The sequence below is a fragment of the Bombus bifarius genome, unplaced genomic scaffold, assembly GCF_011952205.1.
Source record: "Bombus bifarius isolate JDL3187 unplaced genomic scaffold, Bbif_JDL3187 scf7180000008161, whole genome shotgun sequence".
Lineage (NCBI taxonomy): Eukaryota > Metazoa > Arthropoda > Insecta > Hymenoptera > Apidae > Bombus > Bombus bifarius.
Window position 1 is genome coordinate 519,049 of NW_022884483.1, and position 288,358 is coordinate 807,406.

General features: G+C 36.9%; 4 protein-coding genes across 8 annotated transcripts in view; 2 read left to right on the forward strand and 2 right to left on the reverse strand.

Annotated features, from left to right (window-relative positions):
* Positions 1–761: 761 nt before the first annotated feature.
* On the forward strand, positions 762–226,075 carry LOC117208713 (prolyl 4-hydroxylase subunit alpha-1). Of its 3 annotated transcripts, XM_033450001.1 has the most exons (13): positions 762–1,051; positions 41,475–41,533; positions 96,500–96,541; positions 130,037–130,105; positions 169,081–169,300; positions 212,678–213,000; positions 219,419–219,586; positions 221,221–221,393; positions 221,809–222,075; positions 222,236–222,460; positions 222,556–222,621; positions 222,759–222,924; positions 223,660–223,754. In XM_033450001.1, the coding sequence occupies exons 5-13, from the start codon at positions 169,110–169,112 to the stop codon at positions 223,752–223,754; spliced, it is 1,674 nt and encodes a 557-aa protein (XP_033305892.1). In that variant the 5' UTR covers positions 762–1,051; positions 41,475–41,533; positions 96,500–96,541; positions 130,037–130,105; positions 169,081–169,109. The 3 variants fall into 3 exon arrangements, with proteins under 3 accessions (XP_033305892.1, XP_033305893.1, XP_033305890.1); XM_033450002.1 differs by lacking the exon at positions 41,475–41,533; XM_033449999.1 differs by lacking the exons at positions 762–1,051; positions 41,475–41,533; positions 96,500–96,541; positions 130,037–130,105 and having other exon boundaries at positions 169,110–169,300; positions 223,660–226,075.
* LOC117208712 (probable helicase with zinc finger domain) lies at positions 192,433–196,999 on the reverse strand. The gene is made up of 5 exons (XM_033449998.1): positions 196,590–196,999; positions 195,641–196,326; positions 194,777–195,448; positions 194,177–194,704; positions 192,433–193,677 (listed from the first exon to the last, which is right to left on the reverse strand). Exons 1-5 carry the CDS (start codon positions 196,810–196,812, stop codon positions 193,045–193,047), a joined length of 2,742 nt encoding a protein of 913 aa, XP_033305889.1. The 5' UTR covers positions 196,813–196,999; the 3' UTR covers positions 192,433–193,044.
* Positions 226,076–236,459: 10,384 nt separating the features above from the next.
* Positions 236,460–248,468, reverse strand: LOC117208721 (J domain-containing protein). 2 transcript variants are annotated; one of them, XM_033450012.1, is made up of 5 exons: positions 248,226–248,468; positions 246,560–247,185; positions 243,103–243,204; positions 242,508–242,624; positions 236,460–241,479 (listed from the first exon to the last, which is right to left on the reverse strand). In XM_033450012.1, the coding sequence occupies exons 2-5, from the start codon at positions 246,641–246,643 to the stop codon at positions 241,300–241,302; spliced, it is 483 nt and encodes a 160-aa protein (XP_033305903.1). In that variant the 5' UTR covers positions 246,644–247,185; positions 248,226–248,468; the 3' UTR covers positions 236,460–241,299. The 2 variants fall into 2 exon arrangements, with proteins under 2 accessions (XP_033305903.1, XP_033305901.1); XM_033450010.1 differs by having other exon boundaries at positions 236,460–241,524; positions 248,226–248,465.
* Positions 248,469–266,642: 18,174 nt separating this feature from the next.
* The window catches only part of LOC117208727 (phosphoinositide 3-kinase adapter protein 1), a 33,907-nt gene continuing 12,191 nt past the window's right edge, over positions 266,643–288,358 (forward strand). For both annotated transcript variants that reach the window (XM_033450022.1, XM_033450023.1), the window contains exons 1-4: positions 266,643–266,687; positions 269,777–270,233; positions 270,669–270,869; positions 270,989–271,266. In XM_033450022.1, coding sequence (XP_033305913.1) covers positions 266,678–266,687; positions 269,777–270,233; positions 270,669–270,869; positions 270,989–271,266 — 946 coding nt within the window. In that variant the 5' untranslated portion in view covers positions 266,643–266,677. The remainder of the gene's footprint in view (positions 266,688–269,776; positions 270,234–270,668; positions 270,870–270,988; positions 271,267–288,358) is intronic.

A 288,358-nucleotide genomic window follows, 5' to 3' on the forward strand; every position in this document is an offset into this window, starting at 1 on the left:
CTGTTTACGAGAGAAAGAACATCGGAGCGAGAAAAATGGAATGACCACCGGCCGGGGGGAGAAGGATAAAGAAGCGACAGGAACGCGCGATAGAGAAAGACACAATGACGAACGCCTGGTGTGATGTTACAAAACTCGAAGAAATAAAGGAAGCGACGAAACCAGGTGAAGGCTCGAGCACGAAATACAGATTCAAAGAGAATTCGTACGAACCGTCTAGAACTTCGATTGTTTGATTTGATTTTTCGAAGCGTGAATTCATGGTGGAATGATCTCGAAGGTAGACGCTTGGACTTGTAAGTAGATGTATCTTTCTTCGTGAATACTGTGTATGTTTTGAATCAAGTGGATTTTCCGTTATCGTCCCTTTTCTGTTTGAATATTTTCTGTGGAACGAATCTTTCGCTCAGAGCTAAGGAAATACGGAGAATAGGTTAAGGTTAAGGCAACGTATATGCAATCTTATTTCCAAGATATCTCACTTTGAAATATTCCTATCCGATGTAGCCTAAAGTAAGAAATTCTACGTTTGTGAATGATCATGGGACCAAATAATTGTTCGATATTCAGTTAAGATCCAATTCTTGTGTTTGATAAAATTCAAGCGACTCGGAGACAAGTTGAATGCTGCTCGCACGTGCAGAAACGGGAACCCTAGAAAGAGAAAGAGCTATGGAAGTTTGAGTGCGAGCGAGCGAGACGGAAAGTGGGGAGTGGTGGGGATGTGCGCGTCGTGTGGCAGGGGACGCGTGGCAACACGCTCGCCGCAGCATCCGCGTGAAGTCAGTCGGCTGTCGGATCTCGTGCCGTGCAGGTCGTCTAGAAGGTTTTTGTGGTTCGTGTTCGGTCGCAAAAGAGCACGCTACGAACCGCGTGGTTATCAATCGAAGTTTCTCATGTGCTTTGTTCAGTGTTACTCAATGTTGCCACTCGTCACCGTTGCCTGAACGTTTCATCGAAGGTTTCAAGAAACGAAGAACGGTGAATTGGAATACTTGGATAAGCTGTGCAACGTGACAGACAGGAGTATCGTCGGATAAGAAGACTACCGGTGAGTCAGCATCTCAATTTTATATGCTGTCATTAAAGTGTATAACAAATTTCGATATGAAATACGATATCGGCTGAGTCTTTTCGCGTCGGATAATCAAATTCTCGGTTCATTTTACCTCTCGTCGTAGTGTCGTTTGTGCGAAATCGAATGCAAGGACATTTTGATCGTGCTCTTCAAGGGAAGCGTAAAGTGCAGTAGGAAGGATAGGTTAACCGTGCCTAGTTTCGACTTTCGAGTCGGTTGACGGACGAGCGAGTCACGAACGAGGGCATGAAGTCACGAGTTCTTCTCTGCCGGCTGAAAAAGGACCGAACGAGCGTAAAGCTGCGATCAAACGTAACATGTGTGTCACAGGCGTATATATACTACACTGAAACTTCGAGACAGGGAGACAGTAGACGATATGCAACTAAGTAGGTGGAGATCTGACGAGAGTAGGATATGCACTGCCAACCATAAGTATTAGAACACTTAATCGTTATATTTATTGAAAAATCCTAACAGACTTCGCTTTATTCAATATTTTACGGTATAAGACACATATGTTTCCGGTGAATTAACAGGTTTGTAATAAAATATAAAACAAATAGAAAGCATTCAATTTACATTAACATCGTAAAGTGTCTAAATATTACGGCAGCAGTATGTTGAAAAAATCGCAATATTTGTTTTCTCTATTAAGTACGAGCGAGATACAGACCTGTGCCACATTTGTTTACGTACTCCATATCAAACACCGCCCCCTTAAAGTCGATTCTAAGAACCAGTAACGATAACGTGTCAGTTATTTAAGAGGTTCAGCGTCGCGTTGTTTTCGCCTGACATTCCACTCAAACCACATGTACTCCGATGATGCACTCGTTTCACGTGCTCTGAAAGCATCCGTGCCTCACTAATATGGAGATATTAAGAGTAGTAAAACCGTGTTCTTTGCACCTGGTATCTTGTTAAAATCCACATTGCAGACGTTTACCCCTGTGACACGCGCGCGTTTTGAGTTCAAAGAAATATTCGATGCTTCGTCGAATCCATGGCGAAGTATGACTTAATAAACGCGACAGTGACAGCCGGCATTGCAATTGCGTTGTGTCACTGGTCGCGTCATACCAGATACGTCCCACGTATTTCAACGTTCGTCGTCACTGGCTCCCTCGTTGCACAGTGATATAACGCGCAGCGTTCAACAGGGACCGAAACACGCCGTTGCACTTTGTCTCCTCTGTGTGCATGCTTGCGCCGTGTTTTTATGCAGTTCCGGTGACGCGTCTTAAAATATGGAGTTACAGCGCGTTACGGTAGGGCTGGATGATGTATTTTTGGAGTCGCCGGCTCGTTCGTCGTACGAAAACCTTCGTGTAAACACGTTTTTACTTGGAATTTTTCGGAACGTATTTATCGTACGTAACCGTGCTTCGTGAACACGCATAAATTCCTGGAGACCCCACGTCGTTTTACACAAAACAGCCGACAGTTTAGATGTGCGTATTCTTGTTAGTATTTTAAGGGAATTAGGTCCAAATTTTGGTACTTGGACTTTTTAGTGTTTCAATTGTTCGATTACTAGAATCGTTCAAGTTTTTAAATGGTAGATAATTAATAATAACTTAAACTGCGTGTGTTTTTGGTTAGCATTGTAGTGGAGAAAATCGAGTCGCAACATTTAAGCTTTGACTTTTTAGTATTTCAACTTTTCGGTTATAAAATTATTCGATTTTTATTCGAACCATTTCCAATTATTTTTATTCTCCGATTTTTTATTTGCTATTCGTGTATTCCAGTTTCCAGTTGCTCGACTTTATCGTTGTTCGAGTTTATCCATTTATCAACGTTTCGATGCTTTCAATTACTTCGATTCGACGATCGCGCGATACGCCGAATTTTCTAATCTTTCGATCTCTTACTTCCTTTACCAATCAATTCCTCCGGTTCTCAGCCCCCTTCTTCGATTCTGTTCTTATTCAGCTCATCGAAGAACCTCCGAACTTCCCATCCACTTTTTCGAGTCCTCCAACGCCCCTCGAAACTTGTGAAATAGTTGGCGCGCGAAATTTATATCCATCCAGCTCGGTCGGTAATTAGATTCTTATATCACGAGAAGTTTTTGACCAGACGTCATCCTATTAAGTTCGTCGAAACGTTTCTCGTTTCTCGTGTCGTTGACACTCACGAATGATTGAAGAATCTACTACTTTTCCCTCCTTTTCCTTTCCTTCCTCTCTTTCTTCCTTTCTTCTCTTTTCTTTCCTTCCTTTTTCCCAGTCTCCAACTTTGACTGTACATGCATTGTTCTCTTTATTTTCACCTTCCTTATTTTTATAAGAACGATAACGTCTCGTGTTAGGTTTTTTTTCAAAATAGTTCCTAGTCACGGGACTTTCATGTTTCGTTATCCGGCATTTTTTTGCCCCAGTTCGCTTTGATGTTGCATTACGATTGTTCCCTCGAGAAGTTAGAAACTCGCTACGCCAGAGAAAAGTGCGATTTCCGCGTGACGATTGTGAATGTTAGTCGCTTGAGTCGTTCACGTTTACGACACTTCTTAGCCCTGTTCACCCTCTTGAATGTTCTGAGCACGAACTTATTCTCTGTCGGTCATGTGTGATTTAGTTCATTATCATTAGAGCCCGGACATTTATGGACATTTATATTTTCACGAATATAACTCAAAAAGTCAAAACAAGATTGCCATCCTGTGTATTCTTGGCCAGATTTGCCATAAATGTATAGAAATATGCAGTCTAACTATCATTAAGAACGTATTTTGCATACTATGCACAATGGTTTTTTCTTCCTACGATATTTTTTTTTCTCTGAAAATTCTAAACATTTTTGTGATCATTAACATCGAAACTACCCATGACGCAGTACTGAGAATGGTTCAAATTATAGCATTTGTTAAACCGATATTAACGAAATAATTTGTTTGAACATTAGATTCTATATGAAGCGTTAATTTTGATGCTTTCGCGGAACGAACTGATAATAAAAGAACGTTATTTTTGTAAATAAAAGAAGCGGAAGAGTTGGTAAATGTAACACGTGTAGCTCGGTATACATGTATATAGGAAAATCAAAGGTCTGCAGGTGGAGTTGTTTGGAGGAAACTGATACTTTGGGAAAAGTTGCGTTTTGGGGTAACGCGTTTAGCTAGTTTACGCGAGTCTACAGCGTAACTTGCACTGAAATCAAAGTTTTGCAACTGCAGAACCTGCGCAGCGATGAAAGATAATTCTAAAAGTCCTGGTAAAATGCAGTTGAACTGTACTTCAAAGGATAGTGATAGAATATCGGATTTCTTTATCGTGAGATTGATTCGATGACCTCGATTCGAAGCTTCTTTGTGAAATTTTTAGATCCTCCTATCTTTGTCTCTTCCTTTGGTTCTCGAATTTCACTTTGTAACTTCCAAGCGTCGTTGTCTCGAGACGTTACATTCTCAGATATTGTACTCAGTTCTGCCGATCTTTTTCTAAACGTTCCGAACTCTATTCTTCGAGATCTCTGTTCTTCGTTGTATAAAATTTGGATTTCTTCGTTTCTTCGATAACAAATTTTCAATTGCCGTCATGATCGACCCGAATCTAAGATTGTATATTTCAGATCTACCATCTCATCCACGCGATATCCACCAAACTTCGTATCGATCGGCCACTGATAACGTATGGTGACACAGCCATGTTTTCCACCATTCTTCGATTCTTTAAATTCTTTTCGAAACGAAAATCAAACGATAAGCATTGGGAGCACTTTGAAAAAAGCTTGGAGAAAAGGCGAGTTGAACGTTCGAGCAATCTCGTCCGAGTTAGAATCTTTGAAACGATAAAGATAAATCGCGTCAGGGGGCAAAGGGGACACGGTGGCTATTGGACGATCCGTTTCCAGGGCATCTCACGATGCTTGCATACGGTTACGTCACTGCTCGGAGAAATGTCGACCCACGCGGGTCTGCTATCGCTGTCGCTTCGCCACGTTCATTGTATTTAAAGCTGTGCGTCGGCTTTTACGGGGTCGAATTGCGCCATCGGACAGCGTCGTTGCTTCTCCAATTTATGACTCGTAAATTTCGTTAGATAGCGCTCGAAATCTTCGCACACAGCGAAGAGTCGCACACAGTCAATAGGTGGTACTGACAAAATCCGCAATCGCTTAGTTGCCAACCCAATACTTCGCCGATTACCTTTTACTTCCTCTTTGAGGAGACTGTAATGTTGACGATTCTGTTAATGTCGTAGCTGGAAAGCGCGGAATTTTATGCAAATTCGTACCTTTAATGGAACGAAACTTAAACATAAACCTGTTTTATACGCTAAGTACCGTAACAATCACTATAGTTTGGATATTTGATATATTTCTGTATATTAGGTGAAGTAAAAAGTTCTGAGCGCTTTTTCGCTTTATTTCGACGATGAAATTAACATAGTCAAGATTATTCGATTTAGATTAAATATGCGCCGTTTTGTTCGATTACTTTTGTCCATTTTGAAGGCAATTTCATAATTCCGCGGTTGAAGAAGTCCTCGTCCCTATTGGTAAAAAACTTGACCAGCTCATTTTCACAAGCCTCTCTTGAGGCCAGTTTTGTACCATCAAGAAAATTTTGCAAAAACTTAAAAAGGTGATAATCGCTTGGTGCCAGGTCTGGACTGTACGGCGGATGCGATAGAACCTCCCAGCCAAGCTCTCGGAGCTTCTGACGCGTCGTTAAAGATGTGTGCGGCCTGGCGTTGTCTTGATGGAACACAACACCTTTCCTATTGGCCAATTCTGGCCGCTTCTGGTCGATCGCCTGCTTCAGTCTGGTCAGTTGTTGACAATAGAGGTCCGAATTAAGTGTTTGCCCCGATGGGAGCAGCTCATAATGGATGATTCCCTTCCAATCCCACCAAACACACAATAAAACCTTCTTGGCCGTTAATCCACGCTTGGCGATCGTTTGGGCCGGCCCACCGCGATTGGACCACGATCTTTTTCGGCTGTTGTTCTCGTATGTGACCCATTTTTCATCGCCAGTCACCATCCGCTTCAAAAATGGGTCGATTTCGTTACGTCTCAACAAAGAATCGCAGGCATCAATTCGGTCCAAAAGGTTCTTTTGCGTCAATTCATGTGGCACCCATACGTCGAGCTTCTTCTTGAGACCAGCCTTATGCAAATGGTTCCAAACGGTTTTCTGGCTAATCTTCAGTTCCTGGGCAATGGAATAAGTGCTCACATGCCGGTCCGACTCGACGATTTCCATGATTTTATCCACATTTTCGACGATTGGCCTACCAGAGCGTGCCTCATCTTCGACGTCCATATTACCAGAACGGAATCGTTGGAACCACCGCTTTGCTGTTGCATTCGATACTGTACTGGGTCCATAAACAGCACAAATTTTTTTGGCCGCCTGCTCCGCCTTTTCACCTTGGTCGTAGTGGTACTGAAGAATGTATCGAATTTTCTCTTTTTTTATCTCCATTTTCGAACGCTGTAACACACAACTGGCTTCACCGAACACAAAACTGACAAAGAACCTTTTTGATGCGTAATATCACCTTGAAATCGGTGTATACTATGACTCGATGCGATGTGCACATCGTGAGATATGGCTCACTAAAGACATCTAGCGAAAAACGCTCAGAACTTTTTACTTAACCTAATATCATTCGCATTCTGTGTATTTCTTCACCGTTAAGGGGTGACTGTAACGTTTTAGCTGCAATAAATTGAAATATATTAGATTGTACGAAAAGTTTCTTTCGTTTTATAAGGAAATAATAGACGCTTAATGTATTTTGTTTTATATTAGTTTATTGCATTATGCACGAACATAATTGTTTTATCGACCAGTGGCGGGGAGACGTGATCGCGAGGAAGCGCGTCAACGGGAGTCGTAAATTCCCGTTACGACTAGAATAATCGATGCCACGAACAGATCGATCCCCTATTTCGATTAGGATAATAGAGGTGGTTTTAATGAGTAGCACTGGAGTAACTGTTCAAAGATGTTATATATTTCCAACAACTTGTAGACACGAAGATTACGCTCGTTGCGTATATATATGTTAATTAATATATGTTGACTGAGTTAAAATAGTGAACCTAGTGCAGAATTGTCGACTGATCTGTAGTCGTAGATTCAGTCTAGATATGTTGACTGATCTGTAGTCGTAGATCGAGTCTAGAGACAATGACTGATCTATAGGCGGAGGTGGAGTCTAGAGATGTGGTGACTGTTCTGTAGTCCATGAACCAGTGAAGTTCAGTAACGATTTTGTCGCTAAAACTCTTGTTTGGTGAAGAATCGCCCCATCACTGATCGCTTGCGGGTGGAATCTCGGGAAACATGGGAAAACTCACGTTTCCCCAATTTTTATCTTGTCGGTAATTCAAGAAGCCTCGTTTTATGGCCGTTCCTTAGGATTATTGCGACCCGCTTAATTATATGTGCACAGCTCATGGACGCCTCGACCGCAGGGAGTCACCGGACGTAACAATAATAATAAAAATATAATGAAATGGATCATACCTAATTCAATGGAATAATATAAAACAGAAATTGCTGTTCATCTATTATCATCTTATGAAGCAAAAGAAACTTTTCGGACAACCTAATACTACGTCATAATATATATATATTAGTTTAAAAAATGTGCGCGTTGTTGAAATTCTTTTTGTGCGTAGAATTTGTCTTATTTGAATCATTGTAAAAAATGTAATAGCGACGAGAAATGTATGGAAGAAACATTATGGGTGCTGGAATATTTCTTCGCTTTCCTGGAGAAGGATAAACGTGGACAACGGTTGCGTTTGTTACGAAATGTCCAATGTGAATCGTTGTTGGTACTTTTGGTTGTATCGATGTTTCAAATTTGAATTAGATTTGCGAACTTCTGTTTCGTCTCGGTTTTTTCGAGAAATTTCCCTAAGGATTTGGGGAATAAGGTGGCATGAATTCAGAGATAGGATCGGTCTATCTATCATCCTTGCTTTTATCTTTGCCCCTATAACTTCGTCTTTCGCGACTATTGCTCCTTGGAGGGTATGTCCGTAGGAAGTGTAGTTGTCTGCTTTAGATTATTCCTAGCGTACGCGTTATGGGGATGCCTGCTATGGAGATAAACAAATGTGGCTTGACTTATGGCGACAATATCTGAAAAAGTATAATACACAAATCTTCTCGGTTTATCTGCAAAACGATATATTTTTCAGAACTTGTATGATGGTGAAAATTTGTCAGGATAGAAAGATCTATCTCAAGATTAAACAGATTTGCATCCAGTGTTGAATTTATAATTTTCAACTTCGTAGCTTCGGTAGCTCTAATTGCTTGGTGAGGTATTTCGATGAAAAACCGACGTTAACAATTTTACACAAAAACAGAGAGAATTGGGAAGTAGAACATCAAGCGTTTAAATACAAAATATCTTATGTAAAGCTTGAAAATCAAACGAGCAAAGGATAGCGATATAATGCGCTTGACATTTATAGTCGCCAATTTTATACAGCATACGTTAATCATTAAAAATAAATTTTTTCGCCTCATAATATCTTACTACAGCTCTAACAAGAAAATAAGATCATCCTAGGTTTTTCCATTTGATATTTTCCAGTTAAATTATATTTTATCAAAAGTAGCTGAGATCATAAACTGCTAACTGCACACACACTGCCTACATCGAAATCATGTCAAATAGATTTAAGCAACCTCCAGAGTACGCCACGCGTTCAATTATATCCCCGACCAATAGTCAACACAACGCCAAATCGTCGCCATATAACAATTACCCAACTCTCACCCTATTCACCCAGCTAAAGGCCAATTACCACAACTTCAATCCTCGCTGTATGCGCCATAAGAGCGGCCTGCTACTTTTCCCGGGGAACGAAGATGTCGCTTAGCGTACGACAAACGAAACTTTGGCTCCTATCGTACGATAAAAAGAGAAACAGGATAACTTCCATCCTCCGTAAGTATTCCGGCTTTTCGCGAGCGGCTGCCACGTTTCTCATAATCGTAAACACAGCCACGTTGGAAAGCGAACTTCTCCCGTAGCATCAGTCCTGATAACGCGTTTAAGCTCGGCTTAATCCGGATTGTTATTTCTTTCGCCGGTTATTGCGGAAGTGAGCCACACCAGAAGTTACTCTGTTCTACGCCTCGACGTAACTGGCAAATGCAGCCTGTAACGTTGGCTTCTGGTTTACCGTGCAGGTTTACGAAGACTCCGGTTGAAAATTGTAAAGGGTGCGTTTTTATTGCTCGCGTTACTTTGCTACGCCCGAGGGCAGAGTTTAACGACTTCGTTTAGGGAGCATTGGACGGTATGTAAGGGTTGATAAGTTGTTGATCTTTGTATTAAAGGAAATGGCTGGTTGTTTTTGGAACGAAACAAGCGATGGAAAGAGCTATAGTTGGTTTTAAGTACATTTTAGGATGGTATATAGATTAGAGGGTTGATTCTAGAAACGCTTATTTCTTAAACAGATGCGATAGAGTTTTATTCTTTGAAAGTTGAATATCGTTTCGTATGAGAATTGCGATATATCCTTTTTAATTCTTAACGCTCCAAGTGTGCCTCTTAAGCACCACCGATATGCGGCGCTCTACTCCAAGTGTACCGCATATTACTCAATTATAATTAATATAAATATTGTAATCAAAATTATATTACTTCTGAGATGAATAAAGATTGTTTTGAATGACTTTGATATTATTATCATTATGTCATTGTAGCATTTAAAATCTGACACTTAAAAACTTGTAAGTCGAAGTATGATGAGAATAAGAATTGCCGGTTGATATTCACAATTAAAAGTCAGAGCGTTAAGGGTTAATCAATTTTCATAAGAATCATTCGTCTTAAGACGAGTATCCACGATATTTTTCTTCCTCTTAACTACATCTGCCTTGAAACATTTATACGAATATTAAGATGCTGGCCCTCGATGAATCACTCTGTACAATATCCAAATTATTTACTTTTTCACTCCGTAGGTAGGTAACGTAACTTTTGAAACTGTGGCCACTAATTTCTGTAGTATCCTATATAAATCTTAAAACACTTTTGTTGAATCACCCTGTACAATATTCAAATTAACAATTCAAATCGATATATCTAACGTTTACTGTACCAACACTCACTTTTGTACCGTTCTGTACTTACGTATATTTCATTGTACAAATACCTCTTGTAGCCACTGTACACTATACATTTCAACTGCAAGCAGAATAGACTTCTCTATTTCGATCATTCATTTTTTGGCCACTCTGTATCCATATACATACATTCCACTATCACCATCTATCTTTCCGGAAAAATACTCCACGAGATTGCTACCATCGTTTCATCTACAATACTACCACGCATACTACAGTTTCATACAACATACCGACAGTTGGCAGAATTCCGGATTATCAGGGAGATGTTTAACCTTGAACGATATGCTAGCGCCGGAATTACGCGAACCACCATCTCCAGATAATGGAGAAGATCGCAACGTCGACGCATCTTCTCCATTGTGGTCCACGCAATTCGAAGAAGCAAGTCTTCGCGTTACGGCGATTCTCGCGCTTTTAGATAAGGCGAAGCGCTCTTGCGGATCTGAGAAACGTTTGTGCGCTGTTCTATAATATAACCTCTGGCGAAATTCTTACCACTTCCCATTCAGAAATAATAGGATACTCGTGCAAAATCTCGCAGATTTCACGTTTTGTTTCCGGCTATCTCGGATATTAGAAGCGTTTGAAAGTTGCAAATCGCGCGTTAAAGAATTCATGATACGAACGTCTGAACAACTATTTTACGTTTCGAGATTTTTGAATATTTTCGCCAGTTTGATCGTTCAGTTCGTTAAAATTTGTCGGAATTTTGTCTTTTCAACTACGTTGGATCTTAAGGGCCATTGAGAATTCGAAATCGCGTGTCAGAGGGAATGAAATACAGAAATGTAGAAATTTCTCGATATTTTCAGATTTTCAATTTACTTATGAATTTTGTCAATTTATTTAAAATTCTGTTGAATTTATTGCGCGTGCTACTTCGATATTCACGATTCCAGAGATCGATTCGTTCGAGTAAACACACGATTCTCGCGTCGTTTACGAGCAGCGTGAGAATTTAATTTCGCCATGTATTGTTTAAAAAAACAGAGCCGTAAGTTATTTTTACAGCATAACTGGCCAATTATATATGTTCTTCGGCTGCGTGGTTCTAAAAACGACGTTCATTAATTCAATGAAATCGTAACATGAATTGCGATGGAAATTGTTGCCAGTTACGTGAATAGGACACGAAACTGTAACGAACCTTGCGAACGCAATTGAGGCGAATGATATATCAGAACATTAATTCACCACGTTTGATCAACGATATTTCTCCTCTTTACTCTTCAGAATGTATTATTCTTTCGCTGTAACCTTCTCAAGTCGATTTCTTAAGCGTTTAATAATTAGAACTTCTGTTAAAGCAAAAATGATGCGTGTATGTACGAACAGGCTGAACTGTTTCAATCTACGAATGCAAATTAATCGTACACTATGCGTTGTATAAGAAAAGTAATTTAGATAAGAAGCGAATGTAAGTTAAGCAGTTTCTTATAGATGGGTGCGTAATGGTCATACGAAGGTAACATACGTCTTCCTAAATAGAATTGTATATTTTTAAATGTAAAATGTAATTACCATACAGCTCTACGATGCAGCTCGTTATTCTCTACAAAACTGTATTAACCTATTTATATCGAAAAACCATTAGTTTGGCAGATATTTTAACTTCAATCTGTCGAGCTTAGCGTATGAAGCGCAAGAAAAGGCGCGAAGCGGTATTCCTCTCTTTACATTGTCTTCGTTTTGACAAATTAATGTTAAAATCCAAACTAATTTCCGATAGAAATAAGTTAATACTTTTTTTTGTAGAAAATGCCCAGTTGTATCGATTAATGTTACAAAATATATAGAGTGTCACTTAAGAAACTCAAAGTCACTTTGACATTTCTGGAAATGTAAGATATAAAAGAGCATAATTGTATCCATCTCTTGCACGAGTGTCTTGAAATGTAACGTAATTCGTTTAAAATCTTTTTCGATAAAAGAAAAGATCGATAGCGAATTATTTTAGATGGTACTTCTTGTTGGTCCATCCTGTATAAGAATATCACATTCTTCGGCATCAGAAGTTACAAAATAATAAAGCCGAGACAGTCAATTTGCGAGGGCATCGCCAATTAAACGGTCGTCGAATTATCGAGGCAAAGCGGCGTCCTAACGCGTAACAGGCCAACACCGAATTAATTAACAACGTCGTGAAAATTCATTTGCGTGGAATTGCCCGATCGTAACGAGGCAGCCTTCATCCCGCTCTAATGATACTCGCGATCGAACTTTCAAACCCCTTTCGCCCCCTTCGTTTTCTCTTTCATCGGGCGTCGTTAAGGGTCGCGTTGGTTCCGTTGAAACGAATTTCAAGACCGCGACAGAGAGAACGTTCCACGTGCCCACTAGACTCGATTCGTAACGCCATCATGGACGATTGTTTGCCAGCACGGCGAAACCCCTTCTTTCGAGAGATCGTCTGAAAATTACCATCGACCGAGACACCGGTCGTTCAACACGGTTCAGACCGTTTTCTTTTATGTTAAAGCCCGACGATACGGGCGGAAACGAGCCACTGAACTCTGCCACTTTGCTTCCCTTATCCCGTTCAAGAACTTGCTTACCCCCGTCATTTTATTCCTCTCGCTTCCTATGCTACTTTACGCACTTCTAATTTACCTCCGTTACATTTACATTCTTATTGCACTGCTGTTACATTTTCCCTAGTTTAATTTTAATTTCTTGCTCGCTACATTTTGATTATTCTCATGTTAAGTACCTGGTTAATCGATCTTCTTTATTCGACTGGATGCTTCTCTGTATATTACTCAAAATAATTAGAGCGTCGTTTTATGTTTCATTTTAATCCTTACAGCTATTTCTTGCACCTGTACATTCTTTTATAAAGCCAATTCGTACTTGTACATTATTCAGCATGTTAATTATTTGCACGTATGTGTAATGTGTTCATATTTTCATGAGCATAGCTGGAGAAATTTCTTTCACTCCCTAAGTATTGTAATTTTTGGCACTTTTACCCATATTTTATCGATACTGACATTCATACATATTATGTACATTCTCCGTGCATTTCTTCCAAACATTTAAATTGTCTGTAAATGCATAAATATTTAGGTTCGTACACGATACGTCAATCTATAAAGCCTGTGGGGCTACTTTGCTTCTGTTTGCGTAGTCAATGCGATTAAACCATTCAATAACTGTCATAACCCACATAACGATATGGCCACATGATAATAACCCACAGGGTAGTATCTATCTCGTAATTGTTAAAAACAATGCATATTAAACTGTATCTGGCATTTTGTACATTCCTTCCCTTTCCTCTTCATGACTTAACATCATCCATTTTTCCTTTTCTATATCTTTTCGTTTCCTCTCTTTCTGTTTCACAACCTTAACTGTCTTCCCTTCCACCCTCTTCTACCCTCTCGCACTATCTTTTTCTTTTTTCCTATTTTTCCGCGGTACAATTACAATCAGTCCATTTCCCCTCTTCATCTCGCGCCGCTACGTTTCTCTGCTTTCTATCTTCCTCTCTTCCATTGCATATCACTTTTCTCCACCCTCGAGTCCCCTTTTTCACCTTGTTCGGATGCAGCCTGAACACTCGAGAGTCTGCCAAGTCCTCGTTCGTCCAACAGGCAATCGTCGAGGCCACGTTCTCGCCCGCGTGTCGTCCTTGATTCCCCTCATTGCTCCTTGCTTCCCTTTAACCAAGGTGCCCGTGAATTTTGTCGAGCCTCGAGTGCGAAATAAAGGCACTCTCGTTAAAACGAACCTCCTTGTCGGAATTCAAATAGACCGTCCTTCGTTCCGGTGCCTCCTAGTTTCGTTTCTTCGGTTTCATTTAGCGCTTGTTCTCCACCTTTTCGAGCCGTAGCCTGCTGCTTCTCCTTTGAGCTGCTCTCTGTATTAGAATGTCTGTATCAGAATAAGAGAGTTTAATTTCCGTTTTCGTGTCGTCTTTCAGTCGGACGCTACTGGGATTTTTGGCTCCTCTCTAATAAAAGTGAAAACGCTTTGTAACGTTGATCTATCTTGTTACTGTCTTCTCGTTAGTAAAAAATGTTCATCGTTATTTTATTCTGTTGCGAGGTAAAGGGTAATTAGCGTGAGAAGATCACGCTTAAAGTGATTTATAGGGAAGACATTGGGTTGCCAGTTTCTTGCGCGCCAAGCTATAAGTAAAAGCGCGCCGAGAGGAGACCGTTTTCGCCTCGATTTATCAACGTTCACACACCAGTTTCACCGCGAACATTAACCGAAATCAAGATCGCAGTCGACCTTGAAAGATCAAGTACGATAAGCCACGTTGAAATTTAGATGTACTTCTAAGAACATTCTTTCACGTTTAAATATCATAAAACCATTCGTAGTAGTTACTATTGGTTATGTTTTAGATGAAAAAGCACACAGATCAAAAAGGTGAAATTTCTATTAATTTCTTATTATTTGTAATATGTAAATTATAATTATCACGAAATGACGAATTGCGAGAAGAACTAATTTTTGGTCATTCTCTTTGAGTTGAGAAAGAAGTTTAAGACTATTAACTGACTAATTAATTATTAGACTAATTAAGTATTTTCTTCGTTTTAAATATTTCCAGCTGGTTCCTCTTATTGCGAAGAATCATCCTTGGAGCTCTTTGTTCTTTCGCCATTGTGAGCATTGACCGTGCAATTACACGTGTTTCTAACGAACGTCGAGAGACGATCGAGATTACTTAATTTCCAAAATTGCTTGGCTGCTTCGCACGAACAAACACAATGCAACGAATGAAAATGAAAACCTTTTAGTACGTCGGCGAGAGACGTTCGTTCTACTGAAACTACCCTTCTTATTAGTAACCCTACAAAAAATATTTTCTCAGGCTATACTATACTTATCATGGCATTTTATATTAATTGATTTTTACTAATTAACTAATTGCAAGTTTATTAAATTTTATTTCGCTTAATAGTATTTTAAACTCTATATATAGACAAGAAAAGCGCTTCATTAGAAAATGAGAATATTTGCCTCTAGCAGCACCTTTTGTACAGCCACTGTATGTATTTTCTCATGAAATTAACACGTTTCGATTTCATTACACATACGTAGCAATTAAGGACTAAACAAAAAACCAGAGAATTTTCGTTTTATTTAAGCAACGAAATTTGGTCGTTTTCAGGAATAAAATACTCGTAATTTTTTCCGGCGAACGATTAATTTACCTTCAAATTTAAGTCGCTTTTTACTGGAATTTCCTCTGCTACACCTATTATTTGCGAACAATACCGGACGGACGTCGTTTGCTCAGATTGGTCCAGCCAGCAAACAATATTTCCTCGGCGTCGTTGGGACGAGTTCGCAAAAACGATGTAGAGCCAGATGTCGTAACTGGATCTCGGGGCTTGCTACTCGAAAACGCTTAAATTTCAACTGTAACCCTTGTATTTCGTTCGAGCTGGATTTCGATATATATCTAGCCGATAAAATGAGAAAACGCGATGTCTGGGAGAATTTAACCCGACGATTCCTAATGTGTTCTATGAAATATTACGAATCCGGGTTCTCGTATTTTTCTCAGAAACTAAATGAGAAGGTAAACTGGGTCGAGTAATAAATCCATTTTTCGACGGTGTATGCTTACCCTGGAATATTACAAAAATCTTACTTATTCTGACTTACGGTAAACGAACATAGAGGGAGATTGCTGGATTGTCGAATAAATCTTAAAAGTAAATTTCTTCTAAAAGACGAAGGATGTATGTGTAATCTTCAAAATTTCAGATTAATTTCAATGAAGGGAATTGCAGGGATAAAATCTCCTTTTCTCAGGTGTATGAAAAATGAAAGAAAGCTTGTTGAATTTCCGGAGAGATGTTATTTTTTAATTTGTGATATTTGAGAATATTAAGATATATTCAATGAAACCAGTACTATCTATCTTTCGTATTATTCGGTAGATTATCGATCGATTTAATGGGAAAAAGAAATTTTGCAGAGATAAAGTGCATGTGTAATTTAATAAACTCCTAGAAGATAATTGTGCAAACTGATAAAATGAATAAGATTTTATGTCATAGTTATATGATATTAGATAAAAAGATGAAACTCAAGATATAGATATACTTATAATTCTGCTAGAAATTTTGATCAAGTAGATCTAATTATCTATGTTTTATATTTTGTATTTTTTGGAATTTTTTATGGCGACTCGGTAAAATAAAAAATGTAACACGATTGGCGATGACAGAATCGTGGCACTTTCACGGCATTTGCCGACCATTCTTTCTAAACGATCACTGTGGACACCCTTTTGAGGCTCTCTTGGACACGATATAATACTATACTCAGCTACCACAATGCAGTGATCGCACTTAAAGCCACTCCTGGGGCCGAGTACGCGAGTGCACACAGTTCAGCGCATAGTTCACGTGATCTTGAAACTTGTACTTTTTCATGTTTCGATTATGCCTTTATCTTTCGCAGAATTATTTTCCACGTTACACGTCGTGTTAAATAAATTTGAATTGAAAGCAGAGATTTTTCTGCAAAGCTCGAATTATTAATGTGTATAAATAATGAAGTAAATTACTGAGTAAACAGCGAAGCAGAGGAAGACGACTTTGATCGATACTTGGTGTTTGGAGCATTTCGTACTTCCGCAACTGGTACAGCATTCTATTTCCATAATTTATTCCGCAGAGTCTATTTCTCCCTTGTAGAAATTCCGTAAAATATTTTTAACGCGGCAGAACTTCGATGTATTTTTGTTTCGATATCGTTTTCAGCTTTTTGTGCATAAGCTATTACAAAGCAGATTTTCCTTTAGGATATTATTAAATATTAGATTGAATAATATTAAATATTGAAATTTTCAAAATTCTCATAATATACATTGGTCTGCAAAGGTTTCCCCTTAATCCCTTCATATTCAAAGTAAATTAATTAAATATATTTATAAGATAAATGTATTTATGTATATCGCTGAAATTGCTGAAATTTTTGTGCATTATTTTCTCTTCTATAAAATCATTAGGAAAAATTTGTTCTTAGTATCTATTACGAATGAAGGTAATTTTTAGTATACGAATAAGTTTCTCACAGCCTAAAAAATTCAGTCCTAGCAGGGTATTTTTAAACATCTATTGCACAGTTTTTTCAATAAATACATCTATAACGGTGGCATATTTTTATTTACTTATGTGCAAAATTGAAAGATGTATATAATATACAAATATATTATACAAAATAATAATAATCTCTAATATGTAGAAGGAATTTCCATCTAACTTTTATTTTTTTAAATGTGCATATAAAAATACAAATTTGTATTAAAACTCGCACAATCTGATAATTAGTATCTAATAATCTTCTTTCTTTTATAAAACCTGCTTCTGTACTTAGAAGAATTAATCAAAACTGCTCTAACTCTATTTCTCGAATAAAAAGGTATAAAATCTGTGGCGTGTATAGTCGAGTAAAATTCTGCTAATTAATTCTCGGTCGATAAGTTTTCGACAGTCCACTAGTTAGTTTGTAGAAAACCTCGAATATCAGGGTGCATTAAAATATTTCCAATTTTTCGTCAGAAGTAACAGCGGTTCGTTAAATATTTCTCAAATTTAACGAAATTTTTTATGTGAAAATATCCCCGTGCTGAAGGCGTATCATAGACATACACAGACCTTTTTATACGTATTTCCAGAATTCAGGTATATATATTGAAATTACGCATTATATATATATATATATAATTGAATGCGTAATTTCAATCAATGATTGTTAATTACACGTTGACGTGTGATATTTACTTCGGGAAACCATTAATTTGCGGTTTCCTTATTAATATTCATGGATTTTCAGAGTGTTAAAGTATTTATCCGTGATGACTGGATAATACACAGCGTCATATTATTTGGAATAGTCGGACGTCATCGAGAATGTATGTAATTTCGACTTAATAGCAGATAAATTGTATCTATGAATACGAAACGTGTAAACGTACAAATGTTTTATTATTTATTTTATACGTGGATATATATTTCAGAAGTTTTGTTTTTAATAACTGTATCTAATCTAATGTAATATCGTGTGCGTTAAATTTTTGTTAAAAATTACCTTCCTTCAATGGTAAACAGTATCCTTTATTATATTTTTATTCAAAATTGTTTCATTTTTATTCCTAGATAATTTATTTTAGATACTTTTTCTAACGACTCTGCAATATTCAATCTAACATATTTTCACGTTTTAACTTAAATGAATTTAATTTCAATTTTTTATTTTTATGTATTAGAATTGTTGTATTCTTAAAAGATTGCCTTCGTTAAAAGTGGATATGAAAAATATTTCCATATAGTATATTTATTCAGAATTCTTCTATTTTTGTCGAATTTCGTGCGACATATTTTATTTAAACAATTTTATCTCTCGAGTACGAAATAGCGTTTCGTGTTCCATGCCGTGTAACCCATCTTGTACATGCAGGATACTAAACGACATTTCCTCGCAAAATGTCCGAGTACCATACCCTGACATCTTGTAAATTACTGTCCACGGATGAGCACCTTCTGTATGTACAATTAGTATAAAGTTATAATACTTATTCGAGTATCACGTAGTTTCTTCTTAACGAAGTAACAACTTCATTGTTATCCAGCGAGCCGTACAGCAGATTATAGATCGCCGTTTTATACCGAAATTCAGGTAAAATGGGTAGCCAAAATATTACACAACGCGAGTCCACTATTTAAATTATAATTCCAAAATAAAATCACCTTTTTATAATTTCATCATTCTCGTGCACACTACCTATTACGATCATAATTATTTGAATCGTATGAATAACAACTGGTCACTTTGTAGATAGTTTTATAATTTAAGACGTACGAAACGAAGTTCATGATTGCCATGATGCTTAAATTGTGCTTAAATTGTTCTAGGAAGGATATGACAAGTCAGGCCGTATAGATCATTTTTCACAATATCTATTCCACCGCACATCTTGTGAAAGTCTTGCTTCTGACTAGTAGAATGAATTATCCATTTGAGTAGTCGATGAGCCACGTAAATAAACTAGAGTCGCTACAATCGAAGATACAGAGAACAATAGTCAACGCCGCATGGTATGTTAGAAACGAGGATATACGCAAAGACTTAAAACCAACGTTCAAAGAAGAAATCAGGTACGCAGAAAAATACAAGGAAAGAACGGCAATACATTCAAACCAGCTGACTGCTGAAGCGAGCAAAACTCTCATAGAAAGAAGACTAAAAAGAAAACATTCCACTGACCTCGCTAAAGAAATAAAATATTTAAACTCGAAGATGGTATCCCGCTGGGGGTAGCCATCCGCATGTTATTAAGCAATTAAGTTAGAAAAATTTTACCAAATGACCAGCTGGACAAATTGTAAAGTACAAATTAAATAAAAAAAAAAAAAAAATGTGAGTAATCGAAGAACGTAACGCACATAATACGTCGTTTTTGTCACTTGCCTCGCAATTTCTTTAAGAACAATCTCCCGAATCTCCATGCATTTCGCCCGCCCCATCTTTCACGACTCTATGATAAACTCCGGGGAGATAAAGAAAAATTCCAAACTGTCGCTTAAACTTGCCGGATTTCGGTTTGTTTCGCGGAAAAGTCAATTATCGGTTGGCAGACGGAAGCGTGCAGCCATCTAGACGAACGGACTCTCGATTCGATTTCGGTTTTTCATCTTGCCCCTGTTCGCTTTCTGTTCCGCATTTAAAGCAGGAAATTAAGCGCCTCCCCCTCTCATTCTCTTTCTCTCATCGTCTCTTTCGGTTGAAGCCACCTTCTGCTCGCGAAGTTACGCGCCGGTTCGACGAATAGACTGTTGCTCGAAAACGTAATTCAACGGGGCTTTGTGCCGTAAAATGCCCGCCGTCGACGGCTCTCCGACGGTTAATATGGCGGCTGCATTGTTTCACGAAACACGCTATCGGGCTAGTAATACGCTCTCGTTTCGTGCTTTCGCCTGGGTTTTGACTTCTAGCTCTCCCTCTCTCTGTTTTCGAGAGAGAAAGATAGAAAGAGAGAGAGAGAGATATATATCTTTCGTTCCGCTGCGTGTTCCTGATGAATGCAAACGGAACTTCTAGCATGCTCATAAACGTGAAACACGTGGTTTTAGTTTGATCACGATGGTTTTCAGTTACGACATTGTGGTTAGAGTGTTTATCGTGCTGGGAAGGATTGCCGGCTTTAAGTGAATGGGGATTTCAGTGGTAGCGTTCAACGAACCTCCTATTCGAAGGTGTTTGTTTAACCTTAATCTCTATCATCCTTTAACCGAAGGTGTTTCTACAATTGTGAAGTTCAATGTTTATAAAGAGAAATTAATGTTAGATGTGTACATTGATTCTAATGTTTTCTTCAACTACGAATATGATGTACGTTCATTGAAATTCCTGCCCGAAATATGTTTAAATACGTATAGCATAGAAGCAGGACGAAGATGATTAAAGAGTTTAAAATATGTTCCTACGAAAAATTCCAAAAATTCTTCTAGTAATTTGACGTGACCTAAACGTTGTTCATTAAACGTGCCAATCTTTCCTATCCTGAAAGTGATTAAAACGTGTAAAATATATTCCTAGAAAAGATCAGATAAAAATTCTTCTTGTAATTTCACGTGAACTGGACGTTGTTCATCGAACGTTCCAATATTTTCTGTCCTAAGCACAGTTCGTTCCTCAATATTATATCATAACTTATTCTATCATTATATTGTCACTTAATCAATATAAAAATAAATACCAGAAAAGATACCATCCGTAGTTGTCCAATATAATCAATAAATTTCAATCGTCTCAATTATTTCATTCTTTTTTATTTAATTTAATAATAATAATAATTTCTATTTAATACTTACCTTTATCATAGTATCTCGATCTCAGTCTCTCAGTTTCGCAAAAATGCAGTCGGAATGTCATAAACCATCCTGTAGATCAGGAAATCACAGGATCAAACGTAGTTTCCGGATCCGCCCTCTGTAATGAACACAAAGGGACTACCCGTTCCATCGTCCATCGTTCTATCTCCCATTCGTTGCTCCGGCCACTCTGGATGCATAATCAGACTGGGAAATGCGTGTCAGAACACGGAACGCTCATTAAGTTTTCTCATTAAAATTTGGCCTAGAGCTGCGAGGCCAATATCTGATGATAGACTAGTCTGGAAGGAAGCGGCTTCCGCGAACAGAAAAGGGATTTTCGGAGGCTTGATTAAGAATCCCATTCCCCGTCTGTCCGAAATTAAACCTTACCGACCGTATGAATCGGAATTATAGATAACGTTCGTATAATCAAAATACTGCCGGTTAAGGAAACGTTTTATCGCTCAAACACGAGAAATCCTTGTTTGTTCCTGCGAATGCAAGCGGATAATTAATTCTTCTGGGAAATTTACGCTTTTAAGAATTAAAATTTTACCAGCAATTTACACAGTAAATTTTCTCTCGGATCATATTTCTGAAAAATTTCGTACGAAATAATTACGTTTGAAATAATACAAGCTTCTAATCGTCGTATTTTCAAGAATTAATTCGATATAGGGAAAAATTGCTAGTACTTTCTTTTTACATTTTACATCTTTTCTTATACTATATTTGTAAAGTTTGATGCAAAATATGGTCAAACTCAGACTTGTTTAAGCCTATAGTCTGAGATTCGAGCGAGCTATCAGACGTATAGGTTTTAAAATAAAATCTCTGTAGATTCTAGATAGTCAGAGGAAAATAGCGATTATTATGCATTCTCTGGTCTGATAAGAATTTTTAGCAAAGCATAATCTGTTAATGGCAAAGATCCATGGATCATTTGTTATCGCAATTATCAGTAAATAATAATTTCAATTCTAATATTACGCAAATTACATCGGACACTGTTTCTATCAGAAATTAAATAAATTATTAGGGACGTGTATCCAAAATTTTCATTGTCTTAACAAATTGTGGAACATTTTGAGAACATTTGAGATTACACAGCTACATTACAAGGAGTTGAAGCTACATTACAAGAAGTGGTGTACAGCAGGATTCGAAGCAGGGTGGTTGCGAATACAATTGCACAGGGTAGGTATGAATTCCTCCGGGTGTTTCGCTGGCGTCAAATTTACATCAAAGAGCAACCAGGCCAATTTAAACAACGGCCAGCGCACAATGGAATTGAAAATTCACGAGCGTGCGAAACGCAGCTGCAAGCTCGGTTGCTCGTCGGGAATATCGACTGTGCAAGTTTGTCGATATTTCAAGAAGCTGTGATTTTGAAAGAGACCCTGCAAATAATTATTTCGCAAATAAATAATTGTCACAATAGTTTTGCCAAGATTTAAGATATGTGATCTTTCTCATTAAAGAACCCATTAATCACAAATTATACGATTCTGCCAGAAATGTTCCGTAAAACTTCAGGAATGCATAGCAACATCCACTCTTCGTTAATTATTTAGAAACGGTATTTTTAATATTTCGAAAGGATCATATCATTGAAATGCGAGAATTCTGATTTCTTTTCCGCTAAAGAACGCGTAAATCGGAAATTATATTATTATACAAAATATACTTCCTAAAATCCAAGGAACGTACAGCAATCGCCATTCCTTTCCGATTATCCAGAGAAAGAATTATTTTAGTATCTCATGAAATCTGAGGATTTTAATTCCTCTGCCATTAAAAACCGCGTTAATCACATATTATATGATTAAAGGTATTAAAACCGGTCGTAAAAATTGGAACGCGTTATCTGTATCCTCCAAACCGAAACCTCCGAACAAGGATCTACGGTACCCGCGTTAATCGCCTGATCTACGACTCGAAGGGTGGAATCACGAGGGTTGTTCCCCCATTCCACGTTAATTGTTCTCAATTCCGAAAAGAAGAACGAACGCCAGGAATAAGTAGAAACTAGTACAGTGAAAGTAACACATCTACAGGAGGACATGGATAAAGCGAACTGGAGAAGGGATTACGAACAACGGTAAAACAGAAATTGTCAACGAATTCGTCCGGAATATCAGCGGAAACGTTGGTTGCTAGGACGCGAAGCAGCAGTTCGGAACTAAAACTACATCCTTCCAGCAGCTAGTGCAACTTTCGCTAAGAAATCTCGAGATTTCGTTGGTATCATCTCTCCTTCTCTTTCTACGGCGAGACGTATCTGCTTCCTCGCAACTTAATGTTTAAAAGGTTGACTGGCTGCTAGGGGATGGTGCTAGTCGAGCGACCTTATAAGTCCGGAAGTTTGATTTCAAATATTAAGACCTTAATATCACTCGCGTACATTCGATGGCTGCTCCAGGCTTACTTGATTAAGATTATCGAAGCTGAAATCCATTAGCCCGATCAGGGCGAAAGTGAATATTACCGTGTTCCTCTAGAAGCACTAGGTTGCGTTTGGGAAAATTCTACGGAAAATCTTCTGTTTTTCGTTTGATGTTTGACAGCTGCGAGAGGCAGAAGTATAGAAGTTTCAGCTAGATCCTTCCGATGATGAACATTATCCTGTTAGAGAGGAGATTAGTTGGAGCAGTAGTTCTGTGGTATTTGAATTAGTTAATTCTAAATTATATTATCTATTATAAATTATTAGACGACATATTTATAGTTCTTCGAGCTTCGATCTTGTCTCTACTAGTACATTTTGTTCAAAAATTCGAAGAACCACAAATATTGGGTATATGGAAACCATATATATTCGAATTGAATTTTGAACTGAATTGGTTTTAACGCGTCAATTAAAATATTTTAATATAACGTAGGTAAATGGAAGAACGATCTGTAAAAAATTCAAAAACACAAGCCTTTAAAAATAAGCGATAGGTTCACGAAGTGCAATATTTCGTTGGAAAGCGACCTAATCTTGAACGAAGGAAACATCATAGCTATTTGCAATTTAAGAACCTTTTTCCCAAAGTCCGGTACATGTGCTTCAGACCCGTATTTGACACTTCCACTCAATTATTTCTGCTTCTGCAAAATTAAACACACCACGAAACATGGCTGAGCCACTGTTACCAATTACCTGGTCCTTTATCCTAGTTCCTTATCCAGGACGCAATATCTAAATGGTTGAAGCCCGAGTCTCGGTGTACACTGGGGTTCGATTAAAATCAAGCTAACCGTAATCCATTAGCGTGATCATTGAACATTCCGCAATTCGTCTGAGAAGCACAAAGACAGAGACTGGATGTACGCGTGGATGTATAGGTTGGGATACACGTAGCACGTGTCTTCCCCTCAAAATTCCACGAGTTTTCCTCGTACGTTCGCCTAGAAGAGTCCTCGAAATTGTACGAGAGCAAAGGGGAGGCGTTCCACTCGCAACTCGTCGAGGAATTCGATCCTCGAAATCGCAACACACGCTTTTCATCCCATGCGCGAGCCGACATTCGTTCAAACGCTCTTCTTCCTCCCTTTTCCGAGATAAGAGGCAGAGAGACATTCTGGTTTCTGGAATCGAGAGATCGATCGTTAAAGAATGGGTTCTTTTGTTTACGCGTGTTCTTTTTTCGAGGGAAATCGATGGGCCTTAGGCTTCCTTTTATCTCTCGTTATTTTTCTCATATCTTCATGTCGTAAAGTAAATTACTGGTTTCGTGTCTTTGGATTTTGGGGAGGGGGATTGTTTTGTATGGAAAATTTTGTTTAAATGTTTAAAAGTGAGATATGACATTTTATTTGGTGTTCGTTTCACTTGGAAATCTTGGGTTGCTTCTCGTGAAGATTTTTCTCGAACGTTGAAAGATTTGGTCTTTTTGTACGTTTGGATGTGGAAGAGTTAGGTAAGAAGTTATGTTCGAATGTTAAAAAATTGTGAATAAAGTAATCTTTGGAATTTTTCGAAGTCTCTTCGATTATCTTCTCTGACGAATTTTTTTTAAACGTTAAATGTTAATTGTCTTTGGAATCTTTTTTAAAGTCCTTTAAATTGTCACCCAATAACTCGCATAAAGAATTTCTGTTTGAATACCAAAATGTTGGATGTAAAGTTGTAATCAGCTCTTGTATCTCCGCAGTGGGAAAATTAAATTGACCGAAAATTATATAGTTAAAAAATGTTTTCTCCCGGTTTACATGGATTTCTAAATATTCTCTCCTTGCTTGGTTTCTCTCATATGGTAAGCTTTCATGTTTTCGCCTGTTTTCTACCTCTGGCTCTTTGCAGATTTCTGTAGCTTTAGAAAAGGCTCCATAAGGGAGCGTAATAACGTGACTATAAAAGACAATGTCTCGCGTTATTCGCAAAAGTTCCCTGTAGGAAAAGAACAGCTGCTATTACACGTTAATAGAGCGACTATGCCTTGAGAATTACGCACGTATAAAATTGTAGAAAATGTAGATGTCTTTAAAAAAAATACGTTAAGTACAACGACTGAGTAATAAATAATAAAATATCAACAGAGAAAGTATTATCTAAAAATATGGGAAATGAATAGTAACGCAAAAAGAAGTAGTCAAACCGCATGTAGAAGTACAGTTCTTAAATAGGTCTTCTCTCGCTAGTAGTAAAGTAGAAGACTACGAGTACCGAGGAACCAGTAGCGAGAATGGCTTAGATACTCAGACTTCCACCACTATGGTCTACGTTCTCAATTTTCTGAATTCCACGTGCAACTAATAGACCAAATTAGTTTAACACATTGATACTAAAAATGGATAAAATGAGAACTGTAAATAAGTAATTCGATTCGAAAGTAAATCGATTCCCAAAAGAGTCAATACAATATAGAAATGTAAAATTTAAGGAGTTGGAAGAAATAAAAATAGAAAACGAAATGAGAAAGGGAAGGAGAGATCTAAGCTGGAAGCAAATATTATAACAATTGAGTTTGATATTAATCGTCAAAAGGCTGAAATTGAATGAAAAATTTGTTCTATATAATTATAGTTAAAAACAAAGAAGTGTATGCCAATGAATGGAAAAGGAAAGGTCACAAGAAACATTAAAAAACATGCAATATGAAAGAGTTACTCCGGAACAATCGCCGCTGTTCCCCCTCCAAAATCGAAAAGAGAACAAACCTGGCCGAAAAAGAGAAACATCTAGCGCATAGATGAAAAAACAGAAGCAGAAGAAACGCATCAACCGTTCACAACTGCAGGCTCAACAAATCGATTTCCATTCAGACGACAATAACCCACATTCTGCTTTCCACTCACGCCCCAACACTCGAAACGCATCGCGAAAAACACACACCGGGTATACGATCTCTGCCTGTTGTTTCCCACGTTACGTAACGTCGCCGTCGCTGTATCGAGCGACGTATGCAATATTCAAACGCGAGTGTATAGCCATCCCCGCGCGTGTAACACGCCTCGGAAACCACCATATCCATTCTATCTTTACGAGGTCAGGCGAAATTCTCAAAATCTCTGTTATACGTATACTATCACTCGCAAGTATCTAGACATTTCCGTAGATTTATAATGGCTACTAAATATCTAGTAATTTATGTACATGTAACAATGTGCCAAGCATCGTCACTGGGACAAGCTATAACTCTAAGACGGTAGAAGACAATTAAATCGAGTAATAAGTTTATTCGCCTTTTTGTTAAAAGAACCACATGAACGCGTTATTTCCTAAAATTTATCTAACGAAGGGATAATTTATTTATCTCGTTTTTCCATAATTATATGCGTATCATTTATAAAAAAGAAAATTCAAATATATTTGTCTTTATATCTAATACAAGTATACGTTTCACAGAGATCACGGAAGTATTTAAACAGTCGATTATCTGTCGTATCGAAATCATATAACAAAATTGAACAACATACGTATGTGTATAATTCAGATTCGTTTGAAACTTTGCTGATATCGTAATTTGGATATTTGCCAATATCATAATCGGATCTCATCACAGCACCTCGGCACTTTGAAATTTCAAAATGTTTTGTGTAACACGCGTAATACAATATATGCGTAGAGGAGAAAGTTTACAAGTGTTCCGAGTACCTTCGTGAACTGCTGTGTCTCGGGCGTAATTCGCGGTGTTAAACGATGTTGAAAGAGAGGACGAACGCCGTGGATCCATAACGAATCTCCCGCAATAACCGCGTTTTAACAAGTTACAGAGGCACGTTATTTCATCGATCTCTGGGTAGTAGCGGTGCATCGAAATCTCGCGCATAGACGACGACCGCCGCGAGCTTGCGTGCGCGTAATCGTTTATGGTTTGTCGATAGCCGAGCGAAATAAAACCCTCGCGAGTCTCTTTCTCGTCGTGGAAAGTCGTTGCCCGGAAATTTCCTCGTTATCCGATTTTTCCTCCAACAAAATCGGGTTGTGCGCGTCAACGTGGGTCCAAAGCGTAGACGTGTGCAATCGCGTTCGAGTTCCGTGCGCCTTCATCTAATTATCGAGTTACGCGCGTGTTTCCCGGATTCGATGGGGTTCGCTGTAATTATAGTCGTTTTCCGGCCGATTAGAATCATTAAGTTATGGGGCTGATTCGAGTCTCGCATGACAATGTATAGTTTACAGCGTGTAGTGTTGATCGAAAATTAGTTTCACATTTCATTTGCACGAATGTCTTTGCATATTTTTATGAAAGGGTGGCGTATATGGAATTTATTTAAAAACACTCTTTAATTTCATCTTTATCGTATCTTTGATCTTATCTTTGACAGTTATGTACAACTGTACATCTACTAATTAGTATAACAGATACTGATGGGGAAATAGATAATGTGTCAGTTATAAATAATTATTTGATAATTGATTCTGCGTGAACAGGTGAGTTTAGTGACTTTAAGCGGACTAATTATCCGCCAGTTCTACGGTGGAGCCTTACGGAGATTGAAATACCTGTTGCCAAATGTCTTCGTCTTAATATGATATATGTAAGTTAATAAAGTAGATCTTTACAATGGAAATTCTCGACTTTTAAGTGTTAACAATTGTGTATTGATATTAGCAGACGTTTTAGGATTACATCACGTTATTTTAATTATTCTCTTTGGTGTCTTGTCTTCTTAATGTACATCACGAAATTGAATTTATAGCTGAAGCTAAAAGCATCGGGCACAAAGCCACGTCCTCAAAAGAGAATATTATATTGTATGTTTCCTCTATTTTATGAGAGATAAAGACACAATGAACTATTTTTACCACTCGCTTTCAATTTTAATTGCCCTTCCTTGTATTTAATCCATGTATAATGTAATAGATATTTTCGAGTAGAAACAGTATAGGAGAATATAAGCTATTTATATTCCATGTAAATTCTAACGATAATTGAAAGGTACAAAGGACCGAGAAAAGAAGAAAATGAAGGAAATCAAAAGATACCTAGTTAACGTACATGACTGTGGCGTATACAGAACATCCATTGATTCTGGCGAATTTAAGCCACGTTTTATAAATTGATCTACGAATCTTACGAAAAATATATTACGCAAACGTTTGCATTTTTAATCGTCTTTTATCGCAAAATAAAGTATATTTATCTCCATCAATGTATGAAGAAAAATTTAATTTAAGAGATAAAAATGCTCGAGTAAAGTTGAAGAAATCGAAATACCTGGATAAAGATTTGGAAAGTCAACAGAAAGGATGGAAAATGCCTCGCAGAGAAATTCGAACGGGTACAGAGAGGAATAGAGCCTTTGGAATTAATATTAGGTGAAGTAAAAAGTTCTGAGCGCTTTTTCGCTTTATTTCGACGATGAAATTAACATAGTCAAGATTATTCGATTTAGATTAAATATGCGCCGTTTTGTTCGATTACTTTTGTCCATTTTGAAGGCAATTTCATAATTCCGCGGTTGAAGAAGTCCTCGTCCCTATTGGTAAAAAACTTGACCAGCTCATTTTCACAAGCCTCTCTTGAGGCCAGTTTTGTACCATCAAGAAAATTTTGCAAAAACTTAAAAAGGTGATAATCGCTTGGTGCCAGGTCTGGACTGTACGGCGGATGCGATAGAACCTCCCAGCCAAGCTCTCGGAGCTTCTGACGCGTCGTTAAAGATGTGTGCGGCCTGGCGTTGTCTTGATGGAACACAACACCTTTCCTATTGGCCAATTCTGGCCGCTTCTGGTCGATCGCCTGCTTCAGTCTGGTCAGTTGTTGACAATAGAGGTCCGAATTAAGTGTTTGCCCCGATGGGAGCAGCTCATAATGGATGATTCCCTTCCAATCCCACCAAACACACAATAAAACCTTCTTGGCCGTTAATCCACGCTTGGCGATCGTTTGGGCCGGCCCACCGCGATTGGACCACGATCTTTTTCGGCTGTTGTTCTCGTATGTGACCCATTTTTCATCGCCAGTCACCATCCGCTTCAAAAATGGGTCGATTTCGTTACGTCTCAACAAAGAATCGCAGGCATCAATTCGGTCCAAAAGGTTCTTTTGCGTCAATTCATGTGGCACCCATACGTCGAGCTTCTTCTTGAGACCAGCCTTATGCAAATGGTTCCAAACGGTTTTCTGGCTAATCTTCAGTTCCTGGGCAATGGAATAAGTGCTCACATGCCGGTCCGACTCGACGATTTCCATGATTTTATCCACATTTTCGACGATTGGCCTACCAGAGCGTGCCTCATCTTCGACGTCCATATTACCAGAACGGAATCGTTGGAACCACCGCTTTGCTGTTGCATTCGATACTGTACTGGGTCCATAAACAGCACAAATTTTTTTGGCCGCCTGCTCCGCCTTTTCACCTTGGTCGTAGTGGTACTGAAGAATGTATCGAATTTTCTCTTTTTTTATCTCCATTTTCGAACGCTGTAACACACAACTGGCTTCACCGAACACAAAACTGACAAAGAACCTTTTTGATGCGTAATATCACCTTGAAATCGGTGTATACTATGACTCGATGCGATGTGCACATCGTGAGATATGGCTCACTAAAGACATCTAGCGAAAAACGCTCAGAACTTTTTACTTAACCTAATATTTATCAGTGATCATACAACACTCATTTTCAATACCAAAATGGATTTTCAATGTTTCTCGTTTTTCTTGTTGTTGCTATACTAGCGGCCTCGTGCTCCAGAACGTTCGCGGCCATTTGTCACGCCATCCGGGTTCTCCATCTGGGATAGTGTCGAACCCGACGCATTGCGGCCGTTTCGATACCACGTTGCAATATTTCGACACGTAACAAGCAACCCGTGAGGCGCATGATTTTTGCTTTAGGGAATTTACTCTGTGCTATCCTCTGGCCTCGAATGGGCAACTTCTGCAGCAACATATCCGTTGGTTCATCTTCTTTCTGTTTCTTTCTCTCGTTCTTCTAGTATCATGGGAGAGAATTTCTATTTTCTGAGATCAAGAGCATTTTTCTTTCACTTCGATGGCTTCCTGCTGGATATATTTACTTTACAAGGGTTCGTTGGAACTCGAGGAAGACTCGTTTAATTTGAATTTACTTGGTTGAGGTTCATTTCACTGCTTTCTATAATTAAAGCATTATTCTGTCCGGTGGATAGAGGAAATTTTAAATTATTTTCAGTCGCAAGATTTGCTCGTCAAGAGTTATGATAGACGAATAATTTAAGGTGGAGAATCTAATTATCGGTTTACGTTATGGGTACAGTTTTCCATAGTGCAAGCGGAAGTTTTGATTTATTTTAGGTGGCAGATATTGAAAGTTACGATAGGAATCTGGGGTTAGAAAGTGTAGAATATAGAAGAGAATCTATTGCGTTGGTTTTTGTTGTGGGTACAACTTTTTTTATTTACGAGTATTTATTTTAAATCATGATTATGAAATATTATTGAAGATAATATTATAACAATGCACTATATGCTGCGGATTTTTATGAATATAATTAAAGGAATTACATACGTGTGTAAAGAAATTAGGAGCTTGTTTTATTTATTAAATATTGTAAAGCGTATTTGTTTTTACAATTTTCATATTTTAACATTTTTTTATTCTTCGTTTCTCATTTTACTTATTTTCGAATATTACATATATGTTTTTTAAATACTTTTTATTTTTAATCTTTCCATAAATACGCAAATATTGGTAATTCGCAGTTAGTAAATTTGATTCCGTAAGAATGTTTAGTATTGTTCTGTATTTTACCTGAAGCGATAAAGTACAGGAAACGAAATGAAGTTGACCAAATAATCCTATTTAACGTTAATCTAGATACGGTTAAGGTTCAGTTGCAGAAGGGTTTTGAAAATTTCATTCGTTGGTCCGATAATTTATTTAGAGTATTGTAAACGTCCAATTTAATATCGATATTCCATGTGTTTGCTTAATTGGTATTATTTTATTCAGGTAATTTAATTATTGATACTTTGGCAGCGAATCTCTTAACGAGATGGCCCAAATTGGGCTGCATTAAATAATCAATATTAAAATCGACGTTTACGAAACTGAATTAAATCGAATAATCCATTTACGTATTTTGCAAATATCATCGATAATATATTAGAATTCGTCACGAATATTATCGAATTTCCCATAGAATGGAATGTTAAAAATATACAATGTTATAATTTATTCAAATCAAATATTTAATATCACATCGTACTTTTATGGTAAAAGTTTAATCGAATACATTTATTAACATATCAAACAGAAACCGAATTGAAATTGTGAAGAGATAATATTTAATTTCATAGATCATTTAATGTTGTTTTCCATGGAATTTAAATGACAATATGTATAACTATAAAACTTGGACGTCACAAAATTGAATTATCTTCACACTGTTTTGAAGATTAGATATTATTAAATGTTAATAATTTACGAGTTACTTGTAAATATTATTACATATTTCTAAAAATTAATTACAACCAATGTGAGAAGTACTAATTAATTTTCCATTCTCTGCTTTACCTTTAACATAAAATTCATTGGTACCAACTTTCCAATTATTTCAACTATTTTCTAATTAAATTCCATCGCATGTAGAATTAATTTCACGATGCAGACAAATAATTCCAAAACATATAAAGCTACTACCCTCTTTTTTATCTCGTGCTGCACATTTTATTATTACCACAACTAAAATAAATAAGAATATACCTGTCGCGCAACGTTGCTGGGACGCGAAACGTTGAAAGTAGCGCGTCGATAAAGACGAAACACGAAATGCCATTGGAAGGCGCGCCATAAATTCGTATTACCGCAAATGGTGGCCGAAAAGAAGCTTTCCTCCTGATACCAGCTTTTAATTCACCGTGTCGCGTCGTTTCGTTTCGTTTCCTGCCCGGAGCAAGAAATTCGATCGCGTTTCCGTAGCTCTGGAAGTGACTGGCCACCAACGGAATTCCTTGCTCCGGTTGGAACCTCTCGTTTCCGAGTCGTGAAAATTTCGATTCACTGGTCATACGATGGTAGAACGAGGAACTTCAAACATTTCACTCGTTCATGAATGTAGGATTCGGATTAATTTGATCCGGTAGAAGCTGCTGGCGGCATCATACAGAATATTTTCAGAAGAAGGCTTTTTTCATATTTTTCCAGATTTTCAAACGTAATAGCGGATTTAAGTATAGAAGAATTATATAATGTACGTGACCGTTTTACGAAGCAAAAATTCGTTCTATTGCATCTATCGATCGGAAATGCATTTATTTTGTCACCAATTATCTCAGCATACAACCATGACTACATGTAAAAGAAATTTTTAAGTAGCGAAAAAGGGAATGCTAGAATATGTTCAATTGGTCTCCGAATGAAATTCATTAAAACGTACTACGCCGTTCTGTGTCAAACTTTTATCGTTTAATATACATGGTGCATCTATGAAAAGTTGGAAAGCTCTAGAATATAGAAAATGCACGTAATATACAAGACTGTAAGAAATATCGAAAGCGAAGTACTTGTTACAATGTTTTATGGAATAGAATAGATATAAACCTCTGCGTAGTCTCGTTGTTTCGCTAATGTTCGTAAAAGTTGTATAAAAATCTTCAGTCTACTCTAATCGCAATTTTATTCCCACATAAACTTTACATCCCCTTCCTTCCAACCTTTGTCAGGTATAGCGCGATAAAAATTCCTATAAAATAATCAAAATCGAATTACCAGTTACAACCTTTGTAGCTGCATATTCTTGGCCCGGTCTATCTGGAGGGTTCACCTGGTTCCACAAGACACAGTCCAGACCTCGTGGTCGCGAGCCAGTGGAAGAGGTGAAGCAGGCCGGGTAAAAAAGCGCGTGGATAGGTCGGGGGGATGAAAAACGCGTTTGCGTAGGGGTTGGTTGGCGCGCGTTCTCTCATCGCATATTCAACGCGATGGCACGTAGGTACACGTGTGTACCTGACGCTGCAAATGTAGAAAAAGGGGCGCTCCTCTGGCTGATGTACGAGCTGGAAAATAGGGTGGTGGCTATATATATAGAGCTGGAGCGCACCACCGGAAGTGTGATTAAATGCCTACACGTGGTATGTATAAAGCGCTCGATTCCCGATGCTTGCCTTGCCCCCTGCAACCGTTTTTTAAACCAACTGTTTGTTCGTTATCGTTCCCAGTTTTTATTATTGACCTCGTTCCGCCGCGTTAAATTATGCAATTTTAATTGGAGACCTGCCAACCGGAGGTTTCCATGCTGGTCGAACAAACCATTTCGATGAAATTTTAGCACCATTGTAATTCTTGAAATTGCATTTCACTTGTTTCTTAGTATTAATTGGACGTTTCGTACTTTAAGTTTAAGGGGTTCTTCCCTTGTATTGTACGGGGTTAGTTAAGTGGCGAATGATCGTAAACGTTGCGTGATTGAAGCGCGTTCGAGTGCTCGGAATATTTTCCCCCTGGCTCCTTGATGTAGTTTCTTTAGGAAACTAGAAATACGCGGGATTCTGGACACGAGTAACGAGCAACTGATTATTCGAATTTTCTTTTATTGGATTGTGCTTAGGTTGGGCCTAGGTATTAGATTATGCAATTTTAATTGGGGACCTGCTAACCGGGGGCTGGTCGAACAAACAATTTCGATGAAATTTTGGCACCATTGTAATTCTTGAAATTGCATTTCACTTGTTTCTTAGTATTAATTGGACGCTTAGTACTTTAAGTTTAAGGGGTTCTTCCCTTATATTGTACGGGGTTAGTTAAGTGGCGAATGATCGTAAACGTTGCGTGATTGAAGCGCGTTCGAGTGCTCGGAATATTTTCCCCCTGGCTCCTTGATGTAGTTTCTTTAGGAAACTAGAAATACGCGGGATTCTGGACACGAGTAACGAGCAACTGATTATTCGAATTTTCTTTTATTGGATTGTGCTTAGGTTGGGCCTAGGTATTAGATTATGCAATTTTAATTGGGGACCTGCTAACCGGGGGCTGGTCGAACAAACAATTTCGATGAAATTTTGGCACCATTGTAATTCTTGAAATTGCATTTCACTTGTTTCTTAGTATTAATTGGACGCTTAGTACTTTAAGTTTAAGGGGTTCTTCCCTTATATTGTACGGGGTTAGTTAAGTGGCGAATGATCGTAAACGTTGCGTGATTGAAGCGCGTTCGAGTGCTCGGAATATTTTCCCCCTGGCTCCTTGATGTAGTTTCTTTAGGAAACTAGAAATACGCGGGATTTTGGACAAGAGTAACGAGCAACGGATTATTCGAATTTTCTTTTATTAGATTTTGCTTAGGTATTAGATTGTAGGTAATATCTTTTCCATAGAGTAGCACATATATTTCTTTTTAATAGAATTTTTATCGCTATTGGTATTGGAAGAAATTGTTTAGGTATTTTCAGATACAAGAAATGATTCGTATTTTCCTGGAACGAGTAACAGAATGGTGGTACAACTCGTCGTATGCAAAGATTTACAACAACACAGACTTACGCACCTTTGGCGACAACCCTGCCACCAGACGCATTGCTCTTTTATATCGTTCGATAAATACTCGCAACGTACGCACGGCCAGTAAACTCGCCAGCGCAAGAAACACCAGGGTTGTAACCGGAATCGTGGTTGATATACGAGTTGGGTAAAAGTCGCCGCGAGGTTCGAGAGGGTTTGTCCGCGACACTGCATATGCAAACATCGGGTTAAACGGGATGGCGTGCGCTGCCAGAGGGGGCAGAATGTCGAGGGATGTCGACAAATTAAAAGTGATTCATTTTATTTTGCCAGAACTCGACATTAATCTTGCCGCGTACAGGTTGAAAGAAGTTGCCAACACACGGTAAGCAGATTTCCCTCCTGGCAGCTTTTATCGTTCGAATGGTATTAACTTAAAACCATGAAAAATTTCTATTTTCACTGGAATTTCGGCTGCAATTTTTGTTCGCCGCGCGCGTCACACAGTTATTATTTGTTCAATTAAATTTCCTTGCGTTCTCTTGCATTTGCGTGTTATTTTCCTCCGAATTTTGTACGCCAATCGATCTGCACGCATTACTTTTGGAAGCATTTCGGGTTTGTTGCGACAGATAAAGAAGTCGTGTTCATATTGTCGTATTCGCGCGATACTTGTTTCATAGGGGTATGAAATTGATTTATGAAAAAATAGCTATGTGTACGTGTATGTATGTATATTATGATTGATCAGATTGTATGGTTCGATAAAAAAGTTTCCAAGTTTTGTGGTTGAAGATTCTCAACGGTGGAACCTACAAACCCGTCAAAATGACGGACTTGGGATTTTATTTCTTGCAGATATTCTCTCCAGAAGTAATATTGAATTATCTTCAAATACAATTTACATTTAAATTTATGTTTAGTTTATGTATATAATTAAGTTCTTTAAAGAAATAATATTAATAATTTATACAAATTTCTGGCTTTCTATCGTAGGGTATTTTTAAAACGAATTAATGCTTCGTGCATTGAAACAGGTTTCATTTTGCAGTCCCGTACAATCGAATTAAGTCACCGTATCGATTAATCGACAAATTACAGCCATCGCGAATATTTCAGAAAATACTCGGTGGCTGAAACCGTCGTTAAATAATTCGGCTGACATATTTTTCGATTATAACATTGTTCTTTTCAAAATGAAGCAAATCGATCGGTCGGGCATTAAAAATCCGACTGATTCGACAAAAGCGTCCTTCAAAATTCTCCAACGCGCCAATTCTCCCGTTAAAAATGCACCGAACCGTTGTGTCAGTCGAGACAATGAACGAAGCTGAACGATCGGTCGGAGACAAAAACGAGGGGGCGTTTTCAATTAATTAAGCCCGTTCGTTTGAAAAATCCATCGTCAAGGGGGCGGAGCGGTGTCAAACGAGCGCGTTATGGGATCGTTTATTCGCGTTCGACAAAAAGAGAAAAAAATAGAAAAAAGATTTTTTTTAATTAGAAAGAGGAAAAAGAGTGACAGAACGGCGAAGCGAACAAAATCGAAATAAAGTTGGCTAATTTGTCGTCCGTCCGGCTCACGCACCACCCGTTAAGCGTCGCTTTTCTCGCGCGCCCGTGCGCGATGCATCGCCAGCGTCCGCCATCTCCGTTTCGGCTCGTATATCAGCCAAGACAGCGGGTGAATTTAACACAACGGTAAATAGAACGATAAACAAAAATAAGAACGACATAGCGGCTACGTCGGCCGCTTAATTTTACTGCCTCCAATTTATTCTGACGACTTTTATTCCCCTCTTCTCCTCACCCTTCTCTTCCATCTACTATTTCGCTTCTTTTTTTTTTCCATGCTGGATTTTAACGCCTCGCCCGAAACGCGTGTCGCGATTTTCACGCTCCACACTAGCGATTTATTCGTTTTTATTATTCCGTTATTTATATTTTTTTCTCTTCCTCCCGATTTCCTAAATCGTTGTTTATCACTTTTGTGGATTACGGTCTATATGGCAGAATTTTTTAGATTTTTTAGATTTTTCGTGAGCGCAGGATATTAGTTATTGTATTGCAAAATAATTGCGAACAAAAGGATTCTTCTTTCTTTTATGGCCAGTTGAATTTTATGAGCCGAAACTACGTGCTTGAAGGTGCTTTAACAAATTTTTGCAGAATTCCAAATGTACGAAAATTTAACCAGTGTGACGGGTGGTGGTCCAATGAAGCAACTGCCAATCCAGGATTAAGATTACTATGTGTTTTTACAGGCTTATACGGTTTTAGAGTATTTTAGATGGTTCTGAATCTTTGAGAATTGATGGAATTATTTTTCCATTGTTGCAGTGCAATTGATGTCCTACACGATATTGCACGACAGTATTATTCGCGATATAATAGATGCTACGATGTTGTAAACTGTGTAATATTACAGTAGCGTCGTTATATGATGTTAAATTGCTGTATATGAAATGTTTCCAAAATCGTTTCTAAAGTTTCAATTTGACGAATAACGCGCAATAAATTTCGTCGTATGGGTAATTGTTGTTAGTTACGTTCAAAAGGAAGAGTAATAAGGTTTATTAATACAAATATCAGAAGCTTAATTATCTATTACAAATAATCAGAATATCCTCGTGATTTTTTATACATATGTGTAAGTATGAAATCTCTCTCTCTCTGTTTAATCATAAAGTAACATTAAAATCAGAAAATCAGCAAAAACATATTAATCGAGGTTCCCAGCTGATTATAATTTTATATATTATATATGAATATCTGATCTTTGGTCAATAAATCAACATATATATTTAATGATCAACGATCAAACATTATTTCTCTTGTTATAAATAAATACTTTCATCATATATATATAGAGGAAAAGTTAAATAGAATAAAGTAAAATCAAATAACGAGGGTTAAATAAAAATTACAGACATTTACTCCAAAAATATCGTCCAGAATTACATGTTCCATTTCCATCAAACGATACGAAAAACATTTTATCTCCCAAACCCTTGCAACCTTCTCGATTCTCCAGGCTCCTCAAGTCACAGGAGATTCCATCTTCGATAGAAACAGGCGGACAGAAACAGCGTTCAAAATACAAGCGAGATGAAAGTGTACCGAATCGCGAAGCAAACAATCGCGTTCGGTCAAGGTAAATAAACCGAACTCCCCAGAGGATTTCCTCTCGTCTCTCCCACCCACCCTCTTTGTCAAAAAAACAGTCAAAGAAAGGGAGCGAAGAAGAATGTGAAATATCAAAGGGAAGCAGGAAACAGAAGAGGAAACAGCTCGAAGTAATTCAAGAATACGTTGCGACCAAAATCCTCCCTCGAAACTTTACGATCTTCTTCTCTCTTTTTTCTTTGCCGCGAACAAAACCACCGACTGGCATTCCTTGCACGTTGTTTCGCTAATTGTAACTCCGTCGCCGCCCTTTGTTTCCACCATATTTTCACAGAGAATGAGAATTTTTGCTCGGCCTCTACTTCTTCTTTTCCAGCCTCTTCTCCGTCAACCCTTTTCTCGTCCCTATTCCTTTGCTTTCCCTGTTTCTTGCTTTGTCTTCACGGAGGCGCGCGCGAAATTGGGGACATTTTCCGCGCCACCGTGAACACTCGCGAAATTAAAGTGGCCACACGCCTCCTTCCTTTCTCTTTTCCTTTCTTCCTTCCTGATGCTTTTCCTCTCTTTAGGAAACGTGGCCTCCGCGATAGCAACGTCCCCGCGTGACGGAAATTTATGACGGAAGATGCTCGGCGAAAATACGCGCGTACGACGTTCAGCGAGGTTTTCTTTTCTTTATTCTTGTCGGCCGTGCACCGAGCACCGCAGAGAAATAATTTTGGAATGCTAGGAGGTGTAGCGAGACCGTTCTTGACGATGTTGCACGTTGGAATTTATGTTAGGCTCGCGTCCTGCTTCCTTCTTTTTCTTGTTATTGCGTTTTACAATTTAACCAGAGGAACTTGTTCCAGCTTTGTTCGTGTCTCACAGCCTGAAAGCTTCGCGTAATATGTTGTAATAAAATACAGGTGGTGGTACGATATGATGATGGAATGATCTGCTGTTACGTAAGCGAAGAATACCAGGAAGGCCTCCGTGGAATGATCTTGAACCTTGTTCCTTCGATTCGCATTATACATTATAATACACTGGTGTACCGAATGCATCAAGTTTGGTATTACATTTTCTCTGAGCATGAGCTTGCTCTCTTACACGATATTCTGAGGTACTATGATGTACATCGAGGTATAATGCAATTAAAATGTAACGCTTAAAACCAATTCTAATATATTATACTATTTTCCAAAACTATTAGGTGGATTTAATATAATTCAAATTTTGCGCGGTCTTTAACAATTTCTTAACAGATTCATTTAGTACTGGACAACTTCTCTGTTTATAATACTTTAGGAAACCTAATTTATGTTATTCATTTCTTTCTTATACTCTTTAAAGTAAAGTTTAGATTGAGAATTGTTTATTTTTACCTGCCTGGTCATTTCCAAAAATTAACCACGAGAAAATCATCTTTAAATATCGTCCATGAAATGACAGGTGAAAACATTGTCTACCAAACAAATTTCAATATTATCGCAAATACTAATAACGCAAATGGCCTGAAACCTTCGCGCACCACCGTATTTGATTACGCGAAAGCAAACGGAGAATATCATTGAGTTATCGTCGTTCCGTTAACAACAAACTCCCATTGTACAGGGATCGTTGGTGAAATTTATATATGGCTCTCCTGACATTTGCGGAGCCGCAAGTTAGCCTCAAAAGGGACCAGATGCACTGGCGTTTCCAAGAGGAACTTGTTCCTCTTTTTCGCGCTTCTGGAAATTAATAAAATTAGTTTCTCGAATAAACGACACTCTCGAACAACCTGAGTGGATAACGAGTTTCTCGTGTCGGATTCGGACACTATATAAATATATATGGAGTACATATTCAATGGAAATATTCATATGATTTTTAATGGAAATACAATTACTAAATAATAATTCAGTTCAATTAATAAATATATAACTTTTCGGGACCAGCGAATAAAACGTGACGAAGAAAACTGGAAGGAAAAAGGAGCGAGTCGCACAGGGAAGGAAGATATTCACGATGGTGAATTCGTAATTGTATTTCCATCGAATTTACCGACGATGAAGTAATTAAATGCCATTTCTTGCCAGCGGAAATGCGGTTAACACAGCTGACTCGCGAGAAGAGATATCAAGTTTCGGAATGATATGACGTTATTTCGAGGCTAATGTAGGTCGTGAAAAAGTTGCGGAAGTCCTCGACAGATTATTATGTTCTCTTATGGTATGCAGTTGATATAGATGAGCTTTTGTACGAGTTGTATTTATGTGAGGTTTTGATCGATCGAACTGATATTTAGCGCTTCGTTGATTAGTAATATTTGTTAGGAGAATAAGTTTTCTTTGAAATAGATAGGTTTGGGAAATTTCATCGAGGTTCGACTGTAGAGAATTTGCGATACAAAATAAAGCACAGTGCGATGAGAATTCATTTGGAAAATATTCCCTTTCCTTCGGTATTTTCGTTCTTTCGTTTCTTATTTTCGATTCCAATGTTTCTACGTATAAGATATACACGTTAAGACTAAAATTGAAATTAGTATGCATTATTAAATGGATTTTATTTATCCCTTTCGAATTCATACTTTTGGACGATTATAGGAGAAATTTCAATTGAAAACACATTTTCCTAATGTTTTTATTTTTTATTTCATTGAAATGCAAGGGCTATTTTACCTTAAAATAAATATATTTATTAATTATAACTACATACTAGCTGCTCTTACTCTTATTAATTCCGATAACAACAGCAAGCAATGTTTGTATAGCTGAAATTGAACAACATTTTCGATCGAAATTCTGTTAAATTATATATCAATTTAGACAAAACACACGGCCCTGTGTAACTTCAGAATACGCGTTCGTATAACCGAAAGCACACCCTAACAACGTAATTCGGATAATGGAGGCTCACTTATGAGTTCATAGTGACTGACGCTAAACAAAATGTGGTTCGTATAAACGAGCCGAGAATAAGCGAAGTTCCGCTGTACTTATTCAATTTTATGAATTAAATTTTCTTAAAAGTGGCGCATGTGTGTGGAATAATGGTTGAATAATGGCATAAAGCGCGAAAGAAGCCATGAACCTAGAAAAGCGGCATCGAACTAATTCCTATCAGCGTAGCACGGCGTAGCCAAAGCAATTTCCTGAAACTTCCCTCTGGAGAAATGCCTCTAGAGCTTCTTAAGTTTCCCAAGAGGAAATACCTAGTAATTTTCACGTTGCCGGTAAATTTCGTTTCCCGTTTCTCGTTATCGTCTCGTTTAAGCTTTTCGTTTCGCGCGCCGTTCAATATCCTATAGCATCAATGATAACCGTCTTTCGTAGGTACAATGGAACGCGTATCTTACTGTTCCACGTTAGCATCCTTTTAGTCGAGAAAAAAGAAAAAAAAAAGAGGAGACATATAATATGATCAGAATTTGACAGGGCACTAATTGACCTTGCGATAATTCTTTCTGTTACAGGTTCCCGACCTGCTCTGATATTATACCCAAGTTTCATTACCAATCGTTGAACAGTACAGGTATGCTGTTTCGAAAATTATAATTAGTATTCTAGATAATGAAACGTGAAATAATGATAATAATTAAATGTATATAGAATTGGTGAATATTTGGCGAAATATTTGAAAAGGATATTATTCTTATTTCGTACAAAATATGCACGTGCTGCTCTGCGTCTCTTCTTGTTCCTGATACGAGAAATATCTTTCAAATTAGTCGTCTTAAGACACAAATATTTTAATCCTTTACACTCCTATGTCGAGTCGACATCAGTTTTTATCTCAGGAGCTCCTTTGTCGAGTCCCACTCGACATTCCTTCAGTCCCACCTTTTTTGTGAAACGTGCGAAAGAAAACCAGGATTGCATCCTGGAAATTGTTTCAAGATATATCATACACTTAAAAATTACAAAATACAACAATAGTGTGAATAAAATTGGTATTTATGTGAATTTATTTAAACTGTCTTATTTTTTAGTTAAAGTAAAGTTCAAATAAAACACTTAAAAATGTTGGGAGTTGCTGTTAACGAAATTGAAATAAAATTCGGAGTGCAAAGGGTTAATACCTTTTAAAGAGTGTACCTTACGAAGAAAGGTACGTGTACAACGTGTGAGAAAATATCTAATTTCGTTTTAGAAAACCGTTAGTCTTCGAAACTTGAAAAAAAAGACCATCGGGGTAGAAAATTATAAATCATAATGTTGGCCATTACTTTGTCATAATTTTTTACTACCGATAAAAGTAACTTTGCATACAAGAAATTTCTAAGAAATTACCAAGAAGTCACTAGTAACATGGAAAAATCCCTACATGCGAGAAATCACGGAAAAGCAAAAAATTCTTTACCACAGTAAATCACTCGCTGCGTAGAAAATCCGTCGCGATAAAAAATTACAAAGAACAACCAACACCGCGGAAAGTCTCGATTTCTGTAAAGCACAATACATTTTATTGGATTTTTCAACGAAAGTCCTTTGATCGTTCACGCACACTGCACATTTATTACTGTAGATATGGAAAATATTAATTCCACGTATAAAACAGCAACGAATCGTCGTGTCGGGACGAAACGATTCTTCGAACACACGATCGAATCTCATTTCTCGCGGCGACCGGGTAAAGAGGATTTATCGAATTTCACGTTTCACGAGAAATTTATTCGGAGCCAACGACCACGGTCGCGAGCTGCTGGAGTTACGGTGGTTGGCTGTCGACGATTATTAAGTACAGCAAAAAGCTTTGTGCTCCCTTTTCCTTCGCAAATCGTAGGAATACCAATGACACAGCCTCGTGGCTACGGGATTCTAAACGAAGAAAATCACCGTGGCACGCACAAAAAGCGTTGTTACGTTTGATTGTTTGTAGTGGAAAAAATGGGTGGTACTTTATCTTTATGGCATTACCCATCATTAAAGAATACGTGATGTCATGAATATTATCTATCGAGTCGATTTTACATGTTAAAACGGCGAAGAAAGTTCCTGTAGAAAAATATCGTTTGAGATTTATTTTCTAAATTATAAACAGTTTCATTTGATGCTGGAAATAATATCGATCAACTGAATTGAAATCAATGAATCTTTCTTTCTATTTTACTCATATTTCTCAGTTTAATATGACAGTCGAAGTCCCATGTGACGCATGTCACAAAAATTACAACACATAATAACACGAGACAATTCTTAATAAACGTTGAATAAGTTGTAGCCATTTTTATCGATTAATAATTTTTACCTATGTTTATAGATCACGATAGAATCGACTGTGACTAAGGTTACAAATTTTCCAAACCGTACAATACTCGTACTTTCGAAATATCCCGCGAAACAAAGGCTGAAACCGGCTGATGTCTGATAAAAGAGCTCGCCGGGTATGCAGGATAAAAGGATGGCTAGGGAAACTAGATCGATATTTCGAGACTCGATATTTCGACCGTCTGCCTCCGCGTGAAAAACTTTTCATATTGAGGCGAATGGATCCGTGATCGGTAACGTTTCTTTCCAAACAGCAGACAAAGTTATCTGCGGAATGTGATGAATGTCTGAAATGTCATTTTTGCTAGTTTCTTTTCTGAAATGTGCCGGGTTGAATTGGTTCAATTCTTGAACCGGGCTTCAGATGAAACGTTTTTCTTACGTTCGATTTTCCTTACGATTGCAATCAGTAGATTTTTCAATGGTCCAATGTAAAAGGCCGTGTTTTTACGTATCGCCGAGAGTTTTGACGCATCGTTTTACGCTCCATTATAGTTCGTTCGATCAGCTGTTTATCTTTTTTACCCAGAAGAACGTGACGATACGTTTTAACAGCTTCTAGTTGTGAAACGTGATGCTATATCGATACTAATTTTGACCTCCTATAGTTTTTAACTTCCCATAGCGTGACGTATTTTATTCGGTCATCGATAAATTGCGAATTTTTATGCAAATTTATATTTTTTAGGATGCATTTTAAAAAGTAGTATTTAGATGGATATTCGTTTTACTGGTTAAAAATGATAAAGAGTATTTCATTTTAACGCTACATCGATACCTTTTTAATCTTCTATAATGTGACGTATTTTAATCGGTGATCGTTAGATCGCGAATTTTTATGCAAAACTATACTTTTCAGAATACAATTTAAAATATAGGATTTGGTTGGTATATTCATTTTATTGATTAAATATGATAACGAATACGTCATTTTGGATACTTTATGCGCGCACATAATATATCATATACATTCTATGCATTTTTACATTTTTACATTTTTCACAAGTCCATAAAAATTCGCGGTCTGATTGTCAAATTCTATGCAAATCCAGCGAGTGTTCCATGCAATATCGTTTCCGATGGTCGGGCAACCTGCAGACTATATGTCAAATTTTATAAGCCAAAACAGAATAAATCCGTATTTATCGTCTATCGCGAGATTAAAGCAACTTGTCAGAGTCGACGAAAGCCACGCCGATGTAATTTAGAAGGAGCACCATAACCGGCGGAAATAAACAGAAGACGAAGTTGTTGAAAGAACAGATCAGCGTGGTGAACCACCTCTTTCGACCTAACGTTTTCAAAGACCCGGAAACTGAGCGGGTTAACCAGTGAAATTCGAGGATGATAAAGATAAGGAGGAAAGAGAGGAAAGCAAGATGCTTCGACTAGTTGTAATTTGTTTCTTTGCGTCCCATAGCGCGGCAATTTGGCTTCGAATTAACGGAAATCCTCGGATCGAGAATGAAAGAAGGAACGCGCGGTTGGATGTCATAAAGGTAGGAGAGAAGAAAAAGAGCAGAGATGTGGAAAAAGTTGCCTTTGAAAGGAATAGATAGCTACTAGAAGACTTTTACTGGCTTTAATCCTTTGTCATTTTATATCGAATCGAATTCGATATCAATTTCGTTCTCTTTGTCGTTTGGAGTTGACGCGACCAGCTCGTTATTTCATTTTACGATTGCAATTTTCCAAATTGATTAATCCTTTGAGAATTGATCGTATTAATGTGTTATTAGTGCGTGTATACGTGTAGTTTCTTGCTTAAATTTGTCGATATTGTTCCCTGAGAATCGAGAGGTTTTCTAATATACGTGGCGAATACAACTTTCACGCATGTCAACTATTTTATTAAATATTAAAGTTCTATAAGTTTTATAAAGAAATAATAGACGCACAATGTTTTTTATCTTATATTAGTTTATTGAATTATGCATGAATATAATAATAGAAATAGAACGAAATGGATGATACCTAAGTCAATAAAATAATATAAAACAGAAATTGTTGTTCATCTATTATCACCTTACGAAATGAAAGAAATTTTTCGGACAACCTAATAGTTGGTCATGTGGTATAACACATAAAAATTGGAGATGAACTGTATATTGTAAAGAGCATATTTGCATGTTCTTAACATACGATCGCTCGGTATTTAAGGACGTATATCGTAACGTTTCTTACAATAATAACAAAATATTTCTTCCGTATTAATTTGTTGCTAATCCGTGACTAATCGAATCTGTCGTATGATTTTATATAATATATTACATGTTACATATATTATATACGAAATTTGCATACAGTGATTTAGTTAGATTAGAAGAATCGGACATTAGGACACGATCGATTTTAAAAGCTAGTTAAGTCTAAAAAGTAAAGCGCACACTAATTAATCCTTTGTAACGTGTAACTTCAAAGTTACATACTGATATATCCTCCGGGATAGCACAGAATTGTACACGGAGCATATTACCCGGACGTCGAACACGGCCGTATGATATTTTAACATGACGATCGATATTTCGCTGTTTTATACTTCGCTGAATAATGCACTATCACAGAAGCGCAGTATTTCTTAACTGTCGTGCAACTCCTACCAATCAAGTACAACACTGCCATTTAACGTGTTAACTCAGTGGCTCTTTAGCCAGGGAACTTCTGACACGAAATGAAAAATGAATAAGGGGAATGAATCGTCGGTAGCAGATGGGATTTGCCGGGACGTAATGGGACGGATACATTGCAGTATGTGCGGTAGAATTAATAAAAGATTAATCGATAAAAAATTAAAATAGGACACACGTGATCGTTCGTATAAATCTTTCTCTTGTAGACTTTTTTTCCTATTTAACATTTATACGATTTCAACGAACTGTTTAAAACGTATGGGTAATTGCGACATTTAAAGAATAAAACACATGTAATGGAGCCTTTTAATATCGAACCTTTCTCCTTATTCAACCAATTTATATTTAAGAAAGAACGAGACTTTTGTAATGGATAGCAAATTTGAAAATCTCCTTTCCACCCAATATTCTATACATATAAAACAGAAAAAGGTCGAATTTTAAAAATCAACAGGCTATCGTGTTTGCTTAGGATGAAAACTGAACTCTCTGGACTTGGATTACGTAAGATTTCACGAGGATCGAGTGTAACTATGGAATGTATATTGAAATATGCGTGCAACAGCAATTCGAAGAGTCAGAAATCGTGAAATACGAAGGAGTGAGAGGTATGGAATAACTTGGAATTGGGAGACAAAAGCGGAATATGAAACGAGGACGGACGATATAGACGCGGAAAGGTGAAATCTATCGAGTTCCGGAGTTATTTCGTTATTTCCGTTGGTGGAGCTTTCGAAGTGGACCGGCAGGAAGTTTATGGGATTACTTTTTGAATGGCGCCATCGGGCACCGTGGAGTGGGGCGGTGAAAACGAGATTCACGTGACGACTGGATATGCGAGATTATTTCATTTCATCCTATAACAGACCATTCTGCCGTTTAAATCTATCGATGCTGCTTAAGGTCCATCTTGCTTTACGCTCTTATTCTGTTTTTCTTCCAGCTCGCGGAACATCGAAATTTAAAATCCCTTTTCCAACTGTATCGCGAATTAACTGTTTCTAATTTACTAAACTTTCTAACTTAAGTGTTACAAATCAATAGACGATCAAAAAATTCTAAAAAGTCTGGGATGTTGTATATACATAGGTCAATAAAATTCTTATTTCCGAATATTTTTAATATTTATATTCGACATTTGTTTTAATATCTTTCAAAAATATGTAATTTCCCAATTCACATATGTCTCATTCATATGTATATGTTTCATATATATAAGAAAAAATACAGATTACGGCGGGGTTTCTGTTTAGAGAGCAGGAAATATTCGATTCTCGTAAATCCTAACTCCGCGCGTTATTATTATACTTCGTCAACTCAGTTTTGTCAGTTTACAAACCGCTGGAGATGGAATAGTTAAGAATTAGGGCGACAATGTGTGGACTATGGGTGTTCATGCGTTTAATTGGAAAGCGCGAAACTGCATAGAATTCACATGATAAAGGAAAATTATAAAATATTCAAAACGAAGAGTACGGGAGAAGGACAGGATAGCTGACATTTCTCGTCTTTTTACGGGAGAGCAATTGTATAGTTTTGTAGCGGCATATACGTCTTAGGACGTTTCGATACGAAAATACCTCACATAGTTGTTTTGCCACAGAGGATTAACACTGTACGACGCACCAAATGTAATAAACAAACTCTGGACAAAGCAATTTCGCCACGTGCAACCTACAACCGACGACAAGTTCAAACCTTTCGGTACCCCCCTCGAACAGAGTTATAAATAGTCTACAGAGTCTATAAATAGTCTACAGAGTCTATAAATAGACGACCAAAAGTCCTCCAAAAGTCAGTTAGTCGAGCCAATAAGTATAACAAATCAGTCTAGCGAATCAACATAATAATTAGTATCAGTACCGCAGTATCTTCTAACGAATATCATCAAGCGAGTAACGCTTGCGATTAATTTGGTATTCTACATTTTAAAATATCTGTAAACATAGTTAATTAAATTAACTCGCCTCGTTATTAATTTAACCAACAACACGTCTCACCTTCCACCACAGTTTGATATGTTGTTGCGTATTCGATATACGTGATACCAGAATTACTTGTGCATTTAATTTCGGAGTCGAACACGTATGGTTCGATCTTCTTCGTAATTTTCAAAATATTGATTTTTCAACAAATTTTAAATGTCACTTGTCTTAACACGTTGACTGCCACGACACCCGCATTCGGGTGACGCTTATTTGACTACTTGCGAAAAATCGTCGTAGGTATTTGAAAAGATATTCCAGAGGAAATAATAAAACTATTGAATTGTTATAAAAGTAATACGAAAATGATTTATTAAAAAAATTATTTACTCGCATTACTAAAATATCGATGGGAGTACTTAGCAGAGATTTCAGTGAAAACACGCGTGGCAGTCAACGTGTTAACCCTTTGCACTCCTATGTCGAGTCGACATCAATTCTTATCTCAGGAGCTTCTTTGTCGAGTCCGATCTTTTTTGTGAAACGTGGGAAAGAAAACCAGGATTGCATCCTGGAAATTGTTTCAAGATATATCATACACTTAAAAATTACAAAATACAACAATAGTGTGAATAAAACTGATATTTAAATGAAATTTTTTCTTCTTTTATTCAATTAAATTGTCTTATTTTTTAGTTAAAGTAAAGTTCAAATAACACACTTAAAAGCGTTGGGAGTTGCTGCTAACGAAATTGAAATAAAATTCGAAGTGCAAAGAGTTAATGATTGTACCTTTGATTTTTACGAGATAACGTCAACTTACAAGCCATCCTTAAACTTACATCTGTGAACTTAACAGGTTGTTCTCATTTCTCCTTCGTTATAGAAAAAGAAAACAATCAGTCAATAAATTAGTAAAACTGAAGCAACAAATAAATAGACGATCAAAAAATTCTAAAAAGTCTGGGATGTTGTATATATATTGGTCAAATAAATTCTCATTTCCGAATATTTGTAATAATTATATTCGACTTTTTTTTTAATAGCCCGTAATCAAACAAAAGTCGTGCAGTTATCAGTTTCCTTGATAATTCATTTGTATTCTAACGATTGAAAAGGGTCCGGCTAAAGGTAGATGAGAATTCGGCGAATAGAGTCGGTTTCGTGCAAGTTCGTTAGAATATTTTCACGATGGTTAACTGCATCTCCGCGGTATCGTTCGGACTCTATTCGACGTCCATTCTTATGTTAATTTATCGCCCGCCAACTAATACGCGGCATAATGGAACATGGATTTATTGCCCGCAATTTATCACGATGAAAAGGGAGATATTATTGGAGGAATTGCGGGGGTTAGCGTTGCGGAAGAACGGGATCGGGAATTTCAATGGAAATACCGAATTCGCGGGTTTACATAAAAATAGGGGACCAGTTCTTGGGCAATTATGGGAGGATAATAGCGATGAAAAGAAATTTTCTAGAGAAAATCGTTGAATGAGAATACAAATTGAGGAGAATTTCGCGAAATCGAGATAACGAAGAAAAATGGTGAAGGAGGAAGTTGAAGGAGAAAAAGAGAGAAATAAGGTTTAATAAAATTAGAAGAAATAAAGTTAGGCAAGTTAAATAAAGTTTGGAAAAAAATTGCGTAAAATCATGACGGCCAGGTTTAAGAACTTTTCAGAAGTAGAAGAAGTTGAAGAAACACAAGACGAGAGAAAGCGGGGGGCGACTCGATAAGGCTGCGAACATTTTGCGAAATCGAGAGTAGTAGTTTCAGGAAGCTTAGAAAACTCGGGAGAATTTCAGAAAAAAGAGGATCATGAATCTGGTCAGAACCAGAAACCAAGCTAAGTCAGGAGAAACAGTTAAAAAAAGAAAGAAGTAAAGAACAGATCGATAAAGCTAAGAAATATTTATTGTTAGCAAATTTAAAAGCGTGTGGTTCCGAGCTTCTTGTGGGTGGCAAACGAGATCGAAAGGTGGGCTAGGAAAATTCGAAGATTCTGAGAACCTGAGGGAAGACAGTTTTGTCTTGTCATAGAATGTGCAGAAATACAATTGACAAATAGAAAATGATAAAATCTTTAGAAATACAAAATAGGAAATGTTAGGGAACTTAAAAAATAAAATGTAAAACTATGATATCGTAAAAGGAATTGCTTCAAGGAAAAAGAAATAACTATAGAGAAAATGAAAAGAGCTTGAAGAACTTGGTACTATAATTTACAGAATGTAATTAAATCTAATCCAAAACTCGGAAATCGGAAACTATCATTTAAAACTATGCAATTATTTAGAATAATTTTATTAGAAATTATACAAAACTATTCAACAACTTGTGATTATAATTTACAAAAATAAAAAACGATAAATAAAGTCAGAATTATAAAATAAAAATGTTGAAGTATACGATAGATATACTTAACGTAGGAGGAAAATTGGACAGCAATTAGTATCTGGAACAAAGATTACTTTGAAATATTGAACGGACGATGATCAAGGAGGAGGAAAATTGGACAGCAGTTAGTATCTGGAACAAAGATTACTTTGAAATATTGAACGGACGATGATCAAGGCTGATTACTCGAGAGGTTGGTCACTTGTTAAGTAATCGCTGCGCGTGGAAGCAGTTTTCACCGGTTTAAAATTTGCAGGAAGGACCTCCTGGTGTTCTGGCTAATCGGTCGCGTTAAGATCTATTTACAAAATCACGGATATTTATAGTTGCGCCGATTCTGATGCAAATGAAGAAACCGTCCAGGCCCGTGACTCGTCTTCTGATAAAGTCATTTGTCCCGTTTACCGTCTGTGTTCTACTTGAAATTATCTTGCACGCTCTTCCTGCGCCCGATAAGCCCACGTACAGAGAAAGAAAGATTGCTGTCTGACATTTCATTGGAATCTTCTTCGCGGAATCTTGGCAGAGAAATGGAACCTACGCATAATATTAGCGTTTATTTCTTTCTCGTGTCATGATGAACTTTGTAAAAAGTATTTGTGAATGTTTTGAACTATTTCGTATAACTTGTACAAATTAGTCGTATAATCTTAGTTTTAATCTGTTTTTCTATCATTTGTAAACTTTGTAAACATCTTTGCACGTGGAGATTGGTGTCTTTAAATCGAGATACATATTATCAATTTTTATATATATTTCATTTACTATTTGTAATTTAATATTTCTCTTCGTTCATTAAATGTGTTATGCACGCAGAGAAAATCACAATTGAATATTGGAAATAATTAAATGAACAAACAAAAAGTTTTTTTTTATTTATTTAAATTTTACAATTTGTCCAGTAGGACATTTGGTAAAATATTATAGCTTAGTGGTATAATAATATAACATGTGGGTGGCTACCCCCAGCGGAGTACCATCTTCGTATTTGTTAGGTTATATCCTTTGTGACAAACAAAAAGTGGCTTTAAAGAAGGCAGATCTTCTCGTTGCTATACTTATTTACATATTTGTAAACGAAAAGCTATGTATATTCTATTTAATTATCGTGAAAGTTTAAGGCCTAAAATTTCAATTTAATAAACGGCTCGATAAAGATTTAAAATCGTTACCGAGGATAATTAACGTATTTATTCCCGATATCTGTTCGCGTAAATATCGTCCCCCTGTTTTTCGGATTGTCGTCGAAATCCTCGCCATTTATCAGCGTGCCGTTTTTTCGGTCGAGTAACGCGCGACGCTGGATAATTGTGCGGAATCGCGTAATCCGTTTAAGGGGCGCAATTTTGTCGCGTCGAATTCGAGCTTCTGATTGCGTTTACTCGTTCGGATACATCGCCGTGTCTGTTTATCGAACGATAGCGATGGCTCGCGTGTGCAAAATTACCACGATTCGTAACGCATCTGGACCCTGGTAACGACTACGAATAATTTTTCATCTCTTCTATCTCTAGCCAACGGGATATCTCTGTTCGCGAACTGAAACAGAAGTTGGATGCAAGAAGAATCTTAGTACCAAAAGTAGGTTTCGAAAAAATTGTTTCTACTTGATTTAATTGAAATTAGGTACTTTTATATGTAGCAATGTCTTTCTCTTCTTTTTCCTTTTTTTTTATTAATATTTAAGACTCAACTAGAGGTCTTCCTTTTAGAGGATTTCCTCTTTTTTAACTTATCCACAAATGTTCGGAAATTTATTATTTCTCTTTTGTAGTTTCGTTGGTTTAATGACAATTCTGGACTGAGTTGACGAATAGAATTAATTTAAATTATTCCTACTCTTCTCAGGCCTTTTTGGTGTAACAGAGACAATTATAAAAAACGAATTGAAAAAAATCGTTTACTAGTATCGTTTTTTAATATCTACATTGTATGAGTATGTAATATTTGAGAAGAATATATATGTATCGGATTGGATAATGCAGTTTGTTCGATTTTTATTGGTGTATAGAGGAGTGTTGTAAAAATTGTTTAACCCCTTAACCTACAACTACGGGCATAGCCCGTGGTACGATGATCGGGCCAAATATAATATATAATATAATATATAATAGCTTGTTTACGTTTTCGGCCCAAAATTCTCGAACGTAAATCGTAGGGTAAGGGGTTAAAGACTGTAGTATCTAGGTACATGTATTTTTATCGAAAAATATAAAAGAGAAATAGGATTTTAGACCAAATAATAGTTTTAGACTAAAAACTGTTGGTGTGCTTTTTTGAGGAAAATCGTAAATGAACTTTTTGATCAATTTAATAATGTAAATAAAATCTAGTTTATATATGAAGATGCAAATAAAATTTTGTCAACTAATCGTCGACTAAAAAAATTTCTCGTAACTTCGTCAATTTTACAGACATGTGGATGAAATTTGTATAGAACGATGAAGAATCTATCTATATATTTTATGTAGAAGAAAAGTCAAATAACTCATACATCCAGCAGCATGATTATTAATAGCTATGATACGTGTAAAAATAAAAATAAAAAGATAACGAATCGGTAAACAAAAGTGGAAAAAACGTGTTGGCGTCGGTCCAACGTTTTTCGCGCGTTTATCTCCAATATTTGTATTCCTGTTTATGGTACTTCGCGATGAAAACTGCTCCCCAACTCTATGGTACCAGTACACACATACACTTTCGTTCATTCGCACTCTCACCCTCGATAATTTCAACTCAATTTTCGCTAGCTCTCTCATTTCTACTTTTTCTCTCACTTTCGTCCGTGTGTTTGCTTATGAAAATTTCCTTCACACGCAATATTTTTTTATGAGCACGAGTGAGAAAGTTTTTCTCAGTTTTCTTTCTCCTTTCATTCGTCAGTATCTTTTTTCAGTTTTCTTCTTTTTAACGCAGACTTTCCAGACTTCTTCATCCTTTCCCTTTCTTTTTCTTTTTTTTCATTCTTTTTTTTTTTGTTATTCGTAGTAGTCAGAGATTTTCTGTCGTGTACTTCCTTTTTTCACCTCGACTATTTTCCTACTAGGCACATTTTTCTCTCCTCTGTTTGCTGCGCGGTTAGCTTGAATCCGCTTCAATTTTCCTTTTCCGTTAAAGTTACCTTTTTTCCGTACGTCTTTTCTGTCATTTTAGCTTTTGTTATTACATTTTATCAAATTTTATATGGAAACCTTTTATCATCCAATACAGTGCATAATCGTTAAAGAATGTCGGAAAAGTCAATTTTCTTGGTTGTTACGCATTTTATTGGCGAACAATGTTTAACTTTGAATGAACGTTAACCCTGGTTTCTCAACTCCCACGTTTTCGACGTATGTCAATTTCTGCCTTCGGCATTTAACGTTTCACTTAAAATTAATTATATGTTCAGAAATTTTTCTTCAATTTATCTTTCACTCTTCTCATACTACTTGACGTTATATCGTATTTCCTCTTTCATTTCTATCTGCGACATAATTATCATTAATATTTTACATGAATTCTATATTTCACGATATTATTTTTTAATTTCCTTTTCAAATTTTCCTTGCACTGTCTCTCCACCTCATCCATTCTAATGGTACGTATATCACATTCGCTCTTGCATTTTTAATTCCAATGTATCATTAATATTTTACATTAATCCTATATCGCGCAATATTAATTTCTATGCAACTACATAAGTAAAAGTTTACAAACTCAACTCGTCACAACTTTCAAACGTTTAAGGGTTACAGCACACGAATTCAACATTTTACAATTTTCCAACGTTTATCAGTTTACTCTCCGTTTCTCATCCTGTTTTCTCATGTTATTCAACATTTATTCTTTCACTCTTCGTACAATACGATGATTATTTCTACCCTTCTGCATTAATATTTATTCACCGTGTAATTTTTCTTTTTCGTAATGTTGCTTCTCAGTATTATTTTCCTCTACATTTTTCCATCGCTCCTATACTTGAACTTTTATTCCATTTATTTCAACGCGAAGGTGTATTCATTTTTCCCGCACGTTCTCTCGCCTTTTCCGGTATCATTTCTCACTTCCCCATTACCTCACATTCAAACTCGCGTTTCTCTTCTTTTTCTCTTTAATCAGTCGCGTTAACTTCTCTCCCTTTCCCTCTCCCTTCTCAGTGTTCACTGCCGCTGTCGCTGCAAATTACGTGGACGGTATAATATAAAATGCTCGGCTTATCCTTCCGGAAGTTCGAGCCTCTCTTTGTACTTTCATATGATACAATTTTCTCGTTGTCCTCTCTGTCTTCTTCTAGTTTCCTACCTTTTTGTACTTTCTATCTTTTTGTTGTTTTCACTCTCAGTTGCACGGCGATCCAATTATCGGATGAAACGTAGGAGCAAGAACGCGTCGCAGGGACTGAAAAGCATGACGACAATAATGTTATCAGTGCTAACTGAGATCGCTTCTGTTTCGATTACGATCGTTAATATCGGTTTATCGAGTTCTACGTAGGAGACAAATGTGATTTTTGTTTTCGATGTCCGTGCTGCTTGGTGTACAAAAAAAGTACATATTTTGATTCCATGTGATTAAAAAGAGAACTGACTTTCAGATCGAAGGATATTTTAAACATACATAGTTGATAAACTTAACTGTACATGTTCACATTTTGCAAGTTTTATGAAAGAATCGGTAGTATAATTAGTAGTAGTAAGTAATTTAATTTACATGTTTAATCTAAACCGAACTTAATAAATAAGCTAATAAAAGACAACCTTATTGATTTCTGGCAACTCGAACGAAATTTCGTCCTTGAATCTCTCTTTTCCAAATTTTTATTTTTATTAAGAAAAATTCGTAATACATTTGACTTAACAATCCATTGTATAATGTAAATTAATAATCATCCGGAATTTTTAATGATCTTAAAAAGAGAAAAGATATAACTTGTTATCACTGTCTTCGATTTAGTATTCATTATTTGTTGTTCAAAAAATATGTTTGCCTAATGGGAAGCTAAAAATGCGCCTTTAAATCACCAAATAGTAGCTTATTCAATTTTTCCTGTGATTTTTTTACTCTTTTCTCTGTTTTTACGTGGCATCGTGCTAGTTTACCTAAACGGCAAATGTGACGTGGGTGTGACGCGTGAGTGCGAGGTCGTTCGCACGAATGAATCGCGGAATTTCTTCTCAGCTGCTAGTTTTATTGCCGTTCAAAAGGGAACGCGTGATGTAAGGATGAATAACGAGTTATTTTTGAATCAAGAGATCTTTTCGAATTACGGTCAGTGTTAGGTTTAACGTTCGCGTGAAAAATCCTTATTCTTTACGATTTGAGTACTGGATAAAGCATTGTAACATATTTTTATAGCGGAATATCTTTTAATTTTTAAACCAGTGTTCGAAAAAGAAGCAGAAACATAGGCGTTAAAGACGTTAAATAATATATCTTGCTCTCAAGAAAAACACGTCGGTCTGTCTGTTAAAAAATGCAATAGACATTCGTGTGAGCGAGCTCGTAACATTCGTAATATCTTTCTTGATATGTATTTCGCTGAGCTGCCCATCAGAATTCAATTCTCATGCTTTTCTATATCAAACGTGTTTTTTTTCACATCGACTTCCCGTCATTCATATTACATCCATTTAGCGTACAGTGAATTGAACTATTCTTATCTACTGTTTCGTGCAGGAACATCATAATAAAATAATTTATATTGAAGTTTTCTATATTTTTGCATACTATGTGTTTTCTCTGCATAATTTAATTTCTCCATAAATGCATAAATATCCATCATACAATTTATTAACACTCCACTGAACTCACTAAAGAAATAAAATAGTCAAACTCCAGCTGGACAGATTGTAAAGTACAAATTAAATAATAAAAATATATATATATTTATTTTATTAATTATATAATTAATTATTTATTTATTATATATATATAATTTATTATTGAATCATCGTTACCAATACATCTACCAAAGACAAATTTCTCTGTTGAAATATTAGAAACTCCATAATTATTTTTAATGTTATACTTAAGCCTCTATTATATCGAATCGATAACGTTGGAAACGACATAAAGATGATAAAAAATATCTAGATTCTCCGTGTTGTAGGACACAAGACTGCACTGCATAAATACATACTAAGTCTATACTGACTACTCTATTCTGCGCGTAGTCTGTGGTTCTATTTTCAAAAGATTATGGCAGTTACATCACTGTTATCGCGTCCCTCCTGAAGAGATCCTTTTCTGCTCCTTTTCTCAAACTTTCTTCAAATTCCAGATTCCTGGAGACATTTTCAGCCGCCGCCTGTTCCTTCTGTTTCTTTATTCTCGAGAACGTTCGTCGCGTAGCTCTCGAACAGCACACGTGGCATGCAGACTCGTGCGAACGCCAACGCATCCTGTTTCCTTGCACATTTTCCTTTCCAAGTATTTCCTCTACGTTTGTCCATTTCTATTCTCTTTCTAATCCCTATTTAAATTCAACAGTTTCCCAACCAAACTCCTGGGGGTTTTTTATGACTCCTATATCTTGGGATTTCTCTGAATATATTTCATCTGCTGTAAGTAAATTTTAACAAATTTCATTTTATTTAGTACATTCTTTTCGTATTTAAAACGTTCCTTTCTCGGGTAAAGATTCGGTCAAGTGTATAGTTAATTGATACAATTTACGGACGCGAGTCTGTGTTTATACTTTTCCTAATGATTAAGTAAATTTTGTTGTTTCAGGTACGTAGAGAATTATGAATTTTAGAAACCATAAGTTACTTGAATATTCGATATGTATAGTTTCCTCAATTACACTAATATTCGGTAGCAAATGTTGGTGTATGGAAAAATGAAAATCCATGGCTGCAAGATGCAATGGATTCGCGCTGGATCGGAGAAGGGTGTTGCGCGATGGAAATTTTACATCTTGACGAATAGTCTTCGAGAAACTCACTCACATTATCATGTATGTCCTACTGGACAAATCGTAAAATTTAAATAAACAAATAAAAAAAAAACATCATGTTACAACGTATCTTTCCACGTGTTCATCAAGACAGATTGTATAACCACGTTACAATTGACTTTTTCTGCAGTATTATTTAATCATGGTTAAATTAAATTGGGAAAGCAAGAGAAACAAATAAAGAAATCCGGAGCTCCATTCCTGAGCACAGATCGTTTCTCTATTAATTCACAATCTTAATTAAGTAACTTTAACCTGCAGCAACAAATTACGAAAAAAAAAAAGAATTAAATAGCACGCAAGAAATAGGAATATCTTCTGCACCATTAAATACACCTTAAACCGTATCACAATTCAGTTCTTCTGCAGTATTATTAAATCAACGTTAAATTAAATTGAAAAAACAGGAGGAAGAAATAAAGGAAGGCAGAACTTCATTCGCCGAAATTCCACAGAACAATCGAACGGACACGTGTCGTGGATAAAATTCAAACGACGTTTTCTTTTATCCTACCAGCGGCATCTGTCCCCCTTTTTCATCCGTTCTTTGTCGAGTTTTTCCTACCCTTTTTCTACTCGGAAAGCGCCGCTTTCCAACGACCAGTCATAATTCAAGCGGCGCAATTTCCTCGCGTACAAGCCAACCCTCTCGATCGCCAACTTTTTGACGCGCGACTGTTCCCAGCGATTCTTTTTAATTGAAGCGGCCTTCCGGCGTGGGGGACGGAGGTGGATTCAAGCAGAGTTGAACGCGGAAGCACCGGAATAACCGCAACTTCGTGGACGCGTCTACTTCCTCTTCCTCTTTTTCTATTTTGCCCTCTGTGCGCTCGTTATCGTGGCCGTTGATTCATCGGAAGCCGTTTCGAGATCGCTCTAAGGGCTGTTTGATTGCTGCGGAGTTGCCTACGTGTTGTTGATTGTTGGATGAGCCAAGGGGTGGTTTTAGATCGTTGCTTCTTTTGGAACATCCCTTGCGAGGATTTTTACGAGGAGAGGTTCATTGTTTTCGGATCGATTAGGCTTGTGAAACGTTGAAGATAGCGATTGTTAACGAGATCGTGGATCTTGTGATAGGCAAACGAAGATCCTTGGATCAGCGACGAGGACGGTTTTTCGGTGTTTTTACTTCGGGAAAGCTTGTAAGTAGGATTTATAGGTGAATAGCTGTAGCGTGTAAAATCATGAAAACAGCGATTGTTTATGAATTATCGATCTTTGTAACAGGGGGATAAAGATATTATTCGGATGAGCAATGGGGGTGGATTTCGGGTGTTGTTTTTCTGGAGGCTGTTTTGCGAGGATTTATGGGCGTGTAGGACAGCTATTTTGCATTGATTAGGGCGTGAAATGTTAAAAACCGTGATTCTTAATGAATTATAAATCTTGTAATAGGGAAAGCAGGATCTTTGAATATACGACGAGAGTGCTGGGTTTTTCACGTTTTTTCTTTTTTCTGCAAGACTTTCTCCAAAGATTTATGGTCAGACAGGTTTTTTTCTTTTACTTAGTTGTTTACATTCACAATTTGTCCAATTTGAACATTTGGTAGAATTTTTTGGCTGTTTGATTATCATCGGACAGGTGACTGCTTTGGAATGGTTACGTAGTGAAATGTTGATTAAAATAATGATTGTCAATGAATAAATAGATTTCCGAATAATAGCGAAATAAAGATCGTGAAAATAGAGGAAACAAGGTAGCCTACATTTTTTAAGAATACAAAAATATTCAGTAATTATAACATATCAAATAATTTGCAATATTTACTTACTCCTTATCATTTCTATAGTCGTTTCGCTATTACATACAAAAGAAAAGTAACGAGAAATCTCTGTACGACTCTATATTATCATTCAGAAGCGTAACCAGCGGCTCATGGACGAAACGAAGCGTATTTGTTAACGATATCGACATCACCGACACAATACGGCATTGTTCGAAATAGCGTAATAACTCGGGCCGGCATAATGACGTAATCGCAGCGCGATACAGTTCGCGGCCACGTCACTCGCATTATTCGCGATTAATTTACACGGCCGCGTATTACCACGGTTACGATAGTTTATACGCTCGTAGGGGCGAGAATATCGCGGAACCGTGATGTCCGCGATTCTCCTGTTCTCTGCCATCACATGACATATCATATGTGGACACAGTGGTGTACATTCATGGTATCAAGGCGTGTGCTCGGTTCCGGAAAATTCTATCCCGGTGATAACGTTTTACCATATCTTTCTTTTTTTTTTTTTTTTTCGAAATGACACACGGCTTTGAATGGCAGAGATTTATTATTATTTCGATACTCTTTTTGCGTTTTATTCTGTCTGTGGTTATTTTGAAGATTTAATCCTTGTAGGATTATGAATTCACACGTGAGGATGGAACCAGCCATATATTTTATTTGTTATTTTATTTATACGTTTAGGATTACGAATATACATGCGAGGTTTTGAAATGTTGTGTTACGCTATGTGGACGGACCAGAACCGTATATTTTATTTGCTTATTAGCAATTTAGAAAATATTTCAATGATTTAAGCAGCGTGAAATACTTTGACTGCCACGCCGAAATCACATGTTTTGCTCAGGACGCCACGGGAGTATTTTTATTATTCAAAGCATATAATGGCAAAATAATAATAAATCGATGATGTAAGACAACATTCTTCCTGAATGGACCGTTTATCTTATTGGTGGTCACGTGGCACCTTGGTAATAGTTGATAGCGACATATTATAACAAGGCTTCGTTTATTTCAACAAACCACTCGCATTTATTATTTCGTCTAAGCAAAACGTGCAGAATATATTATTGAAACGTGTAGAAGATATTAGTAAACAGTATTTGCTCATTCTATACATAATAGTAAGGTATGTGCACACTTCTAATTTCAATTATATGATTATAAAGCAGCATTTACGATTATTTTCTAAGGTGTGTTTATAATAATATTCGTAGATTACCTCTCAAAGATGTGGATGCAAACACAGTGCACAGTTAGGTGCAAGATTTGTTCTCATTTTTTTTTTATTGATGTTCTAATAAAAATGTTTAATTGTTTAATGGGGCACTTTTTATTTCAAAGTATCTTTTATTTATCGGTTATATTGAAAATGCCCTAACTGTCAATTTTCATACAATTTTTACAATTGTAAGAAGTTGAAACGCTCCGGTCACCAATGACCCACCGTGGCGTCACAAGAGAAACCGTGGCAATCAAAGTGTTAATATTCCCTCTTGGATTGTAATATCATTGTTTAAGAAACGCGTTAAAAATTCGTTACGTATATAACAAATTTTGAAAAGTGCGAATCTTGCTGAAAGACTTATCTGTCAGAGAATTAACGTTTAAAGACGTCGGCCTCGTAGGGACTGCTGAATCTCATTTTGATATGTTGATTTTACGATACTGTGTATGGATGTTGGAAGAAGTTGGGCGAAGGTAACTCTGAAAGCAAAGAGAAGAGCGGAGAAAAGTTGGAAAGAGTAAAGTACGGAGACGAAGGAACTTTTGCAACGTCATTAATCATTCGAAGGCTACGGCTGTCGTAAACCACCGATGTCCTCGTGGTTATTATAGCTTCGGAGATACTTGCATTTAATGAAACCAGATTATCCTCGACATCTAATAAAAAAGTGCATCTTTGAATCAGTCAACTTAGACATAGTACATCGTTGCTTGAGACATCGTCTTCAATTGAATCGACCGACATCGCAAATTTTAGATTAGATTAATTTAATAGTTTAAATTATACGAATAAATAATTACCAATTAAAATTGTTACATTTGAAGAAAAGAGGGTACAGTTTGCGCAATTGCAAATAACATATTGTATTATCAATATTTAAATCAAGTTGGAAGACTCTACCGTGTACGTATAATTATTAGAAAAATAACTATAAATTTATTAATCAAGCCTTCTGTTCTGTTTAAATTTACGTAGCCCAATGTGTATTCAAATTAACATAACATTTTTGTATGAAACTGAGATGAAATCTTTTAATTGCTTCTGTATTTTCATTTATAATTTGCGACATAGTAAGCCAGTTACGAAGTTTTTCTTTGAAAATGTACATCGTACATAGACCACGGACGTCTATGCAAATTCGTATTTTCATTAGAATGATTAAAAAACTGGAACCTAAAGAGAGATGTATTTCACCTGCTGAATATTACGATGTACGTTTCACTTTGAACATGTTATACATTTCTTCGTATTACGTGCATTCTGTAGATTTTCGCGTTTATAATTTTTCCATAAATGCACGAAAATCTATAGTCTAATCTCACAGATATTACAAACTGGTTAAAGGTATAGTCACGATGATTTACGGAATTGAAATAAACCTTTACGAGCATAATCAGACGAAACGCTTACAGGAAATATCACGCGGAAAGTAGATAAAATAGAGGAACGAAAAAATAGAAAAATCAATATGAAAGTCATTTCGACAGGTTTAATAAGACTGAGAGGCGCGATGGTGGCCATCTGGGGTGTGGAATTTCGTTCGATCATGGATTATTAATTAAATTCTTAGGATCGTTATTCTCCTGGACGTTTGTGTCCAGTCCAATTACCAGATCTGCAGTTGGATCGATGCGGGCACCACATATCCATGGGATTCTCTGGGCAATCGTGGAAATCGCGGAGAAAATTACGAATAATTCATCAGGTCTATCCGGTTCTCCAAAATACCATCGTGAACTTCTCGTTCCTTTGTCATTCTGATAATAATTTCCGACTTTTCTTTTAACCCTTCTTCAATTTACTTTTATGTATTTTACTATCGTAAGTACAAATCATTTTTATTTGGATTTCTTTTTTTCATAATCGGCATTATTGGCGTGGCCATTAATTTACCTTTCTATCTTTTGAAGACCGCAATTTGTAATTTATTCCCTTTTAAGCTTCTTAAAATTCTTCTTTACTGGATTACTTCTACGGCATATCCTATTTTAACACTAACCTTACGGTCAAACGACCGATTGCGATATTTAATTTAAAATTGTACATTCGTTCTTATTTCTTTCGTTCATCTAACTTTTTTATGTAAATCCCTATTTTATCTGATTAATCAATTTCTCAATTTTTTGTATATTAACGAAAATATAAGAATTTACAGAAAGTTGGATGAACGAAAGAAATAACAATGTACAATTTTTAGATTAAATTTTGTAACCGATCATTTCGCGGGGTCTGGTAAGGGTAGGTAGTGTTATTTAGAACTTTTTCTAGAAATTTCATTTAGAAATTATTATATTTAGAACATTTATCGATTTAAAAAAATTTAACGTGCTACTTTTCTTCCTCCTCCTCTTATACAACCAATCGTCAATTTTCTTTTTCGATGATTTTTCTCTCTTCCTTTTTGTCAATTATTTCACCTACGTATCGTTGCTACATATCGAAACGGTGGCGATCGTGGAGACGGTGGTAACGGTGATCCTTAACGGCCAATGGAAAGGTGATAATGGTTGAAATCGAGGAATAATAATGACAGACAGTAAAGAAGCAACGGCGAGTTGGAGCATCTCTTGATACAGGAGACACTTCGGAGTTTCTCGGCAAAGTTTAATTAGAAACTCTTTTAATCCTTCAAACTTCGATTCTGTCGGTTTTACGAAGTTTACGAAGAATATAGCTTATTTCTCTTATGAAATTCCAAAGAGAATTCTCTTATGAAATTTGAGAGAACAGAACGATAAATAGGAAAAGTACTCGTCCTTGGTAGATGCCACGAAAATTTGAAACGTTTTCCGAGTAACTTGCAAGTTGAGGGCGGTCGTCGGTCGGAAATGTGACAACAGACAAAATAATCATGAGGAGGGAAGCCGGTGGCGGAAACCCGAAAACGGGTGGAAACGAGGAAATCGGAATAACAGAGACACGGGACGACGAAAGGGTAAATAGCGGGAAATGTGGTGAAGTGGGAATAACAGGGATGTATAAATAACAGATATCGCAAAATGTAGTCAAAGAAACGTGCCGACCAAAAAAATAACACGGCGCGAGAAAATATGGACGTAAATTAAGCACGAAATTAGGAAATCGTGTAAAACGTTAACATTAAGCGACGAAATACTTTATAAATCGTTCAGGAGCAAAACGTACGATATATTTGTTTTCACGATTTTCTATATATTTCTAATGATTTTCGTATCGCTAGAAAGATTAATTATTATCAAATACTATTTTATATTATCGAAAATAATTCTAGGATGATATACGACAATTCTCCTGTTTAAGCGAAGCTTAAAGAGTTGGATACAAGAATAAGACAAATCAAAGATACGTTAGATTTAAACATTAGATTCAACTAGAATCAAACATACGATAAACACTTATTATTCAAGTTATAGTACCACGCCAGAATAATTTACTTTTAATTCTCAATGAGAATTGATTGTAAAATTCTTCCAAATAAAAAAAAAAAGAAAAAAGAAAAGAAGATACGTAGCGATAAAACAGTACCAGAACTGTATAAGAAATTAAGTACATACTTCAAAAAGTATAAGAGTCCCAAATTGTAAGAATTCTGGAATTTAGAATAAAATATAGACGTATGAATGTATTAGGTCGTCCGACAAGTTCCTTTCGTTTTATAAGGAAATAATGGATGCACAACATTGTTCGTTTTATATTATTTAATCGAATTATATATGATGCATTTTGTTCCATTACTACAAAATGAATTGTACGTCATTGAATAAAATAATTGTTCTACTATTGTAAAATGGATCATACATAATTCAATGAAATAATATAAAATAAAAAGAGTTGTGTGTATTAGGTTGTTGCAAAAGTTCTTTTCGTTTTATAAGAAAATAATGGATGCACAACATTTTCCGTTTTATATTAATTTATCGAATTACGTATGATCCATTTTGTTCTATCAAAATAAAGATCACAACGTTCGATAGATTAGGTTTCATGTTTGTATAAAGATGCGTTGTTGTAAAAGACGTGTCAGTAAAAGAAAGACACTTTTCGGACAACCTAATATTATTTCCTTATAAAATGAAAGGAACTTTTAATTTATATAAAAGTTCCAAAAATTTATCATTTAACGCTCAACGTGTTAGGAAAAGAAGTTGATGAAAAAGTTCTAGCGTTTCTGAAAAATATTGATGTATAGAAAGAGAGAAAAGAAAAACAAGGTTTGCCCTAGACATTAATCTTATTACAAGAAGAATAAATAATACTAACAAATTGAAATCATAAATTTGTACAATTTAAGCTGCCGCTAATAATCTTGCAGTTGATGCGACTCTAAATAACAATATCAACGACAATAGCAATAATGTACAAATTTTAACAAAGCTCAATAAACAAATAGTACGATAACTGTAGAACAATGTGATAATTTCGACAAGGCAGAAGATTCTCGTAATCCACGATATCCGGATAATTCCACAGTAATGTGCCAATTTTGACGAAGCGGTAAGTTTTTATAATCCATAATAACTGTAAATCCACGACAGTTTCACAATAGTCTGTCAATTACGACAAAGAAGGACATTTGAAAAAATCGAAACGAAAATAGACGTACGTATCATGCGTGTATTAAATCGTAAAATTCAATTTATCATTCGATGTAATTTCTCCCTTAATCCGACGTGCAACGTTAAAAAACCAGATTAGCGACCTTTTTTCCTCGTACCGTGAAAGGGTTGAGCCGAAGAAAAGGGGTAGCAGGTTTGCAGAAATGTTTAATCCGTGGCAAGGGTTGCCAGATGGGGTTGGCGACCCATCCCGAAGGGAGGGTTAATCGATTTATCCTGGGGTCGATGAAGCATGGAAGAAGATACAGTAAAGGGTGGGCGGATTAAATCTAATTTCGAAGGTGGCTTGACATAGAAAAAAAGAAGAGAAAGGTTGGGAACCGCTGGTTTCGAGGGTACTAATGTAGTTAACAAGTTCTTGATACTTCTTGCGCTGAGAAACACGTTGGTAAATGTTTGAACAGCGTGTTAGAAACCCATTAAATTGATTCGGGATATCTTAAGTGTTATTTAAAAAGGAGAATTTTTACCACTTAACTTTGCTTTTAGATTAGATATAAAGAATATTACACGAGACGAGATAAAAATCTGGGTCAGGCTGTAGATCTATTTCTAATCGCAAGGAAAGTTAGAAGAATGATCGTAGAGAAAATTTTTGCAACACTGAAAACACGCAATGTTAATGATAAGATCCAAACGAACATTGAAGATTTGAGATTCGAGCATCTAGAAATTCAAAAGTTCAAAATAGAAATTAAATTTGAAAATTAAATTCCACAATTTACAGGTCCAAACATTAAAGAATTCAGGATTGAAGGTTCCAAAATTCTACGATACAAACACCTAAAATTCCAACGTTGAAAATATTCTAACTTGGCAACTCAAACGTCCGAAATTCAAGATCTACATGTTCAAAAGTTACTTTCTCAGTGATATATTAATCGACACTGTTCACACTCGAGACTACCCTTCTGCCTTCTTAAACGTGTCATAAATCTACTAATGAAAAAAAAAGAAAAGAAAAAGAAAGAGGTTGAAAATGACAACGTGAGTTCGTGCTCGCCATCCATATGCAGATGCGTTAGTTATAAGAAATAGTAACTAGAGGATGATCCTAGTTACAATCGATAGATTTAATCGATAGGCTTAAGGTGCCTTTTTGTTTTTATCCCTAGTTTTTTGTAAAGGTTTTTTTTTAGCTCAGAACGGTGTGATAGATTTATTTAGAATAAAATAATAACTATTCCGATCTTACCTCTGAGTATAGAAATAACAACAAAAGATCCGTACGTCATTGTAGCTACCTGCTGTATAACCGTAATTGAAAAAATAAAAGACCAACCGTCAACAACGTAACGTACAAAGGAAAACCTTGAAACAGCAGGTTTGCATAGAAAAAAGGGCGACAAGTCGTTAGGAACGAACACGAACAAGAGGAATAACAAGGCGACGTGTAAAAGGATAACGATTACGAAACAGAAAGAAGCGATTCATCCTGACTAGCGGCCACGAGAGAACACGTGCTTCGTTTTCCTCTTTTTTTTTGTCGCTTTTTTTTTCTCCTTTTGTCATTTCGATAGGATGTTTTTCTCTCGTTAGTAATCGAACAACGACGTCGATCAAATTCGAATTAAATCGTGCAAGTGGCCGGGCTGGGGATGGAAAACGTAATCAGCCGTGTCGAAACGCGAAAGATTCGGCGAATCGATCCCGTTGCGTGACACTGTGTCCATCCTGGTTGACGAAATTCGTATCTACGCCGTTCTCGTTGCTCGGCTGCGAACGAGTCCGCTGATCAGTGGTCGAGATCGATAGGAAACGAGAGAAAAATTGTCGGTAAATATTTTCCTGTATTTTTCTCGTTTCTTTTTTGCTCGTGTTATCCCGCTTTGTTTGGAATGGTTTCCTGTAGCGGTAATATTGTTTTGCTGGTTTTGATGGAAAGACTGTTTGTAATAGTGGATTTTTCACCGACGTTTTGAAACGTGATATGTTTTTGTAACATTTAGACAATAAATGTTTGATGTGAAACGATTTTGCGTCGATTTATTAGATGTGAGATATTTTTTCCAAACACGGATGATCCGAATTTTTCTTTTCTGTTTTTTCTTTTTTCTTTTACAAGTAGCGTACGAAAGCTTGTTGCTAAGGTATTTTTCAACGAACACGAATATTTAAACATTATTTTAACGAAAAGCGTTTGTAAAACTGAAGAAGAATAGATTTGTACGAAATTAACTTTATTTTCCTACAGCTGATAATTTTCGAAAAAATCCCAATCGTCAAACAAATCAAACAATCACCTGAGAAATAACCAAACCACAAATCCCTTCGTTCAATTTACCTCAAAAACCAAATATCGGGAATCCTCTCACCTAGTTCGACCGCTAACCTCAAAACCGTTCACCAATCGACTGTAACTTAATCCGTGAACGCATGAAACCCGATGAAAACCTCCTGAACAATCATCGAAACGCAGAAAAACGGAACGAATGCCGTAAAAGTAGAGTAAAATAATACAAGAGTGAACTACCAACGAACGTCTAATTTAGAGAGGGAGCAATCAATCGCTTCTCAGAGATAACGAAACCACGGTTTTATCACAATACAATTTAGTTCTTTTCAGCAGTAATTTACTAACTAATGATATTAATAAATTGACAAATTAGAGATCGTAGTTTGTGGACTTTTCTTTTATAATTCTGACTTTTATCCAACTGACTGGTAACCGGTAAAATTCGTTTGTGAAATTTAATTAATCTTATTATTAAATTTATGATTGCTGTAGATTTGTAAGAAAAGCTCCACTAATAATTTCACAAATTTGTATTATGTAGAATAATCAAGTAACTAACTGGTAACTGTTAAAATTCATTCATAAACTTTCGTTTCTTTTATTAGTAAATTTAGTGTTTCTTTTCTTTCTTTTCTAGTCTAATTTTGCAAGAGGATGCAGGAATTCTCTCTCTCTCTCTCTCTCTCTCGTTCGATCATTATCCTCAAAACCATTTATCAATCGACTGTAACTTAATTTATAAATGCACGTAAACGTGACGGACAATCATCGAAATACAAGACAAGGGAACAAATCAGTGGGTTGTAGTTAAAATAAAATAAAACAAAAGCGAGCCATGAATGAAGGTAACGTGAAAAAAAAAGGAAAAAGTGGTCTGATTTAGAGACGAAGCAATCAGTCGGTCCATTCAGAATGGCGCGGCACTGGCTCACGTGTGACGAACGAAATGAACCAACGACTCCTCCGCGTTACTTGCAGACAGAGAGAGAGAGAGAGAGAGAGAGAGAGAGAGAGTGAAGAGAATCGATGCCAGCGGTCACAGCCGCATCAGGCGTTGCGCAATTTGATCATCTCTCATTAAACTTCGAAGGACCAGCGTCGCGTCGACACGGGGCATCCGTGCGGAAGATAGTCCGAGGATGACCAATCTGTTGAAACTTTCCAAGTCTGGCTCCCTACATGGACCCTGTGCTACGTACGCGTACACACATATATCTGTTAGCACGCACGAACAAATGCGTACGTAGAACGTAGACTGAAAAAAAAAAAAATGAATTATACGAATAAAGGGGTTAGGTCTGTATATTAATTTTGTCGTTAAAGTTTCATGTTGAGTGAAATTAGAAATTTTTGTCAATAGGCCAGGTATATTGGTTGCGTATTAAAATGGAAAATATATCGATTGATCGTTGTATTGAAATATTAGATGAAAACGGGATAAATTGTAATTGGATAAGTTTGATACCTGAAGCGTTAAATAGAATTGCAATAATGGTAATTGGATAGATTTGGTGTACAAAGCGTTGTGTTTAAAGTATCTCTTTCATCGACATAGGGTGGAGGAAAAGCGGAGGCAGATTCTGTCTGGTATTAGGTTGTCCGAAAAATTTCTTTTGTTTCATAAGGTGATAATAGATAGACAACAATTTCTGTTTTATATTATTTTATTGAATTAGGTATGATCGATTTCGTTATATTTCTATTATTATGTTCATGCATAAGTCAATAAACTAATATAAAACAAAAAACATTGTGCGTCTATTATTTGCTTATAAAACGAAAGAAACTTTTCGAACAACCTAATATATGGAAAACATGAGACATAGAACATAGAAAATAACATAATATCTACTTATAAAAGAGAACGTATATCTAAACCAAAGAATATTTATTCATAGTGTAAGTTAGAATGAAATTAGCGCTATTTACGTATATAACGTGCCCCAGATCTGGACCAACAAACTTTCCTAACATGTTTGAGAGGTCATCTTATGGAAAAAATGTTATACACGCTATGGGTCGATTCGTGTTCGTTTTCCAGATATGAAAGGGAAAATAGCATAAATTATAAACCATGAATAATCAGCTGCATTCAAGCTACTTAATTTTTAACGATAATCATTTATTTCTCATTGGATCGGCGAGGTCAGTGTTTCCCTCCTATCAATGAAACCTACATCACAGAAACCTACAACTTGTCCAATCGATCCATGACGTATATAACATCTTTCGTTGAAAATCACCTCGCAAACGTGTTGGCAAAATTTCATATCAGGAGAACACCCTGTATATTTGTCGAATATATCTCTGAACGACCCTATATAGATATATTTATACACAGAAGGCGGAATGTAACAAACAGAAAATCTGCTGCGTGGCCCGCAAGCCAGTTTCATTTGTAACATATCCTGGCCGTTTGGGGAACGAGGTCGTTCCTCTGACGAGCTGCGTGATTTCGAGTCGAGTTTCGCTCTTTTCGATGGTCACGGATGTGTGTGTCCGTCGGTTGGTAATATCATGACTGACTGAGCTTGCCAAGTTGCACGTTATGTATCTTTTTCCTCCTTTCTTTTTTCTCTCTCTTTTTATGTTTCGTATTTTTTCCCTCTTTTTTTTTTTTTTTTTTAGGGAGTAATTTGAAGTTTTTGGGGCCTTTGCTTTTGATGGTTCACGGATATAGAGATTCGCAGGACACGTGACTCTTGTCAGTGGTTTGGATTTTGCGGGGATTCCTATATTTTACTGGCGAGTTTCTGTGGATGCTGGAAACGGAGTTGAAAGTTGCAATGACTACGGTTGTTAGGAACCGAGAGTTTCAAAGTATAATTACCTCTCAGGAATTGAACAACTTCATTTTTTATCTTAATTATATTACCTCGTTACACGATTAATATCCAGCATTTCAAAGAGTAAGTAACGCGCCTGTATAAATTTGTTTCTTGGCAGAGGATGGCGCAAAGATGGTTGTAAATTTCAAAGTAATAAGAAAAAGACGATTTTAATAAGAAAAGACGAAGGCCATTGCTCTTCTCTTCTTTTGGACCTATGCGTTGACGAATGTAATCTCTGTAATTTCTGATAAAATTCACGTTTAGATGAAGCAATGGAAATTAAGCAGAGTCTTTCTTCTCATCTAGTGAATATTACAACGGGTTATTGTACAATATAATATCGTATGATATTAGATATTACAATGAATTCTTCGCGTAATATGTGCATTTTGTACGTTTTCAAATTTCCATAAATGCATAAATATCCAAAGTCTACCTACTGTGTTTATCCTTTCCATTGGAAACTCGTAACTTACCGAGTTTTATGTCGATACGGTTTTGTATTAATCCCGAACGCAAGAAATCTATTTTTCTACGTTATTTGTTAGCTTCGTTAAATCCAAGTTAAAATACATATATTTCCTGGCGCGAGCAGCAGCGTCGAACGATTCGAGCAATTTATCGAAGGCGACAAATTAAACTCGTGTGTCGTCTGTCCGTTTCACTGTTGTTGTTCTGTCATTTTTTCAACATTACGTCCGCCCCGTTAACGAATGAAACTGAAGTTATCGACGTTTACGCGTTAATCGTCTAATCTATATGCAAGCGTCACACGTGTCCGTAAAACGTCCAAGCGTAGACAATAATAGCTAGAAAATAAATATAACCTGGTTCCTGGTGATTTATCAACGTATTTTCCCGGTGAAACAGCTTTCCCTCCCTCCCTTTGCCTGCTTATGCATGAGATTAATGAAACGCGTAAATTTTTCAAAAATATTCCGTATCACAAAATCTTTTTTCACGGTTAAACGTACAAATTTATTTCATCTCTGTTAAACCGTGGACCCGGGCCCGTTTAAATTAGCGCAGCCTGGTTATTAATAACTCTTTTGGTTTATTCAGAAGAAATATTCTTTTATATTCATAAACGGAGAAATTTATTTCGTTTTTGTTAAATACAAGATGAAAATCTGTAGGCTCAAACAAGCACTAGGGATATTCTTTTACTATTTTCTTCTGCAGTTCCTCGGAGATTCGCAGTAATTTAGATGAAATTACTTATTTCCTAAGCAATTCGCATTAATCCCAAAATACTATTCTCTTTGGACCCTTATTGCGAAAATGATATTTTTTCACGGCGTTTTATCTGTCCAAAGTAATATTTTCCACGGCATAAATAAAATATAAATGGAAGTTTATATTAAAATAAGTTTATCAACGTTTGTCCTTTGCTCCCTCAATCGCAAAATATGTATTATAGTATTCTCATTAATATACGTAAAATAGTACTTCTTAATAGTATCTCATTTCGATCTCTTTAACACAATATTTCACGTTATAAAAACTGATACCAGTGGCGTTCATTGCATTATAAAATTAAGATTTAAATTACATAAATACCCTGATTGAATAATTTCACTCGTCACAAACTATCGCAGTTACCTGTGATGCAACGAGAATTAATACAAGTCTAACAAAATCTCTTGTTCCTTGTTAAAATTTCTAATATTTGTAATAGTCCAATAATAATAACATTTTCATCGTGGGATAATATCATAGAAATTAATGTTAATTTTGAACATTTTCCTTTCACTGTCCTGATATTACTCTTCGAATAAATCTACCAAGTCTTTCCCTCTCCATTTCATTCTCTCTATTTAGTAATCCCTGTTCCGTTCTGTTCGATCGTTTGCAATGCAAAATCAGTTACATATATAAATGAAATTCGGTGTAAACGAAAGACAGAGAATTACACGACCGAAAGAAAAATTATCTGACGGTGCGTTTCGAGTTTAATTACGTTTCGATCCCCGCGGAAGCTTGTTGCCACGTGCAACATTTTTTGAAAACTGATTTCGCTTGTTTCCATGGGAGACAAAGAGTGATAGAGAGAGAAACCATCAACAGTGTACGGACGTTGGTGTTCGATTTTAATTAGAGAATTCCGCGGTACGAGTCGAACCAGGCAAAATAAAACTATAAGCTGTACCTATAGTCGAAACGCGGACGCGAAATTCCATGGAAATTAAGGGGGGAGGACCGAGCCATCGACCGTTCAATCTTGTTAAGTTAGAAATGTTTTCTCCTGTAAACGCACAAGGTTTTTAATTTTTCAAACAGTGAACTCGAATTGTGAATGTTCGAAAGATTTCCAAACGTATCAGTGTAGAATATTTCAGATCTTGCAATCATTTTGAGCCACTTCGATTTCAAAATATATCCAAAAAAGTAGAACGTTTTAAATTCGTGATTCGTCCTGGATTCGAAATATTCTACATTGCAGAATCATCACAAATTCATAATAGTCCATATCGACGCGTACTCGGGATATTTCAAATTCCACGTTCTCTATGCAGAACGAATCTTAAATAATTCTACTTGACATTCTACGAATAGAATATTTCAGTTGTGAGAGCATCTTTGCGAATATTCGCTTTCTTTCTTTCTTTCAAGTATAATCCTCGTACAAAGAAATGAACAATAAATAACTATTTTAATATACAATGGGGAATCGTAGATATTTCATTCATGTGCTCGCATTTGTCCTGGTTAATTAATAACGCGTTATCGGCGGCCTGGAAATGCTTCCAGCGAGATATTAATATCAGAAAAACAACAGAGGAAAGGACAAAGGGCCATAAAGAATGTTTAGAAATCGGGAGTAATAAATAAAGAAGAAAGCTTATCAAAAAGTTGCAATTAATGGGCGAACGAACGATGGCAATAAATATGACGTAGGAAAAGTTGCTGGTGGACGAAAAATGTCTTGTAGCAGCAAAACGGCTATCGATTCCGCATAAATTACCAGGAACCAAAGCAGCCGACCGCCAGTTTTCCGTGGATTGTGCGTGAACAAACATAGATAAACGGCCCGATGATTTTCTGCGAGGAAAATCGGCTGGTTATTTATTACAGTACCGCAGCGTGTTACCGTTCGCGGTTATAATTCCGCTGAAAACGCTGAATTATTCGGTTGCGACCGATAACGAACCCGGATACTTGATCGTACTCAAAACAGAGCGAAATTTGGAAAAGTAATAACGGGGGCTTGGAATGTTGTCCTTTCCTTGAAACTCCATTAACTTTAAACAGGGCTCGTTAAATTTCAATTAGATCATGTTAATTCGTACTATTTATTATTTCATGATTAAAGATTATAAATAATATTTATCGCGTAAAATGTGAAATTCAATTTAAATTAAACGTGAAATATTAAATTTAAATTATATATTTTAATTTATGTGACCCAAGTGAAATCTAATCCAATAACGATACCTATCAATGATTAATGATTGTATAAAATATAGAATGTGCGATAAAATTCAGTACCTCAATTGGTAATTATAATGAATTATAAAATTAGTATGGTAAATTATTGTATAATTTATAAATAATGTAATAAAGTAGTTCAAAGCATCGTGATTTTTTGATCCAACGACACTACATCAAGATTATATCGATCTTTTTACTTAATATTAATCCTACATGTATAGAAGAGTGAAAGATCCCCGAAAAAAAGTAACGATCCATGTTTGGAATACGAACTAGCGATCCAGTCGCTTTCAGCACCACAGTCGACGCCATCTCCTTTCATCTCATTCCATTCTTCCATGTAAGTTCATTGTTGTTCTCTCTCTCTCTCTCCCTCTCCCTCTCTCTCTGTCTCTCTCTGTCTTTCCGCTCTTACACTTGAACAAAAGGATTACAGGATTTAAAGCTTTCTTGAGTTAACCGGTTAGTTACAGAAGCTTTCAGAGTTAGGGATGGTCGAAAGGGTTTTTGAACGTGTTCGAAACATTTCCTAAGGATTATAAATCGCTTGACTAGAACTTGCTCCAGTGTAATTTACATAACCTATTCCTACTTCACGAGCCACCTGACCGGCCATAAACCAAATTATCCCGTCCATTCTTAACGCAAGCTAACATTCCACCTGAATCCACCATTACCGCCCCCTCCACACCATCTTACATCATTTCCATATCCACTCCACCTTCGACCCTATTAATCCGCCATTAAATACCCAACAAGCACATTTCAGGGTCCAATCCGACGAACATACTCTCAAACATAGACGCCTCGTCATTTCCCTACTCAATCCTCGTTCGCAAACATCCTTCCGGATATACATACATATGTACATACATATATGAATATGTGCTGTATAACCAGCTATTACGAGTTCTGCTGTGAAACAAGTATCGACAACTTGAGAAAATAAAATGCACAGTCAAGTAGATACATCGAAATGTTCATATTGTAAGATCCTCATAATTGACTGATACGTGATCATCAAACAAATAGACCGTTTCTGTATTGGATTGGCAACTAAATGATTGTGGATTTTGTCATTAGGTGGTATTGACAAAATCCCCAATCACTTAGTTGCCAACCCAATAATACGTATTATGACCATTTTAATTCATTACTGTCTATCCATTTCTCCTGTTATTGTATCGATTCTAAGGATTAAATTAGTTATCTATTACAGATATTCCTGGAGTAATTTCCGAAGAAACTATGGTCTAGATATTTAGAAGAAACGTAAATGAGCATGGAAAATGAACTTTGGCTAGTCACATAGATTTATGGTGAAATTTATCTATCATCGTTTTAGCCATCTACAAGACATAAGCTTCTCCATCGGGAAAGATTTAAGTCAACATTCATTCTTATCATCTACCAAATTACCCTCGAATCATTAACACAGTAATGTAGCTTAAAATTCCTCATTCAACGATTAAAATCATCGCGATCGAAAATTTACAAATGTGTCTTGATTAATTCTGATACACCTGTCGAATCTTTACGTGCCAATCTCATTGTCAGTTTCAGCAGACTGAAAGACATAAAAATAGTTTAAGAAATTCTTGAGAAGCTTTGGGAGATCGATACAAAAATTTATTCATATTTCCTGTAAATTTAAGGAATCTTTTAGTAATAGGAAAACGTGATTGACCAGGAGAAATAGCCAATACGCGAATTAAAGAAATTATGAAACTTTAGAGATATGTAGCTACATATCGCGCAATTTTGCCTTCGTTGTCCAAATTCACTCTAATGGCGGTGAAATTGAAAAGCCGGCTATTTTCCGGTTTTACGTGCTAACTCGCGAATGATAAAAGATATCTATAAAAATTCTTAGACAGAAGTTACTTCTTTCGATCAAGGACTATCATTTGGTAAAAAATTAACCAACGTTATAGCGGCTTCTAACGCAAAATCGCAAAATGGCTGAGAATTATCGGTGACCAATTTCACCCCCCTCCCCTCCACATTTGCAGTGAAATTTGCGCAGCAAAGTAAATTGCATAATTCTTCCCTATACGACCCTAAAAAGTTTCATAATTTCTTGAATTTCCCAGTTGAAGATCTTCCCTCGTGAGTTAAAAAAATGATTCGAAGAACGCAGCAAGATCTCATCGTGAGAAGATTCGATGTTTCCCTGGGTCTTCGCTAAACAACCGAAGGATAAATTCGTCCCGCAGGAAACACCATCGGGATAAAGGGTGGGGGCAGGAGATCTCGGGTATCGAGATCGGCTTTGAGAATAGATTTACGGTGCGAGAGAGATAGTTCGCGCAAACTCGAGGCGCGGAGTTCTCGAGGTTCGTCCGTGTGACGAAGAGCGGTCTCGGGCTCGATTCTGAGGATTACCTCGGGTCTGGCTAGCCCTTTCGAGCATCGGTAACGGGTTAGGATTACAGAGGAGCTCGGGGTTAAGCCTCGTCCATACGTTTGATTTTTCCGTCTCTTGTTTCCTTCTCGAAAAATCTTCTCGCAGTAGGAGTTTATTTGGAAACCGTTCGATTATCTGATTTCGGTGCAACCTCCTTCTCTGCGTGTTTGAACATCAGATTACTTGATAAAGGTGATAAAAAGAGGTAAAGAGTCGGTGATAATAAATTTGCCCTCCTAAAATGAAGTTCCCAGTTCGTAGATTCCGTACTATTTCTTGGAAAGAAGTTAAACTGGCGGAAAATTGTCGCCGAAGATGTAAATTATTCGTTTTGATCGATTGTTCTCGATGTTTTAACAGTACGCCACGACCGTGGATAAAAATAAGCGAACAGACAGCGGAAGTAGCTATCAATGAAGTTGAATTTTTAAACTAGCAATATCGTCGTACATCTAAGTTCTATCTGTTATGTCCTTACACTATAGAATATCCATTACGTGGTAAATAATTGAAATTGATATTTTTATCATCGCGCAAACAAGTCGTGTTCCCTCTACCTGTCCGCTTATTCCTGTCCACGACGGTATACGCTACTAGTTTTTTCCAACTCCTACCTTGTGCCAACACGAAGCGTAGAACGTCGGTAGGGAAGGAAAGGGAGAAAACAAAAAGAAAATAAAAAAGATAAAAAAAGCCAGGGGGACAGGTCGTTTCGGGCGATCGAAACGGTGGCTGCAGGGACATTTGTCAAGTTGCTGGCGGGCAAGGATGCCCTCACGGTCGCAGGGCCACCATCGGTACACGTAGTTCGCGCGTGCTCGTACACAGGCGCTTTTCAACAGGGTTTCTCTTCCCCGTTTGAAATATGGCAGTCGCTGGACAAAGCGACCCTCTCCCAAGGGAGCCGCTGATAACCCTCGAAAGTGAATGTAGTCTGGCGCGGGGGCTACGCGCAAAACACCGTTTCTAGAAACCCGTGGGGTACCAGTCGACCAAGGAACCACCGTGATACATATATCCTCGTGGCTTCTATACGTTCCTATACTTTATGCACGTAATACATTCGAAGGAACGTGTCGCGATTTCTCACCGGCTACCACCTGGACCTCGCTCGCTATCTTTTGCGCTCGTTTCGTCCCACGGGAGAATACCTTTGTCGATGCCGGATCGACGACACGCGGATACACAACGTTAAGTGATAACGGCTATCAGTGCCAGCGGTGATAGCGAAGCGAGAGCGCGATGATCTTTGCGTTACTCTCGCGATAAGATTTTAAATCTTCGTAAATCCACTGCTTTTAGTTTGGAAAATGTCAACTGATCGAAATATTTTATATCAGAGTGGACGCGTTATTAGCTATGAGAGTTTGTTGGAATATAATTGGATATAACGACGTGAAATTTTAGGCTAGTGGAGTATTGTAAAGTCGACTCACGATCGGTACGAATGAAAATATATCTTGTTGAACTTCGTGTTGTTATTAGATTTACTGGGGAACGATGCAGTTACTAGTAAAGATTATATGGTAACAAAAAATTACCGGGAAATGAATAATTCGCGAGGCATGAATAATTCTTGGTACAAAGCGAGGTTCAAAACGCCAGTGACTTTTGTGTAGGAAAATTTACATACGTATTATTGAAATATCAAGAATTATGAAAGGAAATAAATTTGTTCCTTTTCAGAAAGAATACAGGTGTCTTTGTTGGAGGAATGTAGATCGATGAAATGAGTAAATCCTTGCAGTAAGCTACGTGTCTCTGACAAAAAGAAAGTCTTTGATATTGGAATCCTGGATGAATCCGCTGTATCAAGGATCGTTTTATTTCATCCCAAGAGACAGATATTCGTAATTTTATTCGTCGACCCTTATTATACGTTCAAGCTCTTCTATTCACGTTCTTTTCACATTTAATTTAAAGAATACCTTTCATATGATTTTATTAAGCATTATCGAGCACTTACACGCGCCGAATAATTACATAAATCAAATAATCCTAAGTTGAATAATTCTAGTTTCTACATTTTATTCACAATTGCAAATAATACCAATCGAACTCACATTTGCAAGTTAATATATTCTATTCAAATCCAGCTGGATATTTTTCTATTCAAAAATTATTCTCCACGATCCTTCCTTACGATCTTTTCATTCATCACTTAGACAATCGCGTTTTTAAAAACCGCTCTTTGCTATAAATGATTCCACTGAGCATCGTCAAACGCTCAAAATTTAGGAAAAACGTTAAACAAATTTAACATTTAAATTTAATTACGTAACACTCGAATCAAACGTGAAATTCCCAATTCCAAGTAACATCAATCGATTTCCAACTAATATGTTCAGCTTTCCCATTCTCCCCACAAATCCCTCTTTGTCCCTACGCATATCACTGATGTCCTTCTTTCTTCGAATCTGTGATTCAAAGAATTACACTTTTCAAATTATTCTTGACTAATAGATAATAGATCCCACTAAGCACTGTTACACATGCATTAGGTTGTCCGGAAAGTGTCCTTCTTTCGCAAACGTGTTTTTTACAACAGTGCACCTTCGTACAAACGTGAAACCAAGTCTGTGAAATGTCGCGGTGTTTATCTCAACAGAACATCGTACGTAATTGGACAAAATAATATAAAACAAAAAACGTTGTGCGTCTATTATTTCCTCATAAAACGAAAGAAACTTTTCGAACAACCTAACACGCAAAGAACTTCGATAAAATTGAGATAACCGTAAAGTCAAATTCGCAAATCCACGTAACTAACGCCGATCGATTTCCAATTAACATTTCGATGTCTGCTATTCTTCTCGCAAATCATCTCGCTGAACACCTAGCGGCCATTTCAATTTCAAGAAGCTAAAGGAAGATAAAGGGGCTGCAGAGTTAAAAAATAAATAGACGAAAAAAAAGAAGCGGAGGGGAAACGTGGAAAAGTTCGGTCAGATTTTCGTCGTCGGTTCGGTTAGCGAGAGTTAATCCGAGATTACTGCGACTAATTGTCCATAAGCCGATATCGGAGTTTACCGGTTTTCCAGCGCGTTGAAACAGCGCGAAAGACGCCGGAAATGAGGAGGTTGGAAAAAAGGGGAGACTGGAAAGAGTTTGCGAACTCTACGAGGGACGATTGAATCGTCGAAGGTCTCTCGTCTAATGATTCGCGTCCGATTTCTGGAAAATAATTTTCTCGCGTCTGAAGAGCTCGTTGTCGCTCCCCCAGGAAGGTTCCTACTCTCCTGTCGAGGGTAGCCACCAGTATTCAAGCCTTCTTCCTGTGCGATCTCTCTCTCTCTCTCTCTTTCTCTCTCTCTGTCTCTCTTTCTCTATCTATCTCTTTCGATCCGTGAAGCAATCGATAGCTTCGCCGTGAAATTGAGCCTCGTCGAAAAATGAGCAGACCGTCTCGTTCTCTTCCTCCCTTTTTCATTTCGTTTCCTGGTTCGGTTTCGTTGCTTAAAAATTAACCGAGCAGATGCCCGGGGATTGGAATAATTCTTGAGAGACGGATGTTGGGAATTCTGTAGGGTGCCAGCGATATTTGCTGATGTGATGCCGATCGTTAGTATACGTCTCGGTAGGTTTCCTTTACGAGGCAAGAAAAAATTGGATTTTGGATCTCGTAATTAATTTTTGTCATATATGATTAATTAAATTTGTAGATGGAAGATTTTACAACTATAGAGGAGAATATACGTTGTGAAATATTTGCAGGCTTAACTCTTTGCAGTGTGAATAATATTTGATATCGGATGTAGCCAGTGATTCATATTAAACCATATTCGACGTAGGTACTTATGATATAAATAATAATTTCACAGGATTTTCACATTTTCGTAAACAATTATATTTTCATATATTTGTATCGATGATATCGATATATTTCTGCAAAATTAATTTTCAACAAAGTAATATGTGGACTTTTCTTTGAGATTGCAGAGGGAGATGAAGACGTCAAGGACTCGGTTTTCTATCGTTCTAGGTGCTAGAAAAATCGAAAGAAATTTTCAAATAGTTATTTATCAATACTCCATTATACAATATAATCAAGTAGTTAATATTCTATTCTAATATTTGGAACTTTTTCCGTTAAATATAAGAAACTCCGTTGGTCTCATTATTATTTTATTGGTTGGATTGTGTGGAAATATTTCCAATCGATTCTTTTAATCAAAATTTCAATGCTAGATTCTGGATAATAGTTTTACAATGCTCCGTTTCTCATTCAACATTTTCTTCTCTAACTCGCATTATAGTTCGTATAATTTTTCTTCACTCCGAGCGCAAGAATCGCTCGAATGCACGCAAAAGGGAGAGTCGAGTGGTTTTCTTCGCCACTTACGAGCCAGGAAAAAGTGGTCTCTCGATAGATCTGTGACTCTTTTATCTGACTAGTCGAATTTTTCTAAATCCTAGAACCCGCAAGCGAACGTATCCTCGTTTTCGAAGCCTGTGAACGCCGATTGTCGATAGCGGAAATTTCTATCTAAATGGCGAGACTTAGAAGACAGATTAGATTGAGACAGACTAATTCTAGCGTGGATTGAAAGAGTTCCAAACATATTAAAACGGTTCTATAATAAAATAATTAAAGTTTCGAATTATTTAACAACCAAGATTCCTGTTATTCTCTGAAATAATCACAGAAAAATTAAAAGCAATCGAAAGCGTAAAGGCAGAAACAGTCAAACTAGAAGAAACAACGAAAATGACAACGAAGCAGTACGTAAAAAAAGAAGAGGTAAAGAAAATCAAAAGAGACGACAGCAAACATCAGCAACATACTTAACCAGAGGAACACATGGTACAGAATTTCTTACGGCGCGTTAAAAATTAACAACGGATAGTCTGGAGACCGTTGGAAAGGAGATAGCCAACAGCTGCAGGGACGCCCGTCGATGTCACCGACGATTTTCCAGCAATCCAGCCAGTAAACTCCTCGAGTTTTCACCACTCGTCTCTCACTCCCTTCTCATCCTCTCGTCTCTGTTTACCCTACAGTCGCCAATTCGCTCTCGAACGTCGTAAATCTTGCAACGAATCGCCTTTTCTCGTTTTTCATTCTCACTCTGTCCCTTTGTGCTTTTTCCACGTTCTTTCACATTCGTACCGTCTTCACGAAAAATAAAGAGAAAACTGGTGAAAAAAAGGAGCAGGAGAGGGAATAAAATTAGTGAAAATGCCTGGACAGTCCATAGATGATATCGAGTGCGTGATTCTTAGGATAAATGTTCCAATGGCTGTTCAGTTTTACAGCATCATCCACGGTGAAATTTCTTTTTCAAAAAGACCAAATAAAAAATTGAAATTGAAATTCTCCGGAGAACCTGATCTCTGCTAATAATTTTGTTCATCGACTGTTCTGTTAAATAAATGTTCTGCCGAAGATTCGATCCATTCTGTGCCTTGTTTAATCTGATTATTATCTATGGTGTTTCTGGTCGTTTGGGAATGCGACGAAGTTTGGTTTAATCGGTTGGTTAGAGAGAGTAAAGAGTTGATTCAGCGCAGTAAGAGTGCAACAGGTCCGTGTAGTGGAACTTGCGTAAGCGGCGAGCCAATTGTTTTATGACTTTTATTCTACGACCTTACTTCCGAAGAAACATCAGCAAAATCATTCTTTCGATAGTGAGAGGGCTAATTGGCTGTTGATTAAATCGTAGCTTAATCTATTGCTTCTTAACTTATGACATTTTACTGTACTCGTAATTATTATTTTATCTTTTCACTATGTTGAATGCCTTCTTAGTAGACGATATTTTTATGTTAGAGATACAGTTCATCAAATAGACACCCGACATTTTCCCAAGGGTAAATTACCGGGGAAATGCTGTGGGATGGTTGGAGGGTTAAAAAAAAAGAAGAAAAAGAAAAAGGTTACTCTATGGGATGTAAAAGAATGTGGTACAAAGAAAAAGCGTGATTTTACGTTTGTGAAGTAGAATACAATAATTGTGTTACACGCGATGACACTTAAAATGTAAAATCTCTAGTAAATGTGACAACTTGCTCGAATCTCCTTTATGCCACAATATGAGCAAGTAAATGCTCAATTACTCGCTGAAAAATATTCCCCCAAAAATAAACCACTTATTTTACAAAAAATCTGTCTAAAGAAATAAATTGAAATTAATATAAAACAAATATTAAATCCAAATGAAAGTAAATAAAAATGAATATAATCGAAATGTAAATTTGGATGTAAACTGTTTATAAATCAAATTTAATATAAAACAAAATTTAAATCAAACATTTCTATCACCAAGGTCCGCAATCAGAGTCCAGGATTCCGAAAAGCAACATCCAAGGGAATTTGAAAATTACCCTAACAGCGATGGCAATGGCCGATCTATGCAGCGTCCGGAATATACTTTTTGCCGACAAGGCTGACGTGACTGGAAACTGGAGGAACGATTACTTTATGCCGTCGACAAGCGCCGTGGCGATACGTTCAGAAAGCAGATTACGATAACCCGAGTGCCGAGATATCTCTCTCTCTCTCTCTCTCTCCCCCCCCCTTTCCCCTCTTTCTCTCGGTATTTCGTGAAACGTCGTTCGCAACGAGGATGACGCGATACAACGACCAACATCAAGAGAAGGACACCGATATAGAATGGGCAAAGCATCCGGAGACGAGAGTGACCCGAAAAGACAGCAGTTGAATTCGCAAGCGAGGCGTATTCGAGTCTGAAACCGGCCGAGAATCGAAATCGGTCGAGTAGCCTCGCTGTTGGCTGTTACTTGAGCATTTTTGATAAGTCGCTGAATCAGCGATCCATCACTCAGCTTCGAGAATATTAATTCGATCATGACACCTTGTTATTGAGAATTTGTTCAATTCTCCGTAGATTTCTGCCAGTTCTCTTAGATTTGATTGTTCTAGGACTCTAAAATTGAACTTTGGAACATTCATCCGTAAGATAAAGAATTTTTAATTAGAATGTGGAGCCTTGTTATTGGAAGCGTTGAAATTGATGCTTGAAAGATTCATTTCTAAGATAGCGAATGTTAATTTGATCATGAACCTTCAGTTTGGAGGGTTTGTTGAACATCGTCAGGATTTTTCATAATTTTTATAGGCACTCACAGAATTTTTCTGGTTACAGTTGGCTATCGTCAACTGTTATTATTATTACTGATATTCATTGACAATATAAACAATATTTTATATTTTATTAAGCAAAAAGCCGTGTGATAGTATATGAAACAAAGACTACGATAAAACATATTGTATTGCGTTATTTTTATTAACATTTGTATTAATATTGCACTACAATATCTTTAATCGTATTCTTTTCATACCGATCTTATGCCAAATAAAGTATATAAAATTTATAGTCAAGATTTTTTATATTGTCAATGAATATGTACTGATTATAAGTAATGATAACAATAGTTAATAATAGCTGAATGTAACCATAAAGAATTTTTGCCCTTGATAATGGTTATCGGTAACCAAAATAAAATTCGGGTTATCGATAGTGGCTACTGGCAACCAAAAAAGATTCGGGCCATATATATTATAACTAAAATTGAATTTCCGTCATCGATAATGGTTACTGATAACCAAAAGGAATTATAATCGGGATCATAACAATTAAAAGTTAATATTTTGTAATTATTTTATTTTTTGAGAAATTTCTTCTGGATTTACTAATGACTGAGTTCTACATAAATAGAAGTAAATTTTTATTCAATAATCTGTTCGCAATTAAATATCTAAAACAAAATATTACTTTGGATCTCCGGTTATATTCAAATTTCATTGAATTGAATTGGGTTTTTGTTAACTTGTAATCTATGTGTCTCTTCTGAAAGACAATACAAATTAATTGCTGTTTATTATCGTAGTAAAAAGTAACTAGTAACAGATTAAAATCAACTATTTGACGTTTGAGTTACAGGAATGAAATATTAAATCACATTTGGTATCCTAAAATTTGTATCTTGTCACGGATTTTGAGTTTTGTGTAAATAGCTTATGCAGTTGAATTTATTTCTGATCCGCTTGGAAAATATCAGTTGAATGAACGAATCAAGCAATCATGTACAAATAAAATTTCCCTTGCTCGTTCATTTCGCTAAGTTCCGTGTACTCTGATGGTTAGCTACTCGTTATGTCCTTGCCTCTGAAGATTTCCTTCGTAACTACTGCTTCAAGCACTGACGTTTAATCCTTGCACGTACATATCCTCGCACAATACATAAATCAACCGAATTTTCCTTGAATTCCCTCGACCACCCCAACGTTTCTTTAAAGTGTGTCGCATTTGCTCTTACTCTTGTCCTGAAATTTCCAGTATTTCCCAGTGTTATTAGGTACTAATATTCCGATATACTGTCGGAATGAGCAATAGATGGATTAGGTTGATAGAATATGATTAGGTAGAATATGCAAATGCTGGTAACGAGGCGTATTCTCTTGGGTATAAAAATTATACGATTCGAAGAAAGCAGAGTGTGACGTAGACGTTGTTATATGATTACATCTAATTTCTAACATAATTTATGTAACAAAATACCAATTTTTCCCAAATATATGATTTATTAAAGAACATAAGAATGATGGAAATATTTACGAAATAATATGGACCACCACGTTACACGTTATTTCTTCAATTTTGTACAATAAATATTATCTGATCGAACGATATTTTCTATCATATTTTTCCCCAATAATTCGTCACGCTTCAATCATCTCCTGATTGTATAAATGATTGTATAAATTTTGTTGTGTTATTTTTTACTCTATTGTATATTTTTTGGTGTGTTATATAGATTTATAATATATTGCATATTGTATTGTATTTATTATTAATATTGTATAGATTTGAGTTCAAAGATTTTTGGGAGTTGTGTAGGCGATTGAAAGAAGAAGGCACGTGTCTAGAAACTAAATGGAATCGCGTCGCGGCATTTTCTCCGAGCGTGATTCGATTCGTAGGTGGATTATACGTAAAGTAACACTTGATATGTGGAGCAATGAAACAGTTAGAAACTGCGTCGCAGCAATTCAGTTCGAGGAAGAAGCCTCCGGATGACGTTTCCACACGATAAATTAATTCAATCGTCCATCCTACGCGTCACTCTCTTGCTGCAACTTCCGCTTCGCCTTCTTCACATGGCTCCCTTTCTATATGTATTTTCATCCTTTATCTTCGTGGAATTTATCTCTTTCGGTTCCGGATTCTTCTTCCAGTGTCTCTATCGTATCTTGCATTCTTTGTATTTTTGTGTATTGTCACAATTACGTAATGTTAAAAGCTTGAAATCAGATTCTTGCGCTTTGTCTTATAACGTAGCAATGATTTTCAATCTTTTTCATCGCTCAGTACACATACACTGCACGAGGAAACGTAACTCAAGATTAATCCGCAAAATTTGTACTGCAAATATACAATATCGTTGCGTTATAGTATTTCTCATCAATCAAGTTTTTTTTCAATAAAAAAGCATTTACATTTCAAGTTATTAAACTGTATGCTACGAATATCGAATATTACTGTAACGATATTCTCAATCTGTCAAGTGCGACTCGTGATAATGACATGTCGATAATTTGTATCTTTATCGTTTGCAAGAGATTCGATCTTTAAATAAACAACACTCTGTATTATTAATAATACGATATCGATAATACGTACAAACCTCCATACATCGTTCATATGCGCAGTTATTTGTCTAATTACAAATATGTATTAATTAATTGAAGCAGGAAACGAACTCTCGCAATCGACTCAGCACACGCAAAATTAAGAGTAGAATTAGAAATTCAGATTCAAACCCTTTTTCTCTTCAATTAACGAGAATACAGAAAATGAACATTTTGCGAGAAACTCGACGAACGAACGGCCAAATTAGAAATTATAATTTCTCTCTCTCTCTCTCTCTCTCTCTCTCTTTCTTCCATAAAGTCAGGTCGATCCTCTGACCAAACTTACCGATCGGACAAATACCTGAACCTCCAGAGAAGACCGAAAGAAGCGTTTATCCCTGGGTCGGGGAGGAAGCAGGAAACGGAAACATCGTACAAAGAAATTCTCCAAACTAGAAATAGGAAGCCCCGGCCCGGAAACGCCTTAAGAGAAGCGCGGGCCAAGTAACCAGAATAGCGTACCAACAAAGTTGCCCGAATAAATCTAAACTTGCCGCAGAACCTGCCTCCCTAGAATCTTTCCAACAAAAGACTTTTTCATGAAATGCAGATCGTCGCCGTCGTTCCGCTTATTCCCGGCAAATTTCGAGCGGACCGGGCTGATTCATCGAGTCGTTTGGATCCGGCAAAGTGCCCGGATAATACCCGTTATGTTATTTCTTTGTGACGGTACATCCATAAGTTGGCAATTTCTAGAGACGCGAGAAGAAGAAAAAGCAAAGTCGCGTGAAGGGAAGTCCATTAACATTATGCTTGTGCTATTACTTGTCGTTATTCGGTTCCACGTATGCTACAGTTAATTTTACAATTCAGATTTAGATTTTCGGCGGGCTTCTTGCAATTTCCCATTTGGTTCAATTTTTTGAATAGGATTTTGTACAGCTTCAAAGACTGCGAGTGCCAACAAATGATTGTTTAATTTATTACGAGAGTTAATCGAACGTAAACCGGACTTGGTTCATTAAACTTTACATTTCAATAAAATGTTTCCAAAAAAAAAAAAAAAAAGGAACGATTGTGTTATTCTTCTTTGTTATTTTCCATTTTTCTCTATATACTTTCGTCAGCGGATTGCGTAATTTTTTTATCCCAGTTTCATAGAAAGTACAGGGTTGGGTCAGAAGTCAATTGCACGCTATTTGCTCTGCTTCCTCGTTGCTGTTGAAACGTTGTCCTCTTTAAGTGATCGTGATTTCGCGAAACTTTAATTTCTGCCGGATGATGGAAACCACATTTCGTAATCTGTGTAAAATTTCTGTGGCTTTTGTGTCTCCAATGGTTACAAACTTAGTAATCAAGCGTTGTGCAATGGAAGATGGTAAAAGTTTCTTTAAATTCTTATAAAATTCTTTCTACAGTTGCGTGTGTCCCTTGAAGTAGTTCAACCTTGTCCTTTTTTATATAATCGTAAATAAGGTAGATATTTAGATAATCTCATTTGACTGAGACATCTTGCATAGTTTAGGGTTATAGGTTCCTTGAGAAAGGAAGAATAAAAAGTGAATATAGAAGAAAGTTGCGTCGAAAAAAGTCGATTAAGAGCGGAGTACTGGAAGGAGGAGGATGGGATTGAATATTTCGGGACGCAGTATTTCGATGGCAGAACATTCGGCAGCCGATATTCTGGTGTTGTCCAATGCGGATTCATTGGTATTCCGGACTCTTAGGAAACTTTGCGATAATTCGATGTCTCGACGGCTGCTGCGAGCAGCAACAGCAGCGTGGACTCCGTCATCATCGTCGGACCAAAGCGATCTACGTGACTTTTTCACTCGTCCTATCTCCCTCGTTCTTCAGAGGATCATTTAGCATTTCTGTCTCTCCCGCTCTCTGGATAGCTGCACCATCTTCGGGTCTTTTGATCCTTCTTTTCTCCGTTCTACGATCAGGTCTGGTTTGTGTACCCATTTTGAGTTTCTTCTTTCTCGTTTTACTTCAGTCTATTACTTTTTATATTTTCATTTTATTTTACTTTATTTTATTCTGTTTTGTCTCACTTTTTTTTTTATTTTGCTTTGCTTTGCGGTTGGTCTGATTTTAGCGGGATTCTTTAAGATTCTGTAGATTTCAAATATTTAAAGGATTCTCCGATCTCTAAATTCATTTACAGTTTCATATTATTTCCTCACATTTTTCTGCCATCGTCTAAATTCATGTAATTTCACGCTAGCGACAATCAGCTACAACTTGTAACAAAGTATAACAGATACCGAAGACTACGAACGTGTCAAAGTAATAAGTGTGAGAAACGAGATAAAAAGACATATATGTACAATATTGTAAACGAATAATTACAATGTAACAGTTAATTATAGTAATAATAATTGGAACGGGCGTTAGGAGGATGGAAAAAGTTCATTTTCACCGAGTAATGAATTAATACATTCCCTGATTAAATTAAGCTTTCCATTATGAAATAATCATCGTGATGGTTACGAAATTAAAAAGAGGGACGAGAGACGTACACGCTGTTCTAGAATTTTTCGTTCAAACTTTGTTACACGATATTTGAAATCGCGAATCTCAGATGATTATACAATTAGTATAATGAAATTCATTATTATCTATTATTATACTACTCTTTATGATAAGCGAACTTATTTCAATAACTCATATTATTTTTTTTTTTTCAAAAGTTCAACAATTATCAAAAAATAGATTACATGGCGTTAATTATCGAGGGCCTCGTATGTTCGATATCGCATAATACGTATTTGTATTGTTTCCCACGTAAAATTATTATACCCTAGAAAATTAATTTTTCACGTGTCTCGTTTATCCAATTAAAAAATGCTCTTCTATTCAAATAAGTCGTAAACACGGTAGATTACTTAGTTCTCATAAAACGAGATCATAATTTCAAACTCTTTGAAAAATACTGCTTTTACTGTTTCTCCTTGCCCAGCCATTTTAACTCCCTTCTTATTTACCCTGTTTCCATCATCCTTATATTCCTTTGCTTTTAACTCCGCTGTATTCCCTTCTGCGTTAAATCACCAGCCAGTCCCAACCGCTTTTATCGTTCCATATTTCAGTAACTGTTCCTCCATCCCTGCTCCGCGGATTCATCACGCCGCCAGAAGCGATCGCAATTTGTCAGCGCGATATCGTCGATGCGTACTCCTTACTGCGTCCTACATTCCATATTTCTCCATCTCGATATACCCCTTCCAATGCAACCTAATTCCATCGTTCGTGCAACGTGTCAACTTCATCGTTGCATCGCTTTTACTTACGACGTCGTAGATCGTAATCGATCAATTACATCGAATCGATCGTATCGGTGTACGGTGACGCGCACCGATCTATAAACGAAATTTAATAGCCCAATGATATAAAAAAATAATGGCTTACCCGGTTTATAGATTCTTTACGACTGATTTCCGATGAATTTATGTAATTTCAAGGGTGGTTTAGAAGCCTTCAAGATTCAGAGAAGAAGATTCAGCGAAATTAGACAAGAAGTTTACAACATTCTCAGGAGTAAAATATTTTTAGGAAGTACTTCCGTCGTTGCACGGAGACTCATAATGATCCATAAACGAAATTTTGTAGCGCAGTAATATGAAAAATAAAGACCTGCTAGTTTATAGATCTTTTACGTTTATTTTATGGATGCATTTAAGAGTAGTTTCACGGGCGATATATCTTTAAAATCGTTAAAAATGTTTCGGAATTTAATTATTCTTTTTACGTTCTCGAAGTTAATTATTCCTAACGAAAAGAAATATTATTGCTGTTCTTATTATTGAAATTTGTTGCTAAAATAATGTAGACACGGATAAGTATAGATCGAAATGATGAATTTGCTATTCCATGGTCTGGTTTCAACATTCCAAAATTTATCAGTAGTTCTTAGTAGTTAGCTAGTAGTTATCGGTAATTCTTAAATATTTCAGCTATTTAAAGTCCTCAGCCAATAAATCTTGACCCTCAATCGCATTTTACATCGCCTTCCTCCTATCTTTCCTCTCTTTATCTTTCTTGAAAACATTCTAGTAGTCTCCAAAGCGTTGATACACCACTAGAACCCTTCCAAATGGAATTTTCAAGCGGAATTCGCCTGGTTCTTGACAAATTCTTTTTCGCGACACGAGTCGAAGCACAGTGTTGAAATTATCGGGTGTAAATTGAATCGCGCGTAATTTAATCTCCACCGTTTCCGGCCCCGGCGTCGTCGTTGACGTTCGAGCGCCTTTGGCGAAGCCAACACAGTAAAACGTTGAAAATACTAAATACGTTAAATCCACGTGATACGTGATTTTGTGATGCTCGGAACTCTCGCGAATTATATTCTGAGGACTCTCGATGTCTGGACTTTAAGAACTTTGAACTTTGTAAAATATTAGACCTATTAGGAATTTTGTACAATTCTCATGAACTATTAGAATTTAGAACCGTGTAATAACTCTATTATATTATTTTTATTATATCTAGTGTTAGCGGATAGATGCCTTCAAGAACTGTATGGTAGCATCAACGATTTTGTTTGCTTGCTTCATGAATATGAATATGAAGAAGAAGCAAAATTTTTCAACAAAAGCGTGATAATTTCTCTCGTTTCGTTAATCCACGTTCCAGTAATCGGCTTTGATCGAGAATGTTCCGACAAATTCTTCTTATATTTCGTTATCATCGCGATAGCGAAGGTCGCGACGGTGATTTTACAGTTGAAATTCATCTTCTCAGGAGTTTTCGTTGCCAAATGATCGTTGTTAATGGCAACTGCGATCTTTGCTCCGGTTTTATCGAGGTCAGTGATAGCGGCGAAATATAATTAGCCGAGTTGTTTCGCGGGTCGTGGAACTTTGGTTGTAACGAAATTAGACCAGAGGAATCGCCGGAGATTCAGATGCTGTTGGTAACTCGTTGGTTAAGTGGAAACCGTAGTACAACGTGATTCCCTCTCATGGTATGTTAGAATCTGGTGGAAAACGCGATGTTCCGTCGTGAAAACTGGACGATGTTATACGTCCATATGTAGATTTATGTAGAGTAGCTGTTCTAAGTGGAAATGTTGGCATATCTTACAAGTAGACAGAGAACATTAGTGTTGATTCATATTTTTCAAAATATTAATATCTTGAATAGAAGTATGTTAGTAACACTGATAACTGGAATAAAAGTATGTCTTATCTTGTAAACGTTGGACGCTTTGTATTTTTCTATTGATATTTGATATATTTCTACGTTTTCTTCATAGTTGTAGAATTTCACATATTCGTTTATAAATGAACTGCGAAGAATTTATTTATTTATTGACGACAGAAATCATAGTAAAAACCGGACGAGAGAGAATCATACGTGTATGAGATATAATGTATAGAATAAGACAGTGAGAGTGGACAAACAGGAAAAAGACAAATATTTAATGCCAGGTGCGAGCTTGCAAGCATAGAACGTGGAAAGTGTCGATAAAATTGTGTAATGTAGAAAAATATTGTAATATTAATATTTTGCACGAAAATGTATTATTTTTACTTTTAACATTAGAACGTATATCGAGACGAATTTAACACTGTGCAACGTTAAATCAGTCTATTCTATGAATGGTCGATTTATGAAGTAAGAATAAATCATAAAAATCATAAAAAGCAAGGCAGTTTGTTCGATACATGAATCATACCAGATTTTCATCTAAACGAATAATTCTCTTTTCGTTTTCAAATAATAATTTACATATTACCTATATTACCAATTAACAAAAGTATATCCTACATGTTTTATTTCTGTTAAAAAAAAACTCTTAAAACACCAATCTCATATTACACACGAATTTAGAAATTATCAACTACCTTTTAATTAATTGTTGCTTACCAAAACCACTACTGTCGCATATTTTCCACATTCACCGTTGAAAATGAACTAAAAATAGAATTATCCTGTCTATCACAGCCAACTACTCGAGTAATGGAATAACCGATTTAACCATTGCTTTGCCATAAAATATACTGTGTGTTTCGAATATTACAGCACGATTCTCTTGTACAGGAAAAATCTGGCAATTCAGTTTTTTACGAGAAAGTAAATATCCGCTAACGCAGAACAAAATCGTATAAAACCGTAAATGGAACAAAGTGGTTCTCTTTTCTACCGAACCAGTAGGATGTTTGGTAAACATTAACCGACAAAATTATACCTGTTGACAGTAAAATACTCGGCGCTTTTACCAACGTGGTCCGCGTCATTTATCTCGATAATAACTAAACGGAATAACGAGGTTACGAGAACGTTGCTGTAACTTTGATTGTAAAAGTGTATCGTGTAAATTTATTGGGTGTCGTTTGATTCGTAACGCGATATCGTTACTACGTGTAATAAAGGCGATAGAACAATGAGGTCGTGTACAAAGTACCACAACGAAGCAATTTAATAACGCGATGGTTGTACCATGGTTGCATTTCGTTCGCCGCGAAACGTTCGTAAGTGAAATTTCACGAGCTCGTTCGCCGTTGTAAGAGTTGGAAAAACGAAGAGCAAAGACTTGTTAACTGAATAGCGTTCTACGGTTGCATTTTATTTTCCACGAAACTTTTGTAAGCCGAACCATCTTCGAATTTCCTCAACTTGATCACAATCGCGCAAGTTTGCAAAAGAAACAAAAATTCGTCGACGATACTTTGTAGGAAAAAAATTCCATCGAGTGGCGAACGCTCAGTTTTCACCAAGTTCGTTAATTAAGAACACCGATTCGTTTATACGGAATCGAGTTTCATGACACAGGGAACGAAAGAAAAATAGAGAGAGAATGATAGGAGAAGAGGGAATTCTGCGAATGAAGCGGTTCATTTATTCTCAGTCGAGTTGCACGAATTTCCCATCGAACGAATCAAAGCTCTGCAGTAATTGTATATAATACAATTATCGACGAAATCTCGAGCTTTGATAAAGTCGAACGCCAATGATTTTTTCCATTCACTCCCCTCTCGATAATCGGATCATTCGCGACAAGAGGATTCATTTGTTTTTACACTGTGTACGATCGGTCGATTTTCCAGCTCGATCTTGTCCCATTTCACCGTGCGAATTTTTCGGGGCTGTAATTCGATTGCTGGCGATACTTCCAAAACAGAATGACACGAGCGAGCGTTTTTCAATGAAAAATGTCGAATTTTGAATCTAAATTCAATAGCGCGAACCGATCGTCTCGTTTCGTAGCCTGTTACACCGTGTAAACTGATATTTGTAAAACGAAGGAGAATTATTTAATAATGTAGAATCGAATTTCACGTCATGGCCAAGAATTCGATAGCCGCGTATTCCCAACTTGTAATTTAATGTTTCGACATGAATTTGTCGGTCAACCGTCGAACGCGGCCAGCCTTTAATATTAAAAGTTGGTAAATATTCCTCGAACTGTCGGCAAACGGGTTTAATATCGAATTTTTTGAATATTACAACTCGAACAGGTTTCATGCGACGAATCAATCAATAGCGTTAAGCATTAAAACCTTTACACGTATCTCACTGGAAATATAAATCTAAGAATACTTCTGCTCGAATAAAGACTATATATTTAATTTCTTCAGCAACATTAACACATGAGTCTGTTTTAAAAGATAAAAATCACCGTGATTTCATTTATCTGTCTAATTCCTTAATTAATCTAACTCCTTAATTAATTGAAAACTAAACGAAGTCGAATTACAAGTTTTTCTTTAAAAATAGCCAAGTGTCCGCATACTTTCTTGCACATTCTTCGTCGATTTTTCAACACACCCCATAATCGATGTTTCCCTCCCTCGACGCTTTGACATTTCACGAGAAGATTCCTGAAACTTTGTTATTTCGAAAGTTTTAACGCTCGCCATTCTTCCTTCCACGACGACTATTCTTTTCTTTCTCCTCTTTTTCCTTCATTCGCTTTTTTTTCCTCGTTCGTAGACAGTGTCACTAGCCCGACGATAATACGTACAGCGGCATTCTTTGTCGAACAGGGAGGATCGTATGTTTGCCGACTTTTCCAGGTCGAATCGCGAATATCCAGTGGAACTTCCGGCAGCGTAGAAACTCATTTTCCGCATCGACGGCCGGCAAAATTGTCGCGATTTGCTTGCTGGAAAACGGCCCGTAAAAATCTATGGCCGGTGCTATTTTCCCTCTACGTTTGGTCGCCCCTTCGTGTGCCGATTCGAGAAATGTTTTAGAACCGAGTGGTCGATCGTACTTCTTGCCGGATACCATTTTTAATCGTGAATTATGAACAAGACAACGGCCGATCTGTCTCGTTTTACCAAGGAAAGAAAATGCCTAACTATACACTGGATAGATGTTGTTTAAATGTTTCGTAGTGATAAGAAAAATGAAAGAACAAAAGAAGAATAGATGCCTGGTCCAGTAATATCCATAAGCGTAGGTGAAATTTCTAAGGTAATTTGTGATATTAATGAGTGGAAAAAATACTAAATGTTATTTAAGCGTTTTGTAGAAGCGTGAAATATCAGAGAAGAGAATAAATATCGTTTAATTCTTTTTAGCATGGCAATATATATTATTTATTTATTGCTATTATTTATTGCTGTTAATGATTTAGCTTAGAGCACTAAATTATTTGAGCTGTCCAGAGTTGATAGATGAATGTTGCACGTGTCTGTTTGGTAATATTTAGCGATACAATTTATCGATTAATGTTTTCTCTTCCGTGTGTCAAAGCAAATATGTTTGGATTTCGTTTCTACGGTGCACTGCAAAATAATTTTCCAACTGTGGGAAATTCAAATGTACACTTTTACCGTATTTAATCTCTATTTAGAGCTCAATCTTCTCTATCATCTTGATAAATAAATACGAATTTGTGTAAACACTCTCGGTTTAACAATAGAATTTTAGTACGCTTGATCATAAACTTTTGTTTGGTGTCCAAACTATTCCACGCATCTACCTTCTCACCCTTTGTCAAATAAGTGAAACAGTATAGTAAAGAAATTGCTACAACAGAAATCGTAAGAGGGAGCGAGGAACAACGATAACGAGAACAGTGTTCCATGTAACATGGACAAGAAGGTAAAAAATACAGAATTTTAGAAATAGGTTTTGGGAGATAGCGTGCGTTGCTTGGAATGGTCACAATGCTCCAGGTGCATAATAACAGTGCCGTACGATAATCAATCGATGCAAATTTCTGAATTGCACGGCGCATGGACGAAATGAATATCGGAGACCACCCGGCTTTGCATATCGATTCGATCCGACTGGGAACTCATCAAACGAAGATCGGTCGAGGAGAAGATGAAAAACCTCGGAGAACAATTGATAAAAGAGAAGGAAGATGGGGGTTGGAGGTGGGTTGAAGCTAACGCGGGATGGCCGAAGAAATGGGGAAGAACGGGATAATAAATTGGCCGTGTGAAATGTGCCGGTTCAGCGTTTTATAAGTTTCCAATGGGGAATAGAGAAGCCCTTCGGGCCACCCTTCGCGAGAAGGATCGTCCTTGATACGCGCTCCGCTCCTTCAACAGAGGTAATTTTCAAGTAATGCCTCTTCTTTGACTTTGCCGACATGTGTCGCTCATCTGCTACCTTCCAACTGGGCGATATTTCAAAAGGGTCATGTGATATTAGCTTGTTAACTTTTTTTGAAGATTTTCTGGTAAATTGTATAGTCTCGTTGCATCGGTGGCTTGTCTACATCGGCTCACGAAAGTATTTGAACTTTTATGCTTTTATGTATACGTGCATCGTGCGTGTCATATAAAACATTTTGAAATTTCCTAGCGTAATGAGTCACCGTAATGGAGAAATATAACAAGACACGGCTGTTATGATTATATTGGTAAAATTTGAAACCTCAAGTCTGGAAATGTATACACAGATTACAAGATATTTGTCACACGTATGTATCTTAGTAAAGAATTAGCGTATAGCACGAGTTGCTATTTTAATTATATAATAAATGTTAAATATGGTCCTAAAAATATTAAGGTCTATTAACCTAATAAATAATTGAACTGTTTATGTAGGTATTTCCCTGATCTCTGCGGGATAGACAGGGTGTCCCAGCTTTTCCCGCAAAACTTTGCCAGCATATTCTATACAAAGATAAGAGAAAGATATTACATAAACGTGGGCTCTGAAATGTTTCATTGAAAAGTTATAACAAAAATACGAAATGACTGGTTTCTTGCTCGACACCATATAGCAATAAATTGTCGAATCACAATATGATTCCATTTCAAAATATTAAATACGTAGGATTGGTATCTACGGAGAATAGAGAGCTTTTCCATAATTCTGGCAAATACGTCACAAATCTTTTACATTAACACCTGACGCGTATTAATTTATATTTGATAAATTAATACTTCCGCGGTTCCCCGCGAGTAAAAATCCATTGACGTGATATCTGATGATCTTGGAGGCCAAGGAATTGCTGACCTATTCATCGTTCAGGGTAATGATAATCTAACTATTGCCAGACTGATTGACCAGATCAGCGAACTCATAAAGTAATCATTAGGGTTTGTGTAAACATATCAAACAGATATTGGCAATGTGTTCTAATGCAGTGCCAACGAGACACCAGTTCATAATTCTTTAATGTCGCATTTGCTTATGTAAAATTTTTTTTTCTTAATTTTACTTACAGAATATGCTGGTAAGGATTTGCGAGAAGAAGCTGGGACATCCTGTTGCATATTTGTATTAAATGTCTCGAAATTTCTCTGCATGCTTTCAAATTAAACTTAGAACGTAGTATTACGCGACAAACAACATTGTTGAAGCTGAACAGAAAGCATAACATCGTTCAACTTGAACAATTAGAATCAATGAAATTCCGAAGTTACCAACGAACAGAGAACAAAACGTTAGCATCTATATACTAGGTTGCGCCCGATTCCCGCGAGAATGAAACAAAAGTGAACTTGTCTGTTCGGATTTAAGTGGACACTGCCTCGAACGTTCCGCTGGCACAGACCATCCGCTTTGATCCGATTTGTTTTGTCGTTAACTGTGCGTTTGTTGCAGGACAGAGCATTGAAATTCTATTAGTTGGAAATACTTTCAGTTGGGTCTTTTAAATCGAATGATCGAACGTTTCATCGTTCTCTCTTTACTCGGACCATTCATCGCGATAATGCTAACAATTCCACTTTCGTATTTCCAAAATTCGCGTGGTTATATCACGTTTTGATCGCTTTATCCGATGTTAAATGGCATTCATCCGATAAACACCGATGATAAACTCTTCTTCTTTTTCTCTTTTCAGATTTATCGCCAGCGTTCGTTCGATTCTCGCCGTTTAATTTCGGTGAGTATTTAAATCAAGCCCGAAAATAACAGAAATATTAGTTTCATCTCGAAATCATACAGATTTATGCAAAGCTGTGTATGACTCGATGACATTGTCCAGATTAGTTGAATAATGTGAATTCAGGTGGATTCAAATAAGGTATAAAAGAGAGCACAAAATTTTAATTATAGCATGCAACACATTTATTTACACGCGCATAAATTAATCAGAAACAGATTCAAATTAATTGGAAATTGTTCGTGCGCAAGGACCACCTGTGTCGAAGCTCGTGTGTATCATAATCGATCAGTAGAATGAATAAACTTTCCTATCGTTAGCGAGAAACAAAAGTATCAAACTAAAAAAAATATAACGAGCTAGTCTTTGTTAATATTATCAATAAATTCGTATTACTAACAAAACTCTTATTATTGAAACTATTATGTTGTATTCGTACACTTTCTCCTGAAAATATTATCAGTATCATTCACGTTCTTGGAAACTTGTTCGTTCGCGAACTCTATCTTATTTGAATCATTCTAACCGATTTAACGTGGGTCACCGATGACCACGGTGCCAGTCAGCGTGTTAAAATGATTCGAATTCAAACAGCTGAAAGACAGATAATTGGAACGATCGGGACGAGGGTTTATCCGCGTCAATAACAAGTAAAGAGCACGACTTCTGGCGTGACAGAAATCGATTGGGTGTAACTCGCGGTTCTTGTTCCGCGGACCAGAAATTCCCCGGAAATGATTGTTCCTCGTGTATGTTCCGCCAGTCAGCCACGAGATTTATCGCGCATTTTCGTGCCTCGATCCCGAAATCTACCAACGAACCGGTCGCAAGCTTCTGGCGTGAGACCTCTCGTCGATGCAGTTCCGTGCGTCGCCGCTGCGATTCGATAGACTCGAACGATAAAGTCTAAAGCTCGCTTCGAATAATTCATACGCGGTTTCGAACCGCGAGAACTTCCTTTACCACCGATGTATAAGAAACTCTTTCGTTTTCGTGGCACGAACTTTGCTCGTTTCGTCTATTTCTTTTTTCTTTTCTCTTTTCTGCCTTGCTATTTCCCTCAGTTCCTTCCAAAATACCGCTACTGCACTTTGCACCCGTAAACGGTGCATCGCTTATTTTAAAAATGCGTCAATTTATTTAACAATTAACCATGCTGCGTTCTTTCGGTTATTTTCGATCCAGTTAAGTTTCTTTAAAGCTAAGCAATATCTTCGCGCTGTTTGGATAAAATACGAGAGGAGTGTCATTGGTGTGGATGATTCGTCATTTCAATTGGAAATTGAGACGAAGCGGACAAAAACGTTGTGAGCTTGTTTTTAGAAACGTTTGTCTTCTGGAACGGTAAAGAATAGATTCAGCGGTATTTTTCACGCGACTTAGCAATCCGCAGGATTTCTAAACTTTGCCCAATATCCTTCCTTTTAGTGTCTCGCGTGATTTATCGCCGATACAAGCATCGATGAAAATGGATATTCCGGAGCCAATAAAATCAACTCTGATCCAAAGTAACACTAGATAATGCCACTTTTTTAAAGTCTATGTTCGTGAACTCTGGTATTATTCATTCTCGTGTCAAGCATGATATACGAGGTATTTTTATTATTAAATTCATCCTGAGACCACCTTATCACGATAAACCAAGGAACAAGGAAGACAAGCAAGAAGAAGAAGAAGAAGAAGAAAAAGCAAGAGTGTAAAAGCGGAGAAAAAACTCGCGAAAAGTGTGCTTAAACGTATCAGATTAAGAGTCTAACTGTAAAAAAGTTTCCTAAGAACGTAGCTGGTGGCACGTAAAGGAAATAAAACTGGCGCTCTGTTTCTGAAGTGGCCGATGAATTCTTGGCTTCTGTCGAAGGGTGCAGGTTACGACACATTTCTGTCTCGGCGTTTTATTATTTATTAGCGAGAGAGAAGCGAAGACGAGGGTCAAATCTCGTCGAAAATATCCAACGGGGTTGAAGAGCACTGCAGTAAACGCAAAGGGTGCGCGCTCCCTCCTTTTCCTTTCCTCCTTTCTTTCTTTATTCTTCGCTCTTCTTTCTCGTTTTCGCTCCTCCCTAACCAACGCTACATTATCTTTCCTTCGTCCCTCTACCGCCCTTTATCCAACCTCGCATTGTGCGTGTCCCATTGTGTCGAGTCCGCAAGGGTGGGATCCCTCCTTTCTTCGTCCTTTCTCCCTTCTTCCGGCTCTTTTCTCTTTTTCTCATTCTATTTTTTCATGACTCTTCGTTTTTCCGTCTTTCATTTTGCACGTTTTTTCTTTTAGCTTGTTACGATCACATTTTTTCTCTTCTTTCGTTTTCTTCCGAGATCGCCCTTTGTGCAACAGCTTTCTGGTTGTCTTAGCTTGTCTTTGTACCCAGTTTCCGTTTATTTATCTTTCTACGCGAGGTTTTTCCAATTTTCTGCTCTTTTTTCTGGCAGGTTTTTCTTCACTCGTCTTCAGTCCATGAAGTTTTTCGCAGTTTTATCCGATTGCAAAGCGTTCCTTTTCCCGGTTTTCTCGCGTCAACCGTATTTCGTTAATTAGTCGTGTTTTTATAGAATTTCATTTTACTTCTCGCGGCTAACTCTGTTCACGCTTTATCTCTTTACGTTTGTGTTTCTTTTTTCCCTACGTTCTTACATTCTTTCCTATGTTCTTTCCTTACGTTCAAGATTTCGTTGTCGTCTTTTCTATTTCTTCTCGCATCTCCCTCCACTCATATTTTACATTACAACGTATCCAGCCTACACCAATGTTTGCTCTTTTCTTTCTTTCTCTCTCCGGTGTTTTGCTTGTTCCCATCCATTTTTCACTCCGCAGGATCTCTTCTTTGGAGCTTTTCTTCTTCTTTCTTTCGTCTTTGTCTTTTTATTTCTCGTTATTCCATAGTTTGTTCATTGTTCAGCAGCATTTATCTTTCCCTGTTTTCCTTTTTGCTCTACGTCTTTCACACTTTCGATGTTCGGTATTTCGCTATCTCTTACTGCATTCTTTTTTTCGCGTGATATATTCAGTCCTCTTCGTTCGTCATATATTTTTCGTCATTTCCTATTTTACGATCTTTCGCAATCCTTCGGTATCCCTTTCTATGTGCCAAGAAACTGCTATTATCGTCTATCTCCTCTAACATTGCTCGTTAATTTCTGAAAACCACTCTCTACTATATCTTCTCCTATCAAAATACAAAACCATCGCAAACCCTTTAAATCCCCTAGAACCAGCAAGAACCGCGATTTCGATTTGTATTCTCTAGCAGCAATTTCAAATTACCCGAAAACCGAGTTCCAGTCTATCTTCTCTTACAGCCTCCATTAAACAGAAAAATAGCAGTAGCTGTACAAAGTACAAAACCGTGCGAAACTTCTTCAAATCCATCAAGAATCGCGATTTTGATTTGCACCTACTCGCAGTAAGCTCGAATTATTTAAAAATTCAATCCAATCCATCTTCCCCTAATGTTCGTCATCAACTTCTGAAAACCACCCTCTATCGTATCCTCTCCTGTCAATACGTAAAATCAAGCCAAACCCTTAAAAACCCCCAAGAACCGCGACTTCGATTTTCCCCGGGCCCTGCTGCATGTTGATTTCCAAGCACGATGGTCCGCGGTGCATAAAGTATGACGCAATCACACGCGCGCCATGCTAATAATAATAAAAAGGGGTGGCTTGGCTAGCAACAGCCCAGACACAATGCAACTTGCTGCGGGAACGGCATCGGAGAAACAAAAGATTCAATTTTACAGACGCGCTGCGTGTTCTCGCGCAAGAGGGTGGCTCCGCTTGCTAACGAGCCACCCCCTTGGCACTGCGTGAACGCGAAACACGGCCACCCCATTTTCAGTGCACAGTGGCACCCCATCGTCCTCGTTTTTCGGCGGTAACGCGCGTTTCCCCTCTTCTGTGCGCGCTGGGTCGAAGACGGAACTTGGGGGATGTTCCTGGGGTTAGACGGGGATTCAAGGGATGAACCGGCTGAAAGAAGGGGACTGTTAGGTCTGGCTGGCGTCGGGCGAGCAGAGGAGGGCTGCTGTGAGAGGTTTGGGAAGAGGATGCGAAGAAGACATAAAAGATTAAGTGAGGAAACAGACGGTTAAGCTGTAAGAGCGAGGGGCGAGAATGGATGGAAATTTTTTAGTTGAAAAATGCAAGGAATTATACGCGTCAGGAGGAACAAGACGTAGCGAAAACTGATGCATTGACTGAGGACGTTTACTTATTTATGGGAAATTTGTAGGTGAATAAAAAGTGCACGAAATCCATGTGAGATGAATTCGTTCCAACATTTTACATTCGTTCCAACGAATACAAGCGGAATATCGTCGCGAAAGGAATGAAAATAAATCAATCGACGAGATAATTTCCGAATCGAGCTGATTTCCAAACTTCTTTTAAGTTTCATCTGCGTTCTGGACCAATAGTTGCTGCGATTTTTCGTCTTCAAATTTCTAAAGACTATCAGAACATGGTTTTTAAATCGCTGGTATATTTTTTCCGAGATTAAGCGGTATAACAGCGTGGAATATGTTGTTTACGCGGCGTCATCGTAAAGCATCGTATGTTTTAATTAATAGAGGAAATTGAGAAATTATAAGGAGTACCATTAGTGGTGGTACCTTCATATGACTAGAAAAATTCCATACTAGGAAAATGAAACGTAGAACCGTACAAAAAATACATCATCGGAGAACGTGGATATGTAAAAGTACTTTCTGTAGCCACTGTAGATTCTTCCTGGCGCCGTCAGATATTCCCCTCGGCCGTGTTTCCTGTCGAAATAATATCGTCCCCACGTTTCCCTGTTTCTGCTAAATAAATTTCGCTGTTGACATGCGTTCCTCCGTGGCTGACGTTCTCGATACAAAAGTCCCTTTGTCCGTACGACCCTTTTTGCCCACGTAACACGCAAGGGATGAAGCGCGAGGATAGTTTCCAGTAATTAAAATTTGAGACCAGACAACCGTTTGACCATCGCGAGCTCGACGAAATAAAACAGCAGGGAGATTATGCCGGGACGTTTACGTTAAACGCATTTATGAGGCGACGAAGAAATTCACTGAATGCCCGGCTGAATCCTCTGATGAAAAGGTAGAAAGAAATTTTACTTCGTGGACAAAATAGACTGTTAAAAAGTAAGGACAGGACGTACAGTACTCGCCGAGAGGAATAAAGAGTGTCTAATGAAAATAAATTCTAAAAAATTAATATATACATATATATACGTCTTATCTTTGATTGGTAATTTAATGCATTATTTGGTGAATAATCGATAATAAAACATATTTCTGTCTATGGGTGTTTTCTCGGTCATTTAAATTTACGAATGTTTTCTTTGCTGGCTTAAGGAGATAACGAAAATACTTGTCAGACACTTTTATCGTATTCGATATATTAGGTTGTCCGAAAAGTGTCTTTCTTTTACAGACACGTGTTCTACAACGATGCATCTTCATACAAACATGAAACCTAATCTTTCAAACGTTTTGGTCTTTATCTTGATAGAACAAAATGGATCATACGTAATTCGATAAAATAATATAAAACAAATATGTTGTGTATCCATTATTTCCTTATAAAACGAAAGAAACTTTTCGGACGACCTAATACGTACACATAAAGCGAGAAAGAATAGATTCTAACGTTAATTCTGCATCGAATAAAGTATTGAATATTATTCATAATTTATTATCGTATTGAATTTCGTCAAGAAACAGAAATAGATTAATATAAACGATCGATTTCTTACTAACTTAGAAAAGAATTTTGTTGTTCAACATTAATTTTTCAACTTTTTATCAAAAATCTGGTTGACCAAACGTTCAGAGTGCGGAATAATCGATTTTTTCGTAATCGTACATCGATCGTTAAAGCTGTTGTTTTGGGACGAACAGGCAAGTCATAGCCGGATCGTCTATCTCGTCGGATAAATGGAATTGGGTAGTTCGGCCAACTTCGTTCCAGTCGATGGCAACTTCGATGGCGACCTGTTCTTAGTGAAAACTCTCAAAAACGGAAGTTAAATTGCTCCCTGAGGGAATCTACACGGTCATCTCACTCTGGAACCAATGACTATAAACAGTCCGTTAAAGAATTTCGATCTTTCGCCGTCTCAGGTTCCGTTTCGTCGAATGGAACGGGTTGTTTCGATTATGGCTGGCATGGTCGCAGTCGTTATACGTTGATAATGGCACTTTGATCTCTTCTATCGCTTGCTCAGGATGTACCTCGTTCGCTTTCTTCGTTTCGCAATGATATCCTCGCAAGGACGAAAGGGTAGAGACACAGAATCGTTTCAATTTCGGACGAAAGCTAGAATTCTGTAGGTTTCCATAATCTTTGACGTTCATTGTATTCTTCATAGCTTCGACTGCTTTTCTACGTACCTTTTACCATTATCGAAGCAGTTGTCATATAACGGAGCACCGGTTTTTGTGTCCCGGTGTGAGTATAACTTCCGAAAACCCAGACAATGTGACACAATTTCGTGGAGCCACGACCGTGAAATTCGCGAGAAATGAATGGAAAACGACGAAGTTGCGAATCGTCTGTTGCTACGAACTTCTTTCCCGCCGCTTCGTTGGTCGTCATGCGCATCCTCACGGCCGTCATTCAAGTTTCTAACCCATCTTCTTGCCATTGAATCGCTTATGGCACGTTTTTCATACATCTCGCAAAATCGACGATCAATGTCAGCCGGTTCCACATTTCTCCCATTCAAGAAACGGACAACAGAGCGCATTTCGCAGACTGTCTTGAATGCGTTAAGAACGAACAAGTACTCCCAAAGACGATCAGCTTGTTTCGAATTGACATTTGTCAGTGAATAAAGGAAATTGGTATGCTTGCGTACAATAAAGCTTGCGCAGCGTCGTAGTAGTAATATTTCTTGAAGTAACTTAATTTATGGACACGTCTAGTACTGACCCTGTGCAAACGAATTTTTCATATTGTTGGCACATTATCTGTAGCAGAAGGTTCCAAGAGCTTAACACTTTGGCTGTCACGCCGAAATCACATGTTTCGCTCAGGACATCACGGGAGTATTTTTATTATTCGAAGCATATAATGGCAAAATAATAATAAATTGATGATGTAAGACAAAATTCTTCCTGAATGGGCCGTTTATCTTATTGGTGGTCACGAGTGACCACCGTGGCGCCTTGGTAACAGTTGATAACGACATATTATAACAAGGCTTCGTTTATTTCAACAAACCACTCGCATTTATTATTTCGTCTAAGCAAAACGTGCAGAATATATTGTTGAAACGTGTAGAAGATATCAGTAAACAGTATTTGCTCATTCTATACATAATAGTAAGGTATGTGCACACTTCTAACTTCAATTTTATGATTATAAAGCAGCATTTACGATTATTTTCTAAGGTGTGTTTATAATAATATTCGTAGATTACCCCTCAAAGATGTGGATGCAAACACAGTGCACAGTTAGGTGCAAGATTTGTTCTCATTCTTTTTATTGATGTTCTAATAAAAATGTTTAACTGTTCAATGGGGCACTTTTTATTTCAAAGTGTCTTCTATTTATCGGTTATATTGAAAATGCCCTAACTGTCAATTTTCATACAATTTTTACAATTGTAAGAAGTTGAAGGGCTCCGGTCACCAATGACCAACGTGGCAGTCAAAGTGTTAAACTAGAAGAGGTGTAGGTAACATGTAGGTAGAAGGTCTATTTAATTTTCTATTATCATCGCTTGGATATTTCTTGACGATTAAACAGGAACGCCAGAGGAATCTGGGCGTTTCCAATGGAAGTTGTAGAATTATGGGCCTACGATGGAACATGGAGGAAAATATGTGGGTTATTTGCGGCACGATGGCTCGCCTATTAGGAAAAGTTTATCAGAGAGGTGTTGGGAATTCTGATTGCTTCGGAAATTTGGTGCTGGTGGTCCGAGGAACAATTTCGGTGCCGATAAAAGGCACGGTGACGATCGGGGTATTTCATTGAAATTGCTTGCTGGAACACATTGTCGCATTGTCTACCATTTTTAATTAACAATATTTCGTTCTTCATCTATGAACCAGACGATATTTCATTTTTGAATTTAGTCGAAAAGGATCTGTTGTAATTTTTATTCAGATTCAAATTTTTCTATTTAATAGGAATATTAGCAATTTTACTTCGGAGGTAAAAAAACAACGGAGCTTAAAATATTTTGAGACATCCTAACATCTTCACGGCGAGTACGAGCAACTTTGGCTGTCAGAGATTATAACACTGCACGAGTTGTACAGAAATTATTGGAAAATAAAACAGGTAATCGTGGAACGCAGAGAAAAAATAGAGGACGAAAATGTATGGAAAATGTAAATTTATAGGGACACGCAACAGAATTTTGCAGAAAGAATAAGAAACTTTTATAGAAAAAATCGCGTGTCCGCTAATAACGAAACATATAAATAATTCCGTGAAAAATGGCCAACTAAATTATTTTTCATATAAAATCTACGGATGACATTAATCGGCCAGCTCGTTACGCAATTAACGTTAGAACACGTGCGAGTGCTAGCATTTGTGAAAAACAAGAGAAAATGTATGTAATTGGCTCAAGGAAAGCAAAGAAATCTAATGTTCTCATCGCGTACCTATGAACATCTTCACCTATGATTTCAGGAAACATAGTCAATTCAAGGATTTAAAAAACGTATCGATACGTTATATTTTCTCATTCATAAATCTAATTTTCATTGACTATCTAGTGAAACAACAAGTAAGAGTGAGAGTTTAATATACAGATCAATTTTGCTGTTTCAATCTTTTTCCATTTAAATTCGTTCAAAAAAAAAAAAAACAAAACTAAGGCCGTCTATCTCGGAATTACCCTAATCCAAAACGTGCCGACGTAAAGACGTTAGAAAAACGGAAAAAATAAAAATGCCAGATAGGTCGTTTTATCTAAGTAGAACAGAATAGACGAGTTGGAACGCTGGAATTGGCTGCGAATAAGTTCGCCGAGAACCGAGCAAACAGCTATTCTACCTTTCGCGTGGGGCTAAGAATCCAAAGGTTCCTGGGGATGGTGGAAAAAGGGTGATCTGATTTCCACCTGAACGGATCCGCGTGATCGCGTGCTCACGATTCCGTTACGTTTATGGAAAGGATAAAAGAAACAGAATGGTTTTGTATTCGATCGAGCTTTCCAAGCTTTATGTAGAGACGGTAAATCCATCGTGCTCTCTCCGATTCGCTGATCCCACGCTTGTTCTATGAGATAGTGCGCTAGACTGTATTGGCATTCAGGAGGTGGGATGGATGGATATATTTGTTGCGGGGCAAGTGCGAGTTGTTTGGTTGATTCTTGGGGCTGAGACGATGGAGAGATTCGCATTCAATGGTTCTGTCGGCTGGATTTTACGTATGGAGGTGTAAAGTGCTTGCTGTCGGAGATAATATTCTATGAGAACTACGTATACGTTAGAAAATATTATTATATCGATATAAATTCTTCTAAGAAGATATTCTTTTCAGACGATATAAACGATATTTACACGTACAGTCAGTCAGGAGAATCTACGTACATCTATTGAATTTTGAGAAACTGATTTACCGAAGGAACTAATAAACCACTTTGTCACGAAATTGTGTACATTTAACTGGTATTAACATATTTTTCAAAGGAATTTTTAGAAGGAAAATCGAGGTTTATGACTTACAAAAGTCTTGGACAAAGTTACATGAACTACAAGACCTTGCTCAACGTTAAGGGAATAGCAAAATATTATTACAATATATTAATAGTATATAATATCGAGCTCACTATTTTTATGATTTCACGCAAATATAATTGATGTTTGTAATACTGTGTTTTATATCTTTCTACTTCATTTTTCTAATTTTACCAGCTTCGTGTTTTACCAATATGTGCCTTAGTACACGCAGAAAATGTACAGATATAATATTTTATATTCAAGGGACGTACGTAGGTGTGTAGAGGTATTTACTATGTTTTATATTTAAGGAGTAGACTTTTGTAATTGTATAGGTACCGTGACTGAATAAAATACAATTTTCGGTACACATTGCTCGTGTCAAACTAACGAAGAAATAACGGAGGCAAACAAGACCGTAACGTTCCTTGGACGACAATATCGTCTCTCTTTCTTTTCATCTCCTCCTTTCTTCCTCTGCTTGTCCCGCTTCATCAGCGCGATAAAGAGCCTACCAAGCGATTCAGCGTTTTACTCGCTGCAACGTAAGAAAACACCGCACGAGGGCAGACAGTGGAGGAGAGCATCATCGATATCTCGAAGCGGGTAGCTTTATCCGATTGCCTGGTATCGCATCGGTGGAGAATTAAGCTTCGTAAGAGGTTCTTGTTCCCGGGACCAATTCGGCGAACGTAGGCAATATTTGTGGAAATGATTCAACCGATATTAGGCACCAATAGAAAAGTATGTCTGCCCATTCTTTGCTTTTGCCTTTTCCTCGTGTCCTCTCAATCCGTATTAATTTCTACGAACGTAGGCGATAAACCGGGAAGAATGACGTTCGACGATTCGAAGGAAACTCGAGAACCGAGGAAATAGTACGCTTTTGTGAGGAAACGATTGGAAAGAAATCTCCCGGGGGACGAAGAATTTGTTCCTAACTGGTCGGTTACGATCGTGTCTTTCGTCAATGGGTGAACATTGAAAGGTATCACAGAATAGACTATTGTTACTAGATGTGTTTCTATGTATTTCTCGCTTTGAATAATACGAATACTATTAGTATTCATATTGCTTGTTAGTGTGGTAGCTTGGTAGTATTAGGAACAATAGTAATCGTATGACTATTATATCGATCTCTATTATACGTTATCGCGTGAATCGTTCTGAAGCTATGTTGATCAACTTGACAAATTAACATTCGTAAAACCGTGACGATTATTATCAGAATCTTATTATCATCAGAAATTTATCAAATTTATCATGTATCGAGTATACGATTTTATAGCAAACCGTCATAAAGTGATCATATCACCGTCGCACGTATAAATTTATCTCTTAGTCAGGCAACCAACTCTGCCTAACTATCATCAAATTACAAACACCACAAACTGTACACATTCGTGTACTCCAAACTTCGAGCACTTTAAACCAAGCAGAAAACCTACTATACTGGTTTTACTATCGCGAAACTTGAACATTTTCCAGACGCGAGCCGTAAACTCGTAGTATTTCCGACTTAACACGAGCAAGCAAAGAACCAACGAAAGAAGAAAGGAAGAGAAAGAAAGCAAAAGTTCGCCGAAGCTCGTATCCGCGCATAAATCATGCGAATGTGTCCTACGCGGCGAATAATTCACGCGGTTGACGCCGATCTTGGCCAAATCGGCGGTAATGCAAAGTGACACGCGGCGAAGATCACGCGAGGATTGTGTATTAGCGAGAAAGAAGCCTGTGAAACATGAAGATGCACTATCGGCCATGAATACTACGATACATATTGAACATATGATAAGTTACATTTATTAGGAAAGTCCAACGAATTTTATTTTATTAATTTTGTTACATATTATCACACCACAGAATCGATCTGAATCTTTATTCCTTGCATATTCTTACACATTGAAATTTATGCAAAAGTTTCAGGTATTGAGATTTAATGTTACACTTTTAATTAACATGTATTTTAACAAGCAGAACCGAATTATATTAAGAAAATTAACGAATTGTATTAAATAAAATTTCTAACGCTAGAAAACGAAAGCAATAAAAAATATTAAATTTGTATTAAATATTATGAAACGTGCAAATACTTTGACCGACAGCGTACGTAAGAACACTGGTTCGCGAAAGTATTTGAATGTTTACCATAGAAAACTCTTCTGACCATATTTTACGTGTTGTATATAGAACTTTGTGACATCTCCTTAGCATCTCAATGAGGCACGACTTTCTATTTAGCAACAACTGAGTATAAAGCGTAAATAGCCTTCTTAAGCTGTAATTTTGCACAATAAATGTCAAATATGATCTCACTGAATATCGAAGTGTATTGATACAATCGATAATTGACTATTTACATACTTTTGAGATTTCATTTTGCGAAATATATACTTGTACCGAATATCTTATAACATCTGTTTCAAGCTCTACCAATATAATCACAATAATCACAATAACAGAGTGTCATTACAGTACTAGCGAAATTTCAAAATGTTTCGAACAATGCACGTAACGCATTGATAAAAAGTGTTTACAAATGTTCAAATACTTTGATGAGCAAATGTACACACGATATAATACACACACACACATACACATGTTATTCTATTACCGCAAAATGGATCATATATAATTCGATAAAATAATATTAAACAAAAAATGTTGTGCATCTGTTATTTCCTAATAAAACAAAAGGAACTTTTGAGACAACCTAATATACAGATATATCTCCAGGAAAGTGTCTCCGTAGTGGAACGTTGTTTTCCGATTTTCCTCGAGGTTTCACGCTTATCCGAATCCGCTTTCAACGGCCGCGACGCTTTCTACAGGAAGAAAAGCCAGCCCGGAGCCATTCCCTGTTTTCCGCTCGAACGTCGCCGGCCAACGAGGACCAGCGGCAGTTTCCCCGTCGGGAGAACAGCCCGCATGTCCTCGCCTCTGCTTTTCCCTGTTTGCTCTTGCACGTTCCCTGATACGTCACCGTCCTTTTCCGTTCGCCTGCCGACAGAAGATTTTCCATCTTTCTTTCTCTCTCTCTCTTTCTTTGTCTTTCCGTATTTCGTGTGTCTATCTGGCTGTGCCTCTGCGATTCTCTGTCTCCGTTTAGCAGCACAAAGAGGAGGCCTGGAGAAGAGCGACCGGGAACGGGACTGTAGCAGGAGGAAAGGGAATAACTGTTGGGCGACAGCCGCCTGGCAACGTGTTCTCTGAATAGATTAGAACGTGGTAGGAAGTTTGAAAGTTTACGTTTGCTCGTGAACGGGATAAAAGTGGAAGGCTCGGGCTTTTTGACGTTTCAGGTCTTTCGATTCGGTCCATTTTTGGTTTACATTCTCGTTTCGGATGTGTTAGCGTTTCAGTTCTTTTGATTCGGTCGATCTCTAGTTTTAATTCTCATCTGGCAGATCGTTTTCTCAGTGTTTTTAAAATTCGCCCCGGAATCTTGAGACATTTACTCTTAATGAAACTTTGCTATTCGATATGAATTTCGTGAATTTCTAAATGCACCTATGTTTGAACAGAATCGCTGATATAATCGAATGTTCTCGATGTCTTTGTTACATAAAACTCTATACATCGGAAAGCAGAGAAAGATGACGTTACGAACGCTACTTTCAGAATTCCACTCTTTATTCGCGTCATGTTCCTGCAATAAATGAACTTACAGAAATAGATCATGCAATAAAATTAACAAAATAATTAAAAAATAAAGTATTCCTATATAAATTTATATCTCGGTTTCCTAAAAATCTCTTCGTTCACATCCAGAAGAAAACAGAATTTTCGTAAACATCCTCCATCTATTCATAATACAATCACGTGCTACTGTTAACCAATTTTCAATACGAAATCGACTTGATCCTTTTGCAAAATGTTTCGCCCCTTAACGTTTTATCTGTACATTTAATCTCCTAACTCCTTTTCGTGCTTATTCCAAGTCTCGTTCGCATGGTATGTACATCACGAAAGACTCTAATCGTTTCAATTTCCATTTCCGTGGATCTGAACGATGGTGGCAGCGAAGAAACTCGAAGCACGTTTACGGGGCGAGCTAGCTACCCCATAGAAGCAAAGGGAAATTTTTTTCCCGGTCAGGCGGATGGTTAGGTGCAATTTCGACGGCCGACTTCCGCAACTCTCGTTCTCCTCGTACACACGTTTCGTTGGCAGCGTCGTTACTGCCGCGATATTTCTCCAGTCCGAATTCAAAGGAGCAGTCTCGTTCTGCCTCGATTACGAATAGGAATTTGTCGTAGCCGTGGTAACGAGCAGCAAACGGAAGGGATGAATAAACATGGCGAGAGGTAACAGAAGACGCACGGGACCGGGAGGAAATAAAGATTAAACCGGCGGGGTCACAGTGAAGAAAAACAAAAGAAAAGAACACCGCGATTCACGATTTGCACCGTGAAACACTTCAGGGAACAAGAGAAGAGAAGTATTGTATAAGTTGATGGATATTGAATTGGAGCTATGTGCAGAAATTTCAGTCGTGTAAGTGGAATATGTTGCACAGTGGCTTGCAACACTGTTGATAATACGGATATATTAGGAGTATTATGTGAAACTATTTGTTGTATCATTAGCACTGTAACGGGCCACGATTATCATATTATATCATATAGAATAGAGAAATTTAAAAAATGTATATGAACAATGTTTGTCATAAGCGTATTCGAAGAAAATTAATACAGTATGACCAGTTGTTTGAAAGTAAATATTGTCTCAGTAAATGTTGCGATTTGCTTGCTAATGATATAACAAATGATCGAGTATTGAAATACGTTCATAGGCTTTCTAAACTATATTTCTGATACTTCTATATACATTTCCAAGTTTGTTTCAAATTTTACCGATATAATCGTGATGATCTGGTCTTGTCGCAGTGCTAATAGAATTTCCAAATGTTTCGTACGACACATGCACTATATTCCTAAGAGTTTCCCAATGTCGAAAATTCAAATACCTTTGTGAATCATTCTTTGTATCAAAGCACCTTCGTAATTAATAGATTTCTTTATCAGAATTCGCTTTCTCTACTCTCAATTTTATTAGAAAAGTGACAAATACTGACAATTTTTAGTGGTTCTAATTAATTCGATGGCCATTATAGAAAAGGGAAAGGAAAGGAAAAGAGTGGAGAAACGTATTCGTTTCCGGTGTAATCGTAAAGGCTGACTCGTAGCACCGGACTAATGGAATATCCTTGTAGAACGTACGGGCCAGAAGCCGCTGGCAAAGTCACCGGAGGGATACCGTGAATTCGAGAATGCTAATACGCGAGAAAAACCCGATCAACTCCGATGTTTCGCGTTAATCCGGAATTTATGTGACGTCCTCTTCGCCCGATAAACTCGCGCTGAACGTGGATTACTTGAAAAATGAAGTAGAGGGAATTAGGAAGTAAAGCGAAGGAGTTCTACTTCTCGTTTTGGAAGACTTTAAGAGAGAAAGTTTTAAATGGTGTTCCACAATGTGCGAAATTTTACGTCTTTACAATGTTTGAGCGATATATAACATATGAAATGTTTCGTAGTTGATGATAAAACGGTAAAACAATCAAAAGTAAAAATATCGAAAACCGATAAATCTTCCAACGAGACTTCAGTCTGAATTAGTCACAAATATCAATTATTCCTGTCAAACAGAAATTCAAATATTTCCATCCAAAGACTCGCGCATTTTCTTAAATGCTTTGCAAAAGCTAAAAGTACTCTTTATTCGTAAAATCTGAACACATAGTTATCAATTATTCTTCTGAAATGGGTAGGAAAATATATAAACAGGATTTCCCTCTAGAAACTTACATGCTTTCCCTTAAATCCATTACAAAACCCCTCAAAATATGCGGTGTCTTCGCGGAAGCTAGAAATATCGAGGAAACCCGAAAATCCCGGGACGACTGTGAATATCTCTGTCGAATTTCCAGCGAATTCCTCGGCGTCTCATAACGGTAAGACGCGGTGAACCGGCTGTTATGGCGACGTACAGCTTCTATTCTCGTGTTCTCCGCGAGGAAGACGCACGGCAGGCAGTTCGAGAAATCCGGCAGACGCGTTTTTCGCCAACCGTTTATGCGCGATTGCTTTCGCATAAATTCGTCGAGACTAGGGAAGAAAGGCACGTGTGTATGTACGTATAAAGCCTAGAGAAGAGAAGAGAAAAGAAAGGGAGAGGAAAGAGATGGAACGAGAATAGAGGGTGGACTTTTTCCCTCGTGGCGCGCGCGCCACTTGCGGCTTTTCCCTTCGCCCCCTTTCCGAGCCAGTGGTTTCCGATATTCGAGGAGTTGCCAGCGGCGATAAGGGGAATCGTATTGTTTCGTTCGCGAAAGGAATCGACGGGTCCCTGTTTATTCGACTCGCTGCCGAAGCAACCGACTGCATCCTGTAAACGCATTATCGTCTCGTCGAGTGTAACGCCACCGTGCTCCCGTAATTGAAAGGTTTTAATGCACGTAGGAATGTTACCGTAGGGGATGCTGCGCTCGAGGTGAAAGGGTGACGGAAATATTACCGATGCCGATGGTTTCGATTAAATTTATAACGCGAAGAATGCGCTTTATTGTGTATTCGTTCGCTTTACGTGTCTCATGATGTCGATTTGTAAATTGTAGTGTAAATTGTAATGTGAAAAAGGAAATTTTTACAATTTTTATAACTTTTAGGATCCTTCCACTGTAGATTAACAAGCGAAGGTGTGTGTTTGTCTGCGTGTGTATGTGTGGCAGTAACATTAAGAAACAATCATTTCGAGTGGATTTTGGACATACTATAACTAGTTTTCTGATAGTTTTTGTACGGTACTTGATATTGCACTGTTAGATTCTATGCTAGAAAATACATAATGATCCTCGTAACAATTACTAATCTTAAGAATTTATTTTTCTTGGTGTGCTCGTACGGTGCTCAGGTGCCACATAGGTTGATAATACAAAAAGATTCGAAATCTTGTGTATATATTTTCGGATACACGTTAGAAATCGATGGTTTCACTGTTGAGTAATTCAAAACAGACAAAACACCCTGTATACACGTTATTTCAGACTTCGCATTGTATTCTGTAAGAACCTCTGTCTCTTCAAACTCTTTTTCTCTATCAGAGAAAAGGAGGAAAGTAAAAAAGAGAAAGAAGAAGAGAACGTAGAGTAACAGGTTCGACTGTTTGCACGGATAATCAGATTACGATGGCCATGTGCTCATCGCGTTCCACCATGAAGACAACGGTTGGCCTTTAGGAATCATCACGGTCGTAATAGGATTGGACTAATTAAAAATCGATATTTACGCTGCGCCTTTTCGTATCACGCGGCTAGAACGACACCCTCGTTTATGGTCCATCGGTCTGTCAAAGTAACGATCCTAATAAACTCTTGCTCGTCGATGTTATCCCTCAGTTGTACCACCATCCAGGAATTTGTTGCTGCGCCACGCTGTAAATTGCAGTTAATTGCCACTATCATTTACCGACGTGAAATACGTTCAACAACCAGAAGAGTTTTTATTTTTTCATGTCGACGAATTTTTTTACTACGTACAATGCTTCGAGTAAATACCTCGTACCTCCTATAAAGGCACAATTGATTATTTAAATATGTTTGTGGTTTGTGTAAAATACGTGTTTGTACTAAGTATCTGATAATTCTTGTATATTTTCTTTCCTTCAAGCTTTACCAATATGATCTAAATAGTCGATTCTCATAACAGCATTAATGAAATTTTAATATATCTTATATAACACACTCAATATATAACTAAAAGTTTCCCACGGTCAGTTATCTAAATATAATACTTTCGTGAGCCAGTGTACACCAAATGTGCCACCTATGTGCCTTGCCTCCTATCTCTTCCACCGAATAGTATCAGAAGATCCCATTGTGAATTCACCAAGTACGCATTCTCGAACAAAATTGAAACCTATCGAACTTCGAATCTTTCCACGACGATTCCACTTCTGCCTCGTGTGAACCAAGCCTAAAGCGTAATTTCCACATGTCATCGGCCTCTCTGACCAGTCCTCCGTTCTAGCACAGTCGCGTAGAAGAGAGAGAAGAAAATTAGAAAAAAAAAAGGAGAAGAAGAAAAAAATAATCGAACGGAAACTCTGTCCTTTGCCCCTGTGAGAGGCTCGACTGTTCACAACGCTTCGTGATCCTCGACGGGGTCAAAGGTTATCCGGCGGGTTCGTATGCATCCCGCAGCGCGTGCAACGCCGGGGAACGTGACCTTCGATACCTTTCGAAAGATGATTGCATCCGACGAGGATCGTTGAATACACCGGGCGACGAAAGTATCGAGCCGATACGATGACAGAGAGGGGAGGAGAAAAAAAAATGGAGAAGAGAGGAGAGACTTGTCGTGGGATGACGACGGGGCCACAACGTTGATTGCTTCATCGCGGTTCACGGATCAAACGGATCGGGAATTGAAACGCAGCTTGGCGTTACTTAGATTAGCTTTGTGGCCGCGGAGAAACACAGCGACGCTCGGATAGCCGATGTGATTGGACTCGTTCGCCCGAATTTCGATGAAAATGAGATCTTCGGATTTATTGCGCTTTACTGGATTTTTCGATAATTATCGGGTCTCCAGTAAACGCGGTCGTATTGTTCTAGTTTGTTCGTATCCCTGCAGATATTTTACAAGTGACACTGAGATCTTGTTACTCAAGCAGCCGTGCACGCGTGGTTATCCAAAGCTAAACTAGAACGGAGGAAACATTCTTGAAAATAGAGGAGCAAGGAGAAACGGGAGATTGAAAATGTCTAGAGACATCTGAGTGAAGTGCAGTCTGATAAAGGAAAAATTTTTCAAGTGGAATGCGGCTGAATGTGGTGCGGCGACGTTGACATAACTGCAACGGTGTCAGGTTTTATTCCATTTGGGGTGTCTTGCTAAATGAGAGAGTAGTACAAGTGTCTTTTTCTCGAACACGTACTTTCACATTGCAGTGACTATTGTAATGAACAGAGGTATGCAAATCGTCAACATAGCTTTTTTTTTTAAGATCAACGATACCCATCGTTTGTCGTATTCCATTTCCCCCGTGCTCTTCATTCATACGATAATAAAATTCGGGACATCGTTAATTTCACTGTTCATTTCTTCAGAAATGTTCTGTCTCGTTCATCCTTCATTTATCCATAGTCTACGAATGTTTATGAAAATTTAAATGTGTTTTCTGTGTCTATAAAAAATTTCAACGAACAAAGATAATCGCATAATGGATACATAAAATATCCAAGGTGACACGGACATATCAAAATCTAATATAAAAATCCCCAGTCTAGTCATCAAAGAGCTAAAATTATCAGTGACAACTACATGCTCGGTCAAATTAGGAAAAAACTAAAAAATATTGCTTACAACTACTTGCAACTATCGCTCTTTAAAATCGCCAGCCATCCTTCCTAACTCTTTGCTTCTTCAACACTCTCTGTATGTTTTTCCCCGTTTTACTGTGATACGAGGGTATAAAAGATTCCGATTCGATGTAACACTCCGTAGACACCATAACGTTATACCCTTGGAAGTTTTATTTCCGAAACGTTCTGTATCCTCCGGCATCGTGTTCTATACGTAGTATCTCAAGGCAATCCCGTATCTCCGGTCGTACTCTCTGACACTCCGCAGCACGTTTCTCTGCACTCCGTTACTCTTTGCCAGCCTCCCCGAAACTCCATGTGCTTGTCTGATACTCCGCAGCAGGCTACACTCGTGCAAACTTTCCCATTCTCTCTCTTTCTAACCGTATCGCTTTACACCCTCTTCCCTCATCCCCTTATCACTCGTCTGCAACACTTCGATTTCAACCATTCGCGCAACGTCTCTGTTCATCGATCGCAGCATTCCACGCGCTATTCCGATTCAGAGAACAGAAGGTCGAAAGTTTAGTTTTTATTCTGAGGGATGATGTAAATTTTGGTAGATTTTGATAGAAAAATTTTGATCGATAGCTGCTATCTTAGGTTCAAAGATCCAAAGAATTGGACTTTTCTTCCCTCCAAGGAAGACTTTTATGCGATAAATAGAAATTTTCGTCGAGATAAGATATAGAGGAACAGTCGTCAAAGAGTACGTGATACAATTTTTTCCTATGCAATTGCTATTATATATGTTGAGAATTGTGGATCTTAGTCGCCGAAATAAATGTGTGGGAACACTAACATTACATGTAGAAATGATATTAAAATAGTTTCAGATTTATTTAATATGTGATTTACAAGATATTCGTAGATACACATTACACGCGTCTCAGTAGTCTTTACCACCATACGTACGGAACAGTTGCATTCTTCTGTTTTACGAGACGCTGCGCACGCACATACTCCCACACACACTCATACTCATATATGTGTGTCACTACTACGCAGCTAATCCAGTGTAGCACACAAAATTACACATATCTCAATAATATATTACCCATTTTCAATAAAAACTTGATATTAGTTAGAAGATGCGAAAACGAGATTTACCGTATATATAAGTATCCGATAGAAGAATAGAGAAGATTGGAAGAATATCCAAAAAGCAAAATTTCTTAAAAGCCATTCGATCGAGAGATTTATCTACCATTCTATAAGTGTAATCAATGTACTTGCAGCAAAATAGATTCTAATTGATTAAAAGAATATCCAATATCAAAATTCCCCGCAATCTACTAAACAGAAAAGTTAAAATGTCCCGAAAGACACTATATTCTTCATCTTATTATCACGACGGTTAATCAAGTGCTAATAAAGATTTGTCATGGAGCAGTAAAAAGTTCAAAAACCAGAAGCAAACTCGATTCGGACACATTGATGTCATCGGCAAATTATCTAAATTACGTAACAAGTTCACCGATACTTTTAATATCTTTGGCCATTCAGTGTCTCGTTTTAACTGTAACGTCTATTTAACACTCTATGACGTTCTTAACTGCTAAAATAATATTACTTATGCAAGTCGTGTCCCACATAGAATTTCATCATTTACGTATATAAAATTAGTCGACCCATTTACAATAAATAAATAATGAATTCATTGTCAATAAAAATTTCGATAAAAAATAAACGTATCCTAAGAAGATCTGAGAAGCAAAAATTCGTAAATACTACTTGATGGAAGAGTTTTAAACAGCCGACTAGGAAATTAGGGTTGGTGCACGAGGTCGTGGAGCCAAGTGCGATTAACCGGCTTCACGCTTCTCCGCACTGCGGTTCAGGTTGTCTGAGAGTGACAAAGAGAGAAAGGATCCCTTTACGCCGTCTTCTTTCGTCTTCTCCACGCCTCCAGCTGCAGGGGTTGGAAGGTTATCTGAGAGAACGTGGTACATACAACACGTACGCCGACCCCTGAAATTGTCCCCAGGGACGCGTGACCTTCGACTTCCGGCGGAAATTAAGGAAAACTCCGTTGCAGTTTCTAAATGCCGCCTAATTGTCCGACATAAATTTCGCACGCGGTGCTCGCCACTGTTCGAACCAAAGGTAATGGCTCAAACTTGTTTCATGGTTGCTCGTTAAGGGAAATTAGAGTTCGAATATTTCTGCTCTCTTTTATTTTCTCGATTGTTAACAAGCTGAGCCGAATTTTTTAATATTCTTCCTCGATCGAAATATATAATAATTAATTTTAATGGAAATATAATAAGTATATTACAGCGAAAGATTTGATTTTTGCGAAATATATTCCATGTTTGAGTTGGTCTGATTAAAAATAAAACTGTTGAGAATCTCGACGTTGATTTTTTAAATTCTGCACTTGAGGCAACGTCGTTATTATACGATTTTATATTCTGTAATTATCATATAATTTTAAAATAACGAGATAACGGGTTGGAGAAAAATCGAGTGAAATTACATCCTTCGCGAAGTTTAATCGCAGAAGGTGGATGAATAATTGCAATTAGAACTTCATTACGTGACCGTTTAAAATTGAAGGAATCTTCGAAACGGGCTAGTCGTTAACAAAATATCCTAACCACGATGTACGAGATATTTCAAAGTTTCCCGCGCTTATCATTTATTAGGAGATCTCGTAATTTCGGTCGTTTCGTGAAACGTTTCTTTATGCTTGTCAGTAGGAAACGGCAAAAGTTTGTTACCAAGTTTTTAATGAAGGTATTACTATTAATATTACACGCTAATCAAATTAAATTTGTATTCATCTTTCTCGTTTTACGTTTCTCGTTCAACCGACTAACCGAGAACGATGAAAAACAATTAGCTCGGAAATTTTACAATCGACCTATAGTTAAACCATCATTAAGAGAATAAAATCTCGATATCACGCTGAAATAATAATCGGCGTATCTCGTGAGATTACAATCGACATGATTAAGATCGCGAACAGGGATGCACAAGGTTTTATTTAACATGGTGAAGCAATTTCTCACGAGGCACAGTCGCAACGGAATAATAATTCGCAAAAATGAGCGACGTTTCTCGTTGACTCTGTGTTGATAGCCAGCTTCGAATTTCAATCTCTCTGTCAGTTTTTCTCGTTTTAGCCGCTCTCTCGTCGTCTCGCACGGTACATTCGTAATAACTTTCGCGAAATTACGTTTGACTCGAGATTTCGTCGTTTCCCGGAGCTTGTTCTCATCGCGAGCAAAGATTTGCCTCGTGGTAATTCCGACCTATCCTTTAAGTGGCTGGCATTAAGAAACGGAGACTCACTCGCTCTGAGAGATGGCTGCTATTTTAGGAATGGAGATTGAGGCATGAACGGACGGAGCAGAATTTTAGAAGCGAAAAGACCGTTTAGTTTCATAAATTTGGATCCTAGGATTTTACTTGGGTTGAAAATTTTATGTTTCCGCCCTAGGTTCTGTTTCAAACTCTTAGCCGTAAGACCCAGTCTGAATTCCAATTTAAGATAATAAAAGTTCCTATTTAGAAACAACGTTCGCGACATTACCGTTTTTCTCTGCCTTTCGATTCGCGTTAATTAACGTGGCTTGTGGATACAATTTAATTGAAAGTGAAGTTCGAGTTACGAAATTGTGTTGCTGGCGCGAACACGAGTTCCAAAATTGAGTTCTATTCTTGAAGGTAAATTGGAATTATAAGATTGAGTTCCAAAAACAACTTCGATTTCAAAATTAGATCCGAATTGAAAATATGAATTACAGTTCGAAAACTGTACTCCGAGAACAACTTTAACTTCCACGAATCGATTGATCGTGTGGAAAACAAATTCAATGAATCAAAAAAAAAAAAAAAAGGAAAGAGAAAAAAGAGAGAGAGAGAGAAAAAGGGAAAGAGAGAGAAATAATGGAAAATGCATTCGAATGATTTTCGATGTGAGAGAAGATGAAACGTGCTTTCGAAAATGCGATTGCGATCGACGAGCTGAAACGATCCAGGCGCGATTGGAACAACGTATCGTTTTTTATACCGCTGCTGAATGGTTAATGTGGCTAAATTGGGTCTGTTGCACCCGCGAAACGACTTTTATTGCTGTGCGTTAGCATATGGTCGGCAGCATTTCGATGTAACGGTGAAATGCAAATTACTTGATTTTTCTATGCAACGTATTCGATCGGTGAACGATAGATGACTGCTATCCGATCGATAAAGCACCAAATAGCATGCGTTAAATGGGGAAAGGAAAATCCGTGCCAATGGTAGGAATGATACGATTTTAGTCGACTCACAATCAATGTAAAAAATTTAGAACAAAAGCGGTGTCGATACTATGTAACAAGATACGAAATACATCGAAGGATTTACAGAATTTTTATTAAATCAGAAACAATTTACCGAGAGAAATTTTAAAAACAAACAAAAATAGGTTTAAAAATAAATAAATATAGTCCGGTGGCAAGACACGTGCTACTGTTAAAAATATGTAAGCACTTGTTTATTGTTTTATAAAATGTCGTTCAGTTATTGCTGTTATACCAATACCATGAATAGACGATTCACGTTATGGAAATTCACAGTTTAATGAAAAATTATCAGATAATTCTGGAGATATAAAAATAACAATAGCTAAGAAGAAGAAAAAGACGTTCAATCCATTTCTCAACGAAGAAGTGAAAATTTATCGTGCAATATAATCGACCAAAGTACATTATCAAGATGTGACACTGAATGATATTCTCGGTGCATTGTATTCTGTTGAAAAGAAAAGACAACGATTTATATGCAATGATGCTTTTACATATAATATATAATACGTAATATCACAACATAGCATAATATTCGTACATCACACAGATGACATTTAGTATATTATACTTGATATGTGCTAATTATATTTACCAATTTCATTCAACAATTCTACAGATTATTACACTCGATGGATAGTGATGCCACGCATCGAAATCCCTGTGTGACTGCGGAGTGACGGATTACCGTGTTTAATATCCTCCCTGATCCTGTTCAACGGAATTCCTATTAAACTTTGAACCTATCAATAACAGTGTTCGGCAGATCTATGTAGGTACTTACAAATAGCGATATACGAAAATACTGTACTATAGATTAACATGATAAGTTACACGTATGTAGTTTAAGATCACTGAATCGGAAATACACTCGTATTACGGCAGGTTCGAGTAACGATAAATATATTTTGAAATATTACGATCATTTGCCACGGTACTTAACGCTTCCTGTGTCTTTCTCTATGTATCGTATCTGAGTGTTTACACGCTTACAAACTTACTAGATACAAGTATTTTTAGTGACAGCTAAAATTGTATTTTTCGTTTATATATTTCAAATGTATTTATCGAATCACTTTGGATACGAAGTAAAATCGATCGATGTTAAGCGGAACGATTTAGATGAAATTACGGGAACGACGCGGAGTAAATAGCGCGAAGAGAAAATGATAGATGAGTAGAATGAACGTATGGCGAGAAACTATACAGAAGAGATCAAATGACACGGCTTAATAAATAGACAAACAAACAAACAGGAATCGCAATGAACGAACCGACTAATTCCTATTGGCGTATAGCGATCCGTGTTACGCAAACATAGAAAATTCGACCAACCTTTTGATCGTACTCTCCTCTTTCTCTCTCTCTCTCTCTCTCTCTTTCTCGTCATTCATGCAATTGATCGGAATCGTTTGTAAGTTTACAAGTCAATAGAACCGAGCATTACACGTGGGTTCGCATTGAAACGTATATAATAAGCAGAATTGGCGGCGGTTTGAGTGCGATGATCGTTAACGTCGAATTGCGATCATCGTTATATCGGAACCCTGTGCACACTCGCTGCATAAATATCACGATCTGTGTGTCGTTGATTCGATAAAACTGCCACTACGGCAGAAGCCTCGGTTAATGGGCATAATAACCTATGGATCCATAGTTCAATAAAACCACAGCTGTGTGAAAGCGCCATGGGTAATGCACACGGTTAATCTGTAGGCCCCATAGTTCAGCAGGATCGCTGTGTTACATGGACTCAACGCGTTGCAAGTCCGGCAATATACATATATGTATAGCTCCGCTGTGTAATAGACACGCTGACGTTCGCATTTGCAGAAGAAACACTGTCACGTTCCCACGTATTTAATACATGGACCGCAGACCTGACCTGTTGGTCGACTGGTCAGCGTAGTTTGTTTCTGTGTACACAGTTTGCACCTACGTCATATGTACATAGTTGTGACTTGTATGTTTTAGTTCCTCAAAGTATACAGTTTGAACGAGAAATAACGAGATCGCCGACGTATTCGTTCAAATGGTAATCATATTTGGAAAATCGTTCATTTTGTCCAAGATGAGTTTCCTTGATGCGAGTGTACCGCTGAGAATTGTTAATCGACGAATTAGTAGATTTTTGCAGATATACAGTGGCTGCAAAACGCATTTGTACTCCGCTGTATTTATCGTGTATGTAGCAGCTATATTCTAATGAATTACGTGCAAGCGTATTAAATTTTCGTGTCATTTAATAAGAGTCTCGCATGGGTTAAAAGTTTTGCTGTGATTTCGCACGATTGATTTTCTTCATTCACGCTGAAACACGAACTCTAAGTTACTATATTCCCCTAGTACGAAGAAATCGTGTGGATCTTTGTTACGGTGTCGGATAAAGGAAAGTTGAGAAAGTAATACGAACAGAAGACAACATAATTCTAGAAAATGGGATTACAATTGACGAGGACAGTGAATGGAGCAGATGCTTGTTACCAACATGGTGAGGAAATAGCGAGACGAATTTTTTAGCAACTGCGTGTACCGAAAAATATCTCTATTAAAAATTTACATAAATAAAATGATACCGAAAATGACTTTGAAAATGACTGAAAATACGAACAACGTAACTTCGCTACAACACGTGTTAGCTCTTTGCACCCCTATAATAATTCTTACGGTACGATTAACTTGATCTCGACAGAAAAAGCTTTTCAGAAATATCTCGACGATTTCTCTTTGTTTTCGTCCAATCGAAGTTTCTCTTTGATTTCGTCCACTTGATTTCCTCCAATCTTCGCTGAATCGCAAACTTCTGAATTACTAAATTCCTCAGGTATAAAGGCGTCGCGTTGATCCGACAAAGAAACGAGCTCGTGGGTCAGGTGTCGCGATTCTTATCATTTAAGTCCGGGCGGTAATTCCTCATAATTAGAAGGTCGACGTGCACGGGTGGTTGTAGAAAATCAGGAAGGAAGCAAAGGAACCGACACGGCGGTGAGATAAGGCGTGGGACGACGAACGAGCGGAGGCAACTGCAATTTCGCGGTACACGTGCTCTCTACTCCATCGTGTTGGATCGATACACACCGGGTGAACTGAAGATACTGATCTCCACAGCTCGAGAAACTTTTTCTCCTCGTACGGGTTGATTCCTGACTAGCTTTTAGGCGATTACGGACCCGTGAACGATATTACGAGGTGACTATGCTTTACATTTTTCCATTTCATCTCGGAATTTTCTTCTGCTCCTTCCTAAATCTTTTGTTTTCTTACTCCGTTCTTTGTGTCTCTCGAATTCTCCTTATTAGAATCGAATGAAGCTAGATATTATTGATCTCTTTTAAATATCGTGGATATTCTGTAGTATAGATATTCTATACTTTGTGTCCTAAATATTTTAAGTATCCTGCTACCTGAATATTCCAGATGTCCTTGGTATTCTACGTTCTACATATTTTAAATTGTAGGTTAAGTGTATCCTAGATGTGCGTGTTTCGAGTATTTTATATCCAAAAATTCCTCTAAGAATTTTCGATGAAATTTCATGTCGTGGATACCCTAGATAATCCGAATTATCCTGGATACTTTAGAAATATTTTATCCATCACCGTATTCCAAGTATTTCTCAAATAAAACTGTATATTTTAAACGAGTGTACTCAAGATGAGTCTAATTGCAGTGAATACTTTATAAGCGTTACATCTACATTCTTCTGTATTTATAGATAAAAGTTTATATTTGTCGTAAATATTCAACAAATATTTTACCCACATTCTTCTTCAATTTTTTCTATACGCTTCGAATAAAATCTACAAATACCAAATACTACGAGTAATCTGAATTTTGAATATCAAGAATAATTTATATTTTCTTCCATGGCGTTTCTTCCACCTTGAAAACATTAGACTCTCAGTCTTGACTAATCTCAGAACATTTCAGCACCGTTTTCGAGCCTCTGAAGCTGTTTCGAAACACTTAAAATACTCATTTTCATTCGCTCATTTCGAATATAATCCAGCTTAACGCGAGACGTGTCCGCGTCGGACCAGAAATTTCGAGAGAACAGAGGCCGAGGGCACCTCGATAAAACGAAAGAACCAGCGCGCTGGTTAAAACGCGAATTTTCTAATGAAACAACGTCGCCTTTGCGCGCCTTACGAGGCCGCACAGACTTAGCTAAGACAATACATACTCCACCGCAGGAAAAATTCATAGACATTTTCAGACGAACGCTCGTCCTTACTGCGTTTTAAACGCTGCTAGCTTACCTCAAGAGGCTGACTTTATCGTAAGCCAGGAAACTTCTCTTCTCTTCTCTTCTCCTTTTCCATTTTTCCTTTCTACCTTTTTTCCCTAGCTTTCTGTTTCTCTCGTTCTTCGCTCTGAATCGTGGCACGCGTGTCTGCTCGCCATAATATCGCGCGAAGAGATTCGTTAGACTGTTTTCGAGTGTCTTTATGATTGTACTTTTTATAGTTTTGCGGCTTGGATTAGGTGTTCCGTTCTCTGGTTGGAAGTTTCCGGCTCTACTCCCCCGCTGAGTTCTTCCGGCGCACGTTTTATCGATGATCGTTTGCGGGGTTGTTAATTGCGCAATATATCTGCACGATGTTTTCCAAGGGGTGGTTCTTGGAATAAGGCACTTTAGTCTAACCATCGTTTATGATTATTCTCTCTTATTCTGTCATATTTCGAGCATACTTCAACACACATACACGCATATACAGGGTGGTTGGTAACTGGTGGTACAAGCGGAAAGGGGGTGATTCTACGTGAAAAAAGAAGTCGAAAATATAGAATAAAAAAATTTTTTTTTTATTTTTCCATCGAGACAACGATCTACAGTGAGATCCGTTATAACGAACGAAAATTCAAAGTCGATTTTCTCGAAAACAAACCCTCAAACGAAATCTTTTTATTCTATATTTTCGACTTCTTTTTTCGCGTAGAATCACCCCCTTTCCGCTTGTACCACCAGTCACCAACCACCCTGTATATATGTATATATAATAACGTAAATTCGTAGGATAAATCAGACGATCGATTCTGGAAAATCGAGTTTATTTTGGGAATAATTCAATTAAGTACAATAACAGTTAATAACAAATATACTACAAATTTTACCTGGAAAATCAAGAGTCGATTTTCTAAATCGTAAATTACCGTTCTTCTCTCGTGATCTATTCAGCAAATGACTGCTGGTAAAACAAAAGAAAAGTAAAAGCGTCGGTTGGCGGGTAGTTTGAATTCTATAGAATTTACATAAATATACGAGTTCAGAGCAAGTATTGCACAAAATTAAAGGATCACTAAGTTCTGATGGAAAAATCGTCTATTTACGAACTATCGTGTAGCTTGGTGAGGAAAAATCGCGAAGAAACGGCGGTCTACCTGAATTCATTATAGAAGGTGAAGCCTATCTCGCATCCTTAAACTGGCTTTTACAATATTGATCGAAGTATAACACTAACACTAACTCTTTATACTGGGCGAAATTTCTCCTTTGATGCCAGCAGCAAAGTATCTCGATAAAAAATGCACCGGTACTTTTTCACGTATAGAAAATATTTGACAACGACAATATTTCTCATTTGAGAAATGAAAAAAAAAAAAAAATACAAGTTATAGCGCGCATACAAAACGCGGCACGTTTTGTGTAATTGACAAAAATATGAATTATTCTGTCGGATGCATTTTTTATGACAGGCTCGTATGGACGCGTCGTTGTTAATTTTTCTGATTGTAGCAAGGTAAATAAAATATTTGGAAACGAGATACGCAAATATAGTAATTACTTTACGCAGAGTAGGCGGAGGGGGAGCTGCAAAAATTGCGACTGTATGTTGATAAAGGAATTTATCGTTCGTCGCGCAAAACTGATATGTTTTTTTTTGAGGATAAATGCGTTACTCTATCGAGTCCAGCATCGTCTATTATTTCTCCGGACGAATAATTAAAGCGCGTTTTTCAGTTACCAATGGTAATTAACGAAAACTTCAAACCGTGACAAAAACAGCGGAAAATAATGACGCGGTGTGCGTGCTCGTGTGCCCATAACCCCGGTGAGCCATGAAAAATACCTACTATACGAGAAACGCGCATCATCGCGTTTTATTATCCTTCTTGTACGCACGAAGAATTGCGTAATATTACTCTTTTCTGCGATTAGTGCCTCTGGATTTTGTAGATTCGTACTTATGGCAATCTGAAATTGCGTAAGAATGTCGATAATTGTTCTATTAACAAATTTTCCAATTGCGCTATAAATTCATTGGTTGGGAAACATCACAAAATTAATCACATCTATCTAATCGCAAAAGAAGAATCGAACAAGTGTAACACATTTACAACACATTTGCTAATTGAATACCCAAAGTTTCAAAACGAAAGGAAACAGCGCAACATTCCAAGCCGATGCCAAACCTCAAGACGATGCTACGTAAAAAGGAAGAAGTAAAACGGCTCTTACAGTTTTTAAAAGACACAAACTTCTTCCAACTAATCTAACCGCAGAGAAATAATGGTACTCGAGTATATAATCGAGTGTATAAATATACCTAACACAATGCGAATATCGTACATATTTCTAGCCAAACAACACCGTACTAATGTAATATAATATTCTATAAATTCATGGAATACAATTGTAGTCGCTAATAATCCTCGCAAGTGTAGGTACCACTGTAAATAAATAAATTGAAAACGAATATTTTGTTATTGTATCTACTGATGATTAGCGGGAAATTTTGAGGAATTGTACATTATTTGTTAAGGTTGACTGATAGAGGAACGAGTGGATGAATTTGCAATAGAAAAATATATTGAAAACAGTATAGGTATAAGTACAGGTATAGTGTATGCTGATTCAGATCCTCACTTTTACAGTATTACAATACAACAGAGGAAAAGGAGCACGTTCATATATTTATAGCAAAAAACAGTACCAAAAAGTTAACCTTGGTGTGTAGCTCTAGCTGAAGGCTACAAGAAACAACAATAGAAATGTACTTATAGCTCTTTTGTTTCTAGATCTTCTAGTCCGAAACAATATTTATATTCAAGGGCACAATAATATGGATCTCTCCTTATTTTGAATTTTTCACTAAATTCTATTCTCTTCGTAACAGCGGTTTCCAGGTCAGGGATATACAAAAGGAAAGGTGTAGAGTTTTTCTTGAAGTAATTACTTTAACATTATTAACCAGAAATATTTAGGTAAAAATTTTCGACTACTAAGCAACAAAACATCGAGTATAAAAAAATTAATTTCATTCGCTAAATATGTGTTCGATCTATCTCGACTGTTAGAATCAAACGAATCGAACTATGTATTTGAACTGTAATTTTTAACATTCGTGTTAATAATTTCGATTCGTTTTCAAATATTTACCTTCACTCTTCACTGCCGTTTATACTACGAGAAAAAGAAACGGAAGAGATTTAAGAAGAGACGAACGAACGGAGTAACATTATAGAGTCCATATACAAATACGCGATTTGTCGAACGTATTTCACTCACGCGCGTGGAATCACTGCGTTTCCCTGTTCTCGATTCAATATTTCCCTCGCCTTCGTGCCGATTTCTCCTCCATACCTGCTCCAACCTTTTCCCTATCCCCTGTGTTTCTTTCGTACTGTCACCCTTTCCTCAGTTTCTCTCTCTCTCTCTCTCTCTCCCTCTCTTCTTTTACACTGCGTAGAACAGGATGCAGACGAGCTGGCCGAAGAATTCGTCGCACGTCGTGCCGCAGACAGGCTGCGAGGCTTTTCAGAAACGCATTTGCACATGACGAGCAGTCGGCGAGGCAACAGAGAGACGACAAGGGAACCGGCCAGGTGGTTTGATAGAGAAAACGAGACGACACGCGAGAGCAAGAACGAGGGCGAACAGATCAACGGTGTCTGTCATCGAACAGACGTCATGGAGATGGCGAAGAGGGTGGAGAACGTTTTCCTTACGCATCGCCGACAACCGAGCACTTTCAATCTGGGATTTTTTTATTGGAGCCTTCGTTCTTGCATAGAAACGAGGACAAATTTTCATACGATATCCCTCCACGTTTGTTTTCGTGTTTGTTAAATAGTAAAACTGTATTGCGTTTTCTTTTTTTTTTTTTTATTAAAATCTCTTAACAAACAATTTTTCATTTTTCATGATATAAAGAAATTGCAGCAGTAAGGAGACAGCATTCTATGTTTAGATTATAATACTTTTAAATTGGACGAGATATTTACAGAAAGAGAAACAAAGTTACTTAATTTTTCTAATTAATTAAAATTCCTAATCGAAATTCCGTTGTCACAATTACAAATCAGTCTTAAAATTCCAAGAAATAGGTAAAACAGAAATAGGACAAAGATTCGCTTGCTATAATATGTTTACTTTTAATTGAACTGAACTCTAACTCTGCTGAACTGTACCAAATCTGTTTCCCTAAATCTGAAAGCGGAGAACATTGTCCTGTCGTTCTGACTATTGCAGAAAATCTGTCACGAAGCAGATTGAATTATACCTTTTGCCGAAAAGTAATACTTTTGTTAACCTTAATTTTTATGAAATTTAGTTTTCTTTGGCGAAGAAGAAAATTAAGAATGGTTGGGGGAAAAAAGAAGCGAATTCATTAGGAATTATCTCGTCTTCGTTCTCTTTTCATTTAATTAGAGCGGTAAAATGGAGGAGATTTTTGATTCTTTTTGGGAGTTGGGAACGAAGCCCGGGTAAATGAGAAACTACGACCAAAAGGGTAATGAGCACGACGAACGTGATAAAGCGTGGCAAATTCGGCGAACATCGAGTGCACACGCGATCTTAAACGACAAATGCAGGAAATTACGGGCAAGCAATGTGTGAACGCTGGGAAAAATAATGAGAACGCAAATACGATGCGTCGAATCGAACTAAATCATTAGAATTGGGAAAACACGGGCCATTGTAAATATTTAATTGGCAATTTATCTACCGGTGTCTCGTTTGTTATTTAGGTAATTACGTACAGACAGTAAACACAGAAAATAGTAATATAAATGGATAAATGGTTTTCAACAAACAACAATATTTAAAATGAATGTCTTCTAGATTCTATTTATTCTTAATTATGTTACACGAATTCTGAAAAGCTAACATCAAAGGACATCGAGTTTGTAGAGAAATAATGTCGAACTAAACGCAATTACGTTATCGAACGAACACAATTATTCGATATCACAAAGAAACTTATATAGAGTGAGATTTCACTCATGGTAGTCTTTGAAGGTTACATTTAACCTAAACTTCGTAGTGAAAGATGTTAAAAACAGACGATTCTCGTTGCAGACCAAGGAAATTACAAAAATCAGTACGACCGTTAAATAAAAAAAGGGGAAAACTCTCGAAAACAATACAAACTACATACAAGAGAGTCCTTATAGTGGAAGCGAAGCAATGTAACTCGTACAAAAATGAAAGAAATACCTGAGAAACAGAAAAAAAAGAATGCAGAAGGCAACCGTTGGAGGAAAGAAGGGAAATTGAACAGAAAATCAAAGGAAACGTAGCAGGGAAACTTCATAAAGCGAACGAGTTTAAAGGGAACGAAACTCGAAAGGATACATTATATGATTGAAAGGAAAAAAAAATAGATAGAAAACAAAGTAAGAACTGCTGGGAAGCAACATGAACAAAAGTAGTCGGATGAACAACCAAGCGGAAAACAATGATCACTCGAAACGGAAGATAAAGGAGCAAGCCAAAGACGTCCGAGAAGATAATCGAAAAGTGAAGGGCTGAAAGGATGGCGACGCTGTGGATTACGAGACAAAGAAAAATGAAGGATTCGCAAGATAGTTCCTGGGAATAATGGTGGAAAATTTTATGGAATCGCTAGGCGTAATTGCAGGCATGCGCAGCTGAAGAAGCTGTGGAATTATTATGATAAAAGGGAGAAAGATGGAGCGAAAGGAAGGAAAGAGCCGAGAGATTAATGCTGTCACGTGAAAAGCTGTCAGAAATCGCGATGGCGGACGTGAATCGAACTTTCCTTGCTCGCTGTTCTCACAGGAACAGTATTATTCTGTGGAGAACGTAATTTTACTGTGAAAATCCTGCGTTTCTTCGTCGCTCTACCGTCTCGTTCTGTCATGAATTAATATGATTCTATGTGGTTCGCCAGTGTTCTTAAAGATTCTTTTCTTTTCTTTGCAGATCCTCGACGAGTATCAAAGAACATTTGTTCAAACTATCGTGGATTAATCAAGAACAGAAATTAAACAGGTAAGTGTGACGTTCATGTTGTGTTTTATTAGATCTAGGATTTGTTTAAGGATATCCAAAAGGAGAATCGTTATTATCGGTTCTTCTTCATATGGTTTATCTATCGATGAAGTACATTGCTTTGTCGATAACAAGTTGAATAGTGATTTTGCTGTTTTACATAATCTTTTACTTAAAAGTGTTGGTTCTTTTGTTTTAAGGATTTTTAAATACGTAAAATAGATGTTGACGCGGGTTATTGTTAAATATACAAAATTCTCTGGAGCCAAAAATTACACGAAACAAAAGAAGAATCAAAGATTGACGTCATTAGGTGCATGCTTGCAACGATTTCAAATATTTCGTTAAAGAGGGAAAGACTATAACACATTTTCTACGTCGAAATATGTTATTCATTTTTCTCGAATACATCAAAAGCCAATAATGCAACAAGCAAATATTTGAAACCCGAATTTAGTGACGTTATAATATAATATATAACAGTAAACAATTTCCTAAGAAATATTCAACAGGTATATCTTTCTACTAGCTGTATCGAAACGAAAAGGGATCTCAAAAATTGAGAAATAAAGTCATATTTTGAAAATTATATTTTAGAAATTAAAACACCTAGGAACAAATGTTTTTCTTGTTACTGTGACTCTTTTATCGTCCATTAAATCCGTTTTCATTTAAAGATCAAATGGCTATGTCTCGTTATTTGTTCGCGAATGATTCTACGAAAATACAGTAAATCCAATTTAATGAAGAGAGTGGCAAAGAGAGAACCGTGAAATCTCGATTCGGTTATTTGTTTGTTCATAAAAGCGCTCGATCTATCGAATCCATTCCCTCCATCGGCTTATTTGTCCCTTGAATCTGGAAGAACGTTGATTTGTTTGCCTCGCGATACCCAAGAGCTTTGGTCCCACGACGAAAAATAAATTTCTCCCATGGTCCGCCGATAATCAGATTAATTAGCTGAGGAACAATTTTGTCCGTTTGTACGACGAGGCTGATCGCATTGTTCTCGAAATCTTCTCGCTTTGGTACTTAAAATTATTACCATTTTATTTATCTTTAATATATCATCAACGAGATCCTACAATATAAATTAGACGTTTGATATCAGTATTATTAATTATTATCTTAATTAAAGGGAATTATTTACATTGAATTTATAAAATATTTGAGAATTAAATGAATTAAAATTCTTTTAAACGTGGTTGTTTTAAGAAATTCTCTGTCGAATGTGAAAAAGGAAATAATCGAGATTTCCATTTCTTTGTTGAAACGGATTAATAACAGAGATAAAATGAAACGTTCTCGGAGCTTATTATACAGTTAAAATGTCCGATGGATTTAAAGAAAATTTATGGAACGTAAAACCAACCCTTCTATATATACGCATAGCCAGGAATGTATAGAAGTAATTTTTGCATTTCTACCAGAATCAAATTAATTTTTTCCCTTTTATTTTCTCCAATTTTCTTAGCTCGCAAACATTTTCCCAAGCTGTGTATGCAATTTATTCGACGAGTACCGAAAATAAGTGAAGTAAAAATTGAAAATAAACGAAATAAGGACGCAAAACGTAGACTGGAAACGAGGGATGGGCAAGCAATCATCTTTAAAGTCTTGCTACTTCGTTTTAGTTTCTTCGGAGCGGTTAAAACCACGATACGATTCCCAAAGGTCTTTACAGCAAAGTTGCAATCCCTTTTTGGACGCGAATTCGGCATGATGTATCGGCAAGACCTCCACAAGGATGTATTATTCATCGACGCAGCCATCTATCTCGTCATTTTATCTTCTTCCGTTTGATCCTTCCTTCTTATTTTTGCGATCGAACATGTTGGAACTTCGATGGCCCTGCTTTGCATTTATGAGTCCCGTTCCTGCCGGAGTTTCAGCGATTGATGCGATTTTAGCGACCTCACGGAGGAACCAGGGGACGATTTTTCCTTGCAAGTTATTCCGATCGTGTGTCTCGTTATTTTAGCCTCACGGATGATTTGATAAATCGAAGAATGTCAGTAAAATTCATATTTGTTAAAATTACTTGTTATTATAATAATTGGAAAATAATTTGAAGGAAGAAAGAGAGAGAGAGAGGTGGGGAGGGATCAGATTTGGTTGTCGTTTTTTTTTCAAGAGAATTAAGATTGGGGAACTTACTAAACTGCAAATTTTGATTTCCTAATTTTTTTGGATTCCTGCTCGAGATATAGATGACGTTTTAACCATTTCAATTTTCCACCGATATAATAATTTTAATTCTCGAATAGTCATGCCAGGTTATTTGTTATTATAATTCGATATGCGCTCGTATGAACGTACTGGCAGTTTCAATTTTCCCCCACCCTTGGAATTTTTATTTTAAATTTTTTCATGCTTTGCATAAATCTGTTTCGTTTAAAATACAGGATACATACGTATCACGACCTTCCAATTTTTAATTTTTTTAGCACCTAACCCTAACCTACCGCAACCTAATGAAACCTAATTTTTGCCTACCTACTTACAGAAAAACGATTCATTATACAAGATACACGATAATTATACTCTCAAATAACAATAATTACTTCATATTCCATCGAAACTATCCTAATTTTTATCTTGTGCGTGAATTTTTCGTATTGTCCCTCTCACCTCCAAACTGTTCTCTTTTAATCGACTAATATTCTAACCACAAAACGACCATGAATATCCATCGTTCCGTAGAGCACAGATTGCGAATATTTTAATAAGAACTTCGAGGGTTGGAGAACGAAAAGGCCGCGTTATTAGAAAAAGAAATCGAGAAAGAAGAAGGAAAAGAGAGACTATGTGGCGAAAGATTATTTTGGATATTCTGTCGTGGCTTTATAAGCCGCTGCTGTGGGATAAGGGCGAAAGAGGCTGATATTAAAGCTTCCTATTCCGCGGATCTTCCTCGTGCAACATTAACCCTAGGAATACCCTCTCTGTGTAGGAATGTTCTTAGCCTAGCTTATTAAATTTCCCCGAGTTTTATATACTGACGTCCGCTTCATTGCTGTTGTAATATCTCGGGTTTCCTTGATTCTTCCCTCGGAATCCATCCGGCCTTTGTAAATCTCGTGATAGATAATGGTAAAATAATAGATGATATAATTCCGAATTATATTTAATTCTTCAATTCTGCAAGTGTAATATAATAGTTTAGAAAATTGAAAAGTTAACATTCTGTCTTAATTATATTTACATTTGCAAACGATTCCTTTTTTCTTCAAAAAAAAAAAAAAAAAAAAGAAAAAAGAAAGAAGAAAATACATGAACATCGTTTCTTTCGAAGAAGAAGAACCCTCTTCCGCGACCCTCTTGTACGCATCGACAATTTCACCCTAAGGCAGGACCTTAAACTCCTCTTCTCTCTTTTTATCCATAGAAATCCTCCTTACGTTCTCCCCGTTTTCGTCGAAAATTGCCTCGCTCTCGTGACTTCTCACACAGCTTCTCCATCGAAATCGCAACATCCTGCAGCGAACTGTACGAACGAAGCGAACCAAATTAGATCTAAAGAACGAATGAAAAAAGAAACAAAAGGCAAAGGAAAAATTACCGACACACCGTGCGCTATGCAATTTTGATCTTATTATTCGGTAATATCATCAGTCTGTAAGATATGTAAATATAAACAAGAATTCTTCTGAAACTCGATGGAGGATCGATAAAAATCGTTTGTAGATCAAAGCACAATTGCTTGAAAATTAACTCGCTCAATCGTTATACGTTCTTGTTTGTTAATACTTGTCAAATATGTACCATCTTAGTTTCCAATTTAAAAATGTCTTTCTCTCCTCGAAGAGCAATTTTAAAGAAACAGTTCGGACAAGCCCGCAATTTTGATCGTTCGTGATTGGCGATCGCCAATCGATGGTTGACGACCAGATTTCTGATTACATATGTTCCGCGAAAATGTTAAAAGTTGCACATAATCTCTGCTTTCTTTACTTAATCAACAAAATATCTAACGAAACCGAAGGAAGGATAAATCATTTTTACACGACACTCACGAAAAAATGAGGAGATTGTTCCCAGCACCGGTATCATTTACTCAAACGTCACTATGTATGTGGTCAGACAAAGAAATAAATGTTCAAGATATTTTCACTCGCCTCAGATCCCCTGATATCGAGTTTCAGGAAAACTGCACATTATGTGTATCTTTTTATCTTTGTCCCGAATCCACGTTCAAACGCCGCACTCTGGAACGTGAGAACGTGGCCTACAAACGTGCGAACGTTGCCTGGGAACGTACGAACGTGGCAAACGTAGCCTGTGAATTTTGATTTTCGTCCCGAATCGTTGTTCGAATTCCGTACTTCGCGTCGGCTCAAATTCTGCCACACGGGAGAAACAGCAAGCGCATAAAGCCAAACCGAAAAACCAGGAACAGTCGTGGAAAAACCGTAAGTCTCCGAGGAGGTTGCAATGGATTTGATGTAAAGAAAAGAAGGAGAACAAGAGAGAGACAAACAGACAGACCGATAGAGAGAAAATGTTTAAAAATCTCGAAGACGCATGGTTGTTTTCGCGAACGACCAACGTGGACACAAAAGCCATGGTTCTCGCGCAGCTTCCGCTTCCTTCTTTCCACTTATTTTCACCCCTTCATCTCTCGCTTCTTCTACCTTTCGCCTCGCCAAGGGGAAGAAGGAACGCCAGCCTGATAAAAGCGAGCGTCGACACGGGGGAAAACGCGATATGAATTATTATCGAGCGTTTGTGCATGCAGCGGCGAAAGGTTGCCGACTCACCCCTGTTTGTGAAGTATAATTTCGAAGGTTCGCTGACAGGTGGATCGCTGGATTTTTTGCGAGACGCTGGCTGTTTTGCGAGCTCGAGGATCGACTTCGCGAGGAGACTGTTCAACTTTCGAGTATAGTCGATAGGGGGCGAGGGTTGAAAAGTTGATGCTTGAGAGAGAGAGAGAGAGATGGAGGGAGATGTTTGCTCGAGAAGTTTTGGTTTCGATTGTTTTTTGAGGATGTGGCTTTAGGATGAAGTGATTTTTTGTCCTTTGTAGTTTTCCTCCTTCCAAGGGCAGAAACGTTCGTATAATGCTGTTTGTATTTGTCGTATATACAGTGGTAATTGAATAAGATTTTGAATTTGCTTTTGTCCAATTTCGTCAATCGTCGTTTGTCTTACGTGACTCGTAGAGACGGAGAAAGGAGAAGGCCAAAGAGGAAAAAGGGAAAGACGTCTGTGTATAAATTGTAATTACTGATGAAAATAAGATTTCGAATTTGCGCGGGATATTTTCACTCGAAATTCTATCGGAACTCGCACAAGTTACAGAAATGAAGAAGGTAAATGGAAGATAATAAAACACTGGAAGGTCTGTGCATAAATTACGGTTACTACTGATTGAAATTAGATCTTAGATTCTACTCGCTAGACTTGGATTTAAAACCCTATCAAACTTTTTATGATTCATGAAGAAACGTTAGACTAACAGTTATTTCAGCAGTTCTTTCCTATTATTCTGTACACTCGACATTTACATTCAATGTGCGAGGAACTGAATATTAAAGAAATTCACGCGAGCTTTGAAGAGGAAGGCTGGTCATACTTGCAACTGAACGTGTGTGATAACCGACTGTAGCTATAACTGATACGTTTGACAGACCGATGCCTAATTACCTCAATGCTCGCAGTCCAATTACAAACAGACTACCGGTGGATGCCTGATTGCTTCCGGAGTACTTGATGCTTCACTGTTGTCTGACTGCTAACTGGTTGCAAATTTGATCGTTCTAAAGGATTTCAAATGATCATTGATCCACCAACGAATCCTCATAACGTTCTTTCGTTTCCTATGTTTTGGTTGAACGAATAATCTCGTATCCCTAATTTCTGTTTCTATACTACAATGTAAATAATATCCGGGTATCGTTATTTATTTAAATTTTACAATGGCAATGAAGAAAAAATCTGTAAAAGTATCTCAAAATAATTTCCAATATTATCTGTCTCGCTTAATGCTTACAAATACATTTGAAAGAAATATAATTGAAATATAAAAATAATCTTTTTCTGGCCTTAAGATGGATTCAATCCCCGAAGAGATTGTGAAGTTTTCATGCGAGTTTTAGTTCAACCTAGACGTTTATACGAATTCAGACAGTCTGTGACTCAGCTGAAAAGTTCAGACTGAAGATGAGACGTGCGTGGCACTGAACGTGTTAATTCATATCGAACCGTCTGCTACAAATTTAACTTGTCCACGAAAGTTTCGCGAAACGATCGTACGCGCGCTACAATGCCCGCAAATTCGACTTATCCACAGCTCACGCTTCCGGTAAACGACCTATGCGCCCATCCACGCGTATTTGTTCTGCCGAAACAACAAATTTCACTCGTCTCCCGGAAACGCGTGAAAAAAATAAAGCAAAACAAGCGTAACAAAATTGAAACAACAATAAAAAAAGGATACATAGAAAAATAGAGGATTGGAAAACGAACTGCCGTGCAGATTACAACATAGTAGGTCTGTTAAAAAGCAACGAATTGCTGGCACGTGAAAACACAAATACGAACCCTCACGGAGTCGAACAAAATTAACAAAATAAAAAAGGGACAACATGAAACGTTTGGATGTTTTCGCATTCACTCGTGAAAAAAAAGAGATGAAAAGCAAGTGAATGAATAAAGGACACTGGGAAACTAAAAAAAAATTTTTTTAAATAAACAGAGAGAGAGAGAGAGAGAGGATAGATAAACGCTTGAACATTTTCGCGTTAAATCGTGAGAAAAAAAAAGGCTAGTCGAACAGCGAAAAGATAAGGAAACACGAAGTCAAACAAAAGTTAGAGAAATAAAAGGGGAAGGATGAAACACGTTTGTAAAATTTTCGCGCTGATTTAACGCGCTTGTAGCCAGAAAGAAAAAAAGGAAAAGAAAGGAAAGGAAACCGAAGGAAAATAAGAAAAATAAGAAATACGAGGTCAGAAGTTACAATAGACGCGCGTGGCCGAGTGTGAATATCATCCAATAGAAACTGGTCGATTACAAATGGAAAACGACGCGTTACAAATCGCGAAATTAGCATTTCCCCTGGCGCGGTCGTTTCCGATTTTCACGCTGGCGTCCCGAAACGACAATCGGCCGTCGGTTTTGCAATTTCAGCGTGGCTGCAGACTCCGTTTGCGGTAATCCGCAATGGCAGTCCCCGTGATATCGCAATTATGACGCTTCTGAATAAATTAGTCGGCCGTCACGCACGGCTGTACACCGCGTTTAACTCGATACCCGTGGTCCACGTGTCACGCATCCGATACTACGTTAACTCACTTCCGTTTCACGTCCTATGAGAGCTCATCAATTTTTGACACGGTCGAAGAATCGTTCGATGGCTCTGGTGTACGCGGCTCCCTCACAAAGAAGAGTTTTCGTTGTGTGGGTAGAATTGTCCAAGTTTTGATGAAGTATCTGTATGAAATCTGTTGAACTGTCGAGGTCATTTGCCCCATCAGTACTGGCGTAAGATGTGTACTTACACTTTTAAAAGTTTTATTTCTATTTCTTTTCTCCATTTAAAAAAGATATTTTTCTTATTCTTCGAAGCACCATAAATATAAATTTCAAATTATGATTTGAATTAAGTGGAATTTTAATGTTCTATAGGACTCAGCAGACTATAGGAGCTCGTAAATTTTTGACACGGTAAAAGAATCGTTCGAATTTTTGTGCAAAATTTTGCAGCCTAACGTTGAGGATAAGATTATTTCGAATAACGTAACAAGGTGACGAATAAATTCGACTTATTTATTATTCATGAATAACAACTTCGACGAATAATGGATTAGTTTATTCGTTGGCAAATACTTTGGTAAATAATTTGGTAAATAATTTTCTACCAACGCTGGTGTGTAACATTCAAGTCGCAGTATACAGGGTTGAAATATTAAATGCAGACTTTTCTACGGTCTCCTCGTTAATTGAATATGTAACGAATCGAACTGAATAATCCAATTGGTTGTTTTTTCGTGAACAAATTCGATTTATTTATTAATTAGAATATGTAACCTTTTTAACGAAATCGACTACACTTTTGTTTTCTTTTTTTCTTTCAAATGTCACATTAAAAATCTAACTGGAGCGATATAGATCATCCGTAATATCGTACAAGAAAAAACTTTCAACGAGAATTGAAGAGGATATCGATGTTTCCGCACTGGCTTTTAACAAATAAAATAAAATTTTATTTCGTTGTCCACTAAAAAATATGATTACAATTCTTCTCAATTTCTGTTTTTACCATTGGAAAAAATTGTAATCGCTAGTCTTTCCTATAAATAAAACTACATAAATTTAATTATAGAAAGTTAAAAGTGAATAAAGGTCACGATATATGTCATGTAGAAAGTTCTAAATTTCCCGGAGAATTTATAGTCGATAAACCTGACACGGAAATAAATCGAACGTCAAACGTTGAGAAAAAGGACGTCAACTCTAATTCCGTTTCCATTAGTCTAAATCTAAAAGTGCGCCATATTCGAGCTCAATCCCTTCTGTTTCAGGCCCTGTCGATATTTTAAATCCACTATTAACTGACACTTTCAACTATACAGAGCGTCCTATTTTAATACAGCGATGTACAGATAATTTGGATCGGAACAATTTAAAAAGTAGAGCAAGTAAAATTGACTGAAAGAAAATAGTTTTCAAAGGTCATTAGATCCAGGAAAGTGTCACAGATATTGGCAGAGATGTTAATTCACCTTATGCTTATTCAGTACACGAAGAGTTTTAACTCTTTCGAGAAGGGCTTTCTTCGCAATAAACACAATAATGTAATAATGCAAACTATGATACACTTAAGCTGGGAAAGTGTCGATTAATCATATTATTTTGACTGAGATGGATGGATTTTATAATTAGTGTTAAAAGCACATATAAGATCGCTCACCACTTTCTTCAACTACGTACGTATATTTGGTTCTATAAAATGATAAATGTCGGTGGATCAAAAAATTTCTAACGCTCAGTCAAATAATACTGATCAAATTTGTGGCAAAGCATTTTTCCAATAGTATTATCACTGTCTTATAATCGCATAATCTACGTTTTTTTACCTGCGTTATATTAAAATGAGTATATATGTAGGATTTATTTATTTATTTAGAAATTAGAGTTCCCAATGATTTCTATCCTATATGCTAATTTTATTGATCGATAGATCTATTTAGAATGGATTAAACAGGAAACGATGGTTATTTAACGTAAACTAAATACAGTAATGTGCTATAACTAAGACAACTAAATAGTTAATTTACAACTCTCGCCACCAATGCTCTCTTTCGCCATTCTTCTCGACAACGTTGACAACACTGACTTATCAACTCACGACTGCCTGTTAATTCATCTTTCTCCCTTAAGCATCCCTTTCTCCTTTTTCATAGCCCCACCACGTATGTGTTCCGCAACCGCCCACGGCCATGGTCACGTAGATCTTTTTTTCTGCGTAACTATTCGATTGAAGGATCAATGACATATTGATGGGCCGTTCGGTCCATTGAAGTTCCCAGACCCTTTTGGTCTATGGGCACTTAGGCTTTTTCGCAATATTGTTTATGGTTCACCCGATATTTCTTAGGCCATTTGTCCACGATACTACGTATTGGTCGTCCGAAAAGTTTCTTTCGTTTCATAAGGAAATAATGGATGCACAACATTTTCTGTTTTATATTATTTTATCGAATTACGTATGCTCCATTTTGTTCTATCAAAATAAAGATCATAACGTTCGACAGATTAAGTTTCATGTTTGTACAAAGATGTGTTGTTGTAAAAGAAAGACACATTTTGAACAACCTACATATGAACTGATTGTATTAAAACTTTTGAGCTGTCACAGCTTTGAGTCAGAATGATAAAGCGTGAACGAAAAGCGTTTATTTGGAGATTTGAAATAGAGCAGCGTGAAAATAAAGTTCTCGAAACGCATTCCATTCCAAGTGTAGATACGATCCTGTGTATATTATTTGATAAATTGAAGAAACTTCATATCCTATATAACTTATCGATACGTTCACGGTATTACCAGTATATCGAATTATCTATAACGTGTCGGTATTACCGATAACATGATCGATAGCGGTAGCTTTAATTTTATAAACAGAACCAGATTAAAATATCATATAATCAAGGAACGTACACTGAGAAATAATCCGAAGATAAAAATGCATCGTACGTACGTAAAATAAATTTTCACATAGAATGAAACTGTAAACTAAATTTTCAAAAATAACGAAACTGTGAAATAACAAATTTCCAATATCCTGTATCGTTTCTCCTTGAGACAATTCCTTGCTTCGAATTCATGAAAGTAAAAAGAAATACGTAGCACAGTTCCACTTAAAAGAGAAGCGAAATTGCAATTTGCAAGTGCATAGCACACTCTGCACCCTTTTTCCGAACACACGAACAAAGATTCCAGTTGTGCGTGATAGCAGAGGTTCGCGAGCACGCTATTCTGTCGCGACGTAAAGCAAAGAGGAAAGAAACAACATAGAAAGAGCGTGAAGCCTTGGTGAATATCAATTTAAAACCACTTTTCGGCACATCCCTTGAATTGCTTACGTGTATGACGGTTGTTTGTAATCCAGCAGCCGTTCGAGGCCACGTTGTTGCTTTATCATTTCCTTCCTGCGTGCATCGCTGCACCAGCGCCGTTGCTCCCCCTTGTCGTCGTCCAATTTGTCTCTGTGCACTTCTGGTATTATGCGTGATGCATAATACACTGGTACGCAACGAACCTATGCGCGCACGCGCCTAATCCAGTTCGTTGAAGATGCACCGGGGGTGGCACGTGTTTGTCACCGATGTCAGTATAAAGGCCTCTCGTTCAAATCGCTACGGTTTTGGAGTAATCGTGCTGTACGATTTGGCAAATTTGTTTATCTTTAGTTTTGATACTAGTATTATGTAAATAAGTAAAAGCGAAATATATGAAAAAATATTCTGTAACATTTGTTCATGCCATTTACGAAGGAATAATAATTCGCATTTGGCAGGTGTTTCTTTTTATTTTTATTTTTAATACTGAAATCATCTATGACTAAAGTATAAAACTACCAAAGAAGTCAAAATGAAAGATACGATATACGAGGAAGAAGACGAACATTTATACGTAGAATTTATAAAATATTAGTGAAATACTAAAGAATTCATCGTGGTATGACAGTAAAATTTCTCTGAGAAATTATGAATTGGTCATTATAACCATTCTCAGAGTTCTCGATGGAGCAGACAGATCGTGCGAATTAACTGTTGGTAATTCAACGTGGTAGTAGTAATAATACTAAAAACCTGCATTTGATTATGGATCGATCCTGATTCTGCAGAATTAATTAATATTTGCACTTGTTATTAGATATACTTGACCTAATTAAATCTCTATTCCCCAATTTCAGTGTTTGCCAACCTGTTTTGCGCTGCTATTCCCTTTTAACCTACGACCTTCGCCCTATATGCATAAGAAACATTCTTTTTAGAAACGACGACTTTTTAGAAAACGTTGCACGATCTCCAGGCAGAAAACTCGACCTCTGACTCCTCTCTCTTCTTTCTTTCCTCGTTCGTCCTCTCTTTATTTCCTTCTTTCGCCATCGCTTTTCTTCCATTTGCTACTATAACATTATACAACAAAGTTTTTCCTGGTTTTAACTCCAACAAATAACACGATACAAATTTTTCTCTAGTAACAGAGAATCACTTTCCAAGAGAGCAACAGCATCGTACCCAGTCGTTTGTTACTTTTGCCCGGGTAATTGTGCGCCAAAGTGACATCGGCATGGTCTAGATTCCAACACCGACGAACAAAGGGCTGTCACGAAAATATGACGCTCGTGGGGGTGCGTTATTATTCGGAAAATTATTAATGCTGACCTCTTCTCCCTATCTCTATTCCTCTCTATCTCTATTCCTCTCTCTCTCTCTCTCTCTCTCTCTCTCTCTCTCTCTCTCTCTCTCTCTCGCTTACTCTCTCTTCCATTCTGTTTCCCAGCGCTAGCTGGGGTTGTTATTACCGGAACAATTACTTGCTACGCGGCTTGTTTAATGTAATAAGCCGCGATACGCCCTGGAACGTATATACAGTTCGGTAATTGCGAACCGGAGCCGATATCCGAGATATCGAATCTTTCCACAGCTTCCGCCGGAACAACTGACAACAATTTTCCAACGCCAAATGTTGCGAATTTGTTAATTACTTCGCGCGAGAAGCTTCATCTTCCATTAGATTAGTTCCTCGAGAACTTTGATAAAAAGTCGTTTAAAATACAGTGCGTACGCTTCGGAATATTTGACCGATGAAAAGGCTGCGGATATTTATGCAAATTCGTAGTACCGAAGTACTGTCACTGACACAGAAATGCGCACAGTGTGCGTGGTTGCTGTATATACGTTTTCCTAAGTTTTAAATAACAATAATTCCTGTAAGAACCATATATGAGTTATCGTTTCACTGTCAATGGATTTAACAGATTTTTTAGCACGAAACAGTATACGATCGTTTGGATGTTTGATATATATTGCGTAAAACGTTTTGATGTTGTTTCAATAATGAGTAACTTTTAAGAAGTGATTAATCCAATATATCAATAAAATCAACAGAAAATATTCTGCCGATAACGAAAAAATATATTATTGACTACAGATGACACTGGTGTATGCCCTATATATGGGGTACCGAACCCAGGATTCGTCGCGTGATCGCCGCCTATTAGCGGCACTCGAAGCGAAAGGTTTAAATAGCCAAGTAAACAAACGTGACTGGTTTTTCTTTTTTAAACCATTGAAGCATCTCCCTACGTATGTCTTAATCGTACAGATAATGATTTTTATAAATATAATCACACAATTTACACTTACATATCCAGTTACGAAGTCGAAAAGAGGCATAGAGTTAAATCAAAATATACACGTTGAAATTATACTTAACAAGATTACACGTCATATCGCAACGTTCAAAAGGGAAACTTTATGAAACTCCAAGTTTCTATAACCCGACTAGAATATCAATTAAAACTACCACTAGGGTACCTTCTTCTCAACTCTATCCATTAATTCCACCCATTCCATAAATATCCTCGAAATGAATGAAAAGATAGGAAGCTCCGAAAGAAGCTCCAAAACTACCCCTTCCTTATTCGAATTTCATCCGATAAGACCGCGGCGCAGCGTAAACCACGGGCTCGTTAACCAGTCTACGGAGTTATCACAATTTTCTAACACCTGCCTGCCTCCCTACAAATAGGGTTGATTTACAATCGCGAGAATCGATCGCGAAAACACGGGGAATAGCAGACGTAGACAGATAGATAGATAGATAGAGGAAGAGAGAGAACGAAAGCCGCTAGGCGGTTCGAGTTCTCGCGAATAGGATCGTAAATTGCAGCCCGGTCTGGGATTCAAGCGTCGGAATCAGCGGATAAATTCCCGCAGGCCTGGCCCACGTTATTTATTCATTTATTTGCTTATTTATTTACTTGTACCGGCCAGTTATACTGAAGCCGGAATTACGAGCTGCACGCAGTTGTGGATACGCGGCACTGCCAGCAATCTAAAATTCATTTTCGGGATGAATCCGGAATGAACGCCACGCGATACGCCGAAGTTCCATCGTTCTCCGATCCTCGTGGATCCTCCACGGACGGGACCCCGTTGTCTCAAATGCTGCACGCGACTTCCCCTCGAATCGAGGGCCATTTCCCCTTTTATTCTTTCTCTCGTTTCCCTTTATTCGAATATGCACAGTTGCACACGCCACACCAGGGGGAAAAAGTTTCCTGTTTTTCTTGCTTCTTTTCTTCCCCATATCGCAATCTCGAATAACTACCCGAGCCAGACATTGATTTATTTTACCGAATTTGCTGGACTTTTGTATTCCTTCCAGGAATTCGGAACGAAAGACGAAGGGGGTTGTTTGTCGCTGCTACTTTGCATTCTTCATCCACGATCGTGTCATTTTGCCGGCGAATTCGTAAGCAGGATATTGCGGTGGCTTTCGGTATTCATTTCCTTCTTTATTTTTATATTCTCTAGTTTATTTTTCTCTTGTTTGGCATTCTTCTGTGAATTTTCTTTTATTCGGAATTTTAGCGTCACTCTCCTACATTTTTCTCCAATCTTAACGACTACCGTGCAGCTACAAGGAAAGGGAAGCTTTCGTTTCTCGTCGATACGATTTTTATTTTCTCCGTGAACTTTTCTGCAATTTTACGCTTTTGTTCTCTTTTATATATTTCCTCGTCGCTGTCGAAAATTTTATATCTTTCGCTGCTTTTGCTTGCCAAGTTCCAAAGCGAGAGTATTCAAAATTCTACACATTTTCATTTCATTCATTCTCCTCTTTTCGTTTGTTTTCCAATCATAGGGTTATCGTTTCTTAGTTCGACAAAAATCACCAGTCGCAGCCGGGCAAAGTTCATTTGTAGCAAATCCCAAGCGTTTCCTCCGACAGAAAACATTTTCCGCAGCAGGGGATTCGAACTCTGGCCCTTTTCGCGGAAGTCGAGAGTTCTACACTCTCGAACAAGACTCCTCCTACGTTCTCTTCTTTTCGGTTCGGGATATGTTCCTTTTACACAAATTCGTAGGACTACGAAATACCTTTTCATGATCGTACTCCCGGTATGTGTGTATAGCACTACACGACATGAATATCTCCAAACGCGAGGCAAGAACGTGTACAGCTATCATTTTCGTTGGTAAAGGGGAAATTACAAGGGTCGAGTTCTAAGCAAATATCTTCCTGCACCGAGAAATCTTTTTCAATTTTTCACGGTAAGTGGGGGTCCTTTTTAGTATAACTTTCTGAAAGGTATAATATATGTACAGCGTCGTTACTCGGATTTATTTATGAGACATCTTCGCGTAATATGGACTATTTTGCGAGACCTTCTGGCATTCCAGGTTTATAAGGAATATCAGGTATATTTCTGAAGTAAAAGCAAAGTGTAAGATCACAAGAGAAAACGTGACAGGTACATCTCTGTCGATTTTCATATTTTAATGTCGCTTTATGAAACGCACAGGGATATTTTGATATAAAGCAAAGATGAGAAGAAATCGTTAGGTTCAGAAATACGGTTGCAAAATTAGAAAATGTAGAAATTAGTAGTATAACTGCTAAGACAAAGAACAATTGAATATCCTTTAGTATTTTTAATGCGATGACGAGTAATATATTGAAAATTATGAAGAGGATGGAGAAACAGACGTTTGGCGCCAAAATAAAATAAAATTACGCTTTTGGTAATAAGCAGTTTATAGACAGTGTATACCAAAAATAATAGTTGGATTAAAACTGTTATCATATAGAGGATGGAGAACATAGTAAAGCAGCATTTTAATTAATAAAATAATTTCTGAAATATTAAAGTATAATATAAAATAATAGAATAGTGGAATAGAATTCGATGATCGTCATAACGATATTTTTTATTATAAGAACACGTCAAAGTATTATACTTGAAATATTCTATGAACTTTCTATTCTTACGATCAGATCTTTAACAATATAGAAATATCTCTGTACTTCGTACCTCTGACAATTATAAGAAAAGAGAAGAGCAGAAACTTTGTTCCAACTTCGAACGCAAGTTTCTCGACTTCGTTATATCCACGGAAACTACCTTCGAACAAAAACATTGTCTAACTAAATTCTTCCATTGTACTCATTTTCAACCAAACCTCCGCAAACTCGATGAATCTGATTTGAAAAGAATTGAAGGAATAAAAAGCATTATCTAATTATACCGCGCAGTAAAACGTATAAATCCGTGCACAATAGGAGGCTTAATCGCTCGCGAAATTGCGCGATCGTCGAAAAGAACGCAACGTATCAACAAACTGGCACAAACCAGCCGTTTGAACGATGTTCGTGATTTTATTTCCTCTTACTTCGGTGGTAATGCACGACGTGTACGTGCGATTTAATTCGATGTTCGTTTCCTTTCAAAGCAAGAATCCAGCCAGAACAGAAACAAAACAAAACAAAACAAAACAGAAGGAGGAAGAATAGAAAAAAAAAAGAAGTAGAAGAGAAAAAGACAACAGGACGCAACGTCGACGAGCGGAGAACAAAAGGGGGTGGGCGGAACAAAGGAGGTGGAAAGCGAAGCCACAGAGAAACAAACCAGCGGTGCGATTGTTCGTTCGTTGCGTGGGCGGTTGAAGGCACGATTCGCATTGTCGTTCCAAGTTTTCGACGATTGTTTCAGCGAACGAAGGTAGCAGCCGATACACGGGATCGGGAAAACGTCGGCTCCGTTTCAAACCTCCTCTCTGTCTCTCTCTCTTTCTCTCTGTGTTCCAGCCAGTATCCCATTTTTCCCCTCTATCCTCTCTCGCGTAGGCTTTTTCCCTACGTCTCGCGACCCTTCCACCGCGGAACGCGAAATATGGATTGAAAAAAGGAAACGGCGATGCTCCCGGGAGCGGCTTACTGAACGCAAAAATCGCCGCCATCCCCTTTGTCCCGTGATTTTTATTGCAACCGTCGTGCAGACGTCGACTCGAGGTCTAGCCTCCTCTCTTCCTGTCGAGGATTCGACGACTATTGGGAATTTCCTTTGTCGGTTTAGACTGTATGGACTTTTCACGGTGGAATTCCTGAGGATTAGACTTTTGGTTTCTGTTACAATCCTCGCGCAGACATCGATTCCAGGGATAGTTTATGTCTGCGGGGAATTGCAGTGTTATTAGGAGTATTCCTCGTGGTTTCGATTCTTTGCGTTCGATTTACACTCTAAGACTTTTCAATGCTAGAATTCATGCTGGAAATTAGACTTTTTATTTGAACTGCGATATTCGAAACAGATATTATTCGATGGATAATTTCTCTCTAGAAACAATTGGACTATTTTCAGATTTTCAGAGACGTTCCTTTCGTTCTTCTTGTTGGTTTTAAATTACGTGGCTTTTTAATGGTAGAATTCTGATTGAAGGAGGATTAAACTTTAAATTTCTTCGTGTACAAGAACTGAAAGTTTCTTCCTGTACAAGATCCAACATCTATCGGAAATCTTCTTTGTGGCTTTATCTGCTCTTGCTTATTTTATAGCGGCTTTTTAATGTTGGGATTTTTGTCGAGGATTAGACTTCTGATTTTTATTACGATTGCCCCGCAGATATCCGCGGATTCTCCCTCAGGAGTACAACCAGGGTTGTTTTTATGGCTTTTGCTTCTCTTGTTGATTTTAGATCGTACAATTTTTTCATTATACAATTCTTATCGCGTACAAGACTCGTATCATTGTATTGATTTTACTTTGTTAATCCGAATCTATCTGGCAATTATATCTTGTACGAAGAGTTTAAAAATCTCTGGATTCTTTGCTTTACTTGTTCTTAAATATCATTCGATAAAATAAATGAAATATAAATCTTGAAATATTTCACTATATTAAAAAATTTCGGATAGTACCTAACTAGAACAGTCTTCGCCAAAAGTGGGAAATCCAGCTCAAGCGAAACTTCCCAACATCTGCAACTAGTCTAGAGTCTAGAGATTACGAGATCAGAGGAGCGACGTACCAGTTCAAGGATGTCCCGTTAATTGCAAGACAAATTTCTAGGAAACGCAAGAACAAGTGGAAACTTTCCAACCAGTTTAACTCTGTTGCTCTACTTGAACCATTTCCGATCCAATCGTGTTTTCTTTTCATTGAATTCTCTAATTTTCTTCTAATTTCAAGACTGATATAATCAAATCGTTAACACGTGAAAGGAATCTCTTTTAAAAATTTGGTTGTCTCGAAAAGGACAATTTTCAATAGAACACGTTCCGCTAGAATGAAAAGAGTTTGATTCATTTACGTTCACGCGTATAATAATTATTCTATTGCAGAACCGGTGTTCCCTCTGTTTATTTTATTTTCTATTTTACATAGATTCGTTATATTCTTAGTAAATACTGTGCTGCGAAATCAACGCCCTCCTTTTTCCTTTTTCTTCCCTTTTCATCTCGTTTCATTACGCATCTAATAGTATAGCCCTTAATGAACGAGATAAATAAATAAGTAAGTTTCCCTTCGTTATCGATGCTAAACGAACCGAAACCAACGGCTAAACAGGCAAAAACTTTCAGAGGTGATACACACTGATACGTCTAGTATCTAGAACACACACAGCCGCGTACATTAGTGCATAGACAGGAGTACAGGCCGCTATCACTTTGCAAGAAGTTTAAGTTTAATTACTGGCTGATATGCGGCTCCGGTTGGGAACTGTTTACGGGAAACTCGCGAATGACCGCGGACACCGCAGCTTTTGGGAGCCCACGGAATGTATTAAAAGCTCGACGAACTTGACGAAACTTTCGCTACCAGTTAATGATGCCAGTTAAAGGGTGAATCGTGTTACGATGTACCACCACGATGGCACTCGATGGAATTGTTCTTTCGTGGAATTTCACGAAGGGAGCTTTGGAAATGTTGCAAAGGATTTTCCTTTAATTCACGAATAATTTGATAGTTGATATTCCTTGTTCAATAGTTTGAACTTCCTATCCTGTTTGATAGTTCAAATTTCCTGTTTTTAATTATTGGCTTGATTTTTATTAATTCCTTCCATTGCGGATAATTTAGACAAACTTCGAATGTAATTCTCCGAATGTAACATTTGACAAAAGTATTTTCATCCTTGCTGCTCTTTTCTTCTTTCTTTGCGAACGCAGTAAAACTCTATTCGTAACCAAGTTCGATCGTATTAAGTTGTTTAAATTGATTTTATCAAACACCAAGAGTATGTATGTTATTATTTACATGGTATTATTCGAGTCGATTTCTGATACACAAGAACGATGACGCGCTACATTCTTTCAATTTTCGTGAAAAGTCGAATGTTTCTTCTAATACGAAAATAATTAGGCAAAATCAACTGCTATTAAAACACACTGTATTTCAATCCATCGTCTGTCTATTTTTCTCCCTATTTTCAAGCAAATCCAATGCAAACAAAAATTTGTCAAATCCTTGCTACTGCTCAGATTTTCGAAAATTTACGAAAACTCTAGCGAACGACGTTTCTACGGAAAAGATCTCACAATTTCGTTACGAAACAACGCCATTTCCACTCTTATCCTTCCTCCGACTTTATTTCCCATTTTTAATTACTCTCCCTCTTCCAACCACTTCATTTCGTCGCTCTTTCCTCTCTTCGCTTTCACAGTCATCCATTCCACTTCCATTTCCAAGCTTGGTTCCCCCGTTGGTTCCTTCTTTTTTGTCATTTCTCGTTCACCTCCCCACCTCTTTCGCTTACATTTTCCAGACACTGCGTTTCGAGCACATGATTTACTCAGACTGCACGCGCTACCCAAACGGAAAGGGAACCGGAAATAATGATTTAAGCGGGCAACGCGGCTACCGATTCGGCGCGAAAATATTTGCGAATGTTTTTTGCGATCGCAATTCTCTATCCTTTTTTCGCATTTTCGAAAAATATCCTCGTTTATGCGGCCTTTCCAATTCTTTTCCTTTTTTGTCGCCTTTTTTTATCACAATTGTTTTTGATAGCAAAATATTAATTCTTTCTTCGATAAGTTGATTCTTCTCGAGATTTATACACGCGTTTTACCTTGACTGACTCTACGAATTGAAATATTTCGATATAGAATAGTACAGTATAACCTATTGAATTTTTCTAAAATATCATATCGAAAAATATTAATCACTGATTAGCGCGTTTTCCGTATCACTACGTAATTTGTCTGCGTTAGAATTTTTTTAGTCGACAGCGTCTATCGACTAGAAAAGAATTTGCGATCATTCAACGTGTTAATATTCACCGCTGCAATTTTAATCCCTTCATAGCGTAGCATGAGAAAGAAAGAGAGAGAGAGAGAGAGACTCGTGAAAACTGTCAAATATAGGAAAATGCAGGAGTATTTAGAATTCTGTACCAATGACATTTGCGGACGAACCGTAATTTTGACATTTCCGACTCAATCTGCAGAGTAAAAGAACGTCCATTTGTAGAAGTTTGCCAGCGAATATTCAGTCGTTGCAATCATGGTTAAAATATGTGAAAACTCTAGAGTAAATCGTTTAATCCACACATTTGCATACTGGTTTCGTGTCAATTTTACGAACATTTCGAGAATATAAAACGTGACGTGATATTTCATGTTTTAACGCTATGGTGCTAATTCGGAAATACCAAAGGAAAACCTACTGAGAAGGATGATACAATAGTGAATTATCTCTTCCGCAATTGTGAATTACAGCGAAGACAAAACAGGAGAACAGTGGATGCAGTGTTTCGTGTGTGAAATTTGGATACACCGTGAATTTCTTGATTATGATTGTAGAAGTCCCACCTGTAGCTACTGCAAGTAAATTTTAAGGCATAGAATTGATATTTACCAAGTACGGTTGCTCCTAATGCTGTGACTTTTGTGTCTAATTGGAGATCGTAAGAGAACATAATTTTATTATCTATTTGCTTTATAATCTTATATTGTAGTATCGTGGACGAGGGGCCTAGGGGGTGTCATGCGAATTATAAACAAGCGGTTGCTGAACGTGTGCTGCTGAATGGGGCTTAAACAAAAGATATGAGGCTAAGACAAAAGACAAAAGGTTGCTAAGGGACATAAACGAATTAACAGCAGTATGAGTTGAGAAGCCAGAGAGTGCGGATTGCGTTGTCGAGATAGTGTTGTTAGCGTTGTTGAGAGAGAGTTGAATCTGTGTTGACGACTGTTAATTAATTATAATACGTTGTTACGATTAGTTCATGTTAAATAACCATTGTTTTCTGTTTAATCCACTTATTATTATTAATAAACCAATTTTTATTATATTTACGATACTACAATATGGCGAAGGTAAATACCGCTGCTCAAAATTACCTGCACCGTAAAAATATTTGCTTTACGTCATTTTGTACTTCAAAGTTTCAGATATATTTTGTTGCCCACTATTACCGAGAGCTTGAAATAGAAAAGTTTATTAGTTTCCTCATGATACTATGCAGTTTTATTCGTTCCCATTCTCTGCCGTAACTTTTTATTCGCTTTAAAGAAGCTGGTACCACGATGATTATTAAAATTTGTTACGACACGTCCAGGTTATGTATTTTTTGTATCTGATATCACAAAATGAGGAAATCTTACGACGATAGAAAAATAATTATTTTCTACGCTATTTGTTCCGAATCCTCGCTAAAAATTCTACGAAGACACACGCACTTGTAGGAAAGCCGAAAATGATCAGAGATTTATAATTCTGGTGGAAAATAAATAGGAAAGTTCGAGGCATAGAAGATTACAAATTTTGATAGGGGTAGAATTTTTCCGAGTAAATTTTCAGTTGCGCGGGATGATTAAGTAGAAATTTGCAAGAATCTAGAAACGTTCGGTGTTTCTGCTGGAATAAAAACAAGTTGGCCCGGTGAAATTCGCTTCTGCGCGACGGATTACACGAGCTGGCCGCAAAATGAGAAATTCCTGTTTGCCTTTGGCCCCGCTGTCGGTCTCCCTTCACGCAAATTCTATTAACCAACGGAAATATTTAACGTATCTCCGTTTCGAGCGCAGCGGACTGCTCGGAGCAAAAAGTGCGGACGCTCGTAATGTCGCTCTTAACTCCGTCGACGTTTTCAAATGAATCGTTCTACCGTTTTCGGATAAGTAATAAGTCACTGTTTGAAGGAACGTTTAAACAGATTAATAAGACTTGTTTTACCAGCGGACTGTGTCGTCAAATTCTACGCAAACAAGCGTACGTAATATTCTGAAGACAGACGAGCGTGTGAAGAAATTAATCGAAGAATTCTAAGAATTACAATAATTTTGTTTTAAATATTTTATCAAAATAGAAGATTAAAATTTCTAGAATTGTTGAGTTTACAGATCGTTAGGAAGACAGAAGAAAGATATTTCTTGTACTTATTCGTTGAATTATGAAATGAAATAAATAAAAGAAAATGATAAGTAAAGAATTACAAGAAAAGGCATATAATAAGAAAATCGTTTAACGTGATTTCAATATTTTATGCAAATTTGAATTTCTAAAAATTGTTAGAAGTCTCTTCGAGTAATGTTTCCATATATCTTACGATTGAATTAAATAGAATCAAATAAGTTAAGAAGCTTGAAAATACTCGTAAAATGTAATACGATTATTTTATTTAACTGAAAGACTATATAGAAATCTCGAATTTTGTAAAATTTCTGATAACTATACGAGACGAAATCTTTGGAATTTTGAAAAAGCTTGTAAATTTTGCGAACGAAGGGAAAAATGACGGTAGTCAGAAAGGCGAAACAGAGCCGTTCCAAGCGGTCAGATTTACGATTCGCGAAACCGACAGAGTTATTTATTTTACAACCAGCTATTTTTTCCTTTTCTTTTCTCCCTCTGTTTCGTAAAATCCTGTGAATCGTACGTAGAATCTTGGTCGATCGATCGATTCGTTCGGTTTCACCGTCCATAAACCACCGAAGCCAAATTTTCCAATCATGAAAATTGGAATTTCTCCTGGCTTTAATCAGAAACCAGAACTACCCATACTGATTTCATTTCGTCTGTTACTTCGTTGGTAATTTAGTTAATTTAGAAAGAAAGGAAAGTTTCATGCTTGCAAATTATCGACGCAAGGAATCAAAATTATCCGAAAAAAGACGTTCAGATCATAGAAATTAGAATCCTATCTTTTAAACAATTAACTCGTTCCACTTGGAATTCTAATTTTTTGGACATGGCGATTTTTTTATTCCCTTTATCTACGTTCTAATGCGTCATTTTTATTCAAAATAAATTTTATTGCACTTTATTCGAAAAATTCCGCGTGTTTCAAATCGATTTGTCTTTATTAACTTTTAAGTTTAAGATTACAAGTGTTTTCGATCAATCTCCGTTAACAGATTCTTTGGTTTAACTTTATTGATTTTTTAATTTACAAAAGATATTAAGCCATCACTGGTGATAACTTTTAAAGGTGAAAATTCAAAGAAAAAGAAAGAATCAAATTTTGTTAAACTGTAAAAAGGAAATGATAAAAAGTGACTCGAGTTTTCTTTTTTACGAACTGTTCTTCCCTATTTGTATAATATACTTTGTTCGTAGAAGGGATCCACGTTAGAATGAACCTTCGATCTCTGGAAATTGCGACTTGTGAAAAGTCAACGTCCCTCGACGATGAAGTTTTTTATGACGACGCGTAAACCACGGAATATAGAGTAGGGTTTTAGCCAAGCTGTTGAACTCTTCTTCCTCGAGGAAGGGCCACAGCTTGTTTCATTGCGTTCGAACAACTCGAGGCAAGTGGCTCGGCTCGAACTTCTATATTGACTCTATCAATGTCCGATAATTTGTTCGTCGACTTTCATCGTAATTTATACGCAAACGATGGAATGAAAAAAGGGCAAAATGAAATTCTCAGGGCCATGGAAAGAATTGCGAAAAATTTGGTTTTTCTTCCCTCCTTACTTAACACGCTTTTCAATAATGAATAATTCTGACAGATTTGCACAAGATAATCGTAACGAATGTTTCTTAATATTCCATGGCTCGTGAGAATACTTCAATGTTTGACAGAAACTTTTTATGAATGTATTACGCAAGTCATAGAATATATTATACAAGTTATTTCTCAATTTTATTATCACTGTAACGAGACACGACTGACGTAATTATATCGGTGAAAATTTAAACGAATCTAAAAACGTATATGGAAGTTATATACTTACATTTGAAAGGTAATTCGTAATATTCCAGGCGAAGTTTAGTTACAATATTAATACAGTACTAATTCAATACAATATTGCAATAATAATTTAATTTTATCTGATATAAATTTGAGAATGCTTTAGCACTCGTCATCTTCTTGTTATGTATCACGTATTAAGGATTAAATGGTTTCTGAAATAAATAAATGAAATATAAAACAGTCCAAAGTTTATCATTCTCCTACAAAATGTAAAAGTTCAAAACAGGAAATAAACACATGTTATAAATAGACAAATAAATACGTCAATGAAATAGAATTATATAAAACGGTTTAAAGTTTATCCCTTTCGAACAAAATGAGAAAATCGTAAAATTGATTGTCATGAATTTAGAATAATAGTAAGTGACGCGAACAGTTAATTCTGAAAAATTGAGCAAATCTTTGATAATACAGTGATACAGTAGGCTCGAGTTGTAAATAGCTGATACGAACAAAATGGAAAGACCATAAGTTACGTTAACAATGACAAATTGAAAGAATCCCAGCACGTTTGCTTAAGCTGCGAACTGGAAATCCAGTCATATTGCAATACCCCTCGTTCGGATGGCAATTGTAAGGCAAATGATTAATATTCAAAGGTACAGGGAACTGAAATTGTCTTTTGAGGAATTACACGATAAAGTATAGAAGATCGATTCGTGGACACAAAGCCTTTGATCTAAACACTTCGCTATGGCATAGAATCGAATGCTCTTAGGCACGATTACGATTCATATCGTTTGAGGGTGTGTGACGTTTCATTGGTATTATATCTAACTTCGTCAGAGAGCACAGCGATACTGGTATTACAGGATATTACCAATATTCCTTCGAAAGAGCACCATGACATTTAAGAGGCATCCTGCCTCTGGCTGCCCCAAAATTTAATGCGATATCGAAATTGTATGGTTTCTTGCGACATTTTCTACATGAGGAACTGCAAGGTTTCTGGAGTTTCAACATGTAAAAAAAAATTCTAAAACCTTGTAGCATCAGGAATATTTGAAAACTGTTAATAAAGAAAATGGAATGTTTCTTCGGTTCCTTATTACGAAAAGAAGAGCCTGGAGCTCTTAAATGTCAGACATATTTGAACATTGTTGATAAAGAAAATTTGAAAATCTATACATATGACAAACAGTAAAAGAGCTGCGTCTACACATTGAATAAAAAAGAATGAAACTGTCATGCAGAAGCAGCTCGTGCGCTATGGAGTTGAAAAAACTAATATTTCGAATTTTTGTCAATCTATTTGTACTCGCGTCACGTAGAAACTACTGAACTGATTTTGATGAGGTTTTCTCTGTTGTATGGCTTAGTTTCCGGAAAAAATAGCGTATGCTCGTTTTGTAGAAACCGAGAAACAGCCTTGCATCTGAATTGTACGCGCTCTTCCCATGTTTGGCAGAGATCAAGCAACGATGGTTATCGTTTACGTCGTGTTTGTTCCGAGACCGAACGTTTTTATAATCCAATATTTTTCGCTGCAGAGAATAACCGAACTGTTAGTATAAAAGATACGTAGGTTTTTCGTTCATAAAAATTCATCTGCTTAAGGATGGTTCCGTATATATGTAGTTCACGTGAAAATCATTCCGAATCTTTTATTCCAATATTTTAGAGCTGCTCTATCAAACAAATGTTGAGTACGTGTATGAATATTGAAATTGGTTTAGAAATAAGGGAACGCTATTCACAAAGTGGAACGTTTATAAAATGCATAAAAGTTTTCGAAATTAAAAAGCGGAAAATAAGTATCGTACGATGAAAATTAGAGCACGTGGTGTTTAACAAGAGGACATTAACGAAAGGCTAGAGGAGAATCTCCTCCGCTCGTTCATTTTCTTTTTTTCTTCCTCGTCACGAGTTCTACTCGATACTTCGAGCACCCGTATTATTCTCGCTCACCGTCGAAACCTCTCTCGACTAATTAAATCGATTCTACACTTCGTCGCGGATTAAAGAGTCTTTCAAAGAGATTGCATTTCGTACATGACGCTCTATTGCGCAATGTACGCAAAGAGTCCCTTAATTGTTCGAACAGCTAGAAATTATTTCAAGTCAGAAAAGTCCTAAAACGGCTGGAATTTTCAAGAAAAGTTCAAATCAATTTCTATCTTCTTAATTGACGTACCTCAATACGATTTGCTAACTTGGCGGAGTATTTTCGTTGAAACCAGAGTAAATTAGTCGAAAATAATTATCACCGACGAATACAATTGATTTAAATATAAAGTTACGATGTTTAATCTTACAAATATTTTCTAAACTTTGTGTACATTCTTTTATATATTTTTGTCTGTTATTATTGTATTATATATTATTATATTATTTCATGGTTCTATTATTATACATTATTATATTATATTGTATAGCGCCTACAAAAAGCGTAGTATGCACAGAAATGGAAATATTCCAAGAGTATAGAAAAAAAAGAATTCCCAAATAATAAAACAGAGTTGTGGAGCGAGAAAGAAGGAATCAGGATAGGAGAGAGGAAATTAAATCGCGAGCCGAAGAAACATTAGATTCAAATTGACTGTGAGCTAAGCGTCCGTGCACTTAATCTCTTTGTCGCTTTAACAATTCAACGAGACTAGTAGTTTGAAGGAAAAAGCGAGCAAGGAGGAGTAGAGGATGGAGCTTCTTGCATTGAAAGTTCCACGCGAAATTTTAAGCGGAGACGGTAGTTTGTTAAAAGTCCTGCTTCCTTCTGTTCCTTCTTTATTCCTTCTACGTGATGCCTAGTTGTATCCTGTATTTTCTCTCAAACACTATAAAAGTAATTTCTCTTTCCAATTTGAGAACTATTCTTTTTTTAATATATCTATATACGTACATAGCATTATGTACGTATTCACTGAGACATGAAACTATTTGAAAATACGTCGTGTATGTAATACAAAACGTCTTGAAATTTCGTTGCCACTGTAACGATGCATGGTAACCATAATTATATTGGTAAAATTTGAAACGAGTCTGAAAAAATATGCAATATGCATAGAAGCTGCATGAAACAGTAGCTCGCAAGAATAATCGAACATATACGCGATAGAAAATTTGAAACACGATAGATCGACGTGTTATTCGTATGATACTACAGTAGAAATTGAATGAGTTATTGTAACTTTGTATTCGCGTGACAAAGTCAGTTTTCTTTGTGTCTAAACCCCAGTCCATTAATCTTCGCACGCCTCTTCAAACTCATTTTCAAACACTTTCACGTGTCAATCGTTTTCGAAAGCAACGTGGGATTATTTGAGCTTGTCGATCAGCTGAAAAGGCAAGAACTTAATATTCTTAATTCTAGACACATCGTTGACACGATGTTCGAAGAGCTGACGGCGATAATAGAAAAGACACGAACGTCATCGATACGTTGGAATGGATTTGGGATGGTTCGTTGTCAGATCGTGCGAAAAGATGGCTTTGAAGCCGGGCGCGAGCCTCAAAATGGTAATTTCACGGTTTCACGAGCATTTTTCCCGCGGCCAATTTAATTCAGGACGGATGATCCATTCGTCTCTCTTTCTCGCCCCTTGGCTCTCTCTTTTCGCCTGTGGCCTCTGTGTTTTCCTCCGGCTTTCTTCGTCCATCGTTTGCCCGTGTCATCCAATTCCGCTTGTTCGAACTCGTTAACCTCGACTTTCCAAACTTTTTACCGTCGTCACTCCCATTTTCTACCAGCGGCTACCCCATTTTCTTCCTCTTTCCGCTTCCGACCCTTCGCGATCTTCAGCCACCTAACGCCAACTCACTGAAAATAATTACCAAGAGTCCCGATGGAAATGTGCTTCTTCCTCGCCAATTTTCCTTCTTTTCTTTTTCGAAGGAAATTATTGAAATCTACGCTACTTATATCTTTGTATTCTTAGAAACAGAACTCCGTTGTGTGATCTATCGTTTCTCTATTTTATGTATCGATTCGCTGACTTATTTATTGTAGCGATTTTGATAAACTTCTTGATGTCATTCGTCGCCTCTTTTATAAACTCGAAGATTTTGCAATCAGCAATACGAACATTTAAAATCTTTTATCATTATATTATTTATTGTTATATTCAAAAATCTTTACGATGCGTATCATCTTCCGAATTAGTAGGTTGTCCGGAAAGTGTCTTTCTTTCGCAAACGTGTTTTTTACAACAGCGCACCTTCATACAAACGTAAAACCAAATCTGTGAAATGTCACGGTGTTTATCTCAGCAGAAAAAAATGGATCGTATGTAATTAGACAAAATAACATAAAACAAAAAACGTTGTGCGTCCTGATAAAGCGATCCTGTGATTTCCTGATAAAGCGAAAGAAACTTTCCGGACAACCTAATAATTGTCGCGTATTCTCATAGAATGTAACGTACCCGGTCAGCATATCGCAAAGCAAATGAAAATAGTACATCGTCCATTTTACAAATATCGATACATCAGCTTTAAAGCTTAACCGTAGTCAAAATGGCACGGTCACCAAGCAACCTGCAAACTTTGAGCTGATAGGTGATGCAAAGTCGATCGTCTCCTTCGTCGAGGGAAAATTAGAGAAGGTGGAGAGTTTCCGGGCGGTAGTTCGGTCTTTTAACCCGGCGTAACCAGCGTCGGGGCTCTTTCATCCATTTTTCCCATCCCCGACGACACTAATTACGCGTGACCGCAAATTAGCTTCCGGCCGTTTCGTAATCGAGGCGCACCACGCCAGGTTCGAGGTAAATTGAACGTGACCACGTGCATACGCGACGAAAGTTACTGGACTCGTTGAAATCCAGCCTTGATCGACTTTCCTCTCCTTCTGTTTCTCTATTCTCGTCTCTTCCGTCTCTCTAGCTATTCTCTTTTTCTCGACGCAAATACACTGCCTTTGAGCTACGATTTTTGAACGCGTTGCTATTTCCACTGATTTTTTCCTCTTGTTTCCTTTGCTATCCCTTTTTGAGACGCACATATTCGACGAAATAGAAAAATGTCGAATAAAAGACCGTTATATGGTGTTCTTTTACCTTTTTTTCTTCTTTTATTCTTTTTTTTTTTTTTTTTTTTTAGTTGTGCTCGCGCCATGGCATTTGCTGTTTCTCTTTTCCATCGTTCCTGGGGAACGAGGAATGGTCGGAAACAATGCTCGTTCACGGTTCGACGAGTGGTCCCTTTGAGAGGGCCAACGACAATTTGTTGCTGGAAACTTTCTACTCGATATTTCGACCGTCGGAGGACCGGCTACCGTCAATTTTGAATTTTTCGGTTCAATCGTCAAAGGGCTAGTCTTTTCTGATTCTTGTCATGGGAGACGTATGGTGGTTTACGATCTTATCAGAGTTTCGAATTGCCACGTATCTGATCCAAACGTTCTAATACCAAGTAATACTTTAGTCTCTTACATCACGTCTGAGACAATTCAAAATAACAATGAAACAATGTCATGTACCGTCCAGTTGCGATTAAATCTACAACCGAAATAATAACCAAACAGCGATCAATAGTATATCAATTATAACTCCAGCAAATCCTTCGATTTCTTTCATTACCCTCGTCTACAAAATTAGATCCAGAACAACGATAAAAGCGCTCCACCTCGTACCCATTCAAAGTCCAAAATACGCTCACGTCGCAAATCAAATAATCGATAATCGAAAACCAAATAACAGATAAGAATTATTTATATATCAGTATCAACCCCAAGAGATCCATCTAATTCGTCGCCGTCAATTTCAATAAAACTGAAAACCAAAGCCAAAATAACAAGCAAGCGACGATCTACCAAATACCAAGTCAAACTCTCTAACATTCTTTTCTGTCATTCTCGCAGTCAGCCTCGATTACACTGAAAATCAGGTTCAGAATCTTCGCCCAACTAAAGCACAAGCATTGGGAACGCGGAAGAATCACGATGCATTCCGTGTACCAGCGCGTCGAAGGAAGAGGAAGCGGAAGCTGAGAGAAGTGGCCTGCAAAGGCGAAGGTTGGCTGCTCTTTTTCTACCTCGTGGCAAACGTTGTACGCTGTACACTACACACTTTAACGATATAGTGGCTGCTCTGGTGGTGGTGGTCCTTCCGCTTTTTCTTCCAGTCTCTTTCCCGCGGCCAGTCTTCTCTTTTTACCTTAGTTCTCCGTTGCGCCAGTGGTTTCAACCCTCTCTCTCTCTCTCTTTTTTCATTCCTCGAGCGTCTATTCTTCCGGGGTGGCGCTTAATTAACGCCGTCCTTTCAGCAAGATTTCCGGATGCCGCCTTTCAACCCTTATACCAACCTATCCTTCACCATCTGTAGCCCTTTGAATGTCACCAGAAGATCGGAGAATTTCGGAAAACGAATTTAATCTGTAGCTGCAACGGTGGCTATGAAAGTGAATGGACAGTGGAACTCGATTACGGGGATGATAAACAGGCTCACGAAAGTATTCAAATACTTGTAGATATTTTTTATGTGTTATGTACGTTGTACGAAAGATTTCGAAACTCCATTGGCGCTCTTGTGAGACTTGATCGCGATTGTACCGGTTAAATTAGAAAGAAATCCGAAGATATTTAATCCGGGTATTTAGTACGAGTACCTATTTCGCGGAAATCACCAAAGTATTTAAACGGAGAATTTCCATCGTATTAACAAGGGTCAGTGTTCGATGGGACTATCTTTAACATTTATTATATGCCTCAGACGGTTCAGGATGCATTCATGCTGTATACTAATTTTGTATTAAGATATGTGTGCAATAAATATCTTGAAACTTCCATATATATTCTTTTTTTTATCGATTTCGAATTTTACGAGTACGATCCTGCGAAACAATGATATTTCAAGATGTTTCATATAGCACACGCATAGAACATGTAACATGAGATTTTTCTCTAATAAATGTTCAAACACTTTCACAAGACACAATAATCCGTATAATCCTGTAACCAATTTAATAAAATTCTAGCACCTATTAAAGCGAGTGTAACAACTTGGTAGTTTTATCGGTAAAATAATTCCTAATATGGATAAAGTAATACAAGGTTTTCTTCTGGTGAATTGGTCTGTCTCGAAAATTACCGAATGGCCGATATACCAAGAAACTCGGAACAATGGACGAAATAAACGATTCCATTCGCGAATGAGTAGACTGTACGGCTGCAGTTGATAGCCGGTGATCCGCAGAAACTCTGTTTCGATTGGCGGGAGTTTTCAGAAATGGCCGGTTTCGAAACAGGGGAAACTGTTAATTTATGCTCACGAGTTTCTACGAGTGTATTACTGGATCCATTAGTTCCGGCCGTCCCGCGTGAATTTCTATGAATTTCGCCGGGCGAATTTGTGCAAATTGCCGGCCGATACGAGAAATTCAACTTCCCACGGTTAATCGAGCGCCGATCGAGGCAAATTAGACCATGTTAAAATGAACACGGTGGTCTCCACGGACGAAATTCGCGCAGCAGGGAAGAATCAGAGAATTTTCAAAATAGCCGAGCAACTTTTAAGGGACATTTCGTTGAAGAAGACAGTACTGGAATTTGATGAAATTATCAGATATCGTTATATCGTAAATGTGGAAATCGAATCACTAGATCAACAATTTTTGTAATCAGGTTTATCAGTAAATCGATATTGTTTCATTGTTTGAAGGATAGGAAGGTATTGTGGACGGTGAACGACTTGATCTGAGAATACCTTTTCCACCATAATGTGCCAAATTATTAGTGGATTACGGATTTTTATGTATTTTTCAGATATTTGAAGGATGAAAAATATATGAAATGGACACGCGATGCAAAAGTGATGTATTCAAAGTACAAATCTTTTATAATTACGTTCATAAAGCTATGAATTCCCATAAATATCTGCTCTATACGATTATTAATCCCAATTTATAATTATTAAACTCTCGATGTTCGTGCATTCATTTCATTTGAATTTTATTCAAATGCGCCAACATACAAAATGCATGTAATACGCAAAAATATTCAACGTAATATAATATAATCATGATTGTGAATATTCATTTACATTCCATTCTTCTAGTCGTGTGAAAATAAATACGAGTTTGTATAAATATTCGCTGTTTAATTATTATATATCATCGATAGAATTATTTAAATTTATTATTATCTTAATTAGAATACAAATTGCGGCAATGTAATGGAATTTTAATGTGAAAATTAAATTGAAAAAAAAAACGGAAGATTTATTAAAATATCAGCTTAAGAGTTCTCTTTGGCTGTTCACCGAGCGAATTCCAAATGATATAACAAGCGTCCCCCCAAGCTGTCGTTAGTTCAACTTGCAATTAACTTGCTAACAATTATTCAAGTTTTAATTAGAGGAAAAAGACAGGCTATAAAACAGGAACTATGAAATGCTTTGTCGCTATCTATTCATATTAAGTATACCATTGTATATGACGATCAAATAATTATATATAACCATATAAAACGAGAACACTCAAATACAGCTAATGATTCTTGCGAATGTATGCATTCGTCATCACGGCGAATAATTAGAAAATGCGTTCACAGTAACCACAGACAAGCTCGCGTAATTGATACAATACGCTGCTTAAAATTCCTCTGAATTCATAAAAATCCACTTTCATCTACACCAAAATGTACCAGAATGATTCGCAACTAGAAAATCACCAACATTCTCAAAAAATCGGTTTTTTTCCGACCCCCCCCCCCTCCCCCAAAAAAAGGACATCCAAAAGAAAGGACAGATTTTTTATAAATTCCTAGACATTTAATCTACATCAAGTCTACTGATAAAGTTGTTTTATCAGTACGTCAAGTCTACTGATAAAGCAACCTCTTCCATCTACCTCAAAGTACATCACAAAGATTCGCAACTGTGTGCAGACTCGCCAGCCTCCGGCAAAACTCTACCTTTCTTTCGAAACTAACAAGAAGTCGCCGAGATGGCACGACTATAAAAGACAACACAAGTCGAAAGGATCGAGCTTCCGGTAATCAGATTTCGACAACAGTTCGGGAAGAAGATTAGATTCGGTTTTGAGTCGACCGCGACAGAGTCACCGATGGTCACAGGAATAAATGGAAGTGCTGGTCAAAGCGCGGTCTGCCACGCTGAATTACGCTGGAACAATTAGATTTCCGGTCGTTGGCGCGCGTTCGTTCGCGAATCTCGTTTTTCTCTTTTCTGCCGTTCCATCAGCCAAGGCGAAAACGCGTTTCTCGCGAACGAGTCGGCCCTTTGTTCCGCACAATCGTTTTCCTCGTTTTTCCCCGGATAAAAAAAGAAAAAGATCCGAGGGAAGGAGAAAAAGAGAAAAGAGGGGCGAGAAGGGCCATTGAAACCGAAGAAGAGCCGTTTCCAAAAGTTTGTAAAACGTTAAGGGGGTCCCTCGCGCCGCCACTTTCTCCGCCAACCGCCTTTCTTCTTTCGCGTCGCACAATGGAGGGGAGAATCCTGATTTTTCTTTCATTTTATTTTCGTGTCTTTCTTGTTTTTCGTGTCCTACGGGCTTTCTTTTTTACCAATTTTTTCTCCATTTATGTTAAGAACGAAAACTAAGATTTGCAAGCAGACAATTGCGTTCCGATAATTCGATTCGAACGATACAGCTTCCGATTGTTTCTTACTTTTTGAATGTAAAAGATGTTTAAGCTTCCAAATTTGCGAAATGCTGCTTCATTTACAGTGGCTTATTTTGTGATATTTTTAATTTTCCACTTTAATGTACAAATATAATTTCTTTCTATATAAGTAGAAATTACATTTTTAAATATGAAGGACGATTGATTGAAATAGAACGTGTCACACGTAGAAAATTCATTGTCCAATTTTGAACAATGAAACGAGCCAGCCCGTATCAACGGTACTCTACGTAATTCCAAGCACAATAAAGGGTGCTCCATCCACTTTTACAATATTAAATATTAATATCGAAAATCAGCCGTAATTGATACCATTGTTTATCATCGGATTTTATTGTACAATAATATTCTCAACGAAATCACCGACACTACTTTCCAACTAATCATTTTGAAATCATCGACGAAAGGAGAAAAGTACGAGGGAGAACAACCCCTTCCCTTCGAACTTTAAAGATCAGTCGAATATCACAGGTAAAACACTTGAGAATTTCTTCCAACTCCCAACTAAAAGTCGACATACAAAATGTTTCAAAATGAAAGTCCTCGAAAGATCGTTAAAACTCTTTAAAACGTCCAAACAACCTTTCACTGCCCTTTTGCGCTGCTACCAGTTCGCTTAAAACCCTTTGACTGCCGATTTCATTTGAACAAATTATCTATATAGTGGGTATTTACTTTAATACTTATTCAAAAACACTTGACTTATCTTATTTATTCTATTTATCTAATTTAATTATTTAATCGTTGCATAATAAATATGGAGAACAATTACGGAAACGTTTTAGTTCTAAACGACTAAAGAAACAAAATATTATTTAAAGATGATCAATTGAAATTCAGTAAAATTCGATTTTAAATATTCTTGGACATCTTTCGAAATTCAATCTTCTCGTGGAAGCTCGTTAAAGGATGAGATCTGTATTTTCATTTGTTGGAACGATGTTAGTTTTCCCATCTATGTTACTATGATTCTTTGTAAATAATAAGAAATACTCTATCACTTCCATAAAAAAATATCAACTCTCAGTGCATACCTAAATGTATTACATGTAAATGAGTATACCTTAAACGATATAGTAAATATAATAAACGAAAAAATAAATAAATATACATATAGCAATATTTCAATTTTAAAGCCTACAGTAATATTACAGAAACAAAAAAACGCGCACATATTTCTAATAATTACAAAAACATCTGAAACATCTCTCCGAATATTGTACTTTACTCTAACGATATACTTTTTATTTACACAAATACTGTAAGCAGCTAAAGTAAATCTCGCGCGAGGTTTCAGAAAGAAACTTGTCGAAAATGCTTAATATACGAACAACCAAAAAATGGACATACAAGAAGTATGAATATATAAAAAAAAAACAAATGCAATTCCATGAAGGATCGGTAGAGTTGACATTTTTATTTATAATTTGTCTGCCGCTGAGTTTTTGGAAGCCACTCGATTCGCGTGCTCGAGCAACCGCTTTTGAACTTTCGAGTGGCCGTGAACTAGGAACAAAAGGGGTGGCTGACGAACGACCGGGTAAAAAGGGCGGAAAGACGAAGAAGGAAGTTTGTGGAAGCGTGACTGAATAAATCGGCGATCGGGTAGGTGTAAGTCGCTCGGTTCCCTAACTTTAATCCTCAGTCCGGAGAAGTTGGAGTGTCGGGATGAAGCACACGAACGCGCTGGGGGAAACTCGATTAGAGAATTTTTCTTTAATTTGCGATCGGCCTGACGACCCTCTGGACCAGGGAAAAAAGGTGAAACGTCGGTCGATAGCTTAAGAAGCGACCGACAAGTTTTCCAGAATTTACGCTCCGCGAAAGACGAATATTTTCTAAATATCTGCATTATTGTACAGTTCTGTAATTATTTATTACTTCTATGTGTTTTCAAAAAGATATAAAGAGATATACAAATATGACAAAAATCATATTTTGTTAATTTTTGGAATGAAAATTTCGTCCGGAATTAGCTGCCTTTCATAGTGTCCTGAAAGAAAGGAACAATTTTTCAAAGAAGGTGAAGCCACAACGAAAGAAACTGTGTATGTGCGTCTTATTTGCTAAAGTGTGATAGAAACCAAATAATAATTCTATAAAGGAAGTGTCAATACGTTCGAATATTTAAAGGATGGAAGAGTAGAATTAATTAATAAAATCTTCAATTCCCCATCAACTTTATCAAAAACTTTGAAACGCTTCGGATAAAAAATATCGAATATTTATGAAACTACGCGTACTGTCACTTCTAATTAAAATAGCTTCCGGCGTCCCCCGCAAATTTCGGTGGGGGTCGTTTAGCAAGTTAATAAAGCGTCGAATGATTCACAGCGAACGAGTTTGTGGTTAGGGAGGAGCTAACTATAAGTCTCGAGTAAGTCGTTTTTATCTCGGACGTTTTTGTTAAGGAACGCATGGAACGTGGCGAGAAGTTAGGAATCGCCGTCGAAGGAATTCCTGATGCGGTATTCCCAGTGAATTTTAAAGCTTACGGAATACCTTGCATATTAACGCGTTACCTACGAGCAAGAGTGAACCTGAAGAAACACTCGTGACGAACCTCCGCCACGTTGTATTCCTAGCTTCCACATACACTTACAACGTTCGATATTAAACACTATTCACGAGAATGAATAAAATCGCTTTTCTTATGTTTCTTTTTGTAAAAGGGTTCGATAGCTTCGAATATTTGAAGAACGAAAGGAGTAATAAATACAGATAATTCTCACTTTACGAATTCCCATTTGCAGAAGAAGTTCAAAAATTCCACTCGCAAGAGTCTCGAAACGACATTGTACCAAAACTTATCACGTTCTACGATCCTATTAGAATCACCGATGCTTCAGCACAAAGATCTTTCGATATAGCAAATAATTTCCCCATTTTGTAACATTTTTCTTGAAAAGAAAACCTATATTAATTATATTGCCAAAAAAATGACTGAACTATTCGTTTTACAATTATTGAGAAGAAAAAAACGTCCAAACTGTACGCCTACTTTTATCGATATCCAATTTGCCAGACGATCCATCACATAGCGAAAAAACATGCAGAGTCCCCGAAGAAAACAAAACAGACCAATAAACGTCCATCGATTCCGTTAAAACTCTATCTCGGCTAACGCGATTACATTCGTGTTCGGACAAATGCAAGAGGTTTATAGCCGCGCCTAGAGCACAAATGGCAATATCAATTTCAATCATGGCGAATGCTTTATCAAAAGTTGTCGAGTGCGTTTCGCTTGCTCGTCCACGCGCACCTGTTTGTATCGCACGTTTGATTCGAGGCACGTCGACGAACAAGCATCACCATTCAACCAAGACGTTTGCATATTCAGTTCAATTAAACGGCACTCGCTTAATCGGCAAACAGCGGACGAGATGCGCCCGGCCAGAAATGGAAGACTTCTCCTCTCTCCTGGTAAAGTTCCATGGCGAAAGAGAGGATCTGCTGGCAGCCTCGCTCGAACAGCGACGAATAGGCGTGCGGAGGGGGTGGATTCTCGTTCGAAAACTTCGAATGCTAATGCAATCACGAGAGTTTCGTCTAACTTTTTTCGAGACATCGTGGAAACTGGATACTCTACTAACGAACGACTTGGAAACGAGCGGCAGAGGAAACGAAACCAGTTGGAAAGAAATGGAACAGAAGGAAAGTTTGAAACATCACGGGGCAACCGTGATGAATCGCGATTACGCAGTCAAACTCTCCACCGAGTTGATATCACCGTGTGATTTTTAGTTAAATCTCTGGGATTGCAGTTTTGGTTGCCTACGAGTGGACTGGATTTATGTAAATTTATAATTTCACGAATGTAATTTCAAAAATGTTACGAGTATCGTACTTTTAGCGTTTTATATATTTTTACGTACAATGCTTAAGAAATATCGAGTGGCATTACATTATGCTATCGGTCTGTTGCGAGAATCATTTTTATCAATTAATTAACGATTAAATAAGAGGAATTTGACAAGAGTAATTGGGAGCACCAAAATGTTTTTACGTGACAAAAAGACGCGAACCAATTTTCATTGTTAAATATCATTTAGTAATAACCCAATGCCAATTTTCAGCAAATACAATAACAAGATAATACGATGAATAAAACAAAATTGAAAAATATTCTCATCCATCTGCAAAAGGTATATGGCTACAAGTGGCTACAAAAAGTATTTGCACATCACTGTACCTATTTACGTGTAAGTTAATTACCCAAGTATGTTAAATTTCAATTTTAAATACAAGTATATTTACTTTATATATAGTAGTACTTTCATACAACTACAAAAATGAAATGCAGAACCTGATAGTAAAGAAACGCTTCAGTGGCACACGTGCAAATAATTTTTATAGCCGCTAATCTATGACTATCAGAAAACGTTATAGAGACTTAATCAAACTAAAAATTCCTGAATAAATCATTTCAAAGACATAAGATGTGCCGGCTTCGTCAAATGCTAAATATTATACAGACCTGCGTTACCCAAATGAAGCGTTAGACAAACAGCGTGAGAAAGGTGCGCGCGTTAAGCACGCGGAAATACGAAGGTTCGAATCAATCTGCGAAAAAAATTCTTTTTTCTCGGCACGCGTGATTAATTGATAGCCATCTATCTTCATTTGGTGCTCGTTAGTGTCGCTTTTTTTCATCCGAAAAAGTGAGCCGCTCTATCGACAGCGTTAGGAGATGAAAGTGGTGAACGCGGGGTAAGAATTGGAGAGCGGAGACAAAATAGGGCGAAAACGAAAACGGGACGAGAGAGAACGAGAGTCGATCGAGTATCCGCGACGATTAATCGGCCAAACGAATCGCCGATGCTGCTTCGATTACACGCTTCTCCCTTCGCGTCGCCATCCTTCTAGTGTCCCACTCTACTGTGCGTGGTGGAAAAGCTGGCAGGCAGCGCAGGGGCGAGAGTAATCCGCTTCCGATTTGTAGACAAAGATTACCGATTTGTAGATATAGTGGCTCACGGAAGTATTCCAACACTACAAACTTTTTACGTATACGTTATAGACAACATTTGGAACTTTTCGTATTTATGGGAAATCAAATGGTGAAAAAATCCATGAGATGCACATAATATGCAAGAATACAAAAACTATTAGAAACGAAGTACTTGTTATGATATAAGATTTAATGAGTGAAATAAACCTTTACGTAGCTCCCATTTCTATAGTTATGTTAATAAAAATATGTAGTTGGATAGAAATCCGCAATCTAGTGATTATATTCGTAACGTTTCAATTGAATGTGAAAACGTGCATACATTAAAGTTGAAAGATATTTGTTCTTAAGCATACACGTCGAAGATGTCACCAAAAGGTTTCAGGAATCAATCATTTACTATATTTAATAAGTCACAATTAAGACGATTAAGACTTCTGTTCACCATACATATCAATTTTTCACTGAGTATACCGTTTGCAATAAGCGTCTTCTAACTACTAAATATCTTTCCAGGCTGGTTTCAAATTTTACTATCAAAAGCATCATAATCTCGTTACAAAGCTAACGACATATCACAAAATTTCGTATAACGCGCATAACAATTTATAAAAAAAATTCGACGAAAGTAAGCAATATACTTTTCGCAAGTCACTGTATATCCTTTTTATTTTTATTCATTTTATCTCTATGTTTGTCGTTGTTTTATGATTGCAGAATACCAAAAGGGAATAAGAAACGGAAGGATGTCGTCGAATATAATCGCTGTGGTCGTTCTAATTTCGATTACGGGCACGTGGTTGCAAAATGGCTGCGTCGCAGAGCTTTACACCGCGTTAGCGGATATGGAAGAGCTGCTTGAGACGGAGGCGGTACTCATCGACACGCTAAACGGCTACATTAAAGCACAGGAAGAACGTCTGGCCACTCTGAGAAAGTGAGTTTTACAACTGTGATTAGCCCACGGGTTTGGTTATGCTCGAGGATGTTTAACGAGCTCGTTACACGCCGGTTATGCCACACGAAACGACGACGATCGTCTCTTCGCGAAACATACACTTTTAGAACATCGTTAGACGACCATACGAGCAACTATATGGTATATCATGTCGGTGATTAACTTCCTTATTGGTCATGCGCCTCGAGCTTTGAACTCGATACTATTGTACTTCCGCCTACTGTCAATTATTGAGAATATTTTATTTATTTTACTTGAAGATTCTGTCTTGCAATGTAGACTTCGAAAATGACTTCGCGCACTGAAATTCGCGTGGCGTGAAGAAATTGGTATATTTCGAAATTTGAAATTTTATGTTTCTTAGAATTGGTCCACGAGTTTCCAACAATTGTCAATACCGAAAGTTTCATTCAACTTCCTGTATTGTAGGTGTGTTTCAAAAGTTACAAACGAAATTTCCAGAAAGTTTACACAAGAATTATTTAATAAACACGCAATGTTGGCGAAAACTCTAGGAAACGATAGTCCAATATGTTTCTTCTTTTTCTTTCTTTTTCTTTGTTAGCCCATAACGTTTAATTTGTAGACATTTGTAGCTGCGAAATCGCTAACGACTGTCTATACGACATTACTAATCGTGGATAATTCCGTTGCTTGATAAAAGAAAGTCGTTCATTAGCGAGGCAAACACGCGTCACTATAGTAACTGGACTGTAAAATCTTTGATCAGCGTGGTGCGTGATAACTAGACTGGTATAATCGGAAGATTTAATAGCAGGTTATTAAGCAGCATCGAGAGGGACGTTAAATGGTGAATGCGTATCCGTAAATTTTCGTTGAATCCGGGCCGGGCAATTATACAGTGGTAAGCTCGGTACGGGATTCGACCCAAGGATTATCGGTTATTCCCCTCTATTGGACGATACTCTTAGAAATAGCCCGATATAATTTTACGCCCTGCAATCGTCTACCGTGAAAAGAGCTCGTTCCGCTAACCTTCTATATTTTCTACGACTCGTTCGAAGCCTCGTAATCTTGTCTTTGAAAACTTATCCTGTATTCTTGTTGGTACTCTTATCTTCTTGCTCGCTACTTGCCGTATAGTGTATTTAGCCATGGGAAAAGCATTGAAAGCTATCTCCGATTAAAAGTGGAATTTTGCTGGAAGAACAGGGCTTGTTCGTTATTTCGAAATTGAAGGAAACTGAAATTTTCTCATGCTCTTTGTTCCATTCACAGTATTTAGTCGCCGTTTCGTAACAGTCTGTGTAATATAACTTTACTTAAATGGTAAAAAACACAGGCAATTTCAACGATATCTTCTACAACGAGTTCTTCGATTTATATCATCACGTTGTATCAATTACACAATGAAAGAAGTCAAAGCAGAACATAGCGAAAGAAAGAACATCGTCTTAACCCCCGTCGTTACCTAATTACCATCTCATTATCCTTTAATTACCATTTGGAAGGTACTTCGAAATCCTCCTTCTGTAATCACAATGCAATACAAAAGATCGAAATAGAAGGAAATCACGTGGTTTCAACAAGCCCTATCGATCAATTATCATATAATTAGTTATCAAACCCCATTGCCTGATCACCATATTCCATACCTTCCAACGAATCTTCTAATTATATCTTCCTCCGTTAATTACGTGCAACGAAAAGACATTAAAACGAAAGGAAGAAAAAGGACAATAAAAAAAGAGACGACGGAAAAAGGTTTGCTCGAAATTCGAATGGCCGCCGGATACGATAATCGAATGGTGGATACCGTATTCGCGGCACGTCCCGGTCGATTTTTTTCGGGGCTTCGCCCAGACAAAAGCCCGAGCAAGAATATAAAAAAGATTCCCCCTTTCGCGCCTTCTCCACCGAGCCTCCGGCACTCCCAATAATTCCCAAACCCTTCTTCTCTCGTCGCTCGTTTTTATCTTCCCCGGGGTGTGATTTGGCGCGTTGCCCGACTCGATACCGATGCCTTGGCCATTTCGAGGGCAACGGCGAAATAAGAGAACCCGTGGACCCGGACGAAAAACGTTACGAACGTGGCTGCTGGACCGCAGCTTTCTTCCACCCTACCTTTTTCTTTCACCTTCCTCATGCCCTCTCTTACCTTCTTTCTATTTATTCCTTTCACTTTCGTTTGCTTCCTCCTTTCACTTTCTTCGTTCATTTCTCGAGGCAGTCCGGCGGGATTCGTCCTAGAAACGCGCGACGATTTCGTCCGCACGGCTGCAATATTTCCGAGGCTAGAGCTGTCCCTTTCATTTTTAATCCGGCCACCGTGTAATTACTTTTCGGCAAAATGGATGACGTTATTTTCATCCTCTTCTTCCAGCGTGCTGTTTCTTCTCTTCGCGGTCTATCGCCAGGTGGAAGAAGGAGAAGGAGGATATTGGTTGTTTTATAAATTTGAAGCCGTTGGGAACGATTAAACTTCTTTCAAGTTACGTTCAATTCTTCTCTACTGTTTCATCACGCTTCTTTGTGCAAGATAATGTATCTTCCGCAGTTAAAGAAAAGATATTGTGATCGTTGGATTTGATAACTTCGAGAACGCCAGTTCTTGGCTTTTTAGTTTAGCTTTTAGTCTTTTTGTATTTTAACAGCGTTCTATTTGTCATATTTGGATGGATTAGCGGGCAAGAGGATGCTCGGATTTCTAAGTTACGGAAACGTGAGAAATAGTGGAAAGTTTTTGAATTTTTGTTTCGCTTCTATCTTTATTTCATGATATTTTGTTGTATTGCCTCGTATCTTGAAAAATATTTACGCGTAGGGAGCTATAGTAGAAAATATCAAAGGGTTTGCAATTTGAAAACGTTGAAAGCAATCGAAATTTTCGAATTTTTGTTTTGTTCCTGTTTCATTTCTTTGTGTTCTACGATATGTTTTCGATTGGAAAATCGTGAAAGAAGATATGGGCGCTTTTAAAGTTGAAACTGTTGAAATTTGCAATTGTTTGAAACCAACCAAATTGTTTGAAATAACCAAATTATAGAAAAAGAATTTTAAAACGAAGTCAGGATATCTGGCTGCAATTTTATCGAAATATTTCATCCTTAAAGAACATAAAATTGAAAGATGAAGATTTGCCTTTATTTAAAAAGATAGAAAATCAGTTTTCTATCTTTAAATCTAGAGTTGGAATAGTTTTCGTAAAAATGTGAAATATATTCATCGTAAAATTAGATCAAATTTTCTATCTGAAAAATAGTATAACAGACCGTTGACGATAAAATGGTGGAAAAGTTTCGTTTCTAAAAAAGGAAGGAAAATCGCAAACGGTGGCTGGATTCGCGAAGCTTTTACGGTCTCGCAGTCGTATACGCGTGCGTTCGACAGTCATTCAAACTCTCTAATCGCAATCGAGTCACGTGCCAACCATTCGACTAACATTCGCCAAAATTTCCTTCGAATAACGATTGTTGCTGTCAGTTACATCCCACGAAGGCGAGGCCGAGGGAATCGAAATGCCCGCATTAATAACTAGTTATCACAATGGACTTTACGAAACTCCATTCTAATGGAGTGAACGTTCCTCCTAATTATCCTGAAAACGACGAATTATTGATTTCCTGGAGAAATTCATTGTCGTAACGTTTTAGTAGCTCCGGGATGTATTATTCGCGAATTAATTAACCTTGAAATAGAAAAATGATCAGAACAGAAAGATCATTATATTCGTTACGGGTATTATTTTTAATAACAGAGAATAATAGAAATTGCGATACGGGCATTTAAACAATCACATTTCATACTACGATTATTACAATGTAATCCAAACACGAAACACACTACGACCATTTAAATCGTCACATTGAATACCATGATTACTACAATTTAATCCAAACATGAAATATACTACGAGCGTTTAAACAATCTGATTCAATACTATTATTACTGCAATTTAATCCAAACATTGAAATACGCGGAAATTAATCTGAAATCCATTATGAACACGAAAGTTTGCCAGCTGTGTCTGACGTTAAAGGAACAAGCCAAGTTACACGAACCCCTTCTTTCATCACGTACGCTTTAATGTTTACATTTCTCGCGTGGCAGCTTCGCGTAACACGCAAATTTTCTGGACGTTCACGCTGACTCTCCGACAGATTCGGAGAACGCGCGTGCAGCCGCGTGTTTGGAGTGGCTTCAGGCAGATTCCGTGCGAGTGGGATGCCCGCCATGTGACTCCATTGCAACCGATCTTCCCTGCATAACCGCTAAGAACACCACGAAGAACGCGATGCCGCGTCGCTCCTTTCAGTAAACCAACACGAAAATTTACGTTTTGCGTACGTTTCCTAAGTTGAAAGTTCGAATTAACTGAAGTTTCTCGCGCGTCTACTCTAGTTTCGATACATTTCTATTATTATTTAATTACTTGACAATTACTTATTGTTGCTGTAACTATAATATAATATAACTATAAACTAACGAATGAAAAATCTTCGAACGTAGAAAACGGTGGTTTTATTTACGTCGGTAGCTTTGTCACATTTCAGCCACACCGAAAAATTGAAACGCACGAACAACGTATTTCCAAAAAGCAGAACGATCGACCGCGATCCGATTCGGAATCATCCAGGGAATAATTTCGAAAAAAAAAAGAATTGCCCGGAGAACTTGCGCGTTTTTGGCATGGAGCCAACCGAATAAAAAATATTTAGTCAAGCCTCGAGCAACTTTGCAAATACTATGCATATTTGCGAAACCGCGTGTAGCTATCAAACGTATTTCCATTTGACTGATCGAAAATATCTGAAACTCTACATAACATTTATAAGAGGAACAATTCGATAAAAAGCGTGACATTTCGAAAAGCCAGAAAATGGCAAACGGATTTCACATTTGATAGGAATTGCACGATGTTTTGTAAATTCGATCGAACATATTATTGCGGCTTGTAAACGAATCTGCACAGTTTGTAGTGTTTTTTCCCAGGGGACCTGGGAAGCGTTCCGGTAGAAATTTAATCAGGCGTAGATCTATTTACAAGGGAACTTCATTTGCACCCGAATCAATAGCCACACTTCATCCTCGGTTCCATCGAATTTCCTGTTTCTCTTTCATTTCTTTAATTATGTTAATAAAAAATATGGTAACGATTGAATTGAACGTGAACGAATTGGGAATGAATCGAATGATAAAATGCGTGACGTTTCGCAAAGCCAGAAAATGGCAAACGCATTTGATACGAATTGCACGATGTTTTGCAAATTCGATCGAACATGTTTTTACGCATTGTAAAGGAATCTGCAAAGTTTTTAGCGTTTTTCGCAGGAAAAAACCGGGTAAGCTTCTCAGTAAAAATTTAATCAGGCGTACATCTATTTACAACGAAACTTTATTTACAGCCGAATCAAAAATCACATTTCATTCTCGATTCTATCGAATTTTCTGTTTTTATTGTTGTCTGGTTGGCAAAAGTTATGGCAAGTCGTTCGACGTTTATTGGAAAGGAATAAAGAAAGAACTACGCTATTTCTGTTAGTACGTTCGTGAAACCTGCTCGAACTTGTGTAATATCATGTTGAGATGAGCTTTTTGCAATTATTTTCAAAAATGTATGCGTAATAAACGTCGTATAAAAATCATAAAAACATTTTGCAGAAATATTTTATTTTCTGCTAATGCAATATTTACGAAGAAATATCTTAAAAATGTCGTGGATACAACGATATATTTCATCAAACGGTTTTACTTTTCCTCGGAAAATATCCGCAAAAATATACTATTCAAAAATATTTAGAAGGATACATTAGATCCGATTATTTGCTACGCAATTATCATTCTATTCAAGAAATCACTTAAAGGAATATTCTTCGTAAAAAGATTCTACTCTTTTATCAATAAAAATAAAAAGACACTATTCAAAATATGTCGTAAATAAACGAACGAAGCTTAACAAAACAAGTTCCATCATCCTCTAAAAACAAAAAACGACCTATGTAGAACGAAAAACGACGCTTTATAGGAAAAGGTTTCATCATTCTCCAAAAATAGACACCAAAAGCATTGTTCAAAAAATCACGTGAAAAAAGAGGAAGCTTCACGGAAAAAGTTTCGTTTTCTAAGAACAAATACAAAATAGACCAGACAGAATCTTCGCGAAACAAAGCTACAAATTTCTAAACGCAAAAAATGAAACTCTACGGAGGAAAAAGCTCCGTCGTTCTCCAAAAGTAAACATAGGTACACCGTTAAAAAAATAGGCTTAAAAAACGAAGAAACCTCCACAAAAGAAAAACTTGAAAAATAGCCTAAATGGGAAAGCAAAACTTCACGGACAAAGATCTCGTGATGCTGCAAAAAAAAAAGAAAGAAAAATAGAAAAAGGGCTATTCAAAAAATCGTGTAAAAAGAAGGCTTCGTAAGGAGACGTCCACAAAGAATGCTATTTAAATATTGCCTATTTCCGCGTCATCTGCTTGACTCAACGAGATATCCTTTCGACGATCTGTTATCGAGCGTTTAACCTCCTAAAACCTCGGGAAGAATTCCCGAGAAAAGATCCTTTCTCCTTTCCGCGACGATCTTCGAATTTCGTCAAGAATCCTCCGAATCCCTTTATCAAAGGATCTGTTCGGCGAATTCTCGTTGACAGTTCGATCGTAAGAAGATCGATAGACGAAGAAGGAGGCGGATCGTTTGATATCCAGAAGGAAATTTCACAGAACGATCAAAAGATAAGTTGGAGGTATATGGCGGTCGGTATTAGCGTGCAAAGTCGAACGCTTCCGATCGTTTCGCGAAGTCACGCGTGAAACTTTCCGACACGAAATTCCGATCGGAACTCGGACGGTTTGCTGGATATTAAACGGGAACGCGTCGTTGCCCGCAACTTTCCAAGGAATCTGTTCTACGTGGCTCGTACCGGAGTCCGCAACTCGAACGCCTTCCAAGCTTCTCGTTGTTTCCGGTCGACTCTAAACTATTCTTGGCGGATGGTATAAGTATGTTTACGTACGTTCGTATTACATTATGAGTAGACTATAGATTTTTATGCATTTATGGAAAGTTTAAATGTAAAATGATGTACATGGATGGTCGATAGATATAGATAGATAGATGATTGATATATACATAGTATGCATAAAATATCCAAAATATAGTAATTGTTATTAATATTTGGACGCCACTGTATTCGAGAAACTATGGCTCTTAGGTATAACATGTATTTGTTTCTGTTGCGAGATTGTATCTTCTTTTGGACTAATCGCATTTTAGTCAGTGTCAATGCACATTATGCTGTCTATTACGTCCGGGAGAGCATTGGTTTCCCTATGGCTAGTTTACCTGCGACAATCGTATATTTTTAATGTCAATAAATTCTACGAATCTGTGAATTCTTTTTTTTTTCGCGTGCTAGTTTCAAAAGGAACGTACTTGTATTTTTATTATCATACAACGACACTGTACGATCGTATCTTTTCGTCTGTGCGGTAAAGGGTTTTTACCGGTAAATCTTGATGCAATAGAAAAATGAATATTATTAAGAATAAATTTTTCTTTTTATAAATTACCTCACAAAATTGATAAAAGATTCAGCTACTAGATTTTTCCGAAAATTACCGCCGGAGTATCTCCGTATGCAAACTCGAACCTCTTCGGAGCAACGGCGTTCTGACACCCAGAGCGATTGCGTATCGCGATTTTTATTCCATTTCCATCGCTTATATCAAAAACGTTCGAGCGTGACACGATGTAGTGTCCTCCAAAGAGCTTCGGAGGACCTTTCAGAAACAATCTGCACATTTTCATCTCGATATTGGAAAAAAGGGAGAAGAGAGAGAAAAACAATAATGAAACGTAACGCGAGATCTCTTCCATCGAATGTCACGGTGAAAATTCACGGTAAAAGACGACAATTATAAACAATCGAAACCAACGTCCAACTATGTCTACGCAAGTTATCTTAATAATCATAGTACAGTCGACAAGATCACCGTTCAATGTAGAGAAATATGTTGAAAATACAAGATAAAACCTTCCCATGGGACTCTTTGTTTTCAAAAAAATTGTATCCAATATACGTTTACCAAGTCAATTCTTAACAAAACATGTTCAAAGTCTATTTTCTTAAAAAAATTTTTTCTACATTTTTAACTTATTTTCGCACACACATACATTTCAACTAGCCAAATTCACACTCGCTAAACAAATTTTCAATTGAAATTTTATCGAAAACAACGCCATATGAAAAAATCTTACTCTTTATTTTCCACTTATATTTTCACATAGAATCGTTGCCTGACTGATTATACCATGATTACGTCCTATAAACATTTTCTAATACGCGTCAATTCGCTCAAATTGATATTGTTGAAGGCACGCGAACTACGAAACGGGACGATTAATACTCGCTTCGAGCGAGTTTCGTTCGGGTTCGTGTGAAACGAGTCGTTTACCGTTCGGTCAGAGCTCTGAACGTTTTCCCGAAACTCTGTTTCAACGATATCCTTATCAGAAGCGACAATCGAGCTGCCGACATTCCTCCGTTAAAAAGCTGCAATTAAACGCGACACGATTCCCACGGGAGCCTTAAATCGGGCGCTCTCGTCGAAATTTGCCTGGGACGTCTCTGTTCAGTCGAGATTTCCCTGGTACGATGACCTAATTCGCCTATGATTATCGATTATTATGGCTGGAAAGTGGGAGGGAACATTGGAGAGGCGATTGGATCTTTATCTTCGAAACGATGTCAGCAATGGAACGAAACAGTTTTCATCTGAATAATACGACGATCGGGGTAACGATACGAGAATTATTGGAATAGGATTTTTATCGCTTATAGCTCGTAGCGAATTAGTGATCGTTCAGTGATACTTCGCCCAGTTCGAATCTTGTTATTGAACTCTATCATTTTAGACGGAAATAGAGTTTTTATAGTTGGCAGGTATTTTAGATAGAATTTTTTGCGCCATCGTATCTTCTATAGCAGAGCTTCTTTCGTCTGATTTCCATTTATTCAAATGAAATTTCAGTTAACCATTAGCGCGGCAAAGACGAAATATTTTCGTTTCAAATTCGCCAACTCGTGTCCCACACGTTGGTAAGCGGTTGTCGCAGAAATAAAAACAACGTCGACTGAGATTATTTGTCGAGGTACAGTTTCAAATTGCACCTGGTTCCCTGGAGTCATCGATATAGTTGCAATATATTTTTTTATAACGCAAGCAAATCAAGCAATAAATTTCGTTTATTTTAATAATTTCAACCTATATCGTAGAATAAAAAGCGACAGCGAACCTAGTGATATTATTTCGACAAGTATCAAAAGAAAACGACTACTTGCAATAGATAGCGGAGATAACGATAGCGATTGCAATGAAATTGTTTTCCCATTACGGAAGCGGTGTAGAATGATGTCTGACGATGAGGAAGAAAGTGGCAATGAGGATTGTGAAATTAATCTTACATTTAAAGAATGGATATGGAGACATAGAAAATGAAAGCAAAATATGACAATATTCACAGATTTTTGGAATAAAAATAAAAATACAAATAGGATGAAATGTCACAGCTTTACAAATGTTAAATAAAATGCTAACAGAAGACTTTCGGAAAATCGTTATGATTCCAAGATGAAACTTGCAAATTAAAAAAGTTTGAAGATAATTAGAGGGATACGAATATAGATAAGATAAATTCTTCTTTTGCTTTATGAATTTTAACGTCCTAATTGAAAGAATCAAGTGTTTAATAAATTAGTGTTCACGTCTGTGTAAAATTCTTTGCGTAAGTTTCTTGCGAGCCTTCTCGTTTCGAGTGACGCTAGTCAAAGTTGCCAGCGCGAGTGATTAATACCTAATTAGACGAACTTTTAAAATACACATAATAATACCTACAATAAAATTACATATATATACCGAAATTCCAATCGTAAAGTAATTCATATAGAATAAGGAAGAAACGTGCGAATAAACAAATATAAATATGCAGATTATTCTTTCGAATACGTAATGAAAAACCAATACGACTGAAAGTATAAATGACACGTAGCAAATGACAAATACACGTAACAACATATTGAAATTGTAACCAAAATTTAATAGGATTCGAATTATAGCATTACAAATACACAAGACGATATAGTGAACCTTCAATCGAGAATCAATTACGTGTAACAGTATAAAAGAAACGTATACGACACATATTCTTCTGAAAGCGTAAGCAACGGTAAATACGAGTGAAATGGAAAAAGAAATTACAGACAGAGATAATGTCATTTGAAATTCCAATCGAAAGGCAATTTACAACGGTACAAAAGAAGCAAACACGGAATCAGTTATCGTTCCACTAAACAAAGGCCGATCGATCATCGGGATCGTGTAATTACATTAAGGAATTACCGTTTGAATTAAAATAACGTGCAGCATTCATTTAATTCGGCCGATCGACGATGATCGATTCGAAACACGTCGCGAGATCGCGTGCACATTTATACCGAGCCGGCTCGACAAATTTTGCATCGACGAAATTTTCCGGATGTGTCCCGTGGCGGAAGTGGCAGCGGCGGCGGCGACCTGGCTCCCTCGAATTTAATTGAATTGTTACCCGATCGCAAAATTGCGGTCGCTCCGTTTCACTAGATCGCTTACAAACTATCCGACGGGACTTGATTTCATTCAATTTTCGATATGGACCGTTGAATCAACGAATTTTTCAAAAACACTCTCATCGCGTGTCGTCTCTCGCGGTTCCAAGAATTTGCTAAATGCGGGAAAATCGTATGAACAAATTGAATAGTCCGCCGAGAAAATTTGCGATTATTTTACTAGATGTACATGGGTATACTGAATTTTTTAATTATACATTCGTTTTTTATCGTTAATAAAGTCAATAATAATTTTTTTCTGACAGACTATGATTAGAAAATTTTCCTAGATAAGAGAATCTTAAATTGATTTCCTTTGACAAACTTTATACATACATATGGCTATTCTAGTAAAAAGTAGATTTCTTCCTACATTTACTTTTATTCTACCTGCTTTGTGATATTCGTGCAAATTATTATCAAGGTGAGTTTATAAATTATGGAAATTCAAATTTTCTTGAAAACGCGACTCGCTCCTAATTGGATTTTAAGATTATTCCATCTGTAATTGAGCAAAGTGGCGAATTTATACATTTCCAAGACAACGTTCGAGGTCCTGTAAGATAATGAAATAGTGTTTGTACCCCAAGCTGATTTTCTCCGTTCTTCGGCACGATGTTTCAGAAATAATTGTAGAACGAGATGGAATCATCATTACATATACTTATGCATTTTCTTCATATTATTTAATTAAGTATGCAAAGAATATTTAGGTACATATTAGAAAATGTAATCTTCCAATGTTGCATCTATATCTAACAATATAAACTGCAAAAAGATGCAGAAAAATTCACGATCTATTGATAATAAAAGCAATCAAATTCTACAAACGATAAAATAACCTGATCTTCGATCTTCACGAAACGACGCTTTCAAATTCGAACGAAAGCCTGACCTAAGAAAATCAACAATAGAAATATTGGATTGGCAACTAAGTGATTGCGTATTTCGTCATTAGGTGGTTTGACGAAATCCGCAATCACTTAGTTGCCAGCCCAATATAAAACCGTATCGTCTCAAGTCGCTCGATAACTAAAAACATGAGTCACAAAAATGAAGAAAAAATTTGCGCAAACGCCCTGAAATGATCTCATAATCATGAGAAGACAATTGGCGTTGCACATCGGTCGCTAAAAATTTATGGTATATTTCAGGCGCCAAAATCGCAACCGTGAAAGACTAATTGAAACGGTAGTACAATCACGAGTGCGAAAACCGTGGTGGAAAATCGAAATTCTTTCGGCTTGCGATTGTGCCGGTCGTAGGAAACGCCGCGGGACCGATCGCCTGAACGGAAATCGACGCGTCGCCGTTTATGCATTCCGTGAATTTCGCGTGAACTAACCCCCGGAGAGGCCAGCAGCCAGCGCAGCGGGAGCGTTCGAGCGCGTTTAATTGGAAATTTCGAGCGGCGGGAAAAATTTGACGAGGTAGCTCCGTTCGTTTCGCCCCGTAGATCGATCGCGAATTATTCGCCGATACCGAAACGCCAAGTCAATCCCCCGGCAGGTCAGTTGAAAATTTCCCGAAGCTTGCAAGCTATATCGAAGCCGGAAACCCTATACACGCGTTCGATTAAACTCGAACACCGATTCAAATCGCGATAGGGTAACGCGTAACGCACCAACGTGGTCGTCGTTCGATGGAAAAAAGAAAGAATCGAACAAGTTGTTTCTCGTGTACAGCGAATTGAGATCTTGTATTCTGTTCCGGTTTTCTGTTTTCCGAATTTTCTTCTTTTTTTTTTTTATTGCTTTTACTTTTTTTCTTCGTTACGGTTCTCTATTTTTTTTTGTCTTTTTTTTGGTGGAAGTTGGACATGGTTTGTTTTAACGATGCCCGTTTGTTTTCCAACGATCGAAATGGCGCGTGAAATTAGTTTAACCCATTAACGCTTTTTCGACTGCACCGGAGTCAGTTCATCGAGTTCCTCTTCCTTGATTTTTTGTAACCTTTTGTTTCACAGGAGATTTCGATCAATGCGATGTGGATTTTGCATTGTTTCGATGCTTCGATTGTTTGCTTCTTTTTCGGCTTTGGCGAATAGGAGATTGGTTGGCGAAACGAGGAGAGTATAGGAAGAGATTAATTCGCCATCGAATTTTTTACGTTCCGACGTGCTTCCTACGTTTCCCGATTGCTGATGAAAGAATCGCTTGGATTTACGTGAATCCTGATCTTTGAGAGAACATAATTTTCAACAGGATTCGCATAGAATCTTCTTAATAGAAATTTCATTAGTAAATGATATTAATATTTCGCCACATATGCGGTTCCCGTTAAATAAAAGAAATATTGTCAGTGAACGAGAAAATTTTGAAATTATTTGAAAAATCATTTCAACAAAAACAAACTTATAGGAATGAGCCTTAGTAACCTTTAGAGAAATTCGACGTTAATTAAACGATATAGTTGATCACTTTAACTTCTCAAAGACTCAATTGCGAGAGTCAGTCGACGAGTTAACATACCACGTCGATCAATATGCCGTTTTTCGTCTTTCACGCCTAACGAGTCGTTGGCGATCGAACGAGCAAAAAGAGAGCACGGTGAATACGAAAGCAGGTCCTGGAATTTTTTCTCCATTTTCAATTTCTAATGGACGAACAGCTGCAATGAGGTCTTCCAAGCTTTTTGATACTTCTTTGATGCGACTGATCGAACGAATCGACAGCAATTTTCATATTTCCCTAACGATTCGATGGCAATGAAGATGATTTTCTCTTTTACGTGGAATTTAATGCTATAATACTTTGATGTCAACTTTTTAAAGGGGATCCCACTCTTCATTATTCTCTCAAGTATGCATGAAATTTTAATTTAGAACGAACGTTCGCAATGTGATTATAATATTCTTCTACTTGTGTTATTGTACTTTTATTTGTTGTATCCGCTGTCAGAAACACAAGAAATCTTGGCGATAAAGATATAACGCGCGTAAGTACTTCAGAAGAAATATTATAACTCGTGTCCTGTTAATGAAGCCTGAAACAACTAGCTTTTGAAACAGCTCTCAGTTTGAACTTATCAGCTGTGAAAATTATATATTATATTATCCTGCTTTTTTTGTAATAACTAAACCAGACATGAATGCACAACCGCCTATTACAATATTCCAGAGTTAGTTCAATAGTACATACATCTCAAAGAATTAACGAGAATATTAATCAACAAATATATATAAATAGAATAATAACACTAAAACTACCGGTAGTTAATACGAAGCTATTTCTACCAAAACCAGTCAAAATGATTGGTCTTTAAAAAATATTTAATAATAGAATATATTTATATTTATTGATTTATTACTTTCTTACAGAAGGAATTCCATGTTATGTAGTATATTTTTGGTATTATTAATCCATCTGCGACCATGATCTCTAAACGAGGGTTGGCACGTTTATAAAATTGTAGAAACAGTCATTTTGACTGGTGTGGTAGTTCTAGTGTTAAACAACAAATCGGAAACTACCTGAACCCCAGAAGGTATTTCTAAAACTAACATCTCCTGAGCAATTATCTCGTCTTGCCGACTATCACCTTAACTTTAACCCGTAATCGTGTTCTTAGCCCTAAACACGCCAAAAACCAGCCCACAGGCGTCACTTTAAACCGACGCCAGTCTGAAGCAGCCCTAACGTCTCGCCGAATTACCGCCATCCACGGTATCGCGTCTCGCTCGTTAACGTAACTCGTCAACGGGATAATTTTATCGAGTCACAGCGAGGCGTGGGTAGGCAACGACACGCTGACACACGTCGCGAGACAATATCTCCTTGCAAGTGGAATCCAGAGACGCGGTAGTTCGCGACAGAGTTCAACCACGGTCAAACCGGTGTTCACACAGTAACGTGAGCGTGCATTAACATCACGTACAACATATATACACGGTGGTCTATAATTCGTAGTACAAACGGGGTCAATGAGATTCTATGGTTCGAAATAAGACGAAAATCAGAAATAACAAAGTTACATTGGAAGGTTCATTCTCGAGAAAATTCAGATTCGAAATATCGTGTCAAGTTACTTTGGAAGCTTCATTCTCGAGAAAATTCAGATTCGAAATATCGTATCATCTCATAAGTAACGCCTTTGCTCTGTGAGATAAGTTTCAAATAATCGATGATATCGTTACTATCGAAATTTTATAAAATTCGATTAGAAAACTCAAAAGAAAAGGACAAAGAATTATAAAAATACAGGAAATTTTGTCATTGATCAATCCCTAACAAGATATTTTTTTTTACTTTTATCTAGCAATTTTTATTTGTGGGAATATCAATAAGTTAATTTTCTTGAAAATGAGGCTTTAAACGAAAAAATTGTATTCTCCATTTTCGATCTACTTTCGCTATAAAATAACTTGTTATCAATTATCTACTCCTGTCTACTTGGAAATTATACAAATCTACGTATACTTGACAAGTTTTCAAACTCGATTTTTTCAAAAATTTTCTCCAAACCTCCAACGCAATTCTGTTATTTTTTTATCTTCGTCTCCATCGTATCTCCGTCGCTATTTCCTTGCACTATACACTATACGTGAATTACGGAGCACCTTGTATAGATATATACGCGTGTGCGCGCGCGTGTTACACGCGGAAGGGTGTCTGGCGTCTCTCCGCGACAATGCCAGGGATGTATATCAAGCTGCGGCTGTCATCGGCGTATCTAGCTCGGCCAATATCACCGTAGCATTAACCCTGGCAATAGCTAGCTGCCTGATAAAATTATCCTTGCCTCCAACGTGTCTTAATTAACCGGCGATTAATCTCAGTCTTAGAGGTTTCTTCGTGGTGTGGAATTTATCGTAGCTGATACACCGCGGTTGTAAAATCAGCGAGAAACTAAACTTTACACATTTCCAGTGCCAAAGCGTATAATAAAATGCGCAGCGCTGATTATCTGCTTTCTCACTTTTAATTTCAACATTCCAATTTTAAAGAAAATAATTTGTAATATGAATAAAGCTTGAGTCATTGATTCTTAAATGCTACCCAATGGTGAAAAATTTTAGAATCAACCACCGATATTCCATTGATGCAACGTTTCATTTATAATATTTGTTCGGTTCGTTTACTTTATCAAATTCTTTTATTTTTAACATTGTGATTGTCAAGGGAAATTTAATATTTTGAATAACCGCGGGGAACGAACACTTTCTCTTTCCTGTTCCCTAAAATAAGAATTGTAGGAAATTAACACGTGAGTCGAACTGTGAATCGAATGTTGGACGGTCCAAGGCACTAAAGGCTCCTTTGATGTCTAAAAGAGTTCTTCTTTAAGGTCAGACAAGAGAAAGATTTTTCCTTAACCCCTTAAGAGAGAAAAGCGGATCTATCTACTGAAGCAAGTCGATTGTATGGTAGCTCGAGCAAATCCGTCCGCTATCGTTGAATACAAAATGTTTAGGGATTCAATTCAAATATGCGCACTTATGTCCACGTTACACACCTGTTCTCGATATATTGCGCCATACATTCTGCATATAATCCTTATACCGGAAGCCATAATATTTCAGGAAATTTTAGATATAAAATCCGCTGTTTCATCGAAATCGTAACTATTGTTTGAAATAATAGAGATACTCGAGGCAAGCAGAATTATTGGGCCAACAATAGTCAAAAACTACTTTCAAAGACTAAAGTAAATAAGAAGATGTAAGCTATCGAATAATTAAAATACTGTTGGAGAATACCGAAACAAAGAATTTCCGATATATTACGTACCACAATATCGTAAAATATCACTATCCACCGTGACATAACGAACGACATATGAAAATTCTTTCCCCTCGTAAGAAATTGTAAGAATCCAGCAAGAATTCTTAAAATTCAGCGCAAGAGAATTCTTCGAAATTTTAAACCCGCTTTAATTAGAATAAAATCTACCTTAAGAACCATCTAAGCTCCCCGAAGCTCTCTCACCAAATATTTATAACATTCTTCTTCCTTCTTTTTTTTTTTTCTCGCTGCATCACGATGAAAAGTTCACGAAAAGACGTTATCCAATTTTTGCAGGCCTTCTATTGGGGCGCTGGCGCTGGTAAAAATTTCAATTAGCGACGAAATTGCCCTAGGCACCGCTCGCGAACCGGTCCTCGTCTCTGTATCGCGATAAGCACGATGCAATTAGGAAAAAGTTGCTTGGACAAGCCGGGAAGTTGATCTTGTTCGACGCTACACCCCGAGACCAGATTAGGGTGGGACGTTTTCGAAAGAAACACCGACTAATTGGCTTTAGTCGTGGAAGGGTAGATAGGATTTCTTGGTCCCGGAAAATGTTAAGTCATTTACGCGAATTAGCGGACGCTCCCTTCGTATCTTCTTCGTACGACATCTATTAATTGCTGTATGATATAACTTATGATCGAGTTGAAAAAAAAGTAAAAGAGGAAATTACTCTTCGTGGCTATAACGATGTACGTTATAATAAATGTAATAACAAGAAACAATTCTGTCGGAGAAAATACAGAAGAATCAATTGGAAGAATATAAAAGAGATATTGAGAATTAACGGAAGAGAAATTGAAAATTATTACTGCATTTGTAGGAAAAATAAAGTATTATGAAACATTGAATAAAGAAATCAATCAGAGATTCATTAGATGTTTGGTATTGTTTTAGAATTATTAATCGAAAGAATTTAAAAAAGGAACTATCGCTAGCTAATTTCTAGTGAGAAGAACAACGTGATAAAGAACATTGATCGAAGAAACATTGAAGGAGCATTCCATGTCAACAATTTATTATCTAAAGCAATTAGAAGGAGAAATATTTTAAAAATAAAGAGCGGTCGCTACCTTTGTAAGAAGAACAAGGTAATAAACATTAATTAGAGAAACCAAGAGACACATTTCACGCTAATTACTCGACACATTCAGCCTAGGATTACCAAAAAAAAAAAAAAAAAAAAAAAATACCACTTAACACGGTCCCTCCAACCGCGCGTCCTATTTCGCTCGGCGAACAATTCGAATCGAAAACCATCAAACGGCACTTCATCAGAATGCACCCGCCGATCGTTTAAACGGTAGCGACGAAAAAGCTGGAAACAATACTCGTGATCGTTAATGGCGAAAGTTCATCGTCCCGGCCGCTACCCTCTCGAAAATTTGTTAGCCGACTGCAGCGTCGGCCCCGGCTAAATTGTTACGTTATAATCGACTTCCGGCGGCGACGATCCATCGCGTGGTTGGTTAAACGCTCGGAAAACCAACAGCCAACGAGCCACGAAAATTATCGTGCCGATCTTGCGCGACAACATCGGAAATGGGGCCATATATTGACCATGGCAAGACGACCTCGATGCGAATTGCACATGCTGTTAACGCGATACATTTAGAATTTAAAGGAACAAAATAGCCATGGCCGAATCGAATTCGTATTTATACGGCGACCAACCACCCATGAAAATTAAAGATCTTGCTACATGGGAGTGACTGGCAGAAATGTATGGTTATGGTCTTTGGATTTTTACGTCGATCGAAAAATTGTATGTTGCATGGTACCATTGCGACGATAACTATGGCGACCCAGTTTCATGGGTATAAATATGGATGGGAGAGGAGTAGAGTCGCAGATCTGTATACACGGTGTCTTTGGAGAAATTCATACTCAGTATCAGTATATCGTGTTTCCAGTGGCGGTACTCTGTTGTTACCATATATTTTACGTTTTATTTGAATTTTGAAGTATAAAATTGGCAAATGATATTATACATACAAGTATAAAATTTGTAGCAACGATATTTGGTGTTTGAAATTGTTTAGCTGCAATATTTATACTCGTATTAATTAAAAATAATTGTTTGTATTGCAAGAATTTATACGGTGAAAACTTCGTGTTACAGTAGCCTGTTATTTTTACGGAATGACGGCATAAGCAAAGTGTAATAAAAAATGTATAAATAATCAAAAATGTCACAAAATACAAAAAGGAGAGTCTTTAATTATTAATTGCAGCTATCGATATTATTATGCGTTCTTGGAATTAAACAATAGTAAGCAGTTTTATCAACATATAAAGCAAGAAATGTACGGAAAAATTTCATGCAACGAATGTCGTGAAAGAAATAATTAAAAAACGACGATATTTGGCATTTATGTTGTTATCCATTCTTTCAATTAAATAAATATGAAATATTGCCGTTCTTAACAATTTCCTCCATAACGTTCATCACATTAAACTTCTCCATTAATTTCTTGCGTTACATTGATAAAATACCTGTCCACTAAAAAGCGATACAAGAAGTTTATCTTCTTCGTAGAGATCCTGTGTAATACTCGAGGCATGGCGCAATAAGAACGACGACACACCGTTGGAGAACGATATTAATACTACGCTATAATATTTCATCGTTTTACCTCAGAGTTCAACACTGAGTAGTATCGTATTGGCTGAGAACCACGAGACCTATTGGCTCCTTCGAACGACGAGCTGAAACACGCGATAGTACTCGCGTCTTTTGTGCAAAGTGTACATAACGCGTGGATCTACACGATGTTCATGGCACAAGTATTAGCATGCAAGGAGAGATCGCGTAGTAATACGTCTTCGCCGTATTGATCGTCGCATAATTCCGGATATCGCTGGGACGTTGTGATAATATGTGATTATAGGCAAGTTAATGTCGGTGAATCTGTTAATGTAGTGGTACATTGTTTGCTCAATAATGGATTTCACGTTGATTATAGTAACTTGTTTGGCGCATGTCGAGTTCCATGTACTCGGATAATAATATATTGTATAATCTATTAACAGCATTCTGGAATTTTAAATGTTTAAGAAATCATTTATAGAAAAGCAATCTTTATACTCAATATGTCGTTAACCAATTCCACACCAAGAAGTATATCTTTGCATTTGATTTTGTAATTAAATATATTTTCCTTATGATATTTCTCCTATAGGATCCTCAATAGCTTTCATATTAATATCGAAGCGTTCGAGTTATCATAGAAAGAAAAATACTGTTTTAGTGGATCGTTAGTAAGTTGATATTATTGAGGATGTTAATGTAATGGTATGTTTTATAGACAGTCTGGTCTCAAATTAAAAGCTCAAGTGGTGACATCCATTAGTGCAGTGACATTCAGAATGTATAATATACTACAGAGAAAGAACCGAGTCAAAAATATGAATAGATGACGCGATCCTAATTAAGCTTCCAAAGGTTTCTTGTATTTATATCAATTCATATAAACATTAACCTCTGACCTGTTTCTTTATTTATCTGTTAATCTACTTCTTATCAGGGAAATCAAGTGATGCATCAACTGCATAATTAGTATACAACACGCGTATATAAATTAAGATCGATGAAATCCATGAAGGGGACAAAATAAATAAATAACAATTAACTGGACAGTTATAATATAACATAAATAAACAAACAAGATGAATATGTAACACAAATTCAGGAAAAAATAATATGTAATAGGAAGGAATATATTCATCTCATTAAAGAAAAGTTGACTCTAGTGTCACTACGATGCACTTGCTAGCAACCAGGTACTTTTCCAGGTTAAGTATCACTCGTCGTTTTACAAGTGCATGGTGTCCAAAGTTGGACCAACTATCTCTTGCCCAACTACTTGACAAGGATGACGTTCATCCAGTGGTCAATCAATAGATAACAGTGGTCTGTTTTCATATGTAAATAATGATCTATTATCTCCAAATTTTTTCTACAATTATTTTTAACGACTACCTAACCAGCCTGGTCGTTTCTGAAGATACTCATTCTACTCCAATTATCGACTTTCGTAGATAGCATCCGTCTTGGTTGCCGGCTCTTTTCTTAGGAAACTCGAATCTATTCCTACGTCTTCGATTTCTACAGATCTACAGTGATCTATATATAGAGTAGTGCCTGATGTGAAGAGTGTTCTCCTGATCATTTTTTTTTTTTTTCAAAATGACGATCTTACTATTGTGGATGTTCCTAGGAGTACAGTTCCCATTTTTAGATTCTATAGAACTGTTTTCATGGACAGTAACCACTTCGAATTTTATGGTGAGAAAGAATATATCACTCTCACTAGCTTACCTTCAACAGTGTTTCCCTGGAGTATACTTTATTGTGATGGAAAGTTTCCACATTTAAGGAAACAATCTCTTTGCAAGGAGGGGTTCTATGAAAAATCTTATCATAACAAGAGAATCCAGATGTTCTCAGGAGTGAAAAATTCCAAGCATAAGAGAAAGTGCAATGACAAAAGAAGAAAACAAAGGCAGCGTAGCAACGACAAAGCAGTGTATAAACACCAAAACAAAAAACAAAACAACAAACGGAAAAAAAGACAAGTTACATAAAGGATTTAAGAACGGAATTAGTATAATAGAAAAAAACAGTGTAAGAGGGATTAAAAAGGAAGCCACAAAAACAGCACAGAGAAAATAATATTTATACATCAGAAATAAGAGAGTATCATAAAAATGTCAGAAGAAGAACGTTATGTTAAAGTATGAAGTAATATGTTTTTTATAAAGGAATATCAACAGAGTTTCAGAGAATTCAAAACAAGCAATATGATAGAAAGAAGAAAAAAAATAACAGCCAGACAAAGAACAGTTTTCAAGTGTCATGTTTTTAACTACCTCGAGTAGCCCAAGACACTTGGCCAACCCCAAAAAAATGTTTCTGCAATGTAATCAAAAGTAATGAGTAAACTGTAGGCAAAATATGTGTGCGATACACTCCAGCGAATGAAATTAAAAAATTACTATGTACCCAAGGGAAAGAACGAGGAAAGATAAATTCTACGCGCTCGGTCGACTTGTCGTCCCACCGCGACCGAGAGAGTAAGAATATCGCTGGAATTCCGCTGATGCCCCCGGCGATACACCACCTTGTTAGAGGGAAATTGAGTTTAACTACGAGTGCTCATTCGCTTGCTCCCTTCTTGTCTCATTTGTCCCCACCCTCTCTTTTCCTTCGCTCTTTATCGCGCATAAGTCATCGCACGTGTTATATCAGAAACAACTTATTCCGATGCTAACAGAACTTAATAACAATTAAACTGGATTTTTGTGCAAAATGTAGTAGATAGGTCTTTATAACATTTAATAGATAAAACAAATTTTTATTCAAGTCCTATTCTTTCAATTCTGCTCATGAAAATATAAATTTGGACAAAAATCCGTAGTCTAATAACAATAATTAATAATAAACAATATTAATAACAGCGGGTATAGACGATTTATTTTCCAAGCTTTTTCTTTCTCATAGTAATCGATGGGAAGACAAATTGTAATAAAAATGTTTCAAATCGCTCTACACGATAATAAATACACTATTATTAGGGTAGACATGGAAAAACATATTACGCAAGTATCGCTCTAGTTTTTAATTCTATCACGTTTTTGTTGTTTTCTTGTCTTTTATTTGTATTTAATTACGAGAAAGTTCGAAAAATATATATTTCAAAATTAAATCAGTATTTTAATACACTGGGTAAAGAAAAATCGAAAAACATTCGTATGGAGGGATATTTTATAAAATTCCACGATACGAGCCAATTATCACTCCAAAAAAAATAAAACAAAAGTCTGTACAATACCAACAAATAATACTACAAAAATAATTGTATCAAAAAACATCCTCTCAAAAACGAGACATGTAACCAATTAGTAGCAACCGAACAGATTCGACATTTCTATCTATCTCCAGTTGCAATAATTATTGACTGCGATTGAAATTAAAATCCGCGAGTTTAGGTTTTCGCAAACAATACGTCGTTAAAGAAGGATCGGGATAGCAATTACGATAGAAATTGGTTTTAAGAGAATTTATCCTTTTTTCTTTTTTATTTATAGGACTACCTAGCCGATATGGCTATCAGAGTAGTCCTTAATTACGGAAATAAAAGCAAACGAAACGGCTTTGTTTGGTCCCGTATTCATGCGACGCGCGAAACGGAAGCGACGAGCTTTTCAAAAGAATCCACGAACCGCTTTTCGCTCTTTCGCCTCCCTTTTCAGCCATTCGAGGGTCGTCGGTGACCATTTGGCTCTTGCAGCCCGCGAATATGAATCGCCCAGACAAACTAGTGTCACTTGTCTAGAAACTGGTTTGCTTTATACCCAGGCATTCGCACGAATATACACTACCATTCCGTAAGTCAAACACCTGCTGGTTCCGGAGGAAATGTTTATTCAGACAAGCTTTCGGTAAGATCTCGGAAATATAGCATGATATAATTTCCTTTCATAATGAAAATAAAAATTAAGTATTAAATATAGCACACATTTCTATGAAATATCAGTATTTAACGAAAAAGAAAAAAGAATATTTTGTTGATGAAAGTCGTGCTTCTACTTCTATTATTTAATAATACAAGTGATTAATTTTTCATTATTCGACCGGTAGTGATGATTATTACTTCTGATGAGATATATTTACGAAAAGAATTTTTTCGGATATTGAATAGGATCGAATTTAAATAGGATCGCCTTAGTACTACATGAAAAGGGAATTGAAAGGTTCATCCAAAGCTACGTGGAACTAATAAAAAATATATTTCTATAATATATCGGTACTTGTAGTGTCGTAACATAAGTTGCACAGTCTCCACACAGATGCATCTCTGACAAACAGATAAGATGAAATGATAAAGAAACGATACAATCTATAATAGACAGATTTTCAAAGACACATCGTAAAATTAAGAACAGAATCTAATCTATTAGTAACAGTTAGTTAATTTCTTAAATCTATTCACAGAAAGAGAGACACTCTAAGGATTAGTAATCCCAAAAACCGACACAGTGATATAGATATATGTATGTACATTCAAAACATCGTAGCTAATCAATCAATTAACCCTTTTAATCCAACATTGGTACATTGCACCGATCCACAAACTCTCAACATCTCCTCATTCATTGTCACAACGTTATACCATGAATAATAAAACCATCATCGTCTAAAAAAATCACTTATATAAATCAACAATGCACCGCAGAGTCAATTTTTCTCTTCCAATGCAATAAGATTACGGGGGGAGGGAGGAAAAGATAATCTAAAACATTTAAAGTCAAGTCGGTACTTTTAAGAACAACGACGCACAACGACCAGATCGTTCGACTTCAACACAGCATTCCCGCCGACCTTACGCAGAATAAAAGGGATAATGGAACACCGGATACAGCATTGGAACCGGCACGTACTCCACCAGATAAAAACTATTTCTGGGTACAAACTCCCTCGCTAATGGGTTCAGCGGTGTAATCAACGGAAGCTCGGGTACCAGACTCAAAAGATACTTCAGAGTTTCCCTGTCGATACCGCGTAAATCAGCTATCTCCAGGTATCTCTGCCAGAGCTTCCTGCAGGAACCAATGGTGAACAGAGCAACAGGATCGCCCACCACTGCTACCAGACATTTAGCCCGTGTCATAGCAGTGTTCAGAAGTCTGGGATTGGTCAAGAAGCCATAGTCCTTCACGTTCCTCTCCGCGGAGTATCGACAGCAGTGCTTGGTACGCACCGTGCTGATAAACACAGCGATGAACTGCTTCCCCTGAACGTTTAACACCCTCTCCACCGACACGTCCGTCATCCTGCGTTCCCTCAGTTCCGCACGAATCCTCTGCACCTGCTCCGCGTAGTAGACGAGCACACCGATTGACTTCTCACCATAGGCACCCCAACGATCCGTTGGCCAATTGTTACGCAGCTCCTGCACGCGGTTAACGAGCTCGAATACCTCGTTCATGTTCGCGTAGCCTGTCGAGTGGATGTCCTGATAGGAAAGAAAAACAAAGTTACGTTGAGCGAAGAGTTCCATCGGTGTGAATTCTTGGTAGGATCATTGATTTAAAGTGATGAGACCGAGGTTGGAGTGATGGAGAGCAGTGATGGTTCTATGGATGCGTTGTGTCATATCACGCTGACCGAGAGATGTTACAAGCAACAGTGGGTGTCCGGTACAATGGTGAAGATGAAGCAACAGGTATCTGTGGTTGGATCAGGAAATACATGGTTTGTTACGGATTTGATGTGTTATATCTGAACGCTTAAGATACGTGTTGCAATGGAATTTGATGTGTAAACAGAAAACAAATTCTTCCAATGAAGATAATAGTTTGAAGCAACAATAGGTGCAGGTGTTAATTATAGGTACAATGCAAGCGTAAATTATCACATTCATTCCATTATGTAACACTCATTCTTGCAAACAGAAAATGTACTATATTCCAACGATTATTCTATCTTCAAAATTCTCCTGACGGTAAACGTACCTGCACTTCCACGCCTTGAACAGCATAAAAGGTTAAAGGCTTTAACGTGGGGTGCTGTATTATGTCTATGTGGTGTGTTTGGCTAGGAGACTTGACGATTCCGTCGTAAAACATCTCCGAGGTAAATTTAATGATGTCCTCATGAGCACGATAATTCTCATGCAGGTGAATCCTGCATGGATGAGTTTGTGGGTACATTCCATAGATCCTTTCCAATAAACTTATACCCAGACCCCGTTCGCTAGCTAGGTCACTATATATTTCTGGCGCAAGTTGCATCTGATCGCCGGCCAGAACTAAACGAGTTTGTGGGGTAGCTAAGGCTAAAGGTATGAGGACTTCGCACTCTAATGCTTGAGCAGCCTCATCGATCACTATATGCGTGAACATTAGATTTAAGCTGGTTAGAGAGCTAGACGTGGCCAAAGTGGTCACGATCAAACCACAGTCTCTAAGGTCTTCCTCGGTCGGATTGCGGAAGGTACCGTTCGGTTTCATCAAACTGTACTCCTGAACCACTGGATGTACCTGAAATGGGGGAATGAGAGCAGAAGGGGAACTCTTCGATCAAGGAAATTTGTTTCTTCTGAGCAGACGTACCGTGTTCCTGGATCTACCTTTGTAATAGATTCTGACTGGTTTCAATCGTGGATTATTTTCACATTTATACCAAACGTCGAAGAATTCTTTGACATAAAGATCTGCCGCGCTGTTGCTGTGTGTGCAGAGTAGGATTTTATATTCTGAGCTCGTTGTCAGCAAAAATCGTAGTGCCTGAGCAATAGTAAACGTTTTCCCGGTTCCAAATGGTCCTAGTAGCAAGATCGGTGGCATGGAGATATTAATAGAGGCTGTTATTACCGCCAATGCCTTTTCCTGTTCTACGTTCAGCAAGGAAAATCCGAAACTGCTCGCGTTTGTGCCTAACAAATTTAGAAAACTACTTTCTTCCATATTTTTGTGAGCTTTGTTTAGAAATACTAGGCCAATGTCGGGCAAACTATCCACGCTCCTGTGCCACTCGCAGAACGGCAACCGATTCAATAGGAATTGAACTTGCACGTGTACATCCGTATTGGCTGTCAAGTTTAACGCATGCACACACTCTTTCGACAATCTAACGTACACTGTGTGCGTGCACTTATCCTCTATGTACGCTTCGTATATTACATTCGACGATTGTGATAAGCTCTTCAAGAGTACTTTATTGCAACCTCTCAGGAACAGCCTGCCGCTTTTCGTATCTTCTGAGATACTGCGGCTTAGCGGCAGCTGTGGTAAAAAATTCATCATATATTCAATTTTTTGTATGCACACAAAATCGAGAAAGTGCGGGACAACTGTACTAAACAAAATGCGAATTTATATGTACTTGTGAAACTAGGAGTAATTGTAGATTATTGTTTAAAGTAGCAGAAGATTATAGAAAGAGAAAAAAGGTACAATTGTTAGAAGGAACCGCACCTGAGCAAAGAGTTCACCCGGTGGTGCATATTTGGCAATGGTGGATCCATCACCTGCAGAAGTCAAAACGTAGTAACTATGAAGACGCATGTAGGAGGTTTCATTATATCTAGCTATCTGTTCATGTCGAGCTAGCTCCTCCACCGTAATTAACTCATGAAGACGACCTCTATAATTTTCTGGAGTTAAACGATCGTCTGTGAGAGATTCTTGAGTCAAGAAAAAATTGCTTCTATCTGGATATGGATACATCATGGACAGTTTGTCCTCCTTTGGGTCTTTCGTTGATACAAAAGGTGAATCAAACCTGCAAATCTGGCACGTTCCATTATTCCATATCTTTGGATTCTGTGAGAATTGATAATTGGTCGCTTCGTGAATCCTGGTAAAGTCTTCGATTGGTACAGAATCCATACAAATCTTTTGAATTATCACTGGATACTCTCCAAAGTAAAAAATGACATTCTGGCGATACGTGCCATATTTATTGGCAACAAAGCAAATTTTGACTAAATAATGCTCTTCCTTTAGTGCATTTTCGTTTACATTTGAATTGTCCAATTCTGAATTGTACCATTCCTGGCCATTTGTAATTCCAATATTAACAGTATCACGCATAACAGATTTCAATGCAAAATTTCTGCGATTCTGATCCAAGGTTAGTGCTATTCTTTGTAACTGTTTACCTAAATGAACGCAACAAACCCTTTGACAATTACTACACCAGAAAGAAATCCCAATGCTACATCTCATTCCATAAACTATCAACACAATTACTCCAAAATGATGATCCTTTGATAATTACTATTTAATATCATCAATATTATTTTATTACCAATATTATCAATAGTTTATCAATCAAGTTTTCACATTAATACAATCAATTGACCAACGACAACCAATTTTTAAAAAAATATGAATGTAAACACTACTAGAAAACAACACTTACCGTTCGTCACGATCTCAAAGTCCCAACAGAAAATTACATTGTTAATGGTCGAACGGCAACAGAGACTCTTGTTCGAGAAAATTAACACATTGTTCGTATCCTTGCACGTTATTATCGTCTCAGGATTCTCCGATTTCACCCAGTCGTGCTGCACCTTCTCGGCGAAGCCGGAAGGAAAGTGGGTTTTAACCTCTCCGTCCATTCGATACGAGTGATCGACCATGTTCGCGGATAGAAATTCCGCATAATTTCCACTAAATTCGGATACCGGTAACTACATCGTATCGCGATGCACGATTTTTCGCATTTTCGAAGCAACAAATACACTTATTTCACCACGCATTCCCGCTATAATTCTCTCCGTACAACACACAACGCTTTTCACTGATGGACGATGGATTACTTATGCGTATTGCGCATGCGTAAGCTGTGTAATATCGCGGCGCAATCATCGCCATCTGGCGACCGTTAACGCACTCGCAAACTTGAATAAGTGACATTACCGACAACGGAGTGAACGAGTTCAGTAATCTCAATTTTATTCACTACATATTTAAATCTACTGTATTATTAATTTTTGTCGTGTTATTATTAATATTTGCAATAGTTATTATTCAAATCAATTATAGCGAAGAAAATTATGTTGAAGAATGAAATAAAGAACCAAAATAATTCTGATATATATAGAAAGTTGTTAGCTATCACAATTTACATTGCAACGATGCATTTAATTCAATATTTCTGTCTCCAAACTCGCTGTTTCTTATTCTTCCATAGAATACATAAATCAATAGATATCCTATTACACGAAAATTAAAACACAAAAAGAAAACGAACTTTCTTCAATCTCTGCCCTATAACTTTTACCTTTCGCTCGTCTTCCATCGTGCTGACCGCGAGATTAAACTAGAAATCCGTGAGAGTCACGATCCCAGAGGGCAGTCGGGACAAATAAACAACCCGATGAAGAACGGTCAAACTCCAACCGAGGGGAACAGTCAGTCTCTCTCTCCCTTCGCCTCTCCACGCAATCTCGTGGAAATTCCAGAGAAGGTTCTCATGTAAATCGTGCAACGCTATCGAACCACCGGAAGTGGCTAAATGACGATCGCCATTATCCAGCGGCCTGGCGAAGGCTTTCGAGAGATAGGGAGCCAAGGAAGGAAAAGGACGAATATAGAACGAGAGAGAGACAGGAATAGGGATGGTTGAAGAGTCTCCACGAGAGGAGTGAAATGCCAGAACCAGAGGAGTGGGATCGCGGTTAGCCCCAACTGGCTTGAAAGCTTTCGAATCGTCGACCATTTCGTGCGTTGCTCCAGGTATTCCCTTGATACCAAGCTATTCCATTTACCTCGACGCCTGAACCATGGCGTGGAGGTGGATGAAAAAATGTTATTGGAATCTGACAGTCACGGTAGCTGACCAGTTTCCAACGCGAGATAAACTATTTGTCTGTTTTCGAACTTTCCCCGAGGGAAATCTAATGCGATGTTCGATGGCACTGTATCCTCCATAGAGTACTATAGACGTTGCGTATGGGTATGGGTGGCCGTGGACGGCTGCTTTTAATGGTGTCCGAGAGGCTCCTGCAAAACTAGGGTTATTTTTTTCCACCACATGAATATACCGATACGGGATGGTTCTTGTTAGGGGAGATCTGAAGTCGACGTTCCGCTCCAGGAATGTCGAGTAGATCCTTTAAACGTCTATTGTGGGGTAGGTTATTGTCATTAGTTTCCTAGTTCGGTCAGGGGTTTGATAATGTTATGGTGAAGAGTTTTTAGCAAGAGAATGAATATGGTATTTGCGGATATTTAAATTGGAAATATTTTTACCGTTGCTGTTGATTTAATATAGATAATTTATTGTTATTAGACTGTTGATTCAATTTAGGCTTGATAATGTCGCAGTAGAGATTTTTTAGCAAATCAAAAAATGTAATATTTACAGTTTTCGTTTTAATAAAGATAATTTATGACACTATATACAATTATGACATTTTTATTCATTGTAAAGGAGCAGGAATTTTTATGACAAAAAAGACTGAATGTTTCATGGAGATTTGATTTTTTTAACGATAAAAAACACGATAGGTTTGAAGATGATCGATATGACGTAACATTAAAATATTGTGTCGAAACATACATTCATCCCATCTGCCTTGTTTGTGAATAAAGATAAAAACAGAACGAATATATATTTATATTAGAATTCAAAATGATCCTGTTTAGAAAGAACGAATTTATATATGTTTCTTGTAACACAACGTAATGAATGCTTTGAGCAAAGAAGCGCGACAAGTGACACGCCTAAAGAAGTGGACAGCCAAAGAAATTAATACGCGAAGTAAATTGCACGGTAATGAAACCTATTTACGTTTTCGCTAATGAAACTCTCGTTAACTAAGGTGATTGTGAAACGTACCTTTTGAAAGAAAAAAGAGGTTTCGTCCGGCCATAACAGGTCATCCTCGGTCAAAGGAAATTTCCACAGGAATAGAGGAAAGAAACGAGAGGAAAAACAGACAATGAACATTTACCGGGACTTCAGTTCATCAGGAAATATTTTCATTCACCGCGCTTCCGTTAACGAACCTCAAGATTATTAAGCTCAACGCGGCCCTCAAACGCGGCAGGACAAAAGCGCTTAAGCTTGTGTCGCTTTCATCAACTACCCTCCGTTCCAGTAGTCGCAATACGAAAAAGAAGAGAGAGAAGTGTAAACAGAAAACATCTACTGGAGAATACCTCTTCAAGTTCTTTCACTGAATCGAAAAAGAAAGAACCGGAAATAGAATAAACTAAAAAAAAAAAAAAAAAGGAAATCTAAAGAAATAAAAGAAAAGGGTTATCTAGATAGAACAATATAACGAGCCCAGTATTATGCAAGCCAAACTGGGGTAACAAAACCTTCGGTTCGCAGCAGGAACAAAAACTCCTTATCTCGAGAATGTCGCGTATACCTGGTTGCTTTATATCACCCGAATCGCCATGACATTTGTAGTAAGAGCGATAGGAAGATTAAAACAGAAGAAGAAGTAGAGGAACCTGTCCTTTTCTCGACGATGAATTCATTCGCGGTTCGCGATTAAAATGACGAACGCGACGAGATAACGGGAGACCTCGATAAAAAGGAACTAGCAAGCTTCTCGTCGTGGATCTGACATTTTTCACAAGAGCAGAAAAAAAATAGGGGCAGGGGACAAACTCGAAAAGACGAATAAAAAGGAGAAAAGCATTCAGGCGGCAAGAATACAGTGCTGAAAGAGCGGGTTTGTTGTAACAGGGTAGAAAACAAGATAAAGGTTGTCGAGGGTGTGGGAATGCGAAAGAAACGCGCAAGCTGCGGGGACGAGGTTCGATCGCACGCATATATCGCTAATTAAAATCTGTCGCCTAGTCCATGACCGTCCTAGGGTGAAAAGAAATGGAGAAAGGCAAAAAAATTGAGTGGGTTGGATGGTCCAGCGTCATTGGATACGAGGGAATCGTGGATATAACGGGGTGTAGGGGGAGAAAAGGGTGCAAGTAACGGGCGAAAACGTCGAAATCGCGCTAACGAGAGGATTCGTTATATCGGACGTAGGCGGAATATAAAGAACTGTCGTTATCGCGCCTCCGACGTGTCCCTCGAATACGGTGCGAACGAATATGTGCTCGCCAGGACTTGGTCAGTTTTTTAATCGAGTTCCTGCACTCTTTCCCAGCTTATCTCGAGAGATATTATACAAACGCCTGGGTTTCAGTTATTAGAAAACGTTTTTTGCGCTTCCGTCTGCGCTGACGCGTATGAGGAGAAATGCACAATTGTTGATGCGTAGCATTGTTTCGCAAGAAAATTCAATTTTGAAGATCGCGGATGGAAACAGAGAAGCTTGGGTGTAAATAGAATTAAGTATGATAACAGGAAGATGTTGCCGTATGTGACTCTATTGAGGTTGATCGTTTAATTTTTTATTTTTTAATTCAACGCTAATTGTGTATTCTGATACTAACAAGATTAAGAAGTGTTTGGAAAATGGAGTGAATCAGTTTGGCTTTTGGATAGCTGGGATAATTATGTATAGTGTATTAACCGAATGAATATAAAAGAACAATACCAAGTAATCAAAAACTGAGTTCTCGAAGGACGTAGGAAACTTTTATGAGTAGCTGGTACGGTAACTCACAAAAATATTTGGATATTCACAACAGAATACACTTATCTATATATTGTGTGTACTATATAGAGCATTTTGAAATTTCTTTTGCACTGTAATGAGATACGACTTTCACGATTATATTGGTAAAATTTGGGACCAATCTGAGAATGTTATAAAAACATAGATTTATTAAAAATTAATACACAACATATAATAAGCGTTAAAATTGGTCCCAATGAATATATAATATAACCATAATATCTCGACACTAAATATCTTATAGCTTCGATGTACTTTCAGATTTACTTCACACTGAACCATCATAATCATGAATATCGTTACAGCGCTAATTAAATTTACAAATGTTTCGTACAACACGCATAGTACATTTATAACCGTTTCCTACAAATGTTGGAATACCTTCGTGCGAATATATCGTACGAATACATAAATTCATGTGCAGAAATTTAAACGTAACGCGACTTCTGATACCAACTTGTCGTTTCATTTTCATCGAAAAGGATATGACTGAACGCAGATGCAATGCTGACATGTAACGTTCATATACAGTAATCCTAATCGGCACACAGCTGTACGCTGGCACGTTGAATCGAAATCGGTTGGAGAAACGAGAAGGGCGGAAACCTGGCAGATAGCAATCGCGAAAGCTCATTAGGGTCCATCGTGGGGCGAAGCAACGACAGTCGAACGATGCTCAGGAGTTGTCCAGGCCCGATTGGTTTCTCTCTCCTCCTCTCTCCATCTGGCAACGAGTGGACCAATTCCGCGTGCAGAATGTCGACCTGTCACAGCTGTGGATGTCAGGTGAACGGTGTCGCGCGAACGGCCAAAGTCAAGCACACCTGGCTCGTTTATTCCGGTAATTTATACGACACCTCGTCACTTACGCCGACTAACACTGGTCCACCAGTGAAATCGATACATCCTTTCGACCCTATACAACCTGACCCACAGTGTCGACTACGATATACCAGCACCTGTTCTGTTTCGAGGCCGAGGAAAGCTCCAGTGGAAAGCTGGTGGAGAGCAAGAATCTCTATTGGGTTAAATTTACGAAAAGTTTGTCGATAATCTATTTTTATAGAAGAGGCTCTCTCTATTTGTTTGGAAGTTCGTTACAAAATTGAAGAAATGTCTGACGATAATCTATTCTTATGGAATTATGATATAATCGGATTGTTTGTGACCTTATTTAGTTTGATCGCTAGTTTGAAACTAGACTTTGTAGTTTCATTTTGAACGATCTCAAGCTTAGATATGTGTTTTGTTAAAGATCCAATCTTGTATCTCGAATATTTGAAGATTAAGGTTTGTACTTTTGAGATTTGGAAACGAGCGTTTCTGATATTTGGAATTCAGATTGCGTGGAACCGGAGGAAACAGTGCGCTTAGACGTGACGAATTAATCGAATTCCATTGTTACGTCGCCATGTAGAATACAGATGGACAACTCGATTATCTCGAGTTCGACCTATCCTTAGAGCTTGTTCGCGACTCAGAAATTAATTTCGCTATCGATCGATCGTTCGTTTGGAAACCTGTTTAGTGAATTCTCTTTAGTGAAATTAGATTTCAGTGTTATCTACAGAATTTTTCGACGAATATTTAGATAGAATTGAAAATTGCTTCAATTTTAGCTGCGATTGGTGTATCGTTAACTCACGAGAACACGAGATTTCAGATAGTAGTTGAAATTGCATCTAGTCCCCCAAATTAGGGACATGTTGAACAACCCTACATTACATCTTCAACATTCCCTGCGCTGCGAAATGTGCTCGACCTGCAGAAAACTTGGGGACACCCCTCATTGCTATTCCCCAGCTTACATTCCAACGTGTGACCTTCTCTGTTCATTTAGAAAAATAAATTCTCCGAATTTTAGAATGGTATTTAAAGATTAAAATTCCAACCACTTGAGTCTCGCAATATATTGACTACTAAAATCCAAAACTAATTAATTAATTAATCTCATTTTATGCAAATCTTTACGGAAAATTCACATCTCTTTATATATACCTGTAATGCCTAAAGCTGAAATTACCCTATTTTTTAACGAACGCACAAATTTAAAACTACCTTAATTTCTACCAATTTTTACTATTTCAATTCTTTCTTTGGTTCTTTTAATTCTTCTATTATTTCAATTTTTGATAGCAAAAATTACATATATTTAATATTAATATAAATTTCTAAACTATACCATCATAGGAAAAAACCAGAAGCTGCAACTGTTTCAATTGATTTCCATTTTTTATTTCATTCAATTTATCTTATCTTTGTCAAACGTTTAACCACAAATTTCCAAAAAATTTAAGCCGAATATCCCGCCAACGAAACATTTCGTGCTTGCCAACTGTTCAAACTTCCTCAGTCGACCGTTCGAACTGCAAACTGACTTAACTTTTCAACTCGATGAACTAGAAAATGCAAGCTACAAACATTTCATAACTGGAAACAGTGGACGATCTAGCTTGACAAAAGGGTGAAATCAACGTCGAAAGGGGAGAAAGTCGCGGAGATTCCCGCGGACGCAAGATAACGCAGCGCGAAAGACGTTCGCGTCGACGACCATTGTGTCGCGTCGAGGACAATAGCGTCGGGGATGTCCCTATCTTCCGCTTTCGAGTTGATATCGTGATTGGATCGCGGTCCACTTGTAATTGGATACTCCACCAGACACCGACGTTGTCTATAGAACAAAAAGAAATCGCCGACAGTGGAAACGGTGACTTTCGTCGCCGACTTATCGATTCCAATTTCCCGACATAATTGAGACTTGCTCGATTTCCGTGTCGAACAAACGATCGTGGGCTTCTTTTTATGATATTATCGGGCATTTTATGAGAATTTAGAATTGGCGAATGAATTAACGTGTCGCCACGCAGTTCTCGTTGTTTTCGCGTATATTTTTATGCGCAATTTAAAGCACCATTTTGTATACGAATTTTTCTGTTCAAAATTGTGTCGGTGAAAAACCATCCTGATTAACTTCGTAAATTGAAAAATAGAAGAGATCGATGACGTTACAAATATTTTTTAATATCGATCTTGGATTATTACAAGTCTTGGATTATTAACGTCGAATTTAATAGTTTTCCTGTTTTTCTATAAGTTCCTTGGGAATCGAGCCGATTCGTTAATGGAACAATAACCCAACGTTTGTTTCACATTCCTATATGGAATGTTTTCGTTCGATCGCAGACGGTATTTTTAAAGCCCTTTGACACATGTTTCGATAACTGCTACCGTTCTCGAAAAATACACATCAGCATGTTGGTAGAGAAATGAAAGACCCATCTTCGATCTTCGAAAAGGGTGGAAGATGAAGAACGTTGCAGATTGAATGTAAATAGTGCTATCTGATCGACGGACAGGAAAAAGGGGAGCAATGATTTTCAAAAATAAGAATCACTCTGATAGAATAATTAAAGCAATAAATTGGAAATAAGCAAGCAGATATAGTTGCAAATTCTCTTTAAAAAAGCCGACGTTAATTTTACCACAAGCATCTGCATGCTTTCGACAATTACAGAAACAAACAAATTTTTATTCTACGAATGTAATAATTCTCTCATTGAAGTGTGCCATATGGGACAATGGTAGCGAGGGGCGCGTTAACTAAAAATATCACCAACGATTAAAATCCCCGTTGCATTTGCAGACACCATGATCGACCGCAGAGCCGACGAAAGCGCGTAGTCGTCAAAATTCATCCCCTAAGCCCGGTTGAAAAACGGCTGACGCTCGTTTCACTCTTGTCCCTCGACTCGGTCAATTATTCCGTGACATTTGTGAGTACGGCTGATTAACAAGCAAGGGAGAGAGGATAGGTGTCAAGATGGAGAATATCGCGAATCAAGATTTAATTTAATAACTCTGTTGGGATCTAATGGCGGGGAATAATTTATCTGGCTCGGCCGAGCGGCAGCTTCCTTGCATTATTAAGCCAGCCTCGATGGTCTCTTGGCTCATGCTGGAATTGCTCGCGACAATGCCAATTTTGCTAGAGGCACGGACATCGTCGACTATTTAACCGCTTGATGCGTTCGTCATCCATTGGCATGGATCATCGATAATTTATCGTATTCAGGAAACAGGAGAGCCGTATAATCGAATCTCAAATATCAATTCAATCAGTAATGGGATGGACAAATGGCTTCTTTAAATAGACTTAACACTTTGGCTGTCACGCCGAAATCACATGTTTCGCTCAGGACGCCACGGCAGTATTTTTATTATTCAAAGCATATAATGGCAAAATAATAATAAATTGATAATGTAAGACAACATTCTTCCCCAATGGACCGTTTTATTGGTGGTCACGGGTGACCACCGTGGCGCCTTGGTAACAGTTGATAGCGACATATTATAACAAGGCTTCGTTTATTTCAACAAACCACTCGCATTTGTTATTTCGTCGTAAGCAAAACGTGCAGAATATATTATTGAAACGTGTAGAAGATATTAGTAAACAGTATTTGCTCATTCTATACATAATAGTAAGGTATGTGCACACTTCTAATTTCAATTATATGATTATAAAGCAGCATTTACGATTATTTTCTAAGGTGTGTTTATAATAATATTCGTAGATTACCCATCAAAGATGTGGATGCAAACACAGTGCACAGTTAGGTGCAAGATTTGTTCTCATTCTTTTTATTGATCTAATAAAAATGTTTAATTGTTCAATGGGACACTTTTTATTTCAAAGTATCTTCTATTTATCGGTTATATTCAAAATGCCCTAACTATCAATTTTCATACAATTTTTACAATTATAAGGAGTTCGAGCGCTCCGGTCACCAATGACCCACCGTGGCGTCACAGGAGAAACCGTGGCAGTCAAAGTGTTAAAAGATGGATAACATTTGGAGACGATAGATGAGAAACGTAAAAAGTTACGTTTCTTGTCTTTCGTAGAAAATTCATTTTAGAGGTGAACAAATTTACTGCATATCAATATTACTTTATTAGTACACACTTACCATACTTCAATTATGAAAGCTAAGTTGAAACTCCTTGCTATCGCTATTGTTTGATTCATTATTGAAACAACGAATGCTGTTTCGATTGTGTTGTTGATTAGAAATTAATTAAATTTAAAGTATTCAGTAGCGACTATCGAATTTTAAAGACGTTCACGTAATTATAAGCGATAATGGACTTGGGAAAATGACCGATCAACTGACTTGGAAGGATCGATTCGTTGAATAATTTTTATAATGCAATTTGACTGATAGTAAATTATAGATGTGCAGTGTAGAATGTAGAGTGTTAGGATGCAACAGATAATAGCGCGATATTTTGGAACTTCCAACTATTTTGGAGAAGAGCCAAACAAATAGAAATTGTGAACATTAAATACTGTTTATCTTGAATTTTGTTATTTAATTTGAAACAGGAACAAATATCCGGATATTTTGCGCTGTTGTTCCATTTCGCCTTTTTCTGGGGATGATAGTGTATTGTACCAAGATAATGGAAGTACAAATGAGGTACTTGGACCGACGAGAACTGAGCTGAAAGTTTCGCGGAGCGATACTCTAAGATGTTAAATACAACTACGACCGCCTAACTTAATCACCTCCTGCACACTTTTAGTCGAGATATTCGAACGACTTGTTTCATTCGTCCCCTATCGTTGTTTCAGCCGCTTCATGCTTCATTGAACGATATTGAATATTAATCTTACCTGAAACAGAAGAAATATAAATCTGTAAATTCATTTACCTTCATTGCACTAAATAACAAGAGAAGAGGGAAAAGTAAGAGAAGCGAAGAAATTAGAAACCAAAAAATTATACGAGTCTAATTGCAACTTATTTTCCACACCTACCAAAAAAAAAATATACTTCGATGAAATATTTTCATTTTAATCTGATGCGCGTGATGTATATATATATTCGAATCACGATCGGAGTCCTCTGATCTCCGACATATATATAGACATAGATTGTTTCTAGTTTGACTGTTTATCTTAACACGAAATTTATTATACAACAATCTAATGCAATCGCGGTGAAGGATCTAATTCGAGTCGTTCAAACTGACGTTTGCTATACGTTACGATCTGATATATCGAGAAAGCGATGCAATATGAACTACTAGCCTATAATACAACCTATAATACTTCAGGCTTTATTCAAAAAGCACGAACGCGCCTTAAACACGCGAGCAGCATGACGCGATGCGCCATTTCGTTGGCAAATATACCAAATAACCATATTTCAAATCTAATCAGTTTCACATAGAGCAGTTGGAAAATCATGTAAATTTGTAGCCGGAAATGTATTTCATTTCTTGTTTCAATTTTTCTCTTAAGAAAGAGGACACTCCTTAACACGCGACTCAACTTACATAATTTGCTACTTTTTGCGCATCTATGCGAAAATCGCGTTCATTTATCAACGTAAGAGCATTCGGTTTTTGTTTTAGAGAGACCTCGTTCTAAAATGTACATGAAAAATGCGACTGGACACGCGACATGTCCGAGACTGTAATTAAGCGAAAATTAAAGATATCGCGTTGTTGTTAGTTGCGGGTCATTTTCTAACGGAATTACGTTAATGATCCTTGATAGGGATTATCTTTTGATCGATATATTCAAACCTGTATCATGGACATGTTTTTTCCGTATAAAAATATCTATAAAATGGAAATATGTATAGATGCATAATGTTAAAAGTATCTGTAAAAATTCTTTATTTTTACCACTCGGGTAATTTTGATATTAAACGTATCAGGTTAAATATATTCTTTGAGCGGTTGCAGTCTGATGTTCAGGATTTCAGCTTCATTTTTACATTTATTATTTCAAGAAGGATGGAGTTGCTTTTTCAATTCAAATTTTCTATTTTAACTCGGTTAAAATGTATAGGACGGTTTCGCCAAGCAACAGAGTCTTCGTTCCCACGAAATATTTTCTTAGGAACTAATCGCGAGTTTCCTGCGAAACCCCGTCGAGTGAGAGAATTCTAACGAGCAGTATTTTAATGTTTGACACGCTCCATTTGCATCGTGTACACCGGCTGATAGAATTATTCATTGGTTTTAACGCGTCTACAGGCAATTGAAAATTTCACTGTGCATTTTAATGGCGAGCTGTTACTATTAAGATCGACTAACATGCAACTCCGCACGACGATAGAATATAATTATTTCTTAAAACTAATTTAACAATAGAAATCTGCCTCGACGCAATAGTCAAACGATTATTAAAAGCTGGATATATAAATAGATTTTATTCAATTAAAAAACGAATCTAAGCTATTCTATTGCAAAAATAAAATTTCATCGAACGTCGAGATTATACGGGAATCGTATTTAAGAATATTTTAATCCGCGATACTGTACTGTATACATATTTAAGATGTAAAAGTACAAAATGAATTACATATTCCACTATTCCATCGAATTCCGAATAATACGAAAATTGGCATCTCACTTGTTAAAATTGACCTCAGATATGTTAAAATCACAGTAACTCGAGTAACAGCCCATAAAAGCGTACATTCGCAACGTCACTATCATTCATAGCACGTACATCATAATGATCTTTATACACTTCCGTCGTCGCGTCAGTGGCATGCTCACCTTCCCTGCAATTTCCGGTAGGAATCGTCGCGACGAAAATCGTGGCTGTCTCCTTTTCTCCGGTAAAATGGAGCCATATTGTCCACGGAACGTTGCACACGTACGTACGTATATGGTTACGCTACTTTGTGATTTAATATACTCGTTCGTGTAGCTGAAAAGAGCCACAGATACGTTGCAATAGAAACAAAGAAGGTTTAAAAAGAGCGAAGCCAAAGTTAGGGAAGTTAGTGAACGAAATCTCTAGAGACGAAAGTTGGAGGATAAAACAACAATAACATAATCTCATCGTCGTTAAAAAATAACGCCATTATCCAAATACGCTAAAGATCAACACCGAAATAAGAAGAACAGACAAAATGCAACGATTAAAGGAATCTGCAAGCTTAGGCGGCGGAGGGGTAGTACGCCCGGTGAGAGAATAAAGTCGTTGAAAACGGACTTTAAGACAGAGGAAGAAGAACGAGTCAGATGGAAGATAGGAATAGGACAATTTCATTTCGAGAGGCACAATGTATTCCCCGGATCGGAGATCCCTGCCGGCGATGGGGAAGCGGTTCCACGCGTTTTCTTTCGGCTCTCGTTTTATCCGGTCGTTCAACCGACGAGATTGAGAACGCCGGAACGACGGCGAAGAGCCATTTGCGTGATCGGTTCAGCCGAGATAACGAGGGGAACGCTCATGCAAATGCGATCGAAATGGAAACTCGGCCGAAACAGCACCGCTTTATCGCGACTTTAATTCGGCGTAATTCGTGCACGGTGCACGATCATCGGCCACCGTTACACCTACTCTCGATTGATCGACTGGAACGCCATGTACTCTTGAATTCTACGGTCTCGAGTTATCAAGAGAATTCTTCATGTTGTCACGTGTTATCGATGGAAACATCAATCGAAGCTTTCGGGTTTTCACTTAGGAACTTAGACGCACATATTTCAGTTTGAAATTTATATTCCGCAGATGAAATGCATGTCTTGTAACGTTAAGGTAAAAGGGAACGAAATTTTTGTATCGCCAGACTGTTTAGTACTGTAATTATGGGAAAGTTCTGGAGGATAAGTATTTAAAACTGTAAAAGAAAAGGCAGCGAAACTATTTGTATAGATAAAGAATATTCGCATGGAAATATGTATTATACATTTGAATGAAAATATAATACAAGGAAGATAGCTAAAATTTAGATATCGTACGTAAGAACACGAATATTTAATCTCAGATTCGCTATACTTTACCTAAACCTTCGATACTTAATCTATTTCTGCACATTCCTTCGTTTCATAAAATTCATCAAAATCAATTTACGTCCTGAAAAACCCGCGAAATTCACATTAATCATACTAAACAACGTAAGCGAAAAATCTCAAACGCGAAATTAAACACAGTTCGAAGTCATCCTTGAAGAAACTGCAGGAAGCAACGAAACGAATCCCATTTGAACGCACATGAGTTCGAACGACCGTGTGACGAAGCAAAAAGGAAAGAGGGTGTAAAGGAATCGTGTGGGAATTAATCGAGAGCCGTGGAATCTGCATGCGAGCCACGCGTCTCTCCCATCGAACGACGTATTATTACGTCGGGTCGGGATAGTCGGTTTCCCGGTCGATTCCCCATGTTCCAAAACGGTCTTCGCGAATTATCCCTGTCCCCTTGAGGGGTGGAAGGGACGAAGGAAGGGTAAAGTTCGGTCGTTATCTACGGCAGGCAGTTATTGCCTATTGCACGGTGCTCGGCAAAATACAGGACTAGACTGAATAATTCCCTCGTCATCTTGCCAAGTCCTTTGTATTTCTCTTTAAACCCCCGGAAACAGGAGGATGGATAGGTGGGCGAGGGTGAGAAGAAGGGGTCGTGGATGCAGGGATCACATCAGGCTTTGTTGGAAAACGCGATCGCGAGACCGAGAGAAAATGGAACGGCAGGAAGCGGTGAGGATTGCTAAATTGTTTCATAAAAGGACGTCGCTATGTTGGCGATACATCGATGGGCTTCTGGAAAGTGTTTCAAATTGTTGGTTTAGTACGACATGCTAAAATTGTCCTTCCGTATTGTTGCATCGTTTCTGGCGAGCAGAGGTGAAGGAATGTGGTGAAAATGTAGAGGAAGGTAAAATGGTATTGGATGGTTCTGTAGGAGATATCGATTTAAGAGCAGTTAACGATAGGCAAAAGATATAAATGCGACGACCGCTAAATACGAAAGAGGTTTGTAAGAGATTGTAAACTTATGGAAGAATATATGAAGAATCGTAAGTCTTTTGGTATTTAGAGTTTGAGATCTGCTATTTAAAGTTCAATTTTTAAATTTCCGGCTCGAGGTACGAGATCCGTAGCAATTTCAAATATATATTTTTTATAACATTGTATAAAATCTTCTGCGAAAGGTGTGTGTTCGTAGAATAAACATTTAAATGTAGTCGTGTAAGTTTTCCGTATGTATTAGGTTGTCGAAAAAGTTTCTTTCGTTTCATGAGGTGATAATAGATGAACAACAATTTCTGTTTTATATTATTTTATTGAATTAGGTGTGGTCCATTTCGTTCTATTTCTATTATTATGTTCGTGCATAATTCAATAAACTGATATAAAACAAAAAACATTGTGCGTCTATTATTTCCTTATGAAACAAAAGAAACTTTTTCGACAACCTGATACATAGAATGAAATTTTATAGTGAGTAGCAGGCGAAAGCATTTGAAATATTCTTCTCCTGGGTTTTAAGGTACCAAAGATATTCTTATGACTAAAATAATGCACTCTGATCACATTTCACAGTCGATTGCAGTTCGAAAAAGTTCTATATTCTTTAACCGCAAACTTCCGTGGTGGATGGTCGAGGAGGAAAGTTATCATTGCTTTCAAGGATTCCGCAATCCGGGAACTTCAAGTTTTCCGGGTTCAAGTTTTGAAGTTAAATTACTGGAAAAGCTAGAAGTCTATCTTCTTAACAATGCTTTGTGTACCACTAGACGTCAAATGCTGCTGTTTCAGGTTTTTAACTTTCAACCTCTGGCAGCGGAAATTTTCACGCATTATATGTACGATATATAAGACTTAAACACATGTCACTTTCCTTTTATCTTGTCGATTGGCAAATCATATTTATATGCTGTTTATTTACTGTATCTGTACTTTTTCTTTTTATTCTGTCTTGTATCCGTTCCATATATCTTTCCATGTTTTCTTCGTTATATCCATTTCCAAAAAAAAGAAAATGACGAACGTACCTCTTGAATCACAGGAAACATCTGCTGAATCACGATAAAACAGCGTCTGGTATAGCAGAGAAAAAATAAAGGAACATAGCAACCCCTTTGCTGTGAGAGATTAAATTAAAAAGCGTCCACGACGCCGTTTCGCTGGATTCCTTGCGGTGCAGATTGAATTTCCTAAATTCATTAAAGGGTAATCACCGGAAACCGGCAGAAATCAGCGTTTCCTCGTTTGTACAGTTGCGGGTGCGTTAACTAAGTATCGCAGCGGAACCTTGACTTTATTACCCTTCCATCGTTACGGAACACTGTAAAAGATTTCAAGTATTTCGTATGAGTAGAGAAGCGAATGAAATTGTTTCTTATGAAAACTAGATGAGACCAGTTAAATACTGAAAATTGAAGTATTTGCAAGAATAAGAAGGTGATTTGGATATTTAAACCGTATTGATTGAAAGAGAAGGCAAAGTCTCCCAGAAAGCAAATCGATCGACTCCATTTTTAGAAATCTTTATAACATAATCATGTGAATACATGATTAGAGCCAGAATTCTCGAAGAAGCAAATTATTTAATTTCATATTATTATGTTCATTTCGTGATAGGAAAATGAAACAAATAATCGTAAATTCCACAATTTACACAATTATGTAAACATGTATTCTTTCTGCTTCTTCATTTACAGGATTAATTATTATAACCTTTCAGCAGTTCATATATCTGTTTTACACGCTGAGTATAAAATTCTCGTTACTTAGATCCAGATGAAAACCATGAAAACATCTATCGAGATACAAAGCTCTTTCCTCTATCCGAAAGAAATATACCAAGGGCGTATTAAGTTAAAAAACAATCAAAGCAAGTTTTAACAAACCTATCTACACTGTGTCAAAAAAAAAAAAAAAGAAGAAAAAAGACAAACTTCTATATTCCTAACTAAATCCAAGAAACTCCATAAAACTAAAAGAAACCTACTGCAAAGACTATACCATAGAGTATAAAGAATCGTGGAAACTTTTACCAATTTATTCACGTTTCGAGACTTTTCGTTCAAAGTATGACAACGAAAATGAAACAGAACGTTCTACGAGGTGAAATATTTGATCGTTGTTGCAGAAACGTGGAGGATTACGCGAGAGAACACGAGGAGGCTTCAAGGAACATTCAGCAGTACCTGTCGAATCCGATCAACGCTTATTTGCTGGTGAAAAGACTGACCACCGATTGGAAGCGGGTCGAGGAGCTGATTACCCAGGACGTGGGCAAGTCGTTTGTCGCGAATATCACCAACTCACGGAGCGACCTTAAATTCCCAACTGACGAGGACCTTAATGGCGCCGCTGTCGCTTTGATGAGGCTACAGGACACGTATAAACTGGAGACTGCACAGGTCGCCAGGGGCGTGTTGAATGGGGTCCAGTACAGCACCGGATTAAGTGGTTCGTATATACGTGCCTCTTCTTTCGTTTTTCGTTTGCCTTTACTGATCATTTTATGTTTATTTTACCACTTAGATGAGAATTTTACTTCCTGGTTCTTTTTTGATGAAGATTTACCCTCTTTGGTTTTTCGTTGATAGGGAGCGCTTTTATAATTATCGTTCTTCTTCGGAGGAAAATTTTCTTGTTCGAGTTACGTTGGTAGAAAGATATGGTTTTTCATATTATCTGGATTAACAGGTTCAAACTCAAGTGACACAATCTGCGCTTCTATCTGACGGCATGGGTCATCGACGGGTCACATCTTGTTTTTATCATCAAACACCCTTCGATGATCCACGTCATTTGTGTTTCAAATTTTAACTCAAAGAAATGTAATTTGAATTTAAAAAGCGTATGAAAAAGCGCGTTAAAAGTTTCACTTTTGATTTCATTTTGTAGCTTCCGTTCATTGAAAAGTTCTTTCCTTTGCTTTTCTTCCATGAAGTGCAAGGTTGATCAGCTTTTCTTCCGTAAAGAGCTTTCTCTTTTGCGTTCTTCCTCGACAAAGATTTGCTATTTATGACTTTTCTTTGATTCAGACCTCTTATATGTTTGGTTCTTCATCGCTAAAGAATTTATTTTTGGATTTGCATCGATAGTAGGAAGATTCTATTCTTTGGGTGAATTTTATTCTTCGCGTTTTTGTCAATAGAAAGTTCCTCTTTCCGGCCTTCCTTCGACGAACAGCTTTTATGTTTAATTTTACTTCAGCAAAGAATTCTGTTTTTGAATTCCTACTGATAAGGAATTTTTCTTGTTGCTCTTACGTGGACTAAAAGTTTTTCTTCTACACAGAACAACGTTTAATTTGACGAACGAAGAATTTTCCCTTTGCGTTTACGATTATACAAAGTCAAATTTTCTTAGTATTAATATTAAAAAAAATTTAATTGCCATCAAAGAATCTCATAATACAGAGACATCTGTTCTGCCATATATTTCGTAAAACTTTTTATCGCTCCCATACTGCAAGCCGATAAAGCTTTCAGAGAATGTTGCCTGGGTTAACTTAGTCCAGTGTTTTCTCAAAACACGCGTACAGGTAAACACATTTGCGAGGCCTAATTTCGCCGGTAAGCTTCTGTTCGCGAGAGCTAACATCCAGGGAAACAAGACTTTAATGAATAACCAGCAACCGACGTACTTTTTATTTCTCTTCTTTTTTCTTTTCGCGAATTTAGGTTCGCGCTTCGGAACGAACCGAGTTTTCACGACGACGCTACTTTTATTGCTTTCACCGGCGGAATTTCACGTTGTAAACGAAGATTCCCTCTCCCTTGGTACGTACCTCGGCTAAAACGTTCCCTCGTTTATTTCAAATCGCGCTTCTAAGCAACCGCTTTTTCAAAAACTTTTCCTATATTCTATACAAGGCGGGAAAACTTTAACCGATCTTCCATTCGCTTCTGTGAAAGCAAATGGTTTCCTCCGCTGAGCCGAGAGGAAGCATCGAGTTTTTTTTCCCACGTTCGTCCGAATGGATTTTTCGAACAATAAGGTACGATTTCGCGATGAAAATGTTGTGATAATAAGGAAAAGATAGAAAAGAAATAAGCTTGGGAAACGAAGCGTCAAGGCGAGAGCTTTTTCGGCCAACTGATAACGTCAAACTTGAAGTGTTCGGTATTTTTGAGGAAAGATATTTCTGAGATATCGAGAAGAAACGTTTTAAAGATGATAGTTATTCAAAGATGGATATATAGAGGGATGAACGTGTAAGTAGAAACACTTTGTTTCCAGAACTCACGTGAAATATGTAGTGTTTATTTCTAAATCGATATCATTAATATCAATGGACTAAAATATTCGCAAAGATATATCTTAAGTGTTTGATCAAAACATAATTCCCATTATTACAAAATCTCTGGACAAAATTTTACGGTGAAAGAATTAAAAGAATTGGAAAAATATATACTGCTACTGAAAAAGTACAAATTAACTTCTGTATTTTATGAAAAAAATCTCTACTAAATGTTTACTTTTAAAAAGTCTTTTCTACGTCAGTGCGTTCTACGTTCGATACCGACGAACTTTCGTTGGAAATGTTTTTGTCTTAAATTATCCGAATTACGTATGCTATATTACATTCAAATACATTAAAAGCTAATAGATGGTACTTCCACCGCCACAAATCAAAAAACTTCCACTCCGATAAAAACCAGTCTATTCCACGACAATAAAATCCACGAAAGATTAGGCATTACGAGGTAAATGATTCATTAGGAGGTACCACTCCTCGTTATCGCATTAGCCAGCGGACAGAAGAGGGACGAAAGAAAAAGGGAGGAAAGAAAAAGGAGGACGCGATGGAGAACTTGCTCTCCCTTCTTTTCACGGTGAATTATTTATTCGGATCGGACAGCAGAGCAAAACGTAGCGAATCGAGGTGAATATTGGCGCACGATGTTACCTGTACTTAGCGATCCCCGACATGAATAATTTACGCGATTTCTTTCATCAACGCCGTGTCCCTTTTTCCAAAGCGGCTCCATCCCTACGATTTCGCCTCGATGGTGCCACGATAATTCGCAGTTTCTGTTGTCGCTGCCATTTTTCTCTCTTTTTTTCCTTTTCTCTACCCTGTTCTATTTTTTTCTTTCCTTTGCCTTACTCTTTCTTTTGGCCGGTAGAAGCTAACGCTTTTTACCGCGACAGGGAAACGATTTTTCCACCGACACGAACCACGGATCGTTTCCGTGCATCATTTAAACGCTACCATGGGGAATTCGATGAATATTGAATGGCTAATGGGGAATGATCTACTCCCTGTAGGTTTGGAATATTTTTTTTTTTTTTTTACCTTTCTTCGTCGACAATCTTCTTCCTTCTTCTCTCTTTTTCGGAGAATGCGAGTTAAAAAGAGTTGGAAAGTAAAAGAATACCGTTTCGTGAAGGGAGAGAATAACTGTGAGTGGAAAAATTAATCTTCTCAAGAATATGGAAAATCTTTTTTTTATCAATTATTCTGATGTTTTGCTAGAGAGAGCGCCGTAATATATTAAAGTTGAAGATCAGTTTTCTCGAAGACAAATACATTTATTGTTTGATTAGTTAATGTTATGTTAAAGTACAACATGGAATGTGGCAAAGTTAATTAACTCCAAAGTGTTCTGTAGGTTATCTTCAATTTAATTGTGTTTTTCATCGTCAAAGGTTTCTTAAGATTCATACTAAAGCTACTTTTAAAGCAGTAAAAGTCTTTTTGTTTATCAAAACTGAAGCAACGTTGAGATAGAAAACAAAGAGGAACCAGTAGGGCTAAAACTAAAAGCTCGTCAATGAAATGTCGCCCAAAAATGTTTATACCGCTGTATGTAAATATCAATGTTTTAAGAACCTATAAAGTTCAACATTATATTCACGAATCCGCATACACCATTACGAATTTCACGAGATCCGAAATATGGCCCAAAAATATTTATTAACCCAGACGATGCTAAACCAACACAATTAGCCGCTGTTAACAAACCACGATGAATTAGCAACAACATTACCAACGGAATACGGCTTACAAAGCCACGTTATTAAAATATTGTTCAATTTAATCAAGTATCGCGCGGATCTAAGCTTCATCGCCTTCGTAGCTAATTGAAATTCCATTTAATTAGCTGTACACAGCGGACTAAATTAAATTAAGATAAATTTAATCCGAATAGCCCGGTGAAAGCTCATACGGGCGAGAAACAACGCGAGACTTCTGCGTTCCACCCGCCAATCGTTCCAGGCTTCTGATTAAATTATAAAACGAATAATCTCTCTCCTCCTCCATTGTTTTACGCGATCGCGTAAACGATTGCAGGAAAAGCTATTCGTGATCTACCGCGTTTACGATACCATTTCGAACCTCGTTATAGCCGCGTAAAACTCCGCGTATCTCTTTTATTTTCATCACAGAGCTTGCACCAGCTGAATAAACCGTTTTATTTACCAATCCACTGGAACTTCCCGCGGATAAATTCGCGATGTAACCGCGAGAAACTTCGCAATCTGCACCGACTATCGAGAAATTAATTAACGAAGCAAGTTCTTCGCGGTGAAGGTGGTAAAGAAAGGGAGAGGGACGAGTTTTCCGCTGTTTGGCAGCGTTTGGAATACGTAATGGAGAAAGTTTGTCAGATCGTTCGACTCGAAAAATGTCAAAGTTAGAAAGAAGATTCGTTTTCTCAGCTTCAACTTCCAGATTTTTCATAGGCGATAATCGTACGCTATTATTAGGAATGTGATATGAATCAATCGGTATTTTTCTACCTATATTGTTCCAAATTAATCTTCTGTTATTGGTTTCAATGCCATACATCAATTCAAATGTTCATTTCTAATTTGAAAAGGAATATCGTTTCCTAATTCTTTTATTTTTAATCGTTACGAAAAGTGTCTCTCTTTTACAGACACGTCTTTTACAACGATGAATCTTTGCATAAACATGAAACCTAATCTGTCGAACGTTGTGATCTTTATTTTGATAGAACAAAATGGTTCATACGTAATTCGATAAAATAACATGAAAAGGAAAATGTTGTGCATCCATTATTTCCTTATAAAACGAAAGAAACTTTTCTGACCTAATATTTTAGTTTTGTCAAACCTGATTTCATTTGTCGTTTAGTCTACAATATGCACAGTTTCTGGTCTTTACCGGTTGTCTCATTTAGTAAATTTGGCGACGTCTGGTGTTTAATAATCTCTTTCTTTCTTTCTTTTTTTGGGGGGGCGGGAGGGGCGACATTCTGCACCAGCTATCGAGAAATTAATTAACGAAGCAAGTTTTTTGTGGAGAAGGTAGCAAAGAAAAGAACAGAATCAGGCGAAAGGTGGTTTTTTTTACTGTTTGGCGCCGTTTGGAATACATAAACGGGACGACAGAGAATTCGACGAAGGAAGTTCGCGAGGTCGTTCGATTCAAAAAATGTTAAAGTTAAAGGAAAGATTGTTTTTTTCAGCTTTAACTTTCAGATTTTTCATCGCGCGCTGTTATTACGAATGTAATTATGATAATAGAGTCATGAATTATACAGGGTTGGGCTTTAGAGTCCTCAAGACAATCAGAAAACGGAATGATTCTGGATCTGCAGTAGAAATAAGTCGAAATCGTGGAAATAAATTCTCTTTCTTCGTTCGCCGGTGTTTTGTTTTTTGGAACAGTGCCACTTGGAAATTCTGTCGACCTCGTGAATTTTCCGCGACGGTGAAATTGAAAAACGTAGATGGACGAGGAACGAATATATTTTTGGTCGTACAGACGGCGTCCCGAGTTTTTTCATACAAATTTTTCATACGGATAGAAGAAAATTTTATATACATTTGAAAGTGAAGCTAAAATGTCGTGTGACGAAAAACCGTAAACACTTTATTTTAAAAAGTTATATTAAATATATACAACGGATCGATATACACAACCGCGATATTGGTTCAATATGGATTTTATTCTAGGTTAGCATCTCTTAACCAGTTATTTGTTTTTGACGAGTATACTCGTCATGAAGAAATGGCAATATTTTGTGTTACGACGAGCTCTGCTAGTAATAAAATTAAAAAATAAAACAGTCATTTCATTACAACTTCATTCTATATTGTAACAGCCACACATACGCTGTGCTTGACGAGTATACTCGTCGTTGCTTACTTTTTGCGACACATTTTAGGTGCACACTTTTCAAATAGATCGCAACAGCTAACTGGTTAATTTGTGACACTCCGGAGACAGCGAATTCTTCACAGTGTGACGCTCACATACATAAATTATTATTTTATTATTGCAATAAAAAATCTTTAATAGGAATGTATTTATTTATTTATATTAAATCTCGTCCCTTCAAATTTGAAGATTATCGATGAACAATTGATGAGTGTTTTAAATATACATATTTGAAGTACATCAGGGATTTAAATTTTCAACTACGTCTTAGGGGTCCGCGACAACAAAAAAACTATTTAAAAGAATCTGTAATAAATAAAATATAAAGAACTGCTGTTCCAGGTTGAAGTTTTAAGAGCAATAATATATTTCGCTTACAAGTTTTTAACAAAGCATTTACGGAATTTAACAATTTTGTTACAGAGCATATTAATTTTATTTTTAACTATAAAAGATTGGCAAAGTTTGTAGAGAAAAATCTGAGACACTCTGTATAAAAAGTTTCATTCTTTAAGGGTTTTACTTTTACCTTTTATTACTTTAAGAGAAGTTTATACTGTTTCATAGGTTAGTAGAGATTTCTCTTCTTCTTTGACAATAATTTTTCAATCGTCAGAACAGAAAAAATGAAATATTCTTTCTTCAAGATCTTCATTGTTTCAAACATAAAAAGTGTTAAGATTCAAAGAGGGAAGTTTAATAAATTAATTAATTTGTTTTAATCCTTTTCCCTTCTTGCAGCCAGCGACTGTTTCGAACTTGGGAGACAATCTTATCACAATCGTGATTACTATCACACCGTACTTTGGATGCAAGAAGCCATGAATCGTCTTCAAGAGGAACAAAACGCTACCACAACTTCGAAACCAGACATATTAGAATATTTGGCATTCTCAACTTACATGCAAGGTATGTACACCAACAAAAACAACTTCATTATCGTAGTTATTAATCATGATTACAACTACAACTACCAACAACTAAAGTATATTTCTTGTACCAAAGAGATGAAATTAAAGATACATGAAAAAATACATAATGCAAGGAGAAAAGTAAATTCCCAATCAATATATTTTTCAGAAAAATGGTTCCAAAAATTTATCGTAAAATTCCTGCGAAAAATTATGAATTGATCGTGTTAATTACTGTAGTAGTTCTAACGTTAAACTTTAGCGAAAGATACGTCAGAGAAATTTTGTCATAATTTCACATTTTTAATCTTCGTAATAATATAATTAGTATTACGCAACGAAAGAAAAAATTGCATAGCCGGCTTGAAACAACATTTGAAGAATGGCATGCTTATTTTATTATTCATCAAACAAATTAAAGCAACAATTACTCGCGGTTTTCAGTCCACGCGTGACGAAAGATTTGCGAGCAGGAAACTGAGAGAAAAATTGTTGTGACCTCATAAAAGTCGCGCGTTATAAATTAGGAACTAAATTACACGTGTATCCGCCACATTATTCCACAGTTACAAACTTTGCAAACCGTCCGCCGGTTTATTCGTATAATTTTGTTCAACTTATAGATTCGAATCGCATTTCAAAACCTAACATTAAAAACTACCAAGAATAACATGCAATAATAATGAAGGAAAATTAGATGATAAATGTAATTGTGTCAAGTCGCTCATGACTATAGTAATCAATGTAACTATGAATCTTAAATAAAGAGAAAGAGATCAAATGATTTAATTATATATTTTTTATTAGTCTATTCTTTTATCATTTTGTTATTTTTTATCTAATTACGTTTTCATCCCTACGAATTTTTAATAATATATTTTGCAACGCAATTTCGTTCGTGTCACGCTACGATGGAATTTACATAACATTCGACTAATCAAATAATTTCAGAATTGAAACTTAAAAATTAAAAATTCCAACGACAGAGTTAAACGAACCGTGGAATTATCACAGTTGTTTGAAATATCGGGAAGGGTCTGTAACGAAGGAACGAAGAGGCCAATAAGCCCGTGTCAATAAGCGTGCTCGTTTGCGTTCGAAGTTCCCAGGGTGAATTTAATGCCCGTGAAATCAATTTCAAACAGCGACCGCGGAAAAAGGTATTTGAAAGAAGCCTGAGGAGGAATTTAATTGACGTTAAAATTTTCCATCGTGAATGGCCAACTTTCAGCCGGTTAGTTTGTTTAAAGCTTCGTTAAAACTTCGTCGGATGTATCATGCCAGGTATTTGAAATGCCGACATTAACCCTTTCTACCGTGAAATCGTTGAATTAACTTAACGTCGGCCTTACGGAAGAATTTAACACTCAGTTAATCATAGATGACGATAAGAGTTTTACTTGATTCTGAAGTAGTACATATTTAATTTTAATTTATATTTTTACGTGCACACATAAGCTTTATAACATAGGTATAGTTAAAAACTTTTACATCTTTTTATCCATCTACGTTATTCGCTATTCTGTTTTTATATTTTCTCTATAAACGGAGAAGCGGAACGAATATATATATTACCAATACACAGCGTACAATTTTATTTACGAATCATTATTATGAGTTCACTGTGCGTAGGAAACGTGGCACGAGCTTTAAGTATGACGAACGAGCTCCTGGAGTTGGTGCCTACTCACGAACGTGCTCTGGGCAATCGAGCTTACTATCAAAAGGAAATCCAGAGCAAAGCTAACCAGTCGAAGAAGAAACGTGGCGAGGATGGCCAAGATGACACTGCCGTCCCTGCTCAGGTAAGATAATGACACTGTATGAATTACAATAGATTAGAACTTCAGAGTATATTCTATTTAGGACAATTTCGTTGTAACAGTTCTGCCCGTGATGATTTCTATAGTACTTCTGTTTTATGTCTATTGATAAGAAGACATGTTGAGAGAAAATGATAAAACTTAAGGGAGGAATGTAAAAATAAATTGATAGTAAATGAAATGATGTTTAGATGTTTAATCGCAGTGAAGATATTTAGGATACTCACATAAAACACCGTGTATAACAAAATCATATTCAAGAACTACCATCAGATTATTTTCAATTTATTTCAATAATCGATATTTCTAGTCAGCTATGCTATGTCACATTTCTAATTATGCGTATACTTATGCCTATTACAAATGTGAAATATAATTGCTCGTTCCTACATTCCAGCATTTCACAGTCGCGGAGGAAAAAATGAAAACCTGGGAAGAAATGACAGAAAGGGAACGCTACGAAATGCTATGCCGTGGAGAGGTGTCGATCCCTCCGGAAATACAGAAGAACCTCGTGTGTCGTTACGTCGATCGCGGAATTCCGTTTTTGAAAATTGCGCCATTCAAGGAAGAGGAGGCCTATCTGGACCCGAGGATAGTCGTCTATCATAACGTGATATACGATGAGGAAATCGAGACGATTAAAAGAATGGCGCAACCTAGGGTAACGTATAGTATAACAAACATTGTGAACCCCTGTGAATTTTTCTAAAAATGTGATCTGAGGATATCTTAGATTTTTCATCGATCAATGCTATATTGTGTTATAAATCTTTTTACAGAGGACGTATAATGTTCATTTGTCTTTTTATTTTACATTACAGTTCAAACGTGCTACGGTGCAGAACTATAAAACTGGTGCCTTAGAGATAGCGAATTATAGGATTAGTAAAAGTGCATGGCTTCAGGAGCATGAACATGAACATGTGGCTGCTGTCAGCAGACGCGTCGAGCATATGACGAGTATGACTGTCGACACGGCAGAGGAATTGCAAGTGGTTAATTACGGTATCGGTGGCCACTACGAACCACACTTTGATTTTGCGCGAGTGAGTAGAAACTTTAAGCTAATATAATTTATTTAATAAACTGAATTAGCGACCACGGAAAATAACCAATTCTAATTTAAATTACTTGTATTTAGAAAGAGGAAACAAATGCGTTCAAAAGTCTGGGAACAGGAAATCGCATTGCTACAGTTTTATATTACGTACGTATTTCATTTCTCACATACTATCAGATGTTTTAATTGTATGAAATAAGCCTTGTTCTAATATACCAATAATAATACATTTTTAGAATATAATAAAATATACTAATATACTAATTTATTATTAACTATTTCAGATGAGCGATGTGGAGCAAGGTGGTGGTACAGTTTTTACAGCAATCAACATCTCCCTATGGCCAAAAAAAGGCAGTGCAGCCTTCTGGTATAATCTTAAACCAAACGGCGAGGGAGATTTCAAAACAAGACATGCTGCTTGCCCTGTTCTTACTGGTTCTAAATGGGGTATGTGAAGTATCAATGCTAATTACTGTTCAACTATAGAGAAAATCAGTAACAGCAAGAAAGTGTGAAACAAGTTGTTTTGTAACTTTGAATAGTTGTAAATATGTGAATATGTAACTCTTTGATTTAATACAATATACAGTAAGATACAATATTCTGATACAAAAGTCAGTGATATATACATTTGCTGCTTTTAGACAGAATATAGTAAACATAACAAATAGAAGCAATTTTCAGATAGCTGAATCTGTAAGAAGTTATATCTATTTACCACAAATTTTAAACTATCTTTCCAATAGTTTGACAATAATTGACACGTTTTTAGTTCTTTAAATCATTTAAACATTTTATCTATATACGCATCTTATAGTTTTATCGATAGACTGTGGATTTTTATATCTTCATAGGAAATTTAAAGATGTAAAAATGTACAGAATACATGTAATGTAAAGAAATATATAAAATGTCCAAAGTATAATATTTGTTGGTGAAACAAATCTTCAATTGTATTTCATTTCTTCAATTGTTTTCACAGTATGTACCTGCACTCTATTTATGTCAATATGATACTTCAAAAATTGCATACAGAATATTCTATCTTATTCGATCTAAGATTATTTAAATTGTCAAATCTTGAAAGTATATTTTATATAACTCTTAATTAAGTGAATGACAAAATCATGAACGTGTTAAAATCCCACAAATTAAATAATGTTACCAATATAATATTTTTAGTGGCAAACAAATGGCTTCACGAAAGAGGTCAAGAATTCCTGAGGCCATGCACCCTTGAAAACCAAACAGCCGATGAAGCTGATGTTAGGCACTGAATCATCAACCTAACTCTGGATCACCACTATTGAAAATGAACAAAAAGAAAAATAGACACGTGTCTAAATCTCCAATTGACCGCTCAAATGCAAAGGACTTGAAGAACATCTGTGTCGTAAACAGTGTGTTTAATATTGAACAAAAACAAAAGACATTGTTTTATTTGTCGCGAAATTAATCTGCTAAATATGAACGACGTTCTTTTTTTCAAAGACAAAAGACAAAACATGCTTTTAAACGATTAGAATCTCAACAAGGAAACTGTCAGCGTTAAATGACTTACATTTAAAGTAACTAAGAAGATATCTCTGTTTTTTTTTTTATCAGTCTTATTAGAAATATTAAAACATTGTACAGATTAAAATAACCAGAAAATTTTTTTCCAAGCAAAAAATTCGTTCGTTGCAATCTAGAATTAATATTTTATCTCTAGACCCTAGAATTTTTACAGAAACATGCAGCATTTAGGCGATAGAGTACATTAGAATAACAAGCAATAACGAGTTGCACGTTTGAGCCAGTTATCAGGTTTTTCCCTTAAAGAAAAGAAGAAATAAGGATTCTTGTGATCATGTACAGAAGAATATATATTGTGTGTACAGAGCACAAGACTTCGAAACATTCTCGTCGCATTTATTAATATAACTAAAGTGTAAGAATGTAAAATGTGGAATCGAGTATTCCTGTGTTCATCAGAGTATTCTAATGAAATCTTTAATCGCATCGTTCCTTCTACAACACGTTTCACCCTCTTAATTGGGTCTTTCTTGTAAATAGTAGTAATATAATCGAGAAACACGTCGACAATTTCTTAGATCCATTCGTCTTGTATACGAATCACTTGTAAAAAAAAGAGAATGATGAGAATAAAAGAAGAAAGAGAAAATGACAAATGAAGAAAGAATATTAGTTTATCGACGGAGAAACATATCTGGAGAGATATGTTTATACCGTGATATCGACCTTAACAATTAAGACGTTATTCCGCGACCTTTGGTGTACGGCATCGTCGAACGAAACGTAATTTATCGAAATTATCAAAGTATAATAGACATGTCTATAAATTAAGTAATCGAACCGTATCTTACCTTGCATACAACCACCGTCTTCTACATCTCTCCTGTCATCTGCGATCATAATCCTTGTCCGTGTAAAATCTAACATTAAGTTCTTCGATTTAGCATTAATTTTCAATTTTTTACACAATAATCACTCGTAAATGCGCAGGCGAACCATTGGAATTATTTCACGTATAACATTATATAGACAACACAAAATTCCCGATTTATACGAACAAAACCGTCGACAATTAATCTCTTGCGCACTTTTTTCTTAACTTAAACCTATATATTTTAACGTTTTGTAACTCTAACACAAAAGAAATTTTGAAATCGAAATCTGTATGCAAAAAATGCGCCATGATCACTATTGAACATTCGTCTTATGGAAATTTAATGAATATTTGAAAAGAAAGAATCATTCTTCACGTAGAATCACTAATAATGTTATATACAGACATTGTATATGGAACTAATGTTTGCAAATATAAATTTTCGCCGATTTCTTAATTTTACGCAGCACGAAAGTTTAGACACAGCGCGGCGAAAATTCAAACTGTAATAACAAGGATATTTCGTGTAGAAGCAAGCTAGATAACATAGCTGACAGAATACGAATGCTGATTGGTCTGTTCATTACCTGCAATAGCTATGAGCCAACCAGATTAATACATTCGCTGGAGCTTGATGCGCGATTGGTTCAATGTTTGAAATATCTCAAAGTAATTCGAACTACGATCCTCGTCGCAGTGTAAAATTGTTATTGCGTAAAATTATTATTGTATGTAATAATATTAGCATCAGTTATTTTATTATTTTACTTTATTATTGATTAGTGCATTGTGAAATTACCAAATAAGAAGATAGGGAGTGGAATTCGATGCAACCGCAGCACATTCATCATTGGTTAGGAAGAAAGGAATATTGACGTAAATTATGAACACGTGAGTTATTATACCATGTAAATAATCCGTTTTAAATGAATTGTTTCGATGTCGATTTTCGGATTGAAATAACACCATCGATTTACGTTTGGATCAAGCGAAGTTGTTACGATTCATTGTTATCGCACTTAGTATATATTGTTAGATCGAACGAGCTGATGCAGCTCATTTCATATAACGATTATATACAGTGTAACGCAATCACTGTATTTCCTAAGTAACGTATACAGTTTGTAAGTTCGTTTATAACGTTCGTTACTTCATTCTAATGATAAGCTATAAAATTATGTCACGCAATAAACATTCGCAAACCCCGAATTCGTGATACTGAATGATTACTCTAAATCCCCGATATATAAGATTTCAATAACTAAATAATTTTCTGATTTTACGTTTCATAATTTCATTTCATAATTAAGTTACATTGCTTACATAAAAATTGTGCAGGATATTTACATATATGTAAATTTTCCCTGTAGGATATATATATCTTTTACTAACAATACATATTTTATTTTAATTAATGGTTTATATTAAAGTATAGTATCATATAAAAACCTTATTTTCTTATCAAACAGTACATATAATTTCTTAAAATCTACAATATACATACAAATCATATTATATCTTACCATCAATTATCAATTAAAAGAACCTATAAATGAATGAACTATAACAAGCCCATAATATAAACTATAAAAAATGTAAAATATAACAAGTCCATCCTTAGAATCTTTAGAACCTAAAGCTGGTATTTCTTACAAAACTGGGATAGTGAAGTTAAATAGTTATTGAATGACTGTATTGAATAATATAGAAGTTACTTGGATCGAAAATGCGAAATTTTGAATAAACTACATGTAGGTAAAGTTTCATTTGAAAAAAGCATTTCATATGCACTAATCTCGGAATATAACAATACACTTTCATTTGGCGAAAATCTCAATAAATCACAAATCTGTATCCATACTCACAAAACAAGTCCATAATATTATCACCAAGATTTTTAATCTCATATAACAATCTTTTCCCTTATCAACCTTTATCCCTTTTCCGAGCACGACGTAAGTAAGAACAAGATCTCGTTATTTCGACCAGTTATCCAGTGCGCCGCTCGTCAACCGGAAACGCTCGTTGCCGAATCGAGCGCGAGAGTGCTCTTGCTCATTTAGGTCGTTCGGTGTTTAGTTGATCGGTAAATTCACAACGCGAACTCTGACATTCACTATCCGGTGGCACGATCACGGCCGATTGTTCGCGAAATTGACGCCACTTTCTAAAGGAAATGACGGGATAAATGGCGTTCCTAATCGGTGATCTCCGTCATCTATTGGTAGACTCGCGAGGTCATCCTTTTCAGTCCATCCGCCATAGTATTCTAATTCATATGTAGATCGCAATTTCCCACCGAAATCGTGTTACGTACACTACCACACTACCCTGTATAAGTATTCCGACAGTTAACGCAATTCAACCTTGTTTAATATTTTTATTATATTTTCAACGTTACAACGAAAGAACGATTCTCTATCGATAAGTTTCTACGTCAATCTTACCATAAAACTAGGACCAAATGCTTCTAGACAGAAACATGGAATATACCTGCATCATTCAAGTTCCTTGTTTATCCATAATAGATAGTCGACTCTTGATAAAATCTATATAAACTTTTAGAACTTGATTAAAAGCACGTACATATTTAAATCATTTCAAGAGCCTAACGTTGATCGTAAACGTTAAAGTTACTTAACTCATATGTCTTTGCAGGGCCAGCTTTTATCCTTCAATCACGTCTTTTTTTTCTTTATTCCGATTAATGTTAACATTATTTTTACTAACATCAAACAACTGTATAATATGGTTGTGTGAGATACGATCAAAGGCTAAAATTAGACTGAAAAGGTTCATTCGAGAAACATTTTATACTATACATTATATACGTATATTTAAATTAGTTTGTAAGTGTGGGAATACTTATGAACGATGGTGTAAGCCAATGTCCCTCTTTCTCCTACTGGGCCGAATCCTATCGGTTGGAGAGAGACGAAACTCGACACCCACGGAATAGTGCTCTGCATCGATCCGATGTATATGTGTCTCTTTCCCTCCAATGGACACTAACTTCGTCGTTCTCGAGCAATCTATATTTTCTTGCCCTCCTACGCTGTCCTCCCTTTATCTCCACGCCGTTCCTCGCTTTATCAGACCAGCTACCGCTCTTTCCTGTCCCGATGCTTCTTGCTTCTCTAGCCTTTGCCCCGTATCGCCCCTTATCCATCTTTTCAAGTTGCCACAGGGGCTTCGATTGGGGTTTCTTTTTCTGATTAATCTGCGGCCAAATGAAAAAAGATGTTTGAATGGAGAGATTAAAAGAAATTCTTATTAGAAGATATCCATACTTTATTATATCAGATGTAAGTTGGTAGCCGACAGTAATTGCGAACTAAAAGAATTACATATTATAGTTTCACTTATTTCTTTTTTGAATTAAATCCCTATAATGTTGCCGAATTTAAGTAGAAATTACGTAACTCTGAGTTATCCTTTTTATGTCCTATTGTATAACGTGCAACATGTTACCAATATCGCAGATGTTTAATGATTAGGTTATACGAAGAAAAATTAATCTTGACCCAGACAGTCAAACTAAATTTTCTTGTTTGCATCGCATTCTACTAGTCAAGAGGACTATTTGTCAAAGAAATCATGTGTTGCAATTGAATCACCTTGTGTTTCCTATTCTCAAATATTCCCCAAATTCTTACTCTTCCCAACCAGGTCGTAACAAACTGCAATTTTATTTTTATAACCATAAGGAAATTCAGTTACAGAAAGTTAAGAAAATGTTTTTTCATCTTGCAATAACTGCAAGTGTTGGACGAAACTTGCAAACCATTGTGCCACACGATTACATTTCCTACACTCCGTAAGAAATTTCCCGAGTTTCAAACTTACCTATTCGCTTTCTTACTGCGCCTCTTTTATTTACATCCGCCAACGCGTTTCTTCGAGCATTCTTTTTCCACCCTACCTTTTTTCTCCCATTCTCGACTTGTGCGAGCTAAAATTGCAACACACGTTCGAGTCGACTCGATCAAGAGCATCGAATAAAAACTTCTATAAAGTAGACGTTTCTTTATGAAAACTTTATGCTGGAAGTTTATGCCTACCATCATGGGCATCTCCGTTCCTGGAAAGGCAGCGACGACGAAAATGGATAAAGGTTTTATCTCGAAAAAAAATAATTATTTTTATGAATGTGCGATATTAAATATCAAATGAAAAGTGTATTGCGTAACAGGTTACGCGATCGATGTTATGAAACATTTTCAGCTTATTTGATATCAAATATACGCGTTAATTCTCAGTATAATTGACCAATGTGGGCGTAGAACAAAGCTGGATTCCTGAAACTAACTAGCTTTCGTAACATGTATGTAACTAGGATTTCGAACACTAATCTCTTTTTTATCTTTTAAATATGTTTGATACCTTTTGATATAGAGAGAATATAATTGTTAATTATTATTTATAATTCTTATAAACTGCCCAAGGAATTTGGATTCAATTAAATGGTTCGTTCTTTTGTGACAAATTTGGTTTAAACAGTTATTTACTCTGCCTAGATTAAATTTCAGTTGCTAACTGATAGTAAATGATAGATAGATGGATAGATTTATTATAGAAAATACAAAAGATTCAAAATTCTAAGAAAATCTTTAACATACAGTTGAAGGAAGAAATCACACATAGTAATAACAATTGTTCTGTATTTTACTGGAATTTAGATATTTTTTAATGTAAGAAAAGTATGATTAGGTTGAAAATGACTTTTCTTATAATGAATAATCAGCAGGATTAAATTCTCAAAAAATAAAACCAAAAACAAAATTAATAAAGAAATTGCCAAACGTTAAGTTATATTAAACTTTCGAACTATAAATATTTGTATGCCGTAAACAATCGTTCTTCGGCTCGCTAACACTTTGAGCCTCGGTACTCAAACTTGTTCAAAATAGCATTTGGAACAACATCGTTTTATGGAAATTCCACTCTGAAGATTTAAACACCGTTATATAGTTAGTGATGCATAGAGTTCGTCGAAGTAAATGGGATGGAAGATACATTGTAAATGGGGTCAGATGCGACCTGGGAGTTACTTATTAAATTTTTAATTATTCGTTTGCGATTCCGGCATAATTTTCGCTAATATAATTACGGAGAACAAGTATACTACCTGTAAACACCAGCTGCGTTTCTAAAGTTTCTATATTTAAATTTTCCCGCAAATTCTTTCGAACCTTACAGATATTATTATCATATACATATATTACTCTATAGAATCAGACATCAAATATCTTCATAATATTCTTTATTAGAAACTTATGGCGAAGTCTCGACATTCAATACTACTTTTGTTTCAATGAATATTATTGTACACGAGCTGTTTCTCAACTGCCAAATCAATTCACACTAATCACATTCACATGTTCCGCTCTTAAATACGTTCGTTAAATATAATTTCATACATTGCTTCTGTAATTTCACATTTCTGTATACCAGGGCCCAATTGGTCCGTCTTTCTTCCGTATTTTTCAATACATAAATGTACGATAATCATATAAAAGACTTAACGTGACAAAAGAATAATAGTCGCACATTTCTTGGATAAAAATGTATTAATTTTATAATTAAAATGTTATACTTATATTACGCGATATATTAGAAAGCTACAGGGGAAAGCACGATAAAATATATTTTCTACCAAGCCCAGTCATTTCAAATTGAAATATAATCCTTTTAATCGACCTTTAATCATCAACAAAACCTGTACATGTCAAGCAACACGGTGATCGATTCATCGGTGCAAGCTGACGCTGAACTTGATCTCGTTTCGATCCGGTAGGTCAAAGTTTAAAGCTAGGTTCGAAAAGCTGGGAGTCTCGCGTTATCTGACAAACGCAGACCAATGCTCACCCCGTATTAAGGGATCGAACTGAGGCGAGTGCATCCGTGATAATGGTTGCCTGAAGGGCCTCCACCTTCTCCAATTGCATCGTGGCACGCCGTCGAAAACGCTGCTCAATATTTCGGGTTAATGGGCGGAGGAACACGGAGGAACGATCCGTTCATTGTTCCTGCTATCGTTTAACGAGAGAACGGCGGAAGAGGAAACAGCTTTATGGAAAATACATTAATACGGTTTCGCGTTTGATACTTGGATAACGTGATACTGAGAAATACGACTTCATGAAGCGAGAGAATTGTTAGGTGTATTTGATTTGGAGAAGTATTTCATCGTATTTGCGAATAAAATGTCATGGAAAAACTGTGTGAATTAAGGAAACGTGTAATTTGGAGAATTATGCAATTGTGTGAATTCTGTAATTCGAAGTATTACTGTTTACTGGAAAAAGAAATGCAAAAATGTATCGTGATTAAAACGTCTGAAAATAGCTTAAAAGATTATTTATCACGATGCTATAAATACTTTTAATTTTTTTCATTGAGGCAATTATTTTGTAATAAATACTTCGACTTTTCCAAATTTTGAAGAAATTGTAGAATCTAGGTGCAAGAAGGAAATGATATGAAATTAATTTTTAGAACTTCCTTTGATATTCTGGCTAAATGAAAATGTCAAGGAATTTAATGGATAAATTCTAAGAAATATAAACTTTTGATCTCTCGGGAATCTGTCGAATTTAATCGTCTTGCTATATATTATACATTAATTATCCCTTTCAAGATTACTCACCTCCAGTGTCTCATCCACTTTATTGACTTTCACATAAATCTGACGTTCTCTTAAGTTATATAGAAATACGATTTCCAATTGAACAAGACATCCTGAAGTTTCACAAGACTATAATAATATCACAGACTGAAAACTATTTACAGCAGATTGATTAAAGTTCACTCTTCAACAACCTCAAAGGAAATACAAACTATAAAACTTGTTTAAAGAGAACATCATCATAAATAAATCCAGAAAAATGAAATTCTAAATATAGAATATTTACGTGAACTAGCTTCTCCACATCTGTTCAAACCAAAACCAACATCCTTCAAGTTTCCCTCAATCTCGTTATAGATCTATAAAATTTTTGTTAAGATTATGAATTGGTTATTCTGATCACCTTGGCAATTCTACCATTAAAGTTTAACTTTACTCACAAATTTTCTCAACTAAAAAATTCTATCAATTGCACCATCTTTCCGAGCTCCTTCAATGAAATATCATTACACTGCGAATATTTATACAAATTCATATTCTTATGAGTACAATTAAAAACATGGAACCCAAGTAAGAAATTATGTTACCTACTAAATGTTACTCTATCTTATACATTTTTCTATATTATATATATCCTACCCTGTACCTTTCCACCTTCAAATTTCCTACGAATGCATAAAACTCTGCAATCTAATATTAATCGTAAGTCGTTTGTTCTGCAGAACTCTAAAATAGAATGCAATGTGCAATCCTTAGATACCAGACGGCGCCAATACTCGATTGTTTAATTTATGACTTACGCTATTTCTTACCCTGGCACAACAAACGATCGGGCAAGAATCGATCGCATTTACCGCTCCGTCCAAAATAATGAAAGTAACGAAGTAAGTCGTATCAATCTGGTAAATAAATCTGGTCAATAAAACTGGTCGAGTCTGGGGATGGGAATGGAATTTGAAAAAGAAAGCTCATGGCTAATTGCTATTTTATTCCGCGAACCGTGTCCTCATCTGATTCGACGCGTTCTACCATCCGCAGAGCTTACGACGGAGAATTTTGTTACCCAATAGAGAATGCTATTCAACCGGTGGATGATTGGGAATTGGGGCGAGACATTTGTTTTGCGCTTCAAGGAATTCCCAGCAATTTCGATCGTTTATCTGATGAGTGCTTGCTGTTTGTGATCCTTTTGTTCGCGAAGACGCGCCACATGCGAATAAAACGGACGTCTAGAAAAATGTACTTCGTTTGGAACGCGTGCTTATAATTAGATCGTGTTGCTGAGCTTTCAACGGCACATTGATTGGATACAAGGTGAATGGCGATGAGAAGGGTCGTTGAGGTTGGAAATCGAGGAATTCTAGAATTTATAAGAACCTTTAGAATAGGAATTTATAGAGCTAGAATTCTATATAGAGCTTTGGGAATTTTGATAATCTGAAAAATTGCACAGGCATTGAAAATTCGATGAATTCTTAGAAGTCTCTGGGGAAATAAAGGAAAATTAAAGTTTCAGAAGTCTTCAGAGTTTATGGGATGCTTTTAGTTCCTAGAGTTTCCAAGGTGTTTAAGGCTTTTGGATTCTTGTACCCTTTGGGATTCTCAGAATTCTTAAAGTTTATGGAATTCTTGGAATTCATAGAGCTTGGAATGTCTCGAAATATCGTTAATCTGAACAGCCACAATTTTTCAAGTTTCCATAAAACTGTTCGAAATTTCCAAGGCACTAATCAGTTGTGGTAAAACATAAAAAATCCGATAAATAATTTATATTCGTGGTAACTGCGCTTTTGTAAAATTACGGTCTTTAAATTCATATAACAGAGCCGGACGTTACCTACCCTTTAATATCTACACATTACCCATGTGTATTCAACCTCTGCCAAATCCAATTAAACTTTGCAACGACTCATTAAATTCTGAATCTCCTTACACGCGATAATCAATCTATTCCTAATAGCTCACAACTCGTATGCTCCATTCATATTAACCTTCTCAAGATCCGCAAAAACTTAATGTTTTTGACATGTTATTATTTTACGATCATATTATAAATATCATATTATAGATAGATAATTATATTATAATTATCAAATCATGGGAAGTATAATAAGAGAAAATTGATTAAGCAATCAACATCACACACACCCCATTGGCTTCAATCCGTTTCCATTTCATTTAGACTTCTTTTCACACATTACACCTACGCGTCTTCAAACCTGTAATGCTACGCTAACATACAATCTCCAACACTAACAATAGTTAAACTATTCTAGGAAACCTTATACCGCAATCAAAATGTTATTAACTGTGCTATTATTGAATAGATCTAACTGTTCAAGACACTAGGCTCGTGAGATGTAGCAGGAAAGATCATTTGCCACCGAAATAATAAGCTGACAAGTATTTATTTGCCAGTAAAATAAAATGATAGACAAAGATTATTTGTCAGCAAGTAAAGGGCTACTAAGTAATTAGCCCGTAAAGTAAGTAATGGCAAGGATCACTTGCTAGTATAGGAATTATAGTGTTTATTAGAGAACGGACTGTATTACAAAACTGAGTGTGGGTGGCGTGAATTATTGAAAAAGCTATTGACGCACATTAACTCTAAACTACTCGAGATGAGGCTATTATAGTTGCTCATACGAGAGTTGTTCACGAGGAGAAACACGCGGACTGGTTTTTTACACATTTGAGTTTGCATGAGTGATGATTAGTTCAATATGATCGGTAAACTTTTGCAAATGATCAACCCCACGTTACGGGCCCTCGAGGGTACAAAGCGACCAGCGAGGGTCCGCACAGGAGTTCCGTAGGTTTTTCCCAATGACCATAGCAAGCAATCAACCCTTATGAACTGCGTATGCTGATACAGAATGTAAAGGGATGGAAAACTCCTGAGTCATGGCGCGTGGCAAGCAGCTGCTAACTGGATAAGTGCTTTATGATTTCATGAGATCATTGGTGCTAGGAAAGTCAGAATTTCGTAAACTTGCAGGATATCTGTGCGTAACACTAGTGTTTCAGTGTCGACAAAATATAGGAAACGATAAACAACAAAGAGCTACCATTTCTTAGAAATAATTGTAACGAACGAAAAATATAGTAATAATAGTAATACTTCAGCGTATATAATAGTCCAGAATTAAATATTACTCCCTATCAAACTTAGAGAATAATTCACTCTTACAGAAACTACTCGTCTTTCGATGCACTGTACTTTTTCCTTCTTTTCTAATTCACTTCCAACTAGATTCAGACCTGCTGCTGAACAGCTTTATCCTTTCCAAATTAACAAATTACCAGAAATTATTAAAAACGAAGAGTTACCATCCCCTAGAAATAAACATAATAAATAACAAATCAATGTGTACGAAGAATGCAGTAGTCCATATGCTATGAACGTCTCTAATATCATTGAATATCACTCGCTGTCTAACTTAGAAAATAGTCCATCCCCGCAGAAACATATTCTTATTCTTCGACGCGCCGTTCCTTTTTCTTCCTCCCTGTGTTCTCAATGCCGTCTGATTAAAACGTGACAACGATGTGGCGAGTTTTCTATCAGGGCTGGACAAAGAAGCTAATGTTAATTGTCGACAAAGGCGAGTTTACGTGGCCGTTTCCATCCGAGTTCACCGGTGAAAAGAGGCGACACGAGTGAATGAAAGGTGCTTCTGTATCCCATCGTCCGCAGTGGATAACGCGGAATGAATGCTCGTTCGACGAACAAACGACATTAAGTTTCGCGTGGCTGTGAATTAGGCCACGGTTCCGCACGCGTTCTCTTTCTCTATTTCTCTCTGTGTGGGTGGCACGTTTTGTACGAACACGTTTGTGAATGTGCCCTAAGAGATAGGGAAAGTTTTCCATCGCTGACAAAGGATTGCGGCAGTCTATTGTTCCCCGCGTTACACACAGTTAACTCAATTCCAGTTTTTCCAAACGGTCGCGATCGGTTTTTCCATTCGATTCGAATTTATTCTCCTGTTACTTTACTGGAAAATTGCATTCACACTCTGATCTCTTTGGACTTAGAATAGTTTGGGACATCACTCGTGACTCGTCTGGAATTATTGCGTTGTTTGGAAAGTTTGGACAGTTCCCGACAGTCGAAATTCAGTTCCTATCCTCCTGTTACTTTGCTGGAAAGCTGCATTCACCGTCTGATTTCTTTGGATTTCGAAGCATTTGGGAAATCATTCTCCACTCGTTTGGAATTATTGTGCTGTTTGGAAAGTTTAGAGGGTTCCCGATTGTCGTAATTAAATTCTAGTTCTCCTGTTACTTTGCTGGAAAATTACATTTACACTCTGATTTCTTTGGATTTCGAGGAGAAAAAAATCACTCGTGACTCGTTTGCAAATGCATATTAGGTTGTGTGGAAAGTTTGAGGAGTTTCTAACAATCAGAATTAAGCTCCTATATTTTAAATAGCGATTGAAAGAGAATTATTTGTCAGGAACTAGTGGCAAGTGAAAAGACACTGAATTGGAACAAATGGTGTTTCTAATTATGAATAGTAAAAATTAAAGAAAAACATCCGAAATTGAATGTGAATGTTTTTTAACAAAAGAACATTATTCCTCGTGTATCGATGAGAAGGAATTAAAAATTCGTATTGACGTTCCGAACGAACAAATAAACAATAGATTAATTCAGGATTAATTTTGCAACTTTGTTTCAGTTAGGAATATGGATTTTTTATTTGAAATAATTTGGGAGAATATTTTTCAATTATTAAGAAATAGTATAATTTTAATGTGAAAATACTTATGAAGTTTGATGATATTAGGATATTAAAATTAAAATTTTCTAATTTTTTAATCTTTTAACGAAATACGAAACGTCACTTTGAGTATTTAATAAAATATCTCATAAATGATATATTTTTTTGGAATAGCGGAATTTACAAAAAGGAGGAGTGTTCATATTGTGGGTTAACGAATGTACGAAACAAACTGTTCTTAATTAAACACATTTATTGAACCTTTAATCGCATAGATACATATCGTCGCGTCGTCCAGCGCGTGACGATTATAATATATTTATATATCTTATACGTTATATATATGTGTATGTATATTTATTTGTATATTTATACGTACATAACAGAGATTCACGCGTTTACGAGGAGAGAAGAAACCATCGTTTTATACCTTCATCTTTAATTACATTTTATTAATATCTTATATTAATCATATTTTCAAAGAGAGGCATACATAATTATAATATTTTCCTAGAAACGTATAAAATTTAATCGTATTACAATTTTAAAAGATCGTAAATATACCTTCGTGAAACTCTCAAAGGAAAAAAGGACTAAAGATTAGAGTGAATTACAAAATATTCCATTAAGCTTTCTATTTAAGACAAAAGAAAAGGAACCCTAAAAAGGCAAGCAATTTTTTATCGAATACTCCGTAAAAACTGTAGCAACGTTTAGCATGAAAAAAATTCCACGGTATCTTCTTTTTTTCTTTTCATCGAACGACAGGTTTCTCCCAGCTCTCGGCCGGATGCACGATACCATCGATAAGTCGATCGCGTGGAAATAATAAATCGATAGAAGGTACAGTGTTCCACGAGGCGGAATCGCGGAGACGCGTCTAGAAAAATATAGATGTGGGAACAACACACGTACAGAATATTTTCGAAACTTGCTTTATCGTTCCTATTTTTTTTCTTTTTCTCTCATTCTTTGAAGACAGATACACGGGTAGTGTGATGAGATCTCGAAGATCGATCTCTCGTTCTCGACTTTGGACGACCATATATATATATATATTTTTTTTTTTACTTCCTTTCTTTTTCTCTATTTTCATGTTATATTTAATATTTGGTTCCCTTTTACGATTCCACGTTACTTTTACCTTACGAATAATTACACGTGTTTTACGTCATAGAAACTCGAGAACGAAGCCGATTCTGATCTTTAAACTTCAACACGTACACGCACTATCGATTTTTCTTTTAACCTTCCCATTCTTTCGGGCAATCCTTGTTTTCTTGTTTTATAAGATAGATCAGCGACTCCTACCTTACCACTTTTTCTTCGTTTTATTTTTTCCTCGTCCGTGATCGATAGCGCGTGGCGTCATTCGACTCAAATACTCTCGACAACGGTACACTCGTTACGTTTCCGGTTTTTCATCGCAAAAATTTCGCAGCATTGCCATCGATATACGTTGTCTCTACTTTTGATTCCACGTTTATCCCCTCCCCCTCGCTTTCCGACCGATCTACGTTCCCGAATCCTCGGTCCGGTTTTGAAAATCCACACAGACGAAACGACCGATCGAACGATTCTATGGAAAGTTCGAGTGAGCTAAGGATAAAATAAAGAAGAAGAAAAAAAACGATATCTGGACACGGGTGAAAATAAATTCGAGGAGACAGGATCGTTTTAAGCCGTACCTCGGAGCCTTACATACTAATATCGAAAGGTCACATCGATACGTACGAGTCGACTGCTGCTATTTTCGGCCACCAATCATTAACTTCTACGTCTACGTGCCTTAATTACGCGGAACGCAACGACGACGTTCGAGTGCATTAGAAAAATTCCTCGTCGACTAGCTATCGATATATTCGTATTCGTGGTGATTGAAACGAAGAACCAAACTTAATCTATGAATCGAGAAATTATCACGAGACCGGTTGCTCTTGAGACAGGGTGATGTCGAACGAATGATGTAACTCGCTGTAGTGAGATGGGATTCTATCGATGATGAGAGAATGATAACTAGACTGTGGATTTTTATACAAATTTTTGAGAATATAAGCGAAGAAATGGATCTTAATTAGTAACTTGTTTCACCTAAATATTATAATAAATTTTGGATATTTTGTCAGCCGATGTGAATATAATAGAAAATATACACGGACTTGCTAAAAGCTTCTTCAAAATAATAAATAATTTTCAATAAAAAATGCGATTCTGGGATGTTGAGTATACGAGTAAAAAGTGTATTGTTTTTGTTAACTAATGTAGTAATTGTATGGTCTTGAATATAACTGCTGTAACAAATTAAAGGAACTTCGTGAAGATTATGAAGCGTAAAGTGTAAAATCTCTTGTCAAGAACTATATTTTTCCGTATTATGTTCCTTTTTATACATTTTTTCACGTTTAAATTTCTCATAAATGTATAAACATCCGCAATCTGTTGATAATAAATCAAAAGTGCTGTTAAATCCTTTCGCTGATGAATGAACGTAAAATAACGTGGATATAAAGTGTAACTTTTTAAAACTACTGACATTTTTAGAAATTGCCTGAGGGAAAATTGATAAATCGAAGCTCTAGCGTTTTAATTCCATCGAGTTTCCTCTCGAAAATTTAGATTGTTCGTCGCAAAGTTGATCCTCCGTGCTTTGGTACGTTGTTCCCGTTTTCAGTCTGCGTCGAAGTGGATTAATCGAAAGCAAAGGACAATATTTGACGATGAATTCTTTTCGGTATCGTCCCGGTAATATTTTAAAATTTAATTGGAAAATATTTTACGTAAAAAAAGAAGGGTGGGGGACCGACAAAAATGAATATGATCGAGATGAATAAGACTCGTTCGCAATTTTATTAACGAACATCTATATATTAAAAGTTCACATAATAATAAATTAGTGTCTATTCGATATATTTTCTTTCAGCGAAAGGACTGATTTAAGTACAGAAAAGTATGACGTGGATCTATGGGGTCGTGAAGGTTTCGAACATTCAAGTGTGGTCGAGAAAAAACGATATATACTTTGCGTTTGACACAGGTACAAGTGCGCCGTCATCGATTTGCTCAACAATGGAATAACTATGCTTAATCAGTTTATTCGACGATCTTATCTTCGACGACACAAAAGTTACTAATGTTTCGCTTGGAAAAGATCGAGAATATATTTCGATATTCGCGCGTACGAAGCTTTTGTGATTCGACGTCTAAACTGTTCAAGCGTTCCATTGAAGAATACTCAATGTAGAAACAACGAGTTACTTTTTTTCTTCTAGCTACTCGGCGATGGAAGTACTATTTAAGTGGTACAAATCACTGTTTTGGAAATCGTACATACTTTACAAAGGGTGATACGAAGGAATGTCAATCGAATTGAATTATCTTCGCAACTTGAGATTAGGAACGTTTCTCGACTAATTTCTTCGAATTTTTGTACCTCTCGTCGCTGATTTTCCTTAAAACTTGTGAATAGATACCTTAAAACGAAGTATAATACTTTTTATCAGGATGATATTTTTTCACAGAATATATGAGATTCTGATTTAAAAAGCAACTGTGTATTTTAATTCTAATTCATTTTAAATAAATGAGATAGGTGAATGTTAAAAATTGTTAATAAAAATCAGGACAATCTATCATCAATTAATTTCACCAAAATAAGGCAACATTATTCTCTTATTATTCCCAATTCAATAAGTAAAAAAATTCAAAAACACACGAATGTTATATACATTATTCCTCAGGATTATTTAGAAACTGAAATTCATTCAGCTCGAACTGGACCACTTAAGCAAATTCTATCGCGAGTAACGTTATAGTAGAAACAACTAGTTATTTTCTTACGTTTGAATCCCTTCGTGGAATCGTGGATTTTAGCTTCTCTCTTGATACGACATTAAAGCACCGTCTAGCCGATCCTTCGATTTTTCTCGCCCTGATTTCTCCTTTTGCTTTCTTCAATATTCTTCTCTTCCTTGTCGCTCTGTTTCGTGACACTTAAACAAAACTTTAAGGAAGAAATGGAAATAAGAAAAATGTGACACTTCTTTCGAGAAACCTCGAGAGCATCCTCTTTTCTCGTCTGGAACTTTAAACGAGTTTCCCTCTGGTTTCCCTCTTCCTTCTCCCATAAAAAGATCTCTAAAGCAGGATCGATATGTTATATCGTATAATCTGTGGCCGATTTTTGCTGTTCAATTTATTCCTGCTCGGTTAGTCGCATTTCACCGTTGTGAATATTAAGAATTCCAATTAAATATTGTGAAATTGTTCAAACGTAGACAATAGAAATTAATTATCGAAATTTTTTAAATTTCGATAGTCATAAGAATTGCAAGAGAAGATTTGCAGCGTATTTCCTTCGGCCTTTGCAAATTCATATACTGTATGATCGATCAAATTACAAAGTATCCACTTGGATGATCGCACAATTTTCATATCGAGTATGTTCTCCATCTTGGCACGTTCCCTGCCACTCTCGCATAATATTCCATTCAATCTGCGTCTGCCGTCGATAGCTCGTGCCGTTATTTATTTTATATTCGCAGAAAGCGTTACCGACTTGAACAGAAACTGCTCTCGACCATGGATAATCTGCATCGTACATATTTAACATATTAAAAGACGAACTAGAATCTTCAAATATCTTCCTCCGAACACTTGCAATAAATACAGTCTTTATCCACTTCAAAATCAACAAAACTCACCCAATGATAAAATTAGTATTCTTCTTTCTTAATAACGATACTAGTGGAATAATAACAATGACAAAAAGAAAAAAAAGGACCAAACGTTTTGCAAAGTTAACGATAACAGAAACATGATCTTCGCTCAAAATCTCAATTCAAACTCAACAACATTCTTCCTTGAGGTTTTCTCGGTTGGACAACAAGGAGCGGTAAATTCACGACGAGACGGTGTATCCGTAATTCATTACGTTTGCTTATGATGCTTCATCCGTTTGTTCCGTTCGATATACTTCGCAAAAAAAAAAAAAAAAAAAAGAAAAAAGGTAGATACACAGAGCGAGCGATCGTTGGTCCAGACGACGACCAGAAATTGCAGAACGACGTCGCACCTTTAGATCTCGTAGTTGCGGAACTTGTTCACCACCTCGTTAGACGCCTCCGAGTCCCAGCCAAGGTCACGACGTGCACCGTAGTAGATGTTCGCGCCACCCTCCGAAGCTCTTCTGTGAGCGTTCGCCGGTTGCGCCTTGCTAGTGTGACCAGGGGAACCAGCAGATTCGGCGGCCGCGTCCTGCAGCATGCGATCCTTCGTCTTCGGTATGCTCCAGTGCATCGACTAAAGCGCATTCGAGTGCTCTTTCTTTATTCTTTTTGCTTTTTTCTTTTGTTTTATATATATGTATATTTCTTTTTTATTTTGTTAAGAAGATTAGAAATGAGCGAGCAGAATAGGTCACTTGTGAATGGGTCACAGTTTGGATTAAGTTTGATATTTTATAGAGAGCATCGAACAACGATTTGGAAAGCTTACATAGTGAAAGTAAGTTTAGAATCTGATTGGAAAAATTTTGTTTGGTTATAGTATGTGATTTCCATCGCAAATGACCCATTGTTGTCATAGTTGGATTATTTTGTGTGTTGTATGGGTTATGGGTAATTGTGCGTTATAGTTAGTTTTGAGTTAGTTGAGCTTGAAGGATCGATAGAACGGAAAATCAGAAAATGAAGTCAGGTGTATTAGTTGGAAAAGTAATAACGTCGTGCGAGAAATTTCTAATAAAAACTTTCTGCTACTAAAGTTCTGAATCACTGGAAAACTGTTTCCATATAATTGAAAAACGTGACTAAAAGTCAAATTTAAAATATCAAGGATTATATTACGTATCAAATAAATTTAATAAAAGTTCATTTTTCAAATACTCTTCTTCGAAGCACGAAAGTAAATTCGACAAAATTTTCCTTTATACAAAACTCTTCAAATTCGAAGAAATAAATATACGTAGATACATTTTTCAAAGCAAATGTAAGAAACCCAAACTCTACGAAAAAACGAATCTACTCGTTTACTTCTCCGCTTGCAAACTGCGACTTAAATTTCAAATTCGGAGATTTCTGCTAACCTAATATGATTTTCCCTAGCCTGCAATAGTCAGTTCCAATACCAGTTTTCTATCTGTGGAAGTTGCAATGTCGAAAGAATATCGTCGCAAGTTTCTTTTCTTTCCACGAGATACGAAATTTCTCGCACGATTTTGCAAGCATTGTTCGCCATCGAGCAATAAAAATTTCGCCGAAGAACTCCCATCGAATTCTCCTCACCTGATGCACGTGATCCTTCATTCCAAGCCATTGCTTGTAGCTGATGGCGATCCCGCTACGCCTCCATTTGTCATAGTTGCTCCTTTGCTCAGGGTCACAGAGAACCTCTTTCGCGTGCTGCGACAAAAAGAAATCGCGTTACCTTGGTCGCAATCAAACGGAAGTGTAGTCGGTTAGATGGAACAGATATAGCATGGTTGTAAATTAAAACATAAATTATTATTATTAGACTATGTATTTTTATACAAAATTCATATTTTTAAATTTAAATGATTGTTAGATTACGGATGTTTATGCAGAATTCATATTTTTATGGGTACAATTAAATGGGTTTCACTTCGTGAAAACGAAGTAAAAGATGCTAAACGAAGAAAACTTTGCTTACAGAGTTTGAATTTTAGTTGTCGATCAATCTCTTACAACCGTGCTATTTAAATTTCACGGACTATACAATCACACGATTATACATCGGTTAGATCGTATCGTCAAGACGAGGCAGATTAACGTAAATGGAGCAATCGTGCAACAACTTCCTCATGAGTCACGTTGCGACCATATGCGAGTAAAGAAACGAGAATAGACCGCGGAAACAAACCTGCAATTGCTGAAATTTCCGTTCAGCTTCCTTATCACCTTCGTTCTTGTCCGGATGATATTGAAGAGCCAACACCTTATACTCTGCCGTGATTTGTTCCACCTGGAATATAGATTTTTAAGAATCTTTTAGGTAAAAAAAATTCGAATAAGTTGAAAGTTACCACATGGTTAATTAACCTTAAAAAAGACGTACAGGATGTGTGGGATGGCTTTGAAGGAAGCAGTAAGGGGGATGGTTCATTACACATCCTTTATTTAAACTTCACGCTCCTGATCACGTGAATTATTAACTTTGCGATTTTCACTGATAATCTAGGTAATTTTATTTTCTAGTAATTCTTTAGAATCCCCCAAATGATCTTTTAATGACTTTTCTTTCTGTTATTATAACCTTGTGAATTTTCTAGTTTTAATATTACTTGGAGTATTTCAGTATAACGTAATTAAAAAACTGTTCGAACAAAGAAGTCTTATAAAAAATATCAAAGTCACAACTGAAACACTCAGAAGGATGGTAAAAACACGTGCATATTTAATCTCAAAACCAGCCTGACAGACAATTTACAGAATATTAATCAATGGAATTAAAGAATGGAAAACACGACTTATCGCCGGATTGTATATTTTTAAATTTAAAAATATGCCCAAGATGTATACAATATATAAAAATATATAAAATACTTAAAGTAGAAATTCAATAGAAAAATCAGCAGTCTACTTAACAAATTTGTTCCTTATAATTAAAGAGGATCTAAAAAAGAACAGAAAAAATATTCTCCTTTCGGAGAGATGCGCACTGTATCTAACAAATTGAACGTTCTTCAAGATTCACCAACAGATAAAACAAATATCTATATAATAATATAAATTTACTTGAAAATCCGCCATCTACGTATCCAATTTTTTCCTTATACTCTTCAATTAAGAAGCCTTAAAAAAAGGAAGAAGAACATCAAGTCTATAAAATTGTGCATTCTTCCAAGTTACGCCAATGAATATTTCCAGGCACCTTCCCAGGTGTTTTACATCATGATAGTAATCGAAAGAGACACGGAAGGGCTGTTTACCCTCCGTTCGTCGATTTCCTGGCAAATGAAGACGACTGATATTTGCCAGGCAATTTAACGAATTCGCTTAATGGGCGTAGAGTTCCTTAATGGACCCGCCGGACCGTTGGCAAACAGACGAACACGATCACTCATTATTAACCCTCGGGTTTTATTTAAAGCAACGTCGTTTATTTTTAGTAGATCGCGAGAAACGCGCGAACAGAGAGAAAACAAACGTAGAACGCTGACATAATTCCTTAAAAAGGGTCTACGATGACTTTCACATGATATTCACCGATAGAACGAGACGTGGATCGAAGGCTGATCGACTCTTTGCGCCGTGGAAATGGCTTGTTTACTTGGACAACTTCTCTGGGAATTATAATCGAACAAGCTTTCACGTTTAGTCGATATTCCAACGACGCGAAAAGATCATCTTCCTAGGGGTTGTTGCATGGGGTTGAGTTACTTCTTCCTCCCTTTCAGGATTTTAACTTTTAAAGACCATGGTTTATCGCAATGTTGCAATGTAAATGTTGTGAATACACTGGCCCGTGTAAATATTTCAGCAGTTACTACCTTTATGAGACCTTTATGCACATATTATGTGTGTTATATAAAACATAATTTTAGCAACTATTATCGTCTATTGAATTTTTAGAAAAGAGGAAATTTACTATAGACCAATGATAATAGAACAATAGAGAAATAATTTATAATAAAAATATTACTTAGATAGGATATCGGCTAAATTTGTTTATATAAAGCAAAATATCATGATGCATGTTGATAACATAGAATTATCATTTTGGGGAGGCCAAACATATTTTCTACTCCATCTAAACAATTTTTTGATACACAAATTAGTTTCAAAAAATCTACAACAATTTAATTCCAAGAATTTATTAATTCTACAATCGATAATTCTTATAAACCTAATAAATAAATTATTTTGATTAAATACATGATGCTGTAAAGAAACTACATACTACTAAAGTTCCATCTGAAAAAACAGTTCGTACGCTGTCAACCAGATATTTGAAAACGCAATAATTATTTTATAGCTACAACTATTGGCTTATGAATCTACTATCGACGCTCTCAATTTCTCGTCCATTAAAAATCCTTATATCGTTGAAAACATCAGACATTTTCATTTTCATCTTAACTTATCGTGAACTTCACATAGTCAAAGATATCAATCGCGAAACGGATTGGATCGTAATCGTATTGTCAACTTCCATTGAGCGGCGGTGTGATATATTTTTGTCAAACGAAGTGGCAATCGACAGACAATCGATACTAATCGAGAAGTTGAACCAAAGCGCTAATTAAAGTTGTTCCCGATGCTGATGCAATTATCCTGCAGTGACGAGCTCCCGACAGCGAAACTAATTAATTCCGCATAACTTCTGAAAGTATATTAAATACGTATGTATCCCATTAGATAAATGTGCAGTAATCTGAAACTTTAAGCCACGATATGCCCAGAGATAACTCACATTGGAAATTGTTTAATTGTCGGGAAATCGGATCCGTACGAGTCGAGTCGTTTTTAAATTCTACTTTTCAAGGTGCTATCTAATTGGATCTGACAAATAACGCGGATGATGAAACATTCATAGTTTATGCAGATTGGATCTTAGGTTACGAAGCAGCTAGTATGCGGACAAGACATTGTTTTGGATATTTTGTCGAAAACTTTAAGAGTGAAAGAGATTGGTTAAATGGAATTCTTCTTAAAGCGGAAAATTCACGTATAACAAAATATAGATACGCTAGGAATTAAAATGTTCTATAGAATGAAGAACCTCGTTTGATTAATAAATTACTGTATCATATTTTTCATATTACTATTAACTAGATACCGAATGACACAATTCAACAACAATTCAAAAACCAGTCTTCAAAGATAGAAACGAAGAACACGTGAAAATCTTAAATCTCAACCATTTTTCAAAGAAAATCGTTACAAAGAGTCTATTAGCTGGAAAAACTGAACGAAACAAATCAGAAAAACCATTAAATATAAAAAAAACTCTTGTAACTTAATTCTTCATGAAGAAATTCAAGAAAGTTGGTTTGCAGTCGCACGAAAGAAAACAGCGATACATTTCTTAAGAAACTTCAGCCTCAACCCTTTCTCAAAAAGCGACCACAGATATCCCTATTACTAAGAATAATAAAAACATCTACCAAGTGTCAAAGTCTTCGCGAAGAACCTACCGTCGCGTTGCAGACTCGTCACACGAAAGAGAAACATAGCAATCCACTCCTTCGCAAAGAATTTCAATCTCAATTCCGCAAACAACCCTGTCACTAGTAATAATCAAAGGAAACGAAGAAAACCACCGAAATCTCTGGAAATCAACCTCTTGCGAAAGTAATTCAGAAAATTTGTCTTACCGTCGAGGACTCGTCGCACGAGAGCAGAGCATAGTAATCCTCCTCCTCGCTGGGCTTATAATTGATGGCGTCTTCGACGCTCATTTTCCCTCACTGGTACTTCCGTTTCCTTTTTCACGATCCCCAATCTTCCTTTCGAAGATTCTTCGAAGTCCAACAGCAACAATATCCGGTCAAAATTGTCCAGTTAAAAATTTCGTGACAACGAATCGAAAGATCGAGAATTTTCTGAAGGGAGTCGTTTTTTCTTTTACGCGCGTATTTGATTCGAACGCGACGCGTGTGGACGCTTGAGAAAGCGTGATGACACTTAGCCCGTAGATGCTGTCGCTGGTTTGGTAGATTCTGGTAATCGGCCTCCGGTCGTCACCTGTTGCCGTGTCGCGCGTCGGACGCTCGAGTGAGCCGAACGAGGAAGAACCGTGTTAGAGACCCGGAAAAACCCGATTCCCGGGAAATTCCGCGCGTGTGCGCAATTCAGCAGTGGCTCACAAAGCCTCCCGTCGATCGTGGGCCGCCCCCTCTCCGGAAGGAGCTCCTGCGCACTCTGGTTAAGTCTTCCCTGTAGGGGGAACCGAGGATGATTTTCGTCTCGAGATTTCTCGTTTACCGGCTGAGGCTACCACCTGGACAAATTGGTTTTCGGATAAAAGGATTGGATCCTCTTATGCAATAATTTATTTATTATGTTATAATATTAGCGAATTGACAATTAACCACCTGGACAGATTGGGTTTCGGATAAAAGGACCAGATCCTCTTGTACGTTACATATCATCTTATACATTACATATCATATGCATATCATATACATAGTATAATAATTTATAAATTATGTAATAATATTAGCAAATTGACAAGTGAACAGCTAGAAGAAGTGAGAACCTATTCTTTCCCACAATAATTTATTTTAATGATATAATAATATTGTAGTGAATTGGCAAATGATAAAGTGTATATTGTAGACTTTTTTACACAATTGTTTAATTTTGATTAAATAACTTTAATTTAAAAAACTTGACATTTAAAGTACTTCAGAGATTATAGATAGTGCTATATCCACTAAATGTGCAGAAAGAAAAAAGTCCAAGTATTTCATAAAGATTGACTTTAAGGCAATCGTCTTAAAAAGCACAATGAGCGGATATAAAAATCAAAGTCACAAAATACGATCGTCTAAGTATTTCGACCAACGTAAATGTATATTATTGATTATACATGTAACTTGAATTAAAAGTCGTAAACCGATAACGTGATTAGTAACCAAACCTTTAAGTAATATTTTTCTTGAAAATTGTTTTAACTTCAGATTCAAACACACAATTGCAATTAAACGAACTACTCTGAAGTAACAGGAAATCTTAGCGTTTCCTAAATACTTGTTAATCCACTATCAAAGTTAATTAATTAACCCGTTTCTATGCAATACTAGTAATTCTTTTTAAACCGTTAACACGAACGCTTTATGGCGATCAATTAATATTCTCGGGCCAAATTCGATAATCTGTGTTACGTTTTCATCGTAGCCGTGGCACGTTACGTCACATTCCACTGTACAAAATCGAGAATTTGATTACATACACTAATACAGACAAATCTATCAAAATCATTAATAGATACTTTGTTAGTAGAATAGATGTTAGTTGTCACTGTTAGTCGTGATCTACCTCTTATAAGCTATTTTATCGATGTTCGAAAACCTTGAGCACTCTTCTTTTGCTTTTTTCAAGATTTTTACACACATAAAAATGGTTTAATATAACACATAATAATGATTTAATGTATTGTCTCTTTCTTTCTCTTTGTGTTTTGTATTTTATATTAGGCTCGTCGTATATATATATATGAATTTGTAAGACGATCACGTGAAACGTTCACGATTATAATCGACGTACACACATACTGCGCCTTGATTGTCAGAGATTCCAGAGACTTGTGGCTTTCACTTGCGGCTACGTAACCTCGAACCTCACCTCGCAACGTTACCGACCGAGTGATCCAGATCCCGATCTCGGTCACGTGCCAACAGCTGATCGATCAACGCTGACTCTATTGATCGTTACAACGTGGAAAAAAAAAGAAACAGAGAACGAAAGATATGCTCTTTAATGATGGAAAATGTATTTTTGGTAATGACGTTTAGTATGTTCAGTGAGCGATAGCAAACTTTTTTTTTATTAATTTATACACGATTACAATATGTGGATTACGTCCATTTGGATGTAGAAAGTTGAAAATAACGAAATTTTGAGAAAAGGGATCTTTAGTAACTATCTAAGGAAGTGTTAACAAATACAAATAAAGAAGTATACATTTTACTAAGAAGAATAAGGAAATTTTAACAGAGATAAAATTCTCTTATTCTTCTTATTCTTGGATAAAAAAGATTGTGAAGAAAAGGAAACTGTAGAAAGATTCTCAAGTAAGAGGGATTCTGTCTTTGAATAATTCTCAAGGAATAAAGACAAGAAAATGATCCGCTTGTTTTTAATTTAAATTCTATTAGAGTTGAAAAGATCATTTTTGTAATATAAAAGCAAGAATGTGAAAAAGTTAAAAATTCTTCGGATTAGCTACGGCAAAAAGTTTATTTTCTTTTGTAATACCTCGGAGATACAACCCAGCACCTATCTATTTGAAAAGTTTCGAAACAGAGAAACTCCAACCCAGATTTCGGCATCACAGCGGAGATACGCATATAATAAGAAGTAGAAAAAGTCGAATCCGTAAATTGGAACTCTACATTAAAAACTAGCATTAAAAACGTTACTAGATTTATCTTTTTCTAACAAAATAAATTTTATTCTCTCGATAGAAAATAAATTTTCGCAATATTTATACAAAAATTGAAGATGTCAAAATGTATAAAACGCACATAATACGTAGCAATATATGAAATATCCAAGCTATAATACTTGTTATACAATAATATTTAAGTAGAACAATTCTCTGCCTGGATTCCACTTCTTTAAATTATATTTATGAAAATATGAATTTGCATAAGTATCCACTGTCTTGTAATATTATTTAAAAATGTATAACTGAGGAAAAGTCAGAGACCTACCACCCACCGCTCAAACATCGTGGCATACTTTCGCGTAAAGCGGGTTGCATGTTATTGAGAGACTCATCTATGCACCGACATATTTTTCATTCTCAATTTTCCATTCAACATCCAACTCCTATGAACTCACCGGAATATTCACCCTTTGCAGATGCGCGGTTATACTTTTACCCTCGAACCCTCGGTCGAAAATTAATTTTCCCTGCTTTATAGTGGTCCACGCGGTAGAACGACTCTTATTTCGCTACTTGTTCATCGTTCGGCTGCCTTAATTGCGCGTCAGCGTTTCAAAAAGTGAATCTGTTATAGGGTTTTTGCCGTACATGGTCTGCATTACACGGTCCATTTCCAGTACCGCAGTATTCTATTCGATAACCTGATATACCGTAACGACGTGTAAGTGCAAATATTGTACTCATATGGTTGTACACACGAAAGTGTGAGTAACGAAGAATATTTGTTGTTCGTTTGAAATTCTATATTAGAGAAAACTTAAGAAATATTTTATATTTAAATTTCGTTCGAATTTTTCAATCAATTTAATGTTGTATCAAATATTTTACACAATATGTGTAGAAATGAAAATGCCACAGTACGTGCACGTACAATTTTATCATCGCACGCACAATTGAAATGGAAGGCAAGAAAAGATTTTATATACAGGTTTTGCTCGAATTTTTCTAGCAATCCTATGTTGTATTATATATTTTGTGTAGAATGTATAAAAATGAAAGCGTCAAAGAATATTCACATATTTTACATATGCACGTTTCTTGGAATTTAGTGCAAATACACTGCTCAAAACAATCGGAGGATCGCTGATATGAACAGTCAGTGGTAAATTTCGAAACTGAAGGAATTAAATACATTGCATGATAAAAGTTTAGAACATGTAACAGGAAATATATATTGAGACTATAATTGGGATGGATAGAACGCTATGCTATTCGCACGAGTGTTGACTCCTGACTGCCGGAATTAGCTGCTCCCCCTCATACTAATTCCTATACCCTAAGCAAGTATGGATAATTTTATTGTCAATCGATGATTCTTTTCTCCACCGGTGGCGCTCAATCAGTGTCCCTAATTGCTTTAATTTAGGACTTAGGACATCGCAATATAGTCGCCCTATAGGCGACACTGAAACTGGGCGACAGAGATGTCTTCTTTATAATAATACAGTGTTTTAATTAATTCGATTACTACGTCAGAAATAGCGCAAATTTATCTCGTTAATTAAATCGTTATCATGGTTCTGTTCTAAAAAAAAGACAAATAAATAAAAAATACTCTAACATCGCAATTATCGAAATTTGTCCACTTTTATTTCTTGATCAGATACTGGATATTTACCTTCACAAGAGTCAAATATTTTATCTCATAGCAATTGACCGTAGAATTGATTGAAAATTAACTAAATTAGCTTAAAAAGTAAAATCATACAGAACAACAATACGTAAATGCAGCTTAAAAAGTGATAAAATGTGAAATCAGAATTGATACAGCTTCTACCGTCCAAGGATGAATCAGTTCAAAAAATTTAACTCCTCTTACGCAAAGGGCTTTCTTTCCAAAATATCAACCTGAACATTTAGAAATCACTTAGAAATCATCATTATTCTCTCCAGGAAAAAGAATTTCAGCCAAGACAATAGAAGATTCTATCGTATAGGATATCTCATCAGAGAAAATATTTACCTTTATCCAGTTTAATTCATTAGTAGTACAAAACGTATACGTTCGCAGAACCAAAGAAGGCGACGTACGTTCGCGGATAATCCTCTCCAAGCTCGTACATCATTAGAAATTCAAATTCCCTTGGTTGGATGATGGTGTGAGAGTGGAAGAAGCAGAAGAAGAAGAGGAGAACACTAAAACGTGACTGAATGCGTGAGCTCATTATGCATTCGTCTTGCTTCCGTCGAAGACGCCGCTGATTATCGGTACCTTCGCTTACAGCTGTTAAGACCATTGTCTCAGGAAGAGGCTTTCAACGAGGAAAGCTCGAAAGAGCTTCCTTCGGCCTTCCTACGACCTCGACGAACGCTTTGTTTTTTCGTCTTCGTCCACTGAATTTCTCTCTGGTAACTTCCGTTCTTTGATTTCTAGGAAAATTAGGACGAACGCTAATAAGAAACGAATATTTCTGAATCGAAATGGAAGGCCAGAGAACAACGATGACAGGTTTTGTTTACGATGCTTGAATTTTGTTCCGTGGACCTTGTCGCGTAATACGATGCTTTGAAGATGGTGTAACGTCGATTCATATTAGAGGCAGGATGTGTGCAGGTCTTCGGTCCGTACCCTCAATTACCCCAGGGACCCACCATAAACCTAAATTTTTTAAGTTTATTATTTCTATTATCTGTTTATGGATGGTCCTTGAAACAGCCCTTAGGTTGTTATACGTCCTCACTAATTACGGGGAAAGCGGGTAGTTACTTAATGGGAAAAACCCAATACTGGACTAACGAAAAAGCTGATTTTTCCCATAAACAATATTACCTACTAGCCGCGTTGATAGGAGGCTTTCTCCTCCTATCTTCATTTATTAACATGATCCATAACCAATTGGCATCGTGGATCGTTACCCTCACTTTTCCTAACGGAAGGTGCGAACAGCGAATCCACGTTGTTAATTAAAAAGCACCCACACTGAGCTTTCCTCCGTAATGAGACGAGAACACCTGAGGAGAAATAGACAAAACTATCGAACAGTGAACATCTCTCCGATCTGTGTAAACCTGTGCTGTGAAATAAAGACGATAGTTGTGTTACGACTCAGCTATTTTTTATTTTCATCAACCAACCCCTAAGTTTACGTGACAATGGCACGTGGATGGAGAAAGGTTCAGGGAATGTCCTACATTTGTTTTCTATTCCCGTGCTTCAAAGCTGAATTATAAAAGATAGGTAGAAAAGGAAGGAAAAAGCGTAGGAACGTAAAATCTACATAGTAATAAAAATAGAGTAAAAGAAATAGAAAATATGTATGAAATTTCCAGAATATTCTTTGGAATGGAAAATATGAAGTATCCAGTGCGCTCTTTGAAATAAAAAGTACAAGATCGAAGACATGAAACTCTCAAACCAGATACTAAAATAAAAATTATTTTCCCAGAGCAAATTTTTCGAATAATTGAATAATTTCTATCGTTAATTTTTCAACGATTTACAACAATAAACAAGCATTCGTATAACAATCTGATATATAACTAGTGATACAATAGCGCGTAAGAAAATGAAAAGACGAGTTTAGGAGGCAAAAAGTGCCGGAACCCCGGTGTCTAGTCAACGTGCGTAACACGTGTCAGCCAAATGCTTTTCTTCCTTCCATTCTGCTCTGGCAAATCGACGAGCTGAATGAAAAGCGGTCACATTTTTCAACGTTTGAACGTGTGGCACGAGACAGCACGAGCCACGGACAGACCAGATTGTTTCTTCGAATTTGAAAGAGCAACTCTACAGCCGTTTCTCATTCACGTGTTTCACTTGCTGAAGAAGAACACGATGTTAGGCGAAAGAATACAAACGCCTAATAAATCATAAATCATTGACACACCTTTAGATTATTGTATTTTTAATTTCTTCTCAGGACGATTATCTAATAACTTACTAGCATAACGATTTTCCTCTTACTTTGATAATTTCATTAATGTATGAATATAAAGTTTAGAAATTTTTATTTCGCGAGTTTCCATCACCATTGTTTCTTTAAATAAAGGATTATTTAATTGCGTTCTACTTATATTGTTCTTACTTTGTCAACGAATTAGTAGATTTTATTATGGAAAAAGTAATAACTTGTCGTAAAGTTTGACAACTTACTTTTAGAGATTTCGTATATTTGTAAGATAAGCTTATTGAAATAATCTATAGTAGGTATGCTCTACGATATAAGCTTCCAAGTGGCACGTAACAAACCTAATCCGTAGTTCGACATCCCCACAGTATTGAGGTGTATGCCAAGTCCATAAATAATTCAAGCAACAGTTACCACAGCAAACAATATAATTCTCCGTTAAAACTCGAGCACCGTTCCCTTTCGCAATTAAACACATCTGCCTATCCTTTTCTCGCTCGCTCTCTATGAGCCTTCTTTTTTTTATTCTTTTTTTCTTCTATATACAACGTACTACTTTAACTTATACTGCCTTCGATTAAATGCATTTCTGTTAAATTTGTATTTCCATTAAACGAAAAATCATCAATTCTTGTTACATGTATGAGCTTCAATTACAGCAACTGATTCTCCCCCATTTGTATTAATAAATGGACTTCTATTGTCTATATAAAATTTATTCTAGAAGTTTGTGCTATTCTCCCACTAGCAATCATCCCGTATCTTCTACGTAACTGCGTTTTCTTGCCTTGTATAAAACGTAAGCAGAGATTATTTACAATAGAATTTTATTTATCTAAGAATCTTATTTATTGGAAATTTTAATTAGTGTGCAATTAAATGAACTTCTACTAATTAAATTGTGCGAACGAAAAATCATAGATAAGAGAAGAAACCAGCGAACGCCAGTTATACGAGCAATTTGCGCCCCATTTATATTCATTTAACATTTATTTCGAAATTTTATCTTATTCATCGATTAAGTATCACGCTGTATCTTCCGCACAGACAATTTTTGTAGCGTTGCACGAAACGTAGGCAAAATTACTTATACTTGCGAAGCGGCACAGCAGCCCGGCGATGATCAAACACGATAAACGGTTCTTCGTCCGTGCAATCTTGTTGCGTCGTGTGTTATTAAGAATCTGGATTATTTCGACGGATCGTTTCGCCGATTACGCGCAACACCGTGATACGGAGGGGAATACCGTGTGTAAAGGGGTCACAGTGCTCTACACCGAAAGGAAACGTGGCCATCCGCGGCAGAGCGGTGCGGCACCGAAGGAGGAAACACACGCTCCGCTCTGTTTCCGTACGCACATGCGTGACAGACACGCTAGCGTGCACGCGCGCGGCACTAACCTTACCCCATCTGAAATTCTTTGTGGCCGCTAGTGTACGCGCGCACGCTCATCGCGTACCCTTCCTCGAGATCGACCAGAACATCTTGGAGAAGAAGAAAACGCGTCAATTGAATTTTCCGATAAATAGAACTCGTAGACAAATGGAATTCTTGTAATCGTAAGTACACAGAATCATGAAAGTATTCGAACACTTACGATATAAAAGTTCAAAGACGGTAACAGGGTTAAATTGTAGTAACAGGGATGGATGTATGTTGCTTAAGTTGTGCTTTGTTTGAGCGTGAAGAGAGCGTAGATTTAAACGACCTTTTCTTGTGTTTTTATGTGCCTCACTCTGTTTTATAGTTTTTGGCAAGAGTAGAAAGGAATATCTTTGTGCTTCGTTTTGTTCTATGAAGAATGAGGTTCTAAGATCTCTCTTTTTCTTCTCTCTCTCTCTCTCTATGTTTTGTAGTAACGGAAAAGTTCTTGACATTGCGTTTATCCCACGGGAAATTTACATTTCCACTGCTGTGGTTGAAATATTTTTAGAGTTTCTAAACGCTTGGATTGTGAAGTATCGAGGAAATGCCTCACATTTTGTGGATTCTATTGGTACAAAAACATAAATTGTGTTTCTAATAGCTGCGGACTATTGCTTACCGACAAAATTGTCAACCCCGACGTTTAAAATTGAACTTTACGAACTACGGAAATCCGATTTTAACTAAAGTTACTCGTGCTTCTATCACAGATACCTTCAACAAACGGAAGTATAATTACCTATAAAAACACATATTACCTAACGACAATGTGAATTATGAACGAACCATTTTCCTTTCAATCAACAAACTGATCCAAACTTCCTCAAGTTCTCCCAAATAGCCCCAAATCGTTCTTAGCCATCCATTCGCCCTGAAAATCCTTTCTCCGCTATCAAAGGATCTCGAAATTTTCCATGAAGCTTCCACAACGTCATCCCAATCGTCCTCCAGCTCGAAACCGATTCACGCGGGCAATTATATTTAGTCGAGGCGCGTATACCTCACGCCTTTCGAGGAATATACCCTCAGTTTCCCTTTTACACTCTTCGTGCACACATGTACGTACACAGTCCGAAACATAAACGTGCGCTCGTCGATTTCGCTTCTTCGACCGTACTCCTTGTTTATCTCGAAATAACGCTGCTTTGGTCGCACATGGGCGTTTCTTCTAGCCACTGCCAGATGCGTGGGTGGTGGCAGTGAAGAGAAGAGAAGGAGAGCACAAATGACGGTCACATGGCATCGTCGCGGACTCCTCTTCTGCTCTGACTTGTCAGTATTCCGTGAAGTGTTGTGCCGTGACTGCGTGCGGCCTTCTTTCGTCCGCAACCCCACGCACCACCAGTCCAGAATAATACCAGAAGCCTCAATTTTCTTCTTTCTTTCAAATTTCTTCTTTGCCTCGAGCATAGAGAAAGAAGTTTCACGTTTCGCACCCTATGCTCAAAGAAGAAGTATTACGAAAAGAATAGACTTAAATTCAACGAATCGATTTTCATAAATCAAAGGGGAATCAAATCACTGACGGTGATGCAGGGTTGACTCGTACGAAGATACAGTTTCAAAGTATTTCTTCCAACATATTCCGTTCGAAGAAGAGGTTCGTTATTTGAAGAGGAGATTTTGTGCATAATCACGTAGAAATTGATGAATTTGTAGATAAAATTGTAATTGCTATATGTTGGTAAAAGATGCTATATGATCGTTAAGACTGGAGGTAGAGTTCTGAAGACACTTTAAGCAGTGTTCGTTTCAAGAAGCCATGTTGAAGGAAGAAGTTGCTTGTTTGAGGAAGAGACTCTTGAAATAGATGGTTCGAAGCGTGGAGATGTCAACACAAGAGAAACTTCAAACCCGGATAAAATTGGCATTTCCCTGATAATATTACTTGAACTTGAACGAAGATAAGATTCCGGAATATCTCGAGGAGCGTTTCTTCGGAGGTTTCTGGCCCAGAGAAAAAGAAGAGAGACTTCGAGTGACTGGGAACAAATTTTCAATGGTAACCGAACGGAATTTCCAACGAAAGATTCAATAGAGGTTAAACGTTGATTCGAAGGTTCTTTATGGTTTGTTTTCTTCGGTCGTTCACTGGTCGTACTCGAGACAAAAGCTCGATGATAGTTTTAACGCCAATCAGATCGAAAATCACATTTTAAAATTCTACGAGCGACATCGAAGACAAGTATTCCGGTTCGATTTGGTGTAGGTATAGTTTGAATAGAAGTTTGAAGGACGATTCGTCTAAAGATAGAAGTTCGAAGGTCTTCACGAGGAATTTGGGAGCCGTTTTGGGAAGTTAAACGAGAGAAGAATTAGAAAATAGGCGAAAAGGCTTGAGAAACGATCGGTTACGAAAGGAGACAAAATTTGTAAGGAGAGAAAAATAGAAAATTCTACGTCAAACATCTACAGTTATCACACATAAATACATTAATACATCCATGGCACAACACACAGAAAAGAATAATTTTGGAATTTAATTATGTATCGTTCCAGAAACGAATAAAAAATTACCGAAGATGATAAAAAACGAGAAATGTAACGCAAGAATTGAAGAGGATACAAAGTAGATGGAAAATATAAAATAAGAAACGTCGAAAGGAATATTCTAATTGATCTCGGCCACTTTTGGAGAAGTGTATCGAAGTGGAACGCGAACAAAAAGCCGGCAGAAGCATCGTTTAACGTTTTCTAAACGCGCGCCGCTGAAGTGTACTTTGATGCACAGCTTCGAGAACACAGAATAAAAAGGGTTATCGAAGCGTTCGAAGGGTCTCGTTACGAACGAATAATGCCACCTTTCATGCACTGCTTTCGTCCATTTGCACACGCAAAAAATCGTATGGCTACGAGTGCCTTTTCTTCGAACAGTTAATTAATTACATCCACTTTTCAGATCCGGACTATTCGCTTCGAAATAAAATATTACAATCACTCGGGGTTATTAAAATATTAACCGAATCTTAGAAAATATTCTTAAAAAGGAAAAAAAGACTTTAAAAATATTTGTATTTGAAGAAACCATCGTCAAATGATAAAAGAAGAAAATAAGGCACAAAGAAGAATGGACTTTTTAAGAAGCAATTTCGATCAGTTATTTAGGGAAAATTAAGGTAAGATGATTATGGTTGTTATACTTTTATTACAAATTTTCACATTTTGTCTTAATTGTTTATGAAACATCTCGACTCATCGATACGTTATTGCTCTGACGTTACACGAAGGCTGGTTTATTTTCCCTCGAAAACAGATTCTATCGAGTCTAATCACAGTTTCCCTCCATCGAGGAAGATTATTGTTCGCGTACGCGGAGCACGTGGACGATCAGCTGATCGAACGTCCTCGCGTCGCTTTCCACGAAACCAAAACTTTCTTCCTTAAACATGGCTCGACTCTTCAGTCTACTTCTATTATAAAACAATATGAATCGTTTTCTCTACTATTCACAAATAATATTTTAAAAAGTATAATCTCATAACATCTTTTTTAACACGTTTATCTTCGTCGCAAAATAAAATCGATTTCTTTATTTACAATGTTTCCACGATCATATGCAGAAATTATATAGAACATTCGTAGAATCTTCTTTTCTTGAATTTATATGTGTATCGACTCACTTATTGAAATATTTAAACGAACCCAAAGCGAAAAATAACTTATGGTCGAACGTGCTCCAGCAACGAATACTTTTAAGGCATCCACGTCGAGAAATCTGTACGAATATTCCATTAGGAATTAGGCAGGCGGCTCGCAGTGTATATTAATAGATCGAACCTGACAGCCGAACTTAACCAGACGCTCGAACGTTACACGCGAATTCGTTTCGTTGGTAACTACCAATCCGACCTCGATGTAAGTTGTATTTCTGTACCTTTATATAATTCTTTCTTCGTTTACCTTTCCCTTGTGTTTCGATTTTTTATATTTCGAGTGGAAAGGAAATGGAAAATTATACTACCGGAGATTTGATACACGTTAGGGTTTTGAAAGAAATTACCGCTTCGTTATGTAAATAAGAAATTACCGCTTATTCATAGTATTATCATCTTATAATATTGAAACCGTAATTAATTATACTTAAAAATGAAAATTATAGTTATTATATTATTTTTCAATAAATGAAGTGTATATATGCGAAAAAAATTCATTAGGCAAAGAATTTCATTAGAGATTTAGTAATTCTGATTAGGATAGGTAGATAGAATATCTAAAAAAGTTAGTTACAAAAATAGTTTGTAATCTTTTTTTATCTAGGTAGATGACGTTCATCGGTATTTTAATTGGGCATCTGTTTTTGGACTATGAACTGTAAAATAGATTTGTATAGTCGTTGTACGTCAATGTTTCATAAGATAATTTGAAAGATAATACAAACGTGTAAGCTGTATCGATCAGGCCTCTTTCTCGAGACGTATCGATTTTTCTTATCCCTCTTATTTTAAAGATGATCATTCTACAAAATTGATAACTATCTTTCAGTATTATTATAGAAGTATCTAGATGCACTAAGTTTCGTAAACTAATTTTGTCAAATTAATACCGAGTCATATTACTACTCAGTTTTAAAATTTTATAGTACAATTATTCTTTGTTACCTTTTCTCGCTAACACCATGCATCATTTTATTAAATTGTAACGTATTAATTACGTTGAATTTCTGGTCTCGTGTGCTACTGCTAATAAATTCGGGTATCGTTCTAAGAGAAAGTACACGAGATCCAAAAAAAGAAACCAAAACGTGCTTGCACCGAATTCGATCGTGAGACCTTGAACCATGAGAAACGACGTAGAGTGGATGATCCGAGGATGGAACGTGCATGTGTAGTGCGTGCGTTGGTCCAAGATGGGAGTCATAAACGCGGTGTATTGTGTAATCAGCAAACGACGTGCGTGAAAATGCGTGTCACGTACGAAACACTTGACTTTCAGTCCATCGCGGAAGTTGGAATAAGAATTTTTGTCGAACGATGCAACGATTTTTCTAACATCGTTTAACTTCGTTTTTAAATATGGCCATCGAAATACGATTGTTGGAAATTAGAATAAGGAAGTTTAAAAGAAGATCCTTAAAGTTTAAGGGAAGATAAAATACCAATCTAAACTTTAACAATTTCAGACATTCGGGTAATTTATATTTAAGAAATGCGTTTTCCTTCGTTAGAGAGAGAGATCTTTCAAATATAAAAGAGAATAAATATGGAAATATAAAATAGAAAAATGCTATGCTATGCTATGCAAGGCTATAAAGAGTTAGATACTACCAGGTGGAGGGGAAAAGCGAAGGAGGGTAGGATAAATGATCAGGTGGTGGATTGGTTAAAGGGCATAGAAAAAAGAGGAATAGAGTGCAAATTTCAAACCAAAGTGTAGTAGTTTAGCAAAAGATTAAGATTAAATGCCACTTAGCGTGTAGATATGTATTGTATATATGGATAGGTATAGGATAGGGAACGTGTGCAATGAATGCATGTGGCGAAATCTGAATCAGATATTTTAGACTTGTGTAAAACCGAGCCCATTTCTTGTCTGCTAGAACCGAAAATAAAGATAATATATGTGTACTAAATAGGAAACTATTTAATACAAAACTTAAAACTTGAAGCACGATCTAAAAATTTATGAAATTCCAAATTTGTTAATCGCATTTTCATACAATTTATATACAGGGTAAGTCAATAAGAAGTAAATGAATTACACTGCATTTCAAGGAATTCATCGGATGGATGGAATTTTATTTTCAAGATAATTTTGAGTGTTTTAAATGATACCGTATATTCTTTGTACCATTAGTCGATCCATCTGGACGTTCTTTATAAAAAAGTATTAACTTATTTATACCGAAAATCCGTTGGTTTTTCCAGATATTTTAACTTCAATTTAACAAATGTAACATACATTAAATTTGACCAATTAAGGTAAAAATATCTGCCAAACTAACGGTTTTCCGATATAGGTAGGTTAATACTCTTTTGTAAAGAATGTTTAGCTGGATCGACTAATGTTATAGAAAATATACGACATCGTTTAAAAAAGCTCAAGATCATCCTCAGAAAATATAAAATATAATTCTCTCTCTCCTTCCCTCTCTCTCTCTCTCTCTCTCTCTGTGTATTTACGAAGCACATATTGTTAATAATAACAAATATATAACGAGAACAATTTATCGAAATTAAATATAAGAATAATCACCTCGTGAAATGGTCGTCCTTTCGTTTTTTATTTTCATTCTTAAAGGAACTAAAAAAACTTCTTCATAAAGAGCTTCCAATTCTATATCCAATTCTGAATCATAAGATAGAAATTTGAGCTTAACCATGAAACTTCCATCCCAATTTCTTAATCTGTTTCCCAAAAGAGGACAGAGTAGTCGGGAAAAGTTGAAAATCTCACGCGAACCGGACGAAACGCCAAACACGCCGCTATTTTTGCCTCAAGGTAAAAAAGAAGTTCGTCGATCGCTGCCGGGTCAAGCTGAACTGCACTTAATTTATTGTACGTAGCTGATGCACCACAGTGCAGCACCTGCCGACGATGAAAAAAGCAGCGCATCCAAGCAACGATGCACGTGCCTCCATAAGAGGGACGTACGCGCATTAACTTTTACGCGAGGTTGTTCTCTTACATGTGACGCGCCATTAATTAACAAGTACGTAAATTACGTTGATACGTAAATCTCAGAGCTGCGCGTGTTTTGCACGTTGCTCTTTCGAAAAAGAGCAACCGAGTACCCTTTTTTTTTGCTGTTTTATATGTCTCGAGTCACGGGTTCGTAAATTTCAGGATACTAAGATTCAGGAAATTTAGTATATTAGATCTTAGAATTCCGGAATGCGTTTTAATCTTCATAAATCAGATCCTATGAACATTAGATCTTATAAATTCTAGGTATCATATATCTTAGAATTCGCACATTCTAAGTTTGATAGATTCTAGATTTGATCGACTCCATACTAATTCACATATTCCAGGATTCATGTGTTCCTAGGTTCGTGACATTTAGGACTCCGGCATTCACCAATTCTTATATTTATGTACTTGACCAGAATTATCAGATTCTGGGATTCATGGATTATAGGTCTTCGTTCACGGGTACTAGAATTTATAGATTTCGTGTATCGATTCATGAATTTTTATGGTCGTGACCTCGTTTCTTTTTAGCAACATTTGCCTCGTTCTTAAGATCCTCGCACGTAGATCCTTAGGCAACAAACAAGACTCTTCTAATCTTCAAATCTTGAAATCTTCAAATTTTGGCATTTGTATTCTTCTTCAAACTAAGAACTATTTTTTGGCATCGTCGTGTTTCTAACAAAAGCTAAACGAAGATTCACAAAGTCGTTTCACGGAATTCCGAACACGTTCGAAAATTCTTGGTGCGCTACGAATCGTTTGGCAGTCACTCGCCATGCGTTCGTGGTGCTCGTGGGAACTAATGACTGTAGTGAATTAATCATCGATATTCTCAAATAATTTTCAGAAGCGATTTCTCGTTATTCTCTTAAATACGTTGCATGAAAATTTCTAATTTTATAAGAAAGAAGGAATATCGACTAAATTGTTTTTGGAGCACCCTATGTAACAGTAGAAATTACGGTAGAATACAAAGCGATACGGAATATATACGATAAGGGACGTGAATTAAATGAAACAACTAGCTACACAGTTAGCGAGGACAATTCAAAGATAATGGCGGTAACTACGCGCATATATGGTGAAAAATAGCGGCAATCCAAACAACGTGACGACGTAACAAGCACAATAAAAACATTAAAGTTATTACCTACAAAAAGATTATATTCGTATTAACAAAAATCGATCGAACGAAGGTGAAATTATTAAAGAAGGCAAATTGTCACGATATCCTCTGAAAAGAAATATTTTGTAAAGAGGTTTTAGAAAAACTGCTTTAGCCGACAATATAGAAGAGACACCGAGCTAATCGTCATCTTTACAAAAAAAGAGAAAAAGAATCAAACGTGTTTCTTCGTAGCTAACAAAAAGAATTAATAAACAAAACGTAGCAAATAATGCAAAAGCAGCTCTGTGACCACAGCAACGACGATAACAAGATCAGATCAAGTATAAAGACACGAAAGCCCATTCGCCCCTCAGATTGTATTTCACCAACGAAACTCCAGTTCATCGTCGCGTTTCCGACAAAACGTGAAAACGAGGTGAAAACGAGTAAACGAATCGTTCTGGCTCGCGGCATTGCAACGAATTCGAGGCAAATTTATACAACGGAGTGACGATGATTCGTCCTATCAGCTGATCCATTTGGACAGCAGAGTAAATCAGAGCTTGTACGAGCTTTCATGGGAACGATAACCCTAACGTCGTGCCTTTCCTTCTTCTTCTCCCTCTTTCTCTCTTCTCTGGCACGTTCCGCCGTTTCTTTTCTCTCTCTCTCTCTCTGCTTCTCTTTCTTCTTCCTTTTTATTGCTCGTCGACGGAAGCCGAACGAAAATAGTTCGCCGCGAGTCTGCCCGCTTCGAGAACGACGGAACAACCAACTCTCGGTCACGGTATTCCTCGAGCGAGTTCCGTGGAAACGAATTTCCATGGATCTGCCGGCGATTAGATGGGGAACATGGCGAACGACGTAAATTTTCGAGTAACCGAGGGATAGAATGTAATGGGAGCATAGAGAGTTATCGGTGGAGAAGTTCGGTAATTGCGGTGAGTTTCGCAATGATGTAGGAGATTGGGACGTGGACGTTGCGTGAAACTGGCGGAGTCTGCGAGGGTGTGCTATCCGGGCTACGGGACGTGTTTTATGTGACACTTGGGCAAAGTCGAACGTAGATTAACTTTATATATCAAATTTATAGATTTAGATGTAATTGTGGACTATATATTGTTATAATGTATTACGCTGTAAAACGAACTATATACTATGCGCAGAATTTAAATACATTAAAAGTTGAAAGGAATTATAGAAAAATAAAGAGAAACCACTTGTCGACACTGCTGATAACAATAGTAATAACAATAGTAATAACAACAATACTAATAACAATAGTAATGTTAGTATAGAGTTACGTTTAATTTATATAGGTAAGATACATATATTTAATTCATACACTGGCCCAAATGGTTCTAGGCAAGTTTGTAGGCCAGGAGGGACGAATAAGACTCACATGCAGAAACACATGTAGTATATGAGTGGTGAAATATATAATAAATAAAATAAATAAAATAGCAAGCAGAAGTAATCGATATAATTCGTGACATACACGATCCCTTAAATCTCTTAGGCATTTTCTAAAAATTTTCAATTTCATAAAAACGAACAATTTTAAATGTATAATTTCCATAAGCGTATATCTTTTATTCATAATTATTAGAATGCTTGCTATGGTAACGGTTAATTTTCTAGTAATTAGTAATGCTATTAATATTCTAACGAAATTAGTAATTATTCTTCGTTATAGCTAGCACTTAAGCGAACGAAGTTAATGGAAGTAGCAAGTAACGGGACTACGAATTAACTTCGGTAACTTAAACTTCGTCCGTCCAACTTCAAGCTGAGTCGCTTCTGAGGTAACTTTGAACGAAGTGTTTCTACCGTGTTTCACGGTAAAGCCTACGGGGTTGGCGTGCGTGTATCGAGTTGCGACTACATATTAGGGCGTTCTACCTTACGTAATTAATGTTGGTTGGCTGCTTGACAGCTCATCAACCTGACAGGACAAGGAGGTAAATAAAAAATAACGCAACAATAGTTTGTAGAATCAGAATTTTTCACGCTTTAAATACGAATAACAAGATGGAAAATATTATTCTCATATATACGCGCATACGCGAATACACGCAAGACACAGACGTAAACTTCTTGTTTAACGATCGATCGAAATATCGCTCTATGGATGCAAATGAAGTGGATGAAAGCGCGGTTGTACAAGAAGTTAATGGCAGCACGCTAGTGAAACTATCGTTGCATGTCTGTGAATAAAATTACACTTTGTAACACCTTCGGTTAACGATATGAGGCCTGAGACAAGGAGAACCACCGTCAGAAAATCGCGGGAATTGTAATGAGCTCGGCCAGGATGGACTCCTGAACGAAAAAATGATAAAAAGAGAAAACAAAATGAATTCGTGAAATGATTTACAATTCCGATAAACTCATAATTTGTTTCTCTCTTGTTCATATTTTACACTATGCTCGTTTAAATTTGCAATCATTATAATTTAGACTTCGGTATGATTATCGGTGGAGCGAGAAACTTAAAGATTACACTTGCACTTTGCACTTTTAATATTCGTAGGTTCTATACGATCTTAATCCTTAAGGAGGTGGTACGATTAGATTGGCTAAAGCTGCAGACCAGAAATGTGTAGTAACTATTAATTTCCAACCATGGTCATTGTATTTATTATATACAAGTATAGTAAATGGGTAATCCTAACATTGGATATACAAGGTGGTTGATAACTGGTGGTACAAGCGGAAAGGGGGTGATTCTATGCAAAAAAAGAAGTCGAAAATATAGAATAAAAATTTTTTTTCTTTTTTTTAATTTTTCCATCGAGACAACGATCTACAGTGAGATCCGTTATAACGAGACGTGATAAAGTGCACGCGTACCGGGCGAAAATTCAAAGTCGATTTTCTCGAAAACAAAGCCTCAAAGGAAAAATTTTTATTCTATATTTTCGACTTCTTTTTTCGCGTAGAATCACCCCCTTTCCGCTTGTACCACCAGTTACCAGCCACCTTGTATATGCTATTTATAGTGATGTAAGTGAAATCGTATGGTATTCGCACAAGTATACGTATTTTAAATCGAATTTAAAGTTTATTAAGTAAAAAGGAATGAATTCTTATCGAAGAGATTTTCAACCCCTTGGATTTGCTGTTTCTCCTTCACTCTCGCTCGATTCTTATTCACTTTTCTAAAAACTTTCTGTGAGTTATACTACGTCTTAATGAGAGCAACAAAGTGCGCCATTTAAACAAATACGCGTATTTCGAACGAAATTTAGAACCTGTTTAATTAAAGACCGTTCACAGTAAACCACCCTACATAATGATGTTAGTGCGCAATGTCGACAAAACGAACACGCAAAAAACTTTAGAAAAAATAAAAGATGTAAAAAAACACGGAGGAATTTCCTAGCTATCCGAAAGAAACTTTTCATCTTGTTTCATAGGTGTTTTGATTCAGAGGTCGCATGTCGTTTCATTCATCGCTGAAAATACGCGGGAATATTATATTTAGCGCGATCGCGGGGAAGAGAGTGTCGGCGACAACTACGACAGGTTTATGGTGTATGAACGGGGTAGAACAGTGAGAAACTGGGATCAGGCCACGGGCCGTCCCATTCATGTTTTATCCAAGCGACGTAACAGTGCACTGACTGGTAATCTTCAAACTCGTTCCACTTTCCTCTCCTTTTCCTTTCTTCGACGCTGGAACGAACAACGATTAAGATATAAGATTTGTACGAAAAAAATCAGAATAGAAAGTACATGAAAATATTATTTGATATAAACGAAGATACAAGTATAACGATATTCAAATTCTCAGAAATGCACCCTTATAAATCTACTTTTATCATAAAACCTCTATGAAAACTTGCAGATTTTAAACAACGAATTATTTTGACTCTAGTGATTCTATTATTAAATAGCGATAAAAATGTCAATTACAGACAATCTCTTCCCACGAATAATAATCTTCATACTTTGTAAGAATCATTGCATACAAATTCCAAAAAGTAATAAATTCGTCATTTATAATAATTCTATTAGATAGGTTATATATACTTATGTTATTAATTATGTTATTAATTATGTTATGCGTTATGTTATTATTATATTATATTATTAAGATACATAAAATTATTCGTATAATTCTCTAATAGCGTTAAATAGCGATAAAATACAGTGATTCTTCCCACGTATAACAATCTTTGTATTTGACATTCTCTCTTACCTTTTTTTAATTTCTTTTCCACCTGAACGATCGAAATGCATCGTGTTGTTCCTGTTGCAGAAGACGGGAGCAGCGAAGGTTCCTGGTGGCAAGGGGTCAGCATGGCAGTCGGTAAGCATCGCCTGTTGTTGGACCAATCTGCGGTCACGTATATCTCGAGGACGTTTTCGCAGCCTAGTCACGCGTTTCACGCATAATCACGCGTATCGCGGGACGACTACCGCGTATTCCACCCTCACGATGCACTTTTCTTCTCTCCTTCTCTCCTTTCGCGTATCGTCAGTGACGTGAGCTAATGTCTTTGCCGACGAATCCTCGATCAGCCGCTTCAAATCGACTATGTATACCTGAAAGAGCCGGGAACGTTATTTCAGACAGCCGCCAAGAATTTCTAATTCGTTCTTATTTATAGCTTTGCCGATCGTTTTACAGGTCTCTCCTATTGTTCTTCATTTGACAATTTGTTTTCTTTTCTTTTTCTTAAATTCTTGGTCTTTTAAGTTAGAAACTTAAACCTAGGAAATCAGAGATTGCTTTTAATCGTTCTGTTTGATGCTCTTTTCACGTCCAGCTTGAATCTTTTAACTCAGTCTAGTTTCGTTGTTGAAAGATCATTGAAGATTCCTTTTACTCGAGGATCTTTAGAAAGTTTGAAATCTTATAAGAATTATTGTATTATTCTGATAGTTTGAATTTATTCTCCTGCAATTTTCTTTTACATCCCTTTTGTATTCTTTGTATACTTTGTATTCATTGAATTCTTTCGTTTGCCTGGTTTGCACGTTTAAGAAGCTTCACGTTGAAGTTGAGGGCTTTAATTATTTCACGTCGCTCGTTCTGTACACGATCAAAGCTTCTGTATTCGCGTACTCTTTTCTCACGGTAACACAGCAAAAATGTTTTACAAAACAGTAGAGTATAATTAAATTTCGCGTCGTTGATTCTTAATTTGATACAGAGCTAACGATATTTCAAAAGATTTCATGTAACACGTGTAATGCATTTAAAAAAGATTTTTTTACGAATGCTCGGACACTTTCGCGTGTTATTCTATGCTTTTTCTCTTGTCTTTTAAGGTTTTATTTATAAGCTATACATAATAAATGGTAAACGTTTATTTTTTACCATAGACCAAACATTCAAATGGGCAGAAATTCGAATAAAAAGTCAAAGCTCGCAACGAGTATAAGATCAGATATTTAGGATACTTCTTAAATTTTCGAACACGTTCGAAAAGTGCACGAAGAGAAGTAGAATTCTGGTGAAAGATTTCGATCAGTAAATTCGTAAGCGACGAACGTATTTGGAAACCGTTCTCCTTTCCCGTATTCGTTTTACGTAGCCCCTACTGATCATGCAAATTCCAAAAACCGTCTACAATTCTCTTATATCTCGTTCTTAATTATCTTTTCCTTCGCTACAAAACAACATTTCGTGAAATTATTAGTTAGTTAATTTATCGAAGGAAAGAAAACGTAAAGATAAAAACGAACGATTGAAAAAGTAAATAAAAATGCAAGAAAGAATCGAATTGCAAAATAAAAAAGGGAAAAACTAACAACGAAGCTGGAAAAACTCATTAATTATATTGAAGTTCGAATTTCATTTCATGAGATTTCAAATTTTTACTGAGTTAATCGTAGGGAATTGAAGCTTCTTAAAATTATACAATACTATTATCCCATTATCTTAGAAATCATTTCCATTGTGGTTTTGCGACGAGAAACGACGATTACAATAACGTGACCATTGTGCGTGCATATAACAAACAACAGGAGATAACTAATTTGAACTTTACCGTGAAACAAACGTTTTTATTTTACTTTACAAGCATTCAGTCGAAAAGATTGCAAGAGTATAAAAGAAAATTACAACAGAATGATTTTATACGGCGCGATCGACGTTCCAAAAATGTAATTTTACGATTATTAAATATTAAAGGACACCGTACTACAATCACAAGTTTTAAAAAAACGTAATGATCTCATCCACCTAGACAGTCGACGTTTCGCAAATTAAAAAAAAAGATACATATATGTATCTTTTTATATGTATATATCACAGGATCCTTCACGTTTAAATCAAGATCGAAAGATCGTCTGGAAAATATTTTCACAAACACGAAACCATCTCGTTTTCGCAGGAAGCTCGCCTCGTGAATCCTTCCCCTTTCGTTCCTCCTCCTCCTCTTTTTTTTTCTTTCGTCACAGTACGAGGTCAATTCATCTTCGGAGAGTAATAACGCGCGGATCGTTCACAACGTTACGGCGGACTTCCGGTGCCGCGTACGGCTGTCTCGTTCTTCGCTTCTGGTTTACAGGGTGGGGGACAATACCACGTCCGGTCCATCCCCCCACTTTCAAGTACCATTCGAATCGTTCATGGCGTCCTATAGGCATGGTGTATCTCTCTGGAACCGAACAGTCTCAGGTGGACCTCGTGTTCGTCTAGTCGCGAATACTTTTTCACTTTTTTTACTCCAACGCGTGCTCTATCCTACCTGTCCTCGTGGAAAAATATTGTGAAAAATTCAGATCTGTGATAACGTGAATATTCAACCGATATTAATGACATTTTACATTATTGAAATTCTTGGTGGCCATTCAAAGTGTCGATAATTCTATTCAAGTATTGGGACATACGTCTATTTCATGGATAAATTGTTCTTCCGAATAAAAGTGTATTCAGATGAAAAAATCGATGATCTACCCTTGTGATCGATGAAAAGAGACATTCAACGAGTCGTCGTTCAACTTTGTGTTTAATAAAAACTGACCTAAAGAACCGGACCATTTATTAACAGAGAATTGTCACTCTCTAAATCAAACTAATATAACGCGTCGAGACTTCGAACCTTCTACCTTTCAATCTAAATCATTTAAATTATCTCAAGTGTGACGGGGCAACAACAAATCACTTATCCTCGTGATTGACATAACGAACAAAACGTTGCTGACCTAAAATCACCTAGACCCTCGTCAACAGAGAAAATGTCATTCTCTAAATCGAACTAGCTTAACCCACACAATCTTCAAACTTCAAACCTTCTACCTTCCAATCTTCGTTATTACAACTGTGCAATTGCAATATCAAATCGTGAAATGACGCCAAAAAGAGATTAAGCTGAACAACAAGGCAGAAAGCGTCCTCGTACGAGTTTGCGGAGCAGGTTCTATGACCTTGAATCCGCATGTTCACAGACAATCCTTCATACTTCTCGTTGTCGAGCGGGACGGCGACGTCGTCGGTATCGACGACGCCTGCGTCGACAACGAGCGTCGCCTTCTCGCCGCCCTCCAAAGGACCAACGGGGCTGACGGCCCTGTTCCGGCGACGTCCTTGCAAAATGGGCACCACTTCGTCGGCCAGCGTCCTCTCCACGTCTACCACGAGTACTCTGATACCGCAGGAGAATAACAGAGGCAGTACCTCCGGCGCCTCCACGCCCACAGAAGAGAAGATGCCAATGTTGCCCAGAAATGGAACTGGTCAATGCGGAAACGGCGCTCATGGTGGTCCTGGTAATCAGAGAAGGAGTTTCAGAAATTTGTTCAGATCTGTTAGTGCCAATGCAGATCACGAAAGAACACAGCAGTTCCTGAAGGGTGATCCAAGACCTTCGGATGTTGCGCCACCCTCGCCGTATCTACCTCATAGGTTGGTGACTTTTTCTTCCTCTTTTTTTTTTTTTTTTTTTTTTTTTGATGATATCAAACAGAAGTTTGAACTGTGCGTATTTAAATTCTTAACAGTTTAATGAGAATATAAAATGAACGAACCGGAAGATAATTATTCTTACATTTCTGATATCAGATATAAAAATATATACTTTCTCGACTTTTTATAGCGACAATTACGTTATATCTGTGTGATGAGATTTAAGATGTGAAAATAAATAGTATTATTTATTTGACAGCTTACCTGAGTCTTTCTCGTGATGCGCTGTAAGAGGGTTAGAATTTCGAGTTTATGGAAGTTTTGTGAATTTTAAATTAGCTGGAATTTCTTGTTCTTGTTGAAGACAAGAAATAAAATAAAATTTTTGCAAGGGATAAGAATACAAAATGCTACTTAACGTACTGTTCTCCACAGGTCACACTCGCATTCTGAGAACGACAGAAGACGTCCAGGCCGAAGCAGAGCTGTGTTGAAGTCCGCTAGCGAACTGCTGTCGAATGATATGGTGTACTGTGGATTGGCCAGAGATAATCACAATCATGATGATGACGACGACGATGACGATGACGATGATCAAGATTCGAACGAAGTTTTCGTTGGTGTCGATGACGCTAGGTCAGTAGTAAAATCAAGTGAGAATAATATAAATACAATAGAAATGTACATAAACACCCATAGTCTATTAATTAATACTAATGTAACGAACTATCACTAAGTTGTTGAAATTATTTCAGGTACTACAACCTTTCATCCACGCTGCCAGCAACAGGATCAGCGGCAGCAGGTCGTAGAAGGCATTCGATCAGCACCTTCATAGGCAAAGATCGAGGTTCCTCGAGCAAAGACCACATCTCCAGAAAGCAACCACAAAGCCCCACAGTTCTCGTAGAACCTGACACAATGGCGCCGCCAGCGCCTGTAGATACTGTAGATGGTGTCCACGTAGAGGACCGGAAGGCGAGATCTTGCAGCAGGTCCAGGCGCAGAAGACATCGCAGTTCTTCGAGCAGGGGTGAGTAGAAGTAAAACTAGCCAACAGCGATTGAGATTTTAACATTTTACTTAATGGAATTATATTAATACAGATGGGTTATTGATTACGAAAGACTATGAAACTATAACCAGATTACAAATAGATTTTGAAAGTGACTTCTCGAGTATGAATCACTTGGAATGAAAATGTCGAATATAACAGGAACCACAAAGGGCTAATGTATCAAGCAACGAAGACGAATTAACTCGTTCGAAATGTATTGAATGTCCTGCTGAATTTTAAAACCTTTCTTCTGTAAAAGGAAAAAGAAAAGAACAATGGGGAGTATAATGTATTGTATTTTCCCCTGTAATCTTCAAATATTAAGACTGCGAGTAGAATGAGTTAATTCGTCCTTTATTTTCCAATAATACTCAGCGAGGGAGCGACTTCGAAGAAGAATCGAGTCTATAAAAGCATCTCGAGAACTACATACCATACATACCATAATACCGCAGGATATTATTTCATGTCAAAAGTCCCGTCTACTTATTACTATTTCGATTTGACCACATTGATATATTAATGAATGGGTCAACGAGACTCAATTGGCCGATCAAGAGATCTTAGAATCGCGTGGACAGATCGAAACGAAGGGATGAATGTCGCGTTTGATTCTCATAGGCGAATATTCGCCGATTTCATTCTTTCCTCCTTGTCGATCAATCGCGGCGTGGCGATTATGGTCGGCACTCGAACGAAAAAGACCCGTAGTTCGTTCCCACGGGCCAGATTTCGCTTTGCACGCGCCCGCATGCTCGTTCGAATCACGTACAAAAGCCTCGTTACGAATTCGAACCGGTCCCGATCGTTCAACGACGATTCGCGCGGTGAAACCCATTGATTTTTTTAATCGAGTTTACCAGTTAAGTCCATATAGTTTGGGAAGAAATGCTGTAGGTGTGTGATAAAGAAATGATTTGGATCTCGATTAGTCTTTGTTAGAGAAGGGTTGTTGCATATTAAAATTTGATTATATTATTGTATTATAGTATTTAAGCTAGGTTTGCATTAATGTGGCAGGTAATTACACAATGATATATTATCGTTAGATTCTTCTGATCGGATAGAAACATTTGTAATAGTTTGTACAAGTTTTAAAACTCTCATCATAGAATATTGTTAAAGGGTAATACTTTGTGAATCAAAAAGGGTTTCATTTAAAATACATTTTCTATTATGCTCCTGCTCAAACTCCAAATAAGTTGAAATTTCAGTGTGATCGTTATCAGGAATAATTCAGTGTTTGATTATTCCTTTTTCGAGAAGAAAAGTTGATGTATCTAAGAAGTGTCTTTTTATATTATGGCACACCATGATTAGGTAGTACATAGGTGGATAGGCAATTCAGGTTTGAAACGAAATTTTCATTCGATTATTTTCCTCCAGTGAAAGTAAGTAATGGTACTAGATGATTAGGAAGTAGATAATACTGGCATGAATCGACTGCAAAGAAATATTAAATATCGATCGAAAAACTATCCCTTTCGTGATTATACTCTTTTCTTTAAAGTTCCATACTTTATACATACTTATTTTGGGTTGTAATCATTGAAACATCCAAAAGTATCCCGAAAATCAATTAATCGACATTTTTGCGAACAACAAGCCCGAAAAGTGCAATTCTCATGGAAGCCAGGTTCCTCTTGGAATTCCAATTAGGAATCGCGGTCTTAAAGGAAATCCGGTGATCTTTGATCGGCTCGAAGAGATAATCTTCGGCTGTGGACGGACGTGTGTAGACGACACCCGGTCCCCGGAAGCCCAGTACTCTTAGTATTCGTCGAACGAGTCGCGTTTTCCGATCTGTGCTCGATCGAGACACCCGAACCCAAAACGCGGCAGATAGATTGTAAAATTTACGGCCATACGTGATCCATCGATCGTGGCGATTCCACATGATCCGACCGCGAGTCTCAGAACTTATGTCGTCCACGTGTCTCACGTGTTCCATTGTTGTTGCTTAATTAGCTACGGGACTTTCCGGTTCAGGCAATGCACATGGATTGGAAGCGTGTATGAGCTCCAAGGGGAATGCTGATTATATAAATATCTGTTCGAATGCAGAGATTGATAGGAAATCGTTATGTGATTTGATTACGAGACGTAGAAAGTAAAAATTATTTCACGCTTAAATGCTATCATGAGCAGAATTTCACTCCACGTGAATTTTGTTTCAGTATTAACATTCTGTAACCATACCTATCATGCTAATATTATGTAATAATGCATTAACCACTGCAAACAATGATTTAATCTACTATAATCCATATCTTCTATAAATTCTATATCTTCAAATATTAAATAATAATGAAGCATTTAGTTCTTATAATAATGACTTTCACTCGTGATCGTCTTTCTGATTTAATTTTGTACAATTAGGTATCGAAGGTAGTCTCAGTTCTAGAACATTTATTGGAATTGAACGCAGAGAGGTTTTTATGAATGTATAGAAAAGTAATGGAGGATTTTGTAGATCTAGGATTAGTTGGGAAATTTAATTTCGAAATTACAAGAATTTTCTTAGATACGTAGAGTAATTAAAGATTTTACAAAATTGAATTATTACAATTTTGTATTTATATTTGGTGTTAAAAGGATCTTGGTTACGAGTGACTTTTAACATATAAAATAGATTTCTTTTGATACTCTTTATTGGAATAAAAGTATCTCAGATTTACTGAAGTCTAAATAACAAGCTTCAGACAAAAAGATTCGAGGAGGCTTCCAAACGAACTCGTGGCTCTCCCCCGTTTCTGTTTTCAATTAAAGCCGGAAATGAAGCGTGGATATCCGCGCAGGCCAGGCTTCGAGAATCCTCGATTCCACCAACTGCGTTTGCAAACGCAGACGTCGAAGAAACACGGGAAAAAATTCAGGTTTCAGACCGTAGAAAATAAAGAACCGGCTTGTTGATTATTCTCGTATTTTCGACATTTATTACGCGATCAAAAAATATATTATTAGAATGTATCAAACTTAAAAGGAATGAACCCAATTCAACAAACAAGTAGCTACGAGTAAAAATTCAACAAAATTCCAACAAATCCAACAAATTCCAACATTCCAAATTCGAGAGCATGATTTGCACATCACGTTAAAATTATTATTTACGAGAAACCTCTGAATAATTACGTGAAAAAGCGCTCCATCTGTCATGGAATGTTCAATACCATGTATTATTTCGCTTAATCCTTTTAAGCTCGTGTTACGTGTACGCAAAATGGTACTCTTACGAGTTCTTAACAAAACAATAGAGACATTCGTTTTCGACGAAACCAGTTATCACCATTTGTAATTAATCTAGATCGTTGACGATTCGACAAGACCTCGCTCTTTAATTCCTTTTCTCGGAACTTTTCCTTTCGCTGAGGAAATTGCCAAACGCAATCAAGACAAATATCAAATTCGAACATTCGAGCAACTCAGACAAATATCAAATTCGAACAGGCGAAGAATCAGAGAAATAACATCTCTGCTTTAACATCGACGATAACGAGATCGTCGTTCGCTTTAACCGGAAGTTTTCGTTCGCTTGTTGACATTGTCACGTCGTTCCCGTCAGTACGACCCGTCGAAAGGATACACTCTGCTTTATACTATATTTTCCATGGTGTGTACGAGGCCACACGTAGCTAGCAGGATAAACTGTGTGTACGGGCACGACGAAAGAACCGGTGCATCCGGCTCTGCGGAATCGCGCCATGTTGCATCCGGACGAGACGTTGTCGTGACACTCTGTCCCCGGGTGTCGTTAAAACAAACCGTGTCGACAAGCCACGCTGATTCGTATTCCAGCTCTACGACAACGCGACCTGTCGCGTTTCCGTTTCGACATCGGTCTTTCAGCCTTCCAGAGGGTGATAAATTACTAACCACCAAGAACATGTATACTTGATATTGATATCGGTGTTGTTCAACGAATCGTGGCTTATGGACAATGTTTTCGTAAGCTTGTTACAATATATATGGTGTTTAACACGTATTACGTGTCACTTGAATGCTCAACGATGCTTTGGGAGTATTTTTTCTATAAATGAATTTTGCTTTATTCGCGAGAATAATTAGAATTTCGGAATCTGATGGAAAATTAGTGAGAAACTAATAATTTGCAATATCATTTTAACACTTCTATAGACAGGTATTATTGATAACAGAAAATGTCACATTAATAGGTGCGTTTTAAATGAAATAGAGAGTTTCTTCCCTATTTTTTTATCTTGTTTATATGTTTTATATTTTGACAGATTTGACAACTGACATCCTAATCTTACAGTCTTCGACAAGAAATTGTATACTATTTTAATATCTAATCTTGAAAACATCTTTATCTAACATTCACTTTATCTAATCAGTGGTAGAACTGACAATTGTAATACTTTTAAAGTGTGGGAAGCTTTAATACCTCAAAACTGATCACTCTAACATTACGAATTTAATTTAAATTCATCTTTTCGTTAAATTTCAGCCAGAAGATCATTAAAAATATAATATTTATCGTGTTTCTGTCGTGTCAACTCAAAAGGGCGTATCTGTAACTTTCGCGTAAATCGAGTCATTGCTGCCAGGTAGCACAAAAGTAATTCATTTATATGTTTATTAAATAAGAAATTTATATCTCGAGCGTGTATGATATCGATGTCTGGTTGTTAAATACTAAACGTAATTTTTTCAAATCTACCTTTCAATCAGATACGCCTATTTCAATTAACACGTGAGATATACTCCAATGGTCTTCAATTTTAATAGTTCGATATTCCGAATGCCAAAAAAGCATATATTTCATATAATAAAATATATATCTTTCCTACATGCTGTTCGATTTTAACAAATCGATATTCCGTGCACGAAAATAAAAACACACCTGTCATATCGAAAACGATTTCCTTAACAGTCGAGAGTAAAATATTGCTATCGTGTGAAATATTTTTTAGAACTCGTCCGCGTTGTTCGATATCGGTTGTATACACCAGGAAATATGCAGTTAATTGTTCCCTCGCAGAGATGCAGAATAATAATTAATGATTCTGTTTCGCGTAACGAAGCTCGTCCGATGGCATGTTAAGCAGACAATAGAGCAGGTCGCGATAGATCTGTCTGCAAGATGCCGGTCAATAACCGTGAAATTAAGCATTCCACCGGCACATGCCTCTTTCCATCCGCGTATATATTTACCGGTTATACTTCCTGGTGTCGGTCGAGCACGATTTCCGGTCCCACCTTTGCTCGAACTTCGTTTCCGGAACGCGACGACTCGATTTCCTTCCCTCTCGATTGCCCTCTTCGATTTTCATTTAACGTCCTCCGTTCACGTGTTACACGTTGTTATTGTTCGAAATTAAAAACGTGATCTACCTACCAATCTCTTTTATTTTGTCTTTCCTTTTTAAGTAAGAAACAGCTTTTCATTATTTCTAAATATAAATCAATACTTTAGAAGGTATATCCGGAATGTTGTAAATAAAACAATTTTACAATAATTATACACAAGTATAGAACATTGAAAATAGTTCGATAGAAGTTGCGTATATAAAAAATTAGAAACGTAAAACAAGTTAAAAACAAATTAGGAATATAAAGCGTAGTATAATAGGAGTATAAAATATGTAAGAAATTGAACGTAGAAAAATATTGGGAATGTGAAAAATTACAAAATTACGACAAATTAGCTATGTAATAAAGTGGGAATATGAAATGTTAGAAGAGTAAAAAGTTCAAGGATATTCGACTGAGATATGCTTAAATGCTTCCCTGCGTTGCTTAATTTTCCATGCTTCAGTTAACACAATACACGCACATATATTTTACTTCACTATACACGTCACCAAGGACGAATAGAAATCCACCATATCTAGCATGGTAAAACACCAGCCACTGAGCATATTAATTAATTGAAAGTAATTACTATTTGATCGTTAACTCCAGGTATACCTGAGAAGCTAAAAATTAAAGGTTCCGTTCGCCAGGACGGAAACCATCTTCCGTCTTTTTGCACCATCCGATCCTGGAAAAGAAGGAAATGAAATAGAGAGAGAGAGAGAGAGAGAGAGCTCTTCCCTTGGGGCGTAATTATTCTTAATTATCCCTCGGTCGTCCTTCGACATCATTAATCGCGCTAATTTGACCGGTTAACGAGCCAACCACTGGATTCAGCGAAGCAAAATTGCAAATTGCTCTCGTACTCCGTGGCTTGACCCGTTTCCACGAATTATTTCGATCTGATTTGTTTCTCTACAAGGAAATTTATTGATGTATAGACCAAAGACTAGCCAAACATCCGAAAACAAACAACATGGATCCTCTTATTGAGTGATCGACGCCACGTATCGGATGAATCATGTGTTTCTAACATTTTTCAAGGATATATGTATTTTAAATTGGCGCTAAATCGTAGAATTTATGAACTGGTAATGGGATATCTTTTCTTTTTGCTAGTTGGAAAAATTGGATTCAGCGGAATGTTTGTTTTCGAAGTAAAATCCTTTCAAAATCTACATATTTTCCACTGCTACGAGCTTCTTCTCTTTGAGTCTGGTTTCATAGGCTCTTCAGATATATTACACGGACGAAATTATCCCAGCAAAGTAGAATTCACATTGAACAACCGTGAACGGTCAGTACCTAATCCAGAATATACGAAAAATCTCCGATTCATTCATCCCTTTCATCCGAACAATTGGTGCAAGATCCCTTCAAGAACATCCTCCTCTTTCTTCAACAGAAATCTTCATCCTCGAAAGAGTCACAATTACGAGGAATAATCGCGTGAAAATGACAAAGAATCTTTTCTTAATTTAACTTTTAATGCAGTAGCTGCGCGTTAAAGCTCGTTCCAGCCCTCTGCTAAGAGCGAAAATGGATAAAATAAAGTTGTAAGGTTTAATGTCCCTCTGAAACGCGTTTCATCGTCTTTGTCCCACGTAGCAGTAATTATTTTCGTCAGCCGTCGCAGATCGAATTATAAAATCCCTATTGTGGCCTAATAGAGGCGCACAAACCTTTTAAACGAGGGTTAATTGCGACCAAGTGAAAAAAAGAAGGAGAAGAAGAAGGAGGGACCGCGATGGAGACTGCACGGGGAAACGATTTCGAGGCCCGATTTTGATTCGCGCCCTGGAAAGGGCTTCGTGATCGGAGCCGGAATGATCATCAAGTACCTAAACGAACCCTGATTGGTCAATACGCAATGTCCGGCAACTGCGATTTATTCGGTGAACCGGAAGTCCACTGTTGCTGCTCTGTCGATAACTCTCGTACGAATGTCACGTCCGTGCGGCAGTGCGTAAATCATTTGCATAATGTTTCAAACAATGCTCAGTTATCAAAAGGGATCGCGTGGATGATTGATTTGTCGAAACATTTGTTGACAAACGAGATTCTTTCATCCATCACGGTGGCCAGGCAGTGAAATAACGCGCAAAAGTTGTGTAAATTACAGGTTACGGAAATTAATAAATAAATAAGAATATAATAAATAAAGAGCCGAAGTAAGAAATAAATTACTTCACGAGAGATAACGTTCTTGACAAACAAGGTATGGACAAATTTTATTTGAAATATAGATGAAATTTGTTAATCCGAAACAACCATCTCAATTATTTTAGTTACTTTTATCTGAGAAATTACATAGATGGAGAATTTAACAGTTTTTAAATAATTTCGATTCTAATATAAATGCAAATTTTAAATATCGTGTTTGGTACATATTTGAGTAAGGAACGCAGTAAAATTATTTTGTAACGTAACTCTTACCGGCACATGAACGGAAGCGTCTACTCGAGAAATGTCTACGAATCGACGCGAATAAATTATGCAACGGAAGCCGGCGAAGCTTGTTTCCGTGGCGGTGCAGAGCGATTTAGCGACAATCGCCGGTAAATACCGCGTGAAATGTCGCTGGCTGCAGGGACCAGTCGTCCCTTGTGCACCGACGTATAGTCGTGCCTATTTCTGTTTTTACAGCCGCCCCTTTATTATTTTTATCTGGCCGGCAGCCGCTTATTTTTGTGTTCATATGCATTTTCCATGGTGCGTCGACATTCAGCACCCATTCCCCCATAGCGTGGCGGCTCTTCTCTATTTTTACGTCATCCGTGAAAAAGTGTCCGGGGAACGGTACCGTGAATTTTACGCGAATTCGACGTCCCTCAGCCATTTACGTCCCCTATCTCGTCCCTGGGAAACTGTGCTTTGAAGTTTCATAAAATTATATTTTCCAAGCTTAATGATCTCCCTTCAATTTTACTGCGACAGTCACTGGCGTTAATTGTCGAATGTTTGAGCACGAGGAGTTCCTCCAGTATTAATCCTTGCAATCCTTTAATAATATTTCTGCACTTTTACTGATATTTATGTAGAAATATTGCAATTAATCTCGCTTCAATTTCACTGCAAGATTCGCTGGTGTTGATTGTCGAATGTTTCAAGACGAGAAGCTGTTTGAGTTTTAGTTTTTGCAATCCTTTAATAATATTCCTAGCAATTTTACTGATATTTATGTGGAAATATTGAAATTAACCTTGCTTTAATCTTACTGCAGGCTACCACTCGTGTTTTTATCTCAGTAGTGGAATTTTACTCGCCACGAAATACAAGTTATCGACGTTAATAATTTCTCGTGCATAATAACGACTTATCGTTTGATCTAGATACTTTACATTTTTAACAATACACTTCCTAGTCAAAAGCTTTTTATCGAGTTTCCAAGGGCTCAAATTTGGGATTGAAATTAGTATCCGGTGATTCAGTGAATTTCCAATGAATTTATTAGGCTTCCTAGTTACCTTCGCCCCTGTAGCGATTCTGTGAAAGTATAGGGAGATCTCACCTTTAGATACGGTAAATCCGTACCATCTTGTTTGCTCTTTCAGACACAGAAAAAGATATAGGTCTGCCACGATAGGAAAAGGCTATTTATTTTGAGGGACGTTCTCGTATCTCCTGATATATCTCTTTTCCTTGCATACACCTACGTTCTCCTCAGTGGTGTCTCGTAAAAACCGAAAAACCGATATTACTATCCATGAAATTTTTCTTCTGTAAATTTATTAATTTCATATCATTATCTTTTCTTATTTCAATGAATCAACTTTCGTTTATTTTTCATAATAATTCGCCAATTCTTGTATGCTCGATAAATATACTTATTCCAATAAAACTGCTCCTAAATTTTAATAATTATTTTTATGATTTCTTTCTTTATGAATCGTTTCTATCATCAATAATTTATAAAAGTTTCTCACAATTAAAAACAAGATTCCTTGTTCTTTATACATTTTTAGTGCTCCAAATTAAAACACAAGATATTCCAATTACAAGAAATGCGATAAAATAAAAATGTGTTCTTGCAAAATTACCGAATCACCAGGATTTGAAATAACTTCTTCTACGCAAAAGGAAGGACGAAATCAACATTCAAGTAAAGTTCAGAAGAGCTTGACCGAATTCAACTCGACAGAGCGTAAGCTGGTACAAAATTTGCATGTTTAACGAATCGACATAATCGAATGATCCCGGTCGCTCCTTTGTTTCCGTAAAGAGTCGACCGCCTACGAAGATCATGACTCGGAAAGTTTCGAGTTCGTTAAGCGTCTATCTTAAAAGTTCAAGAGTAACCAGACACACCTCTTTGACTCCATAAGCCTCATAAATTTATGCCACAATTTTCCGCTAGTGTTTCCCCACGTAGAAGAGTTTGTTTGAGTTGTAGAATAATAAATCACAGATGATGATAAAGAAGCCTGTTTCATTAAATAATTATAGCTTCTCGTTCGATCCATCTCGAATTACTTATTAATTGCTCATATGTATTAGTGATTATGAAGTTATTATTACACATTACATTAACGTTTTATGCTTCGTTATAATTTCCTTTTATATCCAATTCTTGGCGTTTATTGCTCGATTATTTTGTTGTTAAATCTTTCATAAGATAGCTATTTTATATTTAATATATTACAATTTTTTACTGCTCTGTATAGAAAGGAAATTGAGTTCAAATCGATGTCTGGTGATAAAAAAAATTGAAATAAGAACAATAGGGTGTCGTCTGGAACGATCAGATAATTATTGATTGATTGCTGTCAATTAAGTCAATCACAGAGTATTTATTATTTTTGTCGCTCTAGATCTACCAGTCGAGACGGAAATAAATTTTATGTAATTATAAAACTTTTTTTTTAGAGGGGAAATATCTCTAACACACATCCTACTTCTGTTTTATTAGAATTATGTATTTAATTTTTGAGACATGAAATTGTTTTTTATCTTCAATCCTTTTAAAACTGTAATTCGAGATTTACTGAAACTTCCTATACAATGATGAATCTTGTTATTATCTTTAAGTAGATAAATCTACAAAATTTATTTTAGATAATGAAAAATGTAAAAAAAATAAAATGTCTAGAGAGAAACCCCTATAGGAAGTAAAGTGTTTCTACATCATGTCCCACGGCTTGCCTATTTTCAGGAGCGATTCCAAGCTTGTAACTCGATACTCTTGTGCTCGAAACTGTCCAGTAAAAGGAGCCACTTTCTACCCGTGGATGTAAATATTTCTTCCGCATTTTTACGTTAAATCAATCTTTCCGTCATAACTTCCTATTTTCGAGAATAAGAGCACTTATTGAAGAAAATATAAAACGATCAAACTCTTGTACAGGAAAATATATCTATATCAAGCAGATCTTCATAAATACAATTTATAGTGAAATGACGCACATACTCCCATCTTTTAATAAATTCCCTCTAATATATTACACTTCCATTTAAGCTTAAATTAAATAAAACTTTTCAATGTTTCTAATATTTCCAACATTTTTTACAAATATCAAGCAACGCTACATAAACAAGATATAGTTACTTCTTATTTTGAATTATCGTATAAATCGCAATAATTCTTCTGTTTGCACATAATTTACTATCCATCTGTTTTCTTTTATAAAAATTATCTTCGATGTGCCTTAGGGAATTTTTGTAAGAAATATTTGCGATTACTTGAAATTTACGGAACTTACACGAATTATTACCTATAATATTACTCCCGTATTTTGATGCACCACAGGGTGTTTTTCGATCTCGTGAGTATACGCGAGTTATATCATTCGATGGTGCCACGTGCAAGGGTCAAAATATCGAGAGGAGAAATTCCGGTGAAGGATTGGTTTCTTTATTATCTCCGTGGAAATTTATGAGTAACATAGATAAATTATATCTGTGAGAACTCCCGGCATCCTGTATACGAGATAGTTCTAACGAATAAGGGCCACGGTGATTTTTTGGTTCAATCAGTGCCAACCAGATAATCCTAATTTACAGTCACCGCTGTCTCCTTCGTCTTCAATTCCCTCTCGTTTCTTTGGAGGAATCGTGCCATTAAAATCTTAGAAATTCGTAATACCGCTTCTAAGGAGATATTTAAAAGAAGAACGAGCTTTTTACTGAGACAGTGGGAAAGAAAGAAGTATAATAGAAAGAGTAAAACCCATCGTTTCATTCCTGCCGAAGAAGAAGTTAGTCGTGAGAGCCAATATTACAACAATTTGCGCTTGAAGATATATTTCACGTACAGTACTTTTTCTCCATCCCTGACTCAAAATAGATACATTTTTTATCGAAATAAATTCTTAAAGGGATAAAGTGGTCTGAATAAATTTTTATTCGGATAAATTCTTACACGAATAGTTTCTCAATCGAATAAATTCTTGTTCGATTAGATATTCTGTCATTATTGGCGAAACAAATTTTATTCCTTATCTTTATTCGTTACCAGTTATCCGAGTACAATTTTGCTCAACTCTGCGACGCAACGACATCACCACAAAGAATGTCATAGGAAACGCGTCGGCAGACGCGTTGTCGTAGCTGTGTACTGCAATTCGTTCGTTCGCGCCGCCAGAAACCCTTTTTCTTGTCAGGCCTTCGTTCGCTGGTTCCACGAATTCGCGATTTATATCTCTCGACGCTGCTAAATATGACTAATTACAAGACGTCGAGTGGCGTTCAGCACCACGCGGCTCTCTTTGTGTACGTAATAGTCTGATCTTTTCTTTTAATTCAGACCAGGTAATAAGATTCAATTATCATCTCGAGGATTTCTGCCAACAAATATTCCACATTTTCTTCTGATTTATCTTTCTATATCGAAATTTCGAGCTGTTTGTTTCGTCGAATATGTTCTGATCATGAATAATCGACTGAGATTTTTGAAGGATTTCTTGAAAAAATGAGAGTAGTTGGTGTAGTGACATTAAATCGTTAGTTTTTAAATACTATGTTTACTTTCTCGTTATATAGCTATATTTGCTTTACGATATTGTTATGAATTATGATTTAGGAGTCTACTACAGAACAATTGAGATTTCTCCTTATCTGAAACTTTGTCAAAGTCCAATGCATTCAATGATTATTCATGTATCTTTTGTGTCTATTACAATTCTATGGAAACGCCTATAGAAAGACATGGATTTCGATGTGACTGATATTGCATCGTCTGTAACCCATATTTGTAATTAGTCATTTGTGCCAGACAAACGCGTGGATTTGAGATATACATTAAAATGGTCATAACACGTAAACGCGTGTTACTTAATTATTCGTGACATATAAATATATGTCATTTAATTGTGCGAAATAATTTGCGCAAAAGGATATACAACAGTTTGGAATATAAAATATAATATGTGAACACACGAGTGCAAACAATTCTCTTTCTTAATGAAATAATATTTTTCTCTATAAATAATCTTTGTCTTTTTAATTAAATAATCGTTGCAATGCTCGACGTTGCAGTCCAAGAGGACTTGGACAATAATTTAGCAACTACATAGTAATATCAGTAAATCGATACACCGCAAGTTATAAATCATGAGATTTCTTCTTTATAATTTTAAAACATTTCGTCCAATAAATCCTACGTAAAATGTATTAGTATTGGTAACTTGTAACTTGTACAATTTTCTCTAATAACAATTCAATTGCGCGAAACGAAGAGAAGAACGATGATGTTTACGAATTCGTCCGAGACAGAGACTGATAAAGCGTCGCCAGTTTGCCTCTGATTTCGTGGAAATTCTCGCCTAGAAGTATATAATGGCAGATAAATTTTCACGTTCCACAACGTTTCGCGCCCGTCTCGTCTCGCTGCGTTACGCGAAACGAACGATTAATGAACCGTTTGCGGTAAGCGATTAATTATCGAGGAAAAGTGGGAGAAAGAAAGAGAGGAGAAGTCGCTAATTTCGTATCCATCGCGATATACCATAGTTGTGTTGTTGCATGAGACCGGTGATATAGAGCACTGCATGTTTTTTAATGCGCGTTTCTGAATGACGATAATGACCACGCTAAAATACGAGTTCCCGTCAGCTAATTGGCGGTTAGCTAAAGATTAAGAGGTGGATTAGGTTGAAATAAAAATCCAAAATGAATCGTCGGTGTTTTGAATTTTCTTCTTTTCATACAGTAAGCAAGGGTGTAAAGAAAATACTGCGATAGAAAGTAATTCAGTTTTCAAAACATGCTGAGATTTTTCAAGTCTTACATGCTTCTTCACTCTCTCGCTGCATTATCTTACCTTCGCGTTACATTCTTTCTATTCCTTTCGCTCGAAACTTCTCCAACCCAATAGAAATAAGGGACGAAAATCTTCTCTATGCTTCTTCAAAATACCACCCGTTTAATACGATACTCGATGTAACATTAAATTCCCGGTTACCAGCTCAACAAACAAATTATCGTTCCCATAAACATCGAATGCTTTCCACCAACTTTGCTATCAATCTCAATCCAAACCATTAATCCTGCGTACCTCAACATTGAAGCCTAACATAGTCTTGACATACTAGTAACGTGGTACACAACTTGTTATGCGCGACACGCGCAATAAGACGCCGCGACGCCGTGCTCCGAGACCTTAAGACTCGTATTCTCAGCTCGGTCACTCGGACGGCGGCCGCACGCCGCACATACTCTCTTTCTCTCCCCGACCGTTTCCTTAATTGGAGAGGCCCAATTTCTCAGTTAGGGGGTTACGCGAGGGTCGAGCATCGACCGTAAACGAATTACTATCGCGTTTAGACTGTCAAATAAAATATTCGTCGGACAGCCGCCGTTGTTCAACGCACGTTAAACGCTCGTCAAATTATAATCGAGCCCAAGGGGCGCTTATCTAAGTTCAAGGTAACAAGTAGAGGCTTGTCCTAGATGTTCCTTGCGTTGAACGAGGGAAAAAAGAGCTGACATACCGACTCTGAGAAAGACTCTCTCTCTCCCTCTCTTTCTCTCCCTTTCCCTTCGAGGGACTAACTTCTTGTTGTACTAAGTAGTTGACGATAAATAGATTAGATTAGAGAAATTGGGGTATCTTTTTTTCTTCGATTAAAAATTTGTAGTCGAAGAAATATTTGGGGGGATTTTTCTTGTTTCTTACGTTGAATGAATGTAATGAAGTTTCTTACATGAATAGAAAAAGGAGTAACTTTCTATCTCTGAGAGAGATTCATTTGTAGAAATTGCTTCTTGACGATAGGATTTTTTTTTCTTGAATAAAAAATTTGTTTGGAGAAATGATTATGTTATGTTTTGTTATACATTTAATATTTAGATTTTATTTTCTGATGTTTAAAACCACGCATACGTAGTTGATAGAGATAAATCGTGTTTTAATGGAGTAGTCTTCGTCGTTTCCGCCGCCAAGTAATACCTGGAAGCAATTATTTTCCCGTTCCTTGTTATTCCACGGGCACACATCAGACGACCTCTTCGTTCGTTTTCTATGGGAGGAAACGCTATCCAACGGAAGCGATATACTGTAATTGGTGTCCTTTAAAAACCTGCCGGAATCCTTCTAAAACGAAACCCTTGCCTTTATGATGATTTTATTGCATCTTCCTTTGTAGATGTTTCTTTGAAACAAATCTATCCGCTTTTACTACTTCTCCTTGTCGGACTTTGTATTTCCAAATAGAATAAATTCTCTTTCTAAATTTTCATAAAGATGTTGGAACTGTTTCTCATAAGAAATAAATAGCACAAAATTCAAATACATTGCTTTTATACAAATTTTCATTCGTCTTTTTTTGTTAACATGTATATAATGTTATCAAATAGAGTAAGCTTTATTTTCAAATTTATACAAAGATTTTTAATCCAATTCTCTAGCTTTTTTTAAATCTTTTATTCTTGCAAAAAATTTCTAGTTAAACTATTTCAACAATTCTCGTTAAAATTATACGTAAGACGGTTGGCTATTGCGTCAGTGGAGAACAAGCATCGCGTACGAGACGCCTTCGCGCGAAGAAAAAACGTAGTAGCACGTCGTGCAACCTCCTAGCAGACGGTTTGCAGCGGCAACGGAAATAGGAGCGTGTAAAAGGGAGCCGCCTAAACGCGACTCGCTGGAATTTCGATTTCGCCGTGAATGGACGTCCTGTTTAAGTTTTTTCGTCGAGAAAATCGCCGGCAAGCGTGGTTCAACTCTCCACATGTGAGCACTCTTTGTATCTCGGTGTCAAGTGCTCCGTGGAGAACTTAATTTGTGGAAAAAGAAGGAAATTAAAGGGAGAGGAAAGAGAAAAAAATGGGCACTTGGGCGATATCGTTAAAAGTAGTATGATTCAGTGGTAAAAGAGTTTTCATGAATTTAGTATTTTTTGTACCATACTAACAAAAAGTAAAAATCGTTGTAGTATAATACAAGTACTTATTATAAAATACTGTACTCAGTCTAGTCGATTTATGCTAACGATAATAGAACTATATACATACTTCATGAAGAATATAATAAATTGGTACTAATGAATGGGCATTAATTAGACAAGAAGACCATCATTTGTATATGTAGGCGAGTATTTCTACTTGCTTTTGTATCAAAAAATTTTCCTAGTATCTTCTTGATTTTCATAATTCTGCATTTAACGTGTATCATACAAAATGAATATGCATAAAAAAATTTAGCAATAATTGGGAAGGATGTTTGCATCGCGATTACCATGTTCCTGTTTAGAGTCACAGACTATTTATTTAGGATGTGTGAGCTTGCGCGTCTTTCCTTATCTCAAGAGATTGCGAAGTCCGCGAAAAGAGCGCACCAATTGCAGGCTAAAGAGTACGCGAGTTTCATTCGAAGACGAGTCGTCTTGTAAAGCGATCCTGGAATACCCGCGCGGTTCTTTCTTAATTAACTCAATTAATGACTAATTAAGCCAGCCCGAGTAGACAAAGCGCGATCGCTATCAGATCTTATTTTCGAAACGAAGCGCCGATCTTTCTACTCATATAACGACTCGTTCTTCGTAACTTTAATTTAATTGCACGATAATAATCGCTTTTAAAATGAAGAACAAACAAAAATATCGTACTTAATACCAAATATGTAATCTCGTGTAAGAACATGGTTAAAAGATAGGTTAGGAAACTGATCATTATTCTAGTTTCTTATCACGACGTGTATCGTGCTCGTTTAACTCCGTAATACGGAATAATTAATTTCACTCTAGCGCAAAATGTAAATTGTATTACACGTTTGAAATTACTTCTGCTTTGTAATTCTAAAATTGATGAGAACGTTAAAGTTTCGCGTCGCGTGCCGCGGTTCTCACGCGAGGCAACCACGTGGATTCCCAAAATATTTGAACGTGGCGTCTGCGCAGATCTAAGCGCAGCTGGTCACGCATGCGCGCGATCCACGGAGTTCCCCGAACGCATCTCCCGAATCAACCCTCGAGATGATGTTCAGTGACGAGGCGCGCCGCGCTGCAGGAGGACGTTGTTTTTTCTTCTATTACCATTTTTCGTCCGTTCCATCGACATCTTCGTTCTCCCTTTTTCTCCTTCGATTTATTACTTTTCCCCGTACCAAAAATCATTGGTATTCCGCATCGAATGGAACGTGTCGAGCAAACTCTTCACGGTGACGTACAAAATTCGTGCAAATCCGAAGGCGACGTGTTTATATGGGGTGTAAAATGATTGGTACGATGTGTTCGTGTTGAAAATTCATAGACTCGACGATTAATAATTGTGAAAGAGATATTACATCGGGAAAATGAAGATCAAAGAAGAGAATCATTAT

Coding starts and splice junctions, on each gene's coding strand:
- LOC117208712 (XM_033449998.1), bottom strand. CDS start 196,812: ATGGTCGATCACTCGTATCGAATGGACGGAGAGGTTAAAACCCACTTT. Junction 195,449..195,640: donor CGGGTGAACTCTTTGCTCAG/GTGCGGTTCCTT, acceptor TTTTTACCACAG/CTGCCGCTAAGCCGCAGTAT. Junction 194,705..194,776: donor AAGGTAGATCCAGGAACACG/GTACGTCTGCTC, acceptor CCCCCATTTCAG/GTACATCCAGTGGTTCAGGA.
- LOC117208713 (XM_033450001.1), top strand. CDS start 169,110: ATGTCGTCGAATATAATCGCTGTGGTCGTTCTAATTTCGATTACGGGC. Junction 222,461..222,555: donor CACACTTTGATTTTGCGCGA/GTGAGTAGAAAC, acceptor ACTTGTATTTAG/AAAGAGGAAACAAATGCGTT. Junction 222,925..223,659: donor TCTTACTGGTTCTAAATGGG/GTATGTGAAGTA, acceptor TAATATTTTTAG/TGGCAAACAAATGGCTTCAC.
- LOC117208721 (XM_033450010.1), bottom strand. CDS start 246,643: ATGAGCGTCGAAGACGCCATCAATTATAAGCCCAGCGAGGAGGAGGAT. Junction 243,205..246,559: donor CGTGCGACGAGTCCTCGACG/GTAAGACAAATT, acceptor TCTATATTCCAG/GTGGAACAAATCACGGCAGA. Junction 242,625..243,102: donor GGAAATTTCAGCAATTGCAG/GTTTGTTTCCGC, acceptor TTTTTGTCGCAG/CACGCGAAAGAGGTTCTCTG.